Source organism: Cherax quadricarinatus, unplaced genomic scaffold, assembly GCF_038502225.1.
Source record: "Cherax quadricarinatus isolate ZL_2023a unplaced genomic scaffold, ASM3850222v1 Contig312, whole genome shotgun sequence".
NCBI lineage: Eukaryota > Metazoa > Arthropoda > Malacostraca > Decapoda > Parastacidae > Cherax > Cherax quadricarinatus.
The window spans coordinates 1-216,317 of NW_027195338.1; the positions used below are offsets into that span (position 1 = coordinate 1).

The 216,317-nt window shown below is 42.0% G+C and overlaps 1 protein-coding gene across 1 annotated transcript; it reads left to right on the plus strand.

Moving 5' to 3' along the window:
- The first annotated feature begins 32,801 nt into the window (after positions 1-32,801).
- Positions 32,802-203,480, plus strand: LOC138851311 (senecionine N-oxygenase-like). Its single transcript, XM_070080312.1, has 6 exons — positions 32,802-33,147; positions 45,671-45,864; positions 94,798-94,936; positions 115,007-115,140; positions 167,446-167,623; positions 202,569-203,480. The coding sequence occupies exons 2-6, from the start codon at positions 45,674-45,676 to the stop codon at positions 202,749-202,751; spliced, it is 825 nt and encodes a 274-aa protein (XP_069936413.1). The 5' UTR covers positions 32,802-33,147; positions 45,671-45,673; the 3' UTR covers positions 202,752-203,480.
- Positions 203,481-216,317: the final 12,837 nt, after the last annotated feature.

A 216,317-nucleotide genomic window follows, 5' to 3' on the forward strand; every position in this document is an offset into this window, starting at 1 on the left:
CTGCAAACAGGGACACTTCTGAGTCTATCCCTTCCGCCATGTCGTTCACATATACCAAGAATAGCACTGGTCCCAGGACTGACCCCTGTGGGACCCCGCTCGTCACTGGCGCGCACTGTGATACCTCATCACGGACCATTACTCGCTGTTGCCTCCCTGTTAGGTATTCTCTGATCCATTGCAATGCCCTTCCTGTTATACGTGCCTGTTCTTCTAGCTTTTGTACTAATCTCTTGTGAGGAACTCTGGCGAAGGCCTTCTTGCAGTCCAAGAAAATGCAATCAACCCACCCCTCCCTCTCATTTCTTACTTCAGTTACCATGTGTGTGTGTGTGTGTGTGTGTGTGTGTGTGTGTGTGTGTGTGTGTGCATACTCACCTAATTGTAGTTACAGGGTTTGAGTCATAGCTCCTGGTCTCGCTTTTTCACTGATCGCTACTAGGTCACTCTCTCCCTGCTCCATGAGCTTTATCAAACCTCGTCTTAAAACTATGTATGGTTCTTGCCTCCACTACGTTACTTTCCTTACTATTCCACTTCCTGACAACTCTGTGACCGAAGAAATACTTCCTAACATCCCTTTGACTTTTCTTAGTCTTCAAGTTCTAATTGTGACCCCTTGTTTCTTTGTCTCATCTCGGGAACATCCTGTCTTTGTCCCCTTTGTCAGTTCTTTGCAATATTTTATATGTCGTTATCATGTTTCCTGTCTTCCAGTGTCGTCAGGCCATTTTCCCTTAATCTTTCTTCATACAACATTTCCCTTAGCTCTGGGACTAGTCTTGTAGCAAACTTTTGAGCTTTCTCTAATTTCTTAATGTGCTTGACCAGGTGTAGGTTTCAAACTGGTGCTGCATACTCCAATATGGGTCTGACGTCCACGGTGTACAGACTCTTCAACGATTCCTTGCTGAGGTATCGGAGTGCAATTCTTAGGTTTGCCATGCGCCCATATGCTGCAGCAGTTATCTGGTTGACGTGCCCCTCAGGAGATGTAATAAGTATTATACTCACCACAAAATCCTTTTCCTTGAGTAAGGTTTGCAGTCTTTGGCCACCTAGCCTATACTCTGTTGGTCTTCTTTGTCCTTCCCCGATCTTCATGACTTCGCATTTGGCAGGATTAAATTTGAGAAGCCAGTTGCTGGACGAAGCTTCCAGCCTGTCCAGGTCTCTTTGTAGTCCTGGCTGATCCTCATCTGCAAACAGGGACACTTTTGAGTCTATCCCTTCCGTCATGTCATTCACATATACCGAAAACAGCACAGGTCCTAGGACTGACCCCTGTGGAACCCTGCTCGTCACAGGCACCCACTCTGACACCTCATCACGTGCAATGACTCATTGTCGCCTCCCTGTCAGGCATTCTCTGATCCATTGCAGTGCCTTTCCTGTTATGGGTGCCTGATCCTTTAGCTTTTGCATTTCTTGTTAGAAACTGTGTCGAAGGCCTTCTTGCAGTCCAAGAACATGGAATCTACCCATCTCTCTCTCTTGTGTTTTACTTCTGTTACCTTGCCATAAAACTGCAGTAGGTTTGTGACACAGGATTTCCCATCCCTGAAACCTTGCTGGTTATCATTTATAAGCTTGTTCCTTTCAAGGTGCTTCACCACTCTCCTCTTGATAATCTTCTCCATGATTTTGGATACTATACACGTCTGTGGCACTGGTCTGTAGTATAATGCCTTGTGTCTGTCTCCTCTCTTAAAAACTGGGACTACATTTGCCACCTTCAATACCTCAGGTAGTTGCCCAGTTTCAATAGATGTGTTGATTTTTGTTAGTGGCACAGTGTCTCTGCTCCCTCTCTAAGGACCCGTGGAGAGATGTCCGGTCCCAACGCCTTTGAGGTATCAAGTTCACATAGCAGCTTCTTCACCTCCTCCTCAGTTGTGTGTATTTCATCCAGCACTTGTTGGTGTATCCCCCTATTCTAACTTCCTGGAGTCCTTCCTGTCTCTACTTTGATTACTTTAATCTCATGTTGAGCTTCTCACACACTTCTTGGTCATTTCTTGTGAACTCCCCACCATACTTCCTCAGCCTGATTACCTAATCCATGACTTGTTTTCCTCCTGCTATGTCTATACAACAGTTTCAGGTCAGATTTGACTTTCAGTGCTATGTCATTTTCATATAATTGCTGAGCCAGAGGCACTTCCCTGCTCCATGGGATATTACCCCATTCCAAACTACCATTCCTCCATTTGCCCCCAAAACTCTTCTTAAATCACAACCAAAGCTTCGTCTTGGAGCTAAACAGGATGCCTTAAGCTGTATTGATAACTTAGTCACACAGAACACTCACAGATTATTTACGTTGATGGTTCTGTTCACCAGTCCACTGGTGCAGCTGGTAGTGCCGCTGTTGTCATACAGAGTGATGGCTCTCATAAAAAAATTGGTGCGCGCACCAATAACTGGGCCTCTACCCTTCAAACATAACTGTTTGTCATACTCCTTGCACTCAGATGCGTCCATGTATCTAAGGTTGACAGTTTAATTGTAACTGATTCTCTGTCATCAATAAATGCTTTCAACTCATTAAGTATAAATTGTGGCATGCTTGTGTCAGAAGCCCGACATAGGTATGGTAAGATTGTGAACAGTGGAGTCAGAGTGCACATGCTGTGGATTCCATCTCACATTGGTCTTCAGATGCATGATGGAACTGATAAATTGGCTAAGCTGTATGCTTTCAAAGAGGGAGTAGATTACAATCTTGGCTTGTCAGGTAGTAGTTTGAGAACAATAATATGAAAAGAACTTCAGTTGAACTTTATTGACTTAAGACTTAAGGAGATTGACACAAGTCAGTCCATCTATCATCATTCCATCATGTCTATGGTGCATCCAACAAGATAAGCCGACTCTTGGATGTCACTATCGCCAGGCTCCGGCTGGGTTACAAGTATGTCTGGCAGGTTAAATCACCACCACCAGATGTAGACCAAACGAAATGTAAACTTTGCCAGATGGACTATTGTCACACCTTGCGTCATTATGTACTGGAGTGCGTCACACCCTGCGTCATTATGTACTGGAGTGCGATCAGATTAATGAATCTAGAGACAACTCACTCAGAAATGTTCAAGAAATGGCAAAGTATTTTATCCACAGTGGTATATTACAGACCATTCTGGAGAAATACCCTGACTTTGCTAGCTGTAAATGAAGCATTACAATGTGTGTGTGTGTGTGTGTGTGTGTGTGTGTGTGTGTGTGTGTGTGTGTGTGTGTGTGTGTGTGTGTGTGTGTGTGTGTGTGCGTGCTTGTGTGTATGTATATGTTTGCACGCTTGTGTGCATGTGTCTGTGCGTGCGCCCTCGTGTGTGTACGTGTGTGCGCGCACGATCGCGTGTGCCCGCTCGTGTGGGTGTATGACCCACTTAATATTTGTATTTATAACTCATTACAATTGTGACCAGGTGTGGACGTATCAGTGGTTCATTACTTTGTAATTTGCTCATGACTGTAACCATGTATAGGAGTGAGGCTGATTCATTACCTCTGTAACTTGCCATGATTGTGATCAGATCTACCTGGAGTTCATTACCTCTGTAACTTGCTCAGCTATCATAGCTTTGGAGTCCAGTCCCTGGACCCATTATGTACCTCTGTAATCTTTTAACTACCGCCCACAGGATGGGTATGAGGTGACTACCACCCACAGGATGGGTATGGGGTGACTACCACCCGCAGGATTGGTATGGGGTGACTACTGCCCACAAGATGGGTATGGGGTGCATAATAAAGATATTAAACTAACTAACTAACGCTGAGCCTCCCTCCTTATCTGTGTATTTTTTTCTGGCTCATCGACTAATCTCTTTATTTTCCTGGGTCCTTTGTCTGCTGTACTCTTTTCCATTCTCGAGCACATTTAGATTTTGCTTCCCTACACTTTTGCGTGAACCAAGGGCTTGTTGTCATCTTTCCATTATTTCTGTTTCCTTTGGGAACAAACCTCTCCTCAGCCTCCTTGCATTTTGTTGTCACGTCGTCCATCATTTAGTTTACTGATTTTCCTATCAATTTCCTTTCCCACTATATCTCTTGCAGGAAGTTCCTCATGCCTGTGTAGTCCCCCCTTTTGTAGTTTGACTTTTCCCATCCTTCTCCAGTTACTCTCTCCACTCGTAACTCCACTATGTATTCAAAGCTCAGAACTACATTGTCACTAGCTCCGAGAGGCCTTACATATGTGATATCCTCAATGTCTGAGCTACTCAAGATGAATACAATGTCCAGTCTTGCTGGTTCATCCTCACCTCTCTCTTGATGCATGAGATTTTCCAGTACCACATCCAACATTTTGGCTCTCCATGTTTCGGAACCCCCCATGTGATTCCAGGTTTTCCCAATCAATCTCTTTGTGATTATAATTACCCATAACTAGTAACTTCATTCTACCCATATGAGCTCTTCTTGCCACCTCAGCTAGTGTGTCCACCATTTCTCTGCTGCTCTCTTCATATTCTTCTCTTGGCCTCTTGCAGTTTTGTGGCAGGTTGTACATCACTGCATTTACCACCTTAGATCCTCCAGACTGAATTGTTCCTACTGTGTAGTCTCTTTCGCCCATTTTGTCCATTCCTTCCATTTTCTCAAATCCCCACTGGGTTTTAAAGAGCAATGCAACTCCTCGTCCCCCTCTGCTTCCTCTGTCTTTCCTCAGGATCTGATATCTGTGTGGAAAGATTCCGTCTGTCATTTCAGGGGACGTTTTGTTTTGGGGACGTCTCCTTGATTCTTTCATGCCACTCCTCACATTTATTTGTTATTCCATCCGTATTCAAATACCAAACCTTCAACTTCTTTTCTAAAACTGTGATCTGGGGGGTATGTTGGGATTGGGGGATAATAATAATAATAATAATAATAATAATAATAATAATAATATCTTTATTTACTACAAGTACACGTACATGGCATACAGTCCTAGCTGACATCAATGACATACTACGATATGGAAAGCCACTTGTTATGCAAAGCATTCCAGGCAAATTAGGTCAATTTTTTCCCAGGATGCGACCCACACCAGTCGACTAACACCCAGGTAGCCATTTTGCTGATGGGAAACATAGACAGCAGATGTAAAGAAACATGCCTACCCTGACTGGGAATCGAACCCAGGCGAGGATGCTGTGAAGATGGAGTTTGTGTTGAGGGGGTGGGGGCAGTGGGTGCAGCGTGTGAGTTGTGGGTTAGATTGGGTGTATTGGGGTTGATGGCCTTCAGCAAGTGGTTCTGAAAGAGGTTGCATTTGTTCCTCCTCCTGAGTCTGGATTCTACTGTCATTCTATGCCTTTGCCTCTTTTTCCTTCTTGTGTCTTTCTACCGTCTCTTTCTGTTTCTGTCTTCTCACGTTCTGTCGTGGTAGAGGTACACCTTTTGGTATGCTGTTATGTCCCTTAGTTGTGCTTTCTCCTGAGGGAGCGTGTTTTGGGCTGATTCTCCCTTGGAAATTATAATATCTTCTACTTGCAAACCCCCCTATTCTCAGAAAATTTGTCATATGAGTCATGTCGTCTTCTACTGTTTTCATGATACTTTCATTGCCTTTTTTCTCCCCCTGTCTTCTTGCTTCATAAGTTTCCCCTTCAACTTCCTGGAGCCCATAAACAAAGACTGACTTCTCCCTTTCATTTCCCACACTGCAGTTCTCTTTGTATCCCCGTGATTCGACTTAATTGCCTCTATCACAGCTTTCCTTTCTTCAGTCTCTTCTCTATCTGTTCTATCTGTGCCCAGTTAATCTGTCATTTTTCATTCTTAACTTTTCCTGGACACCACCATTGTCTGTTATGGCCTCTATGCATAAAGTAGCACTTTAATTTTCTTCAGTTCCCTCATTTGTTCTTGGTGTTCTCCAATTCTTTTCCCAGGTTCCTCGGATGACACGATATGGCCTCTGCTTGCAGTTTAACTCCTTTGATCCCTACAGTCCCCTCATTTGTGACTGATGTTGTAGTTTCTGATGTCATTCCTGTATTGATCTTTGGTTCTTTGGATTATTTCTGATTTTTCATTTCCTCTTCTAACCTCTGTATCTTAGCCTCTGCTGTTGTGGCTTGTAGCTTCTATTTCCTGCTCTCTGCCTCTATCCTATCCTCCATTTTCTTGCTAAACTCTTCTAGCTTCTTTCCCCACTCTTGTTTCCTTTTCATGAGTTCTGCTATTCAATTTTTCTTCACAGACTCATCGTCCAGTCCCTTGGTTTTTCATCCTGCTCTCTGGCAACCAATTTTTTTGTAGTTATCACAGAATGAAAAACTTGTGTATTTTTCTGTGGTCATTTGTAATGTGTGTGTGTGTGTGTGTGTGTGTGTGTGTGTGTGTGTGTGTGTGTGTGTGTGTGTGTGTGTGTGTGTGTGTGTACTCACCTAATTCTACCCACCTAATTGTAGTTGCAGGGGCCGAGACTCAGCTCCTGGCCCTGCCTCTTTATTGAATGCTACTAGGTCCTTTCTTTCCCTGCTCCATGAGCTTTATCATACCTCATCTTAAAGCTATGTATGGGTCCTGCCTCCATTACATCCACTTCTTGACCACTCTATAACTGAAGAAATACTTCCTAACATCCCTGTGTACTCACCTATTTGTACTCACCTATTTGTGGTTGCAGGGATCGAGTCTTAGCTCCTGGCCCCGCCTCTTCACCGGTTGCTACTGCGTCCTCTCTGTCCCCGCTCCATGAGCTTTATCAAACCTTGTCTTAAAACTATGTATGGTTCCCGCCTCCACTACGTCACTTTCTAGGCTATTCCACTGTCTGACAACTCTATGACTGAAGAAATACTTCCTAACATTCCTTTGACTCATTTGAATCTTCAACTTCCAATTGTGACCTCCTGTTTCTGTGTCCCCTCCCTGGAACATCCTGTCTTTTTCCATCTTGTCTATTCTGCACAGTATTTTATATGTCGTTATCATGTCTCCCCTGACCCTCCTGTCCTCCAGTGTCGTCAGACCGATTTCCCTTAACCTTTCTTCATAGGACATTCCCCTTAGCTCTGGAACTAACCTTGTCGCAAACCTTTGCACTTTCTCTAATTTCTTGACGTGCTTGATCAAGTGCGAATTCCAAACAAGTGCTGCATACTCCAGTATGGGCCTGATGTACATGGTGCACAGTGTCTTGAACGATTCCTTGCTAAGGTATTGGAACGCTGTTCTCAGGTTTGCCAGGCACCCATATGCTGCAGCAGTTATCTGGTTGATGTGTGTTTCTGGAGACATGCTCCTTGAGCGAGGTTTACAGTCTTTGACCACCTAGCCTATACTCCGTCTGCGGTCTCCTGTGCCCTTCCCCTATCTTCATGACTTTGCATTTGGCGGGGTTAAATTCGAGAAGCCAGTTGATGGACCAGGTGTCCAGTCTGTCCAGGTGTTTTCGAAGTCCTGCCTGATCCTCATCTGATTTAATTCTCCTCATTAACGTCACATCGTCTGCAAACAGGGACACTTCTTAGTCTAACCCTTCCATCATGTCCTTCACATATACCACAAATAGCACTGGTCCTAGGACCGACCCCTGTGGAACCCCGCTCGTCACAGGTGCCCACTGTGATACCTCATTACATACCATGACTCGTTGTTGCCTCCCTGTCAGGTATTCTTTGATCCATTGCAGTGCCCTTCCTGTTATATGTGCCTGATCCTCTAGCTTCTGCACTAATCTCTTGTGAGGAACTGTGTCAATGGCATTCTTGCAGTCCAGGAAGATGCAATCAACCCACCCCTCTCTCTCGTGTCTTACTTCTGTTACTTTATCATAAAACTCCAGTAGGTTTGTGACACAGAATTTGCCTTCCATGAATTCATGCTGGTTGGCGTTTATACTCTTGCTCCATCCCAGGTGTTCCACCACTCTCCTCCTGATAATCTTCTCCAAAACTTTGCATTCTATACTCGTTAGTGACACAGGTCTATAGTTTAGTGCCTCTTTTCTGTCTCCTTTTTTAAAAATGGGAACTACATTTGCCATCTTCCATACCTCAGGTAGTTGCTCAGTTTCAAGGGATGTGTTGAAGATTGTGGTAAGTGGCACACACAGCATATTTCCTCCCTCTCTAAGGACCCATGGGGAGATGTTGTCAGGTCCCATTGCCTTTGAGGTATCAATGTCCCTTAGTAGCTTCTTCACCTCCTCCTCATTTGTATTTATGTCATCCAACACTTTTTGGTATATTCCTTGCTGGTGTCCCCATCTGTTCTGTCCCCCCAGAGGCCTTTCTGTCTTCACTGTAAATACTTCTTTAAATCTCATGTTGAGCTCCTCACATACCTCTTGATCGTTTCTTGTGAGTTCTCCACCTTCTTTCCTCAGCCTTATCACCTGGTCTTTGACTGTCGTGTTCCTCCTAATGTGACTATACAGCAGTTTCGGGTCAGACTTGATTTTCGATGCTATGTCGTTTTCGTACTGTCGCTGGGCCTCCCTCCTTTTCTGTGCATACCCGTTTTTGGCTCTTCTACTAATCTCCCTATTTTCTTGGGTCCTTTGCCTCCTGTACCTTTTCCATTCCCTGGTGCACTTAGTGTTTGCCTCCCTACACGTTCTGGTAAACCAAGGACTCGCTTTGGTCTTCCTATTATTTCTATTTCTCTTGGGAACAAACCTTTCCTCTGACTTCTTGCACTTTGTTGCTACATATTCCATCTCGTTTACTGATTTTCCTACCAGTTCTCTGTCCCACTGAACCTCCTGCAGGGAGTTCCTCATACCTGTGTAGTCCCCCTTTTTATAGTTTGGCTTTTCCAATTCATTTCCTGTTACCTTCTCCACTTGTAACTCTACTATATAATCAAAACTCAGAACCACATGATCGCTAGCCTCTCGTAAGTGATGTCCTCAATGTCTGAACTGCTCAGAGTGAACACAAGATCCATTCTTGCTTGCTCATCCTCCCCTCTCTCTGGTAGTGTCCCTGACATGTTGATGCATGAGGTTTTCAAGTACCATATCCATCATCTTGGCTCTCCGTGTTTCAGGACCCCCATGTTGCTCAAGGTTTTCCCAGTCAATCTCCCTGTGGTTGAAATCGCCCATTACCAGTAACTTTGCTCTGCTTGAGTGAGCTCTTCTTGCCACCTCAGCCATTGTGTCCACCTTCGCTCTGTTGTTTTCTTCGCACTCCTCTCTTGGCCTCCTGCAGTTCTGTGGTGGGTTATACATCACTCCAATGACTACTTTATGTTCTCCAGACTGAATTGTGCTTACTATGTAGTCCCTTTCTCCAATCACATCCATGCCTTCCATTTCCTCAAATCCCCATCGGTTTTTTATGAGCAGTGCAACCCCTACTTCCCCTCTACTCCTTCTATCTTTCCTCAGGATTTGATATCCCGGTGGGAAGATTGCGTCTGTTATTGCCTCAGTGAGTTTTGTTTCTGTGACTGCTATGATGTCTGGGGATTTCTCGCTGATTCTTTCATGTCACTCCTCATATTTATTCGTTATTCCATCCGTGTTTGTGTACCAAACCTTCAGCTTCTTTTCTATCACTGTGGTCCTGCGAGAATATTGGGGTTGGGGGAGTGAGAGCCTTGGTGGTGGCCTATGGGGGGCTGTGGTGTGGGTGGGGTTTGTGATGAGGGAGGTGGGGTCAGAATGGCCAGAGGGGGCAGCTGTTGGGGTGAGGTTTGTGATGTGGGGGTTGGTGGCAGAGGGAACAGTGTGTGGGTTTTGGTTTAGATTGCTCAGTTGTGTTGGGATTGTCGCAGTTAGAGTTTTTCTGTGGGAGTTTCTGCGGAGTGTGTTTGCCCTTCCTCCTGTGTCTGGGTCCTGCTCATCTTCATCATTGCCTCTCGTTCCTCGTTGCATCTCTGTACCCTCTCTTTCAGTGTAGTCCTTTCGTCTTGTGTTCTGTCGCGATCGAGGTATACTCTCTGGTACCCCTGTTTGTCCCTCAATCGTGCTTTCTCTTGCAGGATCCTGGTTCGAGCTGATTCTTCCTTGAAAATTACTTTGACAGGCCGTTTCCTTCCACTCGCAAATCACCCAATTCTCCGAAAATTTGTCACCTGGGTCATATCGCCCTCACCTATTGTTTTCATGATGCCTTCAATCATTTTTTCCTCCTCCTGTATTTTTCTTTGAAGTTGTCCCCTTTGGCTTCTTGGAGCCCGTAAATAAAAACTGACCTCTCCCTTTCCTCCTCCCACTGAGTCTCCATTTGCATCCTCTGAGGTGTTTTAGTTCCTTCCATTGAAATGTTCTTGCCTTCAATCCCTGTCTTTTCTGAAACTTCTATGCTCAGTGAACTGTCTTTCATTATCAGCTGTTCCTTGTTACTGCAGTTGGCTGTTAGAGTCTCTGCATATAACATATCTTCATTGTCTTCAGACCTGTCATTTGATCTTAGTGTGCTCCTCGTCTTTTCCCTGGCCCCACGTGGGTCTGATAGGGCCTTTGCATATGGCATATCTCCTTTGTTTCTTACTGTCCCCTTGTCTGTGCCTGACATATTATTATTGTAATCAAAAGAAGCGCTAAACCACAAGGGCTATACAGCTGTGCCTGACAAAGAGTTTCCTGATGTTGCATCTGAATTGTCATTTGTCTCTCTAATCTGTTATAGGTTTTTTAGTTTCTCTTCTAAGCACTGTATCATAGCTTCTGCTGCTAAGACTTATAGCTCCCAATTCCTGCACTCTTCAGCTGTCCTCTCCTCCATTATTTTGCCAAGTTCTTCTATCTTCCTTCCCCACTCTTCCTCCCTTTGTTGGAGCTCTAACTCCTAATCTTTCCTCCCTGGTTTGTCCCCCAGATCTCTGGTTTCCCGCCCTCTAGGGCCACCCATTTTTTTTCTTATCACAGAAAGAAGCTTATGTATTTTACCACAGAGAGAAGTTTATGTATTTTCAGGGTGTGATTGGGGGGAGAGAGAAGGCTAGAGGAGAGAGAGAGAATAAGAGGGGGAGAGAGAAAGGGTAGAAAGAGGGAGAGAGAGGAGGGAGGATGGGGTGAAGGATAAGACTAGGGGAGAGAGAGAGAAACGAGAGGGGGTAGAGAAAGGGTAGAGAGAGGGAGAGAGAGAGAGAGAGAGAGAGAGAGAGAGAGAGAGAGAGAGAGGAGGGTGAGGAAAAAGGCTATGAGAGAGAGAAATGCGAGGGAGGGGGAGAAAGATAGAAAGAGGGAGAGGGAGAGAGAAGCCTAGAGAGAGATAGAGAGGAGGGTGGGGAATAGGACTATGGGAGTGAGAGAGAAAGAGAAAGAGAGAGAGAGAGAGAGAGAGAGGGACATGAAGAGGGGATATATATATATATATATATATATATATATATATATATATATATATATATATATATATATATATATATATATATATATATATATATATTGGATATCAGATTGGAGGGAGAGAGTATGGAGGAGGTGAATGTATTCAGATATTTGGGAGTGGACGTGTCAGCGGATGGGTCTATGAAAGATGAGGTGAATCATAGAATTGATGAGGGGAAAAGGGTGAGTGGTGCACTTAGGAGTCTGAGGAGACAAAGAACTTTGTCCTTGGAGGCAAAGAGGGGAATGTATGAGAGTATAGTTTTACCAATGCTCTTATATGGGTGTGAAGCATGGGTGATGAATGTTGCAGCGAGGAGAAGGCTGGAGGCATTGGAGATGTCATGTCTGAGAGCAATGTGTGGTGTGAATATAATGCAGAGAATTCGTAGTTTGGAAGTTAGGAGGAGGTGCGAGATTACCAAAACTGTTGTCCAGAGGGCTGCGGAAGGGTTGTTGAGGTGGTTCGGACATGTGGAGAGAATGGAGTGAAACAGAATAACTTCAAGAGTGTATCAGTCTGTAGTGGAAGGAAGGTGGGGTAGGGGTCGGCCTAGGAAAGGTTGGAGGGAGGGGGTAAAGGAGGTTTTGTGTGCGAGGGGCTTGGACTTCCAGCAGGCATTCGTGAGCATGTTTGATAGGAGTAAATGGAGACAAATGATTTTTAATACTTGACGTGCTGTTTGAGTGTGAGCAAAGTAACATTTATGAAGGGGTTCAGGGGAACCGGCAGGCCGGACTTGAGTCCTGGAGATGGGAAGTACAGTGCCTGCACTCTGAAGGAGGGGTGTTAATGTTGCAGTTTAAAAACTGTAGTGTAAAGCACCCTTCTGGCAAGACAGTGATGGAGTGAATGATGGTGAAAGTTTTTCTTTTTCGGGCCACCCTGCCTTGGTGGGAATCGGCCAGTGTGATAATAAAAAAAAAATAATGTATATATATATATACAGTGGACCCCCGCATAACGATGGCATCACATAGCGATTTTTCCGCATACCGCTTACTTTTATCGCAAAATTTTTGCCGCGCATACCGATTAAAAACCCGCTCACCGATTTTCGTCCGAGACGCGTCCAATGTGCCCTCAGCCAGCCTCACATGTGCCGCCCATCCCATTGTTTACCAGCCAGCCTCCGCGGTAACATCCAAGCATACACTCGGAATATTTCGTATTATTACAGTGTTTTCGGTGCTGTTTCTGGAAAATAAGTGACCATGGGCCCCAAGAAAGCTTCTAGTGCCAACCCTGTGGTAAAAAGGGTGAGAATTAGTATGGAAATTAAGAAAGATTTTGAAGGGTTTGGGGCTAACCCTGAGAAGCCTATGCCAGTTGTGGAATCCATTGTGCCTACTTCAAAGATTAAGGAAATGTGTGCACAGTGGGTTGAACTGCAAACCTTTATGGATGAAAATCACCCTGACACAGCTGTTGCAAGCCGTGCTGGTGACTATTTCAATGACAATGTTGTGGCCCATTTTAGACAAATCGTAAAGGAACGGGAGGTACAGAGCTCTATGGACAGATTTGTTGTGCGACAGAGGTCCAGTGACTCTCAAGCTGGTCCTAGTGGCATTAAAAGAAGAAGGGAAGTAACCCCGGAAAAGGACTTGCTACCTCAAGTCGTAATGGAAGGGGATTCCCCTTCTAAACAGTAAGAAGATAATGCTCTCCCCTCCTCCCATCCCATCAATCATCACCAGATCTTCAATAAAAGTAAGTGTCATGTAAGTGTGCATGCCTTTTTCAGTTTGTGTGTATTAAAATTAATATTTCATGTGGTAAAAAAAATTTTTTTTCATACTTTTGGGTGTCTTGCACGGATTAATTTTATTTCCATTATTTCTTATGGGGAAAATTCATTCACATAACGATTATTTCGCATAACAATTACCCCTCTTGCACGGATTAAAATCGTTAACCGGGGGTCCACTGTATATATATCATGTGGGAGTTCGACACGTGGATTAGGTAAAGAAATACTCACGTAGGCTGGTAGTACGTATAATTACAGATAATGTGGAGTGCGCCCTTACAGCCGTACCTATCTCTCTGCTCTCTTAAGACTGACTGACTGGCCGCCCACAGTACCCATATGTGAGGGGTCTTTGAATAATGCCAGATCAGCGCAATATGAATATACAGTGACTCAGGCAGAGACGGTTGGTCGTGAGTCAACTGGCACAGTGGTTACTGGTAACTGGTTACTACTACTGAGAGCTCGGCGACGCTAACGTATGTCGTCCCGACATACAACTAATACAAACTAGAGATGGCAGGTATACGGCTTGGGCTGATTCTATACAATGTCAAAGTACACTACAATTAAACATTATAACATACATAAGTAGAACATTGGAATGGAAGCTTACGTAACTGAAACTGTAATGCAATACAAGGTATAATATAGCACAACTTAAAACTCAAAAATGAACATCGAACTCAACGTTGAGATTACAAGTGATAAAAAAAATTTTTTTTTGATCGATCGATCTGTATTCATGTGATCTACGGATTCTGAGGAAGGAATATATACAAAGAAAGAGTGTTTAACAGAAAGGCAGATTCGGTGCACTCAAATCTAGACTGTTAACTCTCAGAATGCGGAGAGAACATGAACACAAAAAAAAATTCTTGAATACTGATAAGTTGATACTGTAATTATTCATCTATACAGGTTATTTACATTTAACCCCAACTCTGCTAGGGTAAGATTGACATATGCAGAATGGGTGTCATCTCTGGGAGGATCAAACTCTGTAGCATCGGCTAACTCATGCTGTATTTGAGGCAAATCTGAATTGGATGTTACAAATGATACTTGAGGATTTCTCAATACCTGTTGTGTACGTAGGGAATAACGACATTCAGGTTGATCGTCTGACTGAGTATCAGAGGAAGAGAGTACAGGACCAGGAGGATTGTCAGAGTCTGTCACATTAGTCTGGGTTGGAACATCATTATCATCACATACTAACTTCATATGATCTAAATGCGATTCTTTATACTGACCAGTACTAATCTCTCTAACCTTATACTTATTACCAGTGATATGTTCAACTACTCGATAAGGACCAACAAACTTTTGATCAAGCTTTGGCATTGCAGACGTTTTGTTAAAGTTAATCAGCATAACTCTCGAACCTACTTTGATTTTGGATGGCTTTGCTCGAGTGTTTGCGACTCTTGTAAATTCAGCTGTTGATTTATGAAGTGTTTCACGGATTCTTCTAAAAACACTTTGAGCTAAGCTGGTACGAGTTGCTATGAAATCATCAGGGTTGTAATTTGGTTTCGGATTAGAATATAACAACTCATAAGGCAAACGTTTATCTACACCGTACAATGCATAATGTGGAGTGTCACCTATAGAAACATTGTAAGCAGAATTTATAGCACACTGCACATCAGGTATAACTTCATCCCAAGTTTCACTGTTGGGATTGATAGTGGCTCTCAAGACATCAAGTACTTTCTTATTGGTTCGTTCCGCTAACCCATTGCTGGCAGGATGATGAGGAACAATGGTGGATTTAGAGATCTTGTACAAGGTGCACAAATTTTCAAGAATTTCATTACAGAATTCACCTCCATTATCTGTTACTAGGGACTTAGGGGTGGTATGCCTGCAGATAATGCGTTCTTTAAACGCTTTAGCTACTGTCTCGGCAGTCTTATCTGCAATAGGAACTAACTCACAATATCTGGTGAAATGGTCTACCATAACACACAGATGTTTGTTACCTTGGAGGGAACATTGGAAATTAGTTAACAAATCTAGCGCAACTCTTTCCCACGGTTCGCTAGTAGTTGGATATACTTGGATTGGATTAGGACCATTAGCATTGCCTTTATGTTGCATGCAGACACTACATTTCTTAACATACTCAGAAATATCAGTTGCCATACGAGGCCAAAAGTATTTCAATCTGGCTTGTTTTACTGAACGATCCATACCAGGGTGTGCAACACCTGGTACATCATGAACTAGCTGTAAGGCTACATTCACTAGTGACTGTGGAATTACTAACTGGTATACTCTTCTGCTAGGAGTACCCAACTCGGCTGTTCGATACAGTAATTCTTGGTTCATGACAAAGTCACTGATGGGTGCTGGTGGCTTCACAGTCAGAATAAGATCTTCCTGGAGCAGGAATCGAATCACACCAGACCACATGGGATCTGTTCGTTGAGCATTCTTTACATCTTCAGCACTAAATGGAGGGTCTGCAGTTACTATACTAACATGTCGCGATAAGGCATCTGCAACTACATTTGACTTTCCAGGTAAGTAAGTGTTCAAAGGTAGGATTGAACTCTTGGATAATCAAAGTCCATCTGGCTAACCTTCCTGTAGGTTGTTTGTTCTGGAATAAAGATATCAGTGGAGCATGGTCTGTCAAGACATGAACAGAGTACTGATAAATAATGTCTCGGAAGTGCTTTAAAGACCACACTATTGCTAAAGCTTCTTGCTCAGTTACTGTATAATTACGTTCAGCCTTCGTAAGGACTCGGCTAGCAAATGCAACTGTGTTGTACTTGCCATCGGTCTTCTGAGCTAGTACGGCACCTATGCCAATTGAACTAGCATCAGTTGTCTGATAGAAGGGCTTAGAAAAATCTGGAAATTTCAAAATTGGAGCAGATGTTAGCTTTTCTTTTAGAGTTTGGAATGCTCTTTCTTGACGGAAGGTCCAAACAAAAGGAGCATCTTTCTTAAGCAACTCAGTTAGAGGAGCAGCTATGGAAGAAAAATTGGCAATGAAAGATCTATAAAAACCTGCTAAGCCCACAAAGGATCTTACGGCATCAGCAGTTTTGGGAGTTGGAAAATTTAGTACTGCAGTTACTTTACTTTGGTCAGTCGTAACCCCTCTAGGAGTGACTACGTGACCAAGAAACTTAATTTCTGATCTGAAAAATTGACATTTAGACAGTTTGATCTTTAAATTGGCTTCTTCAAGCTTACCAAGTACTACATCAAGTCTTTTCAAGTGTGTATCTACGTCTTTAGACATGACGATTACGTCATCTAAGTACACCATAAGTGCATTACCTATGAGACCTCTAAAGATATTAGTCATGAGCCTTGAGAACGTGATAGGGGAAGATCGTAATCCAAACGCCATACGGAGGAAGTGATAATGACCTGTAGGAGTGGAGAATGCAGTTAGCTCTTGGCTGTCCTCGTGAAGAGGGACTTGCCAAAACCCTTGTAACAAATCCAGGGTTGAAAAGACTTTGTTATCTCCTATATTACGTAAAAGATCACCCAGTACAGGAAGTGGGAAGCGATCTGGAATGGTTTTCGCGTTTAACCTCCTAAAGTCAATCACTGGGCGCCAAGTACCATCCTTCTTAGGTACTAGTATCAAGGGTGCATTCCAAGGTGAATTGCTAGGTGCAATAACTCCATCATCAAGCATTTGATTGATTAGTTCTTCTGCGACAGCAACTTGTGAATGAGGCATTCTGTACGCAGGTATGTAGATAGGTCTAGTACCAGGTTCAAGTGGAATACGATGGGACAATAAGTTCATTATACCCATCTTCTCACCTGGTAAAGCAATGGCTTTACGACGTTTGTTCAACAGAGTCAACAAACGCTTGACTTCATCTGGGAAGTCAGTGGGAGCTAAGTCTTTCTCCTCAACTGGTGGAACAGATTGATCCAGTGAAGTGGATGAGGTCTCCCTGGCAGAAATAGCACCGACCCACTGGTCAGGTGACAACTCATCCTCTACCTGAACAGGGTAAGGATAGTGAACAAGGTCAACAAGATTGGTATTTGCTCTGAGGCGAACACTGTGACCAGAAGTGTTGGCCAGGAAGAAATGGATCTTACTATCTCTTACAACATGTAAGGATGGTTCAACAAATAGACCTTTTACTTTGCAGGAATCACTGTCAACTAGGACGTTATCACCATCTGGAACACTAGGAACAACAACAGACACTCTAGTGAGAGCACTAGCCGCAACAGAGACGTCTTTCTGCAGACGGCATGTGACATCAACAAGAGATGGCATTACTAGTTGCAAGTAATTGTTTTCCGACAAGGCGTCCCCTGTGGAGAAACTACTACTCGAACTAGCAGGCATTGCAGGGATAGGTTGTGCACTCAAGGCAATCTGAGTGTCCTCGGACACTTGAGGCATCGGACTATCCTGCAAGTCTGAAGGTATAGGTGGAACACTGATGGGAGTGACAGAATTACCAGTGCCTGACCGCTTGGGTACGCTACTGGAGAATGCATTAGCTTGTAAGGACTTAATCCGTACATCATACTCTGCAGCAGTATAACAGATTTCTGATCCAAGCTGGTAACCCCAGAATGGAACGATCAAGTCGTCAATTTGGGCATGCCATCGATAAGGGTCGAGCACAATGCGTAAGTCTCGCATGGAAGCAAAGCCCAGTAGAAGGTCACCAGGGAAAGTAATCTGGTCGACAACAAGGAAGGAAGCAGTGAAGTCTCTACCTTGGATAGAAAAGGTTAGGGAAGTCCGACCTCGGACACGCAGGTGAGAACCAGCTACTCCACTAAGGGAGGACACATGAGTCGGTTCCAAGAGAAGGACATGTCGTAACTGCTTATCCTTAAACAAACTAGACCTAATAATATTGACTTGCGCACCAGAGTCCATGAACAAATGAACGGGCGCATTATAAACAGATGCTTGCACTATAGGGCCTATGATTGCATTGGAAGTTATGTGCAAACAGAAAGGTGGATTGTCATCAGAAAAGACTTGTTCTACTTCATCCCCAAAATCATCTATGTCAGAGACATGTGAAGCAACATCATCAGCAGGATTGTCATTCTCGAGGCTGCTTAAGGCTTCAAAGGAATTGTGAACGGGGATGGTGTACTCATTATCACCTACTGTCACCATGGGACGGTTTGACTGGGGCGCTCGAATTCCCCCGAATTGGAAGAACGAGCCTGGTTCTGGTTAGTTTGAGAATTAGAAGAATGAGCCTGGTTCTGGTTATTTTGAGAACCACGATATCTGTTTCCTCTACGGGTTCTGCGGTTGGAACGGCCACGGAAAGACCTAGAGTACTGAAGGTTATAGAGAGCATTGCACTCAGATGTGTCATCTCCATGTATTCTATGATAAGTACAGTAGGGAAGATCTGGGTACTCATCATTAGTACGACGTCTCCTAGGGTAACTATCAGGACAATTAATTGCAATATGGCCACGGAAACCACAGTTGTAACAATTCCGCCGACTATGGTTACTGAATGTACTATGAATACTACGAGGTGTATAACGACTCTGTACACTGGTTCTTGGTGATCTCTGAGATGGTTGACGACCACGATTTGTCTCTGTGGCGCAAACAAGAGGTGGTGCAGACTGAGGCATAGGTGTGAAATTACTTTTGATACAAGGGAAAGTACCCTGGGGGCACAAGGAACGTACATGATTTAAGGCTGTAAGTGGTTCCATCGTCACAGTTGGAGGATGAGCCTCATAAGCACACACGGAAGCAGGTGGCATTAGTTCTTTAATTGCTCCAAAAGCTGCCATTTTAGCAAACGATGCTGTGGATGGTTTATCCTCGTCAGGGACAAAAGATGATGATTGGACAGCATTGATAAATGATGATAAAAGTTTGTCTAATCTAACAGCAAATGCACTCAACGATTCATTACTCATGGGTGTAGCATTCACTAGATCCCTAAGAACGACATATGGATCAGCTGTTTTTACTGGGACAAGGAAAGAACGAATCAGTTCCTCATATAGTAAGATTCCTGAAGTCTCGCATATCAAGGAGATCAACAACGTGAACAGCAGCAGGTGATCGATAAAGAGCTTCTTTAGCAAGTCTGATAAGACTTTCCTCTGAAGGAGGACCTGCAACTAGAGCACTAGCACGAGAACGAATGGCTGCAAACCATGCTTCAAGACTATGTACATGGCCATTGAATAAAGGTAACGCATCAAGGGAATCACGAGTATAACTATAGTATCTCGGTATCTGGGTCGGTCTGTCAGTCGCTAAGAAACTGTGAGGACTGATGACAGGGGCAACAGTAGCCTGAGAGGTCTGAGTGTCGACATTCACTAAAGTATCACTTGACGGTATGTGAGACATAATGGCAAAGTAACACGAGAACAAATAAGGCAAAAATAATGAACAATAAAAATGATATAAAATTCTAGAATTGAAATAAAAGATATGCAACTAATTCTGCAGAAGTAAAAAAAATGTTTAAGATACACTGCAAGAGGAAGGACAACTCAATGTGAAGGACTAGTGGTCAAGATAAAAAAAATTTACATTGAAATATACAAGTAAAAATATTACTGGAGACTGAATTAAATGCAAAATGAGCTGTCTTTACTCTTGCTAATAAAGAAATTAATTAATTAAATTTTAAATCAATGTAAAAGTATAAAATAAAATTATTAAATTGTTAACTGGGAAATTTAAGTATTTTCTAAGAATGCATAAACGAGATTAAAATATAATTCATAAAAATATTAATAAAAGAAAATAATTCACTGCAGAACAAGTGCAACAAAATAATTCACTGCAGAACAAGTGCAACAAAATAAGGTGTAGAAATAATCACTGCAGTAGTAAAGTGTCACTGGGAAAACTCAGGTAAAATAATGAAATAAAATTATGAAGAAAAAACTGATTGAACACTTTAACTCTTAATTGTAAATTAGACAAAACAATTTACTCAAACAGAGTAAGGAAAACACTTTACGTTAAAAGTAATTGAAATTGCATCAAGAGTGAATTTGTTCAAAGAAATATAAAAATATGAATAAAATAAAACAAAGGAACAAAACGGGTAATGTTACACTTACAGTGGCGGGGCACACAACATTATTAGTATATTCTTACAACAAAATCTTGCTGTGACTGATACGACAAAAATTTGCTGGCAAAAATAATGGTACACAGTCTGCGAAAAAATTAGAGGAATGAGACACTGCTGGCATACGAAAAAAAGACACACATAGAAATAAATGGATAATTTGGTATACTGGGGTGAATATTGCTGCATGAAATACAATGACAATTACTGGAGAATACAACGCTGAAAGAATACAATAAAAAAAATGAATCACTTCACACAGAGTGACTGACTGGTACACTACACAATAATACTTACTAGAGACAGGAGTAGCATAAAGAAAAAAAACACAGATAAAAAAAATATAAGATAAGTGAAAACACTGAAAAACACAAGGTTTAGAGTACACAAGAAATTTACTATAAACGTCTCACACATGCAAATGTCTTTAAATGCAAGAAAAATGTCTCTAAATTATCACTGAAGTCTGTAGTAGTCGGGTGATTACTGGTGATGAGGGTAGGTTGTAGGTTGTCCTGTGCAGTGATGACTGACGCCTCCTACACTCACTGTTGTTGGAAGAAATGCGCTCTCTCGGTGAACTCCCATAATTGGTTTTATCGTTGGCGCTCACCTACAATCTCTTGACCAATTATGTGAGCCAAAACAGTATTAGGACCCGGTACAAGGGTGCAAACAACCACAGGTAGATGAGGTGGGTGGCTGGTGGTGGTGGTTGATGGTGGGTGGGTGAGAGTATGGTGGGTGAGGACTCGCTGGCGCACAACGCCCGCCACTCTACCCACGAAGGTGGCTTGATAAGCCACTCTATGCCACAGGAATGGTGAAAACCACTCTTAGCATCCAACAGGGAGCACAAAGCGATATAGACAATACTTCAGAGGAACTTGGCTTACTTCTTACTGCGTGGCTTACTTCTCTCTCTCAGCTGGGTTAGAAGCTGGGTTGGCTGACTGGCTTAACCCACGAGAATGGCTGACTGGAAGACGTGTAACGATGCACAAAGCACGGAGGAGCAGTTGGATGACAGGAGACAGGCTGGATGATAGGCTGACTGGCGTTCACTTCCACAGTCTGGCTTACTGACTGGCTTAATTGCAAAATCCGGGTCAACCCCTTGGAGATTGAAGCAATTAGCACACGAACTAAGCCAGGAAGCTTGAAACGGCTACAACAGGCTTGCAGGTTGAAGGTAGTGAGTGAGGGTAAGGTGGCTGGCTGGAGGTTCACCTTTGACCCTGCCAGCTACTCACAAACAGTCTTCTAACGTCTGGAATTACCCGTAAAAACTAAATCCACGCTCCACACCGGTGCCACCATTTATCATGTGGGAGTTCGACACGTGGATTAGGTAAAGAAATACTCACGTAGGCTGGTAGTACGTAAAATTACAGATAATGTGGAGTGCGCCCTTACAGCCGTACCTATCTCTCTGCTCTCTTAACACTGACTGACTGGCTGCCCACAGTACCCATATGTGAGGGGTCTTTGAATAATGCCAGATCAGCGCAATATGAATATACAGTGACTCAGGCAGAGACGGTTGGTCGTGAGTCAACTGGCACAGTGGTTACTGGTAACTGGTTACTACTACTGAGATATATATATATATATATATATATATATATATATATATATATATATATATATATATATATATATATATATATATATATATATATATATATATTCCCTTTCTCTCTAGCTTGTTCACACTCGCTGTATGCTATCTCACAGTTTCTCGTTAGTCACTCGCTTTGTACTTTGTATATTTGTAACTGTGTAACAAGTGCCTACTAGGACTCTAACCAACTGGCACTTTGAAATTTTGTTGTATAATTTCAGGCTTCCTCTCGTCTTTTCTTTATTTTTTTAACTAATAACTTTGGTTATCACTTGTAGGGTTGTTCACTGATGTTGTCACTAACACTGGTTGCTGCTAGCAGCTAAAGCATGCCCTAAAAACACTAAGATTCTCGGAGCCTGGCGCTTGTGACCCACTACACTGTGTGTTTTGTGTGTGTGTGTGTGTGTGTGTGTGTGTGTGTGTGTGTGTGTGTGTGTGTGTGTGTGTGTGTGTGTGTGTGTGTGTGTGTGCGTGTGTGTGTGTACTCACCTAGTTGTACTTGTGGAGAAATTTTCTCCAGGAAGGGGGTATTAGCCCCCTTCAGCCCCTTTCATCCCCTTTCAGCCCTGAGGGGCCCAGCCCTCTCAGAAGGGGAAAGCATCTTGTTTACTGCTACAGCAAGTAATTGATCCCAGATGCAGTACCAGTATGCGACATGGTCAAGTGACCAACGCTCCTTGCAGTCCAGTGTTGCACTTTATTACCATGGTAAAGATAGTGTACATTGTTGTCTATGCTTAAGACAGCAAGAATTCTGCTTTGCTTCATGGAGGGCAAGGAAGCATAGGTCAGCTTTTACTTTATGTTCGAGGGGCATTGGAGCGGCGTAGGACGCTGTGAGGTCAGACTACTTTTGACTCTACTGAGAGTCACACTGACGCCAGGATAACCAACAAAGAACACTGATCCCTGCGTTAGTGTGAACAAAGTTTCTCGCAAAACACAATAAACACTTACAGAGAAGTGTGATCAGCTTCTTCAGTGATAAGATTGTGAACAATAAAGACAGATTTTGTGAAACATAGTGTACCAGTGTGCGTATTCCTAGACTATGGAAGACGTGGACATCCAAGGACACTTCAGCTTCTATCAAGTCACTGATACCTGTCGAGGGTGTAAAGAACACCATAGCTCATGCTACAAGAGCAAGGTGGGTTATAAATTTCTTGTAGTATGAGGGACTGTGCAGTTCTTGTGTCACAAGGAGTTTGTAATCAACCTATAGTCAGCAGTGAGGTGCCGACTTTTGAGTCCACACAAGTGCGAATGTCAGCCATCAGTGAATGAAATATGCTGACATAACACCCCCTCGGGGTAATTTATTATTAAGTGTGGTCGTGCTCGAACCAGATAAAGGCCACACTGTGGTCCAAATATGTTGTACTACAGTGTACAAATAGCCTACGAGCCAAGGTCCTTCGAAAAAAAAGCTGTAAAGCTAGTGTTTTACAATATAATCGGTATAAATGAGTTCCTCCAGACTCAATCACAGAGAATGGGCAGCCAAAAGAAAACGGGCCCTCACCCAGCGTTCGCCCAATGAAAACCGGAGCTGGGTGACTCACCCAACAAGAAAACGGGGGATGGCACCCGGTATCAACTCTCAAAAACGCTGGGGACAGAAGCAACCCAACTGATGTTCAGTTTGTCTGAGTGTATATACACATAGTGTTCATAATGTTTATAGCCAGATTAAGAGACAAGATTTGTGTTTAAATTTCTTATAGATATACGGTGAAAAGCTCTGTTCCACAAGGCACAGTACTCGCTCCCATCTTGTTCCTCATCCTTATATCCGACATAGACAAGGATGTCAGCCACAGCACCGTGTCTTCCTTTGCAGATGACACCCGAATCTGCATGACAGTGTCTTCCATTGCAGACACTGCAAAGCTCCAGGCAGACATCAACCAAATCTTTCAGTGGGCTGCAGAAAACAATATGAAGTTCAACGATGAGAAATTTCAATTACTCAGATATGGTAAACATGAGGAAATTAAATCTTCATCAGAGTACAAAACAAATTCTGGCCACAAAATAGAGCGAAACACCAACGTCAAAGACCTGGGAGTGATCATGTCGGAGGATCTCACCTTCAAGGACCATAACATTGTATCAATCGCATCTGCTAGAAAAATGACAGGATGGATAATGAGAACCTTCAAAACTAGGGAGGCCAAGCCCATGATGACACTCTTCAGGTCACTTGTTCTATCTAGGCTGGAATATTGCTGCACACTAACAGCACCTTTCAAGGCAGGTGAAATTGCCGACCTAGAAAATGTACAGAGAACTTTCACGGCGCGCATAACGGAGATAAAACACCTCAATTATTGGGAGCGCTTGAGGTTCCTAAACCTGTATTCCCTGGAACGCAGGAGGGAGAGATACATGATTATATACACCTGGAAAATCCTAGAGGGACTAGTACCGAACTTGCACACGAAAATCACCCACTACGAAAGCAAAAGACTTGGCAGACGATGCACCATCCCCCCAATGAAAAGCAGGGGTGTCACTAGCACGTTAAGAGACCATACAATAAGTGTCAGGGGCCCGAGACTGTTCAACTGCCTCCCAGCACACATAAGGGGGATTACCAACAGACCCCTGGCAGTCTTCAAGCTGGCACTGGACAAGCACCTAAAGTCAGTTCCTGATCAGCCGGGCTGTGGCTCGTATGTTGGTTTGCGTGCAGCCAGCAGCAACAGCCTGGTTGATCAGGCTCTGATCCACCAGGAGGCCTGGTCTCAGACCGGGCTGCGGGGGCGTTGACCCCTGGAACTCTCTCCAGGTAAACTCCAGGTAAACTGTTATGTTAAAGGAAACTATATGTGAAGTGTAAGCTTTCATATATACACTAACAGTGACATTTATATATGTGTAAAAAATATACACGTGTGATTTACAGTTATACAGTGACATTCATAGAGTATAGTGAATGAACTGTATAACGTCGTTATTTACGATTAATCATTGTTGTCAGGCTGACACAGCAAACTCAAGCCATAAACACCAGCCATATGTACTCTGTACCCTTCATGGTTATTGACCCTGAGGTTAAGCTTAGTTGGTCAGTAGTGTGTGACTCGATTATTGCTGACTTAAGCATAACAAAAACTCAGCTGTTTATAGCAGTACATTGTGTTTTAAACACTCTAAGTGTGGTGCTAGAATTTTCAGTATACCATTAAAATGACTTTGTTTGAAAACTCAGTTTCAGTTTTTACAGACTAAGATTACACAATTAGAAAATCTAATTTCAGTCTGTATAGGAGTAACTCAAGATACAAACATAGATTTTGATGACCTTGAGGTCAAATTTGAATTACTTACACGTCTGGGAATAATTAATTCAGACTATACACATTATGAAAATAAGTTTCTTGAATCAGATCCATCCGAGGATGAAATTAAAAATGTTTTGGATACTTTTAATCAACAGTTAAGGAGGACAGGAGTACAGGCAATTTGCCGTAAAACCCTGTCACAGAGACTTACTATAACTAGTAGTCAAACACCTGTTACATCAAAACATGGAACAAGTGTCCCATTACCAAGCTTGCCTACCTTGTCATTACCTATTTTCCAAGGTCATAATTATGAAGAATTCATTAGTAGTTTTCAATCCATAGTAAATTCACGAACTGACATAGATGAGATTGCTAAGTTTAATTATCTTAAATGTCTTATGAAGGAAGGACCCTATGAACTGATTAAGTCATTTCCGGTGGTTAAAGGCAATTATCAAATAGCCTTACGTGTCTTAGAAGACAATTACTTTCATGCTGACAAGGCTAGAGTTAGACATGCAGTCTTAATATCAAGCTTGAAGCCACCCAAACATTGTTTTTCAGACTTACAGGCATTTAGAATCACATAAGACAATAGTCTCAGATCTCTAGGTTCTAAATTTGACCTACATCAATGTAATTGGTTTATCAGTGGTATTGTACAGGATAAGTTGTCACCACAAACTATTGAACGATTAAATATTATGTTCAATAAACGCTATTTCACTTGTGAAGAAATTAGCAATGGTTTACAAACAATAGTTTCATGCATGCAAGCAACGAGACAAGACGAAAAATCCACAAATCCTGTGGATAATAAATCTTCAACTCAGTATAAAAAGAGTATACCTACTCCCTCTAAACCACATAAAGGGAAATCCCATATAGGCATTTATCAAGCTGTGAATACAACAGACAGTAAACAGACTGTCACACATAAACGTACTCCAAAATGTGTACTTTGTGATGGAACACATTGGGCACAGTAGTGTAGTCAATACACAACAATGGAGGCACATAAACGTGTTCATCAGCTGAAAAGGTGCATCAAGTGTTTAGGTGAACACAAGGGAGGAAAATGCTCACTGAAGAAGTGTTTTAAATGCAAGGGTATGCATCATACAGCATTATGCCCAAATACTTTTGCTGAACAGCAGAAGACTTCCACAGAATCAGGAAGTCAACAAGCAACAGCATTAAATGTGAGAGATAAATTTAAAGCAACTGCTCTCCCGATAGCTCGAGTTGAGTTATCTAATAAATTATACAAAACCAATGTGCTAACACTATTTGATCAAGGCTCACAAAGGTCCTTCATAAGAAGAACAGTATTGCAGAAACTGAATAAACAACTCTATGCCAAAGTACAGTTAGATATAGCTGGTTTTTTCCACAATTCTGGTAAACAGACATATGACCTAGCCAGAATCACTGTTGGTCTAGGAAACAGGAAAAAGACAGTAGAAGCTGTGGTAGTAGATGATTTGCCTAAGTCTGTGCAGATCCAGGGATTAAAAGAAACAGTTGCAGCACTGACAGCAGCTAAGGTCAAGTTAGCCTGTCTTGACATACAGACGGACACTATTAGTCCAATTGATTTAATCATTGCAAGTGATTATTATCACTGTTTTGTGCAAAATATAGCAAGTAAACATGATGTTCACTTGCTGAAAACAGCAATAAATCATGCAGTACACTCACTAAACGTAGTTTACTGTCAGAGGTATCTCAATGTTTTGATCCTCTAGGACTCGTCTCACCGATGATCATAAAAGGTAAAATGCTTATGCAAGATGCATGGAAACTAAATTGGATGGGATGAGAACTTGCTTCTAGAAATGAGTCAAGCATGGGATGAAATATCCAAGGAGTTTAAACAACTTCATCAAATTACATTTCCCAGACAAATAGGTCAAGAGGGAAACAAGTACACATTACATGTGTTCTGTGATGCGTCAACCAGAGGTTATGGCGCTGTAGCTTACATAAGTAATGTTGACGGAAGTACACTAATTACTTCGAAGGCCAGGGTAGCACCCTTGAAGGTCAGAACAGTACTACAACTGGAACTGACAGCACTCTAAGTAGGTACAAAATTAGCTGTCTATCTCAACAAAGTACTTGATAATCTCACTATTGAAAAAAAACGTGATCTGGAGTGATAATAAGCATTTCTCCAGTGGTTAATAAATGATAAGAGTAACTTGGTCTATGTACAGAATAGAGTAGCAGAAATAAAAGAGATGCAGAGAGATTATCTCTTTCTCCACGGCTCTACCCAAGAGAATCCAGCTGACATGTTGTCACGTGGTGTCCCACTCGAGAAATTTGTGGATAATAAATTATGGCTCCACGGACCGAACTGGCTCTCTAATGAAAATAACTGGCCACAGCAAAGAGCTCACATTATGCCAGAAGTAACAGTTTGCTTCAACATAGCAGAAATAAGTTGTGTAAATACTGCAGACATAACAGAAATAGTCATTGATGGATCTAAATACTCATCTTTGGGTAAACTCTTAAGAGTTACAGCTCTTGTCTTTAAATTCATAAAGGAATAAAACTTGATTATGAATGTCTTGAACCCATTAAATACTGGGTGAAACTAATACAGAAAGATGTTTTCTCTACAGAATATAAATTTCTAGAAACACAAGATAAATCCTCAAAGAAACCTGTTATGATTAATTCTTTAGGACTTCATCTCGACTCAGAAAAGATTGTAAGATGTCGAGGAAGAATTCATAATTCTTCACTACCTAAAGAAGCCATACATCCAATATTGATCCCCAAGAATCATTGGCTAACAAAACTGATTGTGCAAAACGCCCACAGTAACGTGTTACATGGTGGAGTAGCTGACACACTTTGTCATATACGACAATCCTACTGGATACCTAAAGGTCGACAAAGTGCGAAAAAACAAATAAAGGCCTGTATTACTTGTCGTCACTATGATATGCAAGTATGTCAGAATCCAGGTCCACCTCCATAACCCTCTGAAAGAGTTTGTCATATCACTCCATTTAAGGTGGCAGATGCAGATTACACTCGACCAATAATTTTAATCAAAACAGTTGACAAAGTTCCCATCAAGGTGTACATCTGTTTGTTCACTTGTGCTACAACTAGAGCAGTACATATAGAAGTAGCCACTGACATGTCTGCTGAAACCTTTATCAAATTATTCAGAAGGTTTGCAGCCAGAAGGGCATGTCCCAGACTGATGATTTCAGACAATGCAACGAACTTTGTTGCTGGTGCTGCTTATATAAGCAAGATCTTTGATCAACCAGAAGTACAACAGATGCTGAATCAACGCAGTTGTCGTTGGAGATACATTTTTCCTAAATCTCCATGGCTCGGCTGATTTTATGAAAGAATGATCGGCATTGTGAAACGTTGTTTAAGGAAGACTCTTCATCGTCAGAGAATCGACTTAGAAGAATTCCGTACAGTTGTGCCTGAAATGGAAAATAGAGTCAATAACACACCTGTAACTTATGTTACCGATGATCTGGACAATTTAGAAGTGTTAAGACCATCTCATTTACTCTACGGCAAGGCTCGAACTAAACACCTTAATAAAGTGATTGAACGTTGGGAGAAAATTTGACGAGAAGACTATCTCACCTCATTGAGAGAACACTTCTATGGAGCTGGTGTTCCTGGTGTTCCAGGTCCTTAAGACCTGGTGACATAGTGATTATTGACAATGATGGTCCGAGGTCCCAATTGCCACTTGGAAAATTTGTGACCATATAACCTGATGCAAATGGAATCATCAGGACAGTTGATGTTTTAAGCAAAGGTGTAGTGAATAAGCGGACATTAAATAAACTAGTGCCATTAGAATTACACAGTGTTGAAAATAAAATTAATGATTCTCCAGAAACCGCACAGACTAAAGCTGTTCAGAAAAGACAAGCAGCAGTGGTGGTGAGTGAGAAAATCAAATTAATGTTAATTGATGAATAGTTCACCTGCACCGAACCTCCGCCGCCCCCCAGTGTGGAGAAATTTTCTCCAGGAAGGGGGTATTAGTCCCCTTCATCCCCTTTCAGCCCTCTCAGAAGGGGCAAGCATCTTGTTTACTGCTACAGCAAGTAATTGATCCCAGATTCAGTTGAGTATGTGACATGGTCAAGTGACCGCTGCTCCTTGCAGTCCAGTGTTGCAAAGTGTAGTTTAATAAAAGACAGTCTGTCTTTTACCTTAGCAGGACAATTAAGGAAAATCCTGCTCCCACTTTATTACCATGGTAAAGATAGTGTACATTGTTGTCTATGCTTAAGACAGCAAGAATTCTGCTTTGCTTCATGGAGGGCAAGGAAGCATAGGTCAGCTTTTCCTTTATGTTCGAGGGGCATTGGAGCGGCATAGGACGATGTGAGGTCAGATTACTTCTGACTCTACTGAGAGTCACACTGACGCCAGGATAACCAACAAAGAACACTGATCCATGCATTAGTGTGAACAAAGTGTCTCACAAAACACAATAAACACTTACAGAGAAGTGTGATCAGCTTCTTCAGTGATAAGATTGTGAACAATAAAGACAGATTTTGTGAAACATAGTGTACCAGTGTGCGTATACCTAGACTATGGAAGACGTGGACATCCAAGGACGCTTCAGCTTCTATCAAGATTACTTCTGACTCTACTGAGAGTCACACTGACGCCAGGATAACCAACAAAGAACATAATATAATCTTTTTCAGCCCGTTAAGAAGTGGATGATACAGCTTTTTAAGACCTCATCTGCATGGGCAGCTGTGTGGACGATTTGCTGTCTTATCAGCTAAGTACTCCCTATATTTAATCAACCTTAGCTGGTAAACCATTTCTCAACAGTACTTACCTAGTTGTAGTTGCAAGGGTCAAGTCCCAGCTCCTGGCCCCACCTCTTCACTGGTCACTACTAGGTCACCCTCCATGAACCGTGAGCTTTATCATACCTCTGTGTGTGTGTGTGTGTGTGTGTGTGTGTGTGTGTGTGTGTGTGTGTGTGTGTGTGTGTGTGTGTGTGTGTGTGTGTGTGTGTGTGTGTGTGTGTGTGTGTGTGTGTGTGTGTGTGTATTTGAGTGTGTATGTGTGTGTTTGTGTGTTGGGGCAGAGGGAGGGAGAGGGGGAGGGAGGTAGGGAGAAGCAGAGATAGGGAGAGGGAGGTAGGGAGGAGAGATAAGGGAAGGGGGAGACAGTGGCAAATGGGGAGGGAGATAGGGAGGGGTAAAGAGAATTAAATAAGGGGAGGGAGAGGCAAAGGGAGAGGGGAGAAAATACTTGGGGAAGAGGAGGGGAGAGAAAGAGAAGGAAAAAGGGGAAGAGGAGAAAGAGAGAGAGAGCAAGGGAGGGAGGGTGAGTGAGGGAGAGCAGGGGGGAAGACAGAGAGGTGGAGGGTAGAGTGAGACTGTAAGGGATTCTGTAGAATATTTGCTATGTATCTGTACAGGAATAAAGATACTTAGCTTTGTTGCTGTCTCAGCCGTTCTACAGCTGCACCCAGAAGACTGATCTGACGTGAAACAGCTTTTCTACAGCCCATAGCTGATGAGAGATACCTGGAGTTTACCTGGAGAGAGTTTCGGGGGTCAACGCCCCCGCGGCCCGGACTGTGACCAGGCCTCCTGGTGGATCAGCCCCTGATCAACCAGGCTGTTGCTGCTGGCTGCACGCAAACCAACGTACGAGCCACAGCCCGGCTGATCAGGAACTGACTTTAGGTGCTTGTCCAGTGCCAGCTTGAAGACTGCCAGGGGTCTGTTGGTAATCCCCCTTATGTGTGCTGGGAGGCAGTTGAACAGTCTCGGGCCCCTGACACTTATTGTATGATCTCTTAGCGTGCTAGTGACACCCCTGCTTTTCATTGGGGGGATGGTGCATCGTCTGCCAAGTCTTTTGCTTTCGTAGTGAGTGATTTTCGTGTGCAAGTTCGGTACTAGTCCCTCTAGGATTTTCCAGGTGTATATAATCATGTATCTCTCCCTCCTGCGTTCCAGGGAATACAGGTTTAGAAACCTCAAGCGCTCCCAGTAATTGAGGTGTTTTATCTCCGTTATGCGCGCCGTGAAAGTTCTCTGTACATTTTCTAGGTCGGCAATTTCACCTGCCTTGAAAGGTGCTGTTAGAGTGCAGCAATATTCCAGCCTAGATAGAACAAGTGACCTGAAGAGTGTCATCATGGGCTTGGCCTCCCTAGTTTTGAAGGTTCTCGTTATCCATCCTGTCATTTTTCTAGCAGATGCGATTGATACAATGTTATGGTCCTTGAAGGTGAGATCCTCCGACATAATCACTCCCAGGTCTTTGACGTTGGTGTTTCGCTCTATTTTGTGGCCAGAATTTGTTTTGTACTCTGATGAAGATTTAATTTCCTCATGTTTACCATATCTGAGTAATTGAAATTTCTCATGAGTCTGGCCCTGGGGCAGAGTGCATGGGCATGTCATTTATCGCCTGTTCGAAGTCATTTGGCGTCAGGATAACATCGGATAGGCTTGTGTTAATCAAATTTTGTGGCTCTCTCATAAAAAATTCATTTTAATCTTCGACTCTCAGTCTGGTTAGCGGCTTGCTAAAAACTGAGTCATATTGGGACTTGAGTAGCTCACTCATTTCCTTGCTGTCATCTGTGTAGGACCCATCTTGTTTAAGTAGGGGCCCAATACTGGACGTTGTTCTCGATTTTGATTTGGCATAGGAGAAGAAATACTTTGGGTTTCTTTCGATTTCATTTATGGCTTTTAGTTCTTCCCGCGATTCCTGACTCCTAAAGGAGTCAGGAATCGCGGGAAGAACTTAAGTTCGATGCTTGCTATTTCTCTGACCAGTGTCTCCCTACGCATTTCAGATATATTGACCTCTTTTAGCCGCTCTGTTATTCTTTTCCGTCGCCTGTAAAGGGAGCGCCTGTCTCTTTCTATTTTACATCTACTCCTCCTTTTTCTTAGAGGAATAAGCCTTGTGCATACATCGAGTGCCACCGAGTTAATCTGTTCTAGGCATAAGTTGGGGTCTGTGTTGCTTAGTGTATCTTCTCAGCTTATATCGGTTAGGACTTGGTTTACTTGGTCCCACTTTATGTTTTTCTTATTGAAGTTGAATTTGGTGAATGCTCCCTCGTGACTAGTCTCATTTTGTCGGTCTGGGGCTCCACGCATACATGTCTGAACCTCAATTATGTTGTGATCTGAGTATATTGTTTTTGATATGGTGACATTTCTTATCAGATCATCATTGTTAGTGAAGATGAGGTCTAGTGTATTCTCCAGTCTAGTAGGCTCTATTATTTGCTGGTTTAAATTGAATTTTGTGCAGAGATTTACAAGCTCGTGTGAGTGTGAGTTTTCATCAGAGCTGCCTCCTGGTGTTATTACTGCAACAATATTATTTGCTATATTCCTCCATTTTAGGTGCCTTAAGTTGAAATCCCCCAGGAGCAAGATGTTGGGTGCAGGAGCTGGAAGATTTTCCAGACAGTGGTCAATTTTTAACAGCTGTTCCTGGAATTGCTGGGATGTTGCATCCGGAGGCTTGTAGACTACCACAATGACTAGGTTTTGGTTCTCGACCTTTGCTGCTAAAACTTCCACTACATCATTTGAGGCATTAAGCAGTTCTGTGCAAACAAGTGACTCTGCAATGTACAGGCCAACAGGCCAAGTAAGGGTCAGTATATAATTGCCTCAAGGGAGTGCATTTCAGTGTATCAATGGCCTGCGAATTAGGTAATTTCTCACTCTGCGTCAGTACTGAACAACACACGGTTCTTACCTCTCCTCACTCAGCGTCAGTACTGAACAACACACGGTTCTTACCTCTCCTCACTCAGCGTCAGTACTGAACAACACACGGTTCTTACCTCTCCTCACTCAGCGTCGGTACTGAACAACACACGGTTCTTACCTCTCCTCACTCAGCGTCAGTACTGAACAACACACGGTTCTTACCTCTCCTCACTCAGCGTCAGTACTGAACAACACACGGTTCTTACCTCTCCTCACTCAGCGTCAGTACTGAACAACACACGGTTCTTACCTCTCCTCACTCAGCGTCAGTACTGAACAACACACGGTTCCTACCTAACGTGAGTACTCGTATCTTGTTTTCTACTAATTCAATTTCTTCAGCTGCAGTTTCGCTTTACTAACTTCCCTGATACAGTGTTCTGAAACAAGCTCCCAGTTGTTGTTTTTCTTCTTCTTCTTCTTCTTCTTCTTCTTATTATTATTATTATTATTATTATTATTATTATTATCACTATTATTATTATTTTTATCATTGTTTATTAGGTATTCTAAAATGGAAACCTTAAAGAAGTCTCTGAGGCAATATAAGAATCCCTCATCAATTTACGTTTTAATTATATTTAGCTTGTATATGGCCCAGTTTGCTATTTCTATTTAAGGAACTGTGATATTAATTTCCTGTGAATCTCTCAGAGGAGACATTCACAGGTCATCACTTAGCATAATCCAAGTGAGGCCTCACTAGTGATGTATAGATGTAAAATAACTTTTTGACTCCTCTTACTTATACTTCTTGAAAGAAATCGAGGGTAATCTGTTTGCCTTATTGCGCACACATACACACTGTTGTCTTGGCTTCAAAGTTCTGCTCACCATGACTCCCAGATATTTTTCACACGGATTTGTGAGTCATGGTGAGCAGTCTAGGTACTCACCTAATTGTGCTCACCTAAATGTGGTTGCAGGGGTCGAGACTCAGCTCCTGGCCCCGCCTCTTCACCGAATGCTACTAGGTCTTCTCTCTCCATACTCCATGGGCTTCATCGTACCTCATCTTAAAGCTATATATGGTTCCTGCCTCTACTACTTCCTAACATCCCTTTGACTTATCTAGGTCTTCAACTTCCAATTGTGACCCCTTGTTTCTGTGTCCCCTCTCTGGAACATCCTGTCTCTGTCCACCTTGTCTATTCCACGCAGTATTTTGTATGTCGTTATTATGTCTCCCCTAACCCTCCTGTCCTCCAGTGTCGTCAGGCTGATTTCCCCTCAACACTTCTTCGAAAGACATTCCCCTTAGCTCTGGAACTAACCTTGTCTCACACCTTTGCAGTTTCTTTAATTTCTTGACATGCTTGATCAAGTGTGGGTTCGAAACAGGTGTTGCATACTGCAGTGTGGGCCTGACGTACACGGTGTACAGTGTCTTGAACGATTCCTTACTAAGGTATTGGAACGCTATTCTCAGGTTTGCCAGGTGCCCATATGCTGCAGCAGTTATCTGTTTGATGTGTGCTTCCGGAGACGTGCTCGGTGTTATACTCACCCCAAGATCTTTCTCCTTGAGCGAGGTTTGCAGTCTTTGGCTACCTAACCTATACTCCGTCTGCGGTCTTCTGTGCCCTTCCCCAATCTTCATGACTTTGCATTTGGCGGGGTTAAATTCGAGAAGCCAGTTGCTGGACCAGGTGTCCAGCCTGTCCAGGTCTCTTTGAAGTCCTGCCTGGTCCTCATCAGATTTAATTCTCCTCATTAACTTCACATCATCTGCGAACAGGGACACTTCTGAGTCTAACCTTTCCATCATGTCATTCACATATACCAGAAATAGCACTGGTGCTAGGACCGACCCCTGTGGGACCCCGCTCGTCACAGGTGCCCACTGTGATACCTCATCACATACCATGATTTGTTGTTGCCTCCCTGTCAGGTATTCTCTGATCTATTACAGTGCCCTTCCTGTTATACACACCTGATCCTCTAGCTTCTGCACTAATCTCCTGTGAGGAACTGTGTCGAAGGCCTTCTTGCAGTCCAAGAAGATGCAATGAATCCACCCATCTCTCTCTTGTCTTACTTCTGTTACTTTATCGTAGAACTCCAGTAGGTTTGTGACACAGGATTTACCATCCATAAATCCATGCTGGTTGACGTTTATACTCTTGTTCAGTTCCAGGTGCTCCAACACTCTCCTCCTGATAATCTTCTCCATGACTTTGCATACTATACTTGTCAGCGACACTGGTCTATAGTTTAGTGCCTCTTTTCTGTCTCCTTTTTTAAATATGGGTACTACATTTTCCGTCTTCCATACCTCTGGTAGTTGCCCAGTTTCAAGGGATGTGTTGAAGATGTGGTTAGTGGCACACACAGCATTTCTGCTCCCGCTCTAAGGACCCAAGGGGAGATGTTGTCTGGTCCCATTGCTTTCGATGTATCAAGATCCCTTAGCAGCTTCTTCGCCGCCTCCTAAGTTGTATGTCACCCAACACTTGTTGGTATATTTCTTTTAGGTGTCCTCCTCTGTTTTGTCCACCCAGAGGCCTTCCTGTCTCCACTGTAAATACTTCCTTAAATCTCATGTTGAGCTCCTCACATTGCTCTTGATCGCTTCTTGTGAGTTCCCCACCTTCTTTCCTCAGCATTATCATCTGGTCTTTGACTGTTGTCTTCCTCCTAATGTGGCTATACAGCAGTTTCGGGTCAGACTTGACTTTCGATGCTATGTCGTTTTCGTACTGTTGCTGGGTCCCCCATACTCGTTTCTGGCTCTTCGACTAATCTCTCTATTTTCCTGTGTCATTTGCCTCCTGTACCTTTTCCATTCTCTGGTGCACTTAGATTTTGCCTCCCTACTCCTTCGGATAAACCAAGGACTCGCTTTGGTCTTCCCATTATTTCTATTGCCCTTAGGAACAAACCTTTCCTCGGCCTCCCTGCATTTTGTTGTACATATTCCGTCATTTCATTTACTGACTTGCCTGGCAATTCTCTGTATCACTGGACCTCCTGCAGGAAGTTTCTCATACCTGTGTAGTCTCCCCCTTTTATAGTTTAGTGATGTAGTCTAGGTGATGTAGTCTAGGTGGTGAGTCTAGGTGATGTTTACACTTGATCACATGCTCAACATCACCTAGCTTATAACTTCGAGGGTTATTTTCGTTCCCAAGGACTAGGATTTTACACTTGTCCAAATAGAACTTCATCTGCCACTTTTCAGACCAAGACATTAATTTGTCCATGTGCTCCTGGAGTTCATTATTAGCCTCATCACAATCAATTATTCGGCAAATTTGCTCATGTCACTTGGAGTTCTTTCATCAAGGTCATTAATGTAAGTAATGAACAACAATGGTTTTAAAACTCTGCTTTCTATTGTTAAGCCACCTATACCATGAGCTGCCACTTTTCTTAAGTCTTTTGTGATGTACTCTCTTGAAGGCTTTACTGAAATCCAAATAACTTTATATTCTTTATCATTACCTACTCCCTCTAATGCTTTATTAAAGAATGTCAGTAAATTTGTCAGGCAGGAACGACCTCCCAGGAATTCATGCTGAGACTCATTAATCAAATTATGCTCATCAAGGTGACTCTTAATAATATCAGCTATACTTGATTCCAATTTGCCTACCCTAGATGTTAGGCTCATTGGACGGCAATTTGATGGAATGGACTTATCCCCTTATTTAAATATAGGAACTCCATTAGCCATCTTCCACATCTTTGGCACAACACCAGTTTGGATGGAAGCATTAACACGCTCGTTATCAGCTGACTAAGTTCCATCTTGTATTCTGTAAGTACCCTGGAACACAACTCGTCGGGTCCCAGGGACGAGTTTTGTTTTTATCAATCTGTTTGATAACCAAATCCCTCGCGACAGTAATATTACTTAATTTGAATTCTTCAGGAACTGAATAATTGTCAATTGCAGAAATCTCATTTACATATTCTTGTGTATAGATTGATAAAAAATAATCATTAAGAAGATAACACATTTTCAGTTTCCTGTTCATGAGCCACGACTCTATCCATGACAGCACTTTCCCCCCAGTGCCATGAGCTGCCACTTTCTTTAACAGTCTCTGGGGTGGTATTCTATCAAAACCCTTTCTAATATCCAAATAAACAATATCAAAATCTATATCGTGTTCAACTGCCTCAAAAGCTTAACTGAAGAAAGCTAGTAAATTAGGCAGGAACGGCCCCTCGTGAATCCATGCTGAGTATCATTAATCAAATTATGTTTATTAAGATGACTTCTTATAATAGCTACAACTGTCTCCAGTAATTTGCCTACAATTGCGGTCAGGCTTATTGGCCGGTAATTCGACAGTAACGACTTGTCCTCTAGTTTAAAAATAGGAATTACACTGGCCATCTCCCACATAGACACTACACCTGTTTGAAGAAATATATTAAGAGTGTTAGTTAATGGTTCACAAAGTTCCATTTTGTACTACTTAAGAACCCTTAAAAAAAGTTCATCAGGGTCCATAGATTTTGTTTCAGTCAGTCTACCTGTTTGATTACCATATCCCTAGTGACTGTGATATTTCATAATCTATTTTCTTCAGGCCCACTATAAAAACTTAATTATTGGAATATTGTTAGAATCTGACTGTGTGAAAACCGAGAGAAAATAATTATTAAATATCGAGCACATTTCATTCACCTTGTCAGTAAGATGCCCCAGAGTTATTTTTAAGGGACCTATCTTTTCTCTAACTTTTGCTTTATAAACCTGGAAAAAACCTGGGTTATTTATTCAAATCTCTAGCAACTTTAATTTCATAGTCCCGTTTAGCTTTTCTTATCCCCTTTCTAACTTCCTTTTAGTGTGAGTATATTGATTCATAAGATGACCCTCCCTCTTTTGATGCACCTATAAATTTCTTTCTTCTGCTCTAAAGGATATTTGAGCCTTTTATTCATCCATTTCTGGTCATTTCTATTCAATCTAATTTCTTTATATGGAATAAATGTTTTTTGAGCAGTATGCATAGTGTTTAGACCACAGATGATAGGTGTTCTCTAAGTCCATTGCAATCTGCTAAGCGAAAATCTGGGACCGTTACTGAGTTATCCCTACTATCATACTTCCATTCAATGCTAAAGATAATTGATTTGTGGTCACTTGTGTCAAGTTCCTCTGAAATTTCTAAATTATTAACAAGGGCTTCCTTGTTTGCCAGAACCAAGTCAAGCAGGTTATTTACCCTTGTAGGTTTTGTAACAAACTGATTTAAAAAACAATCTGAACTTCTTCTAAGAAGTCGTTAGACTGTAAATTTTCAGTAGCTCGAGCACTAGTGCACTCAACTCACACACTGAGGTCTGGAGATTGAATCTCCAGTATGACTGGAAAACATTAGGGATGTGTTTCCATAAGACACCTGCTGTCCCTGTTCACCAATCAGTATAAAATGGGTACCTGGGTGTTAATCCACTGGTGTGGATCACATCCTGGGACAAAATTCACCTAATTTGCCTGAAATGCTCAGCATAACAAGCGGCTTTCTGTATAGTAGTATGTCATTGATGTGAGCAATTGTATATGTACTTACAGAAATAAAGATGTAATTATTACTGTCAAGGAATTCCAATCAATCTTAATAATGCTTAAAGACCCCCAAAATTACTACATTATTGTGCCTTGTGGCCTTAACAATTTCCTCCCACAGTAGGCTTCCTTGGTCCCTGTCCAAGTCTGGGAGAAGCCTAAAATCAGTTTTTAGTTCCCCTCTGAAAATTCTACCCAGACAGACTCAGTATGTGCTATTTGAGACTTTATACCCATTTTTATGCAACATTTCAAGCAATCTTGGACAAACAGAGCCCAAACGAAATACACCTGTATGAGAAAATTACATCTGTATTAAAAGACAAGAACACCAATAAAGGATCCTTTTTGGAAGACATGTCAGCATGGTATGACAGCTGGGAAAATACGATGGGTGGTAGGGACGGGGCTGTCTTGGACAGTGCTCCTGATGGTGCTAGTGCTGTCCTGGAGGACAGTGCTGAAGGTACTAGCGTAGTCCTGGAGAACAGTGCTGAGGGTGTTAGTGTAGTCCTTGAGGACAGTGCTCCTGAGGGTGCTTGGACTCGAGCCCTGCAACCTCAACTAGGTGAGAACTAGGTGAGTACACACACACACACACATAGGTGAGTACACACACACACACACACGAGTATACATTCACGAGTACAAGCACTCACACATACATGAGTACACAAATACACATGCAAACTCACATTCAAGCACACACAGACAGACAGACAGACAGACACACACACACACACACACACACACACACACACACACACACACAGACACACACACACACACACACACACACACACACACACACACACACACACACACACACACACACACACACACACACACATGTGATAATGATATATTTACTGGATAGCAAAGTCAGGGTATTTTTCGAGAATGGTCTGTAATACTGTGGATAAAATACTTAGACATATCTGAGTGAGTTGTCTCTGAATGCATTAATTTTATCGCACTCCAATACATAATGACACAGGCTGTGATAATAGTCCATCTGGCAAAGTTTACATTTCGTTTGGTCTACATCTGGTGGTGGTGATTTAACCTGCCAAAGATACTTGTAACCCAGCCGGAGCCGGGCAGTAGTGACATCCAAGAGTCGGCTTATTTTGTTGGATGCACCAGACATGTGGCTCCTCCTGCATGATAGAATGATGATAGATGGACTGACTTGTGTCAATCTCCCAGAGTCTTAAGTCAATAAAATTAAGTTGAAGTTCTTTTGTATTATTGTTCTCAGACTGCTAACTGACAAGCCAAGATTGTAATCTACTCCCTCTTTGAAAACTTAGCCAATTTATCAGTTCTATCATGCATCCGAAGACCAATGCCAGATGGAATCCACAGCATTTGCACTCTGACTCCACTGTCCACAATCCTACAATACCTATGTCTGGCTTCTGACACGAGCATGCCACAATTTATACTTAATGAGTTGAGAGCATTTATGGATGACAGAGAATCAGTTACAATTAAAGTGCCAATCTTAGATACATGGATGCAATTCAGTGCAAGGAATATGGAAAACAATTCTGTCTGATGGGTAGAGGCCCAATTATTGATGCGTGCTCCAATTAATTTAAGAGAACCATCACTCTGTACGACAACAACAGCACTACCAGCTGCACCAGTGATTTGGTGAACAGAACCATCAACGTAAATAATTTGTGAGAGTGTGTGTTGTGTGACTAGGTTATCAATACAGCTTAAGGCATCATGTTAGGCTTCAAGGCGAATCTTTAGAGGTGATTTAAGTAGTTGGGGGAAATGGAGGATGGTAGTTTGGAATGGGGTAATATCCAATGGAGTGGAGAAGTGCCACTGTTGCCTTACTTGACATAGATCATGTATCTGATTCATGTGGAGGTCGGTTCCAGTTTTTTCGATTCATCTGGAGGAGTGTTCACCAGTGCTGAGGAAAGTTTGGAGGGCTTCTGCGCAGGTGTTTGTATGGGCTAGCCTAAGCATATTGTCCCCAATTAGGATATTTCTTTCAGTAACACGATCTCTGATGCTTAGTATATCAAATTTGTTTGCATATTTAAAATTTTGGCAGTACGAGGGCATCCTAAAATGATCCTCATTGTTTTGTTCTACAGTTTTTCCAGCCCTTCAAGCTTCCAGTCAGACACAAGAGCAAGTAGTGGCGTAGCATAATCAACCAATGATCTAATATAAGCAAAATACATCATTTTCAAAATTTTAACATTAGCACCATACCTGGGGTGAAACCCTGCCACAACTCTAAGTGCTCTCAGCCTTTTTTTGTATTGGCGACAAAGTATCGTTACAACAGGTCCAAGTAGTGGGATCCATTGATATGAAACATCAATATGAAAAGCAACATAGACAAAGATATTATTAAACACTATGCATCAGTTCTCACCAAACTAATAAAAAAAGCCAAACATTTGTACTACTCCAGCAGATTCACTGAAACAAGAGGAGATATAAAAAAGACCCGGGCACCCACAATTTGAAAAAAAAAATAGGAATATTGTCCAAACTAAACCAAACGAAACACCACTACATCCTATTGATACAATTAACAAGGTAAATGACTTCTTCTCAACCATAGGATCAAGTCTCACCAGTAAAATCCCAGGTACCAATAGCCGAGCAGCCGATTTCTTAGATGGGAATTTCCCAACCTCCTCCTATCTTGCACCTACTGAGCCCACTGAAGTCACACCGATTATCAAGTCACTTAAAAATAAATCAGGGAATCTGTCACAAGTCCCACCATTATTGTACAAACGGGTGGCCCTTGTCCTTTCACATGCTATTTCATTACTTTTTAACATTACTCAAGATAGCAAGGGTTACACCAGTACACAAAGGTGGTGACCCCACAGTTGTAAACAACTAAAGACCAATATCAAACTTACCATTGCTATCCAAAATCTTCGAGAAACTCGTGCACAAGAGATTATATTTGTTTATAACAGCACAAAGCATACTCAACTCCTGCCAATTTGGCTTCAAAAAAAAAAAAATAAATAAAAGCACAAACTATGCAATTGTAAAAATGCTAGATCTGCTTTACACAGCACTGAAAAATAAGGAATATCCATTAGGACTTTTTATTGACCTAAGGAAAGTTTTAGACACAGTATGTTGAGAAATGGTTTACCAGCTAAGGTTAAAGTTTAAATATAGGGGGAACTTAGCTTGATAAGACAGCTATCGCCCACACAGCCGCCCATGCAGGTGAGGTCTTGAGAAGCTGTCTTAACCACTTTGCAATGGACTGAAATGGAAATGTCTTAATAATAAATTACCCCTAGGGGGTATTATGTCAGTATATTTCATGATTGCTGACAAAACTTACATATATGGACTCAAAGGTCCGTTTCTCACCAGGGTTTATGATAAGTTACTAATTCGTAACTTTGTACTCAACTGCATAGTCAATCGTACCTGGGTATATGTATCTGATCCGTAGATACCCCGGATTTCTGATGACTTGATTGAAGAATAGTGTTCTTTGAAGAATATCGCACTACACTCTGTTGGATTGCAACACTCGTTGTTACAATGTTCATCAAGAATTGTTTGTTTATTCAGATTCTGTTTACTAGAGAAGCTGATCACACTTCTCTGTAAGTGTTTTTTGTGTTTTTTTGAGACACTTTATTCGCACTAATGCACGGATCAGTGTTCTTTGTTGGTTATCCTGGCGTCAGTGTGACTCCCAGTAGGGTGAAAAGTAATCTGATCTCACAGCCTCCTATGCCGGAGCAATGCCCCTAGAACATAAAGGAAAAGCTGACCTAGTATTTTTTGGTTCCTTGCCAAACTTCCACTATAAAGCAATGCAGAATGCTTGAATCTTGCTGTCTTAAGCATAGACAACAATGCCCACTATCTTTACCATGGTAATATAGTAGGAGCAGGATTTTACTTAATTGTCCTGCTAAGGTAAGAGATGGACTGTCTCTCATAACTAAACTATTTGCAACATCGGATTCTTGCAATGAGCGGCGGTCGCTTGACCACGTTACATACTCGTACTGCATCTGGGATCAGTTACTTGCTGTAGCAGTAAACAAGATGTTTGCCCCTTCTGAGAGGGCTGGGCCCCTCTGGGCTGAAAGGGGCTGAAGGGAGCTAATACCCCTCTCCTGGAGAAAATTTCTCCATACAATAGACCATGGCATCCTACTTCATAACTTAACCATCATGGTATAAGAGGCCATGCATTTGCATATTTCAAATCCTACCTTACTAATAAGTATCAGTATGTCACCATTAAAGACACAACTTCATCAATACGACCACTTGATACTGGAGTGCCACAGGGAAGTGTCCTTGGTCCCCTGCTCTTCCTCTTATTCATCAACGATCTTCCCAACGTATCACAACACCTGAAACCAATTCTCTTTGCTGATGACACGACTTGTGTCATCTCCCACCCAAATCTTGCCACCCTCAACACCATTGTTAACGAGGAGCTGCTAAAAATATCTACTTGGATGACAGCCAATGAACTTACACTCAACACTGACAAAACCTTCTATATCAAGTTTGCTAACAGAGCAGATGTTGCACAACTGAACATTAAGATCGACAACACTCTTATTGCTAAACATAATGACGGGAAATTCCTGGGCCTACAACTTGACAGCAACCTGAAATTCAGCACCCATATCCATCACTTAACAAAAAAAGTATCTAAAACGGTTGGGATTCTCTCCAAGATACGCAACTACTTGCCACAATCAGCCCTTCTCACACTATACTATTCACTCATCTATCCCTACCTCACCTATGCTATCTGTGTCTGGGGGATCTACAGCAGCAACACACCTAAAGCCAATAATTACCCAACAAAAAGCCAAAGTAAGAATTATCATACAGTCCAATACTAGGCAACACCCTCTCCCCCCACTCTTCAAAGATCTAAACTTACTCACTGTTCAGGACATCCACACTTACTACTGTGCAACCTACATTTACAAAACCATAAATTCCAATATTAACCCTGAACTAAAACACTTTCTTGATAGTCGTGACAGGACTCACAGGCAAAACACCAGGCACAAAAATCTCTGACATTCCCTGTGTCCGGCTAAACCTGTACAAAAATTCACTGTACATTAAAGGGCCTAAGATTTGGAGCTCCCTGCCTGAAAACTCTAGAACTGCAGACACAATCATCACTTTCAAAACTACCGTTAAAAACACATCTTATCTCCCTGATACATCCCACCGTCAGCTAGCTACATGAAAACCACCTATTATCTTGTATCATGCACACATAAAAAACAAACTAGACCTAATCTAGATATCTGCGATTCCCCCCAGTTTACACTTACACTCACCCAAATGACTGTAAACATAAAATTTCGAATAAAGTTTTTACCTAACAAATCTTAAACTAGTCATAAGTTTGCCTGAGATTCTCCAATAGAAACTGTGTATCATGCCAAGATAAAACCATTCTCATTGTTAAATTTACAAACTATAATGTAGTTACCTAGCTTTAATATCAATATTTTCCATAACTTGTATCAACGAAGAGTTAGAATTATTATTAGTTTGCCCGAAGTGCTTAGTTATGCTAGACATGATAGTGACCCTCTTTGTAATTAGTATTTTATAATATGTAAACCTCACGTTGTAATCTTTACAGAGAAACAAAACATTTGTATTTGTATTTGTAAGTAGCACAGGACTGTTTTGTGAATCAGTGTGTAATAGAGCCTACCAGAGGTAATAGTTTGCTTGACCTAGTCATGTTAAATAAAGAAACCTGCTTTAATAATCTGGAGATCACTGAAGAGCTTGGTGCATGTGATCACAAATCTGTTATCTTTAATAATACCTGGGAGTAAGATAATTAAGATGGTTTCTATTGGGATAAGCTGGCTAATACCTGAGAGTAAGATAATTAAGATGGTTTCTATTGGGATAAGCTGGCTAATACCTGGGAGTAAGATAATTAAGATGGTTTCTATTGGGATAAGCTGGCTAATACCTGAGAGTAAGATAATTAAGATGGTTTCTATTGGGATAAGCTGGCTAATACCTGGGAGTAAGATAATTAAGATGGTTTCTATTGGGATAAGCTGGCTAATACCTGGGAGTAAGATAATTAAGATGGTTTCTATTGGGATAAGCTGGCTAATACATGGGAGTAAGATAATTAAGATGGTTTCTATTGGGATAAGCTGGCTAATACCTGGGAGTAAGATAATTAAGATGGTTTCTATTGGGATAAGCTGGCTAATACCTGGGAGTAAGATAATTAAGATGGTTTCTATTGGGATAAGCTGGCTAATACCTGGGAGTAAGATAATTAAGATGGTTTCTATTGGGATAAGCTGGCTAATACCTGGGAGTAAGATAATTAAGATGGTTTCTATTGGGATAAGCTGGCTAATACCTGGGAGTAAGATAATTAAGATGGTTTCTATTGGGATAAGCTGGCTAATACCTGGGAGTAAGATAATTAAGATGGTTTCTATTGGGATAAGCTGGCTAATACCTGGGAGTAAGATAATTAAGATGGTTTCTATTGGGATAAGCTGGCTAATACCTGGGAGTAAGATAATTAAGATGGTTTCTATTGGGATAAGCTGGCTAATACATGAGAGTAAGATAATTGAGATGGTTTCTATTGGGATAAGCTGGCTAATACCTGGGAGTAAGATAATTAAGATGGTTTCTATTGGGATAAGCTGGCTAATACCTGAGAGTAAGATAATTAAGATGGTTTCTATTGGGATAAGCTGGCTAATACCTGGGAGTAAGATAATTAAGATGGTTTCTATTGGGATAAGCTGGCTAATACCTGAGAGTAAGATAATTAAGATGGTTTCTATTGGGATAAGCTGGCTAATACCTGGGAGTAAGATAATTAAGATGGTTTCTATTGGGATAAGCTGGCTAATGATTTTGTTGACGATGGTCATACTGATTTAAATTAAAAACATTATACTGAATATGTCTTAAAAACATTATATTGAATATGACTTTAAAACATTATATTGAATATGTCTTAAAAACATTATACTGAAAATGACTTTAAAACATTATACTGAAAATGACTTTAAAACATTATACTGAATATGACTTTAAAACATTATACTGAATATGACTTTAAAACATTATACTGAATATGACTTTAAAACATTATACTGAATATGAATTAAAAGCATTATACTGAATGTGACTTAAACATACTGAATATTACTTTAAAACATACTGAATATGACTTAAAAAACTGAATATGACTTAAAAACATTATACTGAATATGACTTCCTTCCAGAAAATGAAAGTTGTGGGAGTAATAGGAGGTGGTGCAGCCGGGCTGTGCGCCACTCGTCACATCCTGGCAAACGATATGGTGCCAGTTGTGTGGGAGAAATCCTCCAAGGTTGGAGGAACCTGGGTATACACGCCACAGTCAGGAATGGATGACTTTGGTTATCCCATACATTCAAGCATGTATAAAAGCCTAACGTGAGTATTTCATTTTATTTAGTCATGAATGTTTTCAGAAAGCAATGTTCACGATGAAGAAAAGACCGGTTACAGAACAACTTTTATTAGGACAGCATGTTGCTCTTTTCTGACTTTCATTAAGTTATAGGAATGACTTGACCACCAGCCACTGTGATCCTTGGTCTGGTGGCAGAAGCTCTCGCTTCATACGTCGAGGGTTCGTGGTCCTGTGGGCTAAGGCGTCATGTGATTTTCGCTCACCACATGGCAGGGGCAAAACGACATGGGTTTAAATCCTTGGCTAGTCGTAGTGTTGTTATTGATTCAATACTACTTGTTCGTGGTCACAATAATATATATACTGCTTGTTGAGGCTGGTACACCAAACGGGGATAAGAATGAAATTAGCTTAGAGTCACCCACACCACCGTAAATCCTCGGACAAAGAGTAACACACCTAGAGTGGCTAGGTGCTTGATTTTTGTAGGAGTGTGTGGTCCTTCTTGAAAGATATGTCAGCATGATATGACAGCTGGGAAAAATGATGGGTGGTAGGGACGGGGCTGTCTTGGAGGACAGTGCTGACGGTGCTAGTGTTGTCTTGGAGGAAAGTGTTCCTGAGGGCGCTAGTGCTGTCCTGGAGGACAGTGCTGAGGGTGCTAGTGTTGTCCTGGAGGACACTGAAGACAACCTTATTCAGTCCACAGAGGTTCAAAATAGAGATACTTCTGGAGATTGATCAACATGGGATGAGGCCTCAGGGAATAGTGTCGACACACTACCAGCAAAACCTGGTGGAAGCACTGATGTCCATACAGGGGTAAAAGATATTGAAGAAACAGGAAAAATAAATACTCCAGCAGTGAATGCAGCTACAATAAATCCTAGCAAACAGAAGTACAATCTATGTAAATACTATGCCTAGGGTATCTGCTGGCACGGTATATCTGGTAAAACAGGTGGGACATGCACCTTTGACCATCCCAAAAAATGCCACACCCACATGACAACAGGAGAGTGCAACTTCCCTTCTTGCAACCTATTTCACTCAGAAATGTGTCACTCATCAATCCATGAAAGAAAATGTTACAATGCATACTGCCAGGCACATCATCTAAAGGGGACTAGAAGACACAAACCAGCCAGATTATGGGAAACAAAAGAGAGGAGCCACAACCTCTCCAGGGACAGAGGTGTTTTAGGGCCAGAATGGAAAACAGAGTGGCAAGAAATGACAATAATGCTACACGACCTGAAAATACTTCTGGAACAGAGGCATGGACGTTAGCCTCTACCCCAGAACATCAGATATTAGAGTAAGCAAATAAAACCCCCCTAAATTCCACCAATACGGCATTTGTCTTTGCAAACATACAGGGTCTAAAGCATTCACAGAGACCCACATAAAGGATCATTATGACAACGAAATATGGATCCCAGGTTATAACCTATTCCAATGTGACAGACTAAACAGGCAACAAAGGGGGGGAAGTGGCCTGTATGCCACGGAGTCGCTCATTTGCACAGAACTAAACACCTCAAACGATGTAGTTGAAGTTTTGGCAGTAAAGATCGAAAACCAAAACCTTGTCATTGTGGTAATATACAAGCCTCCAGATGCAATTTTCCAGCAATTCGAGGAGCAGCTTGAAAAAATTGACCACTGTCTGGAAAAATCTCCCAACTCCTGCCCTAAACACCTTACTACTAGGAGATTTCAACCTGAGACACCTAAAATGGAAGAGTATAGCAAACAATGTTTTAGCAGAGATCACTCCGGGAGGCAGCTCAGATGAAAATTTACATACACACGAACTACTAAATCTCTGCAACAAATTAACCTTAAACCAGCCAATAGTAGAGCCTACAAGACTAGAAAATACGCTCAGAAAATTCACTCAGATCACAGCATAATAAAAGTACAGACATGTATGCACAAGGCTCCTGACCAGCATAATGTGAGAAGTCATGAAGGTCTCTTCACGAAATTCAATTTCAATAACAAAAGCATACAATGGGACCAGGTAAACCATGTCCTAAATGAAACAAGCTGGGAAGATATCCTAAACAACACAGACCCGAACATCTTCCTTGAAAAAATGAATTCTGTGGTTCTTGAGATCTGCTCAAGACACATTCCATTAAGAAAAAGAAAGAGAAGATGTAAACTAGAAAGAGAGAGACGTTCCCTATACAGACGAAGGCGAGGAGTCACAGAGCTACTGAGTGGGGTCAATATATCTGAAATACAAAGGGAAGCACTAGTCAATGAAATTGCAAATATCGAACTTAAGCTGAAGGAATCTTACGGGAAACAAGAATCACAAGGAAGAACTAAAAACCATAAAAGAAACTGAAAAAAACACGTCTTCTCTTATGCCAAATCTAAGGTAAAACAACATCCAGTATAGGGCCCCTGCTTAGGGGGGATGGGACATACACAGATGATAGCCAAGAAACGAGTGAGATACTAAAGTCCCAGTATGACTCAGTGTTCAGCGATCCACTGCCCAACCTAAGGGTCGACAATCCAAATGAATTCTTTATGAATGAAACTCAAAATTTGGTCATCCCAAAACTCTCGGATATTATTATAACCACAAGATTTTGAAGAGGCAGTCAATGACATGCCCATGCACTCTGCCCCAGGCTCAGACTCGTGGAACTCCATGTTCATCAAGAGCTGCAATAAGTCCCTGTCACGTGCCTTCAGCATTTTATGGAGAGGGAGCATAGACACAGGGGTCATCCCACACACTAAAAACAGACATAGGCCCACTCCACAAAGGTGGCAGTAATGCAGTTGCAAAGAACAACAGACTGATAGCACTGACATCCCATATCATAAAAATCTTTGAGAGGGTTCTATGAAGCAAGATCGCCAACCACCTAGATACCCATCAGTTACACAACTCAGGACAACACAGGTTTAGAGCAGGTCGCTCCTATCTGTCCCAGCTACTGGACCACTATGACAAGGTCCTGGATGCTGTAGAGGATAAACAAAATACAGATGTAGTATACTCAGACTTTGCAAAAGCTTTCGACAAGTGTGAACATGGTGTAATAACAAACAAAATGCGGGATAAAGGAACAACAGGAAAAGTTGGTAGATGGATCTACAACTTCCTGACAAATAGAACACAAAGAGTAATAGTAAACAGAGTGAAGTCCCAGGCAGCCACGGTAAAAAGCTCTGTTCCACAAGGCACAGTACTCGCTCCCATTCTATTCCTCATCCTCATTTCTGACATAGCCATAGCTCTATGTCTTCCTTCGTGGATGACACCTGGATCAGCATGGCAGTGACCTCCATCGAAGACACTGCGAGACTCCAAGCGGACATCAACCAAATCTTCGAATGGGCCACTAAAAACAATAAGAAGTTCAACAAGGAGAAATTTCAACTACTCAGATATGGAAAACTTGAAGAAATTAAAAATGTGTCAGGGTATACCGCAAATTCTACCCATACAATAGAACGGAAAAGTAATGTGAATGACCTGGGAGTAATAATGTCAGAGGATCTCGCCTTCAAAGACAACAATGTATCTACCTCATCGGCAAGGAAAATGATAGGATGAATAATGAGAACCTTCAAAACTAGGGATGCCAAGCCCATGATGATTCTCTTCAAATCACTTGTGCTCTCTAGGCTGGAGTACTGATGTGCACTAACGGCCCCCTTCAAGGCTGGCGACATTGCAGACCTGGAGAGTGTAAAAAGAACTTAAACGGCACACATAAGGCACCTAAACTACTGGGAACGGTTGAAGGTCCTTGATCAGTATTCCCTCGAATGCAGGCGAGAGAGATACATGTTAATATACACTTGGAAGGTCATGGAAGGATTGGTACCAAACCTGCACCCGAAAATCACTCCACATGAAAGCAAAAGACTTGGCAGAAGATGCAACATCCCCCAGATGAAAGGCAGGGGCGCCACGAGTACACTGATAGACAACACAATAAGTGTCTGGGGCCCAAGACTGTTCAATTGCCTCCTATCATACATAAGTGGGATTACCAATAGACCCTTGGCTGTCTGACCAACCGAGCTGTGGTTCGTATGTCAGATTGCGTGCGGCCAGCAGTATCAGCCTGGTTGATCAGAGTCTGATCCACCATGAGGCCTAGTCTCAGACCGGGCCGCGGCGGCGTTGACCCCCAAAACCCTCTCCAGGTAATCTCCTGTAGGCTAAGGCGTCATGTGATTTTCGCTCACTACAAGGCAGGGGCCAAAACGACATGGGTTCAAATCCTCGGCCAATCGCAGTGTTGTTATTGATTCAGTACCATTTGTTCGTGGCCATAGTATATATATATATATATATATATATATATATATATATATATATATATATATATATATATATATATATATATATATATATATATATATATATACCAGTTACTAGTAACCAGTTACCGGTAGGTGACTCACTACCAACCGTCTGTGTGAATCACTGACTGTTATTCATGTTGCTGCTGACCATAGCATGTTTTTGAATGCCGTTCACCCGCTAGGCACTGGTGGGTCAGTCTGAGATAGGGAGCAGAGAGAGGCAGGGCAGCTGATGGTGCTCCCCATACTTTCTGTTATAATTATACGTACTAACCAGCCTACGTGAGTGTTTTTACCCCATCCACGTTATTGAACCCACATGACAATTTGGTGATAGCAGTGTGGGTGTGGATTTACGAGTATTTCAGACATTAGAAGATTGTTTGTGGGGTGCCGGCAGGTCAGAGGTGAACCGTTTCTGCCACCTCCAGCTAGCAGCTACCCTCACTCACCTCCACCCTGTGTACTCCAGCCTGCAAGCCTGTTGCAGCCGCTTTTCAAGCTTCCTGGCTTAGTTCGTGTGTTAATTGCTTCAATCTCCGAGGGGTTGACCCTGATTTTGCAATTAAGCCAGCCAGTAAGGCAGACTGTGGAAGTGAACGCTAGCCAGCCTGCCTCAGCCTATCATACAGCCTGTCTCCTGTCATCCACCTGCTCCTTCATGCTGTGTGCATCGTTACAAGCCATTCTCGTGGGTTAAGCCAGTCAGTCAACCAGCTTCTAACCCAGCTAAGAGAGAGAAGTAAGCCACGCAAGTTCTTCTGAAGTATTGTCTCATATATCGCTTTGTGCTCCCAGTTGGATGCAAGAGTGGTCTTCACCATCCCTGTGGCATATTGTGGCTTAGTTAATAAGCCACCTTCGTGATCGGTGAGACTGTGCGCCAGTGAGCGCCAGCGAGTTGATGCTTTACCCACCCGTCACCCACTCCCCACCTCATCTACCTGTGGGTTTTTTTCCACTCTTGTACCGGGTCCTAGTACTGTTTTGGCTCACATAATTGGTCAAGAGATTGTAGCTGTGCGCCAACGATAAAGACAGTTATGTGAGTTCACCTAGAAAGTGCATTTCTTCACGACAACAGTGTGAGTGTAGGAGGAATCATTACTCGTCACCGCCATCTACCACTCCATACCTCAGTGATAATTTTCTGTTTAGACATTTTCCTTGCATTTAAAGACAATTGCGTGTGTGAGACATTTACAGTGAATTTCTTGTGTACTCTAAGCCTTGTGTTTTCAGTGTAGACTCAGTGTTTCTTTGATTCATTATTTTTGCAATATTTTTCAGTGTTATCGTTTCACTTTTATATTTTTATCTGTGTTTTTTTTTTTATGCTACTCTCTGCCTTTATTAAGTATTTTTTTGTAGTGTTCAAGTGTATTCCTTATTTCTGTGAAGTATTTTATTCCTTAACCCAGTCATTCACTGCGTGTGAAGTAATTCATTCATTTTTTTACCTTGTATTCTTTCAGAATTGTATGCTCCAGTATTTGTCATTATTGTAGTTCATGCAGTGATATTCACCCCAGTATACTAAATTATCCATTTATTTCTATGTGTAACTTATTTTTTTTTCGTATGCCCAGCAGTGTCTCATTCCCTTGATCTTTTCGCAGACTTGTTTACCATTATTTTTGCCAGCAGTTTTTGTCGTATCAGTCACAGCAAGATATTGTTGTAAGAACATAATTGATAAATAAGTGTACAATCCTTGTTGTGTGTGCCCTGCCACTTGTAAGTGTTGTGTGCCCTGCCACTTGTAAGTGTTACACTTCCAGTTTTGTTTCTTGTTTTATTTTTATTCATAATTTTCTTATTTCTTTGAACAAATTCACTCTTAGTGTAATTTCAATTTCTTTTTTAACGTAAAGTGTTTTCTTTACTCTGTTTGAGTAAATTGTTTTGTCTAATTTACAATTCATTCACTGCCTGGATGAGGTAAAGTGCGGTCGTGCTTTGCACCCCTCTACTGTTTTCCCAGACGAGCTACTCAGTCAACAACATGGCGCCAGCTGTGCACAGGAGAGTGAATACGGTGGGCATTGAGCTCATTAGTGGGGCTTTAACGCCTACGTCAGTTGATGTGTTATTGCCCAAAATTGTAAGAGAGACATACGGCATCAGAGACGAGGATTTGTATGGAGTGGCACTGAACGGTGTGTATAAAATATTCGTGAAGGTGCTAACTGCTCAAGTATACGAGGCGTTGGTGAATCGTTATCAAGATGTCAGCATTAACGCAACACCGGCAGTGAGGGTCAAGTTGACGGATGTATCACGACATTATTCGTGGGTTAAGCTCCGCAACGTGCCTTTTGAGGCTGATGAAGTGGATATTCGCAATGTTTTCGAACGTTATGGAACTGTACATCTAGCCCAACCTGGTAAATGGGTAAAAGGAGCTTACACAGGATATCCTGAGGGTTCTTTCAGTCTCAAGATGACGCTAAGGCATCCTTTACCCTCGTATGTATATCTCGAGGAGTTTAGAACCCAGGTAATGGTAGCGTATGCTGGGCAGAGGCATACATGCCGACTGTGTGGCGAATATGACCATATGGCGGCAGATTGTGGCAAGCAGAATATGGCTCCTGAGCCGGCAAGGGGCGGAGCACCTGCGCATGAGAAACCGATGCCTAAGGAAGAATGGGGGCAAGGAGGAGGGCGTGGTCGCTTGTGGAGTGAAGAGGCGGTGGCTCCTGTGGAATCAGAAGTGGTGGTCCATGAATCACCTGGCCCATCAACAGTACAGTTGTCAAGTGAGAAGGTGCAGGGGGGCGCAGCAGTGCAAGCTATTGAGGAGGAGTTGGAGACGGTGATACAGGCTATGTTACAGTCTACGGAGGTGGAGAGTCACAGCGAGCAGGAACCTGAGATCAGGGCAGAAGGTGTGTGTGGGGGGGAGATCAGGTGGCACCTGTGATGGACAGTGCGAGTGCCATGGAAGGACATGGAGGCGGATTAAGGGTGGTAGAGGTAGAAGTTCATTGTGCTGGCTCTCAGGACTCAGATATGGAAACTGAGGGAGCTACAAGGAAAAGGGCAGCAACGTCAGATTCGGACGATGTTCTGACGCCGGCGCAAAGGCCAGGGAAAAAGACATGGAGTTATGGTACCCAGAGTGATTCTACGAGAGGGCCTCAACAGAAGGGGGGGGGATTGTTGGGAAGGAGGGTGGAGTGTGTGGCAAAAGCAAAGCCCAGGGGAATGGGAGGGAAACCTTAAACTGGCCTCAGGTGTGTAACAATAAATATTAATGGTCTGTGTAATGGTGTTAAATGTGAGTGCTTCAGGATGTTTTTGAATAGATACAAGGTTGACGTAGCTTTTGTGCAGGAGCACAATTTTAAGCTTGGTCGTGAATTAGTGGTGCCTGGGTATCAGGCTTATGTGTTGCCGTCTGAGCGTTTAAAAGGAGGCGTGGGTGTGTTGATCAGGGAGGCGAGCCTGTTTGTATTGCGCAGGAAAGAGGGGGGAGGGGGGAGAGTATTACATGTGGAAGGATGGTGGATGGGAGAGAGAGTGGCGTTTGTGTGTGTGTATGCCCCAGCAGAAAGTGACGTGAAAGTAAAGAGGGATTTTGTGCGGGAGGAGCTTGTGTACTACCTACGCACGTTACTGGCTGTGGCAATTGTGGGGAGGGGGGGATTGGAATTGTGTAGTTAAGAGGGCAGACGTGGAACCCAGAGGAGCGGGATATTGTTCCTCAGTTTTGGGGGGCCTGCTTAGAGATCTTCAGTTACGTGATGCATTCGGGGGAGGTTTGTGGGAGGTGGAACATACGTTTATAAGACTGGGATATGCAGCTCGTTTGGACAGGTTATATTTATCAGAGAGGGTTTTGGTAGAGTCTTTTAAAACTATTGAGATGGTGTCTTCCGATCATAGGGCGGTATTAGTGGAGGTGGGGTGGTATGCTTTGGCTTGTAGGCAGGGAAGTTACTGGAAACTGAACACGATGGTTTTGGGGGATAGAGAGGGAGTGGAAGGTTTTGAAGTATTTTGGGAACAGCTCTGTGCAAACAGAAGGACTGAGGAGGATGTGGTAGGATGGTGGGATAGTGTGGCTAAGGTAAGAATACGTCACTTTTATGTGAGGGAGGGCAAATGCATTAATCAATTGCGGTATGGTTTGTCAAATTATTTAAAATCTAGATTACGGGATTGTTACGAGGGAGGGGGGAGCGGTGGCCGGGGTGTACCCAGTGGAGGATATACACATGTTGAAGGAAAGGATAAGGGATTTACAAGAAGAACGGTTTGCGGCGGTATGGGTACAGGTGGGGTTGGACGAAGTACTCTGGGGCGACAAGCCATCGGCTTGTGTGCTGCAAGGACAAAAGGTACGACAGCAAACGACTACAATACCGGGATTGCAAGTCATTTCTTCGGTGGGGGGTTTTAGAGAGGGTCAGGTATTAAGGGAAACCACGGGGATGAGTGCATATGCAGGTAGATGGTTTGAGGAATACGGGAAAAGTAGTGGGGTGGATGGAGAGGTTCTTGGGCAGGTATGTGAGTATGTGCCGTGCAAACTGGGGAGGAGTGATCGGGAGGCACTGGGTGGGGCCATTGAGGAGGAGGAAATATGGAGAGCCCTTATGGACATGAGGAAGGGAAAGGCACCCGGGATCGATGGTTTACCATGCAAATTTTATGTACAGCACTGGGGTCTGCTTAGGGATTTCCTAGTAGGGTTAATGAATGCCATGAAAGAAGGAGGTAAGATGGGAGAATCGCAGGCAATGGCGGTGGTGGTGTTGGTCCCGAAGGGTAAACAGCAGAGTACCCTTTGGGATTACCGAGCCAGTTCGTTGCTTTGTGCTGATTATAAATTGTTCACGAAAATTCTTGGGAATCGGCTTAAATGTGTTGTGGGGAGGGTCGTGTTTGAGTCTCAGTTTGGGTTACCTGGTAGGTCGATGGGCGAAGGCCACGGGATCATAAAGGGGTTCCTGGAGGACAAGGAAAGGGGAAGAGGGGCGTTGGTGGTGTTGGATTGGCAAGGGGCTTATGACAGGGTGGAAAGAAAGGCTTTGAGGGATATTCTCCTACGACAGGGGTTTGGCGAAGAAATAGTGGGGTGGGTGGGTACGTTGTATTCAAACGCGAAGGTACGGGTGCAAATCAATGGGTGTGTGGGGGAGGGAGTCAACATGGAGCGGGGTCTTCGGCAGGGATGTCCATTATCGCAACTATTGTTTGCATGTATTCAGGATCCTTTTTATAGGATGGTGGAGGATCGTCTAAGGACACGGGGGGGAGGGTGAGCAGAAACCTTGGCCTGGTTTGGTGGACTATGTTGATAATAGAACTATTTTGGTGAGTGAGGAGATAAGGTTAGGACTTTTGGGGGAAGTTGTACACAATTTTGGGAGAGCGACTGGTATGAAGGTGAATCTGGAGAAGTCAATGATAATGGGGCTGGGAGAGTGGGCAGGGAGATTAGAATGGGGATGCAGTGTTGTGCAGCGGCGAACCGAGAGTCTGAAAATCTGCGGTGTTATATATGAGGCTGACCTGAGTGCTGCCAGGGTTAACAATTCGAATAGGATGGTGGAACAGGTGCAGTGTCGTTTGGGAATGCTGCGACCTCACCATTTAACCCTTAGGCAATGTGCAATTGTCATCAATGTATTACTATATTGTAAAGTCTGGTTTGTTTCGGCTGTGATGCCGTTAACAGGAACGGCAATCACGAGTATTCTTAGAATGGTGTTAAAATTTTTGTGGGGTTCAGTGTGCAACTGGTTGCGAAGGAAGGTAGTGACATTGCCGGTATGTAGGGAAGGGTTGGATTTGTTGGGCTTGAGAAAGCGCGTGAAATGTGTGTTTATTAAGAGGGAAGTGATGAGTGCAGGTGGATGGAGGGGGGATCATCTAGATAAGGTACATGCTCACCTGAGGAAATGGTATGGAGGGGCGGAAATGAAGGAATGTGAAACAGTGTTACGTGCCTTAGTGTTAGCCAGGGAACCGGGAAAAGTAAAGGTGGGAACTTTGTGTAAATTGTTAGAGGGACATGTAGTGGTGCCGGTTGAAGGGATCTACCCCATGTATGCCGGGATGTAATATGGCTAAGATTTAGTAAATTAAGGATACGACCTAGGACGCGTGAGGTTATGTATCATTTCCTGCATGGGATTTTGCCAACGGGAGCGATGCTCCGAGATAGGAGGGTCATCGAGGGTGGGGGTGTGGCAGATGCAGTGGTGAAGACAATGCGTATCATGTTGTATATTTTAATGAAGGTTTGGAGTGCATCAGGGTATGGATGAGTAAGGTAGTGGTGAAGGTGGGGGGTCAAGGTGTGTCGGTATTGCGAGCGTTGAGTCTTGATATGAGTGGTGTGGATGAGGGTGTGGTAAGGGGTTTAGCATATGTAATAGTGGACTACATATATGTTTTGTGGGGTATGAGGGGGAAGGAGGGTGGGGATGTGCTGAGAAGGACTTTGGCGGCGACGTTTTATCGAACTTTGTGTCGCAATAGAGACATTTTTGGAAAAAGGTGGGATGAGGTTTTTTCTGAAGGTTATAGAGGACTAAGAATAGGGAATTTATTGGCGTTATAAGGGGCCTTAACTGCCGGGGTGAGTAGGTTGGTAAAAGGCGCGGGGGGGGGTGTCAGGGGTATTCAACGGGCTCACCTCCTTGGGTATGCAGTGATGGGTGATTGGGTGTGATTGGGTGTGATTGGAGGTACTCGTGTGGGACTAGATGAGAGGTTGTGAAAGATTAGTTTTGCTTAGTTCCCTTGATGGGGAAGGTGGAAATAGCAGTTTAAATATATCACATTTATTAATATATAACCTATAAATTATATAACATGTATTGTTTGGTAGTGTATTATATTCCGCTTGTACTGCTCTTGCAATTGAATTTTAACCTTTCATGAGAATGTATTCTTTTTACTATGGTTCCTTGAAACTCTGAGTTATTTTTTGCCATTTCGTAACGTGTTCCTGCATCAGTATGAAGTATTACCTATTATGTAAACATGTGTGGATGAGGATTAGTTCTCTAAATTAATATTTTTGTATATATTTGTATGTAATACTAGATAGGCGCGTGCTAGAAGGCACAGTGATAGTATAGTCTTGTGGAATGTGTGTTACGTTTTGGTAAGTTTGTATGTGGCGTGTTAGGTGTTATAAGGAGGTTAGTGTTGTTAACTTACTAAAGTCTGATAGACCTTTTGGATAATACTTATTCATGTCGTAGTCTTGGATTCTTTAAAATATGTACATAACCTAGTATTGTACCGCTATGTAGCATGTGGTGTATTATCTTGTATTTTGTGCGTGAACTTCACGTTATGCAATGTTGTTTTGAAAGTTTGTATTTCATGATTGTCAACATTAATAATTTATATTATATTGGTGGTGTATGTGGAAAATTGCATTTATCTGAATGTATCATTATATACATAACAGTAAATGAACATAGATAATTATTATTTATCAGTTAGACAAGTAGGAATTTGGGACACCTAGGTCGCAAAAAATGTCCCCCTTCGTTACCTACCACTGTCATATCCACAAGTTGCTCTGGACCTATTAATTAAATGAAATATACATCACCAGGAATGCTGGTAAATATATAAATTTGCGGACTGTATATTAAAATTAAAAAAAAGGATTATATATACACACATTTATATAACAGAAGGAAAATATCTTAATATCACTCACCAATCTGACTGGAGATTAATGTGTATCATACTCAGAAAACCTCATTGTCTATCTATGAAAATAACACTGGCCAGGTTACTACATAAGACTTATCTGAGGTTCCTGGAGCTGTCTTGTCCAGTCGTCTGATATCTCAAGTTATGCAGGAATGCACATCCAACAATTTCGCCTCCTATTTGAGAGGTGTCAGCCCAATTTTAACCTCTAGAGCATGAAAAATTCTTCCCATTATTGTGAGTTTAGCAATGTGAATGCTTTTGTTTTGGCACAATACAAAGTGTCTATATTGGAGTATCATAGGCAAACTAATGACTAGTTAGGATTTATTATTTTAAGATTAAGATTAGTATTTCTGTGTTTATAGTCAGTGGGTGAGTGAGTGTAATTATGAACCATGTAGTTAGTTGTCGGGGTGTAACAGGGAGATAAGATGTTTTCTAAATGTAGTTTTGAAAGTGATGAATGTGTCTGCAGTTCTAGAGTTTTCAGGTAGGGTGTTTCAGATTTTAGATCCTTTGAAATACATTGAATTTTTGTAAAGGTTTAGTCGAACACGGGGAATGTCATAGAGATGTGTCTGGTGTTATGCCTGTGGATCCTGTCACAACTATCAAGAAAGCATTTTAGGTCAAGGTTAATATTGGAATTTAAGGTCCTGTAGATATAGAATGCACAGTAGTAAGTGTGGATGTTCTGAACAGGGAGTAAGTTTAGATCTATGAAGAGTTGGGGGGTGTGTTGCCAGGGATGGGATTTAATGATTATTCTTACTGCGGCTTTTTGTTGGGTTATTATTGGCTTTAGGTGTGTTGCTGCAGTTGAACCCCAAGCACAGATAGCATAGGTGAGGAATGAATATAGAAGTGAATGGTATAGTGTGAGAAGGGCAGTTTGCGGCACGTAGTATCGTATCTTGGAGAGGATCCCCACCGTTTTGGATACTTTTTTTGTTATGTGTTGGATATGGGTGTTGAAATTTAGGTTGTTGTTGAGGTATAGGCCAAGGAATTTGCCCTCATTATGTCTGGCAATTAGAGTGTTGTCGATCTTAATGTTAAGTTGAGCAACACCTGCTCTGCTACCAAACATAATATAGTAGGTTTTGCCAGTGTTAAGTGTAAGTTTATTGGCTGTCATCCAAGTCGATATTTTGAGCAGCTCCTCGTTAACAATGGTGTTGAGGGTGGTAAGATTAAGGTGGAAGATGACATAAGTCGTGTCGTCAGCAAAGAGAATGGGTTTCAGGTGTTGGGATATGTTTGATAGATCATTGATGTAAATGAGGAAGACCAGGGGTCCAAGGACACTTCCCTGCGGAACTCCAGTATCAAGTGGCCGTATTGATGAGGCTGTCTTTAATGGTGACATACTGATACCTATTAGAAAGGTAGGCTTTAAAATATGCAAGCGCATGGCCTCTTATACCACAGTGGTCAAGTTTGTGGAGTAGGATGCCGTGGTCTACTGTGTCAAACGCTTTTCTTAGGTCAATAAAAATTCCTAGCAGATATTCCTTATTTTCCAGTGCTGTGTAAAGCAGGTCTAGCATTTTTATAATTGCATCATTAGTGCTTTTATTTTTCCTGAATCCAAATTGGCAGGGGTTGAGTATGTTTTGTGACCTTATGAATGAATATAGTCTCCTGTGCACGAGTTTCTCGAAGATTTTGGATAGCAATGGTAAGTTTGATATTGGCCTATAGTTGTTTACGTCTGTAGGGTCACCACCTTTATGTATTGATGCAACCCTTGCTGTCTTGAGTAGTTTCGGGAAAGTGCTAGTTTCTAGTGACTTGTTAAAAAGTAATGTAATAGCATGCAAAAGGACATGGGCCGCTCGCTTGTACAATAATGGTGGGACATGAGACAGACTCCCTAAGTTATTTTTAAGTGACTTTATGATCACGGTGACTTCCGTGGGCTCAGTTGGTACAAGATAGAAGGAATTTGGGAAATTCCCATCTAGGTAGTCCCCGGCACGGGCATTGGTACGTGGGATTTTACTGGCGAGATTGGATCCTATGTTTGAGAAGAAGTCGTTTATCTTGTTAGCTGTATCAGTGGGATGCAGTGGTGTTTCATGAGGTTTAGTTAGAACAATATTCTTGTTTTTTTTTCAGTTTGTGGGTCCCCAGAATCTGGGAAAGTGTTTTCCAGGTCTTTTTTATATCTCCTCTTGTGTCACTGAATCTGCTGGAGTAGTACAGTTGTTTGGCTTTCTTTATTAATTTGGTGAGAACTGTTGAATATTGTTTAAGAATATCTTTGTGTATTAAGCCCTGTCTATTTTGCTTTTCATATTGGTGTTTCTTATCAATGGATTTCAGATTGCTGCTGGTTAACCATGGACAACCAAGCCGTTTATTCGTGATCTGTTTCTTTTTTATAGGACAATGTTTGTTGTATAGTCTAAGTATTTTGTTAAGAAAAATGTCTGTCCAATCGTCAATACCATTGACATTGGAGAATTCTGTAGGCCAGTCAACAGTCTCTAGGTCTGCTGTGAAATTCCTTATTGAGGCCTCGTCATGTTGTCTAAATGAATCTTTGTTGTATTCGAGTGGTGGCTTACTAATGTTTGTTAAGAGGAAGGTTGGGTAGTGGTCAGTAGTGCTGTTTGTGATTATCCCTGATTTAAGGGGGGCTAGTATATTGGTCTATATGTGGTCTATTATGGTTGCACTTGTCTCAGTCAGCCTGGTTGGTTTAGTTATTGTTGGTATGAGAAGTGTGTTGTTCATATTGTTGATGAAATCAGTTACAGTCTGATAGGCCAAGATTGATATTGAAGTCTCCAGCTAAGAGAAGATGGTGCTTGTTCATTTGTCTGTTTGTTATTAGTGACTTTAGATTCTCACTGAAGTTTGGGATGTTTGTGTGGGGCATCCGGTATATGGCACCTATTATTATAGGCGTCTTGCGGTTTTTTACAGTAAAATTAGCAAAAATGTATTCCCCATATTCATCACTAAAGCAATTAGTGCTAATACAAGATAGATGGTTAGAGTAATAGATTGCAGTACCACCCCCAACTTGGTATGGTCTGCAGTTGTGAATTGCTGTGTATCCTAGTAGTTGGTACATATCAATTGTGTCCTGCTTAAGCCAGGTCTCAGTAAGAATAATGCAGGATAAGGGTGTCTTTAGTGATTCAAGGAGTGCCAGGAGGTCATCATAGTGTTTGCTTAAGGACCTGATGTTGTAGTTAAGTACTGATAGACTTTGAGCAGTGTTCAGGATAGTGCTGGCTTGTGATGCTGTGTAATAAAGGCAGTTACTTTCCAATAAGTTTTGATTGTGTTAGATTATGGAGGTTTAGATCAGGGTCAACGTGATCATTTATCTTTTAGGTTTAAATAGTGGTTGTTTATATCCTGTATTATGTTTACCTGGAGTTTACCTGGAGAGAGTTCCGGGGGTCAACGCCCCCGCGGCCCGGTCTGTGACCAGGTGGTGAGTTCTAATACTGATTTCTGTAGTAGTGGGAGGTTTGGACAAGTATATAGCTAAAGCACTTTGGTCATATAGAGTATAGTCACTAATAAACATAATAAAGTTGATATTGTCTATGTGTTGTGCTAGAATGAACTAAAGTACAACTAGGTATAAACTAATACTATATAAAAAAAAACAAATTACAAGTGGCACCAGACTCACTCTTGTAATTGCACTAAGGTCTAATATAATGAATTTAGTGTTGTCTATGTATTGAGCTAGAATGAGCTGAAGTACAACTAGGTATAAACTTATAATATAAAAATACAAATTAAAATGGTACTTGCAATTGCACTAGAGTCTGGTATATGTTGTTGACAAGATCAAGAGTATAACTAGATTTAAATTGACAAAATAAAATTCACAAATTAAAGTACCAAAAGAATAATAAGTAAAAAATAACAATGGCAATGACTTGGTTATAATATGATAGTAAGATGGTAGACAGGTACACAGGTACACAGGTACACAGATACACAGGTACACAGGTACACAGGTACACGGGTACACAGGTACAAAGGATAATATAAAGGTTGGAGTTGAATATACAAACTTGAAATTTTGGAAACAAAGTGTTATGAAAAGTATAAAATAATGATTAATGTACAAAAGTAAAATTGACTGGTAGTAAATATGGTGTTTAATAAAATTTTAGTAAGCAATAATGACTACAAAAAAATTTATTTAACAAAAAAAAGAAGTGAAAAGTAATGTTTATTTCAAGTATTAAATTTTAAGAAGAGTTATTTGGATTCAGTATTGCACTGGTAGTTATACTAGAGCAGTGGTTCCCAAACTGGGGGTAAATTACCCCCTGGGGGTAATTTAACCATTTTTGGGGGGTAATGGAGGGGTGACAGAAAAAAAGTTATGAATTCTGAAAATCAAGAAAACAATGCGGTACCCGGTATGAGGATTATTGTTAACTTTGTCTTAGTATATAAAGTTGTAAAGTAAACCTATTATAAGTAAGTAATAAAGTTAAACCAAATAACAATAAACATCAAAAACTAATATACAGTATTAGAAAAGAAGAAATATATAGCTAAGTGTGTGGAAACCCAAAAGTATTTTGACAAGTATGCTTCAGGACAAAAGTCACTCAGTAGCCCAGATCGACCTGTCCAGTACGCGTCACTCACTTCCTGAGGCTGCCTCTATTTCACACTGTCAGTTTATCTGTGAGCATCAGCCGAGGTAGACATAAGCTGGTATGTATGTGTACTGCCCTGTGCAGTATATAGTTAGTATTTACCCACTGTTACTGTGAATTTGTAGCTATTATTAATTTTATATATAATGTATGTGTGGTTCTTACGTTTTCAATGGTTTTGCTAGGATTAGCAGAGTATGCGAGGCTGTATACGTTCACGTTTAGCCATATATATCAATAATAACAACATTTTGTGAAAGGGGTAATATGCTCTATGTGGCATGTTAAATTGGGTAACAAGCTGAAAAAGTTTGGGAACCACTGTACTAGAGGTTATTTAGCAGTACAAGGTATTTAAGAGTACTCTAAGATAGCAAATGTGGTATTAAAACAGGTTATGGTAATTAGACAAGTAATGGTAATTAAATGATGCCAAAAATGTTAAGAGTAAATTGTACTGATAGTAAAAATGGTAATTAATTATTAATATATATATATATATATATATATATATATATATATATATATATATATATATATATATATAGATATATATATATATATCTGCATAACAACCACGGGGGAGTAGAATGATAGCTCGAGGCCTTTCGTGTTGCAATCAACACATCATCAGGCAGAACTTGCGATCTTGGCTTAAATAGCAACGCTATTTAATAATTTCGCCAAAATCATTCTGAATCTAACGAAAAAAATATATTTCACTGTGTTTGTTTAGTATTAAATTATTGTAAACAAATCTAAAATGTATTTAGTTGGGTTAGGCTAAAAAATTCTTTTGGTGCAAAATTAAAAATTTTTACATTAACATTAATGAAAAAAATATATCTTTAAAGGTATAAGAGAAAATTTTAGAAAGGATTTAATTTTAAATGAGTTCTTGCTAATTGACCAGTTTTACATATTTGGCACTTACACTTTGGTCACACTTCACAGACACGCACACGCATATATATATATACATACATCTAGGTTTCTCTCCTTTTTCTAAATAGCTCTCCTCCTCAAGGGGAGCTCCTTGGCGTGGTGAAGAGGTTCTTGGTCTGAGGAATTAGACCTGTTGGTCTCCTTCCTCAGACCGAACCTAATTACCCCCCAATCCCCCCTCCCTTATCCCATCCTCCCTTTTTCTTTTCCTCCTCCTCCTCCCCACCCTTCCCTATTACCCTTCCTCTTTTTTTTTCCCACAGTCACGCTAGTTCCTGGGTAGGGGAAAGGGTACTGGGGTCTATCCCATTCCAATGAGGTTCTTGGCAGTGGTGTAGTTTGCCGTGGAATCTGGATCGCCTGGGGATGTCCCAATCCCTCTCTGGTCTCCCAGGGAGTGGCTTCGGGTATCTTTCGGGCGATGGGTGTATCTCTGGAGGCTGCCTTTCGGATTCCGGGGGTGGTGGCCAAAGGAGGTATGCTTTGTGGAGGATATCCAGCCACCCTCTCTCTTGTCCACCGAGGTAGCTCGGCAGATGTGAGATTGCTATCCTGGATTGCTGGTTTACTGGCATGATGGGTAGGGTATGGCACGGGTTCCATGCTGCAACTGCACTACGTGCGGTGCTGAGGTCCTCTTTGGCGCGGAGGGAGATTTCTGGCCCTCTTATTCCTCCCAAGAACTATCCCTCCGCAGTCCCCCCTTTTTTTATTCTTTTTCATTTTTATTTTCTTTTCTTCTTTCTTTTTTCTTCTTAAAAACAAAAAGACAGAAGTAACCAAACCATGGAAGCCCTAGTCCATGAACCTGCTACCCCCGGGCACCTTCTTGATGCCGCACCCCGTTCTGACCCCGCCTCGTCTTTGGACCACTCTTCGGACACTCCTAATGCCTCTGTACCTCTTGCCGGTGCTGTTTCCTGACCTGCTTCAGGTACTGAGGTCTCGACTGACTCCTTCGATTTATCTGACCTCCGCTCTCCTTAGACTATGCTTCCGGCCTCTCCCTCTATGGTGCGGCAATTTTCGAATCGCCGGCCCGTTCCACATGGGACCAACTCTGGTCCCACTCCTAAACGCCAATGACAATTATCTGCTGATGATACTTCTCCACCTTCTCGTTTTTCTCAGAAAAGATCGACACGTCCTGCACTCCCTTTCCATGCTAAGTTTCAGACTGCACAATGGACTAAATTCTTCACTTTTCGACCGACTTCCTCTATTGCCTATCTTTCCGACCATAGTATTGGCAAGGCACTCCTACGCCATGCTGGCAAAGATATTTCTTTTCATGCTCTTAAGAGCGGTACATGCATCATCACTGTACAGAATGCTACCCAAGCTCATGATCTTTCTCTTCTTTCCCATATAAATACTGTTCCTGTCACTATTGAAAAACATCATTCCCTCAATTCTTGTAGTAGTACCGTCATTCTGCCCCATACCATAGTTCAACAAAATTTCCAGACATGTGGCAATGACATTCTTGAACAGCTGGAACTCCAAGATCTCCCAATCCTGAAGGTAGACACTTATGTTCTTCCTGCCCGCGGGCGGAGACGATACCCTAGCAATGTGGCTCATTTAACTTTTGAAAGCCGTGAACTCCCATCCTCAGTTTATGAAGCAGGACATTGGTTACAAGTTCGAAAGGTGATCCCTACACCACAACAGTAGAAATTGCTGGTGATTTGGCCATTCAGCGAAATATTGCAGATCTATAGCCGAAGGTTCAGTCTGTGGTGCCGATGACCATTCTAATACGTCTTGCAATCGACCTCCCTCTTGCCTTAATTGTCATGAGGCTCACCCTTTGTACTCTTGCCGTTGCCAAGTCTACTTAAATGAGCGGGAAATCCGTTACCTCAAAGAGGCAGGTCTCCCTTATGCCATGGCAGTTTCATATCCGTCTCCAAGGGAGACTACCTCGTGTTTCCTATTCCCGTGTTTCAAAACGTCCCTCCACTTCTGGGGTCCCATCTTCTTCAGCCTCCTCTGTGGTTACCTCTCCCATAGTCATTCCTGTATCTAATTCTTTTGCAGTCCTGGGCTCAGACGTTCCTACTTCAATGCCTCAGTCTGTTCTTGCTTCTTTGTGTTCTCCCTCACAAGCCTCGGTATCGACGAGATCTCGTATGACACCTCCTCCCAATCGTCCCTCTACTTCTCAGAAGTCAAAAAAGGTCCTTTAACCCCTCCTTCCCTTCTTCCACCTCCTCATTTTACCTTCCCTGTCTCTGTACCTGGTTCTTCCCCTCTCACTGGCTCTGTTACAAGTGTAGAGGTTCACCCTCCTTCTCGTACTGTACCTTCCTCCCCTGTTCCCTCCCAAGTTTCTTCCTCTTCTGCCACCTCCCAGGTTTCTGCCTCTTCTGTCCCCTTCCATGCTTCTTCTCCAGTTCCCTCCACCCTTTCGCCCTCCCCTACCTTGGTACAGTCCATTACAGTTCCAATCTTTACTCATCCTCCCCCTACCATCTCCAATTTGGCTCCCATACGACGTCTCTGAATTCCAAAACACTTGAAGCAATCTCTGAATATATTGCAGAGACCAAACCATCAATGGACACTGATCCACCCTCTGTTCCTTCTCTCTCTTCTCCTCCATCTGTGCAACTCCTTTCTTCGCAGCGCACCGTTCCTTCACTGCTTGAACGTTTTCCGCTGAATCCGCATGTGGACTTTTCTAACCCCTCTAGTCCATAGGAACCCTTACCTGTGTTTTTCAGGTATCTTTGTCGTTGCCAGTCATGGCCTATTTACAGTGGAGTATACGCAGCCTCAGTGGTAATTGGGGTGAGCTTCAGATGTTACTCTCCCAGTTTTCCCCTGTTGGTGTTTGCTTACAGAAACCAAAATTACACTGCTGTTATCTATCCCATCTCAGGCTATAATTTATTGTATTCTTCAGAACCTTTTCCTGATGGGACTTTTAATGAAAGTGCCCTTCTTCTATGCGCTGATATCCCTTACCATCAGCTATTTGTTCGTACTTCGCTGCATTACACAGCAGCCTGTATCCACTTGCATAGGTGGTATATGCTCTGTTCTTTATATCTCTCTCCTCCTCCAGCATTATCTATTCCAGATATTGCCTTTCTTGTTTCGTCATTACCGCCACTGCTTCTGTTACTTTGCGATTTTAATGCCCATCATTTCCTCTGGGGAGGGTCTCACTGTAATTCCCGTGGCATTCAGTTAGAGGCTTTTCTTGCTACCCACCCCCTCCATGTTTTAAATACAGGTACTCACACCCATTTTGATCCTCGGACTCACTCTCTCTTGCATCGATCTCTCAGTCTGCTCTTCCTCTGCCGCATTAGACTTCACCTGGTCTGTTCTCCTGGATTTACATGACAGTGATCGTTTCCCAATCATTCTTACTTCCCCTTCATATTCGCCACCTCTTCATATCCCACGCTGGCAATTTGATCAGGCAAATTGGAACCTTTACTCACAACTAACTGTTTTTAGTGAGGTTCCTTCTTCGTCCTCCATTGATGAGCTTTTACACCTCTTCTCGTCCTCCATTTTAACTGCAGCTTCTCATTCTATACCCCAAACTTCGGGCAGGCATTCTCAGAAATGCTTGTGCTCGTGCAGTACATTTGAAACGCACTGCGTGGGGTAGGTACCGGTACAACAGAACCACGGAGAGACTTCTTGATTTTAAGCATAAGCGTGCGATCGCTCGCCATGTCATTAAACACACTTGCTGGCGAGATTATGTCTCCACCATCACCTCTGCTTCCTCTATGAGTGCAGTCTGGAAAAAAGTACGAAAACTGAGTGGTAAATATTCTCCTGACCCGGCTCCTGTTCTACAGGTTGCCGGTGTTGATATAGCAAACCCACTAGATGTTGCCAATGAAATTTGCAATCATCTGGTCCGTATTTCTCAGAGGCTCCATCTATGCCCCTCGTTTCTTTTCTCAAAGTCTGCCAGAGAGTTAGCACCCTTGGACTTTTCTTCTCTCAGAGAAGAACAGTATAATGTGCCTTTTACACTTCAAGAACTGAAGGCAACACTCTCAGCTTGCCGATCATCGGCAGCTGGGCCCGACGACATTTATATTCGTATGCTACAACATTTACATCAGTCAGCCCTTGCAGTCCTATTACGCCTTTTCAATCTTATTTGGTCACAAGGAGTTCTTCCAAAGCCGTGGAAATCTGCCATTGTTCTCCCTTTCCGCAAACCAGGCACTACGGGACATGAAGCCTCCCACTATCGTCCCATTGCTCTTACCAGTGCAGTTTGCAGAGTGATGGAACGCCTGGTAAATAGACGTTTAGTGTGGTATTTAGAGACACACAACAGTCTCTCCACTCGTCAATATGGCTTTCGTAAGGGACGTTCTACCTTAGACCCCTTACTACGCTTGGATACGTATGTTTGTAATGCCTTTGCAAATAACCACTCAGTTATCGCCATATTTTTTGACCTTGAGATGGCATATGACACAACTTGGAGGTATAATATTTTGGCCCAAGCCCACTCCTTAGGCCTCCGAGGCAATCTACCATCCTTCCTTAAGAACTTTTTAACTGACAGACATTTCCGCGTTTGGGTTAATAATGTGCTCTCCCCAGACTTTATCCAAGCTGAAGGTGTCCCCCAGGGATGTGTTCTGAGCACAGCACTTTTTCTCCTTGCTATAAATGATTTGGCCTATAGCCTTCCATCAAATATTTGGTCATCACACTATGTTGATGACTTCGCTATTGCCTGTGCAGGCGCTGACTGTCACCTCATTACAGTTTCTCTCCAGCATGCGGTCGACCGTGTTTCCAACTGGGCCACCACACATGGGTTTAAATTTTCCAGTACCAAAACTCACCAAATTACTTTCACTAGATGCTCTGTCATCTCCGATCATCCTTTGTACCTCTTTGGCTCCCGTATCCCTGAACGTGATACAGTCAGGTTTCTGGGCCTCCTCTTTGACCGTAGGTTATCCTGGAAACCTCACATTACCTCTCTGAATGCAACTTGTCACAGCCAACTGAACCTTCTTAAAACCCTTGCTCATCTCGAACTCTCCTTCGCCTACATTCCGCCCTCATTTTATCGAAACTTGATTATGGTGACCAGATCTATTCAGCTGCCTCTCCTGCTACTCTCTCTAGCCTTAACCCCATTCATCACCAAGGATTACGTTTATGCCTTGGTGCTTTTCGCTCTTCTGTTGAGAGCCTCTATGCAAAAGCGAACGTCTACAGTCGATTCCCGCTCTCTTTTTCTTGGCCACTTCCACTCTCATTCTCATGTCATTTCAGTGTGCACAGATGGCTCTAAGTCTTCTGACGGTGTAGGATTAGCAGCAGTGTTTCCGGACAGCATCGTACGAGGGCATTTACTATCTTCGGCTAGTATTTTTACTGCTGAATTGTATGCCATTCTTTTAGCACTTATCCGTATTGCATCTATGCCTGTGTCATCAATTGTGGTTGTCTCAGACTCCCTTAGTTCTTTACAGGCTATACAGAAATTTGATACACCTCACCCCTTAGTCCTCCATATCCAACTTTGGCTACGCCACATCTTTACCAAGCATAAAGATATTGTTTTTTGTTGGGCCCCTGGCCTTGTTGACGTACAGGGCAATGAACAGGCAGACACTGCTGCGCGGTCAGCAGTACATGACCTACCAGTTTCATATAGATGTATTCCATTTGCGGACTATTTTGCTGCAATAGCTACCCACCTTCACACCCGTTGGCAACAACGTTGGTCTACTATGCTCGGTAACAAACTTCAATCTATTAAACCGAGTATAGGTTACTGGCCGTCTTCTTGTCACCAGTGTCAAGGTTGGGAGACTACTCTCTCCCGTCTTCACATTGGCCATACTCATCTTACTCATGGATATCTCATGGAGAGGCGCCCTGCTCCTCTCTGTGAGAATTGTCAGGTTCCATTATCAGTCAGCCACATTCTGTTAGACTGCCCACTTTATCAACGAGCACGCAGAATTTACCTCCGTCGTCGTCTTCGCTCTGCTGCTCTCTCTTTACCTTCCCTTCTCACTGATGGACCCACCTTTCATCCGGACTCTCTCATTGACTTTTTGACAACAACTGACTTACTTCACAAACTCTGATACCTTCAGCCCTTTCTACCTCAATCTCTTGCTACCCTCTACCCCCGCACTATCCCTTGCCCCGCTGTTTTCTGTAATCTACTGATCATCCCTCCCCCCTTCTGCCGCTGAATACCTTTGCTTCCTTACCTACCCTGCAGCGCTGTATAGCCCTTGTGGCTTAGCGCTTCTTTTTGATTATAATAATAATAATCTAAATAGCTCTTGTTCTTCTTTATTTCTTCTATTGTCCATGGGGAAGTGTAAAAGAATCTTTCCTCCATAAGCCATGCGTGTCGTATGAGGCGACTAAAATGCCGGGAGCTAAAAAGAGAAGAAAAACTTTATAAAACTGGGATGCTCGAATGTGCGTGGATGTAGTGCGGATGACAAGAAACAGATGATTGCTGATGTTATGAATGAAAAGAAGTTGGATGTCCTGGCCCTAAGCGAAACAAAGCTGAAAGGGGTAGGGGAATTTCGTTGGGGGGAAATAAATGGGATTAAATCTGGAGTATCTGAGAGAGTTAGAGCTCAGGAAGAGGTAGCAGTAATGTTGAAGGATCAGTTATGGAAGGAGAAAAGAGAACATGAATGTGTAAATTCAAGGATTATGTGGATTAAAGTAAAGGTTGGATGCGAAAAGTGGGTCATAATAAGCGTGTATGCACCTGGAGAAGAGAGGAATGTAGAGGAGAGAGAGAGATTTTGGGAGATGTTAAGTGAATGTATAGGAACCTTTGAACCAAGTGAGAGAGTAATTGTGGTAAGGGACCTGAATGCTAAAGTAGGAGAAACTTTTAGAGGGTGTGGTAGGTAAGTTTGGGGTGCCAGGTGTAAATGATAATGGGAGCCCTTTTATTGAACTTTGTATAGAAAGGGGTTTAGTTATAGGTAATACATATTTTAAGAAAAAGAGGATAAATAAGTATACAAGATATGATGTAGGGCGAAATGACAGTAGTTTGTTGGATTATGTATTGGTAGATAAAAGACTGTTGAGTAGACTTCAGGATGTACATGTTTATAGAGGGGCCACAGATATATCAAATCACTTTTTAGTTGTAGCTACACTGAGAGTAATAGGTAGATGGGATACAAGGAGAATAGAAGCATCAGGGAAGAGAGAGGTGAAGGTTTATAAACTAAAAGAGGAGGCAGTTAGGGTAAGATATAAACAGCTATTGGAGGATAGATGGGCTAATGAGAGCATAGGCAATGGGGTCGAAGAGATATGGGGTAGGTTACAAGAAGGTGGGTGCGGGAGGGGAGAGGAATGATTGGTGGAATGATGATGTAAAGAGAGTAGTAATGGAGAAAAAGTTAGCATAAGAGAAGTTTTTACAAAGTAGAAGTGATGCAAGGAGGGAAGAGTATATGGAGAAAAAGAGAGAGGTTAAGAGAGTGGTGAAGCAATGTAAAAAGAGAGCAAATGAGAGAGTGGGTGAGATGTTATCAACAAATTTTGTTGAAAATAAGAAAAAGTTTCGGAGTGAGATTAACAAGTTAAGGAAGCCTAGAGAACAAGTGGATTTGTCAGTTAAAAATAGGAGAGGAGAGTTATTAAATGGAGAGTTAGAGTTATTTGGAAGATGGAAGGAATATTTTGAGGAATTGTTAAATGATGAAGAAGATAGGGAAGCTGTGATTTCGTGTATAGGGCAAGGAGGAATAACATCTTGTAGGAGTGAGGAAGAGCCAGTTGTGAGTGTGGGGGAAGTTCGTGAGGCAGTAGGTAAAATGAAAGGGGGTCAGGCAGCCGAGATTGATGGGATAAAGATAGAAATGTTAAAAGCAGGTGGGGATATAGTTTTGGAGTGGTTGGTGCAATTATTTAATAAATGTATGGAAGAGGGTAAGGTACCTAGGGATTGGAAGAGAGCATGCATAGTTCCTTTGTATAAAGGCAAAGGGGACAAAAGAGAGTATACTCTGTTGAGTATACCTGGTAAAGTGTATGGTAGAGTTATAATTGAAAGAATTAAGAGTAAGACGGAGAATAGGATAGCAGATGAACAAGGAGGCTTTAGGAAAGGTAGGGAGTGTGTGGACCAGGTGTTTACAGTGAAACATATAAGTGAACAGTATTTAGATAAGGCTAAAGAGGTTTTTGTGGCATTTATGGATTTGAAAAAGGCGTATGACAGGGTGGATAGGGGGCAATGTGGCAGATGTTGCAGGTGTATGGTATAGGAGGTAGGTTACTGAAAGCAGTGAAGAGTTTTTACGAGGATAGTGAGGCTCAAGTTAGAGTATGTAGGAAAGAGGGAAATTTTTTCCCAGTAAAAGTAGGCCTTAGACAAGGATGTGTGATGTCACCGTGGTTATTTAATATATTTATAGATGGGGTTGTAAGAGAAGTAAATGCGAGGGTCTTGGCAAGAGGCGTGGAGTTAAAAGATAAAGAAGCACACACAAAGTGGGAGTTGTCACAGCTGCTCTTTGCTGATGACACTGTGCTCTTGGGAGATTCTGAAGAGAAGTTGCAGAGATTGGTGGATGAATTTGGTAGGGTGTGCAAAAGAAGAAAATTAAAGGTGAATACAGGAAAGAGTAAGGTTATGAGGATAAAAAGATTAGGTGATGAAAGATTGAATATCAGATTGGAGGGAGAGAGTATGGAGGAGGTGAACGTATTCAGATATTTGGGAGTGGACGTGTCAGCAGATGGGTCTATGAAAGATGAGGTGAATCATAGAATTGATGAGGGAAAAAGAGTGAGTGGTGCACTTAGGAGTCTGTGGAGACAAAGAACTTTGTCCTTGGAGGCAAAGAGGGGAATGTATGAGAGTATAGTTTTACCAACACTCTTATATGGGTGTGAAGCATGGGTGATGAATGTTGCAGCGAGGAGAAGGCTGGAGGCAGTGGAGATGTCATGTCTGAGGGCAATGTGTGGTGTGAATATAATGCAGAGAATTCGTAGTTTGGAAGTTAGGAGTAGGTGCGAGATTACCAAAACTGTTGTCCACAGGGCTGAGGAAGGGTTGTTGAGGTGGTTCGGACATGTAGAGAGAATGGAGCGAAACAGAATGACTTCAAGAGTGTATCAGTCTGTAGTGGAAGGAAGGCGGGGTAGGGGTCGGCCTAGGAAAGGTTGAAGGGAGGGGGTAAAGGAGGTTTTGTGTGCGAGGGGCTTGGACTTCCAGCAGGCATGCGTGAGCGTGTTTGATAGGAGTGAATGGAGACAAATGGTTTTTAATACTTGACGTGCTGTTGGAGTGTGAGCAAAGTAACATTTATGAAGGGATTCAGGGAAACCGGCAGGCCGGACTTGAGTCCTGGAGATGGGAAGTACAGTGCCTGCACTCTGAAGGAGGGGTGTTAATGTTGCAGTTTAAAAACTGTAGTGTAAAGCACCCTTCTGGCAAGACAGTGATGGAGTGAATGATGGTGAAAGTTTTTCTTTTTCGGGCCACCCTGCCTTGGTGGGAATCGGCCAGTGTGATAATAAAAAAAAATATATATATATCTGGCACCTCTGCTAGAGAGAGGCTGGTGGCATCCTGCTCTGTGTTTTCGGCACAATATCGTCCAATCAAGAACACCTACCAGGATTATTATCAACAGGCTGGTGTGTGAATATCTGCTGCTCGTGTTGGAAAGGGCCAGAAGACTCTGCGTTTTGTTTCTTCCTTCAGAATCAGGAAAAGTGTTGTATATGTGAATTCAGTGAGGGAACATAACGGTCACCATGGGTAGGTGAGGTCAGTGAGGGGAGGCCTAATGGAGGAGAAGGAGGAGGAGGAGGAGGCGGAGGTTTAGGGGTAAAACTGAGTCTCCCCCTTCCCCAAACAGGCGCGCATACACCATGTGCTCGTGTTACAACAATGGAGTGTTTGTTCACCGTGTGTATAGTGTATATAGTGTATAGTGCATAGTATGAGTATGGTATGCGCATAGCACGTGTAGTGTATAGCGGCGTGTCGTTTATAGTGGGGGCTGTGCACAGAGAATAGTGGTGTATAGTAACAGGTGCACAAAGCATAGTGGTGTATAGTAACAGGTGCACAGAGCATTATGGTGTATAGTGACTTGTCCTGGGAGGGAGTGAGCGCCCTACTCCACCTCATCACACATCTTCCACTCCTCCCTTTCCTCCACCGCCCACCACAAAGAGGGGAGACCCCTCTCCTCCCCCTACCACCACCACGAACTACATGCGGTATGTGCCATGCGCCACTTTCCCTTCAGCCTGGGCTTACCACACAGTTTGAGGTATGGCAGATGATGAAGCCAACCAGTCACAAAGCCAGGGAAACAGTGCACCCAACAATGAAAGAAGAGGCACATGTCAGGTGTGCAGAGAGTTTCGAGCATGCAACAGGGATGGTCGCATTCGTGCACACAATGGGTGTGCAGGATCACATATGCCCCCAGTAGAGAGCAGCCCACAGCCTCCACAGGCAGATGACAATTCAAATGGCAACCTCCTCACTTGCGATAACCTTCTGTTGGCATTCAAATCCACTGCTAACAGTACCCTATCCCACATCCCTAAAGCGGCTCGCCCATATGCAGCAGGGAAATTCACAGACCTTCTTAAGCAGGTGAATGGAGGTTCCACCAACTTAGAAGCCCAAGGCACCATCCAAGCATGGCGCAACCTGCTCCTGTTCGGCAATGTCTGTCTTGCAGTTCCTGAGAGACGAGGCAAACTGCTAACCACGTCAGTTATCAAGGCAGTGCACAACTACCCAAGAATGGATAATTGTCTCCCTCTGCCCCATCATCGCAGGAATCACAAAGGTAGACCCATGAAAAGTCCCACTGAAAACGAGAAAATTTGCGCACAGGTTAGCAAAAAAATTTAAGAAGGTAACACAGTGGGAGCAATCCGAATAATTACAAGTGACGACACTGTAGCCCCCAAAGATGAGACCACAGCCCAAGCACTAAGAGACAAGCATCCAACCAGGGACACCATAGCCATCAACAGCAACCCTGAGGAAGACCCCATCACTGAACAATTAATTTTGCCTGAATCGGAAGTCTAAATGGCGATTGTGTCATTTCCTGCAGGATCTGCAGGAGGTTACACTGGAATTCGACCTCAGCACCTCAAGGAGATGGTAAATCCGGTACTCGGTGCATCTGCATCACTTCTTCTCACCGAGTTAACAACTTTCGTCAACAACTGCCTGGCTGGGCGAATCCCAGAAGAAATTAAACCTTTCTTTTTTGGAGCCTCACTGTGTGTGTTGAAGAAGAGGGATGGGGGAATCAGACCCATTGCGGTTGGAAACACTCTTCGCCGTCTCGTTGCCAAAGCAGCAGTAAGAAACATTCGCCTAGAAGCTGCCAGTTTACTCCAGCCACACCAACTGGACTTTGGGGTCCCTCAAGGCAGTGAAGCTGCAGCTCATGCAGAAAGGGCCTACATCAGGGACCTACCAGAAGACAAGGCCGTAGTCAAACTTGATTTTAGAAATGCCTTTAATATGGTAAAGAGAGATGCTGTCTTGCCAGCTGTTCGGGATCGCTTCCCCAGTCTTTTTCCATTCATTTCAGCTGGCTACAGCAAACCCTCAATTCTTTTCTTTGGAGAACATGAAATTCTCTCATCAGGTGTTCAGCAGGGTGACCCACTAGCTCCACTTCTCTTCTGCTTGGAAGTAAGAGAACTAACTTCCAGCCTATGCAGCGAGCTCAACATCTGGTACCTGGATGATGGCACTCTGGCAGGTACTGAAGAGTCCCTGGTAGGGGACCTACAACTGGTGAAAACACAGGGAGAAGACTTGGGACTCATCCTCAATCCCTCCAAGTGTGAGATCATCACAGCAAACCAGGAAATAATCAATGCTGTGCGAAGAATTCTCCCAGAAGTCGTTACTACCACTCCGTCCAACAGTACCCTCTTGGTAGCACCGCTGGGTCACCAGGCCATCGACACAGTCCTCAAGGACAAATTGAATGACCTGATGAGAATGGAGGAGAGAATAAGCAATTTTGATGCCCATGATGCTCTGTATCTCCTCACAAGGTGCCTTACTATTCCAAGACTCATTTACTTCCTGAGGTGTGCACCCTCTTTTGACAACCCAACACTCGACGAATATGAAGCACACCTGAGGTCAACCCTTAAGAAGGCACTGAACCTGTCACTAGAGAATCAGCAATGGGATCAGGCAACCCTCCCAGAGCGACTGGGAGGTATAGGGATGCGCAAAGCAACGCATGTTGCTTTACCTGCTGTTCTGTCTTCGTGTTTGGCTTCCAGTGCATTAGTCAAGAAGATTGTTCCCGAACGCTTGAGAGACGTGGTAGGAGCTCAAGACCCCAGGTTTACTGAAGCAGCGATTCGGTGAGACACCCTTACAGTTTCCTCCAGTAGACCAGCTCCTCCCAAAGAACACAAACAGTCCCACTGGGACAAACCGATCATGGAAAAAGTCGCCAACACAATGCTCTCCAACGCCTCAGGAAAGGACAAAGCTCGTCTCCTGGCAGTGAAGGCACCACACTCAGGAGATTTCCTGTTAGCTGTTCCCAATTCCTCCTTGGGCACTCGACTAGACCCACAGGCCATTCGGATTAGTGTTGCTCTTCGCCTAGCCGCCCTCATCCTCACCGAACATAGGTGTATTTGCGGCAGGGCGACAGCTGATCAATTCGGACTTCATGGTCTCGTGTGTCACACAGAAGAAGGGAAGTATGCCAGGCATGAGGAGGTCAATGACATCATAAAGAGAAGCCTCGCCACAGCCCTTTGCCCAGTTCAACGGGAATCCCAAGTGCAGAGGTCTGACGGAAGTCAAAAGCGTCCTGACGGAGCCACTATCCTACCTTGGAAGGATGGAAAGCAGATTGCCTGGGACTACACGTGTGCCGCCACATTGGCAGACACCTACTTGCCATACTCTGTAGTGGAAGGGGGTGGAGCTGCCAGCCACAGGGAGACCCAGAAGATCCGAAAATATGAAGACCTTTTCCCTTGCTATAACTTCATCCCAATAGGGTCGGAGACCCTTGGAGCATGGGGCAAGTGTGCTCTAAAGTTCCTAATAGAGCTGGGTGAAAAGCTCATCATAGAACCCAAGGACCACAGGGCGACCAGCTTCCTCTTTCAGAGACTCAGTGTTGCGATCCAGAGAGGAAATGCCTGCAGCATTCTGGGCACGCGGCCCACCGCTGGGGAGCTGGACGAAGTATTCGAGATGTAGCTCTGAGTTACCTATGTTGTTTTACTTTCTATCGTATTTTTGTGAATGTTTTGTCAATGAATTTTGTCTTTAAATAAAATATATATAAAATATTCGGGGTGGTAGGAGAAAATTTTCAAACAGCTTCAAGGAGAACCTTGACTTTTCTCTGAAGCAAGTTCATTCTTTTCTCTGAGGATGAGGGTCCCTATAACAGTTCTAGAGGTATATATATATATATATATATATCGTAATGCAGAAAAAATATATCTTGCCATAAACGTAATCAAAAATTCTGAGAAAAAAAATACAAAATTTTAGTAAACAAATCTAAAATAAAGGAGGCTAAAATAATTGCTCTTTTTAAGGTTATAAGAGATTCTTTTGTGCAAAATTAAATTTTTTTACATTTACATTAATGAAAAAAATATACTTTAAACGTACAAGAGAAAATTTTAGAAAGGACTTAATTTTAAATGAGTTCTGGCTAATTGACCAGTTTTACATATATATATATATATATATATATATATATATATATATATATATATATATATATATATATATATATATATATATATATATATATATATATATATGCAAAACAACCACTCTGAAAGAATAGAGAAATTCCAAGCGCTTTCGTGACTATTCACATTATCAAGGAACTATGAAAGTAAAGCATCCAAGGAAGCTATATAAGGGGTCTGGTCGGCACCTCACTATCAGATCCCACAACGGTTTAAACACGTGACGCGCGGCGAGCCAACTTGGAAAGGTCCTTGGCACAACTCACCCCACAAACTATTCTACCCAAGAAATAAGAAATTTTAAAGATTATTTGTCCAGTGTATTATTAAATTCTTCCCAAATTCTATTAATTATAAATGGATCTAATTTATATAAACCAAAGGAAATATTCATATTATTGTCAAAACTGCTTTTTATGAAACAAGATTCAATTATATTCCTGTCGACCATGGACTTGCTTGATACTACTTTCTCAACTTTTTTGAAAATCAATTGGATGGTTAAAATCTCTTACATGAATAAATAGAGCATTGGAATCTTGTCCAGTTCTAATGCTATATTTATGTTGTTTTAATCTTAGTTCGAGATTTTTACCAGTTTGACCGTAATAAACTTTATCGCAAATTTTACAAGGAATCTTATAGACACATCCATCAGCATTTTGGGGGGAATTCTTTATCAAAAGTTTTTTTACTGTATCGAGATTTTTGAATACAACTTTAATATTAAAAGTCTTAAGAAGAGAAGGCATATCAACCAAGTTTTCATGGTAAGGGAGAACCAACATATTTTTATTTGAATAAGGCTGGTTGTCCCTTTTTGGATTGTAAAAAGTATTTCTGGCAACTTTAAAAGATTTATCAATTACATTTCTTGGGTATTTTATGATATGCCTTCTCTTCTTAAGACTTTTAATATTAAAGTTGTATTCAAAAATCTCGATACAGTAAAAAAACTTTTGATAAAGAATTCCCCCCAAAATGCTGATGGATGTGTCTATAAGATTCCTTGTAAAATTTGCGATAAAGTTTATTACGGTCAAACTGGTAAAAATCTCGAACTAAGATTAAAACAACATAAATATAGCATTAGAACTGGACAAGATTCCAATGCTCTATTTATTCATGTAAGAGATTTTAACCATCCAATTGATTTTCAAAAAGTTGAGAAAGTAGTATCAAGCAAGTCCATGGTCGACAGGAATATAATTTAATCTTGTTTCATAAAAAGCAGTTTTGACAATAATATGAATATTTCCTTTGGTTTATATAAATTAGATCCATTTATAATTAATAGAATTTGGGAAGAATTTAATAATACACTGGACAAATAATCTTTAAAATTTCTTATTTCTTGGGTAGAATAGTTTGTGGGGTGAGTTGTGCCAAGGACCTTTCCAAGTTGGCTCGCCGCGCGTCACGTGTTTAAACCGTTGTGGGATCTGATAGTGAGGTGCCGACCAGACCCCTTATATAGCTTCCTTGGATGCTTTACTTTCATAGTTCCTTGATAATGTGAGTAGTCACGAAAGCGCTTGGAATTTCTCTATTCTTTCAGAGTGGTTGTTTTGCATATTCTGAAATCACCTGTTTACTGTGATCTTATTGCATTAATGGATACCACACGACTCTTCAGAATGTTCTCGATAAACTTTCCTAATCATATGTCTTTTGTTTCACAGTTTTCTTCTGCACTGATCAAGTCCCACAAGTTAAAAATTCGACTTAATTTCTTAAAAAATTGTTTAAATGAACAAGTTCTGCCCAAGTCTCTTTTACCCAATAGACTCCTTGACATGAGAGATCGTCCTTTTGATGATTTTATGAGAATTATTCTTCAGAAACATATTGAAATAACTAAAATACAGGAGAAGGAAGCATTCAAAATATTGAGAAACAAAAAATACTCTTTTAATCAGGCCATTCCATCAGAATGGAAACACAGTATGTTGGATCATTGCTATAATAAACTCAGAAGAATTTGTAATGAACTCAAGAGCAAACTACAAAGAAAATTAGACATTTTAATTGAAAATAGTGATTGGACAAAGCATGCTAATAACAATTTTGTAATTAACTTATCAGATGAAATTTTAGACAAACATACAACTGCTGCTCTAGGTTTTGGCCTAAGTTTTGCAACTTCAAAAAAACTTAATAATGTTGAAATTGCAAAAGCCTTTTGTAACTTTGAAAAATTTTCTGATTTATCCTCTGATGAAATTAATATTAGTAAAGGAATGGTATATAGCTCTATGTTAAAACCAAACATTCCCAATTGCCCTCAAAGATTCTTTAAGTCTTATGATACACTTAATAACAATAAAAATTTGCGCCTTACTAAAGCAGACAAAATAAATGCAATAGTAATTATGAAAGAAAATGATTACCAAGAAAAAATGAATAATCTCTTAGATGATACTGAAACCTATTCTAAACTTAGGAAAAATCCCCTAGAAACCGTTAACAGCAATTTCAATAAAACAATAAAACTTCTACTGAAAGGCAAAGATGAATTAGTCAAACAATTTACTTCCACTAATCCATCTTTGCCTTACATGTATGGACTAATAAAAACACACAAACCAGGGAATCCAGTCAGACCAATTATTAGCTCCATAGGGTCAGTTTCATATAAATTATCCAAATGGCTTGTTGATATTTTGAGCCCTATTGTTGGCAAAATTTCTAACTTTAATGTTAAAAACAACATAGACTTGGTTGATAAATTAAGCTCCTTGACTGACCTAAATGATTTTAACATGGTTAGTTTTGATGTTACTTCCTTGTTTACGAAAGTTCCTGTTGATGATTTATTAAGTTTCTTATCTGAAGAACTCGTTAACTATGATTTACCATTGCCAGTTCCTACTATCATTAAACTTATTAAACTTTGCATTGTTGATGCAAAATTTGTATTTAATGATAAATTTTACACTCAGAAGTTTGGTATGGCAATGGGAAATCCTCTTTCACCTGTTCTTAGTAACCTATACACGGAATTTTTTGAAACAAGGTTACTTAACACAATCCTCCCTAATAGAGCTAAATGGTTCAGATATGTTGATGATATTTTGTGTCTTATGCCCAAAAATGTAGATATACACCATTTCCTTGGAAAATTAAATAGCTTAGCCCATTCAATAAACTTTACTGTTGAGTTTGAAGAAAATAACTCATTGCCTTTTCTAGATGTTTTAATTATTAAGGGTAATAATGAATTCAAATTTAAAATTTACAGAAAACCTACTAATAACTGTTCCTATGTCCACTATTATTCCTCGCATCAAGATAGAGTCAAACTGTCTGTTTTCTCATCAATGTTTCTGAGAGCTTTACGAATTTGTAGTCCTGAGTTCATAGATGAGGAAATATCCAAAATTTATGAAATAGGTAATGATTTAAAATACCCAAGAAATGTAATTGATAAATCTTTTAAAGTTGCCAGAAATACTTTTTACAATCCAAAAAGGGACAACCAGCCTTATTCAAATAAAAATATGTTGGTTCTCCCTTACCATGAAAACTTGGTTGATATGCCTTCTCTTCTTAAGACTTTTAATATTAAAGTTGTATTCAAAAATCTCGATACAGTAAAAAAACTTTTGATAAAGAATTCCCCCCAAAATGCTGATGGATGTGTCTATAAGATTCCTTGTAAAATTTGCGATAAAGTTTATTACGGTCAAACTGGTAAAAATCTCGAACTAAGATTAAAACAACATAAATATAGCATTAGAACTGGACAAGATTCCAATGCTCTATTTATTCATGTAAGAGATTTTAACCATCCAATTGATTTTCAAAAAGTTGAGAAAGTAGTATCAAGCAAGTCCATGGTCGACAGGAATATAATTGAATCTTGTTTCATAAAAAGCGCTTCACGTGTTTAACCGTTGTGGGATCTGATAGTGAGGTGCTGGCCGACCCCTTATATAGCTTCCTTGGATGCTTTACTTTCATAGTTCCTTGATAATGTGAGTAGTCACGAAAGTGCTTGGAATTTCTCTATTCTTTCAGAGTGGTTTTTTTGTATACATATATATATAGATATATATATATATACATATATATATATATATATACATATATATATATATATATATATATATATACATATATATATATATATATATATATATTATATATTAGATCGGTCCAAAAATACATGTTAATTTTATAACTTCAAAAGAAGTGTGCTCCACAATGTAATTTTTATTCCCCTACATGAGCCTGTATTATGTGCTAAAATTTAGGCCATTTCATGCATATTTAAAAGTTGCGCAGAACTTCATCTTTGGTTACTCTTTATCGCAGATGGCATCCTCACCACCGAGTACACAAAGTGTATCGGAATGATAGTTTGTAGGGTGTCCCCTCGAGTTTTTGTCAACTACTTGGCTTCTGATGCGAGGTGATGTACTTCATTTGTCACAATTCTTTCACCTGCAGCAGAACCTACCTTTCCCAGAAAACTTAAACAAGTCCTGCGAAGCCTGCTGTGCCTTCTAAACGAGGGCAAGGATCCTTACCCAGTGGTTAGATTCCTGTGTGCGGACGTTGGAGAAGTTAATGCAGGAATGCCAGAACCTCAAGAATAGTCGAAAGTGAGGTGATACACAAACAAGCATTTTCCAGGACTCCCTCAGCGACCTCTTTGACACTGGAGCCAGTGATGCCCTGGTGCAGATGACCGTTGAAGAGGATTGTGTGCTTTACCAAATGCAAAGTGAGGATATCATCTCCTACAGCATGTCTGGCCCTGATCTCGTGACAGCAGGAAGGGAGAGTCGGAAGCGATTCTGGGAAAAACAAGAGAAGGCAAGAAGGGCGAAGGCAGAGGCCGAGGCAGCCTCATCCTTGATGGCAGCACCTCAGCTGCCTTCCATGTCCTCTTCCAGCCTTGAGTCCGAGGGCGACGAAGACTTTGCTTCTACTCCCAGTTGCTCGACAGCACTTACAGCACTTCCTGAGCGACTGAAGAACATCTTTGCCTTTCCTGCTGTTGCGTCAGCCCTCGATCGAGTCAACATCCTGGACCGTGGAGCCGTGTTCATGGCAGGAGCCGTGGCAGGGGCTCTTGGCCATGAGATCTCGAGTCTGACCCTCTCCAGAAGCTCAGTCCGGCGGTCAAGGCGGCAAGCACGTCTTTGAGCAGATACTCAAGACCGAGAAGTCTTCACCCCCAGAGGTCCACTGGGATGCCAAGCTTCTCCCAGACTACACTGTGGTTAGGGGAAGGGTGGACTGTGTAGCTGGTTAGGGCGGTTTCGAGAAGTTGTTTGCTGTGCCGAATGCAGAAAGGGGAATGGGGGAGGCACAGGCGGAGGCATGCATGGTTGCTCTTGATGGTTGGTCACCCGTCCTCATATTCAAGGCCTGGTCTTCGATATGACCGCCTCGAACACGGGTCTCCACTGCAGAGTCTGTACGCTGATCAAAGAAGGGCTTGGGAGGAAACCCGTGTGGACAGATTGCCATCATCATGTCTTGGAAATTTTCCTCTCCTGTGTTTTTAAGGTAGTCTTCGGGCCGATGGGAGGACCAGAAACTGGACTCTTCAAGAGGTTTCAGATGGAGTGGCCCTATATCAAGCATCGACATGGTTTCCTACATCAAGCAGGCTATGAAGGAGCAGCAAGTGCGAGCAGACTTTGCCAAGTTCCTCAGCCTGAGCCTCTTCAGGCCAAGTTTCAGTCCCCAGGCCCGACGCATCATGCGCGGTGGATGGGAAAAGAATTGTACATCCTGAAGTTCTTCCTCTTCCAGAACCAGTTCAATCTCACTGCCAAGTAATCACGTGCCGTCGGATTACTCTCACTTTTCGTCGCCTTGATCTATATCCAGGTCTGTAATGAGGGTCTGCGTGGCGTGCAAGCCCCTCGCAATGATTTGGACTTCCTCCAAACCCTTCGAGCATATCTGGACAAAGAGATCATGAATGCTGCTGGCATCACCTTTGCACGCCATCTCTGGTATCCGGCAGAGCACCTGGTTGGATTGGCGTTCTTCGACGAGAAAGTGGACTAGGGTGCCCCTGTTGCTTGCAAGGTGTCGGAGTTGGACTGGAGGAGTTCGTGACTAAGAGGACACTGAAAAGTTTAGTGCCATTGCTGAGCAGAGGAAGTGAAGGAAAAATCTTCCTTCTTGAATGAAGACCCCGAAATGTGGGAGACTAACACGACGTTACTGGAAATGAAGAAGTCTGCAGGCTCTTTGAAGGTCATGAACGACGCAACAGAAAGAGTTGTTTCCTCGTTCAGACCTTCAACACGTCGCTGACCAAGGATGAGGAGCAGAAACAGTATCTTCTTCGCCTCTTGGCGGATCACTGTCGCCGCTTCTCTGTCTGACCAAGAAGAGACTAATGAAGGAGGGTGATGGCTGAATTTTAGAGGAACAGATTGAAGTCGCACCTTCATCGTTCAAGTAGGCACGAGGAAGCATTATTTCGAGCGAGTGAGCGCAGTGAGCTGAGCGACGTCTTACTGGCAGTTGGTGTGACAAATGAGTAACCCAGCCTGACCAGATGCTTTGGAGAAGCTAATAATTTTTTTCCTATATAAGTTAGAGACCTAATTCCTCTTGAATCTGATAGTCTCATGAAATAAATGATGTTATTAACCGTTTGTTTTGCTGAAATTCCATGGGAACCACCCAGAAAACAATGATATTTGAGGGGATGTTTGGCCAACTTTTGATGTTTGTTCAACTTGAGAAGTGAATTGCGTGAGAATTTCTGTTGCGACACAGTATTTTCTTTAGTGAATTCGAACGAGAAAAAATGGAAGAATACGATTAAGAATTTACGTTAACTTTTTATCAGCTTTTAGTGGGAGAAATCAGCTGGGGAAAACAATAATTTTCAGTAATTTTTCAGTTGAATACATAGTCCAGTGGTTGGAGAAGGTCGATCAAAACCGACGATTTCTCATCCAAGAATTTGTGACAAACACGTTGCTATATTTAAATAGAGTGATGCGTCCTCTTCAATGCACATAAAATCGCTTGCTCGTTTTGCACTTACACAAATGCTAAAAACTGGTTATTGATTCAGTCATTCTGCTTCCAGTGAAAATTAGAGCTATGTTATGCGACAGAGGAACAAGAATGAAATTTCTTCATTTTCTCTTCTGTCGGCGAGAGACGCCTAAAACTGAGCGAAGTTTCCTGAAAATTGGTTTGAATGTTATATATATATATATATATATATATATATATATATATATATATATATATATATATATATATATATATATATATATATATATATATATATATATATATATATATATATATATTCAGTGGACCCTCGACCAGCGATGGCATCGATTAACGATAAACCTGACTAGCGATACATTTTATCGCAAAAATTTTGCCTCGATTAGCGCTAAAAAACTCGACCAGCACTATTCGTTCCGTCTGAGACGCGTCCACTTCTGGCCAGTGTTTACAAGCCAGCCAGCCACCGCGGTCGCTTCCAAGCATACAATCGGAACATTTCATATTATCACAGCCTTTTTAGTGATTGCACCTGCAAAATAAGTCACCATAGGCCCCAAGAAAGCTTCTAGTGCCAACCCTACAGCAAAAAGGGTGAGAATTACTATGGATATGAAGAAAGAGATCATTGCTAAGTATGAAAGTGGAGTGCATGTCATCGAGCTGGCCAGGCTGTACACAAAACCCCAATCAACCATCGCTACTATTGTGGCCAAGAAAACGGCAATCAAGGAAGCTGTTCTTGCCAAAGGTGCAACTATGTTCTCGAAACTGAGATCGCAAGTAATAGAAGATGTTGAGAGACTGTTATTGGTATGGATAAACGAAAAACAGATAGCAGGAGATAGCATCTCTCAAGCGATCATATGTGAAAACGCTAGGAAGTTGCATGACGATTTAATTAGAAAAATGCCAGCAACTAGTGGTGATGTGAGTGAATGTATGGCCAGCAAAGGTTGGTTTGAGAGATTTAAGAATCGTAGTGGCATACATAGTGTGATAAGGCATGGTGAGGCAGCCAGTTTGGACCAAAAAGCAACTGAAAAATATGTGCAGGAATTCAAGGAGTACATAGACAGTGAAGGACTGAAACCTGAACAAGTGTTTAATGGTGACACTGAGAATGTTGTGAAACACTTTAGGAATGTTATAAAGGAACGGGAGGTACAGGCCTCTATGGGCAGATATGTTGTGCGACAGAGGTCCAGTGACTCTCAAGCTGGTCCTAGTGGCATTAAAAGAAGAAGGGAAGTAACCCCGAAAAAGGACTTGCCACCTCAAGTCCTAATGGAAGGGGATTCCCCTTCTAAACACTAAGACCATCAACATACTCCCCTCTTCCCATCCCATCAATCATCACCACATCTTCAATAAAGGTAAGCGTCATGTAACTGTGCATGTCTTCTTCAGTTTGTGTGTATTAAAATTAATATTTCATGTGTTAAATTTTTTTTTCAATACTTTTGGGTGTCTTGCACGGATTAATTTGATTTCCATTATTTCTTACGGGGAAAATTAACTTGACTAACGATTATTCTGGCTAACGATGAGCTTTCAGGAATGGATTAATAGCGTTAGTCGAGGGTCCACTGTATATATATATATATATATATATATATATATATATATATATATATATATATATATATATATATATATATATATATATATATATATATATATATGTATATATATATATATGTATCTATATATTTATATATAAATATCTATGTATATATGTATATATATATATATATATATATATATATATATATATATATATATATATATGTATATATATATATATGTATCTATATATTTATATATATATATATATATATATATATATATATATATATATATATATATATATATATATATATATATATATATATATATATGTATATATATATATATATATATGTATATATATATATATATATATATATATATATATGTATATGTATATATATATATATGTATATATATATATATATATATATATATATATACATATACATATATATATATACACACATATATATATATATATATACATATATATATATATATATATATATAGATGTATAGATATATATGTATATATATATATATATGTATATATATATATATATGATTTGACTGATTTACTGAATGATTTGACTGACTAACTGAATGACCTGACTGACTTACTGAGTGATTTGGTTGACTAATTGAATGACTTGACTGGCTTACTGAATGACTTGACTGACTTACTGAATGATCTAACTGACTTACTGAATGATTTGACTGACTTTCTGGAAAACTTGACTGACATACTGAAGGACTTACTGAATGAATTGACTGGCTTACTGTATGACTTGACTGATTTACTGAATGACTTGATTGACTTACTGAATGTCTTGACTTACTGAATGACTTGACTGACTTACTGAATCACTTGACTGAATTACTGAACGACTTGACTGACTTACTGAATTACTTGACTGACTTACTGAATCACTTGACTGACTTACTGAATCACTTGACTGACTTACTGAATCACTTGACTGAATTACTGAATGACTTGACTGACTTACTGAATCACTTGACTGACTTACTGTATCACTTGACTGACTTACTGAATCACTTGACTGACTTACTGAATCACTTGACTGACTTACTGAATCACTTGACTGACTTACTGAATCACTTGACTGACTTACTGAATGACTTGATTGACTGAATGACAAAGTTAGACACTCCAGTACAACCATCAACTTCAGTACCAGAACCTCTACCATCCACCTCAGACCAGTAGGGCCACAACATAACTCTCCACTCTCTTCACAATCATCCACAAACACTAGCACCCACAATTTAAAATAAGAAATACTATTATTTCTGTTACTTTTGTAGTCTTAAGCAGTAAACACAACATAATACAGCACAATAATGAACTGCAATTACATATTCACTTTTATTTTTGTAAGATGTGGAGGCCTAAAAAAAAGTTGTTTGACTTTTGAGGCTCTCGGGAACGTAACCCTATTTTTCCCATTAGTTCTTCAGTTCATCTAACACGGTTTTACCAAACACGGTGTTTTGAGGAACGTAGATACCATGTTAAACAACGGTCTACTGTATATATATATATATTTATATATATTTCTTCTTCTTATTCTTTTTACTAATCTTTACAGGAAAAGGGGTTACTAGCCCATTGTTCCCGGCATTTTAGTTGACTTTTACAACACGCATGGCTTACGGAGGAAAGATTCTTATTCCACTTCCCCATGGATATTGGCAGTTTGGAGGGATATGTTGTGTATCTTTATATGTATATGCTTCTAAACTGTTGTATTCTGAGCACCTCTGCAAAAGCAGTGATAATGTGTGCGTGTGGTGAAAGTGTTGAATGATGATGAAAGTATTTTCTTTTTGGGGATTTTCTTTCTTTTTTGGGTCACCCTGCCTCGGTGGGAGACGACCGACTTGTTGAAAAAAAAAAAAAAAAAAAAAAATTATATATATATACATATATATATATATATAATATATATATATATATATATATATATATATATATATATACATATATATATACATATATATAGATAACAGGGATATCTTGCTACTCCTACTTACACTTTGGTCACACTTCACAGACACGCACATGCATATATATATACATACATCTAGGTTTTTCTCCTTTTTCTAAATAGCTCTTGTTCTTCTTTATTTCTTCTATTGTCCATGGGGAAGTGGAAAAGAATCTTTCCTCCATAAGCCATGCATGTCGTATGAGGCGACTAAAATGCCGGGAGCAATGGGCTAGTAACCCCTTCTCCTGTAGACATTTACTAAAAAAGAGAAGAAGAAAAACTTTATAAAACTGGGATGCTTAAATGTGCGTGGATGTAGTGCGGATGACAAGAAACAGATGATTGCTGATGTTATGAATGAAAAGAAGTTGGATGTCCTGGCCCTAAGCACAACAAAGCTGAAGAGGGTAGGGGAGTTTCAGTGGGGGGAAATAAATGGGATTAAATCTGGAGTATCTGAGAGAGTTAGAGCAAAGGAAGGGGTAGCAGTAATGTTGAATGATCAGTTATGGAAGGAGAAAAGAGAATATGAATGTGTAAATTCAAGAATTATGTGGATTAAAGTAAAGGTTGGATACGAGAAGAGGGTTATAATAAGCGTGTATGCACCTGGAGAAGAGAGGAATGCAGAGGAGAGAGAGAGATTTTGGGAGATGTTAAGTGAATGTATAGGAGCCTTTGAACCATATGAGAGAGTAATTGTGGTAGGGGACATGAATGCTAAAGTAGGAGAAACTTTTAGAGAGGGTGTGGTAGGTAAGTTTGGGGTGCCAGGTGTAAATGATAATGGGAACCCTTTGATTGAACTTTGTATAGAAAGGGGTTTAGTTATAGGTAATACATATTTTAAGAAAAAGAGGATAAATAAGTATACCAGATATGATGTAGGGCGAAATGACAGTAGTTTGTTGGATTATGTATTGGTAGATAAAAGACTGTTGAGTAGACTTCAGGATGTACATGTTTATAGAGGGGCCACAGATATATCAGATCACTTTCTAGTTGTAGCTACACTGAGAGTAAAAGGTAGATGGGATACAAGGAGAATAGAAGCATCAGGGAAGAGAGAGGTGAAGGTTTATAAACTAAAAGAGGAGGCAGTTAGGGTAAGATATAAACAGCTATTGGAGGATAGATGGGCTAATGAGAGCATAGGCAATGGGGTCGAAGAGGTATGGGGTAGGTTTAAAAATGTAGTGTTAGAGTGTTCAGCAGAAGTTTGTGGTTACAGGAAAGTGGGTGCGGGAGGGAAGCGGAGCGATTGGTTGAATGATGATGTAAAGAGAGTAGTAAGGGAGAAAAAGTTGGCATATGAGAAGTTTTTACAAAGTAGAAGTGATGCAAGGAGGGAAGAGTATATGGAGAAAAAGAGAGAGGTTAAGAGAGTGGTGAAGCAATGTAAAAAGAGAGCAAATGAGAGAGTGGGTGAGATGTTATCAACAAATTTTGTTGAAAATAAGAAAAAGTTTTGGAGTGAGATTAACAAGTTAAGAAAGCCTAGAGAACAAATGGATTTGCCAGTTAAAAATAGGAGAGGAGAGTTATTAAATGGAGAGTTAGAGGTATTGGGAAGATGGAGGGAATATTTTGAGGAATTTTAAATGTTGATGAAGATAGGGAAGCTGTGATTTCGTGTATAGGACAAGGAGGAATAACATCTTGTAGGAGTGAGGAAGAGCCAGTTGTGAGTGTGGGGAAAGTTCGTGAGGCAGTAGGTAAAATGAAAGGGGGTAAGGCAGCCGGGATTGATGGGATAAAGATAGAAATGTTAAAAGCAGGTGGTGATATAGTTTTGGAGTGGTTGGTGCAATTATTTAATAAATGTATGGAAGAGGGTAAGGTACCTAGGGATTGGCAGAGAGCATGCATAGTTCCTTTGTATAAAGGCAAAGGGGATAAAAGAGAGTGCAAAAATTATAGGGGGATAAGTCTGCTGAGTATACCTGGTAAAGTGTATGGTAGAGTTATTATTGAAAGAATTAAGAGTAAGACGGAGAATAGGATAGCAGATGAACAAGGAGGCTTTAGGAAAGGTAGGGGGTGTGTGGACCAGGTGTTTACAGTGAAACATATAAGTGAACAGTATTTAGATAAGGCTAAAGAGGTCTTTGTGGCATTTATGAATTTGGAAAAGGCATATGACAGGGTGGATAGGGGGGCAATGTGGCAGATGTTGCAAGTGTATGGTGTAGGAGGTAGGTTACTGAAAGCAGTGAAGAGTTTTTACGAGAATAGTGAGGCTCAAGTTAGAGTATGTAGGAAAGAGGGAAATTATTTCCCAGTAAAAGTAGGCCTTAGACAAGGATGTGTGATGTCACCGTGGTTGTTTAATATATTTATAGATGGGGTTGTAAGAGAAGTAAATGCGAGGGTCTTGGCAAGAGGCGAGGAGTTAAATGATAAAGAATCACACACAAAGTGGGAGTTGTCACAGCTGCTCTTTGCTGATGACACTGTGCTCTTGGGAGATTCTGAAGAGAAGTTGCAGAGATTGGTGGATGAATTTGGTAGGGTGTGCAAAAGAAGAAAATTAAAGGTGAATACAGGGAAGAGTAAGGTTATGAGGATAACAAAAAGATTAGATGATGAAAGATTGAATATCAGATTGGAGGGAGAGAGTATGGAGGAGGTAAATGTATTCAGATATTTGGGAGTGGACGTGTCAGCGGATGGGTCTATGAAAGATGAGGTGAATCATAGAATTGATGAGGGGAAAAGAGTGAGTGGTGCACTTAGGAGTCTGTGGAGACAAAGAACTTTGTCCTTGGAGGCAAAGAGGGGAATGTATGAGAGTATAGTTTTACCAACACTCTTATATGGGTGTGAAGCGTGGGTGATGAATGTTGCAGCGAGGAGAAGGCTGGAGGCAGTGGAGATGTCATGTCTGAGGGCAATGTGTGGTGTGAATATAATGCAGAGAATTCGTAGTTTGGAAGTTAGGAGGAGGTGCGGGATTACCAAAACTGTTGTCCAGAGGGCTGAGGAAGGGTTGTTGAGGTGGTTCAGACATGTAGAGAGAATGGAGCGAAACAGAATGACTTCAAGAGTGTATCAGTCTGTAGTGGAAGGAAGGTGGGGTAGGGGTCGGCCTAGGAAAGGTTGGAGAGAGGGGGTAAAGGAGGTTTTGTGTGCGAGGGGCTTGGACTTCCAACAGGCATGCGTGAGCGTGTTTGATAGGAGTGAATGGAGACAAATGGTTTTTAATACTTGACGTGCTGTTGGAGTGTGAGCAAAGTAACATTTATGAAGGGGTTCAGGGAAACCGGCAGGCCGGACTTGAGTCCTGGAGATGGGAAGTACAGTGCCTGCACTCTGAAGGAGGGGTGTTAATGTTGCAGTTTAAAAACTGTAGTGTAAAGCACCCTTCTGGCAAGACAGTGATGGAGTGAATGATGGTGAGAGTTTTTCTTTTTCGGGCCACCCTGCCATGGTGGAAATCGGCCAGTGTGATAATAATAATAATAAATAAATATATATATATAGGAAAATCCTAGAGGGACTAGTACCGAACTTGCACACGAAAATCACTCACTATGAAAGCAAAAGACTTGGCAGACGATGCACCATCCCCCCAATGAAAAGCAGGGGTGTCACTAGCACGTTAAGAGACCATACAATAAGTGTCAGGGGCCCGAGACTGTTCAACTGCCTCCCAGCACACATAAGGGGGATTACCAACAGACCCCTGGCAGTCTTCAAGCTGGCACTGGACAAGCACCTAAAGTCAGTTCCTGATCAGCCGGGCTGTGGCTCGTACGTTGGTTTGCGTGCAGCCAGCAGCAACAGCCTGGTTGATCAGGCGCTGATCCACCAGGAGGCCTGGTCACAGACCGGGCCGCGGGGGCGTTGACCCCCGAAACTCTCTCCAGGTAAACTCCAGGTATATATATATATATATATATATATATAGAGAGAGAGAGAGAGAGGGAGGCACCACCTCTGGAATTGTACCAAAAATGTAAAATTGGTCAATTAGCAAGAACTCATTTAAAATTAAGTCCTCTCTAAAATTTTCTCTTGTATGTTTAAAGATATATTTTTTCCATTTATGTCCAAGAAAAAATTAATAACTTTGTATCAAAAGAATCTTAGAAAATGCACAAAATGCCTCGGCATGACAGTAGCTTTCTTTGCTCCAATCATACTTTGGTATGTAAACACACATTGTAACCTTAACAAAGAAATAAATATTTTATTTATTATTTATTTATTTTAACCTTATTATAACAAATGCTATTTAATTGAGCATAATCCGACTAAGTATATTTTAGATAAGTTTACATTAATTAAATAAAAAAGAAACACCTGAAATGTATTCTTTTTTTTAGGTTCAGAATGATTTTTTGCCAAAATATTGCATATACAAATTTTTACTTGCCTTATTTGGCAAGAAGAGCATTGTTATTTAAGCCAAATTCGCAAGTTTTACCTATTCAGCACAACATATATAGAGAACTGCTCTTTGCAGAATACAGTGGACCCTCGCTTAACGATATTAATCCGTTCCTGAGAGCTCAACGTTAGGCGAAATTATCGTTAGCCGAATTAATTTTCCCCATAAGAAATAATGGAAATCAAATTAATCCATTCCTGACACCCTAAATTATGAAAAAGGAAAAATTACCACATGAAATATTAATTTTAATACACACAAACTGAAGAAGACATGCACAGTTACATGTCACTTACCTTTATTGAAGATCTGGTGATGACTGATGGGATGGGAGGAGGGGAGAGTGTGGATGGTGTTAATGTTTAGAAGGGGAATCCCCTTCCATTAGGACTTGAGGTGGCAAGTCCTTTTCCGGGGTTACTTCCCTTCTTCTTTTAATGCCACTAGGACCAGCTTGAGAGTCACTGGACCTCTGTTGCACAACATATCTGTCCATAGAGGCCTGTACCTCCCGTTCCTTTATGACATTCCTAAAGTGTTTCACATTGTCAGTGTAATAGTCACCAGCACGGCTTGCAATAGCTGTGTGAGGGTGATTTTCATCAAAAAAGGTTTGCACTTTAAGCCACATTGCACACATTTCCTTAATCTTTAAAGTAGGCAACTTCCTCAATTTCTTTATCCCCTCCTCCAGAGCAGTTTCCTCAGGTCTGGTCTCTTGCTGTTGAAGATGATCTAGCAGCTCATCAGTGGTTAGTTCATCATTGTCCTCCTCCGCCAGCTCTTCCACATCCTCCCCACTAACCTCCAACCCCAAGGACTTCCCCAATGCCACAAATGATTCCACAACTGGCATAAGCTTCTCAGGGTTAGCCTCAAATTCTTCACAATCCCTTTTGTCTACACATTCTGGCCACAGTTTCTTCCAAGCAGAGTTCAAGGTCCTCTTAGTCACTTCCTCCCAAGCCTTACCTATAATGCTTACATGACTGAGGATGCTAAAGTGATCTCTCCAAAACTCTCTTAGAGTCAATTGGGTTTCTGAGGTCACTACAAAGCACCTTTCAAACATAGCTTTTGTGTAGAGTTTTTTGAAGTTTGCAATGACCTGCTGGTCCATGGCCTGCAGGAGAGGAGTGGTATTAGGAGGCAAAAAGTTGACCTTAATGAAGCTCATTTCCGCAGAAAGTCGCTCTGCCACGTCTGAAGGATGACCAGGAGTATTGTCTAATACCAGGAGGCACTTAAGGTCCAATTTATTTTCCAGGAGGTAATTTTTCACAGTGGGGGCAAATGCATGGTGTAACCAGTCATAGAAAAAGTCCCTAGTGACACATGCCTTACTGTTTGCTCTCCACTGCACACACAAATTAGCCTTGAGGACATTGTTTTTCCTGAACACTCTGGGAGTTTCAGAGTGATACACCAATAAAGGCTTCACTTTGCAATCACCACTAGCATTAGCACACATCAACAGAGTAAGCTTGTCTTTCATAGGCTTATGTCCTGGGAGTGCCTTTTCCTCCTGAGTAATATAGGTCCTGCTTGGCATTTTCTTCCAAAACAGGCCTGTTTCGTCACAAGTAAACACTTGTTCAGGTTTCAGTCCTTCACTGTCTATGTACTCCTTGAATTCCTGCACATATTTTTCAGCCACTTTGTGGTCTGAACTGGCAGCCTCACCATGCCTTATCACACTATGTATGCCACTACGATTCTTAAATCTCTCAAACCAACCTTAGCTGGCCTTAAATTCACTCACATCACCACTAGCTGCAGGCATTTTTCTAATTAAATCGTCATACAACTTCCTAGCCTTTTTCACATATGATCGCTTGAGAGATGCTATCTCCTGCTATCTGTTTTTCGTTTATCCACACCAATAACAGTCTCTCAACATCTTCGAGTACTTGCGATCTCTTATTCGAAAACAAAGTTGCAAGTTTGGCAAGAACAGCTTCCTTGATTGCCGTTTTCTTGGCCACAATAGTAGCGATGGTTGATTGGGGTTTTGTTTACAACCTGGCCAGCTCGGAGACACGCACCCCACTTTCATATTTAGCAATGATCTCTTTCTTCATATCCATAATAATTCTCACCCTTTTTCCTCTAGGGTTGGCACTAGAAGCTTTCTTGGGGCCCATGGTGACTTATTTTGCAGGTGCAATCACTAAAAAGGCTGTGATAATATGAAATGTTTCGACTGTATGCTTGGATGCGACCATGGTGGCTGGCTTGTAAACACTGGCACCCACGGAACAAGTGAGGCGGGCTCAGGCCGCACATGGACGTGTCTTGAACGAATTGCGTTGAGCGAGTTTTTTAACGTTACCCGAGGCAAAATTTTTGCGTTAAAATGTATCGCTAGGCGGAATTAACGTTATGCGATGCCATCATTAGGCAAGGGTCCACTGTAAGTAATATTGTATGCATTTAAACAATAATTTGTAATATTGTATGACTTTAAACAATAATATGTAATATTGTATGCATTTAAACAATAATATATAATATTGTATGCATTTAAACAATAACAAAATTAATTCTTAATTGGTAATACTCCAACATTTTTATTTCCAGGACAAACCTACCCAAGGAGATAATGGAATTTATTAATTATCCTTTTCCATCTGGAGAATCTTCATTCGTACATCACACAGAAGTACAAAAATACTTGGAAAGTTATGCACAACATTACAAACTTTACCCTCATATCAAGGTAATGTATTATGAGTACTGTATCATGTGTATATATCAAGGTACTGTATTGTGAGTACTTCCATTATATCTAGCAAAGTGTCCATCATCTGTATATATCAAGGTACTGTTTTGTGAGTACTTCCATTATGTCTAGAAAAGTGTCCATCATGTATATATATCAAGGTACTGTATTATGAGTACTTCCATTATATATAGTAAATTGTCCATCTGTCATATGGGGGTTCGAAACGTAGATTGGGTAAGAACACTCACATAGGCTGTTAAGTACATATAATTATAACGGAAAATATGGGAAGCACAGGCCTGCCCTGCCTCTCTACTCTCTATCTTAATACTGACTCAAGAATGATGCCTGGGGTGAGCGGTGTTCAAAAACATGCTATAGTCAGCAGCAAGTAAGTAACAAATGATTCACACAGATGGTTGGTAGTGAGTCATACTACTGGTAACTGATTACTGGCAGCTGGTTACTAGGAACTGGTGCTACTGAGAGCTCGGCGATGCTAACATATGTCGTACCGATGTACAGCTAATACAAACTAGAGATGGCAGGCTTACAACTTGGGCTGATTCTATACAATGGCAAAGTACACAACAATTGAACATTATAACATACATAAGGAGAATATTGGAATTGGAGCTAATGTAATTTACTGTAATGAAACTGACTGTAGTGAAACTTACTGTAATGAAACTTACTGTAATGAAACTTACTATAATGCATTACAAGGTATGATATAGCACAACTCATAGAATGAACTCAACATTGGGATTACACAATAGAGGTGATAAAAACAAAACTCGATTGATCGATCTGAATTCATGTGGTCTACGGATTCTGAGGAAGGATATATACAAAGAAAGAAGTGTTTAACAGAAAGGCAGACTTGGTGCACTCAAATCTAGACTGTTAAATCTCAGAATTCGGAGAGAACATGAACACAAAAAAAAATTCTTGAATATTACTAAGTTGATACCGTAATTATCCATCTATACAGGTTATTTACATTTTACCCCAACTCTGCTAGGGTGAGATTGACATATGTAGAATGGGTGTCATCTCTGGGAGAATCAAACTCTGTTGCACTGGCTAACTCATGCCATGTTTGAGGCAGATCTGGATTGCTAGTTACAAATGATACTTGAGGATTTCTCAATACTTGTCGTGTATGACCAGTACTAATTTCTCTAGCCTTATACTTATTGCCATTGATATGTTCAACTACTTCATAAGGACCAAAAACTTTTGATCAAGCTTAGGCATTGCAGACGTTTTGTTAAAGTTAGTCAGCATAACTCTCGAACCTATTGCAATTTTGGATAGCTTTGCTTGAGTGTTTGCGACTCTTGTAAATTCTGCTGCTGATTTATGAAGTGTTTCATAGATTCTTCAAAAGACACCTTGAGCTAAGCTGGTACGAGTTGCTATGAAATCATCAGGGTTGTAATTTGGTTCTGGGTTAGAATATAGCAACTCATAAGGCGAACGTTTATCTACACCGTACAATGCATAATGTGGAGTGTCACCTATGGAAACATTGTAATCAGAATTTATGGCACACTGAACATCAGGTATAACTTCATCCCAAGTTTCACTGTTGGGATTGATAGTGGCTCTCGAGACATCAAGTATTTTCTTATTGGTTCGTTCTGCTAACCCATTGCTGGCAGGATGATGAGGAACAATGGTGGATTTAGAGAGCTTGTACAAGGTATACAAATTTTCAAGAATCTCATTACAGAATTCACCTCCATTATCTGTTACTAGAGACTTAGGGGTGGTATGCCTGCAGATAATGCGTTCTTTAAGCATTTTAGCTACTGTCTCGGCAATCTTATCTGCAATAGGAACTAGCTCACAATATCTGGTGAAATGGTCTACCATAACACACAGATGTTTGTTGCCTTGGATGGAACAATGGAAATTAGTTAACAAATCTAGCGCAATTCTTTCCCACGGTTGGCTAGTAGTTGGATACACCTGAATTGGATTAGGACCATTAACATTACCTTTATGTTGCATGCAGACACTACATTTCTTAACATACTCAGAAATATCAGTTGCCATACGAGGCCAAAAGTATTTCAATCTGGCTTGTTTTACTAATCGATCCATACCAGGGTGTGCAACACCTGGTACATCGTGAACTAACTGTAAGGCTACATTCACTAGTGACTGTGGAATTACCAACTGGTCTACTCTTCTGCTAGGAGTACCCAACTCGGCTGTTCGATACAGTAATTCTTGGTTCATGACAAAGTCACTGATGGGTGCTGGTGGCTTCACAGTCAGAATAATATCTTCCTGGAGCAGGAATCGAATCGCACCAGACCACATGGGATCTGTTCTTTGAGCATTCTTTACATTCTCAGCAGTAAATGGAGGGTCTGTAGTTACTATACTAACATGTCATGATAAAGTATCTGCAACTACATTTGACTTGCCAGGTAAGTAAGTGTTCAAAGGTAGGATTGAACTCTTGGATAATCAAAGTCCATCTGGCTAACCTTCCTGTAGGTTGTTTGTTCTGGAATAAAGATATCAGTGGAGCATGGTCTTTCAAGACATGAGCAGGGTACTGATAAATAATGTCTCAGAAGTGCGTTAAAGACCATACTATTGCTAAAGCTCCTTGCTCAGTTACAGTATAATTATGTTCAGCCTTCGTAAGGACTCGGCTAGCAAATGCAACTGCATTGTACTTGCCATCAGTCTTCTGAGCTAGTACAGCACCTATGCCAATAGAACTAGCATCAGTTGTCAGGTAGAAGGGCTTAGAAAAATCTAGAAATTTCAAAATTGGAGCAGATGTTAGCTTTTCTTTTAGAGTTTGGAATGCTCTTTCTTGATGGAAGGTCCAAACGAAAGGAGCATCTTTCTTAAGCAACTCAGTTAGAGGAGCAGCTATGGAAGAAAAATTGGCAATGAAAGATCTATAAAAACCTGCTGAGCCCACAAAGGATCTTATGGCATCAGCAGTTTTGGGAGTTGGAAAATTTAGTACTGCAGTTACTTTACTTTGGTCAGTCGTAACTCCTCTAGGAGTGACTACTTGACCAAGAACTTTATTTCTGTTCTGAAAAATTGACATTTAGACAGTTTGATATTTAAATTGGCTTCTTCAAGCTTACCAAGTACTACATCAAGTCTTTTCAAGAGTGTATCCACGTCTTTAGACATGATGATTACATCATCCAAGTACACCAAAAGTGCATTACCTATGAGACCTATAAAGATTTTAGTCATGAGCCTTGAGAACATGATAGGGGAGGATCGTAATCCAAAGGCCATATGGAGGAAGTGATAATGACCTGTAGGAGTGGAGAATGCAGTTAGCTCTTGGCTGTCCTTGTAACAAGTCCAGGGTCGAAAAGACTTTGTTATCTCCAATGTTACGTAAAAGATCACCAAGTACAGGAAGTGGGAAGTGATCTGAAATAGTCTTCACATTTAACTTCCTAAAATCAATCACTGGGTGCCAAGTACCATCATTTTTAGGTTCTAGGATCAAGGGCACATTCCAGGATGAATTGCTAGGTGAAATAACTCCATCATCAAGCATTTGATCAATTCTTCTATGACAGCAACTTGGGAATGAGGCATTCTGTATGCAGGTATATAAATAGGTCTAGTACCAGGTTCAAGTGGGATACGATGGGACAATAAGTTCGTTATACCCATCTTCTCACCTGGTAAGGCAATGGCTTTACGACGTTTGCTCAACAGTCAACAAACACTTGAACTCATCTGGGAAGTCAATGGGAGCTTAGTCTTTCTCCTCTACTGGTGGAATGAATTGATCCAGTAAAGTGGATGAGGTCTTCCCAGTAGAAATAGCACCGACCCACTGGTCAGGTGACAACTCATCCTCTACCTGAACAGAGTAAGGATAGTGAAGAAGGTCAACAAGATTGGTATTTGCTCTGAGACGAACACTGTGACCAGAAGTGTTAGCTAGGAAGAAATGGATCTTACTATCTGTAAGGATGGCTCGACAAATGAACCCTTTACTTTGCAGGAATCACTGTCAAATAGGACTCAGGATTCAAACTCCTTCTTGACAGACATTCCTATGAAACGTACACATCAACCGAGAAAAACTTCTCAATGCAGGCTTCACTATTATTTGGACTCCTGAGCACTGTGCCAAATACACAGTGATCGCAAAATACGTAGACTATTCTCTCCTGACTACCTATGACACAGACAAAGAAGACTTAAAGACATTAGTACCAAGAAAAAAGTCTCTGTTGACGATATTTACAGACTTGAGAACTCTACCATCCTCAAAATCCGCTGTTCAAATCCTTCTGACGCCTCTACACTCTTTAATCAAGGAATCCTTGCCAAGACCATCCGCATTTCTCCAAACACTCTCTTCACTCCAAACTTTCACTCCATCACACATTGTCTGAAATGCTACAAATTCGGCCATGACAAAATCTCATGCACTTCCACACAAATCTGCTCCAGATGTTCAGCAACTGGCCACTTCTGGAACACTTGCAACCTCCCCCTTAAATGTTCTAACTGCGGTGGGTCACACACTGCAGTTGCAAATTCCTGCCCTTCTAGAAAAGATGTTCTCTCCACCCTCAGAGCCAGCCCACCTCCCTCCCTCCCCAACCCCTTCCCTGCACCTCCCTCCCCTACCATACCTTCCTCTCCTTCCCCCAATGCCTGGGCTACTCCATGCACTTGGTCTACCTCTCCTACTCTACACATCTCTAACACCAACACACAGACTACAAGCACTTCTCCTTCTACACCTACACCAACACTAGACTACAAAACTAACTGCCAATTCGCCACTGCTGCACACTCTGCGGTGGTAATCTCTCAAGCTTACCAATCAGACTACTCACATGTCCTTCACCTAATCTTGTCTGCGAACAATCTTCCCTCTTTAATTTTCCCTCCTTCCTGCTTCTCTTCTAAGCCCTCTACAACCTCCACCTCCTCCCTCTCTCCCACCCCCACTTCCAACACCCACCAGCTCTCCTCCTCCCCTACCCCTGTGCACTACTTCTACCCCTCCCACCAACACCCCTACTGCTGCTGCTACGACCACCCCTCCCCCCATCTCCTTACCCAGTTCCTCATCCCCAACCAAAGCTTCCACTTCCTCATCCCTTACCATAGCTTCCACTTCCTCATCCCCTACCAAAGCTTCCACTTCCTCTGCATCTACCTTTGCCTGCTCCTCCACCACAATCAAAACTTCATCCAGGTCCAACTCGACCTCCTCCAGACAAAATCTACTCAAACCTAAACCGTCCCCAACTTCTGACAGACAGACCAAAGAACATAAAAACAGATCCATCTCTTCCTCCCCCTCCAGGAAACGGGTCCATAACACCTATAAACACACATCCACCGATGGCATCACTATCATGGGCTTTAATCCAAACTCCTCCCCCGACATTAACTTTGAGGAAACCATTAAATCATGTTTAAAGTGATTCAGTTCAACGTATGCTCTTACTATACAATTAGACACCTACTGGCCGAGCTCCTTGAAGCAGAGAGGCCAGATATTGTTTTGCTAAACAGTACCTGCCTCAAAGCCCCTCAATGTATCCATCTTTATGGTTATACTGCACTACAGTCCCCCTATGATCCCCACGATGGGGTTGCCATCCTTGTCAATTCCAACATAAAACACAAATTTCTCCCAATCCCTTTTATTCACCAACACTGTCTTGCAGTCAGAATACACACCCACCTTGGCCCCTTTATTTTTTTTCACCACCTATGCTCGCCCAAACACTATTCTCAACATACACGACCTCTCCTTAGTCTTCAACTACACCAACACACCAAGATACCTACTAGCTGACATGAATGCCAAACTCACCGCCTTTCATCACACCAGTAACAACCAACTTGGTCACCAATTACTCAACTTCACAAACCATAAACACCTAATTCATCTTGGCCCAGACTTCAACACCTTCTACAACCACACGAGCCAAGGCAAACCAGACATCATTCTGGCAAACCAAGCCAGCTCTCTATTTCAACACTACATCTCACCTGGCACTGTTACAGGCTCTGATCACTTCCCAGTCATCTTGCACATCTCCTCCAACCCTATCCTCATTCCAACCACACCTTTCTTCTCCTACAAGAACGCTGACTGGGATGCTTTCAAACAACACATAGACAATATTAACCTCACCTATGACTACAACAACAAACCTATCTCTGACATCGATACTCAACTTGATCTCATCCAGGACACCATTACACAAGCAGCCAACACCGCAATACCATAGAAAACTCACAGCACTCGTTATTCTTCAAACCGTCACTAAGAACAAGAAGACTAATTATCTGCTACCACAACCGCTTCCTCTACAACACACATAGATTTAATCAAGTCCGATTAGATCTCACTTACCTTAGAAACAACATTCTACACAGCCTAGACCAAGACCTCAACAATCACTGGTCACAACTCATACAACAAGCAGACAGACAGCGTATTAAAACACTAAAGCCTTCTGGAACTTTATCAAGAAAATCAGAGGAACAACTCCCACCAACAAATTCAAACACATCACCCACAACAACACACACATCTCAGACCCGCAGGCTGCTACCAACATCTTCAAACACATCTGGGAGAATATCTTCCACCCTCACCCACCTCATCCTAATGTTATTCAACACATTCAGAACATAGAACACTGGAACACTGCAAACACACAAGAAACAACACCAGATAGCCACATACATCTAGACTCTCTCACCTCCTCCCAAGAACTCGACACTCCATTCACCAACACAGACATTAAAACTCTCCTCAGATACCTTCCTCCCAAGGCTCCTGGTGCCTCTGGCCTAAACCATATTATCCTAAAACACCTTTCTGACTCGATCATTACTGCCTACACAAACCTCCTCAATGCCTCCCTTGCCTCTGGATACTTCCCTTCCCTCTTCAAAGCTGCTACTGCTATCCTCCTTCCTAAATCAAAATAAGACCACTCTGATCCTAGAAACTATCGCCCTATCAGCCTCCTCGAAACTTTAGGAAAACTCTTTGAAAAACATCAATCATCGCCTTCGCAGATACCTGGAACACAATTCTCTACTTTCTAATGGCCAGTTTGGCTTCAGAACACGGAGATCCACACAGGATGCCATTAACATCATTCTTAACTACATCCACATAAACACAAAACAAAGAAACAGGACAGCCCTGGTTGCAAAAGACGTTGAAAAAGCTTTTGACACTGGCACGAAGGGCTCAAGTACAAACTCTGCACTAACTTTAACCTGCCTCTCACTACTCGTAAACTCCTCTGCAATTTCCTAGACGGCAGTACCATGAGAATCAAATTCCAAAGCTGTTACTCTGACTACTTCACCCAAGGGATCTGTCCTCTCCCCTACCCTCTACATTTTATACACTAACGACATTCCAACACCTGTATACCAAAACTCCATCACACTAGCCTATGCAGACGACGTTACACAACTTATCACTCATGCCAATATAGATACACTCACACACAAAACACAAAATGAGGTCGACAGGATAGACATCTGGGAACAAAAATGGAGGATCGAAACCAATGCAGCTAAATCCAGCATTACATATTTTAACTACAGCAAACGTGATCCTCCATTACCTGTCGAGCTCAGAACAGTTGACACCCGCACTTACATCCCCATCACACAATCTGTCACTGTCCTTGGCGTTAATCTTGACTACCTTCATCGCTTACACGGACACATTCACTCAAGACATGCAATAGCTAGTAAGGCCCTTGCGGGCCTCTACAAGCTGAAACATGCCTTCCAACGCACCAAACTACACCTCTACAAATCCCTAATACGTCCTCTGATAACTTACTCTCCTCTAACCCTCTCTCTTGCAGTTAAAACGAACCTACTTAAACTGCAGCATGTCCAAAACAAGGCGCTGCATTGGGTGCTTGATGCCAGATGGGAAGACTTCGCCACAAGAGAGTCTCTCCATGCCCAATTAGACATCCCTGCACTGAATCTGTACTTGAAGACGCTCAGTGACAGACAGATAGACAAACTTGAGACTCGACACGACTACTGGACCTCTCTCCTTGACGAAGACATTCGCAGACCCACAAACCAACTCAACCTTTTCTACTCCTTGTATGATCCTGCTCCTAACCCTATTTACAAATAACCTTGGATTCTCTGACAGGTACCATTCTCAGACCCGCTTTCGCCTTAGCTTTAGGGTTAAGACATGGCTCAATTCTACACTCCTCTCTAGCGCTAATCTTTGCCTGTCCCGTCCTTCCCGCTCACCCCACCGGAATCCCAGTAGAAGAGCCTGAATTTCTCTTCTCAATATCTGTCCCACGATCGCCTTCGCTGCTGGGTTAAGCCCTGGCTCTATTTCTATGACTAACAGCACTCCTCTCCAGCACTATTCTTCGTCTGTCCCGTCTTCTCCGCTCATCCCATTTGGGATCTTACCTGTTGTTACGCAGAAATGTAGGATAGCTGGGGGCTTGAGCCTTGTCTAAGGGCCAAGGTAAAAGTTACACACATCTCAAGCATAAACCGGCCACCCAGGGCTATCCCAGTCAAAACAGAAAGCGCAAAACCAGTATGTGTTACTTCAATGGGTTGGTTAACAGAGGGTTAGGCAAAAATCCCAGTTAGGAAAATATATCTATTTATTCAACATAACATTATATACACACTCTAGAAACACCTTAATCCTAAATGCCCAAATGAGGGTACACAAGAAACAGCTGGCTGGAGGTCCAGCCACCATAGCCACTAGGCCTAGTCAGCGCCAGGCCGTCACTACTCCACTACAAATCCCATTTCTTATTTCCTCACTCATCCCACAGCACCCTGACCATGTCAGAGCCTAGGTGGGCATACAGGTAAGCCATAGAAGAGCCTATGGCTTGAGTTGGTTAAACAAAAGAACTACACAACTACAAACTTAGCTTAAACACACAGCATCTCTGACGCTAGCCTCCACACCATGCTGACTCCACGTGGTTGCCCCTAGCCACGCTTACCCAGCGTACCCAAACATAGTTGGAAAATAAATCCGTAGCAGGATTTCTTTATAATTATAGTTTAACCTACATTATGAATTATAAAATTATGCTTTACAATTATAACATTCATACTATTATGACACCCTTCACTACTGTATATACATTACAATGTCATGCAGAACCCTGCATAACAACATTACAATGTCATGCATAACACCCCCCCCCCAGACCATAGGTCTCACTCTGCTAGCAGCGGTCCTTACGGACACCGCTAGGCAAAAGGAAAAAGAAAGAAAATAAATCCCACATTAAGGTCTGAGGCAATGGGCAAAATGATAACTGGGGAATGACCACCATACAATCATGGTCTTTTGGTACTACAGATATGCAATATTAACAAACTGAGGTACTAGACTGCTGACATGTGAAACTCGCGGAACATAAAAGTGATCAAGTTCTATGCCAAACGAGCCCACAGTCACACTCTTAGACAATTGTGTTAGGAAAAGCCACCATCACAACACAGCGCTGGCCAGGTGCTGGCGTTGATGCATTTTACCTAAATTACATCAAGCAAACTTATAAACGAGCAAGTTAACTTAGTACAAAAGTGCCCCTGAGGAATGCCGTTTTATGAAGTAACACCAAAGTTCAGTATGTTGGAAGGCAGACCAAACTGTATGTGCCACCAAAAAAATTTTTTTAAACAGTAAGTACATTTTCCAGGAGTAGTTCAAAGAAAAGAAAAACAGATTGTACATGTTAAATTCTACTTACCTGGAGTTTACCTGGAGAGAGTTCCGGGGGTCAACGCCCCCGCGGCCCGGTCTGAGACCAGGCCTCCTGGTGGATCAGAGCCTGATCAACCAGGCTGTTGCTGCTGGCTGCACGCAAACCAACATACGAGCCACAGCCCGGCTGATCCGGAACTGACTTTAGGTGCTTGTCCAGTGCCAGCTTGAAGACTGCCAGGGGTCTGTTGGTAATCCCCCTTATGTGTGCTGGGAGGCAGTTGAACAGTCTCGGGCCCCTGACACTTATTGTATGGTCTCTTAACGTGCTAGTGACACCCCTGCTTTTCATTGGGGGGATGGTGCATCGTCTGCCAAGTCTTTTGCTTTCGTAGTGGGTGATTTTCGTGTGCAAGTTCGGTACTAGTCCCTCTAGGATTTTCCAGGTGTATATAATCATGTATCTCTCCCTCCTGCGTTCCAGGGAATACAGGTTTAGGAACCTCAAGCGCTCCCAATAATTGAGGTGTTTTATCTCCGTTATGCGCGCCGTGAAAGTTCTCTGTACATTTTCTAGGTCGGCAATTTCACCTGCCTTGAAAGGTGCTGTTAGTGTGCAGCAATATTCCAGCCTAGATAGAACAAGTGACCTGAAGAGTGTCATCATGGGCTTGGCCTCCCTAGTTTTGAAGGTTCTCATTATCCATCCTGTCATTTTTCTAGCAGATGCGATTGATACAATGTTATGGTCCTTGAAGGTGAGATCCTCCGACATGATCACTCCCAGGTCTTTGACGTTGGTGTTTCGCTCTATTTTGTGGCCAGAATTTGTTTTGTACTCTGATGAAGATTTAATTTCCTCATGTTTACCATATCTGAGTAATTGAAATTTCTCATCGTTGAACTTCATATTGTTTTCTGCAGCCCACTGAAAGATTTGGTTGATGTCTGCCTGGAGCTTTGCAGTGTCTGCAATGGAAGACACTGTCATGCAGATTCGGGTGTCATCTGCAAAGGAAGACACGGTGCTGTGGCTGACATCCTTGTCTATGTCGGATATAAGGATGAGGAACAAGATGGGAGCGAGTACTGTGCCTTGTGGAACAGAGCTTTTCACCGTAGCTGCCTCGGACTTTACTCTGTTGACGACTACTCTCTGTGTTCTGTTAGTGAGGAAATTATAGATCCATCGACCGACTTTTCCTGTTATTCCTTTAGCACGCATTTTGTGCGCTATTACGCCATGGTCACACTTGTCGAAGGCTTTTGCAAAGTCTGTATATATTACATCTGCATTCTTTTTGTCTTCTAGTGCATTTAGGACCTTGTCGTAGTGGTCCAATAGTTGAGACAGACAGGAGCGACCTGTTCTAAACCCATGTTGCCCTGGGTTGTGTAACTGATGGGTTTCTAGATGCGTGGTGATCTTGCTTCTTAGGACCCTTTCAAAGATTTTTATGATATGGGATGTTAGTGCTATTGGTCTGTAGTTCTTTGCTGTTGCTTTACTGCCCCCTTTGTGGAGTGGGGCTATGTCTGTTGTTTTTAGTAACTGTGGGACGACCCCCGTGTCCATGCTCCCTCTCCATAGGATGGAAAAGGCTCGTGATAGGGGCTTCTTGCAGTTCTTGATGAACACAGAGTTCCATGAGTCTGGCCCTGGGGCAGAGTGCATGGGCATATCATTTATCGCCTGTTCGAAGTCATTTGGCGTCAGGATAACATCGGATAGGCTTGTGTTAATCAAATTTTGTGGCTCCCTCATAAAAAATTCATTTTGATCTTCGACTCTCAGTCTGGTTAGCGGCTTGCTAAAAACTGAGTCATATTGGGACTTGAGTAGCTCACTCATTTCCTTGTTGTCATCTGTGTAGGACCCATCTTGTTTAAGTAGGGGCCCAATACTGGACGTTGTTCTCGATTTTGATTTGGCATAGGAGAAGAAATACTTTGGGTTTCTTTCGATTTCATTTATGGCTTTTAGTTCTTCCCGCGATTCCTGACTCCTAAAGGATTCTTTTAGCTTAAGTTCGATGCTTGCTATTTCTCTGACCAGTGTCTCCCTACGCATTTCAGATATATTGACCTCTTTTAGCCGCTCTGTTATTCTTTTCCGTCGCCTGTAAAGGGAGCGCCTGTCTCTTTCTGTTTTACATCTACTCCTCCTTTTTCTTAGAGGAATAAGCCTTGTGCATACATCGAGTGCTGCCGAGTTAATCTGTTCTAGGCATAAGTTGGGGTCTGTGTTGCTTAGTATATCTTCCCAGCTTATATCGGTTAGGACTTGGTTTACTTGGTCCCACTTTATGTTTTTGTTATTGAAGTTGAATTTGGTGAATGCTCCCTCGTGACTAATCTCATTATGTCGGTCTGGGGCTCCGCGCATACATGACTGAACCTCAATTATGTTGTGATCTGAGTATATTGTTTTTGATATGGTGATATTTCTTATCAGATCATCATTGTTAGTGAAGATGAGGTCTAGTGTATTCTCCAGTCTAGTAGGCTCTATTATTTGCTGGTTTAAATTGAATTTTGTGCAGAGATTTAAAAGCTCGCGTGAGTGTGAGTTTTCATCAGAGCTGCCTCCTGGTGTTATTACTGCAACAATATTATTTGCTATATTCCTCCATTTTAGGTGCCTTAAGTTGAAATCCCCCAGGAGCAAGATGTTGGGTGCAGGAGCTGGAAGGTTTTCCAGACAGTGGTCAATTTTTAACAGCTGTTCCTGGAATTGCTGGGATGTTGCATCCGGAGGCTTGTAGACTATCACAATGACTAGGTTTTGGTTCTCGACCTTTACTGCTAAAACTTCCACTACATCATTTGAGGCATTAAGCAGTTCTGTGCAAACAAGTGACTCTGCAATGTACAGGCCAACCCCCCCCTTTTGCCTGTTCACTCTGTCACATCTGTATAGGTTGTAACCTGGGATCCATATTTCATTGTCCAAGTGATCCTTTATGTGGGTCTCAGTGAAAGCCGCGAACATTGCCTTTGCCTCTGCAAGCAGTCCACGGATGAAAGGTATTTTGTTGTTTGTTGCTGGCTTTAGACCCTGTATATTTGCAAAGAAGAATGTTATCGGACTGGTGGTATTGTTGGTACTGGGGGGGGATTTTTTTTCCGGCATTAGTATCTGTATCTGTTGGTTTGGAGTGGAGGCCATCGACTGTGGTTCCACTCCAGGAATGACTGGATTTGGTGTACGATTTCTGCCATTTCCTGCCAGTTTTTTTTCCTTCCTGGCACTAAAAAACCTCTCCCTCTTGAGTGGCTGTGGCTACCCAGGTTTTCCCATGGCCTGGATGTTTTGTATCTTTTTGTCCCCTTTAGATGGTATGCCTGGCAATTTAAGTTATAGCACAGTCTTTCCTGTACTGAAGAGGTACACAGTTCAGGGTGAAAAAGCTTACAGGAAGGGAGTTTGCATTTTCCTGTTGTCATATGGGCATGGCATTTCCTAGGGTGGTCATAGTTGCACGTCCCATCTGTTTTTCCAGATTTCCCATGCCAGCAGATACCGAGTGCATAGTATGTGCACAGGCTTGGTTTCCGTTTGCCTTGGGTTTCTGTGACTGTATTCCCTGTTGGTGCATGTTTCCCTGTCTTACTTCTATCCTCCCTAGCACCAACAATGGAGCTCCCACCATTTGTTTTTGGTAATATATCCCCGCTAGTGGAGTCCTCTTGTTTGCTATTTCCTGCGGTATTTCTAGTTTGCAATATTGGTTTTATCTTATCTTTGACTACACTTGTTTCCCTACTATGGCTCCTGTCCCCTATGCGGTCATTCATATGTATTCCTTCCTGCGTATAATTCCCGACTACCTGGACAAAATCTCCAGCTTCACCATTACTGTCTCCCAGGACAGCATCTCCAGCTTCCCCATTACTGTCTCCCAGGACAGCATCTCCAGCTTCACCGTTACTGTCTCCCAGGACAGCACCTCCAGCTTCACCATTACTGTCTCCCAGGACAGCACCTCCAGCTTCCCCATTACTGTCTCCCAGGACAGCACTATCAGCCCCCCATTTACTGACTACCAGGACATCATCTCCAGCCTTACAGTTTCTGACTACATGGCCAGTATCAAGGGCAGTACCATTCAGCCCGGACTTTTTATGTTCCCATCTGTTGTAGAAAGCTTCCAGGTTTTCTATGAAAGCAGCTTTGATGTTGACCTCTTTTAATACCCTTGTGATTTTAGTCCACAGATTTATCTCATTTGGGCATACCCAAAAACACTTCCCTGTTTTAATACTGCTTGTAGCTAGTTCTTGGATATCTGCACAAGGGGCGTGACACCAATTTCCACAGAAATGACAATTTATGCATGTGGAAGCCCGTTTGTTTGACTGACCACAGACTACACACAGCTTCATAATGATTTGAATGGTTTATTTACTGCAATTCTACTAGCAACCTCTTGAATATTCTATTAATAACCTGCTAGGTGGTGCACAACGAAACCGTTTGAAACCAGTCCAGGGTTCGGACCAGTCAAGGGTTCGGACCAGTCTATCTGATCTGATCAGTGGGTCACTTATTTAAACCATACTGGTCGGTGATTTGAGCTAACACATGAAGGATCTACTGGAAATTATCTACCCGAGTAATATGTGATTTGATTGATACAAAAGTATAACTTGCGTGTTGAAGAGCCGGTGACTGCTGGCACATTATCACTCCCATCTCACAGCAATCTTTAGTAAACAAAACTGGTTCCCCATGACGCACCTCTGAGAGAATCAGGAAAGCACAGGAGAGGGAAAAATATCAGTCCCCAAAAACAACGGGTGGATAGTCTCATAAATCTTGTTGGTGGGATTGCGGCTGTAAAACCCTGGAGTCATCACTGAAGACCCCAAAAAGGTGGACCTCCCAGGCCGACACCTACATGTCATTCCAAGCACCCTGGAGTCACCCCAGCGGTGATCCAAAAAGGAAAAATTGAAAAGAGTCCTGGAGAACCAAAACACCTCGGATCAATAGACATGACCCAAACAGTGGAGGGCATCACCACCAGCCCCACATTCACTAAAACGTTAGGTCCAACAGTCCCTATATCAACATAAAACAGAGGAGAGGCATTCCAGCCAATACCTAAAAAAACATAGCATACCTTACCTAGGCATGGCACTTGATGTGACTACCCCCCTAAACACACACACACTAGGGAATCCTGATACCTCCAGCTCCAGCTCAACCTGCCCTTCTCCTTAGGGTGGTCCAGGGTTCCATCTACTCGTCTACCGCAAATCACTGCAAAATAAGAATAGATAAGTGATCTATACACTACATCGTGCACTTTAAACACAAGACAAGGTATTAGCAACCACATTCTCCGCTCCCTTCACATAATGAATCACAAGATTAAGAGGTTGGAGAAACAAGGCCCACCTTGTAAGTCTCTGATTGTGGTTCCTCATTAAGTGAAGGAAACGTAAAGGAATATGGTCACTATACACAGTTATAGGGTGAACTGATGAAGATATATACACCTCAAAATGTTGCACTGCCAACACTAAAGCAAGAGCCTCCTTTTCTATGGAGGTATAACTTCTTTGATGCCTGCTACTTTTTGCTGAGAAGCAGCCGAGTGGCATTACTTCCCCTGCTCTACCCTGCAACAAGACTTCCACACCCGCTGTATCATTTTGCAAAACCCGGGGTGGGTAACTCAGGATTACACATAAAAGATCTTGAGGGTTAATGGCATACAAAAGGTTCATGTACAGAGATATTAAAGTTACAAATATGGGTGTGTCCTTGGCACACATGGTCACGGGAATCAGATGACCCCCCCACCACGATTCATTCACACAATTTGCATGTAGTTCATAAAGAGGAGACAAAACCTTATTTCTTAAATGTATCTGGCGGCAGTCAGTGCACGTTTTCAAGGTACCACCTAGTGTGAGACTAGTAAAAGGCAACGTCCACCGACTCTCGCTGGATACAAACACAGTTTCTAGAAATAAACACTTCACTTCCTTCAAGGAACCTATTTCACCCCAACTTACATCATACCAGGCCTGCTGATGTTGCACAAATTCCAAAACTTTTACCTCATGGTGGTTAACATGGCCCTGTTTTTCAGCATCCCAAAACTCCTTCACTAAGGTGCACCATGGCTGAGCCACCACTACAACCCGTCTTTCAGTAGATCCAAATCTTCCACTTTTCCTGCTTACATTATCTTTCTCAGGGACCTTATCCACCACACAGTTCCATCATAGCTTTCCCAGGACCCGGCTCCAATGCCAATCCCTTCTCTCAAGCTTCCAGAATATGTAGCACTACCTCATGGTCCCATCGTTCGTTCGTTACCTGTGCTTCAGAATCTCTACAGCAATGGTGCTGTAAACACCACCTCCAAGGTTGAGAGACTGATTACCTCATCTTTTGTATAATATTCTTCTGTTTTCTAATTATGTCCAAGAATCTGTATTGATAAAGCCACTGGATGGCGAAACGTCTACAGTAAAGATAACCAGATGTTGCACAAGTGTTTTAACTTTACCTGAACTTGTTCGTTTGTTCGTTCATATGCCGTATTCTATTCAAGATTGATGGACTGACCACATAGACTCAAGGTTGAGGGGCTGATTACCTCATTCTCCTTCTGTTCTTCAAGTTTCTCCTTTGTGTGGACTGATGAAGCCACTGTGTGGCGAAACGTTTCCTCAATAATGATACCCAAGAGTTGCACATGTGTCTAATTTATCAATATCTCCTTTGTTTATGCCCATTATCCACTTATACACTTCAGTGATATGTCTCCTCATTCTACGTCTCTCCAGAGAGTGGAGATTTAAGGCTTTAAATCTATCTTCATACGGGAGATTCCTTACACAGTAAATCATATTAGTCATTCTTCTCCGTATGTTCTCTAATGAGTCTATATCCATCCTGTAGTAAGGAGACCAAACCTGAGCTGCATAATATAAATGAGGCCTCACTAGTGATGTATAGAGCTGTAAAATAACTTTTGGATTTCTGTTACTTATACTTAAGATAAATCCTAGTAATCTGTTAGCTTTGTTGCGCACACTTAGGCATTGCTGTTTTAGCTTTAGATTGCTGCATACCATGACTCTAAAGTCTTTTTCACATTCTGTATGATCAAGCTCTACTTCACCTAGTTTATAGATTCGAGGGTTATTTTCATTAACATAGACCTTACACTTATCCACATTGAACTTTATCTGCCATTTTTCAGACCAAGACATTAATTTGTCCAAATCCTCCAGGAGTTCATTGCTATCCTCCTCAGAATGAATCATACGGCCTATCTTTGTATAATCAGCAAATTTGCTAATGCCACTCGTAATCCCTTCATCAAGGTCATTAATTTAAATTATGAACAAGAGAGGGCCTAAAACTGATCCTTGTAGAACGCCACTAGTGACTAATCCCCACTCAGATTTGATCCCATTCATGGAAACTCTCTGCTTTCTATTGGTAAGCCATGCCTCTATCCATGCTAGAACTTTGCCTCTTATTCCATGAGTTGCCAATTTTCTTAAGGGGTGCTCTTTCGAGGGCTTTACTAAAATTCAAATAAACAATATCATATTCTTTATCACTGTCTACTGCCTCAAATGTTCTGTTGAAGAACGTCAGTAAATCTGTCAGGCAGGAATAACCTCTCGTGAGCCCATGCTGAGATTCGTTAATCAAATTATTCTCTTCAAGGTGACTTCTAATAATGTCAGCTATAATTGATTCTAATAACTTGCATACTATAGATGTCAGGCTTGGAAATATAAACACATATGCAGTATAATGTGATTCTTTATTGACAACGTTTCGCCCACACAGTGGGCTTTTTCAAGTCACAAACAGATCTACCTGGTGGTTGTGTACGAATGGTATATAATACCGACAAGATGAGAGTAAGACACATGTGCAACATCTTGGTATCTTTATTGTAGACGTTTCGCCATCCAGTGGCTTTATCAATACAAATTCTAGGACATAACTTGAAGACAGTAGAACTATGTACAGAAGATGAGGTAATCAGTCCCTCAACCTAGGAGTAGGTGCGAACAGCACCATAGTCGTGGAGATTCTCCACGACTATGGTGCTGTTCGCACCTACTCCTAGGTTGAGGGACTGATTACCTCATCTTCTGTACATAGTTCTACTGTCTTCAAGTTATGTCCTAGAATTTGTATTGATAAAGCCACTGGATGGCGAAACGTCTACAATAAAGATACCCAGATGTTGCACATGTGTCTTACTCTCATCAGATCTACCTGGGGTGGAAGGTACGCGAGTATTTATAAACAGGTTCAGAATGCTGGGTCAGGTGGAGAATGCTGAATCTGATGATTTACCGAGTGGGGTTATAGAGTCTAAAGTCTTGGGTAGCTTGGAAGGGAGATTGGATATGTATGTGAGTAGACCTTCTGCAGTGTTCCTCCATTCCTATGTTCTTATGTGGGATAGCGATGAAAAAGTTTCTTGGCAAGTTGTTCTGGTTGAAGTTGTTGGATATAGAGATAAACGATGATTCTAGGATTCTTCGGTATTGAATGTTGTCTTCTCTGGCGATGAGTCTTGAGTTTCTGTAGTCTATTAAATGGTTGTGCGAATTACGATGTTGCACACAGGCATTCCTTGTATCGTCGGACCTGCTTGCGTATTGGTGTTCTGAAATACGTGTTTGGAGGTCTCTTGATGTTTCACACACATATAATTTGCTGCAGTCATTACAAGGGATTATGTATACCCCTGCAGAGGATGGAAGCTTGCCCTGTCTATTACTGGTAATGTCCATGATGGTCGTGGTTGTGGAGGTAGATACTTGGAATGAGGTATTGGAAAAGATGTTGGAAACGTGTTTGGCAATGGAGTTGGTGGGGAGGACTATGTATCTCTTCTCGGCAGTGTCTTCTCTGGGTGTGTTGAAGATGTTTAATGCTCGTCGTCTGCAGTCTCTGATGAAATGACGAAGATAGTGAAGTTTGAAAAATACTTGTTCAATTATAGTGCATTCTTCCTCAAAGAACTCATTGCTGCAGATTCTGAGTGCACGCAGGAAAAAAACTATAATTACACCACGTTTAGTTTCAGTGTCGTGGTGAGAGTAGAAGTGGAGAAGATCGTTTTGGTTGGTGGGTTTTCGATAGACTTTAAAACAAAGTTCATGGTCAGCTTTGCAGAGAAGAATATCAAGGAAAGGAAGAGTGTTGTCGACTTCTTCTTCAAATGTGAACTGGATTGAGGACTCGACCTGGTTGAGCTTGTCTTGGAGAGCCTGAACGTTCAAGCGTTTTGGCGTTATGAGGAGAATGTCGTCAACATAACGGAGCCAGGTGACAGTGGAAGGAATAATGGTGGAGGAACGCTCGGCTTCCAGATGTTCCATGTATAGATTCGCCAGGATGGCACTGAGTGGCGAACCCATGGGTAGTCCAAAAGTCTGCTGAAAGAGGTGATTTTCGAAAGAGAAACACGTAAAGTCAACACATAGTTCAACAAGGTCGATGAAATCACTGGCTGGAATAGGATGATCAAGTGAATCGTCAGTTTTCCTGCGCAAGAGATCGATGGCTTGTGTAGTAGGTACTTTGGTGAATAAGGAAGTTACGTCAAGGCTGGAAAGTTTCTTGTCCCTGACGTTGATGTTGCGAATGCGATTGAGAAGATCACCCGAGTGTTTGAGATGTGCTGGACTGATAGTGCCCAAAAGTTTAGAGAGGTGTTTTGCGAGAATTCCTGAGAGTTGGTGGGGAGCACCGCCTATTCCCGAAGATATGGGCCTCAGTGGGATACCAGGCTTGTGGGTTATGAGTTCTCATAACCATTTTCCTAGAAATGTTTAATAGTTCTTTCTAAATGTTGTCCCAAGAAATTCTGTAATTGTTGAAGCTAAATTTACTGAATATCCTTTCACATTGGTTATTTCTTATGTTCTCTACACATAGATATTGCTTGTATCCACTTCAGTGATTCTGTTATGTCCTGGACTGTTAAGTCCTTGACCAGTTTCTCATTGTTTATAACGATCAAATCTTGTATTTTTTTTTATTTCTAGTAGGTTATGTTATTTCTCATGTCAAAGTAAATTTTTCACATAGCCCTAATAGCTGTCTAGTTTGTGCTAGTTGAACTATAGTGCTGTCTGATGACACAGTAGTTGAGTTTTTTTCTGTAAGAAAATTAGAGAAATATTGAGGGAGTATTAAAAGATTATAGAAGAGGAAATATTTTAAGAGATGCCAATAATTAGAATGCTTGTGTTGTAGATTCACTCCAAAACGACATTGTTAATAAAGCATTAATATGAAAATCTTTTAAAATTTTCAGTTTGGTCATTATGTGGAGGAAGTAAAGCCAGTGATGAAGAAGGAAGGTCCTCCAGCCTGGGAGGTGACCATTACAATCATTGAGTCCAACAAGACGTACACAACCACCTGTGATGCTCTTCTTGTGTGTAATGGGTAAATAAATCTTGAATTTTTTTCGGACTTACTCAGTTGTACTCTGCTATTTAGTCTTATTCTTAATATACTTGCCGAGAAAATGCCGAACAATTAAGTCCATAGAGAACCTGGAAAATGGGTGGTAATCATTATTAATCATATGAAACAACCAATTCTCCAGTTAAAACTGTTTTCTTGTTTTTACACAAAATTGTTATTCGTGTATTTTTTAAAATTAAAAACTCGTTTGTGGATGAACACGTCGCTATCATCAGGTTAGACCCCCCCCCACACTGCCTTCCTTTCCTCTTCCTTGTCGTGAGATGTGTCTCTGCTCCTAGCCTCTTCCTTGTCGTGAGATGTGTCTCAGCTCCTAGCCTCTTCCTTGTCGTGAGATGTATCTCAGCTCCTAGCCTCTTCCTTGTCGTGAGATGTGTCTCAGCTCCTAGCCTCTTCCTTGTCGTGAGATGTCTCAGCTCCTAGCCTCGTCCTTGTCATGAGATGTGTCTCAGCTCCTAGCTTCTTCCTTGTCGTGAGATGTGCCTCAGCTCCTAGCCTCTTCCTTGTAATGAGATGTGTCTCAGCTCCTAGCCTCATCCTTGTCATGAGATGTGTCTCAGCTCCTAGCCTCTTCCTTGTCGTGAGATGTGTCTCAGCTCCTAGCCTCTTCCTTGTCGTGAGAAGTGTCTCAGCTCCTAGCCTCTTCCTTGTCGTGAGATGTGCCTCAGCTCCTAGCTTCTTCCTTGTCGTGAGATGTGTCTCAGCTCCTAGCCTCTTCCTTGTCGTGAGATGTGTCTCAGCTCCTAGCCTCTTCCTTGTCATGAGATGTCTCTCAGCTCCTAGCCTCTTCCTTGTAATGAGATGTCTCTCAGCTCCTAGCCTCATCCTTGTCAAGAGATGTGTCTCAGCTCCTAGCCTCTTCCTTGTCATGAGATGTGTCTCAGCTCCTAGCCTCTTCCTTGTAATGAGATGTGTCTCAGCTCCTTGCCTCGTCCTTGTCATGAGATGTGTCTCAGCTCCTAGCCTCATCCTTGTCGTGAGATGTGTCTCAGCTCCTAGCCTCGTCCTTGTCGTGAGATGTGTCTCAGCTCCTAGCCTCTTCCTTGTCGTGACATGTGTCTCAGCTCCTAGCCTCTTCCTTGTCGTGAGATGTGTCTCAGCTCCTAGCCTCTTCCTTGTCGTGACATGTGTCTCAGCTCCTAGCCTCTTCCTTGTCATGAGATGTGTCTCAGCTCCTAGCCTCATCCTTGTCATGAGATGTGTCTCAGCTCCTAGCCTCTTCCTTGTAATGAGATGTGTCTCAGCTTCTAGCCTCTTCCTTGTAATGAGACGTGTCTCAGCTCCTAGCCTCTTCCTTGTAATGAGATGTGTCTCAGCTCCTAGCCTCTTCCTTGCCGTGAGATGTGTCTCAGCTCCTAGCCTCGTCCTTGTCATGAGATGTGTCTCAGCTCCTAGCCTCTTCCTTGTAATGAGACGTGTCTCAGCTCCTAGCCTCTTTCTTGTAATGAGACGTGTCTCAGCTCCTAGCCTCGTCGTTGTAATGAGACGTGTCTCAGCTCCTAGCCTCATCCTTGTCATGAGATGTGTCTCAGCTCCTAGCCTCTTCCTTGTAATGAGATGTGTCTCAGCTCCTAGACTCATCCTTGTCATGAGATGTGTCTCAGCTCCTAGGCTCTTCCTTGTAATGAGACGTGTCTCAGCTCCTAGCCTCGTCCTTGTCATGAGATGTGTCTCAGCTCCTAGCCTCTTCCTTGCAATGAGATGTGTCTCAGCTCCTAGCCTCTTCCTTGTAATGAGACGTGTCTCAGCTCCTAGCCTCTTCCTTGTAATGAGACGTGTCTCAGCTCCTAGCCTCTTCCTTGTAATGAGACGTGTCTCAGCTCCTAGCCTCTTCCTTGTAATGAGACGTGTCTCAGCTCCTAGCCTCGTCCTTGTCATGAGATGTGTCTCAGCTCCTAGCCTCTTCCTGGTAATGAGACATGTCTCAGCTCCTGATCTCCCGTCTTAACTCTAAAGTGAGATTGAAAATATTTATTCGCCTAAAATAAACATTAAGTATTACTTAGGGGATCATAATGGTACATTACTTACTCTGTGACACTTATTGACTATATTAACACATCCTGTGGTAACACTGACTGTTAACACAACATGCTCTGGTAACACTGACTATATTAACACATCCTGTGGTAACACTGACTGTTAACACAACATCCCCTGGTAACACTGACTATATTAACACATCCTGTGGTAACATTGACTGTTAACACAACATGCTCTGGTAACACTGACTATATTAACACATCCTGTGGTAACACTGACTGTTAACACAACATCCCCTGGTAACACTGACTATATTAACACATCCTGTGGTAACACTGACTGTTAACACAACATGCTCTGGTAACACTGACTATATTAACACATCCTGTGGTAACTCTGACTGTTAACACAACATCCTCTGGTAACACTGACTATATTAACACATCCTGTGGTAACACTGACTGTTAACACAACATCCTCTGGTAACACTGACTATATTAACACATCCTGTGGTAACACTGACTGTTAACACAACATCCTCTGGTAACACTGACTATATTAACACATCCTGTGGTAACACTGACTGTTAACACAACATGCTCTGGTAACACTGACTATATTAACACATCCTGTGGTAACACTGACTGTTATACAACATGCTCTGGTAACACTGACTATATTAACACATCCTGTGGTAACACTGACTGTTAACACAACATGCTCTGGTAACACTGACTATATTAACACATCCTGTGGTAACACTGACTGTTAACACAACATCCTCTGGTAACACTGACTATATTAACACATCCTGTGGTAACACTGTAAACACAACATCCTCTGGTAACACTGACTATATTAACACATCCTGTGGTAACACTGTAAACACAACATCCTCTGGTAACACTGACTATATTAACACATCCTGTGGTAACGTTGCCTGTTAACACAACATCCTCTGGTAACACTGACTATATTAACATATCCTGTGGTAACACTGACTGTTAACACAACATGCTCTGGTAACACTGACTAAATTAACACATCCTGTGGAAACACTGACTGTTAACAAACATGCTCTGGTAACACTGACTATATTAACACATCCTGTGGTAACACTGACTGTTAACACAACATCAGCTGGTAACACTGACTAAATTAACACATCCTGTGGTAACACTGACTGTTAACACAACATCAGCTGGTAACACTGACTATATTAACACATCCTGTGGTAACACTGTTAACACAACATCCTCTGGTAACACTGTCTATATTAACACATCCTGTGGTAACATTGACTGTTAACACAACATCCTCTGGTAACACTGACTATATTAACACATCCTGTGGTAACACTGACTGTTAACACAACATCAGCTGGTAACACTGACTAAATTAACACATCCTGTGGTAACACTGACTGTTAACACAACATCAGCTGGTAACACTGTTAAGGCAACATCCTCTGGTAACGTGATGAATGGTTTGAAAAACCGACAAGTTGAAGATTGAGACACTTATGTAACATATGGGAATATTTACTCAGGAAACGTTTCGCCACACAGTGGCTTCATCAGTCCAATAGAAAGTAGAAAGGTGTAAGGAGAGAAGGAGTTTGAGGTAATCAGTCCCTCAGCCTGGAGTCGAAGTGTTCAGTCCATCAGTCTTGTAACACTGACTATTAACACATCCTGTGGTAACACTATGAACCCAACATCAACTGGTAACACTGACTGTTAACACAGCATCCTCTGGTAACACTGACTATAATAACACATCCTGTGGTAACACTGACTGTTAACACAACATCCTCTGGTAACACTGACTATTAACACATCCTGTGGTAACACTGACTATTAACACATCCTGTGGTAACACTGACTATTAACACATCAACTGGTAACACTGACTGTTAACACAACATCCTCTGGTAACACTGACTATTAACACATCCTGTGGTAACACTGACTATTAACACATCAACTGGTAACACTGACTGTTAACACAACATCAACTGGTAACACTGACTATTAACACATCCTGTGGTAACACTGACTATTAACACATCCTGTGGTAACACTGACTATTAACACATCAACTGGTAACACTGACTATTAACACATCAACTGGTAACACTGACTGTTAACACAATATCCTCTGGTAACATAGACTATTAACACGGTATCACCTGGTGACACATTATGTGAAAGTGAGATCAGTGTCAGAAGTGTGAGAAGACCCAGAGCAGAGTGTAGGCAGTGTTGCCACAAGCCAACGTAAGTGCAGCTTCATAAAGAATAAGTGTGACGCAAAGTCAGAAAGTTAAGTGAAAGTCATGCATAGATGATTTAGTGAATAATAAAAAAACGCATAAAGTGAGGGGAAAGAAAAAGAAAAATTATATGATGAAATAAAGAAATCGAAGGGGAAATAACCAGCAGTTATTCTTGAGATGTCTGATGTTTTCTCGAAACAAATATGTCCATAATAAATAACAATAGTAATATTGTAATATTTTTATTTACTACCAGTACATGTACAAGGTATACAATACATAGCTGACATCAATGACATACTACTATATAGAAAGTACCTTGTTATGCTGAGTATTTCGGGAAAATTAGGTCAGTTTTGTCCCAGGATGCGACCCACACGTCAACTAACACCCAGGTACCCATTTTACTGATGGGGAACATACACAACCGGTGTAAAAAAACACTCTCCATACTCTCCATGTTTCTACCCTCGCCGGGAATCGAACCCTGACTTCGCCGTGTGAAATGAGAGCTTTAGCCACCAGGCCTGGTCAGTAAAGTTTATTTCTTTATGGTTCACCTGGTCAGTAAAGTTCATTTCTTTATGGTTCACCTGGTCAGTAAAGTTTATTTCTTTATGGTTCACCTGGTCAGTAAAGTTTATTTCTTTATGGTTCACCTGGTCAGTAAAGTTTATTTCTTTATGGTTCACCTGGTCAGTAAAGTTCGTATCATGAGAGTGTAGTGCAAGATGATAGTGTATTAAATAAAGAAAAAACAAGATTAAGTATAGAGGCGGCTAGCGCATTATTACATCCGAGTCGTTACCCAGGTCTCATGCGGCAAGACATCACTGACAGTTATCGTAAGTGATAAGGTCTGACCCCAAGACAGATAGTAAAGTGCAAATCTGTGATTGAAGCAATGTAAATGGGATTAAAACAAATGCATAGGAGTGCAGCCACAACGAAACTGAAGTGGAGCCAGGACGTCAGGAGTGCCACCACAAGGAGTGACAACGCTGTAACGGCAAGTACTCGCCTAAGTGTGGTGGTTGGGGTCAGTTTTGGGGTCTGGGTTCTGCCAACTGCAACGTATAGGGGTCCTCTCTCAGTGTGAGCAAGGAATAGGCTAATAATGAGCAGTAATTGGTACTTAATACAGAAATCAGTATGGGAAGTCAGGTGTGTCTATTAGACTAGCGCTCACTAGGAAGTACAATAAATAAAGAATGTAACATTCTACTAGGAAAGACCTATCTAGTAAATACAAATTAGTATTACAAATACTTGAGTCAATGGTGTAGAGAGTAATAGGCCACACTAACACTACACACACACAAAAGAGTGTGAGCACACATGATTGTGCCGTGTCTCTGACATGTATTGTGTGCAAAGTCATGGAGAAGATTATCAGGATGAGAGTGGTGGAACACCTGGAACGGAACAAGATTATAAATGAAAACCAGCATGGGTTCATGGAAGGCAAATCCTGTGTCACAAACCTCCTGGAGTTTTATGACAAGGTAACAAAAGTAAGACACGAGAGAAAGGGGTGGGTTGATTGCGTTTTCCTAGACTGCAGGAAGGCCTTTGACACAGTTCCCCACAAGAGATTAGTACATACATACATTCATTCACCAAACATTCACTGAGTTACATTTTCTTTCCTTTTTCATCAAAGACTGCAAGAAAAGAGCTCTTCAAATCCTTAATTCTCCACGCACCAACACCACTCCCAACAAAGTTATAATTCTTCCCAACAGCCAGGTTGCACTGAACGTTTCTAAAGTACTTTCACAAGCTAACACCAGAGTCGCAATCGCTTCCAGCACTTCAATAAAGGATCTAACCAGGACAAAATCAAAGCACCACGAACCAGTCAACGCAGGAGTTTACACTATAATCCCTGTGGAGGCTGTGACAAGATTTACGTAGGTGAAACAGCAAGAAACCTCGACACCCTCCTCAATGAACACATTTACGCATGTAGGAACGATAACTTGAACAACGCCTGTGTACAACACCGAAATTCCACCAATCATCTCATGAAATTCAGGGACGCCCAATTAGTTATCAAAGAAACTAATTTCCGCAGACGCAAGTGCCTCGAATCAGCACTGATCGCTGTTTCGAACACAGTTAAACAAAACAACGGCAGCTTCACCATCTCCGAAGTCTTAGCAAGAATCCTCCTGAAAACAGTAAACCCTGCTATCACGTAGTCTCTCCTGTTATACTACACAAAGCACATTACAGAGAGTGAACACTGAAACATGCTGCCTCTTTCCAGTCTATATTTGTCCAACCTATTTTTATGTTACCCAAGTAATAGCTTTTATATCCTTTTACTCAGGTACGAATTAATTACTCTACCATATTGTATTACTACTACTACTTTTGTCACTACTACTACTACCACTACTACTACCGCTAGTATTGCACCTCACTCTGAGACTATATATACCCTCTGTGTCCATGTATTGTCTGTAATGGCTTGATAAAGCTCCTGGAGAGCGAAACGTTGCCACAATAAATGTCACATTAGTTGCACTTGTGTCCTTTTACTTTACATATTGTCGGTAATTCTACCAACTTTATTACAAGAGATTAGTGCAGAAGCTGGAGGATCAGGCGCATATAACAGGGAGGGCACTGCAATGGATCAGGGAATACCTGACAGGGAGGCAACAACGAGTCATGGTACGTGAAGAGGTATCACAGTGGGCGCCTGTGACGAGCGGGGTCCCACAGGGGTCAGTTCTAGGACCAGTGCTATTTTTGATGTATGCGAACGACATGATGGAAGGAATAGACTCTGAAGTGTCCCTATTCACAGATGATGTGAAGTTGATGAGAAGAATTAAATCGGATGAGGATGAGGCAGGACTGGAAAGAGACCTGGACAGGCTGGACATGCGGTCCAGAAACTGGCTTCTCGAATTCAATCCTGCCAAATGCAAAGTCATGAAGATTGGGGAGGGGCAAAGAAGACCGCAGACAGAGTATAGGCTAGGTGGACAAAGACTACAGACCTCACTGACCTTGGGGTGACCATAACACCGAGCATGTCACCGGAGGCACACATCAACCAAATAACTGCTGCAGCATACGGGCGCCTGGCAAACCTGAGAATAGCGTTTCGATACCTTAATAAGGAATCGTTCAAGACACTGTACACTGTGTATGTTAGGCCCATACTGGAGTATGCAGCACCAGTCTGGAGCCCACACCTGGTCAAGCACGTCAAGAAGTTAGAGAAAGTACAAAGGTTTGCAACAAGGCTAGTCCCAGAGCTCAGGGGAATGTCGTACGAGGAAAGGCTGAGGAAAGTCGGACTGGCGACACTGGAGGACAGAAGGGTCAGGGGAGACATGATAACGACATACAAGATACTGCGGGGAATAGACAAGGTGGACAGAGATAGGATGTTCCAGAGAGGGGACACAGGAACAAGGGATCACAACTGGAAGCTGAAGACTCAGACGAGTCACAGGGACGTTAGGAAGTATTTCTTCAGTCATAGAGTCGTCAGGAAGTGGAATAGCCTAGCAAGAGAAGTAGTGGAGGCAGGAACCATACATAGTTTTAAGAAGAGGTATCACAAAGCTCAGGAAGCAGAGGGAGAGGACCTAGTAGCGATCAGTGAAGAGGCGGGGCCAGGAGCTGAGTATCGACCCCTGCAACCACAATTAGGTGAGTACAATTAGGTGAGTACACACAAGTACATGAACAATAGGCACCTTTTGTAAACAGTGACTCCTCACACCTAAACTCTAACCCACCCTGTCACACACTCTCCCTTACACTATTCCACACTCGTACACTCCTTTACACTATCACACCCTCATCCACACTCACCCAATCTCATGCCCACACCCAAAAAAAAACACACACACACACACAAAAACACACAAACCCAAAAATGCAGCTACACCCAAACACAAACCTGCACCCAAACATACACCAACACCCTCACCCAAACACAGCCGTATCCACACCCAGTCACCGTAGTTTGTTGGAAATAAAGCCAAATCGGAAGATCTGTTACAAAAAATTGAATACTTCGAGGAATTATAGACTAGCTACATAAGAGAGTTGTTAAGTATTGTAAGATGACCACCACCATGAATATCTGTGTACTCTGCAGAAAGGGTAAGAGACGAAAACAGGCCTGGATTACTTGCAATCTCTGTGGTCAATGGTCCCACGGTACATGCAGGGATTTTAAACCAATGACCACACTTGACATAAACTCAGTGAGATGTTTTTGGGTCTGCCCAAACCAGATACAACTGTATGAGAAAATTACATCAGTACTAACAGAGAAGAACACCAATAAAAGATCCTTCTTGAAAGACATATCAGCACGGTATGACAGCTGGGAAAATACGATGGGTGGTAGGCACGGGGCTGTCCTGAGGGTGCTAGTATTGTGTTGTGATAGAAACACAGGCCTTATCTCTAGGCTTTATTGAACATAGAATCTTCATAGTACTTCTGCAACAACAAAATATAATGACTAGTACATCTAATAACTGCTTCTACAGGGATGGTGATGTCTTGCATATGTCAAGAGAAAAGTTATAACTACAGGCCATATATTTAAACTCACCATGTAATCTGCATCACTAATATATGGATATAAGAGAAGAGAATCACACACCATGAGTTGGCGCCCATGACACACACCAAGCTGTTGTTGTTGTTAAGGGCCCCGAGAGGCGGTGCAGTATTATCCTGCTGCTGCTCCCCACAGGAGCAGTATCACTACAATCTCCCCCTTCTAAAATATCAGAGACAGTAATCTCCCAAACTGTTAGGTGGGCGACGTACACGTCCCGACCTTCGTAGCCCTTGAGCCTCTTCACCAGGTTCAATATTTTCCAGCGGGGTTTGACTAACTGCTGGATCAGAATCCTCTATTTCCGTAGGGGTAGTCTCAAGGGGGTTTCCAGGAGAAAACGAAGCATCTTTCACATCTATTGGTGTATCTTGAGATTCCACACTAATGGGGATTTCAACTTGGGCGAAATGTTTTATAGATACTGTAGTCTCTTCACCATTTTGGTAGCGAATGTGGGCGTAATGTGGATTAGCTTGCAGGAGCTCTTCCTCTTCCACTAAAGGATCTGTCTTGTTCATCCTACGGTGACTCTTCAGGAGAACGGGTCCAGGATGACATAACCAAGTGGGCACGGAGGCTCCCGTAGAGGAACGACGTGAATAGTTGAGGAGTCTTTCGTGAGGGGTTGCATTAGTAGCTGTGCACAGCAATGATCTAATAGAGTGAAGAGCATCAGGTAGGACAGTTTGCCAGTGTTCAACAGGTAGATTGCGCGACTTCAATGTCATTGTAACTGCCTTCCATATAGTACCATTGAACTGCTCCACTTGATAATTGCCTTGAGGGTTGTAGCTTGTTGTTCTGCTGCAGGCAATACCTTTGCTAGCCAAAAACTCCTGAAGTTCGTTACTCATGAACGAGGATCCCCTGTCTGAATGGATATAAGCTGGCATACCAAAAATAGAGAACAACTGTGAAAGACAACTAATAACAGTTGAAGCAATCATATTTGCACAGGGGAACACAAAGGGAAACCTTGAATATTCATCTACTATGTTAAGGAAATATCTATTCTGATTTATGCTTGGTAGAGGTCCTTTGAAATCTATATTCAGTCTCTCGAAAGGCTGGGTGGATTTTATGAGATGAGTCTTCTCTGGCTGATGAAAGTTTGGCTTGCACTCTGCACATATTCTGCATGCTCTGATCACTTGTCGCACATCTTCCACTGAGTAGGGAATGTTCTTTGATTTGACAAAATAGTACAGGCGTGTAACTCCTGGGTGACACAAAGCCTTGTGGAGAGCTGAGAGTGATTGCAAATCATGACATGCTGCTCCACAGTGGGACCTAGAGAATGCATCAGGTGAGATGTTCTCTTGACCAGGTCGGTACAGAATATCAAAGTCATAACACGATAGTTCCTTCCTCCAGCGTAATATCTTGTCATTCTTTATCCTACTTTTGTGCTTCTTGTCGAACATATACATCACGGACCGTTGGTCAGTCCTTACGGTGAAATGTCTACCAGTTAAATAATGCCTCCAGTGGCGAACTGCTTCTATGATGGCCTGGGCTTCCTTTTCTACAGCAGCATAACACTTCTCTGATCCTTGAAAAGTTCTCGAAAAGAAGGCTACTGGTCGTCCTGCCTGAGATAAGACTGCAGCAATGGCAATGTCAGATGCATCCGTTTCCACTTCGAATGGTAGGGACTCATCAATGGCTTGAACTACTGAGTTTTCAATGTCCTGTTTGAGAGTATAGAAAGCGGCTTCTGCTTCCTTTGTCACAGGAAATGTGGTAGCACTCAATGGGCGGACTTTACTTGAATAGTTGTAGATCCATTGTGAGTAATAAGCAAAGAGACCAAGAGTTCTTCGGAGTGACTTTTTGTCTTGAGGCATTGGAAGTTCCCGTAGAGGTCGTAGTCGTTCAGGGTCTGGGAATATTGAACCTCCTTCCACTACATAACCAAGGATGCTAAGCCTTTTAGTTGAAAAAGTGCACTTTTCCTCATTGTAACTGATATTTTTCTTCATGGCGGCTTCCAAAAACTTATCAAGGTTTGCATCATGTTCCTCCTGGGTCTTGCCACAAATGGTAACATTATCTAAATATGCATAAGTTCCCATGAGTTGCTCTTCCTGAATGAGTGAATCTATAATTCGTTGGAAGCAGGCTACCCCATTGGTGACTCCAAAAGGGACTCTGGCAAACTGATACAGGCCATCACTAGCCTGAAATGCTGTGTATGGTTTATCTTCATTCCTTATAGGGACTTGATGATAGGCACTCTGTAGATCAGTTGTGCTAAACACATAGTACTGAGCAATTTTGTTCACTGTATCATCAATTCGAGGTAGAGGGTACTTATCAAGAAGTGTAAATTTGTTGATTGTCTCAGAGTAATCGATAGCCAGTCTCCGTTTCCTATAATCATCCTTAACAACAACAACCTCTACACGCCAAGGGGAATTACTCAGTTCTATAATACCCTCCTTCAGCAGCCTCTGAGTTTCTTTCTCAATGAACATCCAACCCTCATAAGAATAGCGGCGTGACTTAGCTGATAAAGGATGGCAATCCACGGTAAGATTTGCAAACAGCTTTGGTGGGTCTATCCTTAAAGTGCTAAGTCCACAGACAACAAGAGGAGGCAGTTCACCTCCATATGTTAAGGTGACACTATCATGCAGCTTCTGAAAGTCCTGACCAAGGATAATATCAGAGCACAGTTGTGGCAGAATAGCTAAATGTACATCTTGATAATCCTTTCCATTAACTCCGAGATTTACCTTACAAAACCCTAAGGTCTGAATAGAGAGAGATGTTGATGCCATGGAAACGGTACCTGATGAGTGATGTACAGTCAAGGAGTGGCGTTTAACTAAGTCAAGGTTGATGAAACTCTCTGAGCTGCCACTATCAATAAGACCATCTACTTCTGTTCCTTTGATGAATACTTTCACAACTGCCTTTGACAGTGAATTTGGAATAGCCACAGAAGTCACTGTTGCTAGAGTCGCGTGATCACTGGAATGTGTGGAGGCACTAGCTCTTGTTGATGCATTAGCACGACATACTTTAGCAAAGTGACCTTTCTTGTGGCATTTATGGCACATTGCTTCACGAGCAGGACACTTTGGACGTGGATGTCTTGAAAAACCACGAAAGAAACACACCGTACCTGCTGCTGCTGTCACTGAGGCAGGTTCCACAGTAACTTCATTGCAAGAGTCTTGGTCAGGAATTGCAGCACTTACCACTCGAGAAGGCTGAGTGGTACTGTATACTTCAGAATTCTTCTGGGCTGAATCTAGAGCTCTTGCCTGGTCAAAGGTAGTGGCTAAGTCGAGAGTTTTATTCTCCAATAAACGCTGCCGCCTTATTATTGGTGATTGCAGGCCACTGATAAAAGCATCCCTGATGGACTCTTCACAATACTGAGCAGCTGTCACTGCTTGGAAGTGACAGTCCTTACCTAAAATTTTCAGTGCTTGAAGGTATTCCTCTAAGGATTCATCAATCTGCTGGCGGTGAGTTGCAAGGCAATAGCGTGCGAATATTTCATTTGTAGGTTTAATATACTGAGACTTGAGGGTTTTGATAGCATCTTCATAGGTATTACACTCAGAAATAGCCTCATATGTCTTAGGTGGCACAAAACTGATAAGCAGACTTAATTTATCTATATCTTTTTTAGGAAGGGCTCCGAAGAAGTTTTCGAAAGTCTTAAACCAGTGCTTCCATTCCTGAGCAGCCGCTGATAAGCTGGGGTCACAGTCTAGCCTCTCAGGTTTCAGTAAACGCTCTATGTTGTGATGTAGTCTAGCGCAGGATCACCACCAGGTAGCCCAGGATTCTATGTTCAATAAATTGTTGTGATAGAAACACAGGCCTTATCGCTAGGCTTTATTGAACATAGAATCTTCATAGTACTTCTGCAACAACAAAATATAATGACTAGTACATCTAATAACTGCTTCTACAGGGATGATGATGTCTTGCATATGTCAAGAGAAAAGTTAGAACTACAGGCCACATATTAAACTCACCATGTAATCTGCATCACTAATATATGGATATAAGAGAAGAGAATCACACACCATGTGTTGTCGCCCATGACACACACCAAACTGTTGTTGTTGTTAAGGGCCCCGAGAGGTGGTGCAGTATTATCCTGCTGCTGCTCCCCACAGGAGCAGTATCGCTACATATTGTCCAGGAAGAAAGTGCTCCAGAGGGTTCTAGTGATGTCCTGGAAGACAGTGCTCGTGAGGTTACTAGTGTTGTCATGGAGGACTGCGATGAAAACGTTATTTAGTATACAGAGGTTCAAAATAGAGATACTGCTGGAGATGAATCAAAAGGGAATGATACCTCAGGGAATAGTGTCGACACACTACCAGCAAAACCTGGTGGAAGCACTGATGTCCATACAGGGGTGAAAGATAGGATGGAAACAGGAAAAATAAATGCACCAGCAGCGAACTCAGCTACAATAAATCCTAGGAAACAGAATTACAATATGTAAATACTATGCCTTGGGTGTCTGCAGGCACAATATATCTGGTAAAACAGGTGGGACATGCACCTTTGACCATCCCAAGCAATGCCGCACCCACATGACAACAGGAGAGTGCAACTTCCCCTCCTGTAACTATTTCACGCAGAAATGTGTCACTCGATTGAGAAGGCCATTGGTGAAATGCCTATGATTTTAAACTGATGGAAGATAGAGGTATGGGTGTGTGTGGGAAACAAGCAGGTTGCAACACTAGGGTTGGAAACAGTAAATGTATAAAAGGCATTCAGCATGAAGTTATAAATAAAGACAATAGATCAGGTCAGCAAACAAAGGGGGACAGCAGAGGGCAGCAAGGGACTAGCTCCCTTAAGGTTTACTATACTAATAGCAGGAGTGTAAGAAATAAGATAGATGAGCTAAGATTAATTGCAAGTGCAGGAAACATAGATATTATTGCTATAACAGTGACCTGGCTCAATCTGAAAGATAGAGAGATGCCCTCTGAATGTCACATACAAGGCTATAAATTATTCCACACTGACAGGGTCAACAGGAAAGGTGGTGGAGTAGCGATGTATGTCAGAGACAATTTAAATTGTTGTGTTAGACAAGATATTAAATTAGAAGCGTCAGCCACTGAATCTGTTTGGTTACAGCTTCTCGAGGGTCGAGAAAAACTAATTTTGGGTGTGATTTACAGGGCCCCAAATCTTGATAGGGAGTGCAGTAAACTTCTATGGGACGAAATTCGTAAGGCATCTACATACGAAAATGTTGTGCTAATGGGAGATTTCAACTATAGACAGATTGACTGGAGCAATTTGACAGGAAATTTAGAGTCAGGTGACTTTCTTGATACGATCCAGGATTGTTTTTTAAAACAGTTTGTGACAGAGCCAACTAGGGGAAATAACCTCCTTGACTTGGTTCTTGCCAGTAGGGAAACACTAATTAATAATCTTGAGGTTAATGATGAGCTTGGGGAAAGTGATCACAAATCACTCAGCTTTAATATATCATGGAATTCCCCTAATAATGGCAATCAAGTCTCCGTCCCTGACTTTCGCTTGGCTGATTTCATAGGACTGAAAAATTACTTAGGTGGGCTGAACTGGAATGACCTGACTAAGGGTCAGGTAGGTGGTGATGGTTGCCGATATGATGCTTTCCAGGGCATAGTTCTAGCTGCTCAGTCAAATTATGTTCCAAATAGGGAAATCAGATCAAACAAAAATGATTCTAAATGGATGAACAATAGATTAAAATATCTGATTGGTCAAAAGAGAGGCTTATATAGGCAAATCAAAAGAGGAGAGGGGCAATTAAGAAATCGATATATTCAGTTAAAGAGAGAAATAAAAAAGGGAATTAGAAAAGCAAAAAGAGATTATGAGGTTAAAGTTGCAAGAGAATCGAAGACTAACCCAAAAGGATTCTTTCAGGTATACAGAAGTAAGATCAGGGACAAGATAGGCCCACTCAAAAGTTCCTCGGGTCAGCTCACTGACAGTGATAAGGAAATGTGTAGAATTTTTAACACATACTTCCTCTCAGTTTTTACACAGGAGGATACCAGCGATATTCCAGTAATGATAAATTATGTAGAACAGGACGATAATAAACTGTGCACGATTAGGGTCACAAGTGACATGGTCCTTAGGCAAATAGATAAATTAAAACCTAACAAATCCCCAGGCCCTGATGAACTGTATGCAAGTGTTCTAAAGGAATGTAAAGAGGAGCTTAGCAAACCTTTGGCTAATCTTTTCAACATATCACTACAAACTGGCATGGTGCCAGATAAGTGGAAAATGGCAAATGTGATACCTATTTTCAAAACAGGTGACAGGTCCTTAGCTTCGAACTATAGACCAATAAGCCTAACCTCCATAGTGGGAAAATTTATGGAATCAATAATTGCCGAGGCAGTTCGTAGCCACCTTGAAAAGCATAAATTAATCAACGAATCTCAGCATAGTTTTACAAAGGGGCGTTCCTGCCTTACGAATTTATTAACTTTTTTCACTAAGGTATTTGAGGAGGTAGATCATGGTAATGAATATGATATTGTGTATATGGACTTCAGTAAGGCTTTTGACAGGGTCCCACATCAGAGACTATTGAGGAAAATTAAGGCACATGGAATAGGAGGAGAAATTTTTTCCTGGATAGAGGCATGGTTGACAAATAGGCAGCAGAGCGTTTGCATAAATGGGGAGAAATCAGAGTGGGGAAGCGTCACGAGCGGTGTTCCACAGGGGTCAGTGTTGGGCCCCCTGCTGTTCACAATCTACATAAACGACATAGATGAGGGCATAAAGAGCGACATCGGCAAGTTTGCCGATGACACCAAAATAGGCCGTCGAATTCATTCTGACGAGGACATTGGAGCACTCCAGGAAGATTTGAATAGACTGATGCAGTGGTCGGAGAAGTGGCAGATGCAGTTTAATATAGACAAATGCAAAGTTCTAAATGTTGGACAGGACAATAACCATGCCACATATAAACTAAATAATGTAGATCTTAATATTACGGATTGCGAAAAAGATTTAGGAGTTCTGGTTAGCAGTAATCTGAAACCAAGACAACAGTGCATAAGTGTTCGCAATAAAGCTAATAGAATCCTTGGCTTCATATCAAGAAGCATAAATAATAGGAGTCCTCAGGTTATTCTTCAACTCTACATCCTTGGTTAAGCCTCATTTAGATTATGCTGCACAGTTTTGGTCACCGTATTACAGAAATGATATAAATTCTCTGGAAAATGTACAAAGGAGAATGACAAAGTTGATCCCATGTATCAGAAACCTTCCCTATGAGGATAGACTAAGGGCCCTGAATCTGCACTCTCTAGAAAGACGTAGAATTAGGGGGGATATGATTGAGGTGTATAAATGGAAGACAGGAATAAATAAAGGGGATGTAAATAGTGTGCTGAAAATATCTAGCCTAGACAGGACTCGCAGCAATGGTTTTAAGTTGGAAAAATTCAGATTCAGGAAGGATATAGGAAAGTACGTTTGGTAATAGAGTTGTGGATGAGTGGAACAAACTCCCGAGTACAGTTATAGAGGCCAGAACGTTGTGTAGCTTTAAAAATAGGTTGGATAAATACATGAGTGGATGTGGGTGGGTGTGAGTTGGACCTCAGCTTGTGCTACCAGGTCGGTTGCCGTGTTCCTCCCTTAAGTCAATGTGACCTGACCTGACTAGGTTGGGTGCATTGGCTTAAGCCGGTAGGAGACTTGGACCTGCCTCGCATGGGCCAGTAGGCCTTCTGCAGTGTTCCTTCGTTCTTATGTTCTTATGTTCTCATCAATCCATGAAAGAAAATGCTACAATGCATACTGCCAGGCACATCACCTAAAGGGGACTAGAAGAAACAAACCAGCCAGACTATGGGAAACAAAAGAGGGGAGCCACAACCTCTCCAAGGACAGAGGTTCGTAGGGCCAGGAGGGAAAGCAGACTAGCAAGAAATGACAATAATCCTACACCAAGTGAAAACACTTCTGGAGCAGAGGCACGTACATTGGCCTCTACTCCAGAACAACAGATATTAGAGCCAGCAAATAAATTCCACCAAAATAACGACATATGTCTTTGCAAACATACAGGGTCTAAAGCCGTCAAAAAACATCAAAATTCCCTACATCAAGGAGCTGCTCACGGAGTAAAATGTAATGTTTGCAGCATTCACAGAGACCCACATAAAGGATCATTATGACGACGAAATATGGATGCCAGGTTATAACCTATTCCGATGTGACAGACTAAACAGGCAACAAGGGGGGAGGGGGGGTTGGCCTGTACGTCACAGAGTCGCTCATTTTCTCAGAATTACTAAATAACTCAAATGATGTAGTTGAAGTTTCGCCAGTAAAGATTGAAAACCAAAACCTTGTCATTGTGGTGGTTTACAAGCCTCCAGATGCAACTTCCCAGCAATTCCAGGAGCAGCTTGTGAAAATTGATTTCTGTCTAGAAAATCTTCCAACTCCTGCCCCAAACATCAACTACTAGGAGATTTCAACTTGAGACACCTAAAATGGAGAAGTATAGCAATGTTTTAGCAGAGATCACCCCAGGAGGCAGCTCAGATAAAAATTCACACACACACGAACTATTAAATCTCTGCACAAAATTCACCTTAAACCAGCAAATAGTAGTGTCTACATGACTAGAAAATATGCTGGACCTCACCTTCACTAACGACGACTATCTGATTTGTAATATAACTGTATCAAAAACAATTCACTCAGGTCACAACTTAATAGAGGTACCGACATGTATGCTTAGGGCTCCTGACCAGGAAAATGTGAGCAGTCATGAAGGTCTCTTCACGAAATTCAGTTTCAGTAACAAAAACATACAATGGTATTAAGTACCATGTCCTAAATGAAACAAGCTGGGAAGATATCCTAAACAACACGGATCAGAGCATTTGAAATAATAAATTCTGGGGTTCTTGAGATCTGCTCAAGACACATTCCATTAATAAAAAGAAAGAAAAGACGTAAACTAGAAAGAGAGAGACATTCTCTATACAGACGAAGGCGAACAGTCACAGAACTGCCGAGTGGGCCTAGGAATCTTACAGGAGACAAAAATCACAGGAAGAGCCAAAAGCCATCAAGTAAATTAAAAAAAAATACTTCTTCTCTTATGCCAGATCTAAGGGGAAAACAACATCCAGTATTGGGCTTATGTGAGATGGGACATACACAGATGGCAGCCAAGAAATGAGTGAGATACTAAAGTCCCAATATGACTCAGTGTTCAGCGAGCCACTGCCCAGACTAAGGGTCGAAAATCCAAATGAATTCTTTATGAATGAAACCCAAAATCTGGTGGTCTCAAAAATCTTTGGTATTATCCTAACTCCACAAGATTCTGAGAAGGCAATAAATGACATGCCCATGCTCTCTGCCCCAGGCCCATACTCGTGGAACTCCGTGTTCATCAAGAATTGCAAAAAACCAACATCACGGGCTTTCAGCATGCTATAGAAAGAGCACATGGACACACACTAAAAACAACAGACATAGTCCCACTCCACACAGGTTGCAGTAAAGCAACTGCAAACAGCTACAGACTGATAGCACTAACAACCCATTTCATTAACATCTTTGAGAGGGTTCTAAGAAGCAAGATCGCCAACCACCTAGATACCCATCAGTTACACAACCCAGGGCAACACGAGTTTAGAGCAGGTCGCTCCTGCCTGTCCCAGCTACAGGACCTGGATGCTGTAGAGGATAAACAAAATACAGATGTAGTATACACAGACTTTGCTAAAGCTTTCGATAAGTGTGACCATGGTGTAATAACACACAAAATGCGTGATAAAGGAATAACAGGAAAAGTTGGTAGATGTATCTATAACTTCCTGACAAATAGAACACAAAGAGTAATATTAAACAGAGTAAAGTCCCATGCAGCCACGGTAAAAAGCTCTGTTCCACAAGGCACAGTACTCGCTCCCATTTTATTCCTCATCCTCATTTCTGGCATAGAGATGTAAGCTATAGCTCCATGTCTTCCTTTGCGGATGACACCCGGAATACCATGACAGTGACCTCCTTCGAAGACACCGCGAAACTCCAAGCGGACATCAACCAAATCTTTGAATGGGCCACTCAAAACATTATGAAGTTCAACGAGGAGAAATTTCAACTACTCAGATATGGGAAACACGACGAAATTAACAATGTATCAGGGTATACAACAAATTCTAATCATACAATAGAGCAAAAATTAAATGTGAAGGACCTGGGAGTGATAATGTCATAGGACCTCGCCTTCCAAGACCACAACAATGTATCTACCTCATGTGGTAGGAAAATGATAGGATAGATAATGAGAACCTTCAAAACTAGGGATGCCATTCCCATGATGATTCTCTTCAAATCGCTTGTGCTCTCTAGGCTGGAATACTGCTGTACACTAACGGCCCACTTCAAGGCTGGCGACATTGCAGACCTGGAGAGTGTACAAAGAACTTTCACGGCACACATAATTACGATAAGGCACCTAAATTACTGGGAAAGGTTGTTAGTTCTTGATCTGTGTTCCCTGGAGGGAGATACATGATAATATATATTTGAAAGGTCCTGGAGGGATTAGTACGAAACCTGCACATGAAAATCACTCCCTATGAAAGCAAAATACTCGGCACGAGATGCAACATTCTCCCGATGAAAAGCAGGGGCGCCACGAATACATTAAGGGACAACATAATAAGTGTCTGGGGCCAAAGACTGTTCAGTTGCCTCCCAGCATACATAAGGGGGATTACCAATAGACCTCTGGCACTGGACAGGCACCTAAAGTCAGCACCTGACCAACTGGGCTGTGGTTCATATGTCAGCTTGTATGCTGCCAGCAGTGGCAGCCTGGTTAATCAGACCCTGATTCACCATGAGGCCTGGTCTCAGACCGAGCCACAGGGGCCTTGAACCCCGAAACCCTCTCCAGGTAAACTCCAGGTAAACCCTGACTGAAGTGGCCAGAAGGGCTCATGCGAGCGGGGCAAAGCTACCGATCATGGCTGACTTTAACTACAAGGAAATCGATTGGGAGAACTAAGAGCCACATAGGGGCCAAGAAACGTGGAGGGCTAAGATGGTGGATGTGGTACAGGTAAACTTCATGTACCAACACGTAAGGGACACAACCAGAGAGAGAGTGGACAGGATGAACCAGAGAGACTGGACCTAGTATTCACCTTCAGTAGTGCACATATTGAGGACATCACATCAGGCTCCTTGCTTCTGCTTCAGAATCTCCAAGACTATGGTGCTCCTCGCACCTACTCCTAGGTTGAGGGACTGATTACCTCATCTTCTGTATATAGTCCTACTGTCTTCAAGTTATGTCCTGGAATTTGTATTGATAAAGCCACTGGATGGCGAAACGTCTACAATAAAGAAACCCAGATGTTGCACATGTGTCTTAATTTCACTTCATCATGAAGCTGCAGTATAACCTCTGGACTTTCTTGATATAAATCCCAATAATCTATTTGCCTTATTACGTACGCTTAGGCACTGCTGTCTTGGTTTAAGGTTTGTGTGATGAATGGTTTAGAAAACCGACAAGTTGAAGAATTGAGACACTTATGCAACACATGGAAATCTTTATTGAAGAAACGTTTCGCCACACAGTGGCTTCATCAGTCCAATACAAAGTAGAAATGGGCAAGGAGAGTAGAAGTTTGAGGTAATCAGTCCCTCAACCTGGAATCGATGAGTTCAGTCCATCACTCTTGTAGGAAATACAGCATAGGAACGAACGAACGAACGAAAGTTCAGGTAAGATCCCAAATGGGATGAGCGGGGAAGACGGGACAGACGAAGAATAGTGCTGGAGAGGAGTGTTCTTAGTCGTAGAAATAGAGCCAGGGCTTAACCCAGCAGCAAAGGCGATCGTGGGACAGATATTGAGAAGAGGAATTCAGGCTCTTCTGTTGGGACTCAGTTGGGGTGAGCGGGGAGGAAGGGACATGCGACGCTTAGCGCTAGAGAGGAGTGTAGAACTGAGCCATGTCTTAATTCAATATCTAAGGCGAACGTGGGTCAGAGAATGGTACCTGTCAGAGAAGGTACCTGTCATACAATCCAAGGTTATTTGTAAATAGGGTTAGGAGCAGGATCATGCAAGGAGTAGAAAAGGTTGTGTTGGCTTGTGGGTCTGCGAATGTCTTCGTCAAGGAGAGAGGCCCAGTAGTCATGTCGTGTCTCAAGTTTGTCTATCTGTCTGTTACTGAGCGTCTTCCAGTATAGATTCATCACAGGGATGTCTAATTGGGCATGGAGAGACTCGCTTGTGGCGAAGTCCTCCCATCTGACATCAAGCACCCAGCACAGCGCCTTGTTCTGGACACGCTGCAGTTTAAGTAAGTTTGTTTTTGCTGCAAGAGAGAGAGCTAGAGGAGAGTAAGTTATCAGAGGACGTATTAGGGATTTGTAGAGGTGTAGTTTGGTGCGTTGTGAGGCGTGTTTCAGCATGTAGAGGCCCGCAAGGCCCTTACTAGCTATTGCATGCCTTGAGTGAATGTGTCCGTGTAAACGTAGAAGGTAGTCAAGATTAACGCCAAGGACAGTGACAGATTGTGTGATGGGGATGTAAGTGCGGGTGTCAGCTGTTCTGAGCTCGACAGGTAATAGAGGATCACGTTTCCTGTAGTTAAAATACGTAATGCTGGATTTAGCTGCATTGGCTTTGATCCTCCATTTTTGTTCCCAGATGGCTATCCTGTCGACCTCATTTTATGTTTTGTGTGTGAGTGTATCTATATTGGCATGAGTGATATGATGTGTAATGTCGTCTGCATAGGCTAGTGTGATGGAATTGTGGTATACAGGTGTTGGAATGTCGTTAGTGTATAAAATGTAGAGGGTAGGGGAGAGGACAGATCCCTGGGGTACTCCGGCATTTAGTATGAAGTAGTCAGAGTAACAGCCTTGGAATTTGATTCTCATGGTACGGCCGTCTAGGAAGCTGCAGAGGAGTTTACGAGTAGTGAGAGGCAGGTTGAAGTTAGTGCAGAGTCTGTACTTGAGCCCTTCGTGCCAGATGGTGTCAAAAGCATTTTCAACGTCTTTTGCAACCAGGGCTGTCCTGTTTCTTTGTTTTGTGTTTATGTGGATGAAGTTGAGAATGATGTTAATGGCATCCTGTGTGGTACACATTCCAACACCTGTGTGGATCTGTGTGTTCTGAAGCCAAACTGGCCATCAGAAAGTAGAGAATTTTGTTCCAGGTATCTGCGAAGGTGATGATTGATGAGTTTTTCAAAGGTTTTCCTAAAGTTTTGAGGAGGCTGATAGGGCGATAGTTTCTAGGGTCAGAGTGGTCTTTATTGGGTTTAGGAAGGAGGATAGCAGTAGCAGCTTTAAAGAGGGAAGGGAAGTATCCAGAGGCAAGGGAGGTATTTAGGAGGTTTGTGTAGGCAGTAATGATCGAGTCAGGAAGGTGTTTCAGGATAATATGGTTTAGGCTAGAGGCACCAGGGACCTTGGGAGGAAGGTGTCTGAGGAGAGTTTTAACGTCTGTGTTGGTGAAAGGAGTGTCAAGTTCTTGGGAGGAGATAAGAGAGCCCAGATGGATGTGGCTGTCTGGTGTTGTTTCGTATGTGTGTGTAGTGTTCTAGTGTTCTATGTTCTGAATGTGTTGGACAGCGTTAGGGTGGGGTGGGTGAGGGTGGAGGATGTTCTCCCAGATGTGTTTGAAGATGTTAGTAGCAGCCTGCGGGTCTGAGATGTGTGTGTTGTTGTGGGTGATGTGTTTGAATTTGTTGGTGGGAGTGGTGCCTCTGATTTTTTTTGATAAAGTTCCAGAAGGCTTTGGTGTTTTTGATACGCTGTATGTCTGCTTGTAGTATGAGCTGTGACCAGTGATTGTTGTGGTCTTGGTCTAGACTGTGTAGTATGTTGTTTCTGAGGTAAGTGAGATCTAATCGGACTTGAAAAAAACAGAAAAAAACGGTAAAATGATGTTTTACTGCATATTTCGACGATTTGGAGCATTTAGAGCACTTTTCAGACAAACCTGATATTTTAGCTAAAATTCATGGATTTTCAAACTTTTTTATCAGAATTGCTAATGGAATTGAATTTTTCGAGGCTTTTCAACATTTTAAAGTATTTTACATATTTTTCAAAAAGCCCATAAAATTTCGATGAAAATCAGGAATATTTTTGAATATTTCACATATTTTTTAAAAATACCAAAAGCATTGAAAAAAATCGAAAAATGTGGCAAAATGATGTTTTACTGCATATTTCGACGATTTAGAGCATTTAGAACACTTTTCAGAAAAACCTGATTTTTTAGCTAAAATTCATGGATTTTCAAACTTTTTTATCAGAATTTCTGATGGAATTGAATTTTATGCAGAAAGAAACTTAAATATGACATTTTAGTATAGTATTGTGTCAATATATATTTCAAGTGTAAAAAATCCATGCATTTTAGCTAAAAACAAAGGTTTGTGTGAAAAGTGCTCTAAATGCTCCAAATCGTAGAAATATGCAGTAAAACATCATTTTACCATATTTTTTTCGATTTTTTTCAATGCTTTTGCTTTTTTTAAAAATACGTGAAGCATTCAAAAAAATCGAAAAATATTTTAAAATGATGTTTTACTGCATATTTCGACGATTTTCAGCATTTAGAGCATTTTACAATTATACCTTATTCTTTAGCTAAAATACATAGATTTTCACAGTTGAAATATTTGTTGACACAATACTACACTAAACTGTCATATTTAAGTTACTTTCAGCATAAAATTCAATTCCTTCAGTAATTCTGATAAAAAAGTTTGAAAATCCATGAATTTTAGCTAAAAAATCAGGTTTGTCTGAAAAGTGTTCTAAATGCTCTAAATCGTCGAAATATGCAGTAAAACATCATTTTGCCATATTTTTCGATTTTTTCAATGCTTTTGGAATTTTAAAAAAAATACATGATACATTCATAATTATTTCTGAATTTCATCGAAATTTTATCGGCTTTTCGAAAGCTATGTAATATACTTTAAAATGTTGAAAAGCCTCGAAAATTTCAATTCCATTAGTAATTTTGATAAAAAAGTTTGAAAATCCATGAATTTTAGCTAAAATATCAGGTTTGCCTGAAAAGTGTTCTAAAGGCTCCAAATCGTCGAAATATGCAGTAAAACATCATTTTACCATTTTTTTTGTTTTTTTCAATGCTTCAGGTATTTTCAAAATAGCAAAACCATTGAAAAAATCTAAAAATATGGTAAAATGATGTTTTTCTGCATATTTCGACGATTTTTGGCATTTAGAGCACTTTTCTATTAAACCTTACTTTTTAGCAAAAATACATGGATTTTCACACTTGAAATATTTATTGACACACTACTACACTAAAATGTCATATTTAAGTTACTTTCAGTACAAAAATTCAATTCCATCAGCAATTCTGATAAAAAAGTTTGAAAATCCATGAATTTTAGCTAAAAAATCAGGTTTGTCTGAAAAATGTTCTAAATGATCTAAATCGTCAAAATATGCAGTAAAACATCATTTTGCCATATTTTTCGATTTTTTCAAAGCTTTTGGTATTTTTAAATAATATATATGAAATATTCAAAAATATTTCTGAATTTCATCGAAATTTTATGGGCTTTTTTAAAAATATATAGTATACTTTAAAATGTTGAAAAGCCTCGAGAAATTCAATTCCATTAACAATTCTTATATAAAAAGTTTGAAAATCCATGAATTTTAGCTAAAATATCAGGTTTGTCTGAAAATTGTTCTAAATGCTCCAAATCGTCGAAATATGCAGTAAAACATCATTTTACCATATTTTTCGATTTTTTCAATGCTTCAGGTATTTTTAAAAATAGCAAAAGCTTTGAAAAAATCGAAAAATATGGTAAAATGATGTTTTACTGCATATTTCGACGATTTGGAGCATTTAGAGCACTTTTCACACAAACCTTTCTTTTTAGCTAAAATACATGGATTTTCACACTTGAAATATATATTGACACAATACTACACTAAAATGTCATATTTAAGTTACTTTCAGCATAAAATTCAATTCCATCAGTAATTCTGATAAAAAAGTTTGAAAATCCATGAATTTTAGCTAAAAAATCAGGTTTGTCTGAAAAGTGTTCTAAATGCTCTAAATCGTCGAAATATGCATTAAAACATCATTTTGCCATATTTTTCGATTTTTTCAATGCTTTTGGTATTTTGAAAAAAAATATATGAAATATTCAAAATTGTTTCTGAATTTCATCGAAATTTTATGGGCTTTTCGAAAGCTATGTAATATACTTTAAAATGTTGAAAAGCCTCGAAAATTTCAATTCCATTAGTATTTCTGATAAAAAGTTTGAAAATCCATGAATTTTAGCTAAAATATCAGGTTTGTCTGAAAAGAGTTCTAAATACTCCAAATCGTCGAAATGTGCAGTAAAACATCATTTTACCATATTTTTCGATTTTTTCAATGCTTTTGCTATTTTTAAAAATACCTGAAGCATTGAAAAAATCGAAAAATATGGTAAAATGATGTTTTACTGCATATTTCGACGATTTGGAGCATTTAGAACTCTTTTCAAACAAACCTGATATTTTAGATAAAATTCATAGATTTTCAAACTTTTTTATCAGAATTGCTAATTGAATTGAGTTTTTCGAGGCTTTTCAACATTTTAAAGTATATTACGTATTTTTCAAAAAGCCCATAAAATTTCGATGAAATTCAGAAATATTTTTTAATATTTCATATATTTTTAAAAATACCAAAAGTATCAAAATATCGAAAAATGTGGCAAAATGACGTTTTACTGCATATTTCGACGATTTAGAGCATTTAGAACACTTTTCAGGCAAACCTGATTTTTTAGCTAAAATTCATTGATTTTCAAACTTTTTAATCAGAATTACTGATGGAATTGAATTTTATGCTGAAAGTAACTTGTATATGACATTTTTGTGTAGTATTGCATCAATATATATTTCAAGTGTGAAAATCCATGTATTTTAGCTAAAAAGAGAGGTTTGTGTGAAAAGTGCTCTATATGCTCCAAACCGTCGAAATATGCAGTAAAACATCATTTTACCACATTTCTCGATTTTTTCAATGCTTTTGCTATTTTTAAAAATACCTGAAGCATTGAAAAAATCGAAAAATATGGTAAAATGATGTTTTACTGCATATTTCGACGATTTGGAGCATTTAGAAAACTTTTCAGACAAACCTTATATTTTAGCTAAAATTCATGGATTTTCAAACTTTTTTATCAGAATTACTGATGGAATTGAATTTTATGCTGAAAGTAACTTACATGTGACATTTCAGTGTAGTATTGTGTCAATATATATTTCAAGTGTGAAAATCCATGTATTATAGCTAAAACATCAAATTTTTCTGAAAAGTGTTCTAAATGCTCCAAATCGTCGAAATATGCAGTAAAACATCATTTTACCATATTTTTTGACTTTTTCAATGCTTCAGGTATTTTTAAAAGTAGCAAAAGCATTGAAAAAACAGAAAAAAACGGTAAAATGATGTTTTACTACATATGTCGACGATTTGGAGCATTTAGAGCGCTTTTCACACAAACCTTTCTTTTTAGCTAAAATACATTTATTTTCACACTTGAAATATATATTGACAAGATACTACACTAAAATGTCATATTTAAGTTACTTTCAGCATAAAATTCAATTCCATCAGTAATTCTGATAAAAAAGTTTGAAATCCATGTATTTTAGCTAAAAAGAAAGGATTGTGTGAAAAGTCCACTAAATGCTCCAAACCGTCGAAATATGCAGTAAAACATCATTTTACCACATTTCTCGATTTTTTCAATGCTTTTGCTATTTTTAAAAATACCTGAAGCATTGAAAAAATTGAAAAATATGGTAAAATGATGTTTTACTGCACATTTCGACGATTTGGAGCATTTAGAACAATTTTCAGACAAACCTGACATTTTAGCTGAAATTCAGAGATTTTCAAACTTTTTTTATCAGAATTGCTAATGGAATTGAATTTCTCGACTCTTTTCAACATTCTAAAGTATACTATATATTTTTCAAAAAGCCCATAAAATTTCGATGAAATTCAGAAATATTTTTGAATATTTCATATATTTTTTATAAATACCAAAAGCATTGAAAAAATCGAAAAATTTGGCAAAATGATGTTTTACTGCATATTTCGACGATTTAGAGCATTTAGAACACTTTTCAGACAAACCTGATTTTTTAGCTAAAATTCATGGATTTTCAAACTTTTTTATCAGAATTACTGATGGAATTGAATTTTATGCTGAAAGAAACTTAAATATGACATTTTAGTGTAGTATTGTGTCAATATATATTTCAAGTGTGAAAATCCATGCATTTTAGCTAAAAACAAAGGTTTGTGTGAAAAGTGCTCTATATGCTCCATATTGTAGAAATATGCAGTAAAACATCATTTTATCATATTTTTTCGATTTTTTTCAATGCTTTTGTTTTTTTTAAAATACGTGAAGCATTCAAAAAAAATCGAAAAATATTTTAAAATGATGTTTTACTGCATATTTCGACGATTTCCAGCATTTAGAACATTTTACAATTATACCTTATTCTTTAGCTAAAATACATAGCTTTCCACAGTTGAAATATTTATTGACACAATACTACACTAAACTGTAAAATTTAAGTTACTTTCAGCATAAAATTCAATTCCATCAGTAATTCTGATAAAAAAGTTTGAAAATTCATGAACTTTAGCTAAAAATTCAGGTTTGTCTGAAAAATGTTCTAAATGCTCTAAATCGTCGAAATATGCAGTAAAACATCATAATGCCACATTTTTCGATTTTTTCAATGCTTTCAGTATTTTTAAAAAATATATATGAAATATTCAAAAACATTTCTGAATTTCATCGAAATTTTATGGGCTTTTTTAAAAATATGTAATATACTTTAAAATGTTGAAAAGCCTCGAAAAATTCAATTCCATTAGCAATTCTGATAAAGAGTTTGAAAATCCATGAATTTTAGCTAAAATATCAGGTTTGTCTGAAAAGTGTTATAAATGCTCCAAATCGTCGAAATATGTAGTAAATCATCTTTTTAATATATTTTTCGATTTTTTCAATGCTTCAGGTATTTTAAAAATAGCAAAAGCATTGAAAAAAATCGAAAAATATGGTAAAATGATGTTTTACTGCATATTTCGACGATTTGGAGCTTTTAGAGCACTTTTCACACAAACCTTTCTTTTTAGCTAAAATACATGGATTTTCACACTTGAAATACATAGTGACACAATACTACACTGAAATGTCATATTTAAGTTACGTTCAGCATAAAATTCAATTCCATCAGTAATTCTGATAAAAAAAGTTTGAAAATCCATGAATTTTAGCTAAAAAATCAGGTTTGTCTGAAAAGTGTTCTAAATGCTCTAAATCGTCGAAATATGCAGTAAAACATCATTTTCCCATATTTTCGATTTTTTCAATGCTTTTGGAATTTTTAAAAAAATATATGATATATTCAATATTATTTCTGAATTTCATCGAAATTTTATGGGCTTTTTGAAAAATATTTAATATACTTCAAAATGTTGAAAAGCCTCGAAAATTTCAATTCCATTAGTAATTCTGATAAAAAAGTTTGAAAATCCATGATTATTAGCTAAAATATCAGGTTTATCTGAAAAGTATTCTTAATGCTCCAAATCATCGAAATATGCCGTAAAACATCATTTTACCATATTTTTCGATTTTTTCAATGCTTTTGCTATTTTTCAAAATAGCAAAAGCATTGAAAAAATCGAAAAATATGGTAAAATGATGTTTTACTACATATTTCTAGGATTTTCAGCATTTAGAGCACTTTTCTATTAAACCTTACTTTTTAGCAAAAATACATGGATTTTCACACTTGAAATATTTATTGACACACTACTACACTAAAATGTTATATTTAAGTTACTTTCAGTATAAAATTCAATTCCATCAGCAATTCTGATAAAAAAATTTGAAAATCCATGAATTTTAGCTAAAAAATCATGTTTGTCTGAAAAATGTTCTAAATGATCTAAATCGTCGAAATATGCTGTAAAACATCATTTTGCCATATTTTTCGATTTTTTTCAAAGCTTTTGGTGTTTTTAAAAAATATATATGAAATATTCATAAACATTTCTGAATTTCATCGAAATTTTATTGGCTTTTTTAAAAATATGTAATATACTTTAAAATGTTGAAAAGCCTCGAAAAATTCAATTTCATTAGCAATTCTGATAAAGAGTTTGAAAATCCATGAATTTTAGCTAAAATATCAGGTTTGTCTGAAAAGAGTTCTAAATGCTCCAAATCGTCAAAATATGCAGTAATACATCATTTTTGCATATTTTTAAATTTTTTCAATGCTTCAGGTATTTTTAAAAATAGCAAAGGCATTGAAAAAATCGAAAAATATGGCAAAATGTTTTACTGCATATTTCGACGATTTGAAGGGTTTAGAGCACTTTTCACACAAACCTTTCTTTTTAGCTAAAATACATGGATTTTCACACTTGAAATATATATTGACACAATACTACACTAAAATGTCATATTTAAGTTACTTTCAGCATAAAATTCAATTCCTCCAGTAATTCTGATAATCAAGTTTGAAAATCTATAAATTTTAGCTAAAAAATCAGATTTGTTTGAAAAGTGTTCTAAATGCTCCAAATCGTCGAAATATGCAGTAAAACGTCATTTTACCTTGTTTTTCGATTTTTCCAATGCTTTTACTATTTTAAAAAATACCTGAAGCATTGAAAAAAAAAATATGGTAAAATGATGTTTTACTGCATATTTCGACTATTTAGAGCATTTATAACACTTTTCAGACAAACTTGATTTTTTAGCTAAAATTTATGGATTTTCAAACTTTTTTATCAGAATTACTGATGGAATTGAGTTTTATGCTGAAGGTAGTTGATATATGACATTTTTGTGTAGTTTTGTGTCAATATATATTTCAAGTGTGAAAATCCATGTATTTTAGCTAAAAAGAGAGGTTTGTGTGAAAAGTGCTCTAAGTGCTCTAAAGTGTTGTAGAGGAAGCAGTTGTGGTAGCAGATAGTCTTCTTGTTCTGATTGAGGGTTTGAAGGAATAACGAGTGGTGTGGGTTTTCTTTGGTATTGCGGTGTTGGCTGCTTGTGTAATGGTGTCCAGGATGAGAGCAAGTTGAGTGTCAATGTCAAAGATGGGTTTGTTGTTGAAGTCATAGGTGATAGTATTATCTATGTGTTGTTTGAAGGCATCCCAGTCAGCGTTCTTGTAGGAGAAGGAAGGTGTAGCTGGGATGAGGATAGGGTTGGAGGAGATGTGTAAGATGACTGGAATGTGATCAGAGTCTGTGATAGGGCCAGGTGATATGTAGTGTTGAAACAGAGAGCTGGCTCGGTTTGCCAGAATGATGTCGGGTTTGCCTTTCCCAGTGTGGTTGTAGAAGGTGTTGAAGACTGGGCAAAGGTGAACTAGGTGTTTGTGGTTTGTGAAGTTAAGTAATTCCTGCTTCACCTCATCTAACTGCAGTATATAAGCCACCTCTATGGCCCTATGCTGCATTTCCTACAAGAGTGATGGACTGAACACATCGATTCCAGGTTGAGGGACTGATTACCTCAAACTTCTCCTCTCCTTACCCATTTCTACTTTGTATTGGACTGATGAAGTCACTGTGTGGCGAAACGTTTCTTCAATAAAGATTCCCATGTGTTGCATAAGTGTCTCAATTCTGGTTTAAGGTTGCCACTCACCATAACCCCCAAGTCCTTTTTGCAATCTGTATGGCTAAGTTCTACATCATTTAACTTATAAGTGCTAGGGTTATGGACACTCCCAAGCTTCAGAACCTTGCATTTATCTACATTAAACTGCATCTGCCACTTTTCTGACAAAGAATAAAGATTGTCTAAATCCTTCTGAAGTTCCCTAACATCTACGTTTGAATCAATTATCCTACCAATCTTTGTGTCATCGGCAAATTTGCTCATATCACTAGAAACACCCTCTAAGCCTTACTAAAATCTAAGTAAATAATATCAATAACAGGCCTAAGACTGATCCCTGTGGTATGCCACTTGTAACAGATCCCCACTCGGATTTAACCCCATTTATGGACACTCTGCTTCCAGTCTGTGAGCCATGACTCGATCCATGAGAGCACTTTTCCCTGAATGCCATGAGCTGCCACTTTCTTTAACAGACTTTGGTGCAGAACTCTATCAAAAGCCTTACTAAAATCTAAGTAAATAATATCAAATTCTTTATCGTGATCAACAGCCTCAAAAACTTTACTGAAGAAAGTTAATAAATTAGATAGACAAGACCGGCCTCTAGTGAATCCATGCTGAGCATCATTAATCAAGCTATGCTTATCGAGATGGCTTCTTATAATCTCAGCTATAATTGACTCTAGTAATTTGCCTACAATTGAGGTCATGCTTATTGGACGGTAATTTGACGGTAACGACTTGTCCCCTGTGACGAATAGTTTTGAAAAACCGACAAGTTAAAGATTGAGACATTTATGCAACATATGGGAATCTTTATTCAGGAAACGTTTCGCCACACAGTAGCTTCATCAGTCCAATACAAAGAAGGTGTGAAGAGGGGAGGAGTTTGAGGTAATCAGTCCCTCAGCCTGGAATCGATGTGTTCAGTCCATCAATCTTGTAGAATGTACAGCATAGGGCCGTAGATGTGGCTTATATACTGTAGTCAGGTGAGGCGAAGCAGGAGAAGGCGGGGTCATAATGGTACCATCCACTAGTCGAAGTAGGTCTTCGTCCAAAGGTTGGACGAGTGTTGAAAAATTCTTTGTAACAAGATCTCATGATGCTGCAGTGTCTGACAGTTGTGACGAATGATTTTGAAAAACCGACAAGTTAAAGACTGAGACATTTATGCAACTTGTCGGTTTTTCAAAACCATTCGTCACAACTGTCAGACACTGCAGCATCATGGGATCTTGTTACAAAGAATTTTTCAACACTTGTCCAACCTTTGGACGAAGACCTACTTCGACTAGTGGATGGTACCACTGTGACCCCGCCTTCTACTGCTTCGCCTCATCTGACTACAGTATATAAGCCACGTCTACGGCCCTATGCTGTACATTCTACAAGATTGATGGACTGAAGACATCGACTCCAGGCTGAGGGACTGATTACCTCAAACTCCTCCTCTCTTCAAACCTTCTTTGTATTGGACTGATGAAGTTACTGTGTGGCAAAACGTTTCCTGAATAAAGATTCCCATATGTTGTATAAATTTCTCAATCTTTGACTTGTCTCCTGTTTTAAAAATAGGAATTACATTAGCCATCTTCCACATATCAGACACTACACCTGTTTGAAGAGATAAATTAAAAATAGTAGTTAATGGTTCACAGAGTTCCATTTTGCATTCCTTAAGAACCCTTGAAAAAACCCCTTCAGGACCCGGCGACTTATTTTGTTTCAGTCGGTCTATTTGTTTCATAACCATTTCACTAGTGACTGTGATGTTACATAATTTATCTTCTTCAGGCCCACTGTAAATATTAATTACTGAAATATTGCTAGTGTCTTCCTGTGTAAAAACCGAGAGAAAATAATTATTTAAAATCGAGCACATTTCATTCTCTTTGTCAGTAAGACGCCCATAGTTATTTTTAAGGGGACCTATCTTATCTCTAACTTTCGTTCTATAGACCTGGAAAAAACTTTTTGGGTTAGTTTTCGAATCCCCAGCAACTTTAATTTCATAGTCCCTTTTAGCTTTTCTTATCCCCTTTTTAATGTCCCTCTAAATGTCAATATACTGATTCATAAGATAACTCTCACCTCTTTTGATACGCCTATAAATTCCTTTCTTATGCCCTAGTAGATATTTCAGCCTATTATTTATCCATTTTGGGTCATTTCTATTTGATCTAATTTCTTTAAACGGGATAGACGTTCTTTGAGCAGCATGTATGGTGTTCAGAAAGCTGTCATATTGATAGCTCTCTTCGTTACCCCAGTCAACAGATGATAAATGTCCTCTAAGCCCATAGTAATCTGCTAAGCTAAAATCTGGAACTGTTACTGAGTTGTCCTTACTATCATACTTCCATTCTATGCTAAAGGTAATTGATTTGTGATCGCTTGTGCCGAGATCCTCATTAATTTCTAAATTATTAACAAGGGTTTCCTTGTTCGCCAGAACCAAATCAAGTAGGTTATTTCCCCTTGTAGGTTCTGTCACAAACTGCTTCAAAAAACATTCCTGAACTACTTCTAAGAAGTAATTTGATTCTAAATTCCCAGTCAAAAAATTTCAATCAATGTGACTAAAGTTAAAGTCCCCTAGAATTATTACATTATCGTGCCTTGTGGCCTTAACAGTTTCCTCCCACAGTAATTTCCCTTGGTCCCTATCTAAGTTTGGGGCACGGTATATCACTCCTAGAATCAAATTTTTATGCCCCTCTGAAAATTCTATCCAGACAGACTCTGCATGTGTTACCTCAGACTTAATACTCGTTTTTATGCAACAGTTCAAGTGATCTCGGACATACAGTGCCACCCCACCTCCCTTACCGATATTTCTATCTACTTGGAACAATTTAAAACCCTGAATGTGACATTTCAAAGGCATGTCCCGACTTCTGGAATTAAACCATGTCTCAGTGATTGCAAATACATCAATGTTACCTGCACTAGCAACTAATCTCAACTCATTCATCTTATTCCTAGCACTACGGCAATTAGAATAATATAATTTTAAAGACCCTCCTTTCTCTTTACCCTTCCTGCTCATATCTGTTTTTTCACTAAACCTATTACTGTCTTTGTCGCCTAGTGCCATTGGCTTTCCAATATCCACCTCAGTCTGCCTATTACTAGTTCCCCTAGAACTCGTAGTATTACTACACGGGGACTTCACTGTATTCACGCCAAAATCCATACCACTATCCATTCCTAGTTTAAAAACCTAACAGCTCCCTCCACTGCCGTTGCCAGTGCCCCCGCCCCAGACCTAGATAAGTGAACCCCATCCCTGGCATACATGTCATTTCTGCCATAGAAGAGGTCCCAGTTATCAATGAATGTTACCGCATTTTCCTTACAGTATTTGTCCAGCCAGCAATTGACACCAATTGGCCTGGACAACCATTCCTTTCCAACTCCTCTCCTTAGCAAAATACCACATATGACAGGGTTCCCACCCTTCTTCCTAATTATCTCTATTGCTGACCTATACCTGCTAATTAGGTCCTCACTCCTACGTCTGCCAACATCGTTGCCTCCAGCACTGAGGCAGATAATAGGATTGCTCCCATTACCTTTCATGATGTCGTCCAGACGTCTATCAATACCCCCCCATCCCAGCCCCAGGAAAACATACCCTGTGCCTCCTCTTCCTGTCCCTAAGACAAAAGGCCCTATCCATAAACTTAACCTGACTGTCTCCAACTAAAACGATGTTCTTACCTTCATTTGTGGAATTTGTCGTGACGTTCTTGATGGTCTTCATTGGGGTATCAAGGGATGTCTCACTCACGTCAGCCAATGCTACCTTGGTGCTCGTTGTGACGTTCCCAGTAGACAACCCACATTCGTCTGGTAACACCGAAAATGAGTTGGAAGTCTCCACAGCAATCTTCTGGATCTTCATTGTTTCCGCCACTCCAACAGACTTCTTGATTTTCAGCTTTGTTCCATGTTGGCCGGCCACTGACCAAGTTCCTCTCTTGACCTGAGGACTCACAACAGGAGGATGACTTCGAATCCTCTTGTTTTCCTCCGTCAGTCGCCGTACCTCAAGCTTAGCAACCCTAAGCTCCTCTTTCAGCTGCTGGTACAGTTGCTCAAGAGAGGACGTCTTGTGCAGATTCACGGAGAACACACTGGACAGAACTTCACAGAGCTAAGTGACAGAACTTCACAGAGCTAAGTGGCTATTATCACTTAGCTCTGCGATAATTATCACTTCCAGTGATAATAATCACTGGAAGTGATTATTATCACTGTTTGGCGCAAAACATAGTAAGTAAATATGATGTTCACTTGCTGAAAATAGCAGGAGGCCACATGATATGTGGTCCCATTCCCTCTCAGAGTGGGAAAGAAACTGATATTGATTCAGTGGAAAATGTACTAGTTACAAGAATAACCGCTGATCGTGTACCAGAGCAAAACTTATCATTACTGGAAGAAATGAAGGAACCAGTTGATAAGTTGTGGGATTTAGATACGATAGATATTGATGTAAATAAACCAAGCCCACAAGAGTCTCAGACTTATAAAACCAATATTTGGACACTGTCAAATATGAAGTTTGACAGTATTGGGTTGGGTTACCGTGGAAATTAAATCCACCACATCTGCCTAGCAATTATCGCATGGCTGTCGGACAAATGAAAACACAAATACATGAGCTCAGGAAGAATCCAGAGCTACTGACTGTCTATGATAATATCATACAAGAACAGTTGGACAATAAATTCATTGAGGAAGTAGTCAAAGACAAGTTGAAGACAGAAGTTCATTATTTCCCTCACCATGGAGTCAGGAAAGATTCTGAAACCACTCCACTACGTGTTGTTGTAGATGAATGGTTCAGAGAACCGACACGTTGATAAATTAGAAACATGTGCAACTCTTCGGCATTTTTATTGAGGAAACGTTTCGCCACACAGTGGTTTCATCAGTCCAAACAAAGGAGAATCTTGAAGAACATGAGGAAAATGAGGTAATCAGTCCCTCAACCTTTAGTCATCTATTCAAAATTGATGGACTGACCACATCGACTTAATGTTGAGGGACTGATTACCTCATTCTCCTCCTGTTCTTCAAGATTCTCCTTTGTATGGACTGATGAAGCCACTGTGTGGCGAAACGTTTCCTCAATAAAGATACCAAAGAGTTGCACATGTGTCTAATTTAACTACGTGTTGTACATAATTGCAGCGCACGTGCTAATAAAGATATAGCAAGTCTTAATGACTGTCTGATGACCGGACCCTCACTAACTGAGAAGCTTGGAGACGTGCATATGAAATTTCATACAAACCCATATGCCTACACTGTTGATATTTCTAAAGCTTTCTTAAGAGTCGGACTACAAGAAATAGATAAAGATTATTCTCGATTCTTGTGGCCTGTTAACCCACATGATCCTCAAAATCCTGTGAAAACTTATCGTTTCAAGTCAGTATTGTTTGGTGCAACATCCTCTCCATTCTCACTAGAATCTACTCTAAATACACATTTGAAGAAATCTGAAAGTCCCTTTAAAGGAATCTCTGTGGATAATCATCAAAGTACTGTGAATAAAGAGGAGGATTTGAAATCCTTATACAGAGAGGCTAACAAGGAAATGAAGGAAGCAAATATGCCTGTAAAGATGTGGAATACAAATTCAAAGCAATTAAGGGAACTGTCAGTGGAACGCCTTCCAACTGAACAAAAGAAATTAATGGAAAAATAAATAAATAAAGAAATAACTTAGGAAAAAATGAGAAAAATGATTTTTGAGAATTTTACTTAAAATTTAAATAAATAAAAAAAATTGGCCTTCAGTTCTTTTAGTTGGGCAGGAGTAGGTATGGCCCTGGATAGTTCCTCTGATGTTATTTATGTAGGTTATCCTGGGCAGATGGTAATCCGATGTTCTGGAATCTCCTACCACTTGGATGGAGCACAAGTAGAATAGGTAAGGGCCGGTAGAAGTAGAATAATGTTAATAAGTATTATTAACATACGTCTTGCTCCTTTATCTGGCGTCTATCCTGGAAGACCACGCCAGGAACAGAGCTGACAAATTAGAGAAAATAAAACTGGTTACCCATAGTCATGATAATATAACATTTAAGAAAGAAAAAGAATGATAAATGCCAAAATCATTACTGGTAACCAGCAAACACTAGAAAAGAACAAACAGTAATACTCCTGGTAGATCACCCTACCTGATTAGGAGAAGAGTGGAGGTGAAGTGACTCTCCAAACTTCAATCCACACCAGGTAAGGTCAATATTACCAGGAGTAGAAACTTTAACAAATCGGACACCAGGAACTAGTTTTGCCCCAGCCCGCCAGAGAGGGGGGGGGGTGTGTGAGCGCGCAACGTAACTCGCTAATGGTTCCTGGTTGCCCGAACAACCTTAACCCCACTTACACCTACTTTTCCCCTCACAATACCCCCTTCCAAAACTTATGGACGGAGTCAATAAGTCAACGAACAGAGGGAAAAGCACTAAATACAACCTCGGCTCAGCCAATCTGAAAAGTGGTTTTCAGAGCCAGAAATATAAAACGACTTTAAACTTATAGGGCTGAATAGCCAGAGCCCATCTCAAGAGTCTGCTATTTGACCCTTTAAAGTTTTCCAAGTACATCAGTGGCTTGTGATCTGTTTCAAGCACAAAGGGTTTACCGTATAGGTAGTATTTAAATCTACTTATACCCCATACTAAAGCATAACATTCTTTCTCCACAGTGGAATATCTTTCTTCTCTGGGCAGAAGCTTCTTACTGGCGAAAGATACTGGGAAAGGTGTCTCCTCATAATATTGAAGTAGTACAGCCCCGAGTCCAGAATGGGAGGCATCTGTTCGGAGACAAAATATTTTATTAATATCTGGTAATTTTAGGACAGGGGGGTTTGAAAATATACTCTTAATTTCTTCGAAGCTTTGGTTGGCTTCCTCAGAACAACTAAGAGGTTCCTTGACACCCTTTTTCAAATAGTCTGTAAGAACTGAAGTTAAGCTACTTAGATTTGGTACGAAATTTCTATAGAAGTTTACAGATCCAAGGAAACTTCTTAATAACTTTTTGGTAGCAGGGAACGTACTTTCTAAAACAGCTTTGGTCTTATTAGGAAGTGGTGAGAAGTTGTTATCAGAGATAATGAACCCAAGGTATTGTACCTTATGATAGCCAAGAAAGCACTTTTGTGGTTTAACTGTAAGGCCATGAGTTCTTAGTCTTTTCAAAACAAGTGCTAGTGTTTTTAGATGGTCTTCCCAGACATTTGTCATGATATAAATATTATCAAAATACACTGATACATTCTTTAGATCAGAAAGAACTATTCTCATAAGCCTAATATACGTGGCACATGCGGTAACCAAGCCGAAAGGCATTGTGCGATATTGCATTAGACCTCTATGAGTAGGGAAAGCAGTGTATGGTTTCGAGTCTGGGTGTAATGGCACTTGATGGTATGCTTGTGAGATGTCTAATTCCGAGAAGAATTTGCAGTCATGGAATTTATACAAGTCATGATCAATTACTGGCATGGGTTCTGCATCCCATTTAGTTATAGTATTTAAATAACGAAAATCTTGGGCAAGTCGGTAAGAATTATCGGGTTTCTTAACCATAACAACTGGTGAACAGAAAGCTGATTTCGAAGGTTCTATGATATTTAAGTTAAATAGTTTGTCAACCTCATTATCAAAAGTTTTCCGTAAGTGAACGGGAACAGGGTAGATTTTCCGCCTTACTGGTTCATGATCCGACAATTCAATCTTGTGTACAATAGTGGTGGTAAGTCCTGGTACCTCTGTGAATACGTCAGAAAATGTGTTTACTAAGGCACTTACTTGAGACTTTTGCCTATTCGACAAGTCGTTGTTAATGTTGACATTTGACTTCTTTGGTGAGGGATCATGCGTTAAGATGTCCAGTAGCTCCTTCGATTCTGTAAAAGACTCGTCATCTATAATACAAACTCTACATTCGTACGAATCACCACTTGTATCCAAGCCGAAAGAAGAAGTATCTTCGTCAAAGGAATTTACGCAAAGATTAACTTCTCTTCGATGGTACCGTTTCAAAATATTGACGTGATACATTCTTTCTCTACCCTTGACATCCAAGATATAATCTACCTTATTGCAGACCTTCACTACTTTATACGGTCCGCGCCATGTAATTAGCAATTTGTTGGATTTGTCAGGTAGGAGAACTAAAACTTCATCACCAACATTAAACGTACGCTTGGAGCTTTTATGGTCAAAATAGGTCTTGTATGTTTCCATAGAAATCTCTAGGTTTTTACTGACCAAATCGGCGGTTTCTTCCAACCTTTCCCTTAGATCTAAAAGAAACTGATAGCTGTTCTGAACCTCAGGTTTGATATCTTTGGACCAAAGTTCATTCAAAATTGATAGTGGACCACGAGCTTGTCTCCCATAAAGCAATTCGAAAGGGGAATAACCAAGGGAATCACTTGGAATCTCGCGCATTGCGAAAAGAGCACATGGTAAAAATCTATGCCAATCCGTTGGTTTAAGAATACATAGTTTTTTTAGTATTGACTTTAGGATGGCATGGTGTCGCTCCACTCTTCCGTTACACATCGGATGGTAAGGTGTAGTGAAAAGAGGTTTAACACCCACAAGTTGATAAACGTGTTCCATTAATTCTGAAGTGAATTGAGCCCCTTTATCCGACAGAATTTCACGAGGTATACCTACACGTGAAAAAATAGAAAATAAGGCTTCTGCGACTTCTATGGACGTAATGGATTTTAAGGGTACCGTCTCTGGGAAGCTGGACGCGTAGTCAATCATAGTTAAAATATATTTATGACCTCCTGATGAGCGAGGTGTGATAGGACCAACTATATCTACTGCAACCCTTGCAAAAGGGACTGAGAAAATAGGCATCTTTACCATAGGAACTCTCCTAGTTCTACCCTTCTGCGTGGAAAGTTGACATACGTGACATGATCTGCAGTACTTATAGATGTCAGAGGACATGCTAGGCCAGAAATATAGGTCCTTGATTTTATTATAGGTCTTCCTATGTGAAAAATGGCCAGAGACTGGCAAGTCATGAGAAATCTTTAAAATAGTTTCACGGCAATCCTGCGGAATGACTAACAGGCTTCGACCAACGTCATTGGGCTTGTCCGCAGACACTATAGTCTTGTACAAAAGATCGTGTTTGAACTCAAACTTGTAAGAAAATTTCTTTCTCTGGGTCACCTTGCCATTTAAAGCTAACTTCCGAGATTCCTCTAAGGAAGGACAAGTCTTTTGAAGACCCTCTAAATCTATATGAGACAGCTCGATTGGCTTTCCTTTGGAAAGAACTAATGGGTGGATAGGTTTTACCTTAGACTGAGCTCTGGTAACGACGTTAATCGAGTCTAGTTGTTGTATAGATTGTGCCACACGTAGTTTCCCACTGGTGTCTGCGTTGTCCAGTTCAAGTGACTGACTTACTAAAGGTGTTACCGGAGTTTTGTAACCATCAGCTCTCTGATTTAGGTTACCCAACTGAATCTCATCTGGAACTATCTGTGAAGAAACAGAGATATTAGGTTCGAACCCTTCCTTGGAAACTCCAAATTCCAAACAGTCCTTCTCAGATGGGAAAGTAGCCCCTTGTATGTTCCCAACCAAAACAGAACATGAGGTTATCGGGGCAACTACGGCATCTACCCATCCTGAGAACCATTTGCACCTAACAAAACATCTGACTGTTGGAAAAGAATCGCTTCTTCCTAAATAGTCAGTTAACTTAGTGGACTTATAACGTGAAGAATCTAGGTTAGGGAAGAGCTTACTTGATATAACAATACAGGAACATCCAGTGTCTCTAAGAATGGTTGACACATTCATACCATTGACTGTACCTTCACTAAAAGGTGCGTTTATGTTTGATTCAGTGAAACATTTACCGACATTTTCACCTTTTTTTCTAGGACAGTCGGGCCTTCTATGACCCCACTCATTACAGTTGAAACACTTTACTGTGAAGGACGTGGAATTCTTAGGTACGGAGGGTTTGGATCCCTCAGATTGCTTAGGCACCACAGGCTTATATCTGCTACGCTCTTTAGGGTAGTTATTATGAGCGCACGCATATATATCAGCAGCTTGTGCCATTTCTGCAGCCGTATGAACGTTTCGTTCTTTAATGAATATTCGTAAGTCAGAGTTTACAGAAGAAAGGAATTGATCTCTTACCATCAGGTCTCGTAAAGATTCGAAATCGTGGTCAACCTCAGCACTATCAATCCACGAATCAAATAATCTGAAAAGTGTTGTTAAGAATTGCATGTAATTTTGATGAGGAGTTATTTTAATGTGTCTGAACTCCGACCTGTAATGATGAGTAGTTTTTTTGAAAGCCTGTAGTATAGCTTTCTTCAGCAGGCTATAACTAGAAATAACATCAGAGGGTAGAGTGGAATAGACGTTTAATGCTGAACCTGACAGTAGTAAGCCAAGCCTAGTAGCCCAAGAATCTACTGGCCAGTCACAGAGAGTAGCAGTACTCTCGAATCTAGTAATATATGCCGCTATGTCATCTTGTTCTGAGAAAGGTGGTATTTGAGGCATCCTAATATTAGGTTCTTGGGAAGGGTATTCCAGTACCCCTTCATCTATTTTCTGCTTAGATAGTTCTACCTTCTTGGCTTCTAATTCCAACCTTGATTGTTCTAACTCAATTTCCTTCATTTTGAAGGCTACCTCTCTTGCCTGAACTCTATCTTCTCTAGCTATCCTTTCCTGTTCGATTTTATCCTCTCGAGCTAGTCTTTCCTGTTCCTTTTTCTCTTCTCGAGCTAGTCTTTCCTGTTCCTTTTTCTCTTCCCGAGCTAGTCTTTTCTCCTCTCGAGCTAGTCTTTCCTGTTCCTTTTTCTCTTCAATAGCCATTTTAGCAGTAATGTAACTATCAAGGCTTTGTCCAGTAAATCCCATTTCCTTTCCAGCTTTCAACCAGAAATCTAAAGAATCCATCTTGTAAAAAGAAATATTAAGCACCCAGCTTCAACTGACAATTAAAATTAACAGTAACGTCTGTTACAAAAGAGGGACACAGTCCGCACACTTTAAACTTCCCAAAGTAGAAAATGAAATAAATATTTCTCCCTGGAAGAATACACTTGTGGGCTCAATAGCCTTCACTAAGCAAAATACACACGGTTCACACAGGAGGGGTTATTATCAAAGTTCCCCAGGTCCAACAAATAGGTAAACTTCTAAACCGAACCTAAGAACCACACAACGGTAAGTCAACCAGACTACCAGTAATGACTTGACACCTCAACTAACTCACCCTTTTCTATCTTAAATGTTATACTCACAACCAGTTGAACCATCAGGACGATGTTGCTTCAAGAGTCGGATCCTGGCAAGGTCGCCATTGTCAGTGGAACGCCTTCCAACTGAACAAAAGAAATTAATAGAAAAATAAATAAATAAAGAAATAACTTAGGAAAAAATGAGAAAAATGATTTTTGAGAATTTTACTTAAAATTTAAATAAATAAAAAAAATGGCCTTCAGTTCTTTTAGTTGGGCAGGAGTAGGTATGGCCCTGGATAGTTCCTCTGATGTTATTTATGTAGGTTATCCTGGGCAGATGGTAATCCGATGTTCTGGAATCTCCTACCACTTGGATGGAGCACAAGTAGAATAGGTAAGGGCCGGTAGAAGTAGAATAATGTTAATAAGTATTATTAACACGTCTTGCTCCTTTATCTGGCGTCTATCCTGGAAGACCACGCCAGGAACAGAGCTGACAAATAAGAGAAAATAAAACTGGTTACCCATAGTCATGATAATATAACATTTAAGAAAGAAAAAGAATGATAAATGCCAAAATCATTACTGGTAACCAGCAAACACTAGAAAAGAACAAACAGTAATACTCCTGGTAGATCACCCTACCTGATTAGGAGAAGAGTGGAGGTGAAGTGACTCTCCAAACTTCAATCCACACCAGGTAAGGTCAATATTACCAGGAGTAGAAACTTTAACAAATCGGACACCAGGAACTAGTTTTGCCCCAGCCCGCCAGAGAGGGGGGGGTGTGTGCGCGCGCAACGTAACTCGCTAATGGTTCCTGGTTGCCCGAACAACCTTAACCCCACTTACACCTACTTTTCCCTCACAGAACTTATCAAAGAAGATTTCCCTGTCCTTATGAGACAGGAATCTCAAAAGGATAAATAATAAATCAAGCAGTACACTCACCAAACGTAGTTTACTGTCAGAGGTATCCCAATGTTTTGATCCTCTAGGACTCGTCTCACCAATTACTATAAAAGGTAAAATGTTTATGTAAGATACATGGAAGCTCAAAATCGGATTGGATGAAAACTTGTCTCTAGAAATGAGTCAAGCATGGGATGAAATATCCAAAGAGTTTAAACAACTTCACCAAATTAAATTTCCCAGACAAATAGGTCAAGAGGGAAACAAGTACACATTACATGTGTTCTGTGATGCGTCAACCAGAGGTTATGGCGCTGTAGCTTACATGAGTAATGTTGAAGGAAGTACACTAATTACTTCAAAGGCCAGGGTAGCACCCTTGAAGGTCAGAACAGTACCACAATTGGAACTGACAGCACTCTATGTAGGTACAAAATCAGCTGTCTATCTCAACAAAGTACTTGATCATCTCACTATTGAGAAAACCGTGATCTGGAGTGATAATGAAGCAGTTCTCCAGTGGTTAAGAAATAATAAGAGTAAGTTGGTCTATGTACAGAATAGAGTAGGAGAAATAAAATAGATGCAGAGAGATTATCTCTTTCTCCACGTCTCTACCCAAGAGAATCCAGCTGACATGTTGTCACGTGGTGTCCCACTCAATAAATTTGTGGATAATAAATTATGGCTCCACGGACCGAACTGGCTCTCTAATGAAAATAACTGGCCACAGCAAAAAGCTCACATTATGCCACAAGAAACAGTCTGCTTGAACACAGCAGAAATAATCTGTGCAAATACTGCAGACACAACAGAAATAGTCATTGATGGATTTAAATACTCATCTTATCTTTAAATTCATTAAAGGTATAAAATTTGATTATGAATATCTTAAACCCATTAATTACTTGGTGAAATTAATGCAGAAAGATGTTTTCTCTACAGAATATATATTTCTGGAAACACAAGATAAATCCCCCAAGAAACCTGTTATGATTAATTCTTCATGACTTTATGTCGACTCAGAAAAGATTATAAGATGTCGAGGAAGAATTCATAAATCTTCACTACCTATAGAAGCCATACATCCAATATTGATCCCCAAGAATCATTGGCTAACGAAACTGATTGTTCAAATCGCCCACAGTAACGTGTTACATGGTGGGGTAGCTGACACACTTTGTCATATACGACAATCCTACTGGATACCTCAAGGTCGACAAAGTGTGAAAAAACAAACAAGGGACTGTATTACTTGTCATCACTACGATATGCGAGTATATCAGTATCCAGGTCCACTTCCATATCCCTCTGAAAGAGTTTGTCATATCACTCCATTTGAGGTGACAGGTGTAGATTACACTGGACCAATAATTTTAATCAAAACAGTTGACAAAGTTCCCATCAAGGTGTACATCTGTTTGTTCACTTGTGCTACGACTATAGCAGTACATCTAGAAGTAGCCACTGACATGTCTGCTGAAACCTTTATCAGCCAGAGGTACAACAGATGCTGAATCAACGCAGTTGTCATTGGAGATGCATTCCTCCTAAATCTCCATGGCACGGCGGATTTTATGAAAGAATGATCGGCATTGTAAAGCGTTGTTTAAGCCTCTTAATCGTCAGCGAATAGATTTAGAAGAATTTCGTACAGTCGTGACTGAAATAGAAAATACAGTCAACAGCAGACCTCTAACTTATGTTACGGATGATCTGGACAATTTAGAAATGTTGAATCCATCTCATTTGCTCCATGGCAGAAGGCTCGAACCTGTTCCTCCCATGAATGATAAAGAAATGATAGAGGATCCTACTTATTTTGAACCTGAGCAACTCAGACGTGAATTCAAACACCTTAAGAAAGTGATTGAATATTGGGAAAAAATTTGGCGAGACGACTATCTCACCTCACTGAGAGAACACTTCTATGGAGCTGGTGTTCCTGAAAATAACACGTCCTTAAGACCTGGTGACATAGTAATTATTGATAATGACGGTCCGAGGTCCCAATGGATTCTTGGAAAAATTGTGACCATATATCCTGATGCAAATGGAATCATCAGGACAGTTGATGTTTTGAGCAAGGATGTAGTGAATGAGCAGACAATAAATAAACTAGTGCAATTTGAATTACACAGTGTTGAAAGCAAAATTAATGATTCTCCAGAAGTCCCACAGACTAAAGCTGTTCAAAAAAGACAACAGCAGTGGTGGCCAGTGAGAAAATCAAATTACTGTTATTGATGAATAGTTTATCTGCAGCGAACCTCTGCCGCCCCCCCCCCCAGTGTGGAGAAATCTTCTCCAGGAGGAGGAGGGTATCAGCCCTCTTCAGCCCTGAGGGGCCCAGCCCTCTCATAAGGGGAAGCATCTTGTTTATTTTCACATCTAGTAATTACAAGCAGATGTTTAACCATCATGTACCAGTCATAGGTCATGCGACTTCTTTGCAAGAGAATTGTGTTGCAACCGATGTAGTTTAATGAGAGACAATCAATTTCTTACCATAACAGGACAATTAAGGTAAATCCTGCACCCACTTTATTACCATGTTAAAGATAGTATACATTGTTGTCTATGCCCAGACAGCAAGAATCAAGCATTCTGCATTGCTTCATGGTGGAAGTTTGGCAAGGAAGGCAAATCTGCTTGTATCAGCGAATTCTTTATGTAGAAAGATGCCGAAGGCAGTGGCAGCTGGAGCAGGGGAGGGGCAGTTAGATTGCTTTTAACCCTGCCAAGGGAAACATTAACGCTGGGATAATGTTTATGCGTTTTTGTGTGTAAATGTATCTCAACTGAAACAGCAGATACAGAGAAGTGTGATCAGCTTCTTTAGTGATATGACTGTGAATAATTGACAATACCGATATCCAAGTGAACATATGGGTCCGATACAGATACCCAGGTAGGTCTAGTAATTAATGAGACTAGCTAGATCAGCTGCACAGCAGATACCTAGTTCAGTTTTCTCTAGATTTATTACCTTACATTCAGTTACATGTGGGCTTTTTAGCCCAACACGAGTATAGATTCTCGTCAGTATTCAGTTATTCATAAAATACTGACACAACATCCCTTAGGGGTAATTATGCTTACATTAATCTTTATTATAGCCCAAGTGTAGTTATATCGATGACTCCAAAAACTGTCTGGCAGTGGCTGTGGAACAGTGTAGTCATCATCAAGCTAAGTCCCACACACTTCACTTATTATATGACTTGCTTGTTTGTATGCAAAAACCCACAGTGATGGACCAGGTGCTTCAGTACCCTAGTGATGGACCAGGTGCTTCAGTATCCTGGTGATGGACCAGGTGCTTCATTACCCTGGTGATGGACCAGGTGCTTCAGTACCCTGGTGATGGACCAGGTGCTTCAGTACCCTGGTGGTGGACCAGGTGCTTCAGTACCCTGGTGGTGGACCAGGTGCTTCAGTACCCTGGTGATGGACCAGGTGCTTCAGTACCCTGGTGATGGACCAGGTGCTTCAGTACCCTGGTGATGGACCAGGTGTTTCAATACCCTGGTGATGGAGCAGGTGCTTCAGTACCCTGGTGATGGACCAGGTGTTTCAATACCCTGGTGATGGAGCAGGTGCTTCAGTACCCTGGTGGTGGACCAGGTGTTTCAATACCCTGGTGATGGACCAGGTGTTTCAATACCCTGGTGGTGGACCAGATACCTGCTTTGAAGGCTTGGAATGAAGTTGCCTTCACTTCATCACCCTACACAAGAAGCATCAGTCTCTCAACGAGTTATCCTGATGTTGTGTCTGCAAGTTTTAGCATCCAGACACAGGTACAAGCAGGATCAAGGCCGTAATTTGCCAAATTTCTTCGAGAAATGTAAGTGGCGGCACCTGGCATTTCACAGCGCCCCACGTTGTTTCTCAGGTCACGTGTTCAGCATCACTTTTATGTTGCTGCCGTTGTTTTTCAGCTCAGCATGGCTGTTTCAACAAGCAGAGGTGAATTTGTGGTGATTTCTGCATCCAATGTGCCCCGACTGGTTTTTGTGAGTGGCAGAGGATGAAGCCGCCGTTCCTTGCCTCGCTCAGTCACCCACTCTCGTCCTACTGTACGCCTCCTCACCATACACCACTCACCGCTACTCACTCCCTCTCTGCTGTGTTTTCTGTGAATTTCCGTGTGAATTCTTTGCCAGAGCTGCATATCCGAGTGCCCGAGGTCACTCAAAGCCACGTGGATCACAAAGCCACGTGTGGGCAAAGCCAAGTGGAGCAAGCCACGTGGGGTGCAGACGAAGCCTCGTGTAGACCTACAAGCCACGTGGGTTACCAAGCTAGATGCCCCAAGCCTAATGCTGTGGCCTGTTGCTGCATTACTCCATGATGTCACCATGCTGCCCGCATCACTCCTATGGCATCACCCATGATGCTGCCTGATGTCACTCCAGGACGTCACCTCGAGACGTCTGACGTCACCTCGCGATGTCAACCCATGACATCACCTCACGACGTCACGCTTGACATCACATGATGTCTCATTGAGTGTTCTAGTTTCACAGAGAGCATTTTGTATCAATAATGTCGAGAAGATTGAGAGAAGATATGTCATGTGTTAATTAATTCCTCTCTATCAGTGTTCTCACATGTTCATGTATGGCTTAACGTCGATTTTTGTACAAAAAAGCGTCATTTCCTGTGCAAGCCATGTTGTACCGCATGTGCAATAGGTGTGTGCAGTTCTCCATGTGTCCTGTGTGGTCTTGAGTCCAGCTGTGTGTGGACCACAAGTCTGCACCCAGACCATTGTGTAGCACCTCGTGTTACTTGTTTCCTGGTGTGACAGCATTGAGAGCTAACATAAGTCAGTTCAGGCTTCAATTATGAGCGTCTGAGCCCTTTATACAGAAAGCTCTTATTGTTCGCTGCTCGCGATGCCCTGCAAAATCGTACCTGCAGTGATTCCCATTGAAATTTGTTTCACTTCACCTCCTGACCTTTAGAGTGCAGTTATATGTAGAGAATCAGTCTGAGGAAGCTTAGACCAACCTCTGCTATAACTCCAACTGCTGAGAGAATGACACTCAGCAGGCGCTGTGTCAGTCTCATGTCACATCTTCAGAGAGCAGCCTGCACAAAGATGAAGTCACTTTGACTGCTAGCCCGCTCACTCCAGTACGGTGTATGATGTTATGACTTCCAGATGTTTCTCCGAGTCTTCTCTTCCACGACTCACTCCACATCCGCCGGTAGCAACAGCCCCAGCGACAATACCAGACGAGAAATGTCCTCCTGAGTCACTTGCCAGAAGATGTCCTGCCCAGTTGCCGAGTACTGACAATGCCTCACTCAAGGGCACCAGCAAGTTGTGCCCCAGGTTGAGAGAACCCTGTAATGACTCCTACAATGACTGGTTCACCGCTCTAGAGGAGACTGGACCCTGTTACATCACAGCTCAGCCACAACGATGGCTTCTGTGTTGCAGTATCTGTCCAAACACAGGAAGGCATGCAGTGATGCCATCGACGATCACTGCCTTAGACCACGATGTTCAGCACACCACCTTTTGTATTATTCCCTCTCTGTAGGAAGTTTTTTTCATGTCCAAATATGTATATTTTTATTTTTGTGTTCTGTGCCTGTTCCTGCAAGAGAGAGACCAAGTTTTTTGAGTCAGTCATGGTCGAGGACGACCATGTGGTAGGTGGCCGAGCGAAATGTAGACTGTAAGCCGACATGCCTAGTTCCCATAGCTTCCCCCTGAGGGCAGGCCATGCCACCTGGAACGGCATCACCCTGCCTCACTCTTTCACTTCACGCCAACTCAGATCTACTCCTCTCTCCCTCGCATGGGCATGGCCCTCCCGGGCCATGAGCACTTAACACATTGCCTGTGTACCCACCATCTTCACAAATGAAGTAAGAAGCCTCCGAAGCCTTATCATTACTCCCCGCTACCAATAATGATGCAAAAAACCCGTATACAGTGTCAGTACCCTGGTAATGGACCAGGTGTTTCAGTACGTTGGTGATGGACCAGGTACTTCAGTACCCTGGTGATGGACCAGGTGTTTCAGTACCTTGGTGATGGACCAGGTGCTTCAGTACCCTGGTGATGAACCAAGTGCTTCAGCTCCTTCAGTACCCTGGTGGGAGAATTGGACCTGCTTCGCATAGGCCAGTAGGCCTGTTGCAGTGTTCCTTCTTACGTTCAATTCCTTTGGTACCCTGGTGATGGACCAGGCACTACAGTACCCTGGTGATGAACCAAGTGCTTCAGCTCCTTCGGTACCCTGGTGATGAACGAGGTGCTCCAGTACCCTGGTGATGGACCAGGTGCTTCAGTACCCTGGTGATGGACCGAGTGCTTCAGCTCCTTCGGTACCCTGGTGATGAATGAGGTGCTCCAGTACCCTGGTGATGGACCAGGTGCTTCAGTACCCTGGTGATGGACCAGGTGCTTCAGTACCCTGGTGATGGACCGAGTGCTTCAGCTCCTTCGGTACCCTGGTGATGAATGAGGTGCTCCAGTACCCTGGTGATGGACCAGGTGCTTCAGTACCCTGGTGATGGACCAGGTACTTCAGTACCCTGGTGATGGACCGAGTGCTTCAGCTCCTTCGGTACCCTGGCGATGAACGAGGTGCTCCAGTACCCTGGTTATGGACCAGGTGCTTCAGTACCCTGGTGATGGACCAGGTGCTCCAGTACCCTGGTGATTGACCAGGTGCTCCAGTACCCTGGTGATGGACCAGGTGCTTCGGTACTCTAATAGTGTCCTGGTTATCAAAGCTTATTTTATGGGTGGAGTTAAGGTGGGTTGGGCAGGTGTTTTTGATGGGGGGTTTGATTTTGGATTTGAGGGGGATCTGCCTAGTGTGGGCCAGTTGGCCAGTGTTCCTCCTTTCGTGTGTTCTTGTGAGTGAGAGAGGTTGGATTTAAACGAGACTTACACATTAGTTAAAGGGTTGTCAAGGCTTGTTGCTTGAGTGACACAGTGTAGGCGATGGACAAATATTTTTGTTTGTGGGTTTAGATTTGATAAGAACCCGCCCAGTATGGGCCAGTATGCCTGCTGCAGTGTCCTTCCTCTCTTATGTTGTTAATTGTAATCATAAGAAAATAATAAAGGACAAACAGTGCAGCAGGCCTACAGCTCATAATAGGCAAACCCACGAAACGCTATTCACCCAACCTATTATCAGCGTTACCCAGTGAAGAACCTTTGATAAACCTATTAACACATTTGCAAGTCTCACTCATATTCCAGCCCTCTCACTTATGTATTTATCAAACCTATATTTGAAGCTACCCAAGGTTTTAGCTTCAATCACCCAACTACCTGGAGTATACCTGGAGAGGGTTTCGAGGGTCAACACCCCCGCTGCCCGGTCTGAGACCAGAATGAACATTAAAATGGTATAAAATACCGACAGATTGTTAGGTAAGACACATATGCAACAGTTAGGTATCTTTATTTCGAAACGTTTCGCCTACACAGTAGGCTTCTTCAGTCGAGTACAGAAAAGTTGATAGAAGCAGAAGATACTTGAAGACGATGTAATCAGTCCATCACCCTTAAAGTTTTGAGGTGGTCAGTCCCTCAGTCTGGAGAAGAGCATTGTTCCGTTGTCTGAAACAATATGAAGTTGAAGTGACAGGATGGAGCCTTTATATAGTGCCAGGAGGTGAGACGTAGGTTGCTTTGGGAGGGCAGGTCCCTCTCAAACCCAGCCGTTCTCACTAGTAGAGGTCGAAGTTGATGGTCTGTACCAAGATACCCTTGTGTTGCAGTGTCTGACAGAATGAACATTAAAATGGTATAAAATACCGACAGATTGTTAGGTAAGACACATATGCAACAGTTAGGTATCTTTATTTCGAAACGTTTCGCCTACACAGTAGGCTTCTTCAGTCGAGTACAGAAAAGTTGATAGAAGCAGAAGATACTTGAAGACGATGTAATTAGTCCATCACCCTTAAAGTTTTGAGATAAGATACCTAACTGTTGCATATGTGTCTTACCTAACAACGGTCTGAGACCAGGCCTCGTGGTGGACCAGGGTCTGATCAACCAGGCTGTTACTCCTGACTGAACGAACGAACCATAGCTGTCTGTCCAGTGCCTTCTTGAAGACAGACATAGGTCTATTGGTAATCCCCCTTATGTATGCTAGGAAGCAGTTGAACAGTCTTGGGCCCCTAACACTTACTGTGTTGTCTCTTAATGTACTCTTGGCGGCCCTGTTTTTCATTGGGGGAATGTTGCATTTCCTGCCGAGTCTTTTGCTCTTGTAGAAAGTGATTTCCGTGTGTAGGTTTAGTACTAATCCCTCTAGGATTTTGCAAGTGTATCTTTCTCGCCTGCATTATAAGGAATACAGTTCAAGGGATTTCAACCATTCCCAAGAATTTATTGTACTTATGTGTACCGTGAAAGTTCTTTGTACACTCTCCAGGTTAGCAGTTTTGCCTACCTTGAAGGGGGCCGTTAGTGTACAGAAGTATTCCAGCCTAGAAAGAACAAGCGATTTGAAGATAATCATCATGGGCTTGGTGTCCCTAGTTTTGAAGGTTCTCATTATCCATCCTGTCATTTTTCTAGCAGATGAGGTAGATACATTGTTGTGGTTTTTGAAGGTGAGATCCTCTGACATTAATACTCCCAGCCCATCACATTAATTTTTCGCTCTATTTTGTGGTCAGAATTTGTTTTATAAAGTTTTAATTTCCTCAAGTCTTCCATATCTTAGTAGTTGAAATTTCTCTTCATTGAACTTCATGTTGTTTTCTGCCGCCCATTTAAAGATTTGGTTGATGTCCGCCTGGAGACTTGCAGTGTCTGCAATGGAGAACATTGTCACGGCATTTCGGGTGTCATCTGCGAAGGAAGACACGGAGCTGTGGCTGACATCTTTGTCTATGTCAGATATGAGGATGAGGAACAGGATGTGAGAAAGTACTGTGCCTTTTGGAACAGAATTTTTCACTGTAGCTGCCTCAGACTTTATTCTGTTTGCTATTACTTTTCACGTTCTGCTTGTTAGGAGGATATAGATCCATCTACCAACTCTTCTTGTTATTCCTTTTTTAACACATTACACCATGGTGGCACTCACCAAAGGCTTTTTGCAAAGTCTGTGTATAATACATCTGCATTTTGTTTATACTTTGTAGCATCCAGGACCTTGTCATAGTGGTCTAGTATGGGGAAAAAGCAGGAGCGACCCGCGTTGCTCTGGATTGTGTACTTGATGATATGGGATGTTAATCCTGTCGGTCTGTAGTTCTTTGCAATTGCTTTACTGTCACCTTTGTAGAGTGGGGCTATGTCTGTTGTTTTTAGTGACTGTTGGTAGACTGTTCTACTTATCGACTGATCTATTTCAATACTTAATTTTGTTGTTGTTAATGTATAAAAATACATAAAAATCTTATAGGGATTATTTTCTTTTTACATATATTTCAGGCACTACTCTGTACCAAAAATTCCACATATAAAAGACATTGAAAAATTCCAAGGGCGCCAGAGTCACAGCCATGATTACCGAGAACCATCTTCCTACGAAGGATGTACAGTAGTGGTGCTAGGGGCGGGATCATCTGGGTTGGATATTGCTCATGAGTTATCTTCAACAGCAAAAGAGGTAAGCAAATGAAAAGCAGAATAGCAATTTAACAGTTAATTGTGTGCATTCTTGTCCACACACAGCTTGTGTGTTTATTTATCACATGTCATTCATCTGCGATATATTAGTGAATCCACAGTCTTGAAATGACCCTGTAATGTATTTATTACGTTACTTAATATTACCTGGCGCCTGGGGGTAACAGCCTTGTCTGGGGGCGTTTAAAATATTAAACAAAATACACCAACCCAGAGCCAAGCCTCTTTCTTCACAAAAACTAGATGGTCAATACTTATATTAACTATCAGGAAGGGCACAAAAACTAACATATAAAAATATAATATATTAATAGTAAGTAACCTTAATTATTCAACACACAACCTATCCTCTATATATTAAGAGTAGGGCTCCATGACACCGCCCTTCTGCTGGCCTCTTAGCTTGCAGATCAAAACATTTCACGTGTACTTTCCAAAACATTAAACATGCCACTCCACATACTAGGGCCTTACAGGTAATATCAGGGGAGTAAATACAAAATTATTAAAACAATCTTTGGCATAAATTTTCCCAAAACACTACCCCCTCCCCCGACTCAAACACCAAATATCTGATCCACCATGAGGCCTGGTCACAGACCGGGCTTCGGGGGCGTTGACCCCCGTAACTCTCTCCAGGTAAACTCCAGGTAAATACCCTCTCTCTTGGACCACTGGTCTCATCTAGCTGCAACCAGCGTAATACCCTCTCCCCTGGACCACCTGTCTCACTCAACTAGCTGCAACCAGCGTAATACCCTCTCCCTTGGACCACCTGTCTCACTCAGTTAGCTACAATCAGCGTAATACCCTCTCCCCTGGACCACCTGTCTCATTCAACTGGCTGCAACCAGCGTAATACCCTCTCCCTTGGACCACCGGTCTAACTCAGCTAGCTGCAACCAACGTAATACCCTCTCCCGTGGACCACCTGTCTCACTCAGCTAGCTGCAACCAACGTAATACCCTCTCCCCTGGACCACTGGTCTCACTTAGCTAGCTGCAACCAGCGTAATTCCCTCTCCCGTGGACCACCTGTCTCACTCATATAGCTGCAACCAACGTAAAACCCTCTCCCGTGGACCACCTGTCTCACTCATCTAGCTGCAACCAGCGTAATTCCCTCTCCCGTGGACCACCTGTCTCCCTCATCTAGCTGCAACCAGCGTAATACCCTCTCCCGTGGACCACCTCTCTCACTCATCTAGCTGCAACCAGCGTAATACCCTCTCCCGTGGACCACCTGTCTCACTCAGCTAGCTGCAACCAACGTAATACCCTCTCCCCTGGACCACCTGTCTCCCTCATCTAGCTGCAACCAGCGTAATACCCTCTCCCGTGGACCACCTGTCTCACTCATCTAGCTGCAACCAGCGTAATACCCTCTCCCGTGGACCACCTGTCTCCCTCATCTAGCTGCAACCAGCGTAATACCCTCTCCCGTGGACCACCTGTCTCCCTCAGCTAGCTGCAACCAGCGTAATACCCTCTCCCGTGGACCACCTGTCTCATTCATCTAGCTGCAACCAGCGTAATACCCTCTCCCGTGGACCACCTGTCTCCCTCAGCTAGCTGCAACCAGCGTAATACCCTCTCCCGTGGACCACCTGTCTCCCTCAGCTAGCTGCAACCAGCGTAATTCCCTCTCCCGTGGACCACCTGTCTCCCTCATCTAGCTGCAACCAGCGTAATTCCCTCTCCCGTGGACCACCGGTCTCACTCATCTAGCTGCAACCAGCGTAATTCCCTCTCCCGTGGACCACCTGTCTCACTCATCTAGCTGCAACCAGCGTAATTCCCTCTCCCGTGGACCACCTGTCTCCCTCATCTAGCTACAACCAACGTAATACCCTCTCCCCTGGACCACCGGTCTCACTCATCTAGCTGCAACCAGCGTAATACCGTCTCCTCTGGACCACCGGTCTCACTCATCTAGCTGCAACCAGCGTAATTCCCTCTCCCGTGGACCACCGGTCTCACTCATCTAGCTGCAACCAACGTAATACCCTCTCCTCTGGACCACCGGTCTCACTCATCTAGCTGCAACCAGCGTAATTCCCTCTCCCCTGGACCACCGGTCTCACTCATCTAGCTGCAACCAGCGTAATTCCCTCTCCTCTGGACCACCGGTCTCACTCATCTAGCTGCAACCAGCGTAATACCCTCTCCCGTGGACCACCGGTCTCACTCAGCTAGCTCCAAACAGCATAATACCCTCTCTCTTGGACCAACAGTCTCACTGAGCTAGCTACAACCAACGTAATACCCTCTCCCCTGGACCACCGGTCTCACTCATCTAGCTGCAACCAGCGTAATTCCCTCTCCCGTGTCATCGATGGCACTGCAGGGAGTGCCGGGCTCACAGGAGCTTCCACTACAGGGACAGCATTGTGGAGTTCGACCGCGAGGCAACTGTCAGGTGTGCCACAGGCAGTGTGTACTCAGTTCCTCAAGCTTCAACATCCGTGCACACGAGGGCCTGGGATCTTCAATCAACTTGGCGTCCACCAGGACGCTGACATGTCCCTAGGGGAGCTCTCCATCGGCCTGCTAACGGAGTCACTGGCTTCTTGGACCTCTTGGGGAGGGTCGATGGTGCTCGTGCAAGCAGCAGATCCCGGGGCAACTTGCTGCTGTTTGCAATGGCTGTCTACCGAGGAGAGACAGGCACCTAGCAACATCTGTTGTTGGGGCAATGGATGAATTCCCTGTTATGTTTGTTAACTGCTCATTACTCTGTAATTTGTCTATGATTGTAATCATGTGATAACGTGTTTATCATTCATTACCTTTGAAACTTGTCATGATTTTGACAAGCTCTACCTGGAGCTTATTACCTTTGTAAATTCTCATGATTAATGTGTTTATGATTCATTACCTTTGCAATTATTCATGAGTGTGACCAGCTCTACCTGGAGCTCATTACCTTTGTAACTTGGTCATGATTATGACCAGATCTAGTTCATTACCTTTGTAACTTGCTCAGCTATCAAAACTTTGGAGTCCAGTCCCTGGACCAATTATGTACCTCTGTAATCTTTTGACTACCGCCCACAGGATGGGTATGGGGTGCATAATAAACATATTAAACTAACTAAACGTGGACCACCGGTCTCACTCATCTAGCTGCAACCATCGTAATACCCTCTCCTCTGGACCACTGGTCTCACCCAGCTAGCTGCAACTAGCGTAATACCCTCTCCCCTGGACCACCGGTCTCACTCAGCTAGCTCCAACCAACGTAATACCCTCTCCCGTGGACCACTGGTCTCACTCAACTAGCTGCAACGAGCGTAATACCCTCTCCGCTGGACCACCTGTCTCACTCAACTGGCTGCAACCAGAGTTCTTGCTAATTGACCAGTTTTACATATTCGGCACGACATATATATATATATATATATATATATATATATATATATATATATATATATATATATATATGTATATATATATGTATATATATATATGTATATGCAAAACAACCACTCTGAAAGAATAGAGAAATTCCAAGCGCTTTCGTGACTACTCACATTATCAAGGAACTATGAAAGTGAAGCATCCAAGGAAGCTATATAAGGGGTCCGGCCAGCACCTCACTATCAGATCCCACAACGGTTAAACACGTGATGCGCGGCGAGCCAACTTGGATAGGTCCTTTGCACAACTCACCCCCAAGCTATTCTACCCAAGAAAATTTAAAAATTATTTGTCCAGTGTATTATTAAATTCTTCCCAAATTCTATTAATTATAAATGGATCTAATTTATATAAACCAAAGGAAATATTCATATTATTGTCAAAACTGCTTTTTATGAAACAAGATTCAATTATATTCCTGTCGACCATGGACTTGCTTGATACTACTTTCTCAACTTTTTGAAAATCAATTGGATGGTTAAAATCTCTTACATGAATAAATAGAGCATTGGAATCTTGTCCAGTTCTAATGCTATATTTATGTTGTTTTAATCTTAGTTCGAGATTTTTACCAGTTTGACCGTAATAAACTTTATCGCAAATTTTACAAGGAATCTTATAGACACATCCATCAGCGTTTTGGGGGGAATTCTTTATCAAAAGTTTTTTTACTGTATCAAGATTTTTGAATACAACTTTAATATTAAAAGTCTTAAGAAGAGAAGGCATATCAACCAAGTTTTCATGGTAAGGGAGAACCAACATATTTTTAGTTGAATAAGGCTGGTTGTCCCAGGAATATAATTGAATCTTGTTTCATAAAAAGCAGTTTTGACAATAATATGAATATTTCCTTTGGTTTATATAAATTAGATCCATTTATAATTAATAGAATTTGGGAAGAATTTAATAATGCACTGGACAAATAATTTTTAAATTTTCTTGGGTAGAATAGCTTGGGGGTGAGTTGTGCAAAGGACCTATCCAAGTTGGCTCGCCGCGCATCACGTGTTTAACCGTTGTAGGATCTGATAGTGAGGTGCTGGCCGGACCCCTTATATAGCTTCCTTGGATGCTTCACTTTCATAGTTCCTTGATAATGTGAGTAGTCACGAAAGCGCTTGGAATTTCTCTATTCTTTCAGAGTGGTTGTTTTGCATATTTTGAAATCACCTGTTCACTGTGATCTTATTGCATATATATATATATATATATATATATATATATATATATATATATATATATATATATATATATATATATATATATATATATATATATATATATACTGTAGTTTGGTATATATGGATTTTATGCATTATAGTTTCAATCCCTTACAACAATCTTTCCTCCTGGTACACTTGAACAGTTCTCCTGGTATATAAGTATTTTGTTTTATATGATAGTATAAATACTTTTCTTTGATCTGTAGAGTCTTCAGTAGTTATGTATTTTATGTATTGAAAAATGAATACACTGTGTGAAAATTTGTCTGGACTGCCTCCATGTGAGTTACCTACCCTAGCCCTTTCAGGGTCCATCCCGTAGATCTACGGCTTCACGTTCAGTGTCCAAACCGTTGATCTAAGCAAAAATTTTAGCACCATCAAATTTAGCGCAAAAAACGCTCATAGTCTTACATGTGAGAGAACGGGTCTGCGTGGTGGGTGTGCACCATAAACAAAAAATCTAGATACCCGCATTGCATTGTGGGAACGCCGGATCAGTTACCCTTGTTCACGACTTGACTTAAGAAATCGTAATGACACGATTGCAAATAAACCATACCCCCGGCCGGGGGTATGGCAAGGCAGCTCTCACTCCAAGGAAAATTGGGACTCTCCCCTTCCTATCTGATAGTTCTGACACTGATGGAAGTGGAAATGAAGACGAATTCTTTGGCTTTGATCAGTTAGTGACCGAAAGGAATTACCAGGATATCGATAATAGTGCAGAAAACCCTGACGATCCTCAACCTTCTACCTCTGGTGTGGGCACTTCTCAGTCACGCTCAGTTGTACCTCAACGCAAGAGAAAACTATTATTTTCGTGTGGCCAGGCCTCTGACTTCAGTAATGATGATGATAGTGACGTGGATTGTGATTTTATTGCTCTTGACGATCATTCGAGTAGTGATAGTGAGGAAACATATTTACCAGTGAAGCGTCGGTATGTACGCCGCCGCATGTGTTCGGTTAGTGTACCCTATGCCGTGCCCATGGGACGGAGTACATCCCGGAGTACATCCCGTGGCCCTACACCAGGAATAGACAGTGAAAGTGAGGATGATGTGGCTACACTTGGCATGGATAGACCACAGGCATCAGTAGATGGTGGTAGTGGTGATGGCAGTGCCACGGCCATGCGTGACTTACCAGCCCAGGCTGAGACCCACGCTGCTGACTCCGCAGTTCAAGGACAAAGCGGAGCGTCAGCCACCAGCCCACCACAACCACAACTACCCGGACAACCAGCCTATGATGTCCAGTACCCACCAGCAAACCGTATCTGGGATTGGCAGCAAAATCCCAATTTTGTTCCCAAGCCCCACTACTTTGATGACTCTCAAAATGGAATTCTACCTACTTGTCCCCTTGGAACCACGGCCAATGAACTTGATTTTTTTGAAATATTCTTTGACCAGCCCTTGATGGAAATTATTGTCAGGGAAAGTAACAAGTATTTTGAGTATACCATGGCAAATACGATGATATCTGGAGTTTACCTGGAGAGAGTTCCGGGGGTCAACGCCCCCGCGGCTCGGTCTGTGACCAGGCCTCCTGGTGGATCAGAGCCTGATCAACCAGGCTGTTACTGCTGGCTGCACGCAAACCAACGTACGAGCCACAGCCTGGCTGGTCAGGAACCGACTTTAGGTGCTTGTCCAGTGCCAGCTTGAAGACTGCCAGGGGTCTGTTGGTAATCCCCCTTATGTATGCTGGGAGGCAGTTGAACAGTCTCGGGCCCCTGACACTTATTGCATGGTCTCTTAACGTGCTAGTGACACCCCTGCTTTTCATTGGGGGGATGTTGCATCGTCTGCCAAGTCTTTTGCTTTCGTAGTGAGTGATTTTCGTGTGCAAGCTCGGTACTAGTCCCTCTAGGATTTTCCAGGTGTATATAATCATGTATCTCTCCCTCCTGCGTTCCAGGGAATACAGGTTCAGGAATCTCAAGCGTTCCCAGTAATTGAGGTGTTTTATCTCCGTTATGCACGCCGTGAAGGTTCTCTGTACATTTTCTAGGTCAGCAATTTCACCTGCCCTGAAAGGTGCTGCTAGTGTGCAGCAATATTCAAGCCTAGATAGAACAAGTGACCTGAAGAGTGTCATCATGGGCTTGCCCTCCCTAGTTTTGAAGGTCCTCATTATCCATCCTGTCATTTTTCTAGCAGATGCGATTGATACAATGTTATGGTCCTTGAAGGTGAGATCCTCCGAAATGATCACTCCCAGGTCTTTGACGTTGGTGTTTCGCTCTATTTTGTGGTCAGAATTTGTTTTGTACTCTGATGAAGATTTAATTTCCACGTGTTTACCATATCTGAGTAATTGAAATTTCTCATCGTTGAACTTTATATTGTTTTCTGCAGCCCACCGAAAGATTTCGTTGATGTCCGCCTGGAGCCTTGCAGTGTCTGCAATGGAAGACACTGTCATGCAGATTCGGGTGTCATCTGCAAAGGAAGACACTGTGCTCTGGCTGACATCCTTGTCTATGTCAGATATGAGGATGAGGAACAAGATGGGAGCGAGTACTGTGCCTTGTGGAACAGAGCTTTTCACCGTAGCTGCCTCGGACTTTACTCTGTTGACGACTACTCTCTGTGTTCTGTTAGTGAGGAAATTATAGATCCATCGACCGACTTTTCCTGTTATTCCTTTAGCACGCATTTTGTGCGCTATTACGCCATGGTCACACTTGTCGAAGGCTTTTGCAAAGTCTGTATATATTACATCTGCATTCTTTTTGTCTTCTAGTGCATTTAGGACCTTGTCGTAGTGATCCAATAGTTGAGACAGACAGGAGCGACCTGTTCTAAACCCATGTTGCCCTGGGTTGTGTAATTGATGGGTTTCTAGATGGGTGGTGATCTTACTTCTTAGGACCCTTTCAAAGATTTTTGTGATATGGGATGTTAGTGCTATCGGTCTGTAGTTCTTTGCTATTGCTTTACTGCCCCCTTTGTGGAGTGGGGCTATGTCTGTTGTTTTTAGTAACTGTGGGACGACCCCCGTGTCCATGCTCCCTCTCCATAGGATGGTAAAACCTCGTGATAGGGGCTTCTTGCAGTTCTTGATGAACACGGAGTTCCATGAGTCTGACCCTGGGGCAGAGTGCATGGGCATGTCATTTATCGCCTGTTCGAAGTCATTTGGAGTCAGGATAACATCAGATAGGCTTGTGTTAACCAAATTCTGTGGCTCTCTCATAAAAAATTCATTTTGATCTTCGACTCTCAGACTGGTTAGTGGCTTGCTAAAAACTGAGTCATATTGGAACTTGAGTAGCTCACTCATTTCCTTGCTGTCATCTGTGTAGGACCCATCTTGTTTAAGTAGGGGCCCAATACTGGACGTTGTTTTCGACTTTGATTTGGCATAGAAGAAGAAATACTTTGGGTTTCTTTCGATTTCATTTATGGCTTTTAATTCTTCCCGCGATTCCTGACTCCTATAAGATTCCTTTAGCTTAAGTTCGATGCTTGCTATTTCTCTGACCAGTGTCTCCCTACGCATTTCAGATATATTGACCTCTTTTAGCCGCTCTGTTATTCTTTTCCGTCGCCTGTAAAGGGAGCGCCTGTCTCTTTCTATTTTACATCTACTCCTCCTTTTTCTTAGAGGAATAAGTCTTGTGCATACATCGAGTGCCACCGAGTTAATCTGTTCTAGGCATAAGTTGGTGTCTGTGTTGCTTAGTATATCTTCCCAGCTTATATCGGTTAGGACTTGGTTTACTTGGTCTCACTTTATGTTTTTATTATTGAAGTTGAATTTGGTGAATGCTCCCTCGTGACTAATCTCATTATGTCGGTCTGGGGCTCCGCGCATACATGTCTGAACCTCAATTATGTTGTGGTCTGAGTACATTGTTTTTGATATGGTGACATTTCTTATCAGATCATCATTGTTAGTGAAGATGAGGTCTAGTGTATTCTCCAGTCTAGTAGGCTCTATTATTTGCTGGTTTAAATTGAATTTTGTGCAGAGATTTAAAAGCTCGTGTGAGTGTGAGTTTTCATCAGAGATGCCTCCTGGTGTTATTACTGCAACAATATTATTTGTTATATTCCTCCATTTTATGTGCCTTAAGTTGAAATCCCCCAGGAGCAAGATGTTGGGTGCAGGAGCTGTAAGATTTTCCAGACAGTGGTCAATTTTTAACAGCTGTTCCTGGAATTGCTGGGATGTTGCATCCGGAGGCTTGTAGACTACCACAATGACTAGGTTTTGGTTCTCGATCTTTACTGCTAAAACTTCCACTACATCATTTGAGGCATTTAGCAGTTCTGTGCAAACAAGTGACTCTGCAATGTACAGGCCAACCCCCCCCCCTTTTGCCTGTTCACTCTATCGCATCTGTATAGGTTGTAACCTGGGATCCATATTTCGTTGTCCAAGTGATCCTTTGTGTGGGTCTCAGTGAAAGCCGCGAACATTGCCTTTGCCTCTGCAAGCAGTCCGCGGATGAAAGGTATTTTGTTGTTTGTTGCTGGCTTTAGACCCTGTATATTTGCAAAGAAGAATGTCATCGGACTGGTGGTATTGTTGGTACTGGGAGGGAGGGATTTTTTTTCCGGCATTAGTATCTGTATCTGTTGGTTTGGAGTGGAGGCCATCGACTGTGGTTCCACTCCAGGAATGACTGGATTTGGTGTACGATTTCTGCCATTTCCTGCCAGTTTTTTTTCCTTCCTGACACTAAAAAACCTCTCCCTCTTGAGTGGCTGTGGCTACCCAGGTTTTCCCATGGCCTTGATGTTATGTATCTTTTTGTCCCCTTTAGATGGTGTGCCTGGTAATTTAAGGTATAGCACAGTCAAGACTACACCGGTGGAAAGAGACGACTGCTGCAGAAATGTATTTGCTTTTTGCAACAATAATGCTTATGCCTCATGTCTATAAGCATAATATAAAAGCATACTGGTCCACAGATCGGCTAATTTCTACCCCGGTCTTCAGTAAAATCATCCCAGTGGACAGGTTTATCTTACTGTTACGTATGTTGCACTTCTCTGACAAAACCAGGCCTGACAGAAGTGACAGATTATACAAGATTAGAAATGTTTTTATGTTTCTCAAACAAAAGTTCAGCATGTACTTTTATCCATTCAAGAATCTTGTAATTGACGAGTCTTTGATTTTGTTCAAAGGTAGGCTGTCATTCAAGCAGTATATACCGAGCAAGATGTTATTGGGTATCTCAAGTGACGCAGTGAGAAGCATGATGGCATCTTATCTTGGTAAGGGGCATACATTATATACCGATAACTGGTACACAAGCCCTTTACTCAGTGATTTCTTGCGAGTGAAAAAGACAGATGTGTGTGGCACAGTGCGTTCTAATCGTAAACTTATGCCTAGGCTCAACGCAGGTGCTCGTGGTGATGACGTGCAGGTGTTTACTGCCAATGACATCATGGCATGACAAACGAGATGTCACATTGTTGACAACCATTCACCTTAACGAAATGCAAAACAGTGGCAAAGTTGATCGAGTGACTAATGAACGTATTCGAAAACCAGTGACAGTGATTGATTATACACAAAACATGCACTTGGTTGACAAATGTGACATGCAGATTGGCTTTGTTGATTGTGTTCGTAAAAGTTACAAGTGGTACATGAAACTTTTCTTCCATCTCATGGACATTTCAATGCTCAATGCATATAATATGTACCAAATGAAGACTGGCAACAGACCACCGTATGGTGAATTTTGTTTGTCTGTTGTCAGACAACTCATAATGAAGTACCAGGTAACAACACCTACTATACAACAAGGTCCTCGAACTCCTCAGGATATACCCAAGCGTTTGAGGAGGGAAGGTGATCATTTCATAATACAGCTTCCTGCAACTAAGAAGAAATTTGCTCAGAAGAGATGCATCGTCTGTGCACAAACAAAACGACGGCAACAAAGACGCAAAGACACTTGGTTTATGTGTGAGGAATGTAAGGTGCCTCTGTGCATGGTGCCTTGTTTCAAGGAGTTCCACAAGCTCCAGCAGTTCTAAAACCATGTCCAGTGATTGTAAATATGTAAATATATGATAGAACATTATTATTATACAAGATTTGTGCATGTTTATTGTAATAAACAACAGTGGTAAACAATAATATGATAATAACTTTAGTGCGGTTATTGTGTTCAATACAGTGAGTTTATATATATACATTATATACAGTATTGGTCTCTCAGGCCCCAAATGTTAGTAGGAAAAGAAAAGAAAAAACTAAAGTAATCCGGGTATGTGGAAATCGTCGATGTTGCCGCCACCACGTCATTTTGGGTCAACTTCTCGGCAATGTATCTCGGTAAGTACTGATCAGAATTTTTTTTTGTCTTATTACCTTCGCAAAAATATACTCTTTAATTCTGTAAGAATTTTTTTTTTTTTTTAATTTCTTGGACACTGGAGCACCACTTCAGATTTTGGCCTTGGACCCTGAAGGGGCTAGCAAGCTCTGTTGACACCGAGCCCTGAGGTCGGTACATCAGCCTCACAAGTGGCTTATAGGACAGATTTCCATAAATGACTGATGTTGCAAGAAATCTCGCCTGCATGCACGTATGAAGGACTAACTTACTTGGGGTTGGAGAATATGTCCCGGTCTTCATCCTCCCTAAGCTTTAGTCCCTCTGGATGTACCCTCAGAACCACGTGCAACCGGGAGCCTTAATTCCTGCAATATTCAATCGACATTAGTGACTTGCCTGCACCTCAGAAATTCCTGTTTCCAAGGGGGTGTGAATCCCCTAGGGCCTAGACTAACTATACAAAGAGTGACACTAGCTTCTAGGCTGACAAGAAACGCTGGTACATACCGGTCATGAACTGCTGCCTGCACAAAGGCCCACAGCTCAACTCACTTGCAATTTTCCCCAGAAACTGGCCAGAATCGAGTGAGAAAAGGGAGGTCTCATCTTACTGTATGGGCCTGATGGAGGAGGACATTTACGGTACGTCGAGGTGCCTCCACCAGATTTCCCTAGGTCTAGTATGTGATGACATGTGGGATGCCGCCTGCTGATCACGGCACTTGTTGCTCCGACGGTGTCTAGTCTTAGAAGAAAGGGCACTGCGGTCTCAAACCCATGCCCCAGTATTCAAACTTGGGCTGCCAGTTCTCCCTGGCTAACATAACCTAGTGTTTGCCTACATCATCAGCCTATTACTACCTATGTTAAGGTCTTAGTCCTAATATTAGTCCTAAGGTCAACATTCCTAATATTAGTTCACTAACAGTATAAACTACCTACCTCTTCCTTGAAGGGTAAATCTATCAATTAAGAAGTACCTTCAAACCACCTTTGCCAACCCGGGTGTATGTTTTGGGTGGGTGTAAGGGCCACCCAACCCAGCCATTCCATAAACAGCCTGATGGGATCTTTGTATGACGTATCTGCCCTGTGGAACTTTTAGGACCGAATAAATTTCCACATCCTCCCACCGGCAAAGGTAGGCGCTAAGTCTAAATCAAGTCTGCCTTCAGCGAGCCCCCACGGTGGACCCTGGACACGAGTGCTGTCCGGCCACTCTCGTCGAACAGACTCCGGTCTAACTTCAACCATCCAGTTTCCTCTGCGTGGACCTCTGGGGGTGTAAACTTGTTGGTTCTGGTGGTCTTAGCACCCTTTTCTTTAACTTTAACATCTTTTGTATGTCTAGCTTTGACTGAGCGGCTCCGTACTTTCCCACCCAGTAGCCCACATGCCCTAGTAGCCTTTCCTCCCACTGATACGAGGTTCCCTGGATTTAATGGCAATCTATCTCCCTCTTTACATACCCCGTAAATGTGTTTTCCCAAGGTGGCTGAGTGTTCGTCACTCCCTACCTGGTTCAGCTTCCCTGGCGGTTCACCATGTATACTGGTACTCATTATCACTACTCCCCCAGCTATCATGGGGACACCTTCTTCATTCTCTGGCATGGCAGGGAATTCAGGAGGAATCCACTCGCCTATGATGTATCCTACTTGGGATCTGTATAAACCAATTCCTTCCCTAAGAGTCCATCGTGTAGACCAGAGACTGTTAAAAAAAGTGGCAGCTCATGGCATTGCGGGAAAAGTGCTGTCATGGATCGAGTCATGGCTCACTAATAGGAAGCAGAGAATGCTTAAATTGGGTTAAATCCGAGTGGGGATCTGTAACAAGTGGCATACCACAGGGATCAGTCTTAGGCCCGTCGTTGTTTATAATATATATCAATGACCTTTATGAGGGTATTACTAGTGATATGAGCAAATTCGCCGATGACACAAAGATAGGTAGGATAACTGATTCAAACGTAGATGTTAGGGAACTTCAAGAGGATTTAGACAAACTCTATTCTTGGTCAGAAAGTATCAGATGCAGTTCAATATAGATAAATGCAAGGTTCTGAAGCTCGGGAGTGTCCATAACCCTAGCACATATAAGTTAAATAATGTAGAAGTTAGCTATACAGATTGCGAAAAGGACTTGGGGGTTATGGTGAGCTTCTTTACGTACAAAAAAAAATGAAAGAAATCGAACGAAAAATAAAAAAGTTCATGCGCTAACATTAGTTCACCCCTTAAACCAAGACAGCAATGCCTAAGCGTACGTAATAAGGCAAATAGATTACTGGGGTTTATATCAAGAAGTGTAAGCAACAGAAGTCCAGAGGTCATACTGCAGCTTTATACATCATTAGTAAGGCCTCACCTAGATTATGCAGCTCAGTTCTGGTCTGCATATCACAGAATGGATATAAATTCGTTAGAAAACATTTTGCGCAGAATGACTAAATTAATACATAGCATTAGAAATCTTCCTTATGAAGAAAGAATGAAGTCTCTTAAATTACATTCACTTGTTAGACGAAGAATGAGGGGAGATGATCCAAGTGTATAAGTGGAAGATGGTTATTAATAAAGAGGATATTAATAAGGTATTGAGGATGTCTCTCCGAGAGAGAACCCGCAGTAATGGATTTAAATTAGATAAGTTTAGATTTAGAAAGAACATAGGTAAGTATTGGTTTGGAAATAGGGTAGTTGATGAGTGGAACAGTCTACCTAGTTGGGTTATTGAGGCTAGGACTTTGGGTAGTTTCAAATTTAGGTTGGATAAGTACATGAGTGGGAGAGGTTGGATTTGAGTGGGACTTGCAAATTAGTGAATAGAGTTATCAGAGCTTATTTCTAGGGTAGCATTGAAAATTGGGTTGGGCAGATGTTTTGTTAGTGGGATGGATTGTAAAGGACCTGCCTAGCATGGGCCAACAGGCCTGCTGCAGTGATCCTCCTTTCTTATGTTCTTATGAGAGGTTAACCTTGAACATTAAAATGGTATAAAATACCGACAGGTTGTTAGGTAAGACACATATTCAACAGTTAGGTATCTTTATTTCGAAACGTTTCGCCTACACAGTAGGCTTCTTCAGTCGAGTACAGAAAAGTTGATAGAAGCAGAAGAGACTTGAAGACGATGTAATCAGTCCATCACCCTTAAAGTTTTGAGGTGGTCAGTCCCTCAGTCTGGAGAAGAGCATTGTTCCATAGTCTGAAAGAATATGGAGTTGAAGTGACAGGATGGAGCCTTATATAGCGCCAGGAGGTGAGACGTAAGAGGTAAGAACGCAGATGTTGGGAGGTCAGGTCCCTCTCAAATCCAGCCGTTCTCACTAGCAGAGGTTGTCGAAGTTGATTGCAGGTCTGTACCTTGTGTTGCAGTGTCTGACAGATTGAACATTAAAATGGTATAAAATACCGACAGGTTGTTAAGTAAGACACATATGCAACAGTTAGGTATCTTTATTTCGAAACGTTTTGCCTACACAGTAGGCTTCTTCAGTCGAGTACAGAAAAGTTGATAGAAGCATAAGAGACTTGAAGACGATGTAATCAGTCCATCACCCTTAAAGTTTTGAGGTGGTCAGTCTCTCAGCCTGGAGAAGAGCATTGTTCCATAGTCTGAAAGAATATGGAATTGAAGTGACAGGATGGAGCCTTATATAGCGCCAGGAGGTGAGACGTAGGTCACTAGTAGAGGTAAGAACGCAGATGTTGGGAGGTCAGGTCCCTCTCAAATCCAGCCGTTCTCACTAGTAGAGATTGTCGAAGTTGATTGCAGGTCTGTACCAAGATACCCTCTACTAGTGAGAACGGCTGGATTTGAGAGGGATCTGACCTCCCATCATCTGCGTTCTTACCTCTACTAGTGACCTACGTCTCACCTCCTGGCGCTATATAAGGCTCCATCCTGTCACTTCAACTCCATTAGCAGAGCAGAACAGCACACTTCAGCATCACAGCCCAGCACCACGTGGACAGACACATGGCTTCTGCCGGGAGGAAGAGGTCACGATGTTCCAGGGACACGACGGATGACTCGGATTTAGAAATGGACGACTCGGATTTAGAAATGGACGACTCGGATTTAGAAATGGACGACTCGGATTTAGAAATGGACGACTCGGATTTAGAAATGTGGGGTGCAATCCTAGCGAAGAAGTTGCGAGACCACTCCGTGTCATCAGAGGAAAAGTCTCCAGTTCTGACAAGCCTAACCATGCAGCCAGAGAATACGGAAGGATGGATCAATGTGAACAGTAAGACACGCCGTCCCTCCAAGGAGCAGGTAAACCAGCTCAAATCACCTTCCAGATTCAAGGTAAAGGCTTATGGGGAACACAAAACCCACTATGGCGTGGTTACACACCTGGAAACACGGCACAAACTGAGGTTTAAGATATGGTTCAACCTGAGGGGAGAACCAATACTGACTCCTATCAACAGGGAAATGCATATCACCTTGAAGAAAGTCATGGAGACAGACCGCTCCTTCACCCTGGAGGAACTGGATTCTCGGCAGAAGGTCACCAAGGGTGTAGTGATGCGATACCCGCTGATGATGCCCATCGAGGCAGTAGCAGCTCACCCCAGTGTCGTGTCAGCTCAGCGTCTCAAGGCAAAATCGGCAGGCAATGCACCAACCCGGCAGGTCCTCATTCAGCATGTAGGACCGCTGCCATCCCAGCTGGACCTTGGTTCTTGGGGCAGGTACGATGTCAGGACCTTCACGGCAGAACCAGTTCGCTGTTTCAAGTGCCAGCGTTACGGACACCTGGGTGCACTCTGTCCGAACAGAGTAATCTGCGGTGTCTGCAGCCAGCCCCACCCTACCGAGGAATGCATCACCAAGACGAAGAATGCATTGCCACCCACTCCACGATGCCCGAATTACAGGCAGAAACACCATGCCTGGAACCCTCGATGCCCTGATTGTTACTACTGTTCTTACTGCTGAACAGCGGTTTAGTGCCGATGAAGGTAGCGTAGGTAGCACTGATACGGCCGTGGACTAGTTTGGCTTTAATTGGGTAGGAGTGAGTACACAACGGGCAGTGTGAGGGAGTGACCGCAAGCCAGTCCGTGGAGGGGGAGCACTTGTGTCTATCAAGAGGGTCGGCCTAGGAGTGAGAGCCGGTGGGCTCAGCCTCCCACTGACGTGGGTGAGCCTACAGAGGGCAGCACCTAAAATGCCGCGAAATATGAACTAAACTGGCAGACAGCAGGGACTGTCTGCGCAGACAGTACAGGCTGTCTACATGATAGGCTCACTAGAATTCGTGAGGCCTGGAAGACACCAACGACGAGACAGCAGGCTACGGCAGAGCATCACCCTCAGCAGACGATGGGTGCAGAGAATCCTGCCATACTGCAGAACTCTCATCAGTCAACCCAACTCAATGCCCAGGAATTTCCGACCCTTGAAAACTCAACCAGGCGTCATGAACAGGAGCATCCTCCCCCACTACCGCAACGAAAACACAAATAACCCGCACATAAAAGACAGAAGCTTACGACGACGTTTCGGTCCGACTTGGACCATTGACCATTTGTCAATGGTCCAAGTCGGACCGAAACGTCGTCGTAAGCTTCTGTCTTTTATGTGCGGGTTATTTGTGTATCGTTCCAGTCACGGTATTGTGCCTTTTTGTTATTTACCGCAACGAAGAAACAAAAACATGAGGAACAAGCGGCGCCAACAGGAAACATCTGGGCAACGCAATCAGCAGACGGCACTACACGAGCCCCCACCGGCCTCCTTGCCAGGCACAACCACTATGCAGGCAGTGACTGCACCTCACCAGCAGATGCCGGGTACACAACCTGGCATACAGCAACAGCCCACAGTGTGCACAGTGAAGAAATACAACCCTCAGCAGTCCCCGCAGGTTACGACAGCCCAGATAATGTTCACTGCTTCGAACCCACCGACAACGCAGGCCCTCAACGGAGAGGATCTCTTAACACTCATCAAGGCATTCACGGATATTATCTGCAACACAATCACCTCCACGGAACAACAGAGCATGTTCCGGCAGATGGTAAGCACACTCCTGAGGGTGTGCTTACTGACAGAGCAGGAAGCAGTGGATGCCAGGAATCTGCAGATTATCAGAGAGGACAGAGCCCAGTTCCCAGCTCAGGAAACAGCTGAGATGGAGTAACTTCAGTCGCTTATGAGGCACACTAGCTGAACTGTCCGGAACAGTGCTTGAAAGAATAGTGAAATTCCAAACGCTTATATGCTGCAACAGTGAAGAATCAATTCTCCTTCAGAAGCCAGAGACGGGTCATCTCAAGATTAAGACCCGTGCCAGGACCCTGGTCCTGCCGAACATTATACATACATACTTCAACTCCATATTGTTTCAGACTATGGAACAATGCTCTTCTCCAGACTGAGGGACTGACCACCTCAAAACTTTAAGGGTGATGGACTGATTACATCGTCTTCAAGTCTCTTCTGCTTCTATCAACTTTTCTGTACTCGACTGAAGAAGCCTACTGTGTAGGCGAAACGTTTCGAAATAAAGATACCTAACTGTTGCATATGTGTCTAACCTAACAACCTGTCGGTATTTTATACCATTTTAATGTTCAATCTGTCAGACACTGCAACACAAGGGTATCTTGGTACAGACCTGCAATCAACTTCGACAACCTCTACTAGTGAGAACGGCTGGATTTGAAAGGGACCTGACCTCCCAACATCTGCGTTCTTACCTCTACTAGTGACCTACGTCTCACCTCCTGGCGCTATATAAGGCTCCATCCTGTCACTTCAACTCCATATTGTTTCAAACTTTGGAACAATGCTCTTCTCCAGACTGAGGGACTAACCACCTCAAAACTTTAAGGGTGATGGGCTGATTACATCGTCTTCAAGTCTCTTCTGCTTCTATCAACTTTTCTGTACTCGACTGAAGAAGCCTACTGTGTAGGCGAAACGTTTCATAATAAAGATACCTAAATATTGCATATGTGTCTTACCTAACAAGAGATATCCTCAAGACCTTGCTAATATCTCCCTTATTAATACCCATCTTCCACTTATACATTTCGATCATGTCCCCCCTCATTCTTCGTCTAAAAAGTGAATGTAATTTAAGTGTCTTCAATCTTTATTCATAATGAAGATTTCTAATGTTATACATTAATTTAGTCATTCTACGCAGAATATTTTCTAACGAATTTATGTCCATTCTGTAATATGGAGACCAGAACTGAGCTGATAAATTAGACACATGGGCAACTCTTAGGTATCTTCATTAAGATAAGATAAGATTTCGTTCGGATTTTTAACCCCGGAGGGTTAGCCACCCAGGATAACCCAAGAAAGTCAGTGCGTCATCGAGGACTGTCTAACTTATTTCCATTGGGGTCCTTAATCTTGTCCCCCAGGATGCGACCCACACCAGTCGACTAACACCCAGGTACCTATTTGCTGCTAGGTGAACAGGACAACAGGTGTAAGGAAACGTGTCGAAATGTTTGAGAATCTTGAAGAACAGGGGGAGAATGAGGTAATCAGTCCCTCAACCTTGAGTCGATGTGGTCAGTCCATCAATCTTGAATAGAATACGGCATACGTGCGGAGAAGGAGCTTATTCTATTCAAGATTGATGGACTGACCACATCGACTCAAGGTTGAGGGACTGATTACCTCATTCTCCTCCTGTTCTTCAAGATTCTCCTTTGTATGGACTGATGAAGCCACTGTGTGGCGAAACGTTTCCTCAATGAAGATACCCAAGAGTTGCCCATGTGTCTAATTTATCAACATGTCGGTTCTCTGAACCATTCATCTGCAGAACTGAGCTGCATAATCTAGGTGAGGCCTTACTAATGATGTATAAAGCTGCAGTATGACCTCTGGACTTCTGTTGCTTACACTTCTTGATATATATCCCAATAATCTATTTGCCTTATTATGCATGCTTAGGCACTGCTGTCTTGGTTTAAGGTTGCTGCTTACCAAAACCCCCAAATCCTTTTTGCATTCTATATGGCTAAGTTCAACATTATTAAGCTGGTAGGTGCTAGGGTTATGGACATTTCCGAGCTTTAGAACTTTACATTTTTCTACACTGAACTGCATCTACCACTTTTCTGACCACGAATTGAGTTTGTCTAAATCCTCCTGAAGTTGTGAGACATCAACGTCTGAATCGATTATCCTACCTATGTGTTGTTAGGTAAGACACATATGCAACAGTTAGACAACTTTATTCCGAAACGTTTCGCCTACACAGTAGGCTTCTTCAGTCGAATACAGAAAATAGGCAGGAACAGTAGAGATGTGAAGACGATGTAATCAGTCCATCACCCTTGTAGTCGTAGAATTTGAGGTTGTCAGTCCCTCGGCCTGGAGAAGTTCAGTTCCATAGTCAGGAACTATCTGAAGATCAAGCGACAGTGCGGAGACTTAAATACTGTCGGAAGGAGAGGTGCAGAGTAGTAGTAGTAGTAGTAGTAGTAGTAGTAGTAGTAGTAGTAGTGAGAATGTAACCACTGAGAGGTCATGTCCCTCTCAGATCCAACACTTCTCACTTGAAAAGCTTGTCTGTACCAAGATGCCATGTGTTGCAGTGTCTGACAAGATGAACATCAAAATGGTATACAATACCGGTATTGTATACCATTTTGATGTTTATCCTACCTATCTTCGTGTCATCAGCAAATTTGCTTATGTCACTAGTAATTCCCATCGTCAAGGTCGTTTATATATATAATAAACAACAATGGGCCTAAAACTGATCCCTGTGGAACGCCACTTGTTACAGATCCCCACTCAGATTTAACCCCATTTATGATAAATTAGACACATGTGCAACTCTTGGGTATCTTTATTGAGGAAACGTTTCGCCACACAGTGGCTTCATCAGTCCATACATAGGAGAAACTTGAAGAACAGGAGGAGAGTGAGGTAATCAGTCCCTCAACCTTGAGTCGATGTGTTCAGTCCATCAATCTTGAATAGAATACGGCATATGAGCGGAGAAGCAGCTTATAAACCGTATGGCAGGAGAGGTGCAGCAGTCATAGGTGGTGTCACATTTGTTCAATGTGGAAGTAGGTTGTGCCCATGAATTAGGCAAGCGAAGAATTCCTAAGTATTAAGATCCCAAGAAGTTGCAGTGTCTGACAGGTTTGTAGATGAATGGTTCAGAGAACCGACATGTTGATAAATTAGACACATGTGCAACTCTTGGGTATCTTTATTGAGGAAACGTTTCGCCACACAGTGGCTTCATCAGTCCATACATAGGAGAATCTTGAAGAACAGGAGGAGAGTGAGGTAACCAGTCCCTCAACCTTGAGTCGATGTGGTCAGTCCATCAATCTTGAATAGAATACGGCATACGTGCTGAGAAGGAGCTTATAAACCGTTGGCAGGAGAGGTGCAGCAGTCATAGGTCGTGTAACATTTGTTCAATGTTGAAGTAGGTCGTGCCCAAGAATTAGGCAAGCGAAGAATTCCCAAGTATACTTGAATGAGAGTATCATTAATCAAGCTATGCTTATCGAGATGGCTTCTTATAATTTGATCTATAATTGACTCTAGTAATTTGCCTACAATTGAGGTCAGGCTTATTGGGCGGTAATTTGACGGTAACGACTTGTCCCCTGTTTTAAAAATAGGAATTACATTAGCCATCTTCCACATATCAGACACTACACATGTTTGAAGAGATAAATTAAAAATATTAGTTAATGGTTCACAGACTTCCATTTTGCATTCCTTTAGAACCCTTGAAAAAACCTCATCAGGACCCGGTGACTTATTTTGCTTCAGTCGGTCTATCTGCTTCACAACCATTTCACTAGTGACTGTGATGTTACATAATTTATCTTCTTCTGGCCCACTATAAAAATTAATTACCGGAATATTATTAGTGTCTTCCTGTGTAAAAACAGAGAGAAAATAATTATTTAAAATCGAGCACATTTCATTCTCTTTGTCAGTAAGCTGCCCATAGTTATTTTTAAGGGGACCTATCTTATCTCTGACTTTTGTTCTGTATACCTGGAAAAAACTTTTTGGGTTAGTTTTAGAATCCCTAGCAACTTTAATTTCATAGTCCCTTTTAGCTTTTCTTATCCCCTTTTTAATGTCCCTCTTAATGTCAATATACTGATTCATAAGATGACCCTCGCCTCTTTTGATACGCCTATAAATTCCTTTCTTATGCCCTAGTAGATATTTCAGCCTATTATTCATCCATTTTGGGTCATTTCTATTTGATCTAATTTCTTTATAAGGGATAAATGTTCTTTGAGCAGCATGTATTGTGTTCAGAAAACTGTCATATTGATAGCTCTCTTCGTTACCCCAGTCAACAGATGATAAGTGTTCTCTAAGCCCATCGTAATCTGCTAAGCGAAAATCTGGGACTGTTACTGAGTTATCCCTACTATCATACTTCCATTCAATTCTAAATGTAATTGATTTGTGGTCGCTAGCACCCAGTTCCTCTGAAACTTCTAAATTATTAACAAGGGATTCATTGTTTGCCAGAACTAAGTCAAGCAGGTTATTACCCCTTGTAGGTTCTGTCACAAACTGCTTCAAAAAACAATCCTGAACTACTTCTAAGAAGTCGTATGATTCTAAATTCCCAGTCAAGAAATTCCAATCAATATGACTAAAGTTAAAGTCTCCTAGAATTACTACATTATCGTGCCTTGTGGCCCTAACAATTTCCTCCCATAGTAGTCTTCCCTGGTTCCTATCTAAATTTGGGGGACGGTATATCACACCTAAAGTTAATTTTTCATGCCCCTCTGAAAATTCTATCCAAACAGACTCTGTATGTGTTACTTCAGACTTAATACCCGTTTTTATGCAACAGTTCAAGCGATCTCGGACATACAATGCCACCCCACCCCCCTTCCCGATACTTCTATCTACTTGGAACAATTTGAAACCCTGAATGGGACATTCTGCAGGCATGTCCCGACTTTTTTAATTAAACCACGTCTCAGTAATGGCAAATACATCTATGTTACCTGCACTAGCAACTAGTCTCAACTCGTCCATCTTATTCCTAGCACTGCGACTATTTGTGTAATATATACTTAAGGAACCTCCTTTCTCTTTACCGTTCCTGCTCTTTTCTGTTATTCCACTAAACCTATTACTGTCCTTGTCAATTAGTGCCACTGGCTTTCCAATATCCACCTCATTTTGCCTATTACTAGTTCTCCTAGTACTCATATTACTACCCTGAGACTTCACAGTTTTCCCGCAAAAACCCATACCACTAACTATTCCTAGTTTAAAGACCTAACAGCTCCCTCCACTGCGTTGGCCAGTGCTCCCACCCCACACCTAGATAAGTGAACCCTATCCCTGGCATACATGTCATTTCTGCCATAGAAGAGGTCCCAGTTGTCAATGAATGTTACCGCATTTTCCTTACAGTATTTGTCCAGCCAGCAATTGACACCAATTGCTCTGGACAACCATTCATTTCCAACTCCTCTCCTTTGCAAAATGCCACATATGACAGGTTTCCCACCCTTCCTCCTAATTATCTCTATTGCTGACCTATACCTGCTAATCAGGTCCTCACTCCTACGTCTGCCAACATCGTTGCCTCCAGCACTGAGACAGATAATAGGATTGCTCCCATTACCTCTCATGATGTCATCCAGACGGCTAACAATATCCTTCATCCCCGCCCCAGGAAAACACACTCTCTGCCTCCTACTCCTGTCCTTCAAGCAGAATGCCCTATCCATGTACCTAATCTGGCTATCCCCAACAACAACAATGTTTTTACCTTCCTTTGCGTCGTCCGTCGTGATGCTCCGAGTAGTCGACTCACATTCGCCAGGTAGCATTACACCACTTGTAGAATTCGTCAAGACGTTCTCGATGGTCTTCGTTTGGGTTTCTAGGGATGTTTCACTCACGTCTGCCAATGCTTCTTTGGTGCTCGTTGTGGCATTCCCAGTAGAACACTCACATTCGTCAGGTAGCACCGAGAATGGGCTGGAAGTTTCCACGGTAGTCTTCTGGTTTCTCTTTGTTTCTGCCTCTCCAACCGTTTTCTTGATCTTCAGCTTGGTTCCATGTTGCCCGGCCACTGACCAAGCTCCCCTCTTAACCTGGGGACTCACAACAGGAGGATTACCACGAATCCTCTTGTTCTCCTCCGTTAATCGCCGTATCTCCATCTTAGCAACTCTGAGCTCTTCTCTCAGCTGCTGGTAAAGTTGCTCAAGAGAGGGCATCCTGGTTCAGATTCACAGAGAGCACACAAACAGGTCTTCACAGAGCTAAGTACACGTCACCACTGACAGAGCTAAGTACACGTCATCTACAATACCCAAGAGTTGCACATGTGTCTAATTTATCAACATGTCGGTTCTCTGAACTACAAACCTGTCAGACACTGCAACTTCTTGGGATCTTAATACTTAGGAATTCTTCGCTTGCCTAATTCATGGGCACGACCTACTTCCACATAGAACAAATGTGACACCACCTATGACTGCTGCACCTCTCCTGCCATACGGTTTATAAGCTGCTTCTCCGCTCATATGCCGTATTCTATTCAAGATTGATGGACTGAACACATCGACTCAAGGTTGAGGGACTGATTACCTCACTCTCCTCCTGTTCTTCAAGTTTCTCGTACGTATGGACTGATGAAGCCACTGTGTGGCGAAACGTTTCCTCAATAAAGATACCCAAGAGTTGCACATGTGTCTAATTTATCAACATGTCGGTTCTCTGAACCATTCATCTACAAACCTGTCAGACACTGCAACTTCTTGGGATCTTAATACTTAGGAATTCTTCGCTTGCCTAATTCATGGGCACGACCTACTTCCACATAGAACAAATGTGACACCACCTATGACTGATGCACCTCTCCTGCCATACGGTTTATAAGCTGCTTCTCCGCTCATATGCCGTATTCTATTCAAGATTGATGGACTGAACACATCGACTCAAGGTAGAGGGACTGATTACCTCACTCTCCTCCTGTTCTTCAAGTTTCTCGTACGTATGGACTGATGAAGCCACTGTGTGGCGAAACGTTTCCTCAATAAAGATACCCAAGAGTTGCACATGTGTCTAATTTATCAACATGTCGGTTCTCTGAACCATTCATCTACAAACCTGTCAGAAACTGCAACTTCTTGGGATCTTAATACTTAGGAATTCTTCGCTTGCCTAATTCTTGGGTACGACCTACTTCCACATAGAACAAATGTGACACCACCTATGACTGCTGCACCTCTCCTGCCATACGGTTTATAAGCTGCTTCTCCGCTCATATGCCGTATTCTATTCAAGATTGATGGACTGAACACATCGACTCAAGGTTGAGGGACTGATTACCTCACTCTCCTCCTTTTCTTCAAGTTTCTCCTACGTATGAACTGATGAAGCCACTGTGTGGCGAAACGTTTCCTCAATAAAGATACCCAAGAGTTGCACATGTGTCTAATTTATAAACATGTCGGTTCTCTGAACCATTCATCTACAAACCCCATTTATGAACACTCTCTGCTTTCTATTAGTGAGCCATGACTCGATCCATGACAGCATTTTCCCCCAGTGCCATGAGCAGCCACTTTCTTCAAAAGTCTCTGATGTGGTACTCTATCAAAAGCCTTACTAAAATCTAAATGAACAATATCGAATTCTTTATTCTGATCAACGGCCTCAAAAGCTTTGCTGAAGAAGGTTAATAAACTAGTTGGATAAATTTACATTTAGAAAGGACATAGGTAAGTACTGGTTTTCTAACAGAGTTGTAGATGCGTGGAACAGTCTTCCCAGTGAGTTGATAGATGTAGACAGCCTGTACTGTCTGCACAGACAGCCCATGCTGTCTGCCAGCTTAGTTCATATTTCGCGCCACTCAGGTGCTGCCATCTATAGGCCTTGCCACTTCAGTATGCCCAGACTTGCCTCGCGCTCACTCACACAGCGGCCTGGCATCAAGACACAAGGCCTCCCAGCTCTCTCTCGTGGGCATGGCCCTGCCCGGGCCATGGGCACCAACAACACAAGCCTGTGAACCCACAACGACTTAACAATAAACAAAGAAGCCTCCGAAGACGTATATCATTTAACCACCCGCTACCAGAATACCAAACAAGCCCATTATAAATGGTGACAGCGGTGCTTGCAGCAGTTGTGTTTGCCTGGAGAGAGGAAGAGGTATGAAGTCATCTTCACTTCATCATCCCATACAAGAAGCATCCGTCTCTCAACGAGTTATCCTGATGTCGTGTCTGCACTTTTGAGCATCCAGACACAGGTACTAGCAGGATCCAGCCGAAATTTGTCGAAAGTCTTCGAGAATTGTGAGTGGCGTCACAGTGACCCCACGCTACAGCGTCCCACGCTACTGTGTCCCACGCTGTTTCTCAAGTCACATGTTCAGCGTCACTTGTATGTTGCTGTTGTTGTTCAGCTCAGCACAGCTGTTTCAGCAAGCCAGAGGTGAGTTTTGTGGTGATTTCTGCGTCCAGTGTGAGCTTCTCCACGTGTTTGTGGGAGGAGGAGGAGGAGGAATGGCCAGATGCCCGCCCTGCCATACACTCACGCACGCTCCTCGCCACCACACTACCATACACCACTCACCACTGCCCACTCCCTCTGCTGTGTTTTCTGCTGTTTTTCGTATGAATTCATTGCCAGTGCTGTGTATCCGAGTGCCCGAGGCCACTCGAAGCTACGTGGATCACGACGTCACGTGGGTGTGGGCGATGTCACGTAGACCTACAAAGCCACGTGAGTTACCAGATGTCCCAGGCCTCATGCTGTGGTCTGCTGCCCGCATCACATCGACGCCACCCACGATGCTGCCCGACTTCATGACGTCACGATGTCTGCTGACGTCACCTCACGATGTCTGCCTGACGTCACCTCGAGATGTCTGTTGACGTCACTGCTGCTGACGTCACCTTGCGACATCACGCCTGACATCACATGATGTCACCATCGAGTGTTCAGTAATTATTTCAGTATTGTCGAGAAGATTGAGAGAAAATATATGTCGTGTGTTAATTAATTCCTCTCAGTCAGTGTTCTCACATTTTAGTATGTCTTAGTGTCAGTTTTGTGCACAGAAAAGCATCATTTGCTAGTTTAAGCCATGTTGTACCGTATGTACAGCGTGTGTGGTTGTAAGTTTTCCGTGTGTCCAGTGAGGTCTGTGGTCAGACCCTTGAGTTGCACCACTGTGCTGTCACCCGCGTGACCAGTGTTTGACAGCTGATTTCTCAGCCCTGAGCATACGAGCCCTCTTGTACAGAAAGCTTTTATGCTCGTCGCTCGTGATGTTCTGCAGAATCGTACCTGCTACGATTCCCATCGAGAATTGTTTCACTTCACCTCCAGACCGTCAGAGTGCAGTTATATGTAGAGAAACAAGTCTGGGGATGCTTAGGCTAACCTCTGCTATAACTCCAACTGTCGAGAGATGATACTCGTCAAGCCGCAGCCAGGCCTGTCGGCAGGCGCTGTGTCAGCCTCGTGTCACAAGCTTCAGTGAGCAGCCTGCACAAAGAAGATGTCACTTTGACTGCTAGCTCTCTCACTGCAGTCTGGTGTATGATGTTACGACTCCCAGATGTTTCGCCCAGTCGTCTCTGCCACGACTAGCTCCACAACTCGCTCCACGCTCGCCGGCAGTGACAGCCCAGCGACAGTACCAGTCGAGAAGTGTCCTCCTGAGTCGCTTGCCAGAAGTCCTGCCCAGTTGCCGAGTTTTGTCGACGCCTCACTCGAGGGCACCAGCATGTCGTGCCCCAGGTTGAGTGAAAACCTGCAGTGACTCCTACGATGACTGCTTCACCAGAGGAGACCGTACCCTGTTACGTCACAGCTCAGCCGCGGCGATGTCTCCCGTGTTGCAGTACCTGTCCAGACGCAGGAAGGCGTGCAGTGATGCCCTTCGACGCTCACTGCCTTTGACCACGATGTTTAGCACACCCCATGTTTTTTCTTCCCTCCCTGTAGGAAGTTTTTTTTCCATGTCCATATGTATATATATGTTTTTATTTTGTGTTCTGTGCCCTGTTCCTACGAGAGAGAGAGACCGAGTTTCTTTTACTACCAGTATTGTCGCGTCGGGACGACGCGCGGTAGGTGGCCGAGCGTATGTAGACAGCCTGTACTGTCTGCACAGACAGCCCATGCTGTCTGCCAGCTTAGTTCATATTTCGCGCCACTCAGGTGCTGCCATCTATAGGCCTTGCCACTTCAGTATGCCCAGACTTGCCTCGCTCTCACTCACACAGCGGCCTGGCATCAAGACACAAGGCCTCCCAGCTCTCTCTCGTGGGCATGGCCCTGCCAGGGCCATGGGCACAAACACACAAGCCTGTGTAACCCAACACTAGTTATCAATAAACAAAGAAGCCTCCGAAGAAGTATATCATTAACACCGCTCTACAGCTACCAAAACAACACCATTATATAGAGGCTAGGACCTTGGGTAGCTTTAAGAAGAGATTGGACAAATATATGAGTGGGAGGGGCTGGGTTTGATTGGTGTCATTGGGTACGGGAGCTATTTCTTGGGTAGCTTTAGGTAGAGGTCGTTTTGATAAGGGCCTGCCTCGTATGGGCCAGTAGGCCTTCTGCAGTGTTCCTCCATTCTTATGTTCTTAAGTGTAGTTGCTGTTTTCCTCCTGTCTCACTCCTACTCTCTCTCTCTCTCTCTCTCTCTCTCTCTCTCTCTCTCTCTCTCTCTCTCTCTCTCTCTCTCTCTCTCTCTCTCTCTCTCTCTCTCTCCCTCTCTCTCTCCCCCTCTCTCTCTCTCTCTCTCTCTCTTTTTACACAGGGTTTGACAAGGTTAAGAATCCCTAGTTTTATTGACAAGCTATTTACAGGTAAAGGATTCCTAACTTTATTGACAAGCTAAGAGCTGTTACCTACATCAGCTCATTTGAAAGCATTTTTATTGTTATGAGACATACAAGTAAGGAACAGGATGAAGTTGGAGCCATCTGTGGGCCAGCATTTTCATTTGATCAACTGACGTAATCTCGTTGACATCATTATGCTGTACGAATGTGTTCCATACTCGAGCCATCCTGGGTATATATGATCTCAGATGGAGTAATGTTCTGGAGAAGGGTACAGCCAGAGTGAAGTTGCTGCTTTCTGCCCGTCTTGTGGCATAAAAACTTGTTTCACGCTGTCCTCGAAGTGGATCCAAGTGTGGTATTTTGACAATATTGGCCTTGTAACATAACAGTAAGGCCACCCACATCCCTCCTGTGTTGAAGGCTCTGCTGAAATGACAGATCTATCCAGGATGGGTCCAGGCGAGAGATGAGACATCTTGCTCTGTTCTCTACTCTGGTTGGTAAGTAAGACACATAGGCAACAGTTAGGCAACTTTATTCCGAAACGTTTCGCCTACACAGTAGGCTTCTTCAGTCGAATACAGAAAGTAGGCAGGAACAGTAGAGATGTGAAGACGATGTAATCAGTCCATCACCCTTGAAGTCGTAGAATTTGAGGTTGTCAGTCCCTCGGCTTGGAGAAGTTCAGTTCAAGCAGTAGCAGATGAGAGGGAGGGGGGGGAAGGCAAACCAAGAAAGTGGAGCATACTCAAGGTGTGAGCGTACTTGTGCCTCGTACTGTCAAGCAGATGCGAGATACGGCGAAGTGCTGTAAGCTTCCTGGCTGCCTTGTTTGCTAGATTTACAACAAGGTTCTTCATGGTTAGTTTGGAGTCAAATTTCACCCCAAGAATATCAACTTCTCTCTCTCTCTCTCTCTCTCTCTCTCTCTCTCTCTCTCTCTCTCTCTCTCTCTCAGGATTACGACCGGGTCCCTAAGCATTAGTTTTTTAAATATTTTTTTATTATCTCTTCTTAATCCTAATAATTATAGATGATATAACTGATATTTTGTATTATTGTCCTCATCGCTCTCGGGCCGTGTGGACAGCTGCGCAGTAGCTCCTGAATCAACTGATTTCTGCGCAGTTTTCAGAGACCACTACAAGTCACAAGATGGCGGACCGTCAAGGCAGGAGAGTAAACACGGTCTGTGTTGCATTCACACAAGGCTCCCTCAGTGTTTCTACAATGCATACATTGATGCCATGCATTATACGCGACGTCTACGGCATCCCCAATGAAGAATTATATGGCGTAGCTTTGAATGGGATGTCAAGGATATTTATAAAATTCGTGAATGCCGGCTTCTACAACAAGATTGTGGAAACTTTTCAAGAAAGGAGAATGGTGGTGAATTCAGCTGTGGAAGTGTGTCTACATGGCGTGTCGACGTATGTCACCTGGGTCAAGGTGAGAAACGTGCCTTTCGAGGCGGAGGAGTACGATCTGCGGGATGTTTTTGTCAGATACGGAACGGTGCATGCAGCGACCAAGGGAGTGTGGAGAGAGGGCCCATACGAGGGGTTCCCGGAGGGCTCCTTCACCATCAAGATGACGCATCGCCAGTCGATTCACTCTTACGTACGTCTGGAGAAATATAGGACCCAGGTGTTTGTTCATTATGCGGGCCAAAGGAAAACTTGCAGACTATGGAACTCTTTTGAGCATATGGCTGCCCAGTGCCCCCGTCGACTGGTTGTCCACTCACGGGACCATTCACCTGTGGGCCTCCGGGCTGAGGCTTTCGTGACTGAGCCTGGTACCTCAGCTGGGCAAGTTCCCAGGCTTTGGAGTGACGAGATGCAACAGGACATGCAGTCTACGATGTGTGCCACCCTGCCAGTGGATGCATCGACCGTGCCCACACTTACAGTGGATCCTGTGAGGCCTGAGGTTTTGCCACAGGATAAGTTGCTGGAAGACGTGTTGCAGGACCTCCTAGATGAACCAGAACATGGTCCTGTTGTTTCGACGGCGTGTCGTGAGTTAACGACTGAGGAATCCCCTAACATGGAAATGCAGGACAAAACCACATTCGTACGGACGCATGAGGTGGTGGTGGAGGTTCACCAGGAGGCTTCGTCTAGCGAGGAGATGCATGTGGATGGCAGCTCCCGCAAACGATCGGCGGGAGCGTCGGCTATGGACGATGTCTTGACACCAGGACAGAGCCCGGGGAGGAAATCGTGGGCGAAAGTGGCTGAGCCACCTATTACAGAAGGGATAGTTTCAAGGTCCCAGCATAAGGGTAGAGTACGGGGGGAGGGGGGTCTCGAGAAGCCGAAGGACAAAGACGGGCAGTCTAATGTGCGTGTGGGAACAGGAAAGACCCAAAAACATAGTGGTAAACCACCTTTTTTGTAAATTCAAGTGTGTTGCTATCAATGCCAATGGCCTAAGGACGGAAGTTAAAAAAGTATGGATGGAGTGGTTTTTGCGTCGTTACGATGTGGATGTATGTTTCATGCAAGAACATAATTATAAATTTGGTAGAGTTATGGTTGAAAGGCTACCGAATGTATTAGAGTAATTCTTTAAAATTAAAGAATGGGGTGGCTATAGCAGTGAAGGAGTCCAGCCCTTGGAGCGTCTTGGGATGGGAGGAGGGGGGAGATGGACGGGTGGTAAGGGTGGATGGGTATTGGGATGGGGTTAGAGTTTGTTTTATCGGAGTTTATATGCCAGCAGACAGTAACTCTAAAGTTAAAATAGACTTTGTGTGGGAGGCTTTAACGTTTCACATTCTGGGTTTGCCTTTAATTTCGGTCTTATGTGAGGATTGGAATTGCATTATCCGCCATGGGGATGTTGAGCCAAGGGGGGCGGGGTGCGTTCTACCTGTCCAGAGAAATCTGCTGGGGGATGCAGGGGTTTATGATGTTGTGGGGAGGGGTGGGTTGGGGTGGAACATACGTTTGTGCGCAGAGGCTACGCGGCCCATCTGGATAGGATTTATGCAACTCAAGGTATTCGAGTTGGGCACGTACAGACCCTTGATCTGGGGTTTTCCGATCACCGTGCAGTGCTAGCGGACTTGGACTGGGATGGAATGATCAGGGTTTACTCAGGATATTGGAAACTGAATGGGCGGCTATTGGAGGGGGAAGGGGATGGGTCCGTTTTTCAGGGTTGGTGGAAGAATATCTGGGAAACGCGGAGGGCAGATGAATGTTTGTTGGAATGGTGGGAAACACGTGCCAAACCCAGAATAGCGCGTTGTTATAAGAAGCGGGGAAAGGAGGAAGCAAGGTGGAGGTTTGGGCTACAAAACTATTTGGAGGGGCAGCTTAATGATTACTATGTGGAGGGTGGAAGTAGTAGGTATGACGACATTGAACATCTTCGTAGTCGACTTGCAGAAATTCACAATGAACGTTTAAATACGGTTCGAGTCAGAGCAGGTGTGGAAGAAGTGCTCTGGGGTGACAAACCTACCGGTTGTGTCTTGCGCAAATTTAGGGTCAGACAACAGGCGACGTCCCTCTTGCAATTGGAAGTATGCATGGGTTTGGGTGGTTACCTGCTGGGTCAAGTACTCCTCACCACGGACAGCATGAGTTTTTATGCTGATCTATGGTTTGAGGAAAAGCATCGGCGGGGAGTAGGGGGGGGTCCAGGCGGGTGGCCTGGTGGGGAGGGATTTCAAAAAAGTTATAAGTGACAGGGATAGAACGGTACTAGAAGGTAGAATTCGAGTGGAGGAGGTAGAGGAGGCGATTTTTAGTATGAGTAAAGGAAAGGCACCAGGTATAGATGGCATTTCGAAGGATTTTTATAGTGCGCATTGGGGAAGTATTAAGCATTGTTTGGTTGATGTATTGAATTGCATGCTCACGGAGGGGAGGTTAGGTATGTCGCAAAGTATGGGGGTAGTTGTTTTGGTGCCCAAAAAGGGAGGGGGAGGGGTCTGAGTGTATATAGAGCAATATCTCATGTGCTTGGACTATAAAATTTTTGCAAAAGTTTTAGGAAACAGAATGAGGAAGGTTATGGGGTCGGTTATACACGAGGGACAGCTAGGCATACCAGGTAGGAGCATGAGGGACGGGCATGTATGTATTAGGGAATTTTTGGAGGAATATCAAGGGGGGGTGTCCTCGGGCTTGACTGGCAAAATGCTTACGACTGCGTTGATAGAGATTTATTGAGCCTTATTTTATTGAAGCAGGGTTTTGGAGAGGAGATTGTACGATGGGTTGATACCTTGTATGTCTCGGCTATGATACGTGTACAGGTAAACGGTAAATTGGGGCAGCCGGTCCGTATGGAAAGGGGTTTGAGGCAAGGGTGCCCCCTCTCCCAGCTGCTTTTTGCTTGTATGGAAAACCCCTTTTATGAGCTGGTGGATCGTGGTTTGAGGCGTGGGACGCGGAGCAGTGACCATGCAGCGCGTGTGGTCGGGTACGTAGATGATACCACGATTTTGTTAAAAGGGGAGGAGGATTTGCGGATCGTGGGATGGATTGTTGAGTTTTTTTGGGCAAAGTCTAGCATGTGCGTCAATAAAGCAAAATCGAAATTATTGGAGGTGGGTACATGGGTGGTGGGGGGCGAAAAGTATGGGTGGTCAGTCGTGGTGCAACTTAGAATATGTGGTATCGTGTACATGGCAGATGAGAGGGAGGGCCGAAGGGTGCACTCTGCATTGGTGGTTAACAAGGCTTTAGATCGATTTCGGGGGTTAAGAGCTGGGGATGTATCTTTGCAACAGAGGACAGTAGTGGTTAATACACTTGTTTATAGTAAAGTATCGGGTGTGGCTGAGGTGTACCCTTTAAGAGATGTGGATATTCAGGAACTGCAGAGAAGGGTCTTACGTTGTTATGTTTGGGGTTTTGGGAGAGCTTGGTTAAGCCGGGAGGTTGTCATGACCCATGTTCGTCGTGGGGGTTTAGGTCTCTTGGCTTTGGGGCCACGGGTGAAGGCCCTCTTTGTTAAGCAGCGGTTCCTCAGGGCGGGCGGTGAGAAGGGCATCCGGGTGGGTCGGGTAATGATCGAAATGCATAAATGGTGGAGCGGCAGGGGATTAATCGAGTGTGAGGACATGCTGCGTTTGTTGTTAAAGTTGAGAAATGCGCAACGGATCCGGGTGGGGCAAATGGTCAGCATATGTTGTCGTGGAGAAATTGTACAGGGATTGTCTGTATTTCCGCTGTATAATTGGGGGGAAATATGGGACGGATTTTGTAAACTTAAGTTGGCACCAAGGGTTCGTGAATTGGCGTACAGATTTGTCATGGGGATTTTAGCATCAAAATCGGTCTTAAATAGGATGGGTTTAGTAAGGGAGGCGGATTGCTTACGTTGCGGTCTCGAAGAAACAGCTTTTCATGCAGTCTACTTTTGTGATACCTTGGACAAAGTTCGTTCGTGGTTGGGGCGGGTTTTAGATTTTCTTAGTGGGGGAACTATCTCAACCTTACGGGCCTTAACATTAGACGTTAGCGGAGTATCAAGTGAGGCACGAAGAGCAATAATGTACGTGGTGGCTGATTTCCTCTATATCTCGTGGGGTATGCGGGAAACCGGGGGATCAGTTAGGATCAGAGCAATTGCGGCAGGTGTCTACAGAACGTATTTCAGAAATAAACTCATATATGGTAGAAGTTGGGATAATAGTTTTCCTGCAAACTATCGAAGTCTTACTGTTCAAAGGTTGCTGCAACTGGGGGTGGGGTAAGGCAACGGGGGGCTGGACCCCCCCCGTGGTAGCACCAAATGGTATGTTCGGGACTTCAAGGTAGAGGGCGGGTTTTAGGGAGTGATGTGTATGTATTATGAATGGTTACGTGCGTCTGTGTGTGTATGGTTGTGGCGTTGTGTGGAACTGAGATTTGGATTAATCCTAAAATGGTCATGATAAAAAGCAATTTTCAGTATATGTTCCAGCCTCTAGCAAGACTGAACCGGTTCCCGGATATGGCCGGGGTTTGATGAAGTATGTTGGGTCTTTCCTGGGATTCCCGTTAGGTATTGTTTAGTTCTTTTGTAAGCGGAAGCCACGCTGATATCACCGCTAAAAGTACACGTCATACTGGCCTTTAAGGGGAATGTTCATAAGTAGACCTTTTGGTGATGGTGGTAAAATTTTGATGAAGGGCAAACAGTTTCATTTGCCTAAGATTGTTTTTGTATATGTAGTAGCGGTCACCGCTGTGAGGGGGGGAGGGGGTTGAGATGTATAATGTCCTATATTGTAATCTTTGGACATTCAAGTTCCTCAGACAGCAGCTTTTGTGGGATATGTTGTTCTGACAACCAGTGATATCACATGTATTTATTTTTAACATTTATGGTGCATGTAGACAGTTGATGTTCAATTAAGCACCTTTACTAATATCACTGTATACAAGTAAGATATATTTTTTTGTGGGTTTATAATTAGTTTGAGAATCTAAATATGGGGTTGGTCGGGGTATTAGGTGTCTTAGTGTTTCCTCATATGTAATCATACATGTTAGATCTGTAAAAGTCTTATGATAATTATTAAAGGCTTTTTGCATATTTTGATTCCTTTTTCAATATATGCAAAACCAAAAATAAAGAACACCAGGTTTCAATTTCCAGAGTCATGTAGGTTTCTGTTAGTTTTTTTATATAACCATAGTACCAATGATTGTGCAGTGCATTAGTTTATGTGATATTTTGTATATAAAATTTTTTATATGTCCATAGTACCATTAAGTGTGCAATGCATAAGTTTATATGACATTGTTTTTGTATATAAATTTTTTTATATACTCATAGTACCATTGAGAGTGCAATACATTAGTTTATATGACATTCTTTTTGTATATACACTTTCATACACAATATAAATAAGACTGCCAGGTTCTGGTTACGTAGTTATCTGGTGTTTAAGGTATTGATCCGGTAGTCCTCTGTTTAGTCATATATATGTGGTTGTCTTACATAAAGTTATCACGTTTATTGTTTTAAGTCAATTATGAATGCCACACATGTATACTGTGTTTTAAGTCAATTATGTATAACATACATGTATACTGTGTTTTTTAAATAAAAAATAAAAAAAAATTATAGATGATATAACTAATATTTTTGATAAAATTTCAGGTGTTTCTGTCTCACAACCAACCAGTACCAATACCATCAGAATTACCACATAATGTTCGTCAAGTTCGTGGCGTTGTGTCTGCACTACGAAATGGTTTTGTGTTTGGTGACGGCTCCTCTGCTGAGGCTGATGTAATTTTGTATTGTACTGGTAAGAAGACGAATTTTGTATTGTACTGGTAAGAAGACGAATTTTGTATTGTACTGGTAAGAAGAGGAATTTTGTATTGTGCTGGTAAGAAGACGAATTTTGTATAGTACTGGTAAGAAGAGGAATTTTGTATTGTACTGGTAAGAAGACGAATTTTGTATAGTACTGGTAAGAAGACGAACTTTGTATTGTACTGGTAAGAAGACGAATTTTGTATAGTACTGGTAAGAAGACGAATTTTGTATTGTACTGGTAAGAAGACGAATTTTGTAGAGTACTGGTAAGAAGACGAACTTTGTATTGTACTGGTAAGAAGACGAATTTTGTATAGTACTGGTAAGAAGACGAATTTTGTATTGTACTGGTAAGAAGACGAATTTTGTAGAGTACTGGTAAGAAGACGAACTTTGTATTGTACTGATAAGAAGACGAATTTTGTATAGTACTGGTAAGAAGACGAATTTTGTATTGTGCTGGTAAGAAGACGAATTTTGTACTGTACTGGTAAGAAGACGAATTTTGTATTGTACAGGTAAGAAGACGAATTTTGTATTGTACAGGTAAGAAGAGGAATTTTGTATTGTGCTGGTAAGAAGACGAATTTTGTATTGTACTGGTAAGAAGACGAATTTTGTACTGTACTGGTAAGAAGACGAATTTTGTATTGTACAGGTAAGAAGACGAATTTTGTATTGTACAGGTAAGAAGAGGAATTTTGTAGCTTTTATTTTGTATTTGTCCTGTGAAAATTTCTTGTGTACTTGGAGGAGGAAAATTTATGTAACAGTTAACCACTGTCAATGGACTGTAATTTTTTTTCTGTTGTTTTTTTCATGTTTGCTGTTATAGTGTTTAACGAAGCTGTGTGAGTCATGCAGGTTTATGGCCAAAAATACTCACTATCAAGTACATTAACAAAGAAAGTAATATATTTACTGTCTCTCCTTCAGTAACTGCAACAAAGATTGAGTGCGGAAAGTTGGTGTTGGATCAACACGTAATAAAATCTTACCATAAATACACTTGTCTTAACCTTCAGAAACAACGAGAAACTTATAAAGAACACAACAGTCTCCAACACAACAGTCTCCAACACAAGTCTCCAACACAACAGTCTCCAACACAACAGTCTCCAACACAAGTCTCCAACACAACAGTCTCCAACACAACAGTCTCCAACACAAGTCTCCAACACAACAGACTCCAACACAACAGTCTCCAACACAACAGCCTCCAACACAACAGTCTCCAAAACAACAGTCTCCAACACAACAGTCTCCAACACAACAGTCTCCAACACAACAGTCTCCAACACAACAGTCTCCAAAACAACAGTCTCCAACACAACAGTCTCCAACACAACAGTCTCCAACACAACAGTCTCCAACACAACAGTCTCCAACACAACAGTCTCCAACACAGCAGTCTCCAACACAATGGTCTCCAACACAACAGTCTTCAACAAAACAGTTTCCAACAAAACTCTCCAACACAACAGTCTCCAACACAACAGTCTCCAACACAACAGTCTCCAATACAACAGTCTCCAACACAACAGTCTCCAACACAACAGTCTCCAACACAACAGTCTCCAACGCAACAGTCTCCAGCAAAGCAGTCTCCAACACAACAGCCTCCAACACAACAGTCTCCAACACAACAGTCTCCAACACAACAGTCTCCAACACAACAGTCTCCAACACAACAGTCTCCAACACAACAGTCTCCAACGCAACAGTCTCCAACAAAGCAGTCTCCAACACAACAGCCTCCAACACAACAGTCTCCAACACAACAGTCTCCAACACAACAGTCTCCAACACAACAGTCTCTAACACAACAGTCTCCAATGCAACAGTCTCCAACAAAGCAGTCTCCAACACAACAGTTTCCAACACAGCAGTCTCCAACACAGCAGTCTCCAACACAATAGTCTCCAACACAACAGTCTTCAACACAACAGTTTCCAACACAATAGTCTCCTACACAGTCTCCAACACAGCAGTCTCCAACACAATGGTCTCCAACACAACAGTCTTCAACACGACAGTCTCCAACACAATAGTCTCCTACACAACAGTCTCCAACACAACAGTCTCCAGCACAACAGTCTCCAACACAACAGTCTCAAACACAACAATCTCCAACACAACAGTCTCCAACACAACAGTCTTCAACGCAATAGTCTCCAACACAACAGTCTCCAAGACAACAGTCTCCAACACAACAGTCTTCAACACAACAGTCTCCAACACAACAGTCTCCAACACAACAGTCTCCAACACAGTCTCCAACACAACAGTCTCCAACAGAGTCTCCAACACAATAGTCTCAACAATAGTCTCCAACACAGCAGTCTCCAACTCAACAGTCTCCATCTCAATAATATCCAACACAACAGTCTCCAACACAATAGTATCCAGCACAACAGTCTCCAGCACAACAGTCTCCAACACAACAGCCTCCAAAACAACAGTCTCCAACACAACAGTCTCCAACACAACAGTCTCCAACACAACAGTCTCCAACACAACAGTCTCCAACACAACAGTCTCCAACACAACAGTCTCCAACACAACAGTCTCCAACACAACAGTCTCCAACACAACAGTCTCCAACACAACAGTCTCCAACACAGCAGTCTCCAACACAATGGTCTCCAACACAACAGTCTTCAACACAACAGTCTCCAACAAAAGTCTCCAACACAACAGTCTCCAACACAACAGTCTCCAACACAACAGTTTCCAACACAACAGTCTCCAACACAACAGTCTCCAACACAACAGTCTCCAACACAACAGTCTCCAACGCAACGGTCTTCAGCAAAGCAGTCTCCAACACAACAGCCTCCAACACAACAGTCTCCAACACAACAGTCTCCAACACAACAGTCTCCAACACAACAGTCTCCAACACAACAGTCTCCAACACAACAGTCTCCAACGCAACAGTCTCCAACAAAGCAGTCTCCAACACAACAGCCTCCAACACAACAGTCTCCAACACAACAGTCTCCAACACAACAGTCTCCAACACAACAGTCTCTAACACAACAGTCTCCAATGCAACAGTCTCCAACAAAGCAGTCTCCAACACAACAGTTTCCAACACAGCAGTCTCCAACACAGCAGTCTCCAACACAATAGTCTCCAACACAACAGTCTTCAACACAACAGTTTCCAACACAATAGTCTCCTACACAGTCTCCAACACAGCAGTCTCCAACACAATGGTCTCCAACACAACAGTCTTCAACACGACAGTCTCCAACACAATAGTCTCCTACACAACAGTCTCCAACACAACAGTCTCCAGCACAACAGTCTCCAACACAACAGTCTCAAACACAACAATCTCCAACACAACAGTCTCCAACACAACAGTCTTCAACGCAATAGTCTCCAACACAACAGTCTCCAAGACAACAGTCTCCAACACAACAGTCTTCAACACAACAGTCTCCAACACAACAGTCTCCAACACAACAGTCTCCAACACAGTCTCCAACACAACAGTCTCCAACAGAGTCTCCAACACAATAGTCTCAACAATAGTCTCCAACACAGCAGTCTCCAACTCAACAGTCTCCATCTCAATAATATCCAACACAACAGTCTCCAACACAATAGTATCCAGCACAACAGTCTCCAGCACAACAGTCTCCAACACAACAGCCTCCAACACAACAGTCTCCAACACAACAGTCTCCAACACAACAGTCTCCAACACAACAGTCTCCAGCACAACAGCCTCCAACACAACAGTCTCCAACACAACAGTCTCCAACAAAGCAGTCTCCAACACAACAGTCTCCAACACAGCAGTCTCCAACACAACAGTCTCCAACACAGCAGTCTCCAACACAACAGTCTTCAACACAATAGTCTCCAGCACAACAGTCTCCAAAACAACAGTCTCCAACACAACAGTCTTCAACACAACAGTCTCGAGCACAACAGTCTCCAACACAAGAGTCTCCAACACAAGAGTCTCCAACACAACAGTCTTCAACACAATAGTCTCCAACACAACAGTCTCCAACACAACAGTTTCCAACACAACAGTCTCCAACACAACAGTCTCCAACACAACAGTCTCCAACACAACAGTCTCCAACACAAGAGTCTCCAACACAACAGTCTCCAACACAATACACCCAGACCACATTACTGCAAAGAAAAATAATTAACGTTGCTCTGTGGCATTGCTTTTGGATTTTTTTTATTTGGATTACATCTGAGGATAATTCATGATAGATGTTGGATAATTATCTGAAAGAATATCTCTAACTTTGCCAACATAATTTGGTATCTTTCTGGATTGATCCTAAAAACGAGAAAAATTATTTAGCTTATTTAATCCTTCAGTGATCGGGTTGGAAGGTTCTTTGGGTTTATTTAATATAATTTAGAATAATTTAGTATTATTTAGCATAATTTCATTTGTTTCAGTCAATTTATTAGGACTCGACACAAAATTGTTTTCCAGGTCTTTTTTAAATATTTTTTTCTCTGTCTTTAAATCTTTTCTGAGTAGAATTGTTTTAATTTCCTAAATATTTCAGTTTGTTGTTGAATATTTGTTTTACTATTTTTTACTATTTCTTTTGATATTTAGTTCAGTTAATATATTTTCGTGTCTGTGAGAATGGTGTTAGTAATGGAATATTTAGTCTTGAGTTGTGATCCCTTTGACTTTCAGAAAGCAGTACTTATGTACGGCTTCGATTAAATTTTATGTGGCTGTTAAGGCTTATAATTGTATGATAAAGGTCACTGATGGTTCGTAATTAACAGAATATAACATTATTTATCTGTAGTGATAGTTTTCAGTTGATAGTTATTAGAAATGTGGAATAATAGTCGAGTGTTCCGTCTGTAATAATTCTTGCTGTTTGAGGAGATAATATATTATTCTAAACAGGATGGGGTAATAAATTTACTAATTATTATGGGTTTGACTAATTATGGTAATTACTAAGCAATTATATAAACCAAACCTTCAAATGGGCCACTCAAAACAATATGAAGTTCAATGAAGAGAAATTTCAACTACTCAGATATGGAAAGCTTGAGGAAATTAATACTGTATCAGGTGTTTGTGAGAAACAAAGGAACCGCACCACTAGGGACAGAAAGAACAAGAATTGCGAAAATATGTTCTGAAAACTTTAAGAAAACATGATAACCAATAAAATAATTACTGGTGAGAACAAAGAGATGAGGAAGAAAGCAAACAAAAGCATTTTTAGCGTCTTTTATGCAAATAATCAGAGAACAAGAATAAATAAACTAGATAAAATAAGATTACATATACGTGGAAGAATCACAACAATTATTACAATAGACGAGACCTTGTTCTGTCTGAAAAATATTCACATGTCTGCTGAATGTCACATTCAGGAGTTTAAATTATTCCCCACTGATGGAGTCAACATGTCTGCTGAATGTCACATACAGGAGTTTAAATTATTCCCCACTGATGGAGTCAACATGTCTGCTGAATGTCACATACAGGAGTTTAAATTATTCCCCACTGATGGAGTCAACATGTCTGCTGAATGTCACATACAGGAGTTTAAATTATTCCCTACTGATGGAGTCAACATGTCTGCTGAATGTCACATTCAGGAGTTTAAATTATTCCCCACTGATGGAGTCAACATGTCTGCTGAATGTCACATACAGGAGTTTAAATTATTCCCCACTGATGGAGTCAACATGTCTGCTGAATGTCACATACAGGAGTTTAAATTATTCCCCACTGATGGAGTCAACATGTCTGCTGAATGTCACATACAGGAGTTTAAATTATTCCCCACTGATGGAGTCAACATGTCTGCTTAATGCCACATAATGGAGTTTAAATTATTCCCCACTGATGGAGTCAACATGTCTGCTGAATGTCACATACAGGAGTTTAAATTATTCCCCACTGATGGTCAACATGGGTGCTGAAAGTCACATACAGGAGTTTAAATTATTCCCCACTGATGGAGTCAACATGTCTGCTGAATGTCACATACAGGAGTTTAAATTATTCCCCACTGATGGAGTCAACATGTCTGCTGAATGTCACATACAGGAGTTTAAATTATTCCCCACTGATGGAGTCAACATGTCTGCTGAATGTCACATACAGGAGTTTAAATTATTCCCCACTGATGGAGTCAACATGTCTGCTGAATGTCACATACAGGAGTTTAAATTATTCCCCACTGATGGAGTCAACATGTCTGCTTAATGCCACATAATGGAGTTTAAATTATTCCCCACTGATGGAGTCAACATGTCTGCTGAATGTCACATACAGGAGTTTAAATTATTCCCCACTGATGGTCAACATGGGTGCTGAAAGTCACATACAGGAGTTTAAATTATTCCCCACTGATGGAGTCAACATGTCTGCTGAATGTCACATACAGGAGTTTAAATTATTCCCCACTGATGGAGTCAACATGTCTGCTGAATGTCACATACAGGAGTTTAAATTATTCCCCACTGATGGAGTCAACATGTCTGCTGAATGTCACATACAGGAGTTTAAATTATTCCCCACTGATGGAGTCAACATGTCTGCTTAATGCCACATAATGGAGTTTAAATTATTCCCCACTGATGGAGTCAACATGTCTGCTTAATGCCACATACTGGAGTTTAAATTATTCCCCACTGATGGAGTCAACATGTCTGCTGAAAGTCATACAGGAGTTTAAATTATTCCCTACTGATGGAGTCAACATATCTGCTGAATGCCACATAATGGAGTTTAAATTATTCGTCACTGATGGAGTCAACATGTCTCCTGAATGCCACATAATGGAGTTTAAATTATTCCCCACTGATGGAGTCAACATGTCTGCTGAATGCCACATAATGGAGTTTAAATTATTCCCCACTGATGGAGTCAACATGTCTGCTGAATGCCACATACAGGAGTTTCAATTATTCCTCACTGATGGAGTCAACATGTCTGCTGAATGTCACATACAGGAGTTTCAATTATTCCTCACTGATGGAGTCAACAAGATAAGAGAAAAAGTTAATTTATATGTTGGGGAAAATTTAAACTGTTGCGTCAGAAATGATGTGAAGGCGGAACGGACAAACAAGGAATCTGGCTGAAACTTTGTAAGAGTGAGTACTAGGTGTGACCAACAGACCCTCAAACCTAGAAAGTGACCAAGTTAAAAGTCTGTGTGACGTAATTATTAAGTTATCTAGACACATAAATATAGTTTTAGTTGGAGATTTGAACATTAACCAATATTGTACTAGATCACAAAGATCGTGGATATCACAACTGTCAGATCATTTTGATAAAATTATGGAGGCCTTAGAATGAGAACAAATTACAGAATAAATCTCACGAATTTTGGCAAATGTGACCATGAAGTTAAAGCTCATAAAACAATGTCAATAAGTACAAAACTAGAGAAACAGATATACAATTTTGTAGCAGAGCACAAAGATACGTAGAAAACCAAATGAAGTCTAGTCCCCGCAAAGTGACAACATCGGTACTTATAGACTCGGTGCAAGTACCTACCCTAGGTACGGTGCTAGTAACTACCCTACGCACGGTGCTTGTAACTACCCTAGGCACAGTGCTAGTAACTACCCTACGCACGGTGCTAGTAACTACCCTATGCACGGTGCTATTAACTACCCTATGCACGGTGCTAGTAACTACTCTAGGCACGGTGCTAATGCCAACCCTAGGCACGGTGCTATTACCTACGTTAGGCAGGGTGCTAGTACCTACGTTAGGTACGGTGCTAGTACCTACCCTAGGCACGGTGCTAGTACCTCCCTAGGCACGGTGCTAGTAATTACCCTAGGCATGGTGATAGTACCTACCCTAGCCACGGTACTAGTACCTCCCTAGGCACTGTACTAGTAAGTACCCTTAAATTATGCTGTCACGATTTTCAGGTAGGAGAGATAGCAAGGCTGTAAAATATACAAAGGTCCACAAAGAATCAGTACAATATATAAACTATTGGGAACTTCTGGCTCTTAATACGCATACTGTTATAGCAACTTACTTGAGTGAAAGTTATAGGAGAAAGTGCAGTATAATCCATTGGTCTAAGCCGGGTGTTGACATGGACCTGCCCCGCATGGGCCAATAGTCCTGCTGTAGTGTTCCTTCTTTCGTATGTTCTTATCTCAGTGAGGACCAGGACGGTCATACAAAGAATGCTGTGTCAGTGTCCGTTATCCAGATAATATTAAAAATCTTGGCAGAAAGATTCAAGTGTTTAATAAGAAACTGGCAGCTTTTTGTTATAAATGTCACGTTAGTCGTGTGGTGTGTTAGGACATACTGCCTGATAGAACTGTCCGTCAACACGCAAGGTTGACCTCAGGTAAGGTTGACCTTAGGTAAAGTTGACCTCAGGTAAGCTTGACCTCAGGTAAAGTTTAGCTCACGCAAAGCTACAGGTATCTATGAAGAAATAAATGGATGACTTCTTTAGTATTTTCTGTGTATAACTCAAACCAAGAATAAACACTGTAAATAACGGGGCACAATATATTGGAGTGTTAGTGTCTACCTCACAACCTCTAGTACCAAACTGGAACACTTCAACAACTAGTACCAGAGTGCAACCCTTCAACCACTAGTACCAGAGTGGAACCCTTTAACCGGTAGTAGAAGAGATGAACCCTTCAACCACTAGTAAGAGTGGAACCCTTCAACAACTAGTACAGGAGTAGAACCCTTTAACCGGTAGTACCAGAGATGAACCCTTCAACCACTAGTAAGAGTGGAACCCTTCAACAACTAGTACAGGAGTAGAACCCTTTAACCACAAGTACAGGAGTGGAACCCTTCAACCACTAGTAATAGAGAGGAACCCTTCAACAACTAGTACCGGAGTGGAACCCTTCAACCACTAGTAACAGAGTGGATCCCTTGACCCACTAGTACCAGAGAGGAACCCTTCAACCAATAGTACCAGAGTGGAACCCTTGAACCACTAGTACCGGAGTGGAACCCTTCAACCACTAGTGCCAGACGGAACCCTTCAACCACTAGTACCAGAGTGGAACCCTTCACCCACGAGTACAAGAGTAGAACTCTTCACCCACTAATACCAGAGTGGAACCCTTCAACCACTAGTACCAGAGTGGAACCCTTCAACCACTGGTGCCAGAGTGGAACCATTCAACCACTAGTGCCAGAGAGAAATCCTTCAACCACTAGTACCAGAGTGGAACCCTTTAACCACTAGTACCAGAGTGGAATCCTTCAACCACTAGTGCCACAGATGAATCCTTCAACCATTAGTACAAGAGTGGAACCCTTCAACCACTAGTAGCAGAGTGGAATCTTTCACCCACTATTACCAGAGGGGAACCCTTCACCCACTAGTACCACAGTGGAACCCTTCAACCACAAGTACCAGACTGGAACCCTTCAACCACTGGTAACTGAGCGGAACCCTTCAGCCAATAGTACCAGAGTGGAACCCTTCACCCACTAGTACCAGAGTGGAACCCTTCAACCACTATTACCAGAGTGGAACCCTTTAACCACTACTACCAGAGTGGAACCCTTCACTTACTAGTACCAGACTGGAACATTTCAACCACTAGTACCAGAGTGGAATCCTTCAACCATTAGCGCAAGAGTGGAACCCTTCAACCACTATTACCAGAGTGGAATCCTTCACCCACTAATACCAGAGTGGAACCCTTCAGCCAATAGTACCAGAGTGAAACCCTTCAACCACTAGTGCCAGAGTGGAATCCTTCACCCACTAATACCAGAGTGGAACCCTTCAAACACTAGTACCAGAGTGGAACCCTTCATCCAATAGTGAAAGAGTGGAATCCTTCACCCACTAATACCAGAGTGGAACCCTTCAAACACTAGTACCAGAGTGGAACCCTTCAACCACTAGTACCAAAGTGGATCCCTTAAACCACTAGTACCAGAGTGGAACCCTTTAACCACTAGTACCAGAAGGGAACCCTTCAACCACTAGCACCAAAGTGGAATCCTTCAACCATTAGTACAAGAGTGGAACCCTTCAACCACTAGTACCAGAGTTGAATCCTTCACAGACTAATACGAGAGAGGAACGCTTCAACCACTAGTACCAGAGTGGAACCCTTCAACCACTAGTGCCAGAGTGGAATCCTTCACGCACTAATACCAGAGTAGAACCCTTCAAACACTAGTACCAGAGTGGAACCCTTCAACCACTAGTGCCAGAGTGGATCCCTTCAACCATTAGTACCAGAGAGGAACCCTTAAACTACTTGCACAAGAGTGGAACAATTCAAACACTAGTACCAGAGTAGAACCCTTTAACCACTATTACCAGAGTGGAACCCTTCACCCACTAGTACCAGAGTAGAACCCTTCAACCACTAGTACCAGAGTGGAACCCTTCAACCACTAGTAACAGAGTGGAACCCTTCAACCACTAGTACCAGAGTAGAACCCTTCAACCACTAGTACCAGAGTGAAACCCTTCAACCACTAGTAACAGAGTGGAGCCCTTGAACCACTAGTACCTGTAATAAAGTTGGTAGAATTACCGACAATATGAAAAGTAAAAGGACACAAGTGCAACTAATGTGACATTTATTGTGGCAACGTTTCGCTCTCCAGGAGCTTTATCAAGCTCCTGGAGAGCGAAACGTTGCCACAATAAATGTCACATTAGTTGCACTTGTGTCCTTTTACTTTACACTAGTACCTGAGTGGAACTATTGAACCACTAGTGCCAGAGTGCAACCCTTCAACCTCTTGTACCTGACTGGAACCCTTCAACCATTTGTGCCAGAGTGGAACCCTTCAGCCAATAGTGCCAGAGTGGAATCCTTCTTCCACTAGTACCAGAGTGGAACACTTTAACCACTAGTACCATAGTGGAACCCTTCAACAACTAGTACCAGAGTGAAACCCTTCAACCACTAGTGAAAGAGTGGAATCCTTCGCCCACTAATACCAGAGACGAACTCTTCAAACACTAGTACCAGATTGGAACCCTTCAACCACTGGTACCAAAGTGGATACCTTAAACCACTAGTACCAGAGTGGAACCCTTTAACCACTAGTGCCAGAAGGGAACCCTTCAACCACTAGTACAAGAGTGGAACCCTTCAACCACTAGTAACAGAGTAGAACCCTTCAACCACTAGTACGAGAGTAGAACCCTTCAACCACAAGTACCAGAGTGGAACCCTTCAACCACTAGTAACAGAGTGGAACCCTTCAACCACTAGTACCTGACTGGAACCCTTCACCCACTAGTACCAGAGTGGAACCCTTCAACCACTAGTACCAGAGTGAAACCCTTCAACCACTAGTGCCAGAGTGGAATCCTTCACACACTAATTCCAGAGTGGAACCCTTCAAACACTAGTACCAGAGTGGAAACCTTCAACCACTAGTGAAAGAGTGGAATCCTTCACACACTAATACCAGAGTGGAACCCTTCAAACACTAGTACCAGAGTGGAACCCTTCAACCACTAGTACCAAAGTGGATCCCTTAAACCACTAGTACCAGAGTGGAACCCTTTAACCACTAGTACCAGAAGGGAACCCTTCAACCACTAGCACAAAAGTGGAATCCTTCAACCATCAGTACAAGAGTGGAACCCTTCAACCACTAGTACCAGAGTCGAATCCTTCACAGACTAATACCAGAGAGGAACGCTTCAACCACTAGTACCAGAGTGGAATTCTTCACCCAATAACACCTGAGTGGAACCCTTCAAACACTAGTACCAGAGTGGAACCCTTCAACCACTAGTACCAGAGTGGATCCCGTCAACCAAAAGTACCAGAGAGGAACCCTTAAACCACTTGTACAAGAGGGGAACCCTTCAATCACTAGTACCAGAGTAGAACCCTTTTACCACTATTACCAGAGTGGAACCCTTCACCCACTAGTACCAGAGTAGAACCCTTCAACCATTAGTACCAGAGTGGAACCCTTCAACCACTAGTACCAGAGTGATAAATTAGACACATGTGCAACTCTTGGGTATCTTTATTGAGGAAACGTTTCGCCACACAGTGGCTTCATCAGTCCATACAAAGGAGAATTGTGAAGAACAGGAGGAGAATGAGGTAATCAGTCCCTCAAGGTTGAGGGACTGATTACCTCATTCTCCTCCTGTTCTTCACGATTCTCCTTTGTATGGACTGATGAAGCCACTGTGTTGCGAAACGTTTCCTCAATAAAGAAACCCAAGAGTTGCACATGTGTCTAATTTATCAACATGTCGGTTCTCTGAACCATTCATCTACAAAGTACCAGAGTAGAACCCTTCAACCACTAGTACCAGAGTGAAACCCTTCAACCACTAGTACCAGAGTAGAACCCTTCAAGCACTAGTACCAGAGTGAAACCCTTCATCCACTAGTAACAGAGTGGAACCCTTGAACCACTAGTACCTGTAATAAAGTTGGTAGAATTACCGACAATATGAAAAGTAAAAGGACACAAGTGCAACTAATGTGACATTTATTGTGGCAACGTTTCGCTCTCCAGGAGCTTTATCAAGCTCCTGGAGAGCGAAACGTTGCCACAATAAATGTCGCATTAGTTGCACTTGTGTCCTTTTAATTTACACTAGTACCTGAGTGGAACTATTGAACCACTAGTGCCAGAGTGCAACCCTTCAACCTCTAGTACCAGACTGGAACCCTTCAACCATTTGTGCCAGACAGGAAACCTTCAGCCACTAGTGCCAGAGTGGAATCCTTCTTCCACTAGTACCACAGTGGAACCCTTTAACCACTAGTATCATAGTGGAACCCTTCAACAACTAGTGCCAGAGTGAAATCCTTCAACCATTAGTACAAGAGTGGAACCCTTCAACCACTAGTACCAGAGTGGAATCCTTCACCCACTAATACGAGAGAGGAACCCTTCAACCACTAGCACCAGAGTGGAACCCTTCAGCCACTAATGCCAGATAGGAATCCTTCACCCCATAATACCAGAGTGGAACCCTTCAACCACTAGTACCAGAGTGGAACCCTTCAACCACTAGTACCAGAGTGGATCCCTTCAACCACGAGTACCAGTGTGGAACCCTTCAACCACTAGTACCAGAGTGGAACCATTCAACCACTAGTACCAGAGTGAAACCCTTCAACCACTAGTGCCAGAGTGGAGTCCTTCACCCACTAATACCAGAGTGGAACCCTTTAAACACTAGTAACAGAGTGGAACCCTTCAACTACTAGTGAAAGAGTGGAATCCTTCACCCACTAATACCAGAGTGGAACCCCTCAAACACTAGTACCAGATTGGAACCCTTCAACCACTAGTACCAAAGTGGATCCCTTAAACAAGTAGTACCAGAGTGGAACCCTTTAACCACTAGTACCAGAGGGGAACCCTTCAACCACTAGTACCAGAGACGAATCCTTCACAGACTAATTCCAGAGTGGAACCCTTTAACCACTAGTGCCAGAGTGGAATCCTTCACCCACTAATACCAGAGTGGAACCCTTTAACCACTAGTGCCAGAGTGGAATCCTTCTTCCACTAGTACCAGAGTGGAACCCTTTAACCACTAGTACCATAGTGGAACCCTTCAACAACTAGAGCCAGAG

Bases quoted from the DNA above. Each gene is read 5' to 3' on its own strand.
- LOC138851311 (XM_070080312.1), top strand. From the start codon at position 45,674: ATGAAAGTTGTGGGAGTAATAGGAGGTGGTGCAGCCGGGCTGTGCGCC. The intron at 45,865-94,797 runs GTGAGTATTTCA...TTTTATTTCCAG, and splicing joins AGCATGTATAAAAGCCTAAC to GACAAACCTACCCAAGGAGA. The intron at 167,624-202,568 runs GTAAGCAAATGA...ATAAAATTTCAG, and splicing joins TATCTTCAACAGCAAAAGAG to GTGTTTCTGTCTCACAACCA.